The sequence below is a fragment of the Phocoena phocoena genome, chromosome 8 (assembly GCF_963924675.1).
Source record: "Phocoena phocoena chromosome 8, mPhoPho1.1, whole genome shotgun sequence".
NCBI lineage: Eukaryota > Metazoa > Chordata > Mammalia > Artiodactyla > Phocoenidae > Phocoena > Phocoena phocoena.
The window spans coordinates 61,626,950-61,830,426 of NC_089226.1; the positions used below are offsets into that span (position 1 = coordinate 61,626,950).

General features: G+C 49.4%; 7 protein-coding genes across 20 annotated transcripts; 3 read left to right on the top strand and 4 right to left on the bottom strand.

Annotated features, from left to right (window-relative positions):
- The first annotated feature begins 33,285 nt into the window (after positions 1 to 33,285).
- On the top strand, positions 33,286 to 37,819 carry SMPD1 (sphingomyelin phosphodiesterase 1). 2 transcript variants are annotated; one of them, XM_065881795.1, is made up of 6 exons: positions 33,286 to 33,707; positions 34,644 to 35,416; positions 35,964 to 36,135; positions 36,441 to 36,517; positions 36,721 to 36,866; positions 37,054 to 37,819. In XM_065881795.1, the coding sequence occupies exons 1-6, from the start codon at positions 33,408 to 33,410 to the stop codon at positions 37,461 to 37,463; spliced, it is 1,878 nt and encodes a 625-aa protein (XP_065737867.1). In that variant the 5' UTR covers positions 33,286 to 33,407; the 3' UTR covers positions 37,464 to 37,819. The 2 variants fall into 2 exon arrangements, with proteins under 2 accessions (XP_065737867.1, XP_065737868.1); XM_065881796.1 differs by lacking the exon at positions 35,964 to 36,135 and having other exon boundaries at positions 33,408 to 33,707; positions 34,644 to 35,454; positions 36,439 to 36,517; positions 37,054 to 37,463.
- Positions 37,820 to 37,949: 130 nt separating this feature from the next.
- On the bottom strand, positions 37,950 to 61,236 carry APBB1 (amyloid beta precursor protein binding family B member 1). Of its 7 annotated transcripts, XM_065882893.1 has the most exons (15): positions 53,814 to 53,964; positions 53,250 to 53,369; positions 47,046 to 47,221; positions 46,894 to 46,950; positions 46,725 to 46,810; positions 46,561 to 46,624; positions 45,974 to 46,123; positions 45,471 to 45,598; positions 45,368 to 45,373; positions 44,955 to 45,069; positions 44,722 to 44,806; positions 44,364 to 44,447; positions 38,944 to 39,059; positions 38,624 to 38,800; positions 38,362 to 38,529 (listed from the first exon to the last, which is right to left on the bottom strand). In XM_065882893.1, the coding sequence occupies exons 1-15, from the start codon at positions 53,962 to 53,964 to the stop codon at positions 38,362 to 38,364; spliced, it is 1,683 nt and encodes a 560-aa protein (XP_065738965.1). The 7 variants fall into 7 exon arrangements, with proteins under 7 accessions (XP_065738964.1, XP_065738967.1, XP_065738965.1 ...); XM_065882892.1 differs by lacking the exon at positions 45,368 to 45,373 and adding an exon at positions 61,160 to 61,236 and having other exon boundaries at positions 37,950 to 38,529; positions 53,250 to 53,978; XM_065882895.1 differs by lacking the exons at positions 53,250 to 53,369; positions 53,814 to 53,964 and adding an exon at positions 48,756 to 48,807 and having other exon boundaries at positions 37,950 to 38,529.
- Positions 61,237 to 66,519: 5,283 nt separating this feature from the next.
- Positions 66,520 to 75,468, bottom strand: HPX (hemopexin). The gene is made up of 10 exons (XM_065882954.1): positions 75,386 to 75,468; positions 74,945 to 75,009; positions 74,775 to 74,846; positions 74,475 to 74,596; positions 72,717 to 72,867; positions 71,811 to 72,023; positions 71,440 to 71,547; positions 67,159 to 67,289; positions 66,916 to 67,078; positions 66,520 to 66,779 (listed from the first exon to the last, which is right to left on the bottom strand). Exons 1-10 carry the CDS (start codon positions 75,466 to 75,468, stop codon positions 66,520 to 66,522), a joined length of 1,368 nt encoding a protein of 455 aa, XP_065739026.1.
- A 7,685-nt stretch (positions 75,469 to 83,153) lies between these two features.
- TRIM3 (tripartite motif containing 3) lies at positions 83,154 to 107,689 on the bottom strand. 2 transcript variants are annotated; one of them, XM_065881273.1, is made up of 12 exons: positions 107,598 to 107,689; positions 99,175 to 99,340; positions 93,479 to 93,710; positions 93,103 to 93,254; positions 92,695 to 92,875; positions 91,683 to 92,415; positions 91,474 to 91,577; positions 85,677 to 85,844; positions 85,320 to 85,488; positions 84,995 to 85,065; positions 83,847 to 83,987; positions 83,154 to 83,724 (listed from the first exon to the last, which is right to left on the bottom strand). In XM_065881273.1, the coding sequence occupies exons 2-12, from the start codon at positions 99,303 to 99,305 to the stop codon at positions 83,572 to 83,574; spliced, it is 2,235 nt and encodes a 744-aa protein (XP_065737345.1). In that variant the 5' UTR covers positions 99,306 to 99,340; positions 107,598 to 107,689; the 3' UTR covers positions 83,154 to 83,571. The 2 variants fall into 2 exon arrangements, with proteins under 2 accessions (XP_065737345.1, XP_065737346.1); XM_065881274.1 differs by lacking the exon at positions 107,598 to 107,689 and having other exon boundaries at positions 83,572 to 83,724; positions 93,103 to 93,344; positions 99,175 to 99,266.
- Positions 107,690 to 109,975: 2,286 nt separating this feature from the next.
- Positions 109,976 to 114,790, bottom strand: ARFIP2 (ADP ribosylation factor interacting protein 2). 6 transcript variants are annotated; one of them, XM_065881603.1, is made up of 8 exons: positions 114,684 to 114,790; positions 113,740 to 113,880; positions 113,386 to 113,482; positions 112,535 to 112,653; positions 112,137 to 112,358; positions 111,461 to 111,618; positions 111,137 to 111,311; positions 109,976 to 110,708 (listed from the first exon to the last, which is right to left on the bottom strand). In XM_065881603.1, exons 2-8 carry the CDS (start codon positions 113,836 to 113,838, stop codon positions 110,553 to 110,555), a joined length of 1,026 nt encoding a protein of 341 aa, XP_065737675.1. In that variant the 5' UTR covers positions 113,839 to 113,880; positions 114,684 to 114,790; the 3' UTR covers positions 109,976 to 110,552. The 6 variants fall into 6 exon arrangements, with proteins under 6 accessions (XP_065737675.1, XP_065737679.1, XP_065737676.1 ...); XM_065881607.1 differs by lacking the exon at positions 114,684 to 114,790 and having other exon boundaries at positions 110,553 to 110,708; positions 112,535 to 112,605; positions 113,740 to 113,838; XM_065881604.1 differs by lacking the exon at positions 114,684 to 114,790 and having other exon boundaries at positions 110,553 to 110,708; positions 111,461 to 111,615; positions 113,740 to 113,838.
- A 183-nt stretch (positions 114,791 to 114,973) lies between these two features.
- On the top strand, positions 114,974 to 116,300 carry TIMM10B (translocase of inner mitochondrial membrane 10B). Its single transcript, XM_065883001.1, has 4 exons — positions 114,974 to 115,020; positions 115,208 to 115,303; positions 115,501 to 115,864; positions 115,931 to 116,300. The coding sequence occupies exons 1-3, from the start codon at positions 114,982 to 114,984 to the stop codon at positions 115,675 to 115,677; spliced, it is 312 nt and encodes a 103-aa protein (XP_065739073.1). The 5' UTR covers positions 114,974 to 114,981; the 3' UTR covers positions 115,678 to 115,864; positions 115,931 to 116,300.
- Positions 116,301 to 124,240: 7,940 nt separating this feature from the next.
- On the top strand, positions 124,241 to 190,863 carry DNHD1 (dynein heavy chain domain 1). Its single transcript, XM_065882398.1, is given in 42 exon segments — positions 124,241 to 124,935; positions 128,226 to 128,399; positions 133,108 to 133,311; positions 133,391 to 133,501; positions 135,522 to 135,678; positions 141,535 to 141,789; positions 141,899 to 142,036; positions 142,170 to 142,221; positions 153,244 to 153,509; positions 153,600 to 153,843; positions 158,233 to 158,390; positions 158,870 to 159,006; positions 159,008 to 159,354; positions 164,719 to 164,846; positions 164,948 to 165,146; positions 165,520 to 165,614; positions 166,153 to 166,360; positions 167,746 to 167,871; positions 168,170 to 168,267; positions 168,372 to 171,261; positions 171,462 to 171,639; positions 171,810 to 172,002; positions 172,233 to 172,521; positions 173,682 to 175,281; positions 175,464 to 175,672; positions 175,871 to 176,075; positions 176,151 to 176,253; positions 179,941 to 180,090; positions 180,340 to 180,522; positions 180,648 to 181,079; positions 181,295 to 181,766; positions 185,033 to 185,314; positions 185,537 to 185,689; positions 185,865 to 186,043; positions 186,176 to 187,138; positions 187,338 to 187,524; positions 187,718 to 187,840; positions 187,925 to 188,126; positions 188,916 to 189,007; positions 189,169 to 189,318; positions 189,542 to 190,329; positions 190,513 to 190,863. Coding segments are annotated over 42 exon segments (13,968 nt in total). The 5' UTR covers positions 124,241 to 124,438.
- Positions 190,864 to 203,477: the final 12,614 nt, after the last annotated feature.

Below are 203,477 nucleotides of genomic sequence, written 5' to 3' on the forward strand. Positions count from 1 at the left end.
AGGCTTGGGCTCTGTTTTATCTTATACATATTAGAGAGCCATTGGAAGGTTTTAAGGAGGGATTTTCTGAAGCTCAATCTGGTGGCCGTGTGGAGGGTGACCTGGGGGGTATAAGACTGAAGATAGGAAAACCAGGTAGGGAACAGAACTAGCTGTGTGGCCTTTGGCACGTCACATAGCCTCCCTGAGCTCCAGTTTCTTCAGCTGAAAATGGAGGTAATAATTCCGACCTTATAGAATTCTGTTATGATTAGCGAGATACACTACCATAAATGTTAAATTCTTGGTAAATGTCAACATTTATTGTTTCCCTAAATTCTTTATTCTTTTTATCTTTCACATCTACTTTGGCACAAAATCCTATTTACCTTCCCTCCTAAAATACCCCTCAAATCTGTTTTCTTCTCCCTATATCCCTTTTTAACTGAACTCTCATAAATTCTAATTTGGTTGCCAAACTGGGTTCCTGCATACAGTCTGTTCCTCCTCTAATCCACCCCATACCTTGGCTACCAGAGTAATTAAACAGAAACCTGAACATGTCACCTGCCTACTTGAAAACCCTCCTGATTCTTTTTTTTTTTTTTTTTTTTTTGCGGTACGCAGGCCCCTCACTGTTGTGGCCTCTCCCGTTGCAGAGCACAGGCTCCGGACGCACAGGCTCAGCGGCCATGGCTCACGGGCCCAGCCGTTCCGCGGCATGTGGGATCTTCCCGGACCGGGGCACGAACCCGTGTCCCCTGCATCAGCAGGCGGACTCTCAACCACTGCGCCACCAGGGAAGCCCTTTACTCATGCTTTTGTTTCCACCCCAGACACCTTCCCTCATTTGTGCCACACAAACAATATCCCAGTCCCTATTTTGAGACTCTGCTCAATGCCACCTCTTTCTTCCCCAAGTTCTGTATTCATTCCTCCCCTGGGCTCCCACAGCATTGTCTACATCCGTATGTTACAGTCCTTATCACATTTAAATCAATTTAATATGTTTATATTAATTTTTCGTCTCCAAGACTATGGACTTCTCAACAACAGTGACCTTGTTTAATCACCCTTGTACCCTCAGTGCCTAGCACAAATTCTTTATGTATTGGACCTACACTTGCCGAGCAAATGAACATTAAAAAGTCACTCTGCATTTGGAACTAGTTGGTCTGGTGCTAACAGGACTCAGCCTCTAGGTGGCCTGTGTTCAGGGGCTCTCCCTTGTCAATCAAAGCCTAGTTCCTCCCTTCCTCCAGGGAGTCTGGGCGGGGAGGGGCAACTAATTTCTTCTATCTCCCATGTGTCACCTGCTCGTACCTGGACCCCACCTTGGGATCCAAGCCAGCAGCCCCCTCTTCGTGTGAAGCTGCAGTGCCATCTACTGGTGACTGGAAGATCTGCAGGTCATGCTGAAGGAGGAAGGAGAAGGAATTAAAGGCCACTGCGGTTTAATCTGGCTGTGGAATCTCAGCTATTGCACCCCACACTGGGCAGTTTTTCCCACCTATGTGAGCCCAGACTTTTTTTTTTTTTTTTTTTTTTTATCTTTGGCTGCGTTGGGTCTTCGTTGCTGCACGCAGCCTTTCTCTAGCTGCAGCGAGCGGGGGCTACTCTTCGCTGAGGTGCATGGGCTTCTCATTGCGGTGGCTTCTCTTGTTGCAGAGCATGGGCTCTAGGCGCGCGGGCTCCAGTAGTTGTGGCTGGCAGGCTCACTAGTTGTGGTGCACGGGCTTAGTTGCTCCGCAGCATGTGGGATCTTCCTGGACCAGGGCTCGAACCCGTGTCCCCTGCGTTGGCAGGCGGATTCTTAACCACTGCGCCACCAGGGAGGTCCGTGATCCCAGACTTGATGGAGGGAGCCTCTTATTTATATTTTCCATTGACCGAAAGCCCTCAGGCATGTCTTGGTGGTTAGCCCTTTCTTCAAACCTCAAAGCTGGGAACTCCACACTCAGTGACCCTAACTCTGGAATCCAAACACCCTCCTTGGTCTTCTCAAGGAGTAGAGCTTTACACTTGGGAACCATTGACCACACTCAAGAATTTGCGACCAGAGTCTCTTCTTCAGGCTTTGGTGAGCAGATGCCTCCCCCAAACCCCTCAGTAAACAGAGCCACTGACTCAGATGCTTCAGTGATGTGGACCTTTCCTCAGGTCTTCAGTGACCAGGATCCTCACAGAGATACCTCGGTTAACAGAGGTCTTGCCTCCATTCCCTTAGCAGCCAGGGCCCCTCACTCAGCCCCTCAGTGAGTCAGGGCCCCTCCCTCAGACACATTGTCAGGGACAGATTCCTCAAGAGGCCGACAAGAAAGACCTTACGGCATTACTAAAGTGGAAACACCAAAACAAAGTGGAAAAAAAGTTTCTTTTAAAGAATTCAACATTTGCAGAAAAGCATCGATGTGACCTTCATGAGATACACCTAATTAAAACCTCCTTTGCACTTATTTTGTGGCTTAACTGTTTTTACTTTGAATGATATATGGAGACCAATCATAATCTTTAATATGTTTAGACCTTTAACATTCTGGATCCAGCCCCACTCCCTTGGGGGGCCCAGTGCCCACCGTTCAGGGCTTCGTGACCAAAGGGCTTTAATTAAGGTCTAGTGACATAACAAGAGCTCAGTGGGTCTCTTCAGGTCACCCATCCACCTTCTGCTTCCCTCTGGTCCCCGGAGAAACTGCCAAAGCCTCTTGCCTCCAGGACATCTGCCTCCTGCCTTGTCCCCGGGCCCCTTGTCCAGACAGGGGCCACAGCTGAGCCCAGATCTCAGGAGGAAGTGTGAGCCTGCTGGGCTAATTGGAGCAGTCCCAGGGATTGTCCCCCAGAAGGCCAGCTTTGGCCACCTCTGCCCCAGCCCACCTGCATTGGGAGTGATTAGCAATAATCCTCTTTGAAATGTTGCTGCCACACACTGACCCACATGAATGGTATAACAGACAAACAAACCGACTTCTGCTTTTACCCCAAATCCTCTGAGAACGTGGTGCAGGGTCCAAAGTGAAAACAATTATGGGAGAAATTGGTGGGTAGGGTGTAGGAAATTGTGACCTGAATTCCCACTCCCATTTTCAGCCCTCCCCGAGCCATTTGTTCCCTCTATTTTGGCCCAAGCTGGGCTACCCTGCACTTAAACAGGTCGCCCATGGGTCGCTTTAAGCATTAAACACTGCTTTTGGCCTTCAATTGCCCCAAGGCCTGTTTTTCCCTTTCACAAATAGAGCCTTCAGCGTCTAAGGCTTCCTTCCAGAGAAACAAAACCATCCTCTTTTTATCAAAGTCATAATTGGTCATTCATTGAGTCTGCTAATTCCTGTATTCATTCACTCTTATCCTTTTTATCTTTATTGAGATGTACTATGTATTGGGTCCTATGCTACATGCTGGGGATTCAGAAGTGAATTAAATAGAGTTCCTGACCTTGTGGAATTTACCTCCAAATGGGAGATACAGATGTTAGACAAACTGTATGGTTACTTATTTAATAAAAATCGTAGTACATGCTGCAAAGGAGGTGGGCCTAACATGTACCTAGACCTGTACTACATGCCTGTACTTCATGTTCTGAATGACATGAAAGTGGATAAGACACAAATATACTGTCAAAGAGTCAAAATCTAGTTGAAGAGCCAACTTAGAACTCCTGCCGAGGGGAAGAGAAAGATGGAGAAATCTCTCACTCTAAATAAAGCTCTCCAGGGACTTCCCTGGTGGCTCAGTGGTTAAGAATCTGCCCGCCAATGCAGGGGACACGGGTTCGAGCCCTGGTCCAGGAAAATCCCACATGCCGCGGAGCAACTAAGCCCACGTGCCACAATTACTGAGCCTGTGCTCTAGAGCCCACAAGCCACAGCTACTGAGCCTGTGCTCCTAGAGCCCATGCTCCACAACAAGAGAAGCCACCGCAACAAAGAGTAGCCCCCGCTTGCCACAACTAGAGAAAGACTGCAGGCAGAAACAAAGACCCAAAGCAGCCAAAAATAAATAAATAAAAATAAATAAATCTATAAAAAAAACAAAAAAGGAGCCCAGGAAACAGGGCCAAGGTGTCAGGACTGGGAGGCTAGACAAACATAAACAGGCCACCGAGAAAGCAAACAGTTTAGAAAACGTAGCAGCAAAGGACTGCTGGTGGCACCGACCTGGGAGACGGGACTAGAAGGAGAGTGGGATTTCTTAGAATCAGAGCAAGATGCAGACAGGCTTTACAGCAAAATGGGTTCATTCAGTCATTCATTCGATCCTTGTCCACTGGTCAACGTCAGGCACTGTGCTAGGCACTAGGGATACAGCCACTAACACATAAGTTTAGTTGGGAAAATAGACATACAACTAAACGCAATAATTGCTCTAAAAATATATGCGTGAGGCTTAGTGGTGACCCAGTATTGAGGTTACCCCTATAATGATGTCACCCTCACTAATTTGGGAGAGGAAGAGGTAGCATCACAGCCAGTACCCAGGAACTGCATCTCCAAAGCCTGTGCTACGTGGGCAGCAGATAGAGCGGGCAGACTGCTAACACACCAACAGCCGTGCCAATTTCAAATCATCGTACTGCATTGAGACGTAATGGTTATTTTTACCATTGTCTTTCATTTCCTGCCCAAATCCTTCCTGGGTTTAGATAAAATTGGGTTTAACCTTTGAGAGTGTGTCTGAATACGGATGTCATCCATCCCACACGGTGGGCAGAGAAACGACTGAGGGTGGCTGTTGCACGCAGCTGGGTGTGAGTCACTTTCTTAGACCAGAAAGAGAGCTAAGTGGGAGGCTGAGCGGGAGGGAGCTGCAAGTACAAGTCTGGCTTTTGCAGCCTGGAGGCAACAAGGATGTCAGGAGACCTCTCCAATGGGGAAGGAATCAAGGTGCCTAGACCTAGTCAGGTCGGGAACTTGGAGAGGAAGCCAGCCCACAGGCTCAGAAAGTCTAGCGGTAGGGCAGGGTCTCCTTATCGTGGTATCTTCATGCTCTGCTTGGAAATGTGACTGTTGATGAACTATTTATATTTTCTAATTTTTTCTTCCTCTCAGTTCTTCAGAAAAACTTTCAGAATTGCCAGCTATGTGTGTATTTCCTCCAATGAATATGTATTGCTTGCTGAATTTTTTTTATGGAATATTGCTATTAAAAGTCATAGAAAGAAAAGACTTTAAAGTGAATATGCCAGTTTGAGCTGTGTTTCAGAGAAATTAATGACAGTTTTGTTCGCATTCCCAAGAGCATTGTAAAAAAGGAACAGTTTAACTCAGATTAGGCGTTGGGGGCAAAGGTGGGCTGGTAGCTGGTTTTTAAATCAGAAAACTCCAAGATTGCTGGGATAGGTGAGATGGGGGAAAGTCAGGGTCTTCAGCCGGCTCCCAAAGCCTACAGCCACAGAATTCTTGCTCCAGAACATCCCTCTGCTAGGCCTGCCTGAGGTTCCGTGGTGGTTTGCTACCGTGAATAAAGTCCTTTCCCTTACTGATGGATAATGGTGGCCAAAGAGACACTAAGGAGAGTGTCCAGCTCTCGGCCTCAAAAGCCCTGCAAAGTCAGAGGGGAGCCGGGAGAGGCTAGTGAGCAGGAAATGCCACCCAAGTGTGTGACATCTCCTCCCTCCATCTCCATAAAGCACCTATCTTCACATAAGCTGACCCTGCACCTCACCTGTGAAATCTCCCCTGACTCTTCAGGTCACAACGGACCTCTTCCTCCTGGAGTTATCTTTCATTATCATGGTTAAACACCATTCCACATCTTTCCTTTTTGGGAAAACATCTGGTCACACACTCTATTTATTCACTGGGGCCTCCGTGTATTCTTTTAAAATCAGTTTATGAAAGTTCTTTCTGCAGCTGACTGCAAATATTTCCCCAGTTTGTTTGCCTTTTTATTTGGGTTACCTTTCTTTTTTTTTAACATGCAAAAGTTTACAATACTTATATAGTCATCAGTTAACCTTTTCCTTTGTGACTGCTTCTGTTGCTTCTAAGATGGAAAATTCCTTCCTTCCAGATATTTGATAAATAGGTTAGTGTTTCCGAGGTTTTTAAAGCTCTTTAGCCCATCTGGAAAGCTCTTGGTATACAATGGGAGGAAAAGAGACAGATTATGTTTCTTTTATGCTAGCCAGTTTTCCCAGCCCCTGTATGGAATAAATTTCTTCCTTTACCAATAAATTTCTGATTCCAACTTTATGGTATATTGAATTCATGTCCATCAGGGCCATCACTTTTTCCAGGCAACCTCTTCAGTTCCAAGCAACGATTATTTTGACACTTGACTGTACATTCTGTATTGTTCTGTGTTAACTATACTCAAAATTGTTCAAAGGAAAAAAATCACATATTTTCCTCCCAATAATTCATTCAACAAATATTTATGAAATATTGACTATGGGCCATTACTTCTTTGATCCTAAGACTATGTTGACTCACCAGATTCCTCAGACTGGCAGGGGCCCAGGTCAGACTTTGGAATCTCTGAGCCCATACACAACGTTGTCTTTTCAAGTCCTAAGTTCACCACCCAGACACCTGCATAGCTCAGTGAGCTCATAAATACTCATCAGGACCTGAGGGTTGTTGCTGACATCACACCGAAGTTCAATACAGCACACAAATGCAGAATCACAGCCTCGCTGGGTATCTTTTGGGACTTCTTTCCCTAAAGTTTCCCATTCCTACTTGTTCCACACAGGCCATGCCCAAGGCCCACCCATCTGGCTACCATCTTTCCTTCCTCCCTACCCTGTGCCTTAGTTGTTCACGCCGGCCACGTCCACCCTTCACACGCCCCTGATGTGTCACAATAAATATGGCAACTGTTCCTTATTCCCGTGCTACTCGAGGTGTGGCCGACACCCCAGGGCCAGGCCACAGATTGTTACCAGTCCATGAAGAGACAGTTCAGAGATTAAGTGCTTAGAAACGTTTATGTCAGTTTGACAGAATAATTATATGTCATTGGAACCTAACAATAAAAAGTGCAGTGTGGTATCCCAGATTGGATCCTGAAACAGAAAGAGGACATTAGCAGGAAAACTGCTGAACTCCAAAGAGAGTCCATAGTTTAGTGAATGGTACGATGTTAATTTGTTAGTTTTCACAAATATACTTCAGTTATCTAAGATGTTAGCATTGGGGAGGTTGGGTGAGGACTATACAGCAACTCGCTCTCCTCTCTTTGCAACTTTTCTATAAATTTACAATTATTCCAAAATAAAACCTCTATTTTTTAAAATATGGGCTTATACTTTATATGGCTTTTTTCTTTTTTTTTCAGCTCTTTTATTCCTTTAACACCTTAACAAGATTCCCCAAAGTTTAAAAAAAACCTTTGAAAAATATACAGTTTCATATTATTTACATGACATATGAGTACAGGTTCCAGTAACATACAAACATTGTGATGTTAGAAATACAGTGGGAAGGCATGATGTAACTCACCTTGTATGGCTCTTTTCAATTTCATTTTTCTAGCAATTTAATTGCACTTTACAAAAGTGTCGGTCCGTAGTGGATCCAAAATGGAAATTTAAAAAATGAAACTGGTCTTCCATCACAAATAGTTGGCAAAGCACTGCTTTATACACTGTACCCTCCTCAGCACTTGTCACCATGATCATTATAGATGCCAATCGTGAATTCTTGTTGATGACGGCCAGACTCACAGGTACAGGTTTTGAGACCAGTTATTGCACTCTCTGAATAAAGTCACAGCCCAGGGCCCTGTCATCACTCAAATCCAGGCACATTTCAGTGTTTGGTCATGTACTCAATATGTCACAGCTCAGCTGTCACATCGCAGATACTATCACAGCTCAGGGCCAAGCATGGGCTGTGACAGCACCCTGGGAAGTGCCTGTATATAAAGACTGACAGTTCAGGCCCCGGGTTGTTCTGTGTATGAAGGGTGACAGGGTCCTGCAGGGTGCCTTTATCCACAGGATGACAGAGCACTGCTCTGTAACTGTATCTGGGGTATGGCAAGGCCCTGGAATGTGACACAGTTCTGGAACATGACCAGGCCCTGGGATGTGTGCTATCAACAATTTCTGGGCTCTGACAAGTTCTGACCATGACAAGGTACAGACTCTAATTCTGACTGGGTTTTACAGGACACCAAATGCTCTGGGAAACAACCTCTCTAATGTTCAGGATGGATCCTAGTTTGTCTGGGATTTATGGACGGGGACATCTGAACTAATCCAGAGGGGATAATATATCTGGGTATATGTGGCCAGATTTGGAGTAGAGTTTGTTCTGGGCTCCGGAGCTATTGATCAAGCCTGTCCTGGCTCCTGGTGTACGAAACATACTCAGGACTCCTAACCCACAGCACAGAATTCTCTGCTTCCAGGGGATCTACCTTGGGCCATCACCCCAGGGAGTTTGGCCAGAGTTCATCTAACTCCCCACCTACCCTCCGACCCGCCCCTGCAGCTCCTGAATCGGGTGAAGGAGGCTGCGCCTGAGCCCATCTCAGCTGAGCTTCTCCACCCCAAACACTACCTGCCCGAGGACGGCCCCCCAGTCTGAGTTCAGGCCATGTGTGAGGCCACAGTGCCATCTGCTGGCTCTCATGGGCGATGCTGGTCAGGCCGAGAACATGCTGAACAGATTGGGGGCCCTGGGAAGCCTCCCCCATGCACCTCAGCTCAGGATTAACAGAGCGTCCTCCCCCTTAAGCCCCCAGTGACCAGGGCCCCTCACTCAGACTTCAGTGTTCAGAGGCCTCCCGCTCAAGCCCTTTAGTGGCCATGGCCCCCAGGACAGGTCCTCAGGGATCAGGCCCCTCACTCAGCCCCCAATCCCCTCCCCCAGAGACCAGGGCCTCTTTCTCAGGCCCCATAATGACCAGAAACCTTCACTTGAGCTTCAATGGCCAGAATCTCTCACTCAAGCCCCATAGTGACTAGGGCCTCCCTCTCAGGCCACTCAATGACCAGGACTTGCAGCTCATGAGTCCCAGAGACAAGAGCCCCTCGATCAAGCCTCAGTGACCGGGGCCCGTCAGTGACCTTGAGTCCCCTCATTCAGGACCCTCTGCCCCTCAGTAACTAGAGACCCTTACTCAGAGTCCAGTGGGCATATAGAGTGGCATTTGGGAGGCTCTTGGCCCCCAAGAGCTGAGCAGGTCCCACCTGGTTTCCCAGCTACCTTCCCCCTTCCTCCCAGTCTCCAGAGAGGCCAAGACAGGGGCCTCTGGTCACCAGGACTTCCCATCTTGTTTTGCCTTTGCTCCTGGGTCCCTATTTCAGACGTAGCCACAGCTGTGCCCGGGTCTCATGAGGAGAGTGGGCCCTGCTGAGGCAATTGATCGCATCCCAGGAACCCTGGCCTGAGAGGACCAGATTCTGTCCAGAGCAGAGAAGCCCACTCGTCCCCACCTGGGGCTCACATCTGCTGGCTCCCAACACCAGGTCACACGTCTGGGTCACCTCACCCCTTCTCCCTCACAAACAGGGCCTCTGTCCCATCACAGTCCTAGAAAGCTGAGAGCTCCTCAGACCCAGCATCCCACTAGGCCTGACACCTACCCCAGACCCTAGTGTTACCAGGGCCCTTCTCAGATTCTTGGACAACAATACCATAGAAATGAATATCCCTTCCACAAGACTCTTAGGCAAGCAAAGCTTTTTATTTTAAAGAGATAACTTGTGGGACTTCCCTGGTGGTGCAGTGGTTAAGAATCCGCCCGCCAATGCAGGGGACATGGGTTCGAGCCCTGGTCCGGGAAGATCCCACATGCTGCGGAGCAACTAAGCCCATGCGCCACAACTACTGAGCCTGTGCTCTAGAGCCAGCGAGCCACAACTACTGAAGCCCGCGCGCCTAGAGCCTGTGCTCCGCAACAAGAGAAGCCACCGCAATGAGAAGCCTGCGCCCCGCAACGAAGAGTAGCCCCCGCTTGCCGCAAGTAGAGAAAGCCCGTGCACAGCAACCAAGACCCAATGCAGCCAAATAAATAAATAAATAAAAGAGATAACTTGTGCACAAGGAAGAAGGCAGAAAAAGAACAAAATGCCAACTCCCACAGAAGGGGCAAGTTGCTTTTATAACAAAAGGGATCTTGTGATCACTGAAAATTTCCAGAAATCATCAAACTTCTTTGACCAGCAGCAGAGGCTCCATGGTGGCTCTCAGGAATTGGGAGTGCTTCTGTGAGGGGAATGAAATGAATGAGCATTTTCTGCAAGAAAGCACAGGAACACATAAGGTTAAAATTTATAGTTGAGCTTCTTGTCTTGTGGCAACTAGGTATACTTGTTAGTGTGACGGAGATAAAGTTAATCTTTTACTCCTGCGAGCCTGGTTTTTGTCTCCAGGGCCCAGGGACTTTGTCTTTTTAACTTGAAAGGCCTCTTTTGTCCAAAACTGTTCCCCAATCCTTTCCCCAAATGGCTGTACTCCTGTCTTCCTATCTCACTAGTGCAGACTCTCCCTGTCTCTCTTTCTTCCAGACCCCAGCACAATTCAGACCCTTCCCTCCTCAGTCCTCATGCCACTCGAGTCCATCTATCTATTCAAGCAAACATTAAATGAGCTTCTACACGGAATCATGCAAAGGAGGGTTGGGGTCTGGTGTGCAGTGTACAGCAGCACAGAAGAGGCGTGTGGGCTGAGATTTGAAGGACGCGTAGGAGTTTGCCAAAGGGTCAAAGGATAGGAAGGTATTTGAGGAAGGAACTGGAGGTACAAATGCACAGAGAGGGCCGGGGGGTGTTCTGAGAACTCCACACCGACACAGCTGCACATAAAGTGAAAAGCAGGCAAGAGGGAGAAGAGAGACGTGGAGGGAGCTGACTGTGGGAAACAGAGCATGGGGTTGGGAGCAGGAGAAGAAGCAGGGACACCAGTTAGGATACCTTGAAGCAATCTAAGCAAGAGCTGATAGCGGCTTGGGCTAAGAGGGGAGCTGCAGAAGTACTTAGCAGCAATAGGTTTTAGGATAGACTTTGGAGGAGAAGTAGACATAACTTAGTGATAAATAAAAGTTAGAGATAAAGGGAAATGAGAGGGCTTCCCTGGTGGCGCAGTGGTTCAGAGTCCGCCTGCCGATGCAGGGGACACGGGTTCGTGCCCCGGTCCGGGAGGATCCCACATGCCGCGGAGCGGCTGGGCCCGTGAGCCGTGGCCGCTGAGCCTGCGCGTCCGGAGCCTGTGCTCCGCAACGGGAGAGGCCACGACAGTGAGAGGCTCGCGTACCGCAAAAAAAAAAAAGAAGAAGGGAAATGAGAAGCCAAAAATGACTCAAGTTTCTGGTACGAATAATGAAGACTGGAGCACGGCCAAATCCAGGAAACAAGATCAAAAGTTCCGTTTTAGGCATAGTTAAGTTAGACGTGTCTGACCTCAGCAGCAGAAACTGGATACATGAATCTGGAACCTGGCATAAAAGTGTCTGTGAGGCCGCAGGCGTGGCTGAGATCACCTGGTCCTCAGGAGGTGCAGGGATGCCTGGTTCAAGCGGACCAAAAAAAGATCCCAATATAGGCAGCAGATCTTCCTTAGCGCTTTGTAGACAGCTAGATTCCCCTTATCTAATGTTTTTTTCTTGGTCAGGAGTGAATCTCTGCTTTCTAGTATGGCCTTTAGACTCCTACAAGCAAGGCCCCTGCCCCAATCCCACGACTCAGGGGATCCCTGCTTTGGAGTGCCTTCCTCAAAGTTTGCTGTCTCCTCTGGTGCCTGGGACTGGCTGGGGCCAGGAGTGCTGCCCCTTTGGGTCACCCTAAATCTGTATCAGGATCTCTGTGTGCCACAGTCCCTATTTTCTCCCTTCAGAAGAAAGCACAGGATTTTTCGAAAATGAATCCTGGAGTATGGAAGATCTTTCTAGATATGTCACAAAACTCATAACCCATAAAAGAAAAGATCAAAATTTTAACAATGTAAAATAGAAATTCTGTATTGCAAAAACCACCCTAAGCAGGCTTCCCTGGTGGCACAGTGGTTACGAGTCTGCCTGCCAATGCAGGGAGCACAGGTTCGAGTCCTGGTCTGGAAGGATCCTACATGCCGCAGAGCAACTAAGCCCGTAAGCTGCAACTGCTGAACCTGTGCTCTAGAGCCCGTGGGCCACAACTACTGAGCCCACAAGCCACAATTACTGAGCCCACTTGCCTAGAGCCCGTGCTCCGCAACAAGAAAAGCCACCACAATGAGAAGCCCCCACACCACAACGAAGAGTAGCCCCTGCTCGCCTCAACTAAAGAAAGCCCACGCACGGCAACAAAGACTCAACACAGCCAAAAATACATAATAAATTTTTTTTAAAAAAGAATATACACATGGCCCTAAATATAAAAAGATGCTCAACTTTACTCATAAAAATAAAAGGTGGAAATTAAAACAACTCAGAAATATTTTTTATCCGATCAGATTAGCAAAGATAATGCTTTGTTATGGTGAAATTGTTAAGAGATGGGCACTCCCAAATATTTGTTTTTATATTCAAAGATCATCTCTGGAAAGATACCAAAGAAATTAGTAATAATGTTTGCCTCTGGGAAGGGGAACATGGTAGGGGGAAGATTTTTTTTTTTAATTCTGTATCCTTTTGTTCCTTTTGAATTTTGAACCATGTGAATGTGTTACCTTTATAAAAAATTAATAAAATTTTAATTAATAGAAAATATAAATAAATATGGTTGTCTGAGTCCAAATCTACGTTTGGAAATTTTTTTGGAGGATGCCTCCCCTCTTGCTTGGTCTATCCAAATCCTATACACCCCATAGGGCCTAGTTCAGGTACTGCTTTTCCTGAAGCCTTTTTTTTTTTTTGGGCCACGCAGCACGTGGGATCTTAGTTCCCCAAGCAGGGTTCAAACCCACATCCCCTGCACTGGAAGTGCAGAATCTTAACCACTGGACTGCCAGGGAAGTCCCCCCACAAAGCCTTTCTTGATCACTTAGCCCATACTGACCTCTCCCTCTCCTGAACACAGTGACCTTTTTTTTACAGTCTGGGCCAGGTAAGTACAAGTAGTTAAAGAACACCAAAGTAAAAGTAGAAAGCTTGAATTCTTATCTAAGCTCAAGCCCTTAAGTCATTCAAAAATTCAGACCATTCTCTGAGCTTATGTGGGCCAGACACTGTGCAGGGGGGTGAGTGCAGAGAGGGAATACGTTTAATTAGACCTGGCACTGAAGAGTTCCACATTGTGCTCTCCAAGAGCCCTGTTCCCTCCTTCCTTGGCCCACAGCCAGACTAGATTCCCCAGGCTTCCTTTTCCTACTTCCTGCCAAAGGAATATGGGCAGTAACGGTGGGTACTATTTCCAAACTTGGTGCATAAAAACTGCTTCCAAGCCTGGATCCTCTGCATTATCCTCTCCCCCACCCCCACCTGCCACCTCCCCCTGCCCCATCTGATGTCTGGATTTCCACATCTACAGGAACTTCAGGAGTCATGAGTTGAATATGATAGAACCTCTATCTACCTGGGTCCCCCTCATTTCTCTTTCACCACAGATCCACGCTGGACAGTGACAACTTATATCAGGTTAAGTCACTGATATTTTAGGATGTTACTTAGAGCAGCTAGTGTTACTTATCCTGATATACAAGTATGGAAATAGAGTCATAATAGTCCTATAAACACAAAATTGTCCTGCCACATTACTATGCTTCCCGAATCAAATGGCTTCTGAGCTACCCATAGCACTATATTTTTGTTTTTGTTTTTGGCGGTAGGCGGGCCTCTCACTGCTGTGGCCTCTCCCGTTGCGGAGCACAGGCTCCGGATGCGCAGGCTCAGCGGCCATGGCTCACGGGCCCAGCCGCTCTGCGGCATGTGGGATCTTCCCAGACCGGGGCACGAACCCGTGTCCCCTGCATCAGCAGGAGGACTCTCAACCACTGCGCCACCAGGGAAGCCCCACGGCACTATTTTTAACTTTCTTCAAATCATCAACTTCCCATCCACACGCCCTTCATTTACATCTTCATACTATGGTGATACAAATCTGCCTGTCCAGGGAGAGACAGCCAAAGCCCCATCCTTAAGCTAAGGAATCGGACCACTTCCTTAGTCATTTCTTACACTTCCGGCTGTCTTCTTACCCAGGCAAGGAGTAGAGAAAAGACCTTTCAATTATTTGTTGTAAAGTTACTCATTATGTTATTGGTAGGCATTGCAGTGTCACACACGTTTCCCGCCTTTGCAATAATGTCCCGTCCCTAAGGCACACTATCTGAGAGGTTTACATGGCACCCTGAAAACTACTGTTTCCTAAATTGGAAGAAATCTCAACATCTCATAGCTTGTGTGACTGGCAAGATTTTCACAGTGGAATGCTGACAGAGAGAGGCAGTGCAATGGAATCACTGAGAGTACGGCCAGGCTCTGGACAACCTGGAAGCAAGTCCCAAGCCTAATTCCACCACTCACTGGCTGCATGACCTTATTCAAGTCATTTAATCTCTGTAAGTCTCAGTTTCCTATGAACTGAGGTTAATTATAGTACCTGTCTCAGGGTCATGTGATAATTTGATTAAATTTTCTGGTCCTTCCAGGCTTCCTCTCCCCATTCTTAGCGGCTAAGATACTAGAGCCCAGCTCTAGAATCAGATTTTGTAAGTCCCTCCAGACTTTGTAGATTAAATCTCTGACCGCAGCAAATAAAAATTAGAACTCCACCATTTGCATCCAAAGAAACGGTGAGAGGGACAAATTAGATTTCAACAGAAAGAATACCACAGGCCCGGCAAGTTCTGGAAGGTCACCTGCCCTGTCCACACTGCACAGCTGCCCAGCTCTGGGAAAGCAGCCAGCTCTTCAGTGAGGTGGGGACTACAGGCTTTTGGCCACAGAGACTCCCAAGTATTTTTGTGTGATTCATGTGTTAAAGCGTCTGCCTTAACACAGGAAAGTTAAAGCAGGAAGCCTGCTTTTGGCTGGAGTTCTGCAGCAGGTAAAAAGCAAAAGAAAGTCCATTATGGGCTACTGGTAGCTTCTCAGTGTCAAAAGGAGGAATAGATAAGAGATTTTTTTTTTTTTAAAGAGGGAAATAAAAAGGAAAAAAACTTGCAGAAAATAATATACTACCTTCTTGGCTTAGATTCAAGAAAGATAAGAAAGGTAAGGGAAGTACCAAGAGGTAAAGTCCTGAGCCAGGCAGGCAGAAGACCCTGTTATGGGATGTATCCTTACATTAGACAGTGGACTTTCTTATATTTTTAGGTGATAGAGGCTGAAATTAGCTGCCTTGCTCAAGAGGAAGTGCAAGGCAAAATGCAACTGTGTTGCACGTTGGTTTTGTCAGAGTTGCACGGTCTAAGGGGAAATAGCATAAAGCCAGGAAGGTCATCCTAAAGGAGAATAAGACAGAGGACTGAGCGTCAAATAAGAGCTAGAGTTTTGGGCTCTGTTTGAAGCTGGGAGCAGAACCATGATTTTGGCTATCAACCCACGTTACTTTGTAGCTTTTTGTTTTTTTTTTTTTTGAGGTACACGGGCCTCTCACTGTTGTGGCCTCTCCCGTTGTGGAGCACAGGCTCCAGACGCGCAGGCTCAGCGGCCATGGCTCACAGGCCCAGGCGCTCCGCGGCATGTGGGATCTTCCCGGACTGGGGCACGAACCCGTGTCCCCTGCATCGGCAGGCGGACTCTCAACCACTGCGCCACCAGGGAAGCCCCTGCAACCCTCTCCCCAGATTTGCCTATAAAAACTTCCTTGAAACCCATCAGGGAGTTTGGGCCTTTTGAGCACGAACGCCTCATTCTCCCTGCATGGCCCTTGCAATGAATCTTTCTCTGCTCCAAACTCCAACATTTCAATTCGTTTGGCCTCCCTCTTCGTTGGGAACACGAACTTGGGTTCGGCAACCAGAAGAGCGGGAGAGTGTGGCTGAGACTGTTACTGTTCTCCAGTAGCCACTCTCGCATATTCTGTGGTGCTTGAATCTGTGAATGGGATGAAGCAGAGAACAATAAAAGAAGTATTGGCCTTTGGTAGAAAGAGGAACACTTCCTCTATTCAGAACTGAGCCCTACACCTTGTGTGATCTTAGGCAAGTTCCTTAACCTTTCTGCACCCGAGTTTCATCATCTGTAAAATAGTGTAAGAGTAGATACACACACAGTACAGTGCTATATAAATGTTTGCTGTGGCTGTTAGGACACAACAGAAGGGAAAGGGAGAGGATAGCTGTAGATGTGAGTAGACTTTTAATTTGTTATAGCAAAAACAAGGATGTTTCTTTGTGGTGGCTCCTAAATTATCTGTGAAATAGAAGACAAAATCCTTAAATGCAACTTCACGGTGTGGGAACAGATGAATCAGAGACACAAAAAGATTTACAAAGTCTACAAACAGTAAATGGAGAGGGGGCTTCCCTGCTGGCGCAGTGGTTGAGAGTCCGCCTGCCGATGCAGGGGACACGGGTTCGTGCCCTGGTCCGGGAAGATTCCACATGCCGCGGAGCAGCTGGGCCTGTGAGCCATGGCCGCTGAGCCTGCGCGTCCAGAGCCTGTGCTCTGCAACGGGAGAGGCCACAACAGTGAGAGGCCCACGTACCACAAAAATAAATAAATAAATAAATGGAGAGGGTGTGGAGAAAAGGGAGCCCTCCTACACTGTTGGTGGGAATGTAAGTTGATGCAGCCACTATGGAAAAAAGTATGGAGGTTCCTTAAAAAACTAAAAATAGAGTTACTGTATGATCCAGCAATCCCACTCCTGGGCATATATCTAGAGAAAACTCTAATTTGAAAAGATACAGGCACCCCCATGTTCATAGCAGCACTGTTTATGATAGCCAAGACATGGAAACAACCTAAATGTCCATCAACAGGTGAATGGATAAAGAAGATGTGGTACATATATATAATGGAATACTACTCAGCCATAAAAACGAATGAAATAGTAACAACATGGATGAACCTAGAGATTATCATACTAAGTGAAGTAAGCCAGACAGAAAAGAACAAATAACATATGATATCACTTATATGTAGAATCTAAAATATGATTCAAATTGACTTATTTACAAGAAAGAAACAGACGCACAGACATAGAAACCAAACTTATGGTTACCAAAGGGGAAAGGCTGCAGGGGTGGGCGGAAGGGGGGGGTGAATTAAGACTTTGGGATTAGCAAATACAAACTACTATATATAAAATAGATAAACAATAAGGTCCTACTATATAGCACAGGGAAATATATTCAATATCTTGTAATAACCAATCATGGAAAAGACTATATATATGCGTATATATAACTGAATCACTTTGCTGTACACCAGAATCTAACACAACATTGTAAATCAACTATAATTCAATCTTTTAAAAAGGATTTACAAAGTTATGGGACAAGCTGTAGAAAAAATTAGGGCAAGCGGACTAGAGAAAAGTAGAAAAACTGCCAGGCAGCACTGATGGGCCATGTGACGCTGTGGATTATGAGTTTATCATCATGTCAATCTTCTCCGCTATAGAATTTTCTATAACAATTTCAGCCTCTAGGATTCAGTAGTAGAAAAGCCAGATGGAAAGGACAGCGGGAAGAGGAGCTAGGGAGCTGCAGGTGTCTGTGGAGAATCATTATAATGTTGGATTATAGAATATGATCTAGAAAGAACGTGAAGCCAGGAGGGGTGGATAAAAGAGGGAAAAAAATAATGACAGATTGAAGGTATTAATAAAGCCAGAGACTTATTGCAGTGGTGAGGAGTGGTGAGCGCATCCAGGCTCACCACTCAGGGGCACATGTCCGCACAACTATATATATCGGTTTTCTAATTAAATTCCTGTTTTCTGGCTGAAAAGTGCCACCATGACTTAACTTCTATGGATAGTAGAGATGCTAATAAATGTAAATGATCCATAGGTTGTGGACCAGATTCCACCCCCCCACCCCACCCCCCCCCACCCCCCGACCCCGCTCAGCCCCACCCCAGTACGGGATGGTCCCTCTGGCATTTCACTCCACCCACGGCGTCAAAGACCTGATCCTCTGCTTCAGTGGAGCTCAAAATATCCTGAGTCACTGAAAATGGGGTGTCCGCATGGGGCAGTACGGCTGGGGTGAAGCGCTGTCTCAGGACACACACAGGTAACCTTCATCATTAGTAACGCGCACGCATAGTGGACGGGGAACCTCCTCCCAATGATGACTGGGAGATGGTCAGCCAACACTGGTGACGTGGGGTGGTCGTGTGACTGTTGACAGGCCGTCCACAGGGCATGGCTTCTGCGCAGCTTCCTGATTCTGGCTGATGGAGGTGGTACGGGCTCAGGCATCTTGGTGCTGACCCTGGAATAAGAGTCACTCCCGGTCCGGACTCCCAGCCTACCTTATCACTACCGTCTCCTTGCTATCAGAAGTCCCCATGATCCTTACCTAGTTTCTCCAGGGCAAGGATGTGGGATTTGAATTACCTGCCTATCCCTGTTCTGTTCCCTATCTATTGTAATGGCATAAACTCCATGCCTTGATCCCCTTCCCTTTTTATTCCCCAAAGCTTGTTTGAAAATAAACACTACACCCAGTTATACACACACACACACACACACACACACACACACACACACTACTCTAAACATTAGCCCTTTGCTTCTATTTGCATTCCTCCTACTAGCATAATCCTAAATTTCCTTGAGGTAATATGTATTTCCCACTGTCTAGAGCCCTGGGCAGCAAATATTTCCTGTAAGGGGCCAGATAGGAAACACTTTAGGTTCCTGGGTCATAGAACCTCTGTTGCAACTACTCAGCTCTGCTATACTGGTGCAAAAGCAGCCATAGACAATCATAAACTAGGGAGGGTGTCTGTGTTCCAATTAAACTTTATTTATAGGCATTGAAATTTGAATTTCCTGTAACTTTTATATGCCACAATGTATTCTTCTTCTTTTGATTTTCCTTAACTTTTTTGTTGTTGTTGTTGCATTGGGTCTTCTTGCTGTGCATGGGTTTTCTCTATTGCAGCGAGCGGGGGCTACTCTTCATTGCAGTGCGCAGGCTTACTGCGGTGGCTTCTCTTGTTGTGGAGCGCGGGCTCCAGGCGCGTGGGCTTCAGTAGTTGCAGTACATGGGCTCAGTAGTTGCAGTGCGTGCGCTCAGTAGTTGTGGCTCGCAAGCTCTAGAGAGCAGGCTCAGTAGTTGCGGCACATGGGCTTAGTTGCTCCGCAGCATGTGGGATCTTCCCAGACCAGGGAGCGAACCCACGCCCCCTGCATTGGCAGGCGGATTCTTAACCACTGCACTACCAGGGAAGTCCCCTCTTTAACTATTGAAAAGTGTAAAAACCATTCTTAGCTTATAGACTGTCCCAGAAAAACAACAATGGGCCAGATTTGGCCCATGGACAGTAGTTTGCCCACCCTCTGTCTAGAGGAAGAATATGCAGAAAGGAAACACACACACACACACACACACACACACACACATAAAGAAAAATATTCCAGGATACCTCATGATTATTTATAGTGGAATACTAAAACTGCTTTTAAATTTTAGAGTAGAAATTCTTCAAGTTTTCATAGAGGGGAAGTACTTCTGTTACATTTGTGAGCAGATAAGGGGGTCTCCAGGGAAAGAAAACCAGGAATGGCTTTCTTGACATAAGAGAAGCCATTTTCTACCTAAACTTTGTGGTCTAAGCCTGGCCACAATGCTAGCCCTTGAACAGGTCTCAGTAATGAATGATCTTAAAGGAACAAAAGAACGCAGAAATAAACTGTTATCAGGCAAGAGAAGTAGCAATAGCAAAGATAACAAATTAGCTGTAAAGGCTCCCAGTTCTGTTTCAAAGACTACCCTAAAGCACTGTCTTGGGCTGTTTTGCAGAATTTAAACCTTCCTCAGGTGCTCAACCACGAGACCAACTGGAACCTAAGGGATGAAATGTTGACCTTTTCTGACCCTCATGACTTCTCTCAACTAAAGCTTGGACTCTTCAGTCACCCAAGCCCCTTCATGGATATGCATGTACCCTTAACTTGAAACTTCCCTGATTTTGTTGTTCGTGGAGACACTGCTTCGGGAAAGATCCCTAGTCTTCAGAATCTCTCCCGTTAACCTTGCACTTCCAGCTCAGGCCAGTTCTGTGGCCTGGGGACTTGTAGTGATGAAAGAAGATGTGAATAGCTCTTTCATTCTCCATCCACCTCCTTCACCTCCCACAGCTGGCTCCGCCAGAGTCCCCAGAGCATGTTTGTACATGAGGTTACTTGAAAGACATAGCTGGAAAGAAGGCACATTTCAGCTCTTCCAAGAACTCTCTCAACCACACTTTGCCCTGGTAGCGTCATTGAGATTGCACTGGGTATATGCTTCTGCAACTCTCCCAAGACTTTCTCCCCAAGAAAGTTACCAGGTTCCCGATCACTCTGAGTGGTTTTCTTGGAACACCACGCCCCTCCCCCCAACTGACACACACACATACACAAACATACTTAGAAAACCATAGCACTTGCCCCTTATGCTTTAACTTTCATAGAATTTCAGACTTATTTTATATAGACTGAAGGTGGATGTTAGGGTGAAGGTCAAAGGATCTATTCAGCCGACTTTTAAGTAATCCTTTGGGTATGTATATTGCCTAAGGCTAGAGCGTTTGTCAAAATATTTAGATATCAGAAGTCTCACTCGGGCTTCCCTGGTTGCGCAGCGGTTAAGAATCCGCCTGCCAATGCAGGGGACACAGGTTCAAGCCCTGGTCCGGGAAGACCCCACATGCCGCAGAGCAACTAAGCCTGTGCACCACAACTACTGAGCCCATGTGCCACAACTGCTGAGCCCACACGTCTAGAGCCCGTGCTCCGTAACAAGAGAAGCCGCCGCAGTGAGAAGCCTGCGCACCACAACAAAGGGTAGCCCCGACTCGCCACAACCAGAGAAAAGCCCAGGGGCAGCAACGAAGACGCAACGCAGCCAAAAAATAAATAAATAATAAAAATAAATAAATAAAATTAAATAATAAAATAAATTTATTTTAAAAATGAGTCCCATTCAACATTCTGTTACACAGATGTACACACACACACACATTATGGCAGGAACGTTCTACAAACACACAGAGAAGTAGTCATGTTTCTCTCCAGAGAAAGGCTCAGGAGTTAAGGGTAGGAAGAAGGCATCCTCTATTTAAAGTATACCCATTAAAGTACTTAAAAACAATTTTTAACATGTGTGTATATTACTTTTTCAATTTTAAGAAAACTGGCCGTTAAAAACATTGAAATCCTCCCTGTTCATTCTCCCATCTCCAAGATGGTCTCTGAAACACCTTACTGGGGTATGGTGCCTACCCAGGTGTAACAGAAAAGTGTGGGGGGTATTACACAAAGCCAAGCGATGGCCTTGTTAAAGCAACTTCTCAGACAAGTTGATTTAATCAAGGGTTAACGTTTTATTTTAAGCTATCCCTCAAGGGACCTAGGCTTCCAAGAAATCCAGCTGAAAAAAACTTTTTCTTTGGAGGAAAAAGGAGTATGTAGATAAAATTATTAGATAAGATGCAAGAAAAATATGTTTGGTTAAAGATCATTAGGCTCATAACAAGACTAATGGGCAACTGAGAGGGTGAAATTCTAACTTTCTAAAAGGGACTGTTAACCAGATCAAACAACAAAGTTCTTTGCCATTTAGTCTATCCAAGTGGTTCAACTTCACCATGCAGGCAATAGCATGAGAGTTCATCTTTTCTCAGGTTTTGGATCATTATTTTCCCATATCCATATCTGGATTCCCAGTCCTTTTTTTTTTCCAGTTTTATTGAGATATATTTGACATATATCTCTGTGTCAGTTTAAGGTGTACAGCATAATGACTTGACTTACATATATTGTGAAATGATTACCACAATAAGTTAACATCCCTCATCTCATGTAGATGCCAAAAAAGAAAAAGAATAAAATGCATCCTTCCCCCTTGCAATGAGAGCTCTTAGCATCTAGTCTCTTAACTACTTCCAAATATACCACATAGCAGGGTTAACTACAGTCATCCTGTTGTACATGACATCCCCAGTACTTGTTTATCTTATGATTGGAAGTCTGTGCCTTTTGACCTGGATTTCCAGGCACACTTGTCAATAAGGTTGGTTGTTTCTCCTTAAATTCTTTGTCCTTCTGCTATCTCTGTACTGTCAACATTCTCCTCCAGACCCCCCGCCTCAGCCTCACTCCTTTCTCAGAAACAAACAGTGAGCGCCATTCCAGGAAATGGGGACAGAGCGGTGACACTGAAGCTGCGCCCTCGCAGACATCCGGTAATTGGGTAACTGTCTCAGGCTGGGTGCCTGATGTGTGTGTTGTGTGGAGACGCACCCTGTGAGTGTCCGAGTGGCTGAGCTGAGACCTCAGCCACTCGGACCTGTTAGATGAGGGAGAAGGCAGTACAGACCAAGGCCTGTGCGGCCTCAAACTCCTACCCGCTGGAGGCCACAGGGACTTTGAAATCCCTTCACTTTCTGTCTTCTTCCTCCCCCTACACAAGGCTGAAGTACAGCACCTTCAGCCTCAGGGAAGCAGTATCTCTTTTCTTGTCCCGGTCCAACACTTACACGTGTGCTCCATCTGCCTATCTCCCAAGCCAGAAACCCTGCTGTCTTTAACTCGACTATTCACTTTTTTCACTTATTTACCCATGGATCTGATGTGACTGCTTGGAAGGTATCAGGAGTTCCCTCCCCACAGTGTCCAGTTGGTTCTTTTGAGGCCGCTTTCAAATATCTCTTCTATCTGTATGCCCAGCAGAAAGCCCCTCTTCAATGCCACTTTTCAAAATTCATCATCTCTAACTTGACTTATCACCATTCTTCACCAGCTGATCTTCTGGCCCTTCCTCGTTGCAACTCTATAGCTTATGGGGACAAACCCCTGATTAAAAGATCCTTTAGTGACTCACTTGTCCAGATTGTAGCTAACCTCTTCAAGATCTGGTCTCTGGCCACCCACCTCTCTTGCATCTCCTCTCAAAAGTACCCTTCATCTAAACGTTCAAAAATTTCCCCTTGTTGCATAATATTTCATGCCTTTTGTTCTTTACTTATACTCTCAAGTCTAATTTATTTAAGCAACCATTCTTTTTTTTCTTTTTTTCTAATAAATTTATTTATTTATTTATTTTTGGCTGCGTTGGGTCTTCGTTGCTGCACGGGGGCTTTCTCTAGTTGCGGCGAGCGGGAGCTACTCTTCATTGTGGTGTGCGGGCTTCTCATTGCGGTGGCTTCTCTTGCTGCAGAGCACGGGCTCAGTAGTTGTGGCGCACGGGCTTAGGCGATCCGCATGTGGGATCTTCCCGGCCCAGGGCTCAAACCCATGTCCTCTACACTGGCAGGCGGATTCGTAACCACTGAGCCACCGGGGAAGCCCCCACTGAGAGACTTTTATTGTATTTCTGTGCATTCTTATCTGTATCTTCCTACGGGTCCACAGAGCTGTCTGAGGGAGCTGCTTGCTGTCTCTTTTTTTTTTTTTTTTTTTTTTTTTAACATCTCTATTGGAGTATAATTGCTTTACAATGGTGTGTTAGTTTCTGCTTTATAACAAAGTGAATCAGCCATACATATACATATATCCCCATATCTCCTCCCTCTTGCGTCTCCCTCCCTCCCACCCTCCCTATCCCATCCCTCTAGGTGGTCACAAAGCACCGAGCTGATCTCCCTGTGCTATGCGGCTGCTTCCCACTAGCTATCTATTTTACATTTGGTAGTGTGTATATGTCCATGCCACTCTCTCACTTCTTCCCAGCTTACCCTTCCCCCTCCCCATATCCTCAAGTCCATTCTCTAGTAGGTCTGTGTCCTTATTCCTGTCTTGTCCCTAGGTTCTTCATGACCATTTTTTGTTTGTTTTTTAGACTCCATATATATGTGTTAGCATACGGTATTTGTTTTTCTCTTTCTGACTTACTTCACTCTGTATGCCAGACTCTAGGTCCATCCACCTCACTACAAATAACTCGATTTTGTTTCTCTTTATGGCTGAGTGATACTCCATTGTATATATGTGCCCCATCTTCTTTATCCATTCGTCTTAGTCATCTCTGTGTCTCATGCTCCCTGGCACAACACGGGGCACAGAGTAGACTCCCCAAAGTGTTTGTCACCTGAACGGCCAGCTGGCCAGATGAAGGAAGGAATAAAATTAATAATAAATACACCCATTCCTTTGAGGATTAAGACTAAACTCTTTAACGCGATCCTCTTAATTCAGCCTGTGCCGGCCTCTGCAGCCTCAGCTCTTGGCCCTTTCCAAGTCCCACTCCCTCTCAGGGCTCCCATCTTCTCTCCCAGTTCCCGAACCTGCCCAGCCCTCCGTCGCCAGAGGACGGCGCAGAGAGGCAGCCCTCCTACATCTATGCACACAAATCTCTTCCTCTGGAAACCTCCGCGAGGGCCCTCAGTTGCAGGGGACACTCCTCTTCTCTGCTCCCACGACTCTGCTCGCTTAAACCGGTGAAGCACTCATCAGACTGATTAGAATTGCTCAGTTACCAGCACGATCGGTCCTCAGTATCCACGAGTTTGGCATTCACGGATTCAACCGTCTGAGTGGTTGGTTAACTCCACGGGTGCCAAACACGCGCATATGGAGGGCCGACCGTACTCATTGTACGATGCCATTTCATACGAGGGACTTGAGCATCCAGTGGATTTTGGTACCTCCCGAGCTCCTGGAACCAATCCCCCACGGATACGACGGTCAACTGTATAACAGTATAGAGAAATTTCTAACTATATTTTTCTTAGATGCAGAATTAATCCCTCTCCTTTCAGAGGAGAATTGTTTGTATTGAATGAATCCTTTGATGAGAAGTTTAGGGGTGGGAAGATTGAGGCCCCGGAAGGCTGCATGAATAACAATACTATACAGTAGGGCTTTTTTAGGGAGACTGAATTCAATGAGGGTTTTGTTTTGACAAATCAGTGTGTATGTCTGTGTGTGTCTGTATGTGTTTTGAGTGAATGAATGCATGACTTCCTGGCTATAAAAGGAGCTGTTACTGTCTGTTAAATAAATGTTCCCTACATCTTAGGTGGACGGGGTGGGGGGGAGCGATTTTTCAAAGTTTCCCACATTCTTTCCTTTGGCCTTCACCTCACTGCAGCCAGAGTTCCTCTCCCCTGACAGTGGACACCGTGAACAGGGGGTGGGAAGCCGGGGAGGGCTGGGAGTTGGACCTCATTAAATTAAATCAATGATCGTCAATACAGATGGCAGATGACGCTGTATTGCTGTGCATTGCTCTAAGTACTCTCTAGCTCTCTGAATCTTCGCCACAACCCTGTACTATCATCTCCACGTCACACAGGAAGAAACTGAAGTTCAGAAAGTGACATGTTTTGCAGGGTCACACAACCAGCGAGTGGCAGAGCCAGGATTCTAACCTAGGAGCCTGATTCTAAAGCCCAAACCCTTAGTCACTGCCCTGCCACAGCAGGTTCTGTACTCACTGCGTTGGAACGGCCTGTCAGAAGAAACCATTTCTTCAGGGTCTCTGGTACTCCCTAAAACTTCCACAAGAGGGAGACATCTCGCCATCAGTTCTTCGCTGCTGATGAACGGCAGATTTAATTTGCAGTTTCGAAAGCAGCCCAAGAATCGACTGGTTACCTGTATAGAATCTGAACAGGTTTCCTGACAAAATGGAACATTAGGTACCCTAAATGGGATCAAATTAGCCCAAATTAATTAGGAAGTTCACAGTCCCAACCAGGCAGCCCATATTATCCCTCTGCCAATCACTCTCCTAGACTGGAACCCAGTTCGCCATGGTGGCAAGGGCTGTGCGAGCCTTAGATCTTTAAACACTGGGCCCCCCTTCCCTTCTCCAAGTTCTCCCCATTGTCCAGGAGACTGGGAGCCTCAAAAATAGGTTTCAGTGGTTCTAAAGGCTGGAGAAAATCAAGAATAAAGTAGTCCTTGACCACTCTCACTACCAGCCCTGCAGGGCCCCACTCATAATGACTCTTAGGCCACAGTATATCCAAGCTGTCTCTGTGCTCTATCCTAAGACAGACATTGGGAATAAGAGTGTGGTGGATGTGGTGTTAGGCCCCCAGGTTCCCCTTCAGGTATGAAGGACTCACTCCTCCAGCTGCTGGGGTGCTGCTGGAACATGGCCCTCAAGGATGAGGCACTATAGGAGGCTCCACCTAGGACAGCCACCTCGCCCAAGGCTATACCCACTTTCTGGGGCAGCCCTCATCCTATGACTGATCTGTTTTGGAGAGAAAAAAAGGTCCAATCCCCTTGCCTCAGCTTGGAACAATCCCGAAGGGTCATCTCAGCTTCAGAGTTCACTGTAGGGTCAGCTGCGGCCTCTGTAGGGAATGCATCAAAGCTAGCCCTCTCTCTCTGCCCAGTCCTACTTTCTTCCTTTCTGCCACAGGTGGTGATCCTGAGACCACTCCCTAATACACCTGCTGCAAGTTCATCTCCATCCTAGGGTCTGATTCTTGGGTAACTCAACCCGTAAGAGTTGGTACCAGGGGTCTCTGAAAAAGCATATGCTGGGATGGGATTTGGGATCAGCTGGATCACTCACCACCCAGCTGACAACGAGGACCCTATCACTGGTCAGGTGGAGCTTGGAGAGACCGTACTGAACTGGGATGGTCTACCGGTGGCAAGAAATGCATCAGGCTTTCGAGAAACATGAGGGAAATAGTAACTATAAGGAAAAGGGAATTGCTCAGTCTTAAAAAAGAATGAGGGCTTCCCTGGTGGCGCAGTGGTTTAGAATCTGCCTGCCAATGCAGGGGACACAGGTTCGATCCCTGGTCCGGGAAGATCCCACGTGCCGCGGAGCAGCTAAGCCCGTGTGCCACAACTACTGAGCCCACATGCTGCAACTACTGAAGCCCGTGCGCCTAGAGCCCATGCTCTGCAACAAGAGAAGCCACCGCAATAAGAAGCCCGCGCACCGCAACAAAGAGCAGCCCCGGCTCGCCGCAACTAGAGAAAGCCCACATGCAGCAACAAAGACCCAATGCAGCCAAAAATAAATAAATTAAATAAATGTCTTCAGAAAATAAAAATAAATAAAAGGCTCAGAAGGTGGGCATTGAGAATGGATATATCAGGCTGGAAAACCCACTAAATAATTATGTTCCTTGGGGCAGCCTGGAGGATACACAATTTATGAAAGCAATAAGGAATGTGTGATGAGAAGGGCGCCAGCATCACTAAGAATCTCCGTCATGGCCCTCCTGTAGAGGCCAAGACCAATGGTAGGAAATGCCGCTACTGAGCTGCGTGCATGGATAGCAATGGAAATGATAGTACTTTCCCCCCAAAAAAGAGGCTAGGTGGCAGCATATAACCAACAGAAGCCCACTAGCATAGGCCCAATAGCAAGGGCTCCCGCTTACCAAGGCTGACACAGCTGACAGTGCCTAAGCTGCTAGCAGCAAAAACAAGTGCCATCTTCCAGCATGCAGTGTCTCCTTTAATACAACGACCTTTATATGGAGCTGTGTGCCCAATAGATAGAACACATGAGTCTAGAAACAAGGGGAGAGGGAAACAGGAATGGCGTGTTTACCATCACTCCTGTGATCCGCTTGGGCAATTTGTACTTCCTGCCCCTACAACTCTAGGTCCTCATGTTTAGAGTTCCTGGCTCCCAAACAGAAAACGTGTCCAACAGGAGAAGGAGTATGGCTGCTGTATCGGAACTCAGGGCTCCTTGTGTGAAGGGACCATCAGGCAAGAAGAGGCATCGCCATGTGGACTACACGGTAAATCCTGATCACAAGAACAAGGGGAGGCAGGATGGGGGGAGTTCCCCGGCGGTCCAGTGGTTAGGACTCCGCGCTTTCACTGCCCAGGGTGCGGGTTCAATCCCTGGTCCGGAAGCTAAGATCCCACAAGCCATGCAGCACAGCCATAAATCAATAAATATTAGGTTAGCCGAAAAGTTCATTTGGGTTTTTCATGTTACGAAAAACAGGAACAAACTTTTTTGCCAACCCAATAAATAAATAAGGGGAGGCAGGATGGCTGTTACACAAAGGAGACGTAAGGGAATGTGCGTGGCACCAGCTGGTCCACTTGGGAGCCTCTTGATACTTCCCTGCTCTGCTCTTTTTGACAGTAATGACAAGTGCAGCTGCTATGACTTGAGGAGAGCACGGATGCCACGGCTCAGACCCCTGAAGGGAAAAGTCTGGGTCGCATCATCAGGTGAGCCACTGAAATCAGCAGGAGTGCTAGCTGAGGAAATCTAAAAGGTCTAGAAGAGGAAAACGATAGGTAACAGTTGCTGTCCTGAGATCAGCTACTGGGATTTCCCCAAATGAAGCTGCCCCTCACCCTATTTCAGGACAACTCTGAAGGGTCATCTCAGCTTCAACACTCCCATAAAATCCACTGAGTCTTCTACGGAGACAGCATCACAGCTCCACTTGTGCCTCTGCTCAATCCCGCTACCTTCTCTTTCGTTCCACAGCTGTAGATTCCAAGAGTCCCTCCTAATAAATCTCTTGCTTTTTCTTTTTTTGGCTGTGCCCCTTAGTTCCCCGACCAGGTATCAAACCCGGGCCCACAGCAGTGAAAGCGCAGACTCTTAACCGCTGGACCACTAGGGAATTCCCAAACCTCTTGAATGTTAATCTCTTTCTCAGAATCTGATTTCCGGAGAACAATGTCATCCATGTCGGAGGAAGAGGGGCCTTTGACAAGTTATCCATAAGGATGAGGACGCTTGATATGCGGCAAGTGATGGTTCCATCAAAGGCAACAATATATGTGAAAACACTGTGAAAAGAGGACTGGGCAAATGAAAAAGGAGGGAGTGATCAAGAATGGTGTTATTGGAGCTTCCCTGATGGCGCAGTGGTTAAGAATCCGCCTGCCAATGCAGGGGACACAGGTTCAAGCCCTAGTCCGGGAAGACCTCACATGCCGCAGAGCAACTAAGCCCCTGCATCACAATTACTGAAGCCCGTGTGCCTAGAGCCTGTGCTCTGCAACAAGAGAAGCCGCTGCAATGAGAAGCCCGCGCACCGCAACGAAGAGGAGCCCCCACTCGCCGCAACTAGAGAAAGCCCGAGCACAGCAACAAAGACCCAATGCAGACAAAAAATAAATTAATTAACTAATTAATTTTTTAAAAAAGAATGGTGTTATTAAGGAGATGGGATACGAGTGAAGGATAAGACTGTCGACTGAAAGAAAAACGCACAATGTAAATTTGTGAGTTAAGACCTTACTTCGGAACTATAGCCCAGGAGACAGCCTCTAGGATAGCTCTGAGGAATTGCTCCAAAGAAGTAAGGCAGGAGCCAGGATATATAGGAGGTTTTTGCTGGGAAAAAACAAACATAGAGTTGAACATCAAAAGATTGCTGCTAATCACAAAGAACAGGCACCTCAAGTTAATTATTTTAGTTCTTTTCCACGTATGGGAAGAGACAAGAATCTTGGTTCATTGAAGTTCTTCTTTTTTTTTTTTTTTGGCCATGCCATGCAGCACATGGGATCTTAGTTCCCTGACCAGGGATCAGGGCCGTGCCCCCTGCACGGGGAGTGCTGAGTCAACAAAATGGACCACCACGGGAGTCCCTGAAGTTATTCTTTAAACATGCATCTAACTATAAGACTTAACTACCTAAGTCCCTGAAGTTATTCTTTAAACATGCATCTAACTATAACAACTGCAGTGCTTGAGCCTTGTAGAACTGGAGTGATACGCAACATTTTTTGTTTATGAGACTTTGGAAGATAAGGTCTTGGAGAACAGATAGAATGTGGGCCCTGAGGGCCATCAGTGTCCTACATGAGGAAGGACAGAGACGCAGAGCGGTAGCAGTTGAGGAGAAATGGGGCTACTTGAAATCCCTTTCTTAATAACCATCTAAAGATATCCACCCTGTTGGGATGAGTCCCTTGATTCTCCCATCCATGTCTCCCCATTCTCTTGTTAATTAATATAATGTTTTTATTAGCATCTGTAAGACCCATGAAGGGAAGATAACAAATTCAATATGACTTCTTGGACTGGTGCTCCATTACGTAGCAGTAAAGTTACATGAGGTGTCAATGCAAAAGTGATGCCCATGCAAAAGGAGCCTGCTTAACCACAGCATGTACCATGTCCTGGGTAATGGGTATAGTCAGTGGGTGAATTATTCAGGTCATCATAAAGCCAGTTCCACGTGGCCTGCATATGAAGCAGATCAGCTGCTTTATCTGAGGTGTTCCACTTGACATTTATGAGGGTTGCTGAATAATTACCCTTATCAGGGTGAACAGACCTTACAGTGGCTTTTATCCAATCCAACAGCCTGGCCATTGCCTCAGGAACAACCTGCTGTGTGTCTGGATCACATAACCATCTGTAATTGTTCCATAGTAAGCTATGGGTCCTGTATCAACCCAAACATGCTCTTCCATTCTGTAGCATTTAAAAGCAAAGATACTGCCACCAAATTAATCGTTCTCACAATCCATTTCAGTGAAGATTATTTAGGAAGTTGATGACACTAAATCTATAAAATGAAACAACTCCTTCACATTATATCCCCCGGTTTTAGTAGTTTCTTGGTTTTGTCTTCTCCCAACATGTACTACCTTCTTGGTGACCAGAGTCTTAGAGGTACCTGCTGTCGTCCCCACATAATTTTTTCCCTGTGCAGGTGGCTCTGAGGCTAGAAGCCGAAGCTCAGACCAATCAAGGTCCAAGCCAGCACTCTCTCTTACTTTCATTTTGGCTACTACAGATATCAATAACCAAGAGATTACATAGTTTGCTTTTTTCTTATCAGTTTCCATTTCCTCAAGTACCTAGTGAACCAATGCCCCAGGAATTGGATCTATCTCTAAATTCCACTGGTAAAATTTACCTCTTGTAATTGATTACAGCACATCTGCTGCTTCATACCATGGGTGCCTATGTGGCCACCCAGGAATCAAAGGTTCCTCGTCCTCTGCCCATTCATCCTACCTCTTCCCAAACCACTTGTTTCCATGAGCTAGGGCCAAGCTAGCAAATCCTACTTCTGACACCAGTTCTGCGGGTGCTTTCTTTGACACCAACCAATTCTCCAACACCAACTAATTTTACAACAATTCAATGAAATTCTGATACTATCTACCTGCAGTTAGCATCAGATTCCACAAATTAAAGGGTTCAGTCCCACAAGATTGGCCCCACTCCAGAGGCCAGTCACAATGTTACCAGAAAACTGGGTTAACCTCTCAGTGGATGTCAAGCCAAAAGACACAGATGAGCCAGAGATTAGGAGAAGGAAGGGTTTATTACTTGTAGCAAGTAAGGTGAACACCAGGAATCTTTCCCAAAGCAGCGTCTCCCTGAACAGCATGATTGGGGAAGTTTTAAACAAAGGGCTCATACATATTCACGAAGGGGCCTGAGCAGGGGAATTCTGCATAGAATTGAGGCAAAGGTCGATAGAGTCCCAGCTTTAGTTGACTGAAGTCAGAAAAGGTCAACGTTATCATCCCTTAGGTTCCAGTGGCTCTGGTAATTGGGTGTTCACTCAGAGGAGGGGTTTAAATTCTGAAAAAAACGGCTCAAGAAAGTGCTTCAGACTAATCTTTACCATTGAAACAGAACTGGGAGTCTTTACAACTGATTTGTTGTCTCTTTGCTAATGGTTACTTCTCTTGCCTGATAACAGTCTTGTGTTTTCCCTTAAGATCTTTATTACTGAGACCTCTTGAAGGGCAGGCATTGTGCCAGGCTTAGGTCACAAAATGGCTTAGGCCTAAAACGGCTTCTCTTATGTCAAAAAGCTATATCTGAGTCTTTTCCTCTGGGGACACCCTAACCTATCTGCTTACAAAATGTCCCAGGTTGCCACCTATACTTCTGACCAACCAGCTGTAAATTCTAGGGTTCTATGACCCTCTACTCAGGTTTGATAATCTGCTTAGAACAGCTCACAGAACTCAGGAAAACACCTTACTTACATGTCCTGATTAATACAAAGGGTATAATTCAGGAATAGCCTGAAAGAGATGCATAGGGTAAGGCATGCGTGGGGGAATGTCACAGAACTTCCATGCCCTCTGCAGGCATGCCCCCCTCCCAACACCTTGACAATGTTCACCAACCCAGAAGCTCTGCGAGAGTTTTTATAGAGCTCAGTCTCCAGCCCCCTTCCGCAACCAGAAGACTGGGGGTGAGACTGAAACATCTCACTCTCTGATCAGTTCTTTCTGGTGACCAGCCCCCCATCCTGAGGCTATTTAGGGGTCCCACCTTAACTCACCTTATTAGCATAAATTCAGGTGTGATCGAAAGGGGCTTGTATAACTAACAAAAGACACTCTTATCCCTCAGGAAATCCAAAAGGTTTTAGGAGCTTAGTGCCAGAAACTGGAGATAAGACCAAATATATTTTCTATTATACCATAATTACCCTATCTGATATGATTCGGGGTGGGAGGGGCGGGGAGTCGCTTGAAAAAAATTCTCCAAGGCAAGAACTGACAGGACTTGGTAGATCTGTGGATCCTGGAGAAGTACTGAATTACACAGATTAGGTCTGAATTGCTATTCTGCCACTTAACTTTCCTATGCTTCAGTTTCCCCATCTGTAAAATGGAGGTAATAATAGTATCATACTTATTTCTTAGGGCTGTTGTTAGAATTGAGGATTAGTCATTATAAAGTGCCTGTTTCAGGGCCTGGGGCATCCTATAGAGCTCAGTAAATGATAGCGTTCCCCATCACGGTTACAGGAAGGTGGGAGACCCAAGTTCTAATCCATGTTCCTGTCCGTATAGTCATCACCCCTTCTTGGCCACTTCACCATTTTTGAGTCTGTTTCCTCATCCATATAATGAAGGTATGGGTGTCCCCGCATGAGCCCAGGGCCCCTTCCATCTGGAGAAGTCTGGGTCAAAAAGATATCAGTCAGGGCGACTCAGGGGTGTGGATGGCAGTGGCAGAACATAAGAAATTGAGGGTCGGAGCCCTCTGGGCCGGAGAGGTGACAGTGTGAGAATCCCCGCTCCGCTGTGCTCCCGGCCACCAACACCCCCCATGCCCTCTCCACTTCCCCAGTTTAAAGGCCGGTGGGCCAGGCAGTTAGCTATTCCAGGAATTTGAGTGCAGGTTTGGAGAGAGGAGGGGCCTCTCACCAGCCACACGCGATCGGCTCCAGCAAGAGCTGGGCAGCTACAGCGGCCTCGCACAGCTGGCAGAGCCTGGGCGGAATCGCAGGCGGGATCCTGGGCGGGTCCCAGGCGCGCCCGGCCCACTCCGCCTGTACCTCCGCCTCGCGAGCCTTGCCCAGGCTGCCAGCCACCGCGATCAGCTGCGGCGGAACCGAGGAAGAGGAAGGGGCGGAGCTGCTTTTGGGCTTGTCGCCGAGCAGTCAGCCGACTGCAGCGGGGACTAATCGGTGTCCCTGGCACCGCCAGGGATCCTGAGAGCCGACCAGGGCCTACGCCATCCGGGGCCGGGTGCGCGAACCTGCCTGGTCTAGGAAGCCGGGCGATGCCCCGCCACGGAGTGTCTTCCGGCCAGGGCCGCCCCAGGTCGGGCCGGGAGCAGACCCTGGACAGGTCCTTGGGGGCCACCAGCCTGAGGCTCCTGTGGATGGGCTTGGCGCTGGCGCTGGCCCTGTCCGACTCCCAGGTTCTCTGGGGCCCTGCCGGGGCCCACCCTCTTCCCGCCCAAGGCCTTCCCGCCAAGTTCATTCGCCTAGCGCCCCAGCTCCGGGAAGGCTTTAGCTGGTGGAACCTTACCTGCCCCGCCTGCAAAGGACTGTTCACCGCCATCGACATCAGTCTGCGGGTGAGCGCTTAAGGGGCTGCGGGAGGTGCAGGCCAGAAGGGAGGGCTGGCGGTGGCGGCTGGGGCTGAGGCCGGCGCTCCGGGGTCCCCAAGAGCATCGCTGATGGAGAGGCTGTCCTCCACAAGCCTTTACTGAATTTGCCCCCCTTTGGGGCCCCCCGCCGCTGCACACCACCACCGTCACTACCTCCGCTGTGACCTTCTGAAGTAAGAAAAGAGCGCGATTTACATGCTGGGCACCGTGCCAACCCTTTTACACAGGCTAAATCTAGCCTGAAAGGTGGTTTCAATACTGTGGTTATCTCCGCTTTACAAATGAATAGAAGCCCCGGAGCTGAAGTCACTTGTAGGAGGGGCCGGCTGCTGGGAAGTGGGCTGGACTCCCACCCTGGCGTGCCTGACTGAATCCCCTCCGCCTTACACCTGGCACCTCCGGCCCCGAGCACCGTGCCTGGGACCAGCTACTCACTCAAAGGGGACCTGAGTTAAGGAATATCCAGAGGTGTGGGACTAGTTGGGGCTGGGCTGCCTTGACTGCCCCTGATGGGGGTATGAGGAGCGCTGGTTGGTGGGTGTGCTTCATGGGGCTCCTTGGGGCATCAGGGCCCTCTCCTCGTGTGTGTCCCCAAACCCTGGTCAGTCTGTCATTCCGCCCAGCCCAAATTCCAGAGCACTCAGCAGACAGTGCCCGAGAAAGCGACCTGCGCAAGCAAAGGCTTGAAATGCCACTGAGCTGAAAAGTAAGTATCGGCCTGGTGACGCCTGAGTCAGGGCAGTGTCTGTGAGAGGCAGGGGTGAACCGACATCTCTTCACCACGCGGTACTGAGTCCATTCTAGCCCCGGCGTGGATGTGGAGGCCCACGGGTCGTATCCAGGTGTTGGCCTGGTCCCTGTGCTCTGTTTCTGACTTCTCGCCACTGGTTCTTCCCACCACAGAACGAGGCCAGCGTGGCCCAGGTGGGCTCCATGGCCATCAAGATGTGCACGCTGCTGAAAATAGCACCGCCGGCCGTGTGCCAGTCAGCCGTCCAGCTCTTTCAGGACGACGTGGTGGAGGTGTGGACGCGCTCGGTGCTGAGCCCGTCTGAGGCCTGTGGTCTGCTCCTTGGCTCCTCCTGTGGACACTGGGACATCTTCTCATCTTGGAACATCTCTTTGCCGGCTGTGCCAAAGCCATCGCCCCAGCCGCCCGAGCCCCCGGCCCCAGGCTCCCCTGTCAGCCGTGTCCTCTTCCTCACTGACCTGCACTGGGATCAAAGCTACCTGGAGGGCACAGACCCCAACTGTGAGAACCCCCTGTGCTGCCGCCAGGATTCTGGCCCGCCGCCTGCCTCCCGGCCAGGTGCTGGATACTGGGGCGAGTACAGCAAGTGTGACCTGCCCCTGCGGACCCTGGAGAGCCTGTTGAGTGGCCTGGGCCCCACCGGCCCTTTTGATATGGTGTACTGGACGGGCGATATCCCTGCCCACAACATCTGGCAGCAGTCTCGTCAGGACCAGCTGCGGGCCCTGACCACCATCACAGACCTCGTGAAGAAGTTCTTGGGGCCAGTGCCTGTGTACCCTGCTGTGGGCAACCACGAGAGCACACCCGTCAATGGCTTCCCTCCCCCCTTCATAGAGGGCAACCAGTCTTCGCACTGGCTCTACGAGGCGATGGCCAAGGCCTGGGAGCCCTGGCTGCCTGCTGAAGCCCTTCGCACCCTCAGGTATTTGAGGCCCACGGAAACCCAGGAAGGGAGGAGAAAGAAGGATGAAAGTGAAGGGAGCAGGGAACCTAGCATTATGTGTGACTACTCTAGGCTGAGTCCTCAGCTCTCTTCACTGGCCCTCCAAATCGGACCCCACTCTCCACTTCCACCCTTATCTCCAGCCACCCTCCTTCACAGGGTGAAGGGCTAGCAGCGCACCTCCTCCGTGGTAGTCCGGTCTTCTCTAAAATGCCTTCCCCTCTCTAACCTCCCAGCTTTTCCCAGCTTTCCCAGGCCTAGGTCCTCTTCCCTCTGGATGGCCTTTGCCTCTTCCAGCTCACTTCTATGTCTCCTCTGAACTCCTAGAGCCTTTAGTCCTCGGAGCCACTAGCTTCAGTCCCACGGGCCCTATAATCAGTGCTGTCTGATCTTCAGCTAGAACCTGGGCTTGAGAGTAGGGATGGTGTCCTAGGTGCCTCTGCCCTCACCCAGATTCCCTACACAGGACTGGGCATGCAGGGCTAGGGTTATGAATGCATGCTGACCCGTGTTCACTTTGTTTCAGAATTGGGGGGTTCTATGCACTTTCCCCACGCCCCGGCCTCCGCCTCATCTCTCTCAATATGAATTTTTGTTCCCGTGAGAACTTCTGGCTCTTGATCAACTCCACAGATCCTGCTGGACAGCTCCAGTGGCTGGTGGGGGAGCTTCAGGCCGCTGAGGACCGAGGAGACAAAGTGAGTGAGAGTGGTGGAAACCCAGAGGGGCAGGTGCCGGTAGGGTGGGAGGAATAGCAGGCCCTTCACAAGTAGACTTCTCTCTGGATCTGGAGCACCTGTGAGCAGAGAAGCTTGATTTTCGGGCACTCCCAACAGTGTTCCTTGGGGTTTCAGCTCACGGTCACCCTTAGAAAGTCCTTTCATTTGCTCCCCCTCTCTGGCCAGGAGTGCCAGCCACTGTAGGAAAGATGAGTACCAACTAGCCTGGCCAGGGCTTCCTGGACCCCTCTTGCCCTCACAACCTTCCTTAACTCTCCCCACAGGTGCATATAATTGGCCACATTCCCCCAGGGCACTGCCTGAAGAGCTGGAGCTGGAATTATTACCGAATTGTGGAGAGGTAGGAGGGAGGTGTGTTGGGGGCGAGCGGGTGAAGTCTAAAGGTCAGACACTCCCTCAAGCGTCTCACCATCCCTGCTGCCCCACTGGGGTGGGGACGCTACTTCCTTGAAAAGGATGGAGAAAGAAAGCATCCAGTCCTCCCCAGGTCTCCTCTTCCCCCTTGCTTGAAACTTCTGAATATGATCAGTGTCTTCTGGCCAGGTACGAGAACACCTTGGCTGGTCAGTTCTTTGGCCACACCCACGTGGATGAGTTTGAGATCTTCTATGATGAGGAGACCCTAAGCCGGCCGCTATCGGTTGCCTTCCTGGCGCCCAGTGCCACCACCTACATCAGCCTCAATCCTGGTGAGCGAGGTGAAAGCAAACTGTTGGGATAAAGGAGGTCTCGGGATAGAGGAAGCTGATGAGAGGGAGGAAGTTGTTGGGGTGGAGGAAGGAGGGTTGGACCCAAGGCCGCCCAGGGGCGAGCTCTGCCTCCCCACTGGAGTTGCCTTTGTCCTTTCCCTCTCTGGTCAGCCCTCCCTCCTTGCAGGGTACCGTGTCTACCAAATAGATGGCAACTACTCCGGGAGCTCTCACCTGGTCCTGGACCACGAGACCTACATCCTGAACCTGACGCAGGCGAATGAGCCCGGAGCGACACCACACTGGCAGCTCCTCTATAGGGCTCGGGAAACCTATGGGCTGCCCAATGTGCTGCCCGCCGCCTGGCACGACCTGGTGTACCGCATGCGGAGTGACACGCAGCTTTTCCAGACCTTCTGGTTTCTCTACCATAAGGGCCACCCGCCCTCAGAGCCCTGTGGCACACCCTGCCGCCTCGCCACTCTGTGCGCCCAGCTGTCCGCCCGGTCAGACAGCCCTGCCCTGTGTCGTCACCTGATGCCGGACACAAACCTCCCTCCTGTCCAGAGCCTGCGGCCAAGGCCACCATTATGCTAACACCCCTAGGGCCCAGAGGTGGGAAAGTGCTTGTCTTAGACAAGGAGCGAAAACCCCAGAAGGCCGCTGCGGCGAGAAGAATGTCTGGTGGAAGAGCTTATCCCTGGGCCCAAGCACACCTCAGAAACAAGACCTCATTTCCTGGATCTGGTTTAGCAAGATATGGGAGTGGGGCTGGCTGCTCTGAGGCCGCTATCCTTTCATGGCCGTGGAGCAGAGGTCTAAGTTTGCACTGCCCTGGGAAGACCAGACAGAAGCTGTCACCCCAGGCCTGTGCTGGCCAGCCAGGGACCCTGTACTGCTGCTGCTGCCTGGTTGCCAGGCTGTTAAAATAAAAACAAGAGACTCGGACTCCAGACCCTGCTGTGACTGTCCCAGTTTCTTGTTTTGAGGCAGGAAGGTCAAGGGGGCCCTGGAAACGAGCCTAACTGAGGGATCAGGGTACCAGGAGTGATGGTGTGGTACAGGCACAGGAAGGCACACAGCTCAGCAGGGCAGACTTTATTAGTGATATCAGTACAGCAGAGGTGCCCATGGAGCAAAGGGGAGGGGACCCATGCCGGGACCGGTCCCCTCCTTCTGCCCCTGCCGGACCCTGCGAAGATGGGGCCTGGCCTAGACCAGTTCCTCCCGCTCCAGTGGAAACGTGGTGGTGGAGAGCCTGGGGCTGGCCTCGCTTCTTGCTCCTCTTCTCATCCACCCAGTATTGTCACTTCCTTGCAGGATTAGATCTCCCTCCCAGCCCCTAGGCAGGGAACCCCAGCTACTGGGGAGGGGCAGCTCTGGTCGGGGGTGGGGTGGGCCCTGAAGTCTAAGAATAACCTGTAGGGCCCCTCCCTGCCCCGTGCCCTTGAGTTCCCTGGGGCCCAACGCAAGCAGGTGGAGGGAGCAGAGGGCTTCAGGGCGTGTGCGCCCCCAGCCGTTTGGGCTTAAGGGAGCCCCACAGCGACTGAACGCCCCTGCGGACGGTCCACCCTACACGCCGCGCAACAGACTCAGCTGGGGGTGCCGGGAGGCAGGAGGTGGAGGCCTGGGAGCGGGCATCCAGACACTTCTGGTAGCGGAGCTGCAGAGAGGCGGGGGCGGGGGGGGGGGGCGGTCACGCTCCAGCCTGCCCCGTGTGGGCCGGGGGCCACCGCTCCACCACCCTACCCGCTTACCATGCACGCAGCCTGCACGGCCTCTGAGAGGCTGGCAGCATTGGGCTCACACCAGAACATGTGGCAGCAGAAGGAGGCTGGGCCGGCAGCCATGATGAATGCAAACGTGTGGACATCTCTGCCCACGGCCAGGAAGGACAGGAAGCGCACTCGGCACTCCCCCAGCACTGCCTCCGTCTGCGGGGAGGGGAGCCAGTTAGAAAGGAATAGCCCGGCCCTCTTATACTGGGTGTGTGCATCTTACTGACGGCCCTTCCCCTCATTCCCGGTCTCCCCTCCCTGGCAAGGCCCCTCCATACCTTCTCCACCCAGGTCTTTACCTGCTGGTGCAAGATGGTGAGGGTGGCAGGGGCCACGCTGACGTGACTTGGGGTCCACTGCTCACGGCTACTGGAGGACAGGACCGATTCCAGGGCCCCATTTATCACATCTACTCCTGAAAGGTAAGGATATGAACATGGCAATGCCGGAGGTGGAGAGAGGATACCCCCGCTGTACACTAGACTTTCCAGCTCTGCCCAGTCCAGCCCAGGGCCTTTGCTCCATCCCCACTTCGCTAGCCTACAGCCCCGGATGCTGCTGTATCCCTTCCTTGGTACTCTCCTGCTTGGCTTCAGTGACTGGCACTTTTCTAGCCTCTTCCACCTTGAGTCCTAAGCTTGGTTTGCTTCACTGACTCTCCTTCTCCAGCCTCCTAAGCAGACTGAGCCACCAAAGCTGTCCTCTCCATACCCTGCTCTCCACAATCAGACATTCCAGCGCTTCACACCACAATCCCTTCCAAATCGGCCCCTATAGGCCAGTCCTAGCCAGTCCTCAAGATCCAACCTTCATTTTTGTTTTAAAGATTTCCACTTGAGGAATGTTTACTCTTGTGTCAAGCCGTGCTAAGTCATTACAGTGCACTACGTCATCTACAGTCTCACAAAAGATCCCTTTATCTCCATTTTATAGATAAGGAAACTGAAGCTGATAGAAACCAGGGAATAAACCTTAGGTCACACTAAGAAATGGGGATCTGAAGGTAAGCAGTCTGATTCCAGGGCCTGGGTTCTTAACCAGGCCTCTCCCCTGCCCCTTGCCTATAGTCCTAGTTTCGGAACGAGAGTGCTGTCAAAATCTTAGTTGTGGGCTTCCCTGGTGGAGCAGTGGTTGAGAGTCCGCCTGCCGATGCAGGGGACGCGGGTTCGTGCCCCGGTCCGGGAAGATCCCACATGCCGTGGAGCAGCTGGGCCCGTGAGCCATGGCCGCTGAGCCTGCGCGTCCGGAGCCTGTGCTCCGCAACAGGAGAGGCCCCAGCAGTGACAGACCCGCGTACCGCAAAAAAAAAAAAAAAAAAAAATCTTACTTGTACTCAGTAATTTCTATGACTTGCTCAAAAGCCAAGGAACGCAAGGTTCCTGGCCTTTAGATCAATCAACTTTCCCTTGTAACAATATCTCCTCTACTTCTAACTGCTGTTAAACATTTCCACCCGTGCACCCCACTTCTGCTTGTACTCAGCAGAGAACCAAGGCAGGAGCACACTGGCATGGTGGGGCATGGGTTCTGTTCCCTGCACTGCTCGTGAGCTGGCTGTGGCATCTGGGTACCATCGCAGTGAAGAACTTAGGGTGAACGATGCCAATGCAAAAGCACACACCTCTGTGGTCTGCTCTTGGGCCCTCGTGCCCCTTTCAGTGCCTCTGGGCTCCCACCAGGAGCAGAACACATGGACCCTTTGAGGGCAGAAAGCAGATCTTCCTCGAAAGTCCTCCCTCTTGGCCTTGCTAGCCTTACCTCTGGCTGGATCAAAGCCAAGCTCCTCTCCTAAGCATGAGGTACTCCAAAAACTGGCCTCATCCGATCTGTCAAGCTTCATATTTTACTGCTCCGTGAGCTTCAAACGATTTATGTAGCATTATTAACGTCTAATCTTGGCGAATGCCCAGCGAGGCAGATGGGGAATACAAAGTAAGAGAAGAGGATGCCCTTGAAGGACAGACTGTAACTGAGGGAAAAGCCTCTGTCTAGAGGGCCCTTCCCCTCTTGACTGTCTGCGAAACTCCCAGTTCTCACGCCTCAGAGTTCACCCAGGGCCCACCTGGGAGGCCTTCCCTGCTGTAGGGCAGAGAGGGTGTTGCGGGGACAACTCTCAGCATATCTTGTAACTGCTGGGAACCCTTTCTCCACACTGGGCTGTGGCCACCTCAAGGACAGAAACCAAGTTTCATTCATGTCTGTGTCCCCAGTCCTAGCACAGGGATTATCTACTGAAGGAATTCCAGATGCTTGAGCAAGTCACCCTCGAGGCAACATGGGCAAATGCATGCACCCAAACCGGTATAACCAAGCAACCCAGGAGCCACAGGAGGGTGACAACACAGGCAGGAGTGGGTGGGCCAGGGCAGCCTGCAGAGGGCTCAGATGTGAATGACATTGATGCCAGTCAATGGAAAAGCTCAAAGATCATGAGTGCAGACCATACATCAAACTGCTTAATAAGCAGATGGAGCTGCGGAGGTGGCACCTGGCCCCAGGATGGGGCGAAGCAGCATGCAGGCGGGGAAAGCAGTGGAACTAGGTGGCCCGGAAAAGGTCTATTTGGTAACAGCTCGGGACTGAAACCTACACCCTGACCCCAGCCCCAAGCTCCCAATCCCCCTTATATCCTTATTTTTTGTTTGTTTTTGTTTTTGTTTTGGTGGTTTTTTTTGCGGTACGCGGGCCTCTCACTACTGTGGCCTCTCCCGTTGCGGAGCACAGGCTCCGGACGCGCAGGCTCAGCGGCCATGGCTCACGGGCCCAGCCGCTCCGCGGCATGTGGGATCTTCCTGGACCGGGGCACTAACCCGTGTCCCCTGCATCGGCAGGCAGACTCTCAACCACCGTGCCACCAGGGAAGCCCAATGTCCTTATTTTTTTTCCATCTCAGTTGTAGCCTTCTAACATACTATATAATTTACTTATTTTATCTATCCTGAATAGAATGGCAGCTACTTGAAGGCAGGAATCTCGGTCAGTTTTGCTCATTAACACCAAGAACCTAGAGTAGTGCGGGGCACAAATCAGGCACTCAATAGTCATTTGTTGATGAACGAATGATTAATGAGTGAATATTGCAGCTTCAGGAGGGATCAATGTTAAACTCATGGAGGTTAAAAAGGGAGCACAAATAAAGCACGAAGTGGGACTTCCCTGGTGGCGCAGTGGTTAAGAATCCGCCCGCCCATGCAGGGGACACAGTTCGATCCCTGGTCCGGGAAGATCCCACATGCCGCGGAGCAACTAAGCCCGTGCGCCACAACTACTGAGCCTGCGCTCTACAGCCTGCGAGCCACAACCACTGAGCCCACGCACCCCAACTACTGAAGCCCGCGTGCCTAGGGCCCATGCTCCACAACGAAGGAGACCCCGCTCTCCGCAGCTAGAGAAAGCCCGCGCGCAGCAACGAAGACCCAATGCAGCCAAAAAATAAATCTTTAAAAATAAATAAATTTATAAAAAAAACAAAAATAAAGCATGAAGTGAGTTTAGGGACTACTGTGTGAAAGCTGTGGCTTCAACAGAGCAGACCCACTGAGCTGATGGACGGCAGAGGGGCCGTCAAGGGCTACAGACAGTTGCTTTAATGTGGTGAGAACTTATGTGAGTGGCAGGTGGACAGGGGAGTACGGTAGTAACTGCAAGAGGCATGAAGTTGGGGGTGAGGGAGAGGAGGAAACCAGCACAAAGGTGAAGGGCTCAGCCACGCCTCCTTCCTGCTCCCCCAGCAGGACTTTCTCGCCTGCGGTGGCAGTGCCACGGAATCCAATCCACTCCTCTCTGCAAATCCAGGCCTTCCTTCAAACCCCAGCTAAATCCCCACCCTCTCCAAGAAGGTTCCCTCACTGAATGTAAGGTGCTGGTCACTAGTCAGCATGGTTTGAGAGGAAGAGCAGAGAACTGAAGATGACCAGGGTTAGAGTCCTTGGTCTACCATCTCCTGGGCTATGTCATCTGAGGCATTCTTTCATCTGTGTGTTTGTTTATCCATTCACCCAACACTGTCAAGTTCTTCCTAAGTGTCTTTTGACACGACACCCAAGCATTTCTTAAAGCCATCTCTTTTTTTCCCCTCTGACCTCACTCCTCCACTGTCCATTAAATGTTGGAGGGGCTCACCGCCAGGCCCAGACTCGTTTGCCTTCTCGCAATGGTTGCCCACTTTCCGGGCTCGATCTTCTTCACACTCGTGGCTTTGATTACCTCTCTAACCCAGTGGTGCCCACACTTGTATCTCCAGCCCAGACCCCTCCTCCGTGAATCCAGATGCCAATGTGAGTCTGCCGCTCACCTTCCTGAAGGCACATCAGACTCAGCATGCCTGAAAACTGAACTCAAATCTCCAAACCCAAACTGGCCTCTTCCAGTGCTTCCTACCTTTAGAGAATGGCACCACTATCTGGTTAGCTCCGAAAGCCAGGGGTCAGCCTTAATGCCTCTGTCCCTCACGCCACATCCAACCAATCACCAAGGCCTCTGCTGACTTTAATTGTCTAATCGTCTCTTGAATCCACACACTCCTCTTCAGCCCCAGCACAGTCCAAGATGTTCTCATTACTGGCCACAACTACTGCAAGGTCCTCCTGGGTTCCCCACGTCCCCCTCCACCTGCTGAGCAGCCTTCTCCACTGGTATAGCCAAGGTGAGCGTTACGAAACTCCAATGATTACGCCTAGTGCGCTCCAGAGAAATCCTCTTCTAACTCCCTGCCGCTCTTAGGACGAAGAACAAATCACTAACGTGGCCTACGAGGTCCCGCAGGGCCTGACTGCCACCGAGACCCCAGCCTCATCTGGCGCGGCTGGCCCTCTCTCAATGCCTTTGAAGTACCAAGGTGCCTCCCATGATGGGTCCTCACACTGCTCACTCTGCCTGGAGTGATCTTTCCCGCTTGACTCCTGTCTCCATTCCACCTGGCCACATTAGATCCTACTCATTTTTTAAGTCTCAGTTCAAATGTCACTTTCTCAAGTCTTTTTGGACTCCCTAGACTAAATGAGGCTCCTCTGTCACACAGTTTCATAGCATCTTGCTACTTTCTTTCAGCGAATGACTCAACTTGTAATTTTACATTTATTTATGTGATTACTTGATTTATTCCTCTTTTTCTCTACTGTAATCTCCTGTAACCTCCATGAAAGCAGGGCTGCGGCCATTGTTCTCCCAGGACCTGGTACATGGTGGGCCTCATAGGTATTTGCTAAGTGAATGAACAAGTGAATAAAAGGCACTGTAAAAGCACTAGAAATATGAGTGGACCTAATGGTCTCTAGCCTCGGTTTACCTATAAGGTGGGTATCATCATAATCCCAGCCTCACAGGATCCACAAGAACTAAGTGACATGTAAGGGAGTGCTTTTCAGGCAATGGAGCACGTCGACAGATATGCTCACTGCTTCCTCTCTAGATGCTCACAGCCCGTGCCCAACCCGGCTCCCGGCTGCTCCAGCGCTTCCAGTCATCAAAGACCCACCTCCCAGCCTAACCAAAGCTTTTCTGTGGGATTCAGGAGTGGGTCTCCCTATACGCCCGGTTCACTGGTTCACAGTGAGTGAAGGCAGCTGGGACAGAAGTACAGGAGGTGGGATGCATTTCGAAGGGCAGGGAGACGTCAGCACGAGGAAGGTCTGGCAGGAGGGGCCACTGGGAGGCAGAGGGCGGGAGCAGAGTTTGGGGATCAAGGAGGCGGTCCCTGCGTGAAAAAGGACACACATACCAACAGGCTTAGCAACAGGCACGTTCCCCAGGTAATAGACTTGGAACTTCTGTACCAACTCATTCTTAGGAGCTGGGAATTCCACTGCGGGGAAGAAAGAAGAGGATCAATCATAGCGGCAGACCTTGCTCACTGCCAGTCCCCACCACCAGGGTATAAGCTGGACATTCACCCCGCCAAGGCCCTACCTCCACCCCCTCCCCCTGCCTCCCTTTAACCAAAGTCCCTCCACTTATTTGACCCAAAGAATTGAGCCTCCATTTTTCTATCACCCTGTCCAGTAGCTCGTGCCTCTTCTTGGGTCACCCCACCCTTGCCCACAAAGCTGAGACAGACCTGGCAGGGCTGTGACACTGACCTTGGAAAGGGACATCCACAAGTTTAGAGTGGTCCAGAGAGAGTCCATTTACCAAGCAGCGGGCGTTGCGCCGTTCGGCCATGATCTGCGGAAGGGGGAAGGGGGAGGGGAAGAGCGAGGGAGGGTGCGTTAGGCTTCACAGCCCTGGAGCCCCCCACCCCGCCTCAGTGACCCCACCCACATCCTTGTAGAGCAAAGGTGGCAGCTAGCCCAGGGTGCGAAGGGGGCCGTGCCTTAGAGCAGATCTCATGCAGGCTGGTGGCGATGTTCTTGGCGGGTGCCTCACAGCGAAACACGTGGCACTTGAGCACCTGGGTCAGCTTATCGCGAGCCACGTAGGCAAAGTCCCTGTTGGGGGGAGGGGCACCTCAGCGTCTCCCAGTGCCCCCCGGTGCCGAGCCTCATTCCACCCCACCCACGCCCTCCCCATCCATCGCAGCTCCTCCAGGGCTTCTGCCCTCGGGATGGGGTGCTGCGGGCGCTGCCTCCCGGCCGGAGGACAGACAGGCAAGCATGCCGAGGTCGAGGAGGACGGGCGAGCACAGCGGGCAGGAAGGGGCAGGGCAGAATAGGGGAACTTGGGTGCTTCATGGCATCTGGTCCAGGTGTGGGAAGAGGAACGGTCAAGGCAAATTAGGCATAGTACCTCTCTCTGGGTCCGGCAGCACAAGAGAGGCAAAGAGCAGAGTTAGGGAGGAGGGCCCCACTCTGACTGCCCGCCCCCCCAGGACCCCTGGCCCTGCTCCCACCTTCCGCTGTCCCGCCCGACGCCCCACACGCGAATGCTGACGATGGGCTGGGTGTGCAGCAGGGCCTGACTGTGCGGCTCCACCAGCTTTAGCGTCTCATCCTCCAGCTGCAGCAGCAGATCCTTTCCCTGCAGGCCCAGGAAGCGGACGCTCAGCGGTGCCCCAGCTGGGAAGGTGGCTGAGCTTTGCCACTTCCAGCTTGAGGGAGGGTGAGCCCCAGCTCGAGGGCCCTTGCTTTGGTGTCGGACCAGCCACCCTGCAGCCCCCCTCTAGTAAAGGTCCCACCTGTCACCTCTAACGAGACTCCTTTTATCACCCCCATCGCCGTTAAAAAACCGTCTCCCAAGGTCCCAACGTGGAGTCACACGTCCATCTCACAGGCTGTCACCTGGTGGGTGCGCACCTCCCTCCCCAGCCCCTGGGGCGGCAGCTGGGCTCTCCCAGCTCTCACAGTTCCCTTCACTTCTCCGTTGCCCGGCCACCCTGCCAGCTCAGGCCCTCACCTCCCCCCAGCCCCCAGACATGGGGTCGTGCAGATTGTTTTTGTGGTAGGAGAGCTGACGGATGCAATTGTTGACTGCCACACTGCTGCGGCCAGGGGCCAGCTCCTCCTCCGTCATCTCCACCCAGCCAAGGGAGCGCACGGCGAAACACTGCCAGACACAAAACAGGGGGCGGGAGATAGAGGCTCTGAGCTAAAATCGGAAGAGCCCCCAGCCCAGGACGCAAGGAGGTTTGCTGAGACCAGAGGAGTTCCTGACTCAGAACACAGTGGGTGGGAGGGTATAAGACTAAGAGGCTCTACAAACAGGATATAGTTGCAGGAGGGGTGCTGGTCTCAGACGAGACCCCTGCCAGTCGAGGAAGCGTCTGAGCCAAGCCTGGAACAGCCCCCTGCCAGGCCACGGGACTGGTTGAGTTAAAAACTGAAATGCCTCCCACACAGACACAGGGGTCTCTGCTGAGACCTCAAGAGCTCAGGACTTGGCAAGCTGTACTGAGACCACAGAGGCCCGCAGAACATGACCCAAGGGGCATTCCTGTACACAGGGGGGCCCAGCGTGGGAACGGGCATTGGTCTTGAACAAACCTTGATCCCTGGGTTGGCATTCCGTGGGGGCAGCTTCTCCTCCTCTTGGGGCAACGGCTCTGGGCTGGAGGCAGGTGGTAACACTTGGTACAGGCCCCCAAACGGGGAGCTGTCCCAAGGTCCCTTCCCACTGTCAGCCCACTGTGTCATGCCTTCCCACTTACCTGAGGCTCTGAGCTGGGAAAGGCAACGTCCCCTCCTCAGGGTCCTTCAGTCCCAAATCCATCGGGGCCTCCTCACTGGGCTCATCCTTGGGAAGGGGAGAGAGGAATCAGGACCAAAATGATGCCCCTTCTCCAGCTCCTCCATTGTGAAGGAGGTCCCCTCACTCACCTTCCAAAATTCTCCATCCTCGAAGCCTTCTCCATGCGTGAAGCCGGTCCAGGTGAGCTAGGAGGGGTGGGAGCCAGGGGTGGGTGGTTCATCTAGCAACAGCAGCGCCACCCTCCCCCCGGGGTCAAAACCATCAGGCCCGCGAGCCTCACCTGGGACTCTTCTCGGGGGCTGCTCCCCTGTGATGGGGAGGCCTGGCCCGGGGGCTCCCACTGAGTGGTCCCTGTTGGGATGTGCCAGTAGTAGGTCCCTGAGGTGTCCTGGACCCTCATCCATCCAGCTGGCAGGTCGGAATCCGTCTCGAAGGCGTTCGGGTTCCAAAAGGAATCTGCTAGGTGGGGGGGTCTTGGTGAGGGTCTGCCCACCCAACAAGCAAATCATGGGTGCTATGCCCAGTCCCCTCCCAAGACCCCATGGTGGAGGAAGGGCAGGGGAAGGGCTCCAGCACAAGGTTCCTGCTTCCTCCTAGAGCTTGAAGTCTGGAGTCACAGCATGGGGGGCCCCCAGCGGGAGACGTGACTCAGGTCTCCTCCCGGGCTCTGCTCCTGGCTAACATGGCCAAACAGAGGGAAGGAGGGAGGCAGAGAGAAGGGAAGGAGGTTGAGTGACCCCAAGTGACCTCCTGTCGTACATACCCGGATCCCAGGTGCACACACTTGGCAGCTCCTGCACACACAGGTGCACACAGACATACAACATATACAAGCCCTACCACATACCTGCACAGCCACCACAGACCCAAGGGTGTACGCACACGGGAGACGCCCGCAGACAGCAGGTACCGCGTACGGGTGCGCGCGCGTCCGCAGGGGCAGACACACACACACCAACTCCAGCCGTCCACTAATGCGGCCACCACACAGAGGAGTGCACACACAGCGACACAGTCCAGCCCCTGCCCCGTGTGTGTGCGGAGACCACACCCACAGTGACCCCCAAAACATGTGTGGGTACCACACGGACACTGAGTACACATTCAGACACACAACATATGTCAGCCTCTGCCACACGTGTGCAGATACCGTAGACACCCACAACCTAACCCTTGCCACACACGAGTGCAGGCAAACATTCCACGCACAGGCACACACACCACGCACCTGTGACATAGTCCCTCCTCCCCCCGCAGAGCCACGCCACTCCAGCCCTGCAGCCCAGCTCAGGCCTCCACCACTTCTGCGCTCCCTGCCAGCCCCGCCCCACATCATGCCCGGGGCCCGTGCTGCCCCTCACCTGGGCTACTGTCCTGCAGGACGATGGCCAGGAAGAAGTCCTGGGAGAACATGGCGCTTGTTCCCAGCCCCTCCTGCCTCCACCCTCCCTCCTCACAGCCCCTCCAGCCCAGCCAGCTGGGCTCACAGCCTGGTGCTGGGCTGCAGAGAAAAGCTCATCCCGCCCCCTTCTCACCAGGGCAGAGCGCCTGCCAGGCAAGATCCTCCCCCGCCTGGAGCTCACTAGGGAGGGGCCAGGACCACCAGGTAAGGGGACCCCATTGGGGTGGGGATGTGGGGTAGGGCTCATGAGACCCCAGCCTTCCCTGCTCACATCTCTTCTTTCTAATCCTGCGTCCCCTCCCCCCAGTCCTGAATCTCCATCCCACCCCAAAGCGGTCACCTTGGTGCCACAGTCAAGCCCAGTCTTAGGGACACCAGGAGGCTCAGCCCTTCAGGAATCCCCCAGCTACCTGGGGCCCTGCAAAGCCTAGAGCTCTCAGTACAAACAGGGTGTGGCTTCAAGGCTCCCGGGGATCCCTCCCCTGCCCAGAACCTGCCCAGCAGTTCGAGCGGAGAGTGGGCTTCAGGAGCTGGGCCCCAGCAAGCTGGAGGCTGGGCTTGGGGCTTCCCAGCACCAAAACCCCTCACCTGCCAGGGCCCAGCTAGGCTGCAGCGTCTCCTCGGCAACCGCAGCACCAGGACCGGCTGGGAGCGCCCAGACTGCTGACGTGCTTCCCGTTACCAGGGAAACCAGGAATCCTGACTGGTCCAAGAGGCAGCACTGAGGGACAGGCAGTCCCCAGACCCAGGCTGCTGGGCAAACAGTCACGGAGGGCTGGGAGTGGGCGTGGTTACACCAAGGTGGCTGCATACGTGATGTGAGGGTCATTGGGGCCGAGGTGCCTCACTGCCCTCAGCTTCCAAATGAGGTGGGCCCACCGAGGAGGGGCTCTTCTTGCCCATCCAGCCTCTAGGTACCCATTACTGCCTCTTTCCCCCCCACCCTCCCCTCCCCTCAGGCCCTAGGGAATTAGAATGCCCGCCTTTTCCCCAGAGACCCTCCATCGTCTTCAGGGCTCTCCCGACGAACCTTCCAGGAACACCACACCCAGGGCAGCCGCGCTCCGCAGAGCCACACCTTTCTTCCTGAAGGGTCACAGACCCCTTGAATCTGCGGACCAGTTCACCATCTTCTGACTGAGTCACACACACCAATCCGTCTGCCATCCCTGTCAGCCTGCACCTTCCTGCTTCAAAGAGCTTCATCCTTCCCATCTGTCCTGGAGGGGCCGCTCTCCCCCCTTGACCATCTGGGAGGCCCTTCTGGAGCTTGGCACGTCTCCCTCCAAGCACAGCCCCACCCCGGCCTTTGCTTCCACAAGCACGCGTTTATTCAGGAATGTACACTTTCACTCCTGCACCAATTCATTCCGGTGCTCCTTCACGCACTCAGAGGTTCATGTATCATTCATTCACCCACGCATGCCTCCCAGGCTAAGCCAGATGTAGTCATTTGCTCAGGAGTCAGGAACGCTCTCCTTTCCCCACCCCCACGCACGCCTGTAGTCCAGACTACTAGTATCTTCTACCTGGGTCAATGCAGCAGCCTCACGAAGGGTCTCCCTCTTCCTGTTTAGTCTCCTCCAGTCTGAGCTGCATGCTACATCCCAAATGACTGTCCCAAAATGCTAACCTTCTCTCCAGTTGAATACTCTAATTGTTTTCTCCTTGCCCTCAGGATAGAACCCAAATTCCTCTACAAGGTTTGTTTGCTGTTATGAGCCCCTAATCGCCTGCCTCTTAGCCTTACCTCTGACCACCCTCCATACCTCTGGTCTCTCTCTCCCTGCCTGGGACACGCCCCTTATCCTCCCTGAGCCCAGCCTCCCTCCCCTCAATCTTGACCCGGCACCAGCCACTCCTCCTTCCAGCATCAGTGTAAAGGTCGCTTCGCAAAACTGACCCACCCCCTCTCCCCGACCATGCACACAGGCAGGGTGCGTGATGTCCCTCCTGCACCTCCCCGACCCCAGGGCCCAAACAACCTGTTTACTTCTGTCTCCACCCTAGACTGCGAGTGCCATTGAGGGCAGGAACATCTGACCCCCGCAGTATGTATTCTTAGCATTTAGGACAAGGCCTGGCAATGAGTATGAGCCCAACACAGGTAGGAAAGTTCATTCATTCAACATTCATCATTTGGTCATCATTCATTCATTCATAGACGCATGCATGCAATCAACAACTTTGTGGAGATCCTAGGGTGGGAAGGAGAAACTAATGTTCGCTCAATTCTACCACATTCCTACAGGAGCCCAGACCTCCTCCGTGGCCTTCCTGGTCATAGCAACACAGTTACAAAAGAGGCAGTGACGCAGCCCCTTCTGCTACCCTCAATTAACACAGCCTCCAGCAGAGCTTGATCCTTGCCCATCCTCTCGCCACACCAGCTCGCTTGCTGAGGTCACTGCCCACACCCAGCATACCCTTCCCAGCTCTTCAGCAGTTCTGTCCTCCCACTCCCAGAAAGCTCATAGGAGCGGCCACTACAGTGACCATTCAGGGGCCCCAGAGCAGCCAGGCTCTCCATTATTTGGTCCCAGATTCACACCCCCTAAGGCAGAGGTTGCAAATAAGCAACCTGCAGTCTGATGTAAACCTCAGATAGATTTTGTTTGGCCTGCATGGTGCTTTTTTAAAAAACAGACTTGGTTGCTAACATTTAGAAATTGGGATGTTTCACATCAATATCTAGTTTTCAGTTTCCCTTGAAAAGTTACACGAACTGGCTCCATTGAGACTACATTTCCCCCCACCTAACCCTATAAAAACCAGCTGGAGTGGAGTAGTAGCTGTTCCCTGCAAAAGGGACCCAGGCAATGACCACTGACTGCCGCTAACATCCCCCTAAAGACAGGCAATCAGACTTTGTCTTTGGTAGAATTACTCGATAGCACCTGTGAAGTGTTCTTACAAAAACAAAACACAAAGAACCCCTCAAATCTGAATCTGATCAAGGCTCTAGAATTCACTGTCAATTTATAGGAAATCCAGGGAAAGAGGAACATGTTCAACACCACACAGGGAGGGTCTGCAAATCCAGACCACGGAAAGCCCAGGGCAAACAACACAGTGGCTTCAATTAAAACAACAACAAAACACTGAGCAAAAATAGAGAGATGGAGGAATAATGTACAGATCAAAAGAAACCTTGACATATTGACTATCAAAAGGTCTGTTCCTGGGCTTCCCTGGTGGCGCAGTGGTTGAGAATCCGCCTGCCGACGCAGGGGGTGCGGGTTCGTGCCCCGGTCCGGGAAGATCCCACATGCCACGGAGCGGCTGGGCCCGTGAGCCATGGCCGCTGAACCTGCGCGTCCGGAGCCTGTGCTCCGCAACGGGAGAGGCCACAACAGTGAGGGGCCCGCATACCGCAAAAAAAAAAAAAAAAAAAAAAAAAAAAAAAAAAGGTCTGTTCCTATTTGGATATTGATGCAATGAACCAAAACTTTTTTTTATTATTATTATTTTTTTTTTTTTTTTGCGGTACGCGGGCTTCTCTCTGTTGTGGCCTCTCCCGTTGCGGAGCACAGGCTCCGGACGCGCAGGCTCAGCGGCCATGGCTCACGGGCCCAGCCGCTCCGCGGCATGTGGGATCTTCCCGGACCGGGGCACGAACCCACGTCCCCTGCATCGGCAGGCGGACTCTCAACCACTGCGCCACCAGGGAAGCCCCAAAACTTTTTAAAAAGAGTGGGGAGGACGTTTATCAGACAACTGGGAAATGTAAACATTGACTGGATATTCGATGATATTAAGGAATTATTGCTAAATTTCCGTAGGCATGATATTGACATTGTGGATTTTTTTTCAAAAGAGTTTTATCTTTCAGAAAGGTATGAATGAGTGGGGACTTCCCTGGTGGTCCAGTGGTTAAGACTCCGAGCTTCCACTGCAGGGGGCGTGGGTTCGATCCCTGGTTGGGGAACCAAGATCTCGCATGCCGCATGGTGCAGACAAAAAAAAAAAGCATGAGTAAACATTTACGGACGTATTTGCTTCAAAATAACCTAGGCTGGGGCCCAGGAGTAGGTGCGGGTATAGATGCAGCAAGGTTAGCCACGTGTTGCTAATTGTTGAAACTGGGCCATGGGTAAATCAGGCTCGTTATTCTATTATCTTTGAATATGTCTGAAAATGTCCATAGTAAGTTCTTTGAAAGGGGATGACATGCTGCCCTTGGCTCATCTGAACTGCATGCTCCCTGCAAAGGTCCCCCAGTTTGGGGTCTGGGTAAGGTGCCTGCTGCCTGGTGTGGGAGGAGTCTTTCCTGACACTAACATCCAGCCCAGGCTTGTGGCTGCAGCCCATTATCTCTGCCCTTTGCTCCTCAGCTGTCTGCATTTCTATGTGACACTAGCAAATGCAGAGATTCAACTTATTTAAATGGGACACATTTAATGGTCAATCCTGGGAGTCCTAATATCTATCCCCCCCACCCCAACAAAGCATATGTTTATTCTTCCTTTGCTTCCTAACTTTTAGTCAATATCTTATTCCTGACTAAACAGTACTCTTGCAACGTCCTGTGTGGTGCTCTGCACACAATACCCCACTCTTTTCCAAATAGACCTCTGTGGGGAGGAGCTGCCTCTAAACAACAGCCCGGAGTGCACCTGGGGGGCTCATCGTGCTGTAGGCATCCGTGACAGCGTAGGGCCAAGAGCTCGGGTCTGCACTTGGACTTGGTTTAGATCTCAGTTCTACTGTGATCTCAGACTGTCTGTGACCCTGGGAAAGGACGAAACCTCTCCAGGCCTCTATTTTGTCACCTGTAGTATGGGCATAAAAAAACAGGATTCCATACGATAACGCTGAGAACAGCGCCAGTACCTGGTAAGTGCCTCATAAACAGACCTAGGCCACCATCCACTGGGAGTGTGGGATGGATGAGTCTATCAACTTGTTCAAGCACTCTCTGAATGTAGGGGCCGTTTCCTTCAGGAAAACCTGGGCGTGGCCTGCTGAGGACTGAGGATACAGGCTCTGTGACTCACGCCCAGGCTGGCCCTCTGTACGGAGGGACCCCCCGCTCTGCCCTCTCGCCCTCCCACATTCCCCACAGCAAGCTCCACAAGGTACCTGTGTCCTCCGGGGAGCCGTAGGAGGGGCTGCCCTGGGATAAGGTGGCCCAGCTCGAGTCCTCATCACTGGCTGCACTGTTCCGCATGCCAAACAGAAGGCTGGCACTCTTGCTATGCTCTCGGGGGCCGTCTGCGAGGGCCTGGGGCCCGGGGGGCACCTCCGCACTCCCCAGGGGCGCCGGCAGCCCTGGGGGAGAAGACAAGTCGTCCTCGTCTTCCTCCTCTTCCTCGTCATCCTCCTCGGCCTCCCCTGCTGCCTTCTCCTCTCCCTCATCTGGGCCCTGCTCTCGGGTGCCGATGATCAGGCCGGGTCCTCGGAGCCCTCTGTTGGCCGCATTATGGGCGGAGAGCTCCAGCTCAGAGTACAGGTGCATCAGGCCTTTGGGGCCCAAAGGTGCCATCTCGGGCTCCTGGCTGGCTTCCTCGGCCAGGGTCAAGGTCACGTTGCGATTCTGGTCACGGTGGGCTGTGGCGGCCCGCCGGAGCTGGTTCTGGCCCTCCTTTAGCCACTTGGCATTGGCGGGGCCCGGCTCGGGTCCCCCCCCCTCCCCCATGGCGCTGCGCAGGTCCTTGGGTCCCACGGCCGTGGCCTGCAGCTTGGCGTTGAGCAGCTGGTTGTGGGCAGCGTGCAGGGGCAGGGGCAGGCTCAGCGCGGGGCCTCCGTGGCTGTTGGCATTAATGGCCGACTGGCTCAGGGATGATGGACCAGACATGGCCTTGGCAGATCCTGCAGGCGGGGAGGGGAGACCACGTTGAGCCTCCAGGTCAGGACAGCAGCACCCCTGCTTCTGTCCCAGGCCTGTGCCCTGCACCTCCTCATCTCCCTGCGCTCAGCAGGCCAGCACACACCGCTGTGTCCGCTGAGCTATTTTCCCAGGAGAATAACTGGGCTCGACTTCTGTCCACCATCACCACCACCACCGGCTCAAACCCCACCCTCACTGACCAGGCCCAGGCCCACAGTCCACCCCATCCCCAAATCCCCAGCCCTGAGCTTGCTGGGATAGCACAGCCAGCCCCTGCTTTGCCCTCACTCCCAACTGCAGAGACTCCACACAATGGCTCTCTGTGCGTCCCCACCCCCAGCTCATCCAACTGGGGCTTGCTGTGCCAGGGGCACAGATGGTGAGGGACTGGCTCGTGTGTTCTGGACACTGGATACTGCCTGCCCCCTTCCTCCTGCCACACCGCTATGCACAGCCCCACCACTGTGAGCTCCCCACGCTCTGTTCCTATCATCATAAATCGCTGGGTCCAATCAGCCCCCGAGCCCACCCCATCCTAGAGACCATGAAGACAAGAGAGAATGAGCATAGACCAAGCCCTGAAGGGCAAGGTCCTAGGAAGGCAGGCCATAAAGGAAGGGCCTTCAGCTCCAACTCGTGGTTCCTTTGACCAGTTGAAGCAACATTTTGGTGACTGTTTCGATAAAGTATCTCACCTCGGGTACCAATTCCTCTGCCAGCCCCTATAATGCCCCATGCCTGGGTCACTGCAGGAGTCTTTGATCTGGACCCTCCAGCCCTTCAGGTCTTTGCCCAAATGTCACCTTTTCAGTGAGGCCTTCCCTGGATACCCTTTGTAAACCTGCAGGCCACCGCGGCCCCTCCCAGCAATCCCCAAACTCTCCCCAGCACCCAACACCATCTGACAAGCTAATTTATTAGTTACTTTGTTCAGTGATTGTCCGCTCATGACTCTAATTTCAGTTCCATGGTGGTGAGGATTTTGTCTTTCTTGTTTTTTTTTTTTCAATGTAGTATGCCTAGGGCTTAGCACGGTGCTGACACAGAGCAAGAACTCAATAAATATTTGTTGAATCAGTGTAGGAATCTGCCCTCCCATCTGCCCCAGGCCCCATTTCGCATCTCCTCTGCCAGTTTCAGAAAACATACTCTGGTCGTGTTACTGTGTCTCAACCATGGCTCACGAGGCCCCAGCCAAGCTCCACCTGCCCTTCAGGTGAGGTCTCCTGTCCCACAGTGAAAGTCCACCAGTCCTATCCCCTCGGACCCCCTCCTGCATCCTCAGAAGCGCTTCGTGGATCACCTTCTCCTCCGATCAGCCAAGCCCATCACCCTAACGATTGATCTCACCCTCAAAGCCCCATTCCACCCTCCCCATCTCCCTGACCTTCCACTGCTAGGCTTCTCTCCTTCCCTGACCCCCACTATAATGTGCTCACTCCCTGGACCCTCCCTGGCCACCCCCTCACAGTTTATTCTCCCTGACCAACCACTATCCGACTGCGTCTCCGCCTGACCCTCTTAGACACCATCCTCCCCTCCCTGATACCCTCACTCAGAGGTCTCTTCCTACCTGACCTCCCCGCAACATGCAACTCTCCCCTACGGACCGCCCCCGAGGCACACCTTCCCCTCAGACTCCCGCTGCACAGTCCTTTCTCCTCAGTTTCTTACCTGAGCGCTCTCCACCTGCCTGTGTGCCCTGAGTTCTTTCTCTCCTTGAACCCATGGCCCCAGTGCTCTCTGTCTCCACAGCGCAGCTCTCAACCCTGAGCACTGACAGCCCGGAGGTGTTCAGGCTGCCCCGCAAGGCTCTGCCGTCTCTCGGGTGCAGTGCCGGGTCCTGGGGCAGGGACTGTAGCTCGCCTTTCCATCACTCCTAGCCCCTCAGACCCTAGCACAATGCTATGCACACATCTGTGAAATAAATGGGAGAAGGTCCCTGTCCACATGTCTGCCTCACATGTAACTACCTGCTGGTCTGCTCGGTATGGCTCCACCTCGGCAATGAGAAAGCTCGTGGCCACCGGCATAAATGAGAAAGGCAGACGGCCCTGTCTCTACCCAGAACCACAGTAATCTTCCAGAAATGGAAACCAGATTGTGTCACTCTCCAGCTCAAAAAATCAGATGGCTCATGACTGCCTTTAGGATAATGTCTGTACTCGTTAGTGGATCACCAAGAGCCTCCCTGAGCCAATGCCTATGACCTCTCGGGCCTCCTCCCCGTCCCGCCTCCTTCCCACCTTACACTCCAGCCACAGGAAGTATGGTGGATTCTAGAACATGTCACGCTCACACGGCCCTGGCTCTTTGTTTACACTGATCCCTCGGCTTGGAATCCCGTCTCCCCTTGTGAGGACCTCTGCTCACTACTTGGCTCAGCGGTCAAAGCTCCTAAGCAGTAAGTCTTTTCTGTTCAGTCCCCTATCCCCATCCTCACGTGCCCATTCCCTCCCTGGCTCACCATACCCAGTACTGCATTCTGTCCGAACATCTGAGACCCTGTCTCATTCAACTTCGCACCCCACTGGCAAAGAGAGTGTGCTGTGTGTCTGCACAGAGTGGGCCGCTGGTCAGGATGGAGGGGTGAGAGGAACAGGAACTAGGAAGCTCAGAACTAATTGGGGATAGACACTGAGACAGGCTGGTGTGGCCTCATGGGCTGGGGCTGGGAGTGTCCGGGAGGGTGCTGGAGAATGATGAAGGGTCCCTGAGAAGGAAGTAGGATGGGGTCCTGGACAGGTGAGGGCTGAGATCTAGGAAAAAAGGGAGGGAGGGAGCTAGCTTAAACCGATACCCTAGCTCAAAGGCTGCTCCTTTGAGTGGCATCTCCATGAGTTTCAGGAGATGGAAGACCGCATGACTCTGCCACACTCAGAGCATCATAGGGATGCCAGGCCCTTCTCTGAAGCTGCAGTGTATGGAGCCAGGTTTCTCAGTGTTCAGGCCAGGACCAACCTCCTTAGCATTTGGAAGTGTGGTCTGGGAAGGGCACGTGCCCCGCGAGGCTGGGACAGTGAAGAACCAGGGTGACTGCAGGGCAGGCCTGCCCATCTGGTCATGGGGGCAGAAAGCACTGGGGGAGGGAAGGGGGAAGTTCTGCTGTGTGAAGAGTGCTACAGCCTGAGCGCCTAGCCCAAAGCAGTGCGGTCTCCTTCACCTCACTCTTTAAGGTCAAAGGATGACCAGCTGCCCAATACCTTCAAGAAGGGGCACAACCTAACCTCTCCCCTCTCACTGGTGCTACCCATACCTGGAGCCTCTCAAAGGATGGAAAAGACAAATGGATTCTGGCTCAAGGCAGGGAGCTGGGCGGAGCCCTCAGGGAAGGAGCTGAAAGAGTGGCCACTAAGCCTGAAGGGGCTGACAGGAGACCACACGGGTAGAGAGGCGAGGCCTGCTCAAGGTCAATGGTCTTCTAACCTGACCACTTACTATATGCCAGGCACTGTGCTGGGCATGGGGGGAGGGTGATGAATAATAACGAAATGACTGTTCCCCGAAGGAGCTCACGGTCTAGCAGGGAAACAGTCACTGAACACCTCGTTACAATGCAGTGTAACGGCAGTACCTGGCACTCGAAGCACTCCCTATTTGTTGAATAAGTGATTGACTATTTTGATGGGGAAAGAACAGGGCACCTATAGGAGCCCGAGGCTTACTTTGACCGAGACATTGGCGAAGACCTACCTGCCTGAGACAAGAACACGACTCTCCTTGGACCGCCCCCTTCACCATCCCTCCCTCTCAGAGGATGACCCCCAACGCACTCCCAGTTCACGGAGGAAATGGCAGCCATCAGCCAGAGAACATCCTCCAACCTACAAACTCAGCACCTATCCTTTTATCTCCTTTTTCCTAAAACCAGTTGCTTCACCTGTCACTTAAATCCTTCCTTTCATTTCTTTCCAGGAATTGTATGCCACTGTTAATCCATTTTTTTCTTCTACCTAATCAACCGCTCCTCAGCGGGATCCACTGTCTCCCAACTTAAACACAGAATCTTTCTTGACCTGACATTCTTCCAGCGTCACTTGCTGCTCTCTTTTCTCCCCCACATCCGCAAACTTCTTGAAAGAGCTGTCTTCGCTCACGGCTGCCATATCCTCACCTGGGTCTCACTCTTCAACTATTCCCAGTCCTGCTTCCACTCTCAACATGCTTCAGTAACAGCTCCTACCAAGGTCAACGTGACCCCTGTGTCATTTAATCCAACAGACCCTTGGAGTCCTCATCCTGCTTGTACTCTCAGCAGCATCTGACACCGTGCGCCTCGCATCCAGCTTTCATCCACGGCTTCCACACGCTACATCTCCTGGTTTTCTTCCCACACTCTAGTTACTGCCTGGTGGTTTCTTACACTCCTTTGCTGGCTCTTCATCCTCCACCAGCCGTTACACGCTGGAGTTTCTCACAGCTTGTTCTTATGGCCTTTTTTCTTTCTCACCCGATATTCGACACAGGTATTCATTCATGCCCATAGCTTCAGGTGCCCCCTACAAATTGATGCTTTCCAAAAGTACACCTTCATTTCAGACCTCTCATCTGAGCTCTAGACACACACATTCAACTTTCTACTCAACATCTCCACTCGGATGTCTCAAAGGCCTCTCAAACCAACATATCCACTCATGTTTCTCTCTCCCACACCTTAACTGGTCCTTTCAGGATCCTGGCTCATGGAATGACATGACCACCAGTTCTGTTCTATAAACCAGGAGTAGCAATACCATTCTTTTTTTTTTTTTTTTTTGCGGTACGTGGGCCTCTCACTGCTGTGGCCTCTCCCGTTGCGGAGCACAGGCTCCGGACACGCAGGCCCAGCGGCCATGGCTCACAGGCCCAGCCGCTCCGCGGCATGTGGGATCTTCCCGGACCAGGGCACGAACCCGCGTCCCCTGCATCGGCAGGCGGACTCTCAACCACTGCGCCACCAGGGAAGGAAGCCCAGCAATACCATTCTTGACACCACCTTCTCCCTCACTCCCCACATTCAATCCATCCCCAGGTACTGACGATTTTCTATCCAAGAAAAATTTTTGGACTTGATCGACTCTCTGCATCCACTACTGTCAAGAGTCCACACCAAGGACAAAGACTTTAAGATCAAAATTCTTAACATGCCCTCGATTGTCCGGCTCAGCCTTCCTCTCCAGCTTTGGCACTCTGCTGTCCAGCATCACTGGCCTGCTTTTGATCCCTCGAAGACATCATGCTCTCTCTTTCCATCAGGTGTCTGCACGTGATTCCCCTTCTGCCTGGACCCTCCTTCCCCTACCCTCTCAGTCTAATTCCTTTGCCTCTTAGGTCAAATGTCATGTTCTCAGAGACGCCTTCCTTGACCCTCTCTCCCTACCTCCTAGTCCAGTTTAGGTGGTGCTCTTGCGTGTTCTCAAGGCACCATTCACCTTTCCCTTCATGGGATTTATTACATTTGTAATTTTATTCTTATCTGATTTTCCCCTAAGACTGTCAGCTCCATGGGGACAAGGACACAGCCTATTCTGCTCGTAATTATATATTCAGTGCCTGACAGTCCCTGGTATATATTAGGCGCTCAAAGCATACTTGTTGAATGAATAAATGATCAGATAGTTTTGTTTTTTTTTTTAAGGAAAACACTACGTTAGAGTATTAAGAGGGGGTAGGCAAGAGGGTATGTTATCAGAGCAATCAAGGAAAAAAGGGGGGGTGTGGCCTAGATTAAGTTTGGCAGCAGTGGGTAAGATGCAGTGAAATGAATGGATTTGTAAAATACTTAGGTAGTGGATGTAACAGAACTTGGTGACATAAGATGTACAGAGTGAGAGAGAGAGACATTAATCTAGAATGTTGCCTAGGATTCCAGCTTGGGTAGCTGATTGGAAAGTATCCATTTCTGAGAGTTGAAGGAGGAACAGATTTGAAAGAAGGGGTAGAGAGGGAACATAGGAAAGATAATACAGCTTGGGATCAGTAAGTCTGGAAACTCCTGTTGGATTTCCAAGGGGATGTCATGAGGCCAGTTGGATGTTGCGTCTGGAGTTCAGGAAAGAGATCTGGGCAAGATGTATAAATCCGAGAATCATATATATATATATATGTGTGTGTGTGTGCATATATATATATGTGTGTGTGTGTGTGTGTGTGTGTGTGTGCGCATATATATATGTGTGTGTGTGTATATATATGAAATTTGAAGCTTTGAGAGTGAATAAAGGACCCGAGGAGAAAGTGCAGAATGAGCGAAGATGGCCCAGGAAAGAACCAAGAGCCTCACCAGCATCTAAAGAGAGGGGAAGGAGGTAGCAAATGAGATTGAGAAGCAGACAACGCTGCAGGACAGAAACCAGGAAAACGTTTCAAGGAGAGCTGACACACACCACTAATACTAGAAAATGGAAGGCGGATAATAGGGAAGTGTCCATTGGAGTTGGCCACATGGACATCTCCAGTGACCTTGGCTTGAGCAGTTTCCGTGGGTGCCAGAGACAGAAGACCGAGTGAAGTGAATTAATGGGACGTGAGGAAATAAAGACATCAAGTGTAGACGAGGTTCTGGCTTTAAGGAGTGGAGAGAGCTGGGCCTCTGAGGTACTGGGAAAGCAAGAAACGCACAGGCAGATTCAATAGGTTCGAAATATCCTCTGAATTGGCAGCGGGAAAACTGCTCCTAATGGGTGCTCCTGCCAGTGCTAGGCCTCCTGGCCGAGGGGGGGCCACAGCGGCCCCAGGGCACACCCCTCGGTCGCCGAGGGCAACAGAATGCGGCTTGACAGATGCCAGGCCTGGGACCCTGCAGGAATCCGTGCAGCCTCTGAGCTTACCTCACCACACGACCTCTTCCCAGTCCTTGACCTCCCCTCCCCCATCCCCTAGTCCCCATCCCCCATCCCCCCACCGCCCCTCGCTTCCCTTCCCCTGTTCTCGCTCCCTATTCATCCCGGAGAGGCAGCAGGCAAAGGTCGGGGAGGGGACGGTGTGAGGACCGAAGTAGAGTCCGACCTTGTAAGGGGGAGAACAGGAGGGTAGTCGGAATACGCGGTGGGAGGGCCGCGCGCGGGGATGGGGCCTGGCGGGGGGACGCGGGCCGCCGCGGAGCTCGGGCTGCGGGGTCCGCCGGCCACTGGAGGCCGGGATCCGACCGCCCGGGCTGGGTCCCGGCAGGGGCAGCTCCTACCTGCGCGGGGAGGCCCCAGGCCCAGGTGGCGGAGGTGGCTCAGGCTGCAGGGCTCGGGCTCCGCGGCGGCTTCTCCATCACAACATCCCCCGCCCAGGAGCGCGCGGGCCGCGGGGCCGCGCCCGGAGCAGCGGAGGCGCGCGCGGGGCAGCGGGTGGGGGAGGGGCGCCATCTTGGGCCGGACGCGGGCCGGGGAGCTGGAGCCCCTCGGCGGCGTCACTGGTGGCAGCCGAGCGGGGGGCCCCTCCCTGCGGGACCCTCGGGCCTCGATGAGTCCAGCGGCCCAAAGCCCCTCGCCGGCCGCCATCCCTGCGCCCGGGTCCCAGGGTTCCAGAGCGCTGCCCCAGCCTCCGCCGACCCCCGCCCAGCCCGGCACCGCCCTCCACCACGAGGCCTTGGACTCACCCTGTGCGGCCCACAGGGCCCCGGCCCCGCACCCCGGCGGGGCGACTCACCGAGGGGTTGGAGCGGGAGCGGCTGTGGCAGTGCCAGGGCCGCGGCCGCGCGGGGAGGGGCTCCGAGGAGGCAGCCTGCTCTGCTCTTGCGGCAACACTCCGTGACGTCCTGGTGGAGAAGCGATGAGGGCACAGCGTTGGTGATAATAATAGCTCTTATTTAGTGGCCGCTTACACGGTGCCGGGCCCTGTGTTAAACCCGCTATATGCGTTCGTCCTCACATCAGCCCTGTGAAGTCGCCACTATGATCATCCTCAGTTTTCAGAGGCAGATGCTGAGGTTCAGAAAGGTAAAACGACTTGCCTGCAGTCACAGGTAAGTGGGGGAAACAAACTGGAACCCAGATGTTTCTTAACTCCCTGCCACTGCTGCTGAACATGAAACTGTGACACCAAGGCCTTGCAGATGTGAAGAATGAATCGCTCCCTGGTGGAAATTCACAGGAGGGAAGGAAGAAGGGGGAATGTGGATGAAAAGTGTGAAGGAAGGAATGATGGGCCCCAATATTGCACAGACTCCCTGGATAGTGAGATAGTTCCCAGCGGTCAGGTCAGTGGCACAAGAGGCTTTCAAAGGTAGTGAGGGGGAATATTACCATCCAGAAACCCTCTCCTGGCTCATTCCTCTAAGGCAGACGATTTAATTTATTGTAACTACTAAGTACTGAGCAACTGACTCAAGATGCCCTCAAGGTACCTAAAACTAAAAATGTCCAAATCTAAATTCATTGTCTCACCCCCTTTATTGGCCTTCTAAGAAGTTTCACTGGGGTGAAAAAAAACCCTCCCCAGTGCATGTGTGCACGAACACGAACACACACACACTCATACACACACACACACAAACACTCACACACACACACACACACACACGACTGGATGCAGCTCCACTTTATCCATCCCAGTGAGTGGTACCACCATCTACTGCTTGCCTAAGCCAGGAGCCTCAAGGTCATCTTTGACTACACTTTCACTTGATTTGAGGTGAATATAAATGTTTTAACTCTCTGTTATGGAAAATTTCAAATATATATAACATAAGGAGACAGAACAGTATCATGAACCCTCATATACCCATCATTCAGCTTCAAACATTATCAGCTCCTGGACAAGAATTTATTATGAATTGACAAGCTTCTATGATATATGAATCATGTACCAAGTCCCAAGCTAAGTCCTAGGGACCCAAAGATGAATCAGATTTGACTGTCACCCAACCTGGAGGGTATAACATGTGACCTTTGTCCTTGAAAGGTGAGTAAGAGTTACCCAGAAGAAGAAAGGTGTCCTCATTCATTTGATCATTCTCTCTCAACAAATCATTATCATGTGGGAGGCACTGTCCTTGGTGCTAGGAACTTGTAAAGAAACAATATTGAGTCCTTGCCCTCAGGGAGCTTGAATAACAAGGGAAAGAGATATTAAACATATTAGAAATGTGATGAGTATTTTGAAGATGTACATGATGCTATGTGAATGGACTAAATTTGGTCTGGGGAGGTTTGGGAAGGCTTTCATATGGAAGGGCACTTACGTGAAGGGAAGGGGTGAAGGAGATAGAGGTTATCCAAAAGAAGAGAAAATGATTCCAAGTCAAAGGGGAAGTCCAGTAATGGGTGGCCGGTATGGGTGTGGAGAAGAATGGCATAAGGTGAGGTGGAAAGGTGGACAGGTACCAAATCAAGGAGGGCCTTGTATGTTAGGCTTAGGGTTTTGGACTTTATTTTAACGGCAATGGAAAATCAACATAGAGCTTGAGGCAGGGGAGGGGCATGTTCACCCTTGCAATTTAGATCACTTCTGGCTGCTAAGTGGAGGATAGATAGGAGGAGAGCAAAACTGGCAGGGTGGGGACGAGTTAGAAAGCAATTGATATAGGCTAGGTAGGAGATGACTGTAGTGGTGGGAGTAGGGATGGAAAAAATTGCATAGGTTTAATAAATGTTCAGGAGGTAGAATTCACAAAAACTGGTGATCAGTTGATTGATTGGCTACGGTAGTATAAAGGGAAGGATGACTTCCGGATTTCTGCTTGAGCAAATGAAAAGAATCCAGAAATATCACTCAGTTACAAGCAGCCCATCAGAATACTTGTCTTGCCAGTCCCATTGAACAGAATGGCTTCAGTATCCAGGGAAGTCTCTTCAGGTAATCAGAGGTTTGCAGATAGGATGGTCAGGGTGGGGAGAGGAGTCTACTTAGCTAAGATGAAAAAAGTAAAGTGTGTAGTTCACACACAGTGCAGTGTGACCCACACACCATCTTCCTGAATCCCTGATCTCCTAGGTCTGCAAAGCCTCCTGATCCGTGGGGAGTCCACCTGTGCCCTTCATCCATCCCTTCTCTATTGTATCACATCCCCCTTCTGATGCTTTCTAGAGCAACCAATAGCCTATGAGCCACCTCGGATGCTATGTGTGGTTTTGACCAATGTGGGTCCCTCTGAGGCAGCAAACTTTTAAAATGATTACCTTGGACCCATCAGGAAAAACTTGAATTAGAAGCAAATCCATCCAGAGTCATTAACCAAGAGTACTGGCTTTATGCTATTTGGTTTGCTAGATCAGCCTGGTGGACAACTGCATTACCAGGCAGTTGGCGCCCGAATCACCTGTAGGGAAGAATAGAGCTTACAACTCAATTAGCGGCAAAGACGCTTTTGGAGCAAAGGCAGCCTTTTCTACCACTACATGTAAATATTGCTTTGATACTGTGATTTTTCTTGTAGTTGATCCAATAAACCCTCTTTCTTCAGGGTGGTTGTTATCATTTGGGAAGTCCAAAGGAGTAGAATCTCCCTCCATATTATATCGCAGTGGAATTCATCAGTCAGTTGCTAGTCCTGGCAAGGACTTCCTCAACACCCTTCTTCAACAGCATTGTTCTAATACATTCCCAGGAAGAGCATATAGGATGAGAAAAGAAAAGGATGGAGGACTGAACTCTGGGAATGCCAGCATTTGGCAAGCCAGCAGAGGAAAAGAAGGCCAAGAGGAAAGCTGAGAAGAAACAGAGAGTAAGAGACGATCAGGAGAGAGTAATGTCGTGGAGGAAATCCAAGGGAGGAAAGACTCAAGGAGGAAGACATGGTCCACAGCATCAAATGCACTGCCCTGAACATAGGAGGTACTAAATGCATGGATGGAAGAAGCATGAGTTGGACCTTTTCTGGGAGTCCTTGGACACAAGCTAGAGGCTTCCCTGCAACAGAGCAGATGGGAGAAGAGAAGAAAGAGGAGACTTAAGTTCTCCTTTCTCAACAGAGAGGAGGAAGTTGACCTTGAGTATCCAGCAGAGTTGCTGGATAACTGTTTAGACACCTCCAGCCTCCCTGACATGGTGCAGGGATGGCCCCATAGGTGACACATGGACTGAATAAGGCCCAGAACTGAGATTCTGGCCTTGTTCTCACCCCTCAGACTGAAGGAGGAGCAGCCATCCCATGAGGAGAACCATCCAGACATCTTCCAGGTTGGAAAAGAAAGCTCAAGACACTCCTTGGAAGTGGACCCCACAGCCCTGGTGCCTGGCCCCTACCTTAGTTCCCAGCCCCAGCCAACCGCAAGTGCTGGGTGGACCCTGATCTAAGGGGCCCAGGTTCATCCCCTGCTTCCCTTCCTAGCTGTTGAGGCTGGGCAAGGAACCTCAGGCAATTCAACTGAACCGCAGGGGCCTGGTGCCTATTGGGAGCCACGCTATGGCCTGGCCTCCCAGTGCAAAGCTTGTCCATCTACTCTTCTACCCATGAAAGAGCAGGAGGCCACCAGGTCAGGAGGGGCTGACCCTAAACCAGGAGAGGCCATGGGCCAGAGTGTGGGTATCCTTTCAGGCCCCTTCCGGAGTGAATCCAAGAGATGGGTTGAGTCCATCCATACTCATTGTCACTGGGAGGTGTCTAGTATTATACCCATTTTATGGAAGAAGTCACTGAGGCTAAGATATGGAAGCTCAGAATGAGGGCCCTCTGCTAGAGTCTGAGGCTATTTTTTTGAGCCTAAAACAAACAAACTTTCAAGCTCAGCTGGGTTGGAAACGTAGAGGAGGAAAAGGGTCTCACCTGAGACCCAGTTGTCTATAGTCCAGGCCAATCCCCAGTCAAATGGTTGTCAGTAAGTCTGGAGCCTAAAGCCTTGGTCAGCTTATGACCTGAAAAGAACAAACCACTGCAACCTCCACCCAGACGACATTTGCTGGCCTAGATGGTGCAGACACCCAGGGGACTTAGCCAGCAGGACCCCCCAAGGGCTGTGTGACATTTTGCAAATGTGTTTCATGGTGCCACCTCCCCGAATCAGGCTTTCTCCCCTTTCCCCAGCTTGCCTCAGGTGAGTGAAAACACTCTGTTTTCATTCCACTTGTTATGCCTAACTCATAGCAACCAAAGACTTGTCTTCTGGAGTGATGCTCCCTGAACCCCCTGGACCTACAATTTGAGGGCCCCCGCAGCCCTCCGTGGCAGCACCAAGCCAACCCACTTTGCACAAACGTAGCCGCCTCCAGCCCTATTTTCCCAATGTCCTGGGGCCAAGCTGTGGTCAGTTATTAGCAGGTGGGGGCAGAGTCCCTGCTCTGCCTCTTACGTGCTGGGTAGACACAGGGCTTCCTTTCTCTACTTTTGTTCCTCTGTTTCCCTCTCTGTCTCAGTAGTCTGGAAGAAGTCAGTTTATGACCGGGGTTCAGGAATCACCTGTGCAGAAATGAGGTCTGTCCCTGAGCCCTCCGCTCCCTTGTCTCCCACAGCCTATTTAAGAACCTCAAAAGAGAGGTTACGAGCTTCTCAACTCAAAGAAAGAAGTGAGATTGTTCCACAACCAGGGCCCTTTGATTCAAGCGAGGGAGCACTCTGGCTTTATTGTAAGGAAAACCAGGAGAAGGAGCTGGGCCAGCCTCACATCAGCAGCGCTGTCAGTGAGGGCAACCCAGGAGGCTGTTTACTTTCTGGGGCTGGGGAAGGGCCTTGGCCACATTCAATTTCTCCACGTCTCTGTAGCAGTACAAATTGGGGCCTTGGACGAGGTACAAGCCGAGACCATTGGCGGAACACGAGCTGGGGCCCAGAGACTTTTCCGTACACAGGGCCGCGTCAACCTTTTCATGGGGCCAAGGAAGCTCTGTCCACGTGGCTTGAGCTCCTAACTTCAGGTCCAGCCACCACAGCTGCCGTCCTGGGAAGAAACACCGGACATAACATGGCTTCCACATCATGGGGATCCTGACCTGGCTCTTCTCACGCCATGACGGGGATCTGTGCCACGGAGAAGTAGCAGAACAGGCCCCCCCTCAGCACCCGACACCCCTCACCTGCCATGACGTGGAGGTGAGAAGACCCAGGACAGGTAAAGGCTGCATCCACAGTATCAAGGTTGATCCCATGAGGGCTCCCAAATTCCTTCTCCAGCCGCTTTGGATAACCATCTACTAGGATATAGCCTCTCTTTGTCAGGAAGATATATACCTGGGTGCCCTGGAGGACAAAGGACATTAGTCAGCACAGAGCTGGGTATTTTCCCAGTCTCCACCTCATGCGTCACTCCCAACACACACCTGGATCAGATAGAGCTTATCATCCCAGGAAAAGGCAGTATCCACTGTTGAAGGACCATGGGGCCACAGATGCTCAATGGGCCAGTTATGCCACCTGTCCTGGCTGGTGTCCAGACGCCAGTAGTGGGATCCTGTGGGGTAGCAGAGGTACCTCTAGTACTGGTAGTAAAAGGCCAGGCAGTGAAGAGGCAAGTGACAGAGGCAGGGGTGAGTCTCGAGAGGGAGGAAAGAATGCATCCAGAGGCCAAGAGGGAAGAGGCCATGTGAGGAGCTGAGGAAGACTTGGTTGGCAAAGTTGGACATTGTGACCTAATTGGAATCAGAGTCAGTGGGGGCCTGATGGAAGGGCGAGCTTGGAGAACAGTGGCCAAGTTGCCAGGTAAGGCCGACGTCCGTCATGGGGTTCAGTGGGGTCTCCTTATGCATCTCAGATGTCTGTGTGCAGAGATGCTACAGTGAGACAGTGGCCAGGAGTTCAAAGGGAAGCACGGCAGCAAGCTTCCCCTGGGCGTTCTCACGCTGGCTGTGTTCTCTAATCCCTTGAGATGGTAGGAGACGGAGGGAGTAGCCAGACCAGCACCCTAATTTTCCTCTCCCCTTTTCATAACAACTTATTAGAGGAATTGTCTAAACTCTTATTTACCTTTTCTTCCTCAGCCCACTTCACTTACATTCCTGTTTCCCTTTGCCATTGAGATTTCTCTTTTCAAGGTCACTAGTATCCTCCAACTTGCCAAATCTAATGTCTACATCTTACTCTACCTCTCAGTGGCATTTGACTGCTCACAGGTCCCTTCTATAAATATCTTTTTTGGATCTTGGCTCTGTGATTCCAGACTCTTCCAGGGTTCTTCTTAACTTTCTGACTCCTCTTCAGCCTGATATCTATTATTGGAATCCCCAGTTTGGACCTCTGCTCTATCTATACTCACTCTCTTGGTGATTTCACCTAGTCCAGGGCTTTAAACACCACCTATATACTGATGACTTTTGATCTGTTCCCTTTGGATCTGATGGACTGCTTCTTTGAGTGTCAGGCGCAAACTCAGCTGCCTACCTGACCTGTCCATTTGGCACCATTAGACACCAAAACCCTAATGTGTCCAAACTTATTTCTGCCCCCACCAAACACACACACACACACACACACACACACACACACATCTCCTTCCCTAGTCTTTCCCAATTTTAGAAAAAGAGACTGCCAGTCACCTAGTTTCCCAGTCCCTAAAAGCCAAGTCATTCTTGAAACCTCTCTTTCCCCTTCCCCACTCCGATCAATATCCAAGGCATTGGTTAAATGCTATGGGCCCGACTTCCAGAGTACGTCGCGCTGACCCCTCACCACCTCTGCTGCTGTTATCCCAGTCCAAGCTGTCATCACCTCTAATCCAGACAGCTGCAAGAACTCCTTGCTGGATTCCCTGCTTACACAATTGTACCTCTGTGACTTATATTCCACAAGAAGCCAGGATGATCTTTTAAAAAAAATAAGTCATGGGCTTCCCTGGTGGCGCAGTGGTTAAGAATCCGCCTGCCAATGCAGGGGACACGGATTTGAGCCCTGGTCCGGGAAGATCCCACACGCCACGGAGCAACTAAGCCCGTGCGCCACAACTACTGAGCCTGCGCTCTAGAGCCCGCGAGCCACAACTTCTGAAGCCAGCGTGCCACAACTACTGAAGCCTGCGCACCCTAGGACCCGTGCTCCGCCACGAGAGAAGCCACCGCGATGAGAAGCCTGCGCACCGCAACGAAGAGTAGCCCCCGCTCGCCACCAGCTAGAGAAAGCCAGCGCGCAGCAATGAAGACCCAATGCAGCCATAAATAAATTAAATAAATAAATAAGATAAAAAGACAGATGCTTAAAAAAATAAGCCAGAACATATCACAGCTCTGATCAAGAGCCCTTCCCGGCTTCCTTTTACAGTTGAAAATCCTTCCCAGGCCCATGTCATCTGACCCCTGCCTCCCTCTTTTCAAGCCACTTACCTGGCTCCTTCTCAGCGTGTCAGCCACACTGGCCTCCTTTCTGGCCTCCCCAAAGTATTTGCTGTCTACCCTCCCTAAAATGCTTCTCCTCCAGTGCTTTACGTGGCTAATGCCTTTTGATCACTGAAATCTCAGCTCAAAAATCGTCTCTTCAGAGGAGGGGCCCCTAATTCTCTTCACCTCTATCCCATTATCCTGTCTTATTTTCTTCACAGCTTTTTGGGGACACTTAACATCCTTTTATTTTATATTTTAAAACATCAACGACTCATACGTTCATTTATTCTAGCTTCAAATGGTATTTGAGAATAAGAAGCATTCTGATGTTCCCAGAACACATCACAGCTGTTAACACTGCCTGAAAGTATGCTCTTTCATTTTCTCTTTTTTACTGTCCCCTCTCCGTCTAGCAGGCTCTCTGAAGGCAGGTGTCTCATCTGCCATGTTCACGACTGTATCTCAGTGCCTAGAAAAAATGCCCAGTGCCTATCAGGTGCTCGATTATTTTTTGGTACTCGAAAAACAGCTGGTATTCCCAGTGCAGCCACAAGTTCTCCTTATGGGTATTAACTGGGCAAGTCACAGTGACTACATATCCACCTTCCCCTCCTGCTGAAACTACCCTGCTCGTGGCCCCTATTTTGAGAATCAGAGCCGCGCTGCATTTTGTGCAGAGGAAGTAAGTGCTGAGCCCCCAAAATCCATTAGAGGTCGATGCAGAGGCCGACCAGCAGCCACTTGAATGTGGTCTGGAATAAAAATATGGGCTGAGCCAGTCCCATTCTCTCTCTGGAAATCCAAGTAGGAAAAAGAGAGCCGAGGCAGTTATCAGTCGGATCTGAGGCTAAAAGATCCTGACTAGAGAGAAAGTAGAGAGGGCGTGATGGTGCCTGTGCGAGCCGAAGTAGTGACAAAACAGAAAGAATGGATTAGCAGCTATGAGGTACACACAAGAGATTTATCAATAAGGGAGAGGAGAGGACCAGCCCTGTGCTGAGTGGCTGGGTCACACTGGTGTTTTCACCAAGATAGTGAGTTCCCACCTCAGCTGGGTATTTTTAACATAACAATATTCTCTCAACAGCTATAGAACATCTCTAAGACTCTTGATTTAGGAATTCAGCTGCATTCTATTTATGGACACATGGTCTTGAGGTTCCGTGATCTCTCCATGGCTGGGTGTTTTCTCTACATCTCTGTGTGGTCCCTGTGGCCCTATTTTCTTAGTGTCTCTATCTCCATATCTCTCTGTGTCTGTTTATCTATCTCTGTAAGCATTGCTGTTTCGCTTTGTGTATGTGTCCTCCCCATGGTGCCTCGCTCTCACCATAGCTGCATGTTCTTCTGACACTTATGTGTTCTTACTCTGGCATATATTCTCAGCATAGGTCTACCTTTTCACTACAGGTGTGTGTTTCATCACGGATGTACGTTCTCATTACAGCATGCATTCCTGCTGTGGGCATATGCTCTCCTTGCAGCTGTGTATTTTTCATTATAGCTTCGTAGTCATACCTGATCAGATTTATTCAGGGATTCGGAGCAAGAAAGGATTTTCACTCTTCTGTATTCTCACCACTATTTTACATTTGTGTCTGATCATACGTACATCTTAGGCTGAGTGTAATGTGGTAGGTCACTCCTTCTCTTGGAGCTGTCCTCAAGTATAGATCAAGACTTATCACTACCTGTCTGACTAGCCCCAGAACATCCTTAGGTATCATCAGACGGCTTTTTAATGGCACAGGTCTGGGGAGAGGGGTTTCTCCTGGTCACTCAGAGGAGAAATCTCTTCAGGCTGGTGAAACTATTGCCTAAAGGTCTAAGGGACTGAACAGTTGTTGGCTGGTTCTCAGCAATGGGAACATCTCATCCCCAGGTAATGCTGTGCCCAGAGGCCTGCACATAGGAACCAGGCACCTGGAACAAGATGGAGCTCCTGATGAGAAGCTCAAGGTGGGGAGGGCCAGAGGACCCTGCGAGACATGCAAGAGCAAAGAGAATACGAGGAGTCATGGGGCCAGGAGGTCCCTATGTACCAACAGATGGTACTGGGAGGCAGACGGGTGAAGCTAGAGGCCTCAGCGATGAGAGACAGGTTGAACCATATGCATCGGTCGAAGTGAGGGGTGAAAAGGGGCATGATAGCGTGTAAGGATGGGGGCCGACGGGACAAAATATGGGGCACAGTGATGAAAATGGAGGAAATGTGCCAGAGATGGGAGACACACGTGAAAGAGACGGGAGGTATGGAGGGCAGAGATGGGGGAGTTGGAGGGCATCTCTTACCACTGAAGGCATAGGTGGCACCATGTTTGTCAGACAGCAGTGCAGACAAGACTAGATCCGGGCTACAGCGTTTATCCCCTTGGTGAGTCGCATTCCTGTGTCCGTGGCCTTGGGGGAGAAATGGGTGAGGGGGAACACAGGAAGGCAAGAGGTCAGAATGAGTTCCGAGGTGGAAGAGATGGCTGGGGTTATTGGGGGTGCAGGTTGTCCCCATATGAGGACAGCTGGGGAGAGCCAGAATGGAAGTGGAGCTAGGGCAAGGGCCAAGGTGTCATTCCACAGGGTGAAGGTAGGAGCTGGGTTATATGGGGTCCACGAACTCAGGGAAGGTGGACGAATTCCAGGAGGCCCCAGGGCTTGGGCTTTCTCACCTCTGCCAGGGCAGGGCATAAAGTAGTCTCGGACGTCCAGAGGGTATATAGGCTGCACCGTTCCCGTGACAGGGTGGAAGCGCAGGAATTGGTTACCCCGGAAGCAGTAGTAGCGGCTGAGCCATCGCATGGCAGAAGAGCAGTTGCCAACAGCCTGCCAGGAACGTTCCTTTTTGGTTTTTGTGGTGAAGTCCCAGAACCACGTGTGGTTGCCTTTGTCCAATCAACCAACAAGCATTCAGTGAGGCTGGGCTGTGCCTTCCCTTGTGTTTGTACTGGCCCCAGGATGGACCAGATATGGTCCCCATCACGTGGAGCTCACAGCCCAGCAGGGAAACAGTTGAGGAAAGTAATCATACAATAAAATGGAGCAGCAAAGTACACATGATCAGCTCAGCAAGGGCGGTGGGACGAGTCAGGGAAAGCTTTCCAGAGAAGGTGATACTTAAACTAAAATCTGAAGGAGGAGTTACAAGGCAGACAAGATGGGGAGATGTAACTCCAGAAACAAAAGTCTAAAGCATGAAGCAAATTGGGTGTACAGGGAACAGCATAGCGTTTCTGGGGCTTCATAGTCAAGGTAAGCGTTTGATGAGACTCAAGGCTGGAGGATCAATAGGGACTTGGTCATGGAGAACCTTGTATGTAAAACTAAGGAACATAGATTTGTCCTAAGGGTCATGGGGGACAATGAGGGACTTTTAGCAGAATTACACCCAGTTACCTTCTCCAGGATGACTTCCCCTCCTTCCCCTACTTGACCTCTAGACCATAATTGGCTTCTCTACTCCTTCCCTTCATCAGGAAACCATATAGTGGTTCCACCACCACCACCATCCCTACCACTACCTCTATAACCACCAACCCACCACTACCCCAGGTTCTCTTATTCCAGCCTGGACTGACCTTGGAAGAACAAGACACCCTCACTTGTGCATTCTTCACTGTGACATTCCACAGCTGCATCCACTGGGGATGGGATTCCAGGAAACTCCTCTTGGAGCAACTTTGGATATTCCTTATTCTTATCAGGAGGGTATACCCAGACTCTGTCCCCCTGCGTGCAAAAACATGCTATTCTTAGTATGCACGCCAGATACTGCCACTCTGCCGTCCCACACATCTTTGATCTATTGCACTTACATAATATCCTTCTGCAGTCCCACACACTCTCAGTCCATCTGTGGACAACAATGTGCTGTCCCCTCGCACAACTTCAGTTTGTGCAAATCCCATCGCTGTTACTATACCACACACAACTGTCTATGTACAACCAGATACTCCCATGGCACAATTATCTGCAATACCACTGGTTTTGGCAAAACACATCCACAAATAGTCATCCTGCAATCATCCACCCATTCATACATTCATTTGTTCATTTATTCACTCAAGAAACAGTTGCTGAATGACTTACCATATGCCAGGCATTGTGAGAGGCATTGGGGATAAAGGGGTGACAAGACTCTGTCTGCCTTCAAGGAGTTCACTGTACCAAAGCAGAAAGGATCCTACAATCCTAGCCATGTGAGCCCCAAGGTGGAGGCATGTGAAGTGCACTGGGGAATAAAGGGGGAATACCTAAGTCAACCTAGAGAATGCCTGGAAGGCTGCACAGAGGAGGAGGCATTTGGGCCAAGAGTTAAAAACCGAGCAGGAATATTCCAGGTAGACAAGTGTGGACTGGGCGTTATCAGCAGAGGGAGTAGCATGTACACAGCATGCTCGTGTGGCTGGCACAGAGTGAATGTGGTGGAGGAGGAGAGAAACCTGTAAAGATAACCAGGGTCCAGGTCTCAAGACCCATGTGCACCTGGCTTGCAGGAATCAGCACGTGGTGGGGCCATTTGCTGAAACAGGGGACTCAGGAGGAGGGGTGGATTTGTACAGAAGATATTGAGCTCCGTTTGGGGGATGCTGAATCTGAGGTGCCTACGGAACGTCTAAGTTGAAGATGTCAGCCTGGAAATCAGAGAGAGGTGTCTGGAGCTCCGGGGAGAGATCCAGATCTGGGGTCCACAACGTGGAGAGAACTCAGAGCTGTGGCAGTGGTTGAGATCACCCAGGCAGGGTGTATGGAAGGGCTGGGGAGGATCCCCAAGAAACATTCAAGGCGTGGCCCAGGATGAGAAGCCTGAGAAGAGCAGGAAAAGAGGCAGGAGGGAAAACAAAGCTGGTAGCGAGGGCCGCCCCAACCACACAGCATCCTTGTGCGAGTCAGGGGAAGGTGCTAGGAGCAGACACAGGCTGGGCCAAGGCCTGGGACTTGACAAGCACAGTGGGCTGGATTTCATCCTCCACTTGCCCCTCGGCCAGGTACCACTGTGTTGTGAACAACCTGGCAACCACAGGAAGAAGACTTGATGCAGGGGCATGGAAGCAAGGGAATACATTTCCCGGAAGGAAAGGATGGTGGACAGATTGAGGAGTAGCAGAGAGGTGTGGACGCAGATTAGGACCGAGGAAGAGCCCCTGGGTGTTGTGCTTCCCAGGCCTGCGTGCACACCGACTCCCCTAGCCTGAGCTTTCTCAGAAAAGGCAGGCGCAGGGGGAGGAAACCTGGAACCTGTTGGTAAGGGCTCCATGCCAGGGCCACTTGGCGGAGGGTCTCTAGTGTTGATTCCAGCACTTCCTGGCCTGGCCCTGACCTTGGCCCAGCCGTACCTTGATCAGAAAGACTCTGTCATGACCATGGCGGAATGCAGCATCCACGGGGCCGGGGACATCCTTCCACCTCTCTGAGATTAACTCCTGAGTCCAGTTTTGACCCTTCCACACGAACTCCCCTGCAAAACGCACACTCACTGAGGGACCCGGAACAAACTTTTGGCCTACTGAGCTAGTTACAAAGAAGCTATGGGTGATACTCTCAGATAATTCCTACGATCTCCCGCAGATGGATACACCCTCGATGAAGGGGACCAAGTCTGAGGTCCCAAATGCCCCAATCCCAGCCCCTCCTACCTTTAAAAAACAGCATAGTCCCATGCTCATCCAGGGTGGTAGCATCAAAGCCCCAGCCATCCGAGCAGCGTTCTGGGAAGGAGGTGGGGCGATAGCAAATAAAAGGCCAGTCAGATGATACAGTGCGGAGACACAGCTAGACAGATAGACTCAGGAAATCAGGGTCTCACCGATCACATCGGGGTCCAACTTGGTTGCATTCCCACGTTCAGCTCCATGCCTAGGGGCATTAGCCCTAGAGAGAAGACACGGAGATGTCTAGCTCCACAGGGTCCATCCCTCTCCTTTGGCTCCTGACCCCAGACTTGCCCCAGACCTAAAAACTGACCCTAGCCCACTCTTTTTTTTTTTTCTTTTTTTTTTTGCGGTACGCGGACCTCTCACTGGTGTGGCCTCTCCCGTTGCGGAGCACAGGCTCCGGACGCGCAGGCTCAGCGGCCGTGGCTCACGGGCCCAGCCGCTCCGCGGCATGTGGGATCTTCCCGGACCGGGGCATGAACCCGTGTCCCCTGCATCGGCAGGCGGACTCTCCACCACTGCGCCACCAGGGAAGCCCCCTAGCCCACTCTTAATCTGGAGCCCGGTCCTCCTCCAGCCCCGGCTTCACTCACAGAGAAAGAGGATGGGCGTTAGCCAGAGACCAGCACAAGCCCAGCAACCACGGTACAGCTGGTGTTCCCAGTGCCCGCGCCATGATGCGCTGGAGAGGCCACAGGACAGTTCTGGGCACCTGGATGAGCCCCTATATAGGCATGGCAGCAGCACCACCCCACCTCCAAGCCTGCTGGGAATGAGATCTCTCAGGGCTATGCCAATATTGGCTGATTACATCAGTGCAAACAAGGTCAGGGTCTGGACAGAAATCTGAGTCCAAGACTAACTCTTCCCGGCAGGAGGGCCTTTCTCCTTCAGTGACTTTTGAGCAGTGACCAGCCCAGCCCACTGGTGTTCGACTGTGACTCTCTTCACCTTGGTGATGGGCCTGAGTGCCCATAAGGTCGGGAAAGGGGGTAGATTGATTGAGGACCACATTTCTGTGGTTGGATTTACCTCAACAATGCAGGAGGAGAGAAGAGGAAAGGAACATTTTTGTGTACTGTGCCATGCCCAGCTCTGAGACCCCTAAAGACACTGACACTTACATATACTTAGTAACCACACATATATACAAACACACTTAGAACTACTCAGAGAACAGCTTCTTCCCAGCTCCATCAAGGGCCTTTTGGGGGCATTCCCAAGCCTCTTTAGCTTTGCACTTGATGGGTCAATAATATTTCACTGTTGCCAAAAGTCCAAGTTCCACCCTAGCCCCCACCCCCACTGACAAAGAGCTTTGCAAAAATCACCTGGGAGGGAAGGGCTGACAGTAATGGTGCAGGAAGAGGTGTCTCTCTTCCAGAGAGACCTACTGGTAATTAGACTTTCTCCGTAGTTTCCACCTTAAGGGGAAAGTGTTTTGTTTACCTATCACAGAATAAATAGAACTGTACTGGGGTTTCACAGTATTTACAGTTGATTCTTGCTTAAATGTTATCCTCTCAATGAAGCCTTTCTTGACCACCCCTTCTAGCTATTTCAGACTCTCACTTGTTTCCTTTGTTACTTAATAAAACTTGAAATTATTTTGTCTGTCCACTTACGCTTCTGCTTCTGCTTCTGCATGCTTGTGCTTTGTTTCTTTGCTTGTTTTGATTTGCCTGTTTTATGTACCGTTACATTTTTTAAAAAATTTTTTGCCACACCACGCAGCATGTGGGATCTTAGTTCTCCAACCAGGGATCGAACCTGTGCCACTTGCATCGGAAGGGCAGAGTCTTAACCACTGGACCACCAGGGCAGTCCCTGTACCATTACATTTTCTCCATCTAGTACCTGGCATGTACAGGCATACCTCAGAGATAGCTCAGGTTTGTTCCAGACCCTTGCAATAAAGTGAATATTGCAATAAAGTGAGTCAAACAAATTTTTTGGTTTCCCAGTGCATATAAAAGTTATGTTTACATGGGACTTCCCTGGTGGCACAGTGGTTAAGAATCTGCCTGCCAATGCAGGAGACACGGGTTCAATCTCTGCTCCGGGAAGATCCCACATGCCGTGGAGCAACTAAGCCCGTGCGCCACAACTACTGAGCCTGTGCTCCAGAGCCTGCGAGCTACAACTACTGAGCCCTCGTGCCACAACTACTGAAGCCCACATGCCTAGAGCCCGTGCTCTGCAACAAGAGAAGCCACCGCAATGAGAAGCACGCCCACCGCAACGAAGAGTAGCCCCCGCTGGCCACAACTAGAGAAAGGCCGCGTGCAGCAACGAAGACCCAACGCAGCCAAAAATAAAATAAATTTTAAAAAAATTTAAAAAGTAATGTTTACACTATACTGTAATTTATTAAGTATGTAATAGCATTAGGTCTAAAAAAATGTACATACCTTAATTTAAAAATACTTTATTGCTAAAAATGCTAACCATTGTCCGAGCCTTCAGGGAGTTGTAATCTTTTTACAACAGTAACATCACAGATCACCATAACAAATATAATAACAATGAAAAAGTTTGAAATATTTCAAGAATTACCAGAATGTGACACAGTGACATGAACTGAGCAAATGCTGTTGGAAAAAAGGTGCCAACAGACTTGTTCAACACAGGGTTGCCGCAAACATTCAATTTGTAAAAACAATGCCACATCTGTGAAGTGCAATAAACAAGTATGCCTGTAATAGATGCTCAATAAATATTTGTTGAATGAAAAAAATTAATTTCAAGTACTGAATAGTGTTACTAACGTTGCAGCCAAATTGCTAACAATTTTCCTGCTTCTGGGGTCAGGAGAATATCAGGATTGAGGGTGTGTTACTTTGGAGGTATGTTGTGATCTAAGGGTCCCAGGTCTCCTTGGCACTGACCATCTTATGGTCTTGTTTCTCTCTCCAGTGTCCTTGCCCTACATCCCTCTCCTCCTCTTAGCCCTGCTATCTCTGGTACCTGCTATCTTCGGCACTCACTGGGGCTACTCCCAAAGTCTGCCCCATTTCTATCTGAGATGTAGTTGCAGGAGACAAATATGGGCAGAGTCAGCTCTGGGCCAGGCTGAGGTTCCAGGATCCCTGTTCCCCAGTCCAGCCTGAAGGAGCCCTGATGCCTCTCAGATGCCCTTGACATATATAACCTTAGCAAAGGTCTCACTTCCCTTATCTACTCTGCTAAGAGTCCTCCTAACAGGAAGACAGAGATTTCTGGGACCTCTGGAACAGCGTGTCATCATGCCTCTGCCAAAAGCCTCACCATCCTCTCCTGACTTACAGTGAAGACAGCCATGTTAACAGCATTCCTCCCCTTAGGTTAGTGAACAAAGCTGGACTCCCCAGGCCCTTGGCAGTATGGACAGTGCCTCGGCTCCCTCAGCAGGTACCTGACACCCACCTTCTCCCACTGCAGGGCGTCTCTGACTGCACCTGCTTCCCCCCAGCTGCTGGGCACTGGGCACTGGGAGCCGCTACTCCCAGACTCCCCCTCTCCTGTTCTTCAGCCTCTCAAACCTTATATAACCTTCCTGGGATTCTCCCTCCTTGAGCACCCCGTGAACCTTTCATCAGCAAACCCCTCAACAGCTGTCTCTAGCTCCAGAACTGTGTCTGCGTGTCCTGCAGATTTCACTGAGCCTGCCTGGGGAGATGGAAGCGTTCGCACCGTGTCCCGGACACCCCTCAGAAAACCCACAGTGAGGGTCTTCGATAACTGTACTGGCAGGGCCCCGCATGGGCCTGCTGGTCCAGGCAGCAGCCTCCCTGTGCCCTAGCCGGGCTCTTTGAGGGGAGACAGCACATATACTGGATGGCGGTTTTTCAGCTCAGCCTCTTCTTTCCCACACAGCTCTGGTCCCCTTCATGGCACCCCTATCTACCTGTCGCAGAAGAGTGATTTGTGGCACTTTTCCAGTGTTGTTTCCTAATTTGCTTGTCTACCCTAAGGTGGCTTAGATGCCATAATTGGAAGCCTTCCTCCTTCCTCCCGCCCACTCCCATCCCCCCAGCCTCTCAGGGACTAACTACACTGGCACAGAGTCTTCTACATGGCAGGCAGCTCAGGTTGAAGCTCATATTCTGAGCAGGGGCTGAGAGGCCATTTGAGAACCCAGGCTGTGGATATGTTGGCCATCCTGGTGCTGGTAACAGGGCACAAGGCAACTGTTCTCAGGGGGCCCAAGATAGGGCTGGCCTTGCTTCTCTTCTCCTCACTTGAGACGGCTGTTTCTGCTTGTCCTGAGTCCTTCCCAGCGCGCTGGCTTCGGCTCAGGACAAAGCGCTTGCCCATACTTGGGCCTGAGCGCCCCCTGGAGGCCGAAGGGATCAGTGCGCTCCCACCCTTCAACCAGAGGCCACAGCCCCGGAGTTTTACCTCCCAGAAACTGGCTCCCTACAGCCTTCCTCCTTCGCTCTTCTCAGCCTGGCTGTGGGGCCTTAGTGCCACATCCTCTCCCTCTGCAAATCTCTGCTGCCCAGAGCGGGTGTGGGGATCTCAGTCTCTTGCTTGATTTCTTGGGGAATTCAAGCCCAGAAATCTACAACCGTCCCCTTTTCCATGTAGCCTTCCCAGTCCTAACAAGCAGCTTTCTGGCTTCCCCCTAAGGCAGTCTGAATACGGGCCTGCAAACATCTTCATGGACAGAGCTTTCCCCTGCATTGCCAGGGACCACATTTAAGCCGGACACTGACCAACTGTCCCTTGGAATGGATGTGTGTGTACAGCCTGTCCTGCTGTCATCTGAGTTCTCTGACCTCACTTACTTCTCCTGGGTCCACTGAGGGCCTGCTGCCTGTGGCTGTGTACTCCAGGGAGCAGAGACTGGATTCTCCCTTGCCCTGGGCTTAGAAGAATTGGGATACAGCTCCAGGTACCAAAAAGTGCTTGCTGCTCCCAACCAACTCCTCCAGGATCTTCTCGTGCTCTGTTTCTAATGGACCTTCCTGCATAGTCTATTCTTGCTTCCCTATGAATAACTAATTATAATAATAATTTGCTCATATCTGTTGGGCACATGTACGTGCCTGGCATTGTGCTAAACACTTAACATGGATTATTTTATTAAATCATATTATTGGTATGCTTTAATAAGATATATACTGTATTATTAGTCCCATGTTACACATGGGGAAACCGACTTTTGGTGTCTTAGCCAAAGCCCATTATTAGCAAGTGGTAGAGCCATGATTAAGATCTGGCTGCCTGACTCCCTGGGGTGTGCTCTTTACCCTCTCAAGGGGTGTGCTTGTGCATGTTTTAACAGCCAGCTTTCCAGAAGGGAAAAAGCCCTGGTTTGTAGCATTTATTAGTTTCTGTGGTGTAAATACTCCTGTCACGGCCATCTTCAAGCTACCAACAAGCAACTTCAAGCTGCATCTTCTCATGGAGTTGAGAAGAAAGGTACAGTAACATACTACTTACTATGTGGTATTTCCACCTTGCAGATAAGACACATATAAATAACCCCAAGAGCACAGGTAATAGTAAAATGCAGTAAAATAATTAGGAAGTGATGAGTTTTGAGTATTTATTATATTTCATTTTAATAAAATGAATTTAATTTTAAATTTACATAATTTAATTTTTAAATAATGGCTGAGTTTTCAACAATCAGTTGTCAAAATTCTTGCAAATTTTGGGAATCCCCTGATGGCCCAGTGATTAGAACTCCGAGCTCTCACTGCAGAGGGCCTGGGTTCAATCCCCGGTCGGGGAACTAAAATCCCACAAGCTGTGTGGCACGGCCAAAAAAAAAAATAATAATTCCTGAAAATTTGACAATGAGCCCTCGTGGGCCAATATGAGCCAGCTCCAGCACTGCACTGTTCACCATCCTGCCTTAATGAATAGGACCAGGATTTTATCTGCTTTATCCAATGCTGTATCTTCAGTGCCCAAGCAGGGTCTGAAACACTGGATGTGTTTAATAAATATTGAATTCTATTGTTCCTACTTCCTAATTAGACCTAAGAGTGCAAACACCATCATTTCTTATCTGATTACTGAAACAGCCTCTCCCTCTCTGCTTTTCCTGCCCCTCTATAACACATTCTTTGTGGCAACCATGGTACTCTTCAAAAACATATCTGAGACCACGTTATGCTCTGGCTTAAAAGTCTTTTTTCTTGAAGATAAAAATCAGTCTTAATTCTACTAGCCAGAGAACACCACTATATATTGACATTTTGTCTATTCCAGTCTTTTTCTATTCTTGCAATTTCCTTTTTAAAACCAAGGTATGATTTTATAAACCTTTTTTTCTGGGACTTCCCTGGTGGCGCAGGGGTTAAAAATCTGCCTGCCAATGCAAGGGCACGTGGGTTTGAGCCCTGGTCCGGGAAGATCCCACATGCCGCGGAGCAACTAAGCCCGTGCACCGCAACTACTGAGCCCACGTGCTGCAACTACTGAAGCCCGTGCGCCTAGAGCCCGTGGTCCACAACAAGAGAAGCCACTGCAGCGAGAAGCCCTCAAGCAGCAACGAGGACCCAGTGCAGTCAAAAATAAATCAAAAGAAAAAACAAACCTTATTTTCTGTTAACAGTGTATCTCAGACTTTGGCATTTTGAAAGGATGCATATAATTCCATTATACGTGTAAGCAGAACTCCACATAACCATTCCCTGCTGATGGTCATTTAGGTTTCTCTGGGATTTTTTTTTTCTATTATAAATAAAGCTCTGATACACATTGCTACACACACCCTCTCTGTGCATTTGTCCAATTATTTTCTTAGCAGACATACCCAGGATTGCAAGACTGTAGATGATTTTAAGGCATCCAAAGTCTGAAAGAGGAGCAAGTTAGAGATGTTTAATTTTCTTTTGTTTTTCACATTCACTTCTCTTCCCACCCCACAGAAGCACTGTCCAGCTGCCAGTTCATCCCGTAAGGCATCCCTTTCATCCCTGTCACTCCGGGCCCGCGGAGTGGCTGGGCCCGTGAGCCATGGGCGCTGAGCCTGCGCGTCCGGAGCCTGTGCTCTGCAACGGGAGTGGCCACAACAGTGAGAGGCCCGCGTACAGCAAAAAAAAAAAAAAAAAAGACTTAGGCCAAATAAGTCAAGGCATAGCTCCCACTCCCTGTCACCCCTTCCATCTACTTCTGGGCCCAAGGTCTGAATCGGAAATAAAATGCCCACTCTGATCAGATCTAGGAAAAAGTGAGTGACTGCCCCCACACACACACCACCCCCGCCCCGCCCTGGCTTGAGATGACTTCTGCATGGCTTAGGCTGGTGCTGAGTGACTGATGATTGAGCACACCATCTCTGCTGGCCAGGGCATGGGCTCAGGCAATCCTACTCCTAATTGGGGCCAGGCCCTGTAACACTTGCCTTAGAGCCTTCAGGGAGTTCATCTGTCCCTCCACCTGCTTACCAGGTCCCAACCAGTGGGGCCGAAAAGCAGCAGGAAGGTGAACACACCATGTGGTCCACACGGTGTCCCTTTGATCTCTGCAAAGCCCCTATGGTCTTCCACAGGTGCATGGACAGGCCCTCCCACCCTAGCCCTGGGAATCATGCTACACCAGGACAAAGTCTTGAGCTTCCCCATGACCTCTTATAACCAACCCTCCCAGACCCATGACTCCCCAGGTATTGTTGAGTGCCTTCTCTGCCAGTCACCATGCTAGGTGCAAGGGGCCTAAGAATGAGTAAGGTGCTATAACTTATCAGTTAGGAGTATGACACCAACAGATTCAAGACTGCGCTCTGCTCTTACTCAGCAATGAAGGGCAGCTTCAGCCTTTTGTAGACAGGGAGAATCACAGTCCCTACCTCCCAAATCACTGAGAGCTAGTGGTAATCATCTCTGGAACTGGCAGCCAAACCCTGGCAGAACAGAGCTCAGGAGGGGATGCTAGGACCCTTGTTCCACTGTGGGGAAAGGGCAGCAGTCTTGGCATGAACAGCAGGAGGGGGAAGCAGAGCTCCGAGCCTCCAGGACTGAGTTCTGAAATTGGCCACGGAGTCTCCCACAGCCAGCTTCCACCTGGGCTCGCCCCAGGTCCCTAACCCAGGCCTGCGTTTCAAGGATTGCTGTCATCCCTCCAACTGTTCTCCCTAGAGCTGCTGGCTGTGTTCTAGGCCAGGGTCATTCCTCAGCCCCAGAGCAGATAGCCAAAGGACTTACTATTTCTGCAGGAGACGTGGGTCTGGGGACAGGCATTCAGAGGTGGCTGAGCCCCAGGCGTTCCCCTTCTCTGCTCTCCTCTCCTGAAGCTTCAAAACATCAGGGCACATTTGGGAATCTGGGTCCCCTTCCCAGCTGCCTGCCCACCTTTTCGTCAAGAGGTAGTTGCACCCTCCCCTCCCCTCCCAGCCCCGGCCCACAAGAAAGCAACAAAACCATCGTGGTGAACACATCTATTTAATGTGAGGGGTGGGTACTGCTGTCTCTGTCAGTGTGTACGGGCTGGTAGGGAGACAACCAGAGGGACTTCTGCCCTGGAATAATAGGCTGCTCTGGCCCCAGGCTGGGGGGATGGGGAGCCGACCGAGGGGATGGGGTGATGTGTAAGGAGGGGAGGGGAGGGTGAAGCTCTGCACACATCCTTGGGACCATGGTCCAGGCCCACCCAGTCACCAAAGCAAGAACCGAATAAATAAAGTGCAACCGTGGGGTTGGGAGGGGGGAGAGGGAGGGCACCGGGCGCACCCGCGCCCGCAGCCCACATTCAGTGCTGCCAGGTCTGGCCCACCTCCTGGCCAGACCATCTTGTCCAATCACCCCATGTCCGTCCCTCCAAGAGCCAGGCAGGTCCCGTGCAGCTACTGGAGGTAGCGATAGGCCTTAAAGCAGTGGTTGCCCGCGTCGGCCACCACCACGTGGCCATCCGAGGTCAGTGCCAGGCCCTGCGGGCCATACAGTGGCTCTGCAGATGTGTTGATATAGGACAGGAAGGAGCCAGAGCTGTCGAACACCTGAGGGACGAGCGGAGATTGGAGGGAGCCGTGAGATCGGGCAGATGAGTGGCATTTGAGGAGGGGGTGCCTGGGGCCCAGCGGGAAACCTCACCCTGGTGCCATCCCCGGGCCTTCCTCACCTGGATGCGGCTATTGCCCCAGTCAGCCACGATGATGTTTCCATTGGAGTCCACGGCTACTCCCGTGGGGGCATTGAACTGCCCATTGCCCTCGCCGTGGGAGCCGAACTTGAAGAGGAACTCTCCGTCGGCACTGTACACCTGGCAGGGGAAAGGGCTGGGGACTGGGGACCTGGCCTCAGGCAGAAGGCGGGGCCTTGGAGGAGGATGGGGTGAAGCCCCAGGGCTGAGGACCCCCAGATCTGCAGCTATAAACCAGTTCTTCTTCCCAGGCTTCACGTCCATGCATGCCACTGCCTACTGGACATCTCCAGCCGATGTCCCTTGGGCAGCTTATCTTCCCTGGAAAAGCAGTTCTTCTTTCTCCTTCCCAAGTGACTGGCAACACCCAGGTAGCCCTGAGTCATTCTCAACTCCCCCTTCTCCTCTGTTCCACGGCCAATGAATTACCACAACCCACTGACTGTATCGCAGATCTGTACCCTATGCATATATTGCCACTGCAATGGTCCTCAGCCAGATTATTGCAAAAGACTGATCTTCCTGCCTCTAGTCTCGCCTCAGCCAGAGCAATCTTTCTAAGACACACAGGACTGCATCACCCTCCTGCCTGCAATCATTCAGTGACTGCCCGTAGCTCTTAGGAAGAGAGCAAGCCCCTTGAGGGAATAAGCAAGGCTCATTCTCAGCTGGCACCACTCCCCTCTTCAAACCTCATCTGAACTACTTGTACTTTCTGGACTACACGGTATGAGTTCCCACCTCCTTGGCTTCTCCTGTCCCCATACCTTCCGGTGAATTCCTACCTGTGCTTAGTTCCACCTGCATCAAATGCTCCTGCTACCCCCTCGCTCAGTTTCCCCGCACTCTCCTGCCACAGAATGCATCACATCACACTGTAATATCCCGGCACTTTCTTCTCTTCCCCACTAGACCAGAACCAGTAAGACAGGGAATGTGTTTGCTTTATTCACCACTGTATTCCCAGCTTCTAGCACAGTGCCTGGGACAACGCGGCCACGCCATAGATGTTAATTGTTCAAATGAATGATCTCAAGGGGGAGAGAAGGGAGGTGAGGGAGAGAGGAGTCTTGTGCAAGAGGAAAGGATGATGGAACTGTGGTCACAGAGGGAGGGAGAACACTGACCTTCACTGAATGGTTATGGAAATCCGTCACTACAATCTCATTCTTGTTGTTCACAGCCACAAAATGGGGCCCTGAAAATACAAAGTGGGCTCTCTGGCAGTAAGCCAGGATACTGAGTGGGATGGGGGAGAACATCTGGGATGACAAAGCTGTGGTGTGAGGAGAGGGGTGGGGTCTCTGGGATGATGGTGCTAGGGTATAGTGAAGGGACGGGGTCCCCTAGGGCCAAAATATAGGAGGAGGGGGTCTGTAGAGCTGGGACATCCAGGGGAGTTCTTTGGGACTGGGGTATCAGAGACTAGGTCTCTAAGTTCTTTCCCAATACCTGCAAAGTGGCGGTCAGTGGCCCCGCGGCCCCCAAAACGGCCAACCAGCTTGCCATTGGGCTGGAAGGTAAAGACGCAGCAGGACTTGTTGTCGACCACAATGATATGCCCATTCCGGTCTACAGCCACTCCCTTGGGGCCCATGAGGCGGCCAGCTCCAAGCTTGGTCTGGAGGAAGGGGATATCCGTTAGGGGCTTTATCCTGCCCCGTGGGGAGAGTAGTCGCAGCCTGGCACCAAAGCAGAACCTTAGGCTGAGGGTGGATCGAGCAGTCCAGGCCCTGACCACCAGGAGGCACTAGAACGGACATCTCAGCTGGCCAAGGGTGCAGAGTAGAGTGACAGCAGGCCTCTCACCTTGAACTTGCCCTCAGGGGAGAAGATGCTGACCCAACGGTTGTCATAGTCTGCCACGATAATGTCTCCATTGGTGTCCACGGCCACACCTGTGGGACGCTGCAGCTGCCCAGGCGAGCGTCCTCGGACCCCAAAGCGGAACTTGAACTGGCCTTCGTTGGAGAAAACCTGGAGCAGAGGAGCAAGGGAGCGAGGGGGCAGGAGGGGAGAGACTGTGGGCACAGAGGGGAGGGAGCAGGACCCTGAGGGAGGAGACCCACCCCCATTCATTCAGCACTCAACAAGCACTTTCTGACACCCTGCTGTGGGGAGAATCTGACGTTGCCAGCGAAGACCTTAGGGGACAGGCAGCAGAGGCGTGAATGGGACTGTGGGAATGTGAAAGGGGTGAGAGGTGGTCCAATAGCAGGGGCAACCTGAGCTAAAAGCCTAACAGGGACGCCAAGAGCTGAACCAAAGTTGGCGAGTAAAGAAGGAGGAAGAAAGGTGTTTAAGCAGAGTCAGCAGTACGTAGAAGGCACAGAGTCCAATAGGGGCGCTGCTTGGATTCAGTATGGGCACTACTTGCCTAGTGTGGATGGAGGGCAGTGGGCACTCCCGTAAAGAACAGAAGGAGTAAGGTTTTATTCTGGGTATGATGAGAATTCACTGAAAATTTCTGGGCAGGAAAGTGACAAGAGGAGATCTGACTTGGTAATATAATAAGAAATATATTTGAGGGACTTCCCTGGTGGCACAGTGGTTGAGAATCTGCCCGCCAACACAGGGGACACGGGTTCGAGCCCTGGTCCGGTGAGATCCTACCTGCCGCGGAGCAACTAGGCCCGTGTGTCACAACTACTGAAGCCCGCGCACCTAGAGCCCCTGCTCCACAAGAGAAGCCACCACAACGAGAAGCCCGTGCACCACAACAAAGAGTAACCCCCGCTGCCGCAACTAGAGAAAGCCCGCGCGCAGCAACGAACCCAAGGCAGCCCAAAATAAACAAATAAATAAATTTGGGGGGAAAAAAAAAGAAATGTATTAGGCCTTTGTCCCCAGTGCCTGGCACAGAGCTCCTCAAACCCTTAAAATTTCCTGATCAATAAGTGTCTTTTGTCATTCATAAGGAGTCTCTTTTGAGTTTATGCTAATGAGGTGACTTAGGGTGTTGGGGGGGCGCTAGATAGCTTCAGGATGGGGCTGGTCACCAGAAAGACCATCTGATTAAAGGGTCGGAACTTTCAGCTCTACCCACCAACCTCTGGGAAGGAGAAGGGGTGGGGAGCACAGATTAAGCTTTATAAAACTTCTTGAACAAGAAGATATGATGAGCTTCCGGGTTGGTGCCAGGAGGGTGTGTACCCCAGTTCCACAGGAACCAAAGCTCCTTATACTAGGGACTCTTCCAGACCTCACCCTATGTATCTCTTACCTGGCTGCTCATCTGTATCTTTTATAGTATCTGTTATAGTAAACTGATAAACGTAATTAAATGTTTCTCTGAGTTCTGTGAGCTGCTCTAGCTAATTAACTGAACACAGGAGTCGGTTGTGGGAACTTCCACTTTATAGCCGGTTGGTCAGACTACAGGTGACAAACTGAACTTTTGATCAGCATCTGAAGTAGGGGCGGTCCTATGGGACTGAGCCTTCAACCTGTGGGATGTGATGCCATCTCCAGGTAGATCGTGTCGGAACTGAGTTGAATTTAAAGGATCCCTGGTCAGTGTCCACTGAGAACTGGAGAACTGCTTGGTGGTGTTGGAAAAAGCACATGGGAGCTTTTTCAGAAAGAGCACTCTGTCTGCAGGGAGGAGTCGAGACTGGAAGCTGGCCGGCCAGGCAGAGGTGCTGCAGTGGTCCAGGTGAGAACTGATGATGGCTTGGACCAGGGCACTTGCTGGAGGGAAGTAGATGGATCGAGAGACATACAGGAGGAAGACTCCACAGGACTTAGCAGCAGACAAGAAAGGGGTAGGTGAGGGTGGGGGAATGGACATGGATTAGCCCGTCCAGGCTATGAGGCTGATAAGGTAATCTGGACAGAGGAGACCTTTCAACCTCTCACCCTCTTGTACTTCTTCCACCTTAGCAACATGCTCAGGTCTCACCATCCTAAAAGCACCTAGGATTTTAATGCTCCTCTCCTCTATAGCTAAGCCTTCTTGCTTCTCCTTCACAGCCACAACATCACTCACTGCATAAGGCTCACACATTGCTTTGTTAAAACTCTAGGGACACAAGAGAAATCAGAGCCAGGAGCAGCCTTGGAGGACTCAAGTTATGGGCCTTGGCCTTGTTCTTTGATCCAGATGTTCTCCCTCCTGCGTGGACTGAGTCCCCCGCCCCTGCATCATCTCTGTTTCTTAGGCCCGCAGGGCTGTTTGAACTGGTCTCACCAATGGACATCACTTCCTCCTGATGTGGACCTCCCATCATGCCCTTCCCTGGCTGATCAGAAATGCCCCTGGCTTCTGCCCTGGTCCCCTGTGGTTGGACAGCACTTGGAGAAGGTAGGCGCCACGGGCTGAAGAGGTGCTGTGAGAGGGATGAAAAGGTACCACCAGCTGGGTAGTGAGGCAACGTTGTCTGCCTCCTCCACTCCGAGCAGCTTAGTTTCTAGCTCAACACTGAGGCTTTAGGGGGTCTTCCTCTTCCCAGCCTATCCTAACCTATCCCACCCATTACACCTGGCCAACTCCTACTCATCCTCCAGTTCTCAGAATTTCCAGGTCGCTTCTTCAGAGAAGGTTTTGTGTGTTTTTTTTTTTTGCGGTACGCGGGCCTCTCACTGCTGCGGCCTCTCCCGTTGCGGAGCACAGGCTCCGGACGCGCAGGCTCAGCGGCCATGGCTCGCGGGCCTAGCCGTTCCGCGGCACGTGGGATCCTCCCGGACCGGGCCACGAACCCGTGTCCCCTGCATCGGCAGGTGGACCCTCAACCACCGCGCCACCGGGGAAGCCCCAGAGAAGGTTTTAATGATCAACTCCATCTCCTATGTCAATATACACACATAAAGTTAAGTCTCCGTGATATATGCTTTTTAGCTCTTTTCACAACAACTGTCACTCCTGTCACTAAATAACTGCTAAGTACCCTCGTTCCCCCATCTAAGGATGTAAGCCCCAGGTGGGGCAGGGACTGTGTCTGTTTTGTTCGCTTCTGCATTTGCAGCACTGGAATGGCAACGGGCACCCAGCAGACATTCAACAGATGAATAAATCCGTCAGCTCACTCCCAGACCAGAATCGCACGCCTCCCCTGGGATGCCGCACAGCTATCTCAAACTCACCGCAGGCAAAAGTGAATTCATCAACCTATTCCCAGGCCCGCTCCCAAATGGCAACACCGCCTACTCAGGTCACCAAGCCCGGCAATTCTTGATCCCTCCCTCTCCCTGGATATCTGATGGCTCGTCAAAACCTGCCATATTTGCTGCCTTATCTCTAGAATCTGCCAGTGCCCTGATTTGATCCTTAGCATCTCTCTCTTTTGCCACGGTAGCAGTAAGCAACTTCAGGACCTGAGTCTACTTGGGGGAGAGGCCAAAACAAAATCAAACGAACAAACCAGTGACTCTGGCAGAGAATGAAAAGTGCTGTACCGCTCAAGGCTGAGGGAGCTTGGAGGAGAGTGCGATTAGCATTCTGCCTGCAGGAAATGAGGACGCTTTCACAGAAGAGCTGATAACATTTCTGGACTCAGACCGTTACCCAAGGATGTAATGTATCCAAATCAAATGCCTCACTCAGAATCACAAAATGCTTCTTCTTTTCTGTCAGCTGATGCTGATCCAGCACAAGGAGAGGATTTGCCTCAGCTGCCGCCACAGCCGAGTCCAAAGGAGGAGAAGTTCACGAGAGCCCCAACCCTCATGAACTGAGGGGGAGTCCCAGTGCATCTGGCAGCCTGGCCCACAGCAGACCTGAGGACCCCAGAGTGAGAGAACCTCAGCTGTGGAATCGAGAGCCAGGCTCCTAGCAGCTATGAGGTTGCTGCATGGGTGGCAGCAGGGGCAAGGAGGATTGCTGTAGCAGAAGGAAGTGTTTGGGGGGGGGGAGGGGCTGCACTAGGCCCTCCCTCTTAAGTCCCCACCCTGAAACAACAGACAGACACAGGCCCTCGTCAGGGAGACAAAGTGGCACATCTTTCCGGGGATATGAGTACCCGTGTGTGTGCACCCCAGGGGAAGTTTCCCAAACCTCAACTTTTGTGCCAAAAAGCATCCTTGGCGTAAGAAGGCGGAACGGAGCTGGAGGGTGGAGGCTGTGATGGAGCAGGGCCTCAGCGCCACCCCTACCCATCCAAACCCCTCCACTTCTCACCATCCAGCCTGGACCCAAATGCCTCCCTGCGTGGACCTGAGCTTCTCCTTTCCTCTGCTCTTAGGAACAAGGTGGGAATAAAGGCGGGCTAGACAGGCTTGGGAATAGAGTCATGGAAGAGTTCCTGGCTCTTTCAGCCGGCTAGGTGGAAAGCAACGGCCAGGAGGAGCTGACACCGAGGTGACAGGCCTTTGGCAGAGCTGCGTCTGTGACGGGGGTACTCAGGCAGAGGGTCGGGAAGAAGTTTAAATGTACAGATGGGAAGTAAGGATCTTCGGGGAAAAGTTTTACTACCTGACAAAACGTTTCCAAGAACTGAAAGCCTACAGTAGTTAGAAACAATCCTGTACAGAATAAAATCAAAATTCCACAGCTTCCTCTCCAAAGCCATTTACAGCGTGACCTCAGCTACTCCACTTCTAATAGCAATCTCCCTCCAGCCACTCTGGGACCCTTCCAGTTCCCTGAACGACGCCCTATAGCACCTTCCCACCTCCTGGCTTTTGTCCCCACCTGGACAATGGTATTTTCAACAACAGCTAAGAGTCAGAAGGTTCGCTTGGTGCCAGGCTCAGTACATGCTGTCATTCAGTGCTCCCAGCAACCCTCTGAGGTGTTCTTTTCCTAATTTTACACATGAGTTAACCTAAGCTCAGGGAGGTCACATGACTTGTCCGTAAGTGGCAGCGCTAGGATTCAAGCCCAGGTGTCTGGTTTCAGAGCCTGAGCTGTGACGTGCTCTGCTGTGCCTACCACACTGGCGCCCGTCACTGGCTCTGCCTGTTCGTAGGCTCACTACAAGGAAAAGAGAAAACCGCCTTTTCTGGCTTTCTGGAGCTCAGATGCAGCAGAGGCTACGTCCATCCAAGTGGCAGATGCTTTACTCGGGTGTGTGAGGCGCTGGGAGGGCCAGAGGCAGGACCACCTGTGAGGATGCGCTATAGTCTAGCCACTGGAAGCCACCCCTTTTCACAGGTTCTCCCCGTTTGACTGTCTAGTCGACTGGACGTTTGCAGAGACGGGCACAGACGACACGCATTCTGGATCCACGCAGGCATGCTGGGAGATAGTGGGGAGCTGCAGAGGCTGTATCCTGACCACTGTGGTGGGCAGAAAGCGAGCCAGCCAGGGACTCAGGTGGAGGCAGCGAGGAGGGAACAATGAGCCGGATCTTTGGGGTCCAGGAGCTGGTCTGGCCTGAGCCACAGCCTGGGAGGTAGAGGCTGCCGGCACAGTAAACCCCAGTGCCTAACTGTGAAGGTGCTGGTTCCTGCTGTGGCCCTTGTGGAACGGATGGCGAGCGAGTGGGGGAGGGGTGGTGCTGTGATTCATTGCTCTTTAAGTAAAGGTACTATCTGTAGGGTTTCACCCTTCAGGAGGCGACCTGTATACTTTGTTGGGTTTTTGTTTCTTTGTTTTATTTTCGTTTTGTTGTTGTTTTACTAGGCTGTAGCTTGAGAATTTCTATTTTGGTGTTCGGGGAGAGCTTACCTGGATACATTGGTTGTTGCTGTCTGCTACCACTATGCGGCCGCTGCTGGCTGCGGACACACCCTGTAAATTGGTGAATTCACCCTTCTCCCTTCCGCGACTGCCTGTGGGGAAGAAACGGGATGGAAGCAAAAAATGCACACTGAGGTCATTTTGAGTCTCTGGCCCCGCCTCATCCGCCCTCTGCCTCCGCCCAAGGCTCTCTGTACCAACGCGGAAGACGAGCTCGTCCTCAATGGGGTTGTCCTTCCGTTTGCCGCCGGTGCTGTACATGGAGCTGGGCCTACGCACCGCCTTCTGGCGCACGTGGCTGCCCGGGCCGCCAGGGGACTTGACGCGGCGCTTGACGTCGTCCGGGGAAGGTGGCAGGTCCCCAGGACGCAGGGCCCGCACGCGGAAGGGGCTGCCGCGCACCGGCTGTCCATAGAGCAGCACCGAGAGGAGCAGCTCGCCTTCGGAGCGCGCCGTGTACACCAGCTCGTACGTGCCGTTCTTGTGGTCCACCACGGGCACCGGCAGGCGTGTGCCGTCGGGGCCCGTGATCTCCGCGCGCAGCTCGGCGCTGCCCGTACGCACCAGCCGCCCATCCTTGTCTTTGGTAGTGACAGTGAGAGAGGCGGGCTGGCCCACCAGCGCCTGGCGCAGGCCCTCGCCAGTGGCCACCGTCTCGTGTGCAGTGGCGCTCGTAGTGAGCAGCGCGCCCAGATTGAGCACCGATCGCCGCAGCCCATCGACCTCGAGGACCAGTTCCAGCTGCGCGTTCTCGTGGGGCCGCTCCGGGAAGGCCTGCGCTGCCAACGCCGCCAGCCGCTCTCGCATGTGCTTGCGCACCAGCAAGACCTCCGGGGCCGAGCCCAGGCGCAGAGCCTGCTCAGCGAAGCTGCAGCTACTGCCGATGTGCTCCTGGCCCTGGCGCAGCGTGTCTAACTGGGTCTGCAACACCTGAGGAGGCGTTAGGGGAGGGTTGGGTAAGCAGGCTCGTGGAGGGCAAGGTGAGGGGGGTCTCTGCGATCCCTGATGAACTTGTACTATGGCACGAAGGGAATACAAGAGGGTGAGTGTGGACGAGGGACACAGATGCCCACGGTACCTACTGGCCACGCCAGAAGGGGGCAAGTATAGACTAGGGGAAGGGGTGCGCGCGTGTGGGGAGCAGGGGACGCGTGGAGGCGACAGGCCATCTCACGCTGGACGGTGGTGGGAAAGGGTGAGCGGACACACCTTCTGCTTGGCTCCACAAATGGCCTCCAGGTCGCTGACCAGGGCCTGCTTGCGCTGCTGCAGCGCTTGCTCCAGGTCCTCGAAGGCTGCGCTGATCTGGGCCAGGGCCTCTGCCTTGCGCTCCTGCAGCTGCTGGTTGATGCCCCCCACTAAGGCGATGGCAGCGGACAGCTGTGGTAGTCTGGGGAGGGGAAACAGCTCATACCAGGGCTGCCTGAGGATGCCCTCACGAAGCTGTCCCTTCTCCCCGGAGACCCTACTGCCGCCCTCCAGGATTTCCGCTCCCTGAGACACCCCCCTGCCCTCCCTAAGAATTTTATCTCCACCCTCCCGAAGGTCCCTCCTCTGCCCCCGCCGAGACACCATCCCAGACGGCCCCACCAGCGCGGGCTCCCGCCGGGCGCCTACCGGCCGCGCACCGCCTCGAGCTGGCGCTGCAGGGCCGCCTTGTGTTGCTCCACCACGTCGCGCAGCAGCACGGTGCCGTGCTCCCGGTGCTCGCCGGCGCGGCACTCGCCGCACATGGCCGTCTCACAGGCCTCACAGTAGAACTCCATCGTCTGGCGGCGCAAGGACTCCCGTCAGGCAACGACTAGACACCATGCTTCTCTGTCCCCGGCCCTCCCCCACCCCACCTGCCTTCCTTGCCTCTCACCTTCCAGGTGCACCCCCGCTACCCGGACCACTTAGAATCCCCTCTCACCCGCAGCCACTCGGCCCCTCCCCCGACCTCTCCTCCCCCTCCACCCCAAGTCCTGGCCTCACTGGGCCTGCTTGGGCCCACCTTGCCTTCATGGTTGGGGCAGGAGAGGGGGCGGCCAGCCACTGCGCTGAGGGGGTGGGGGTCCTCGGGGTCGTGGGCCCCATCAGGTGCCTGCTGCATGGCCTCCATGAGGCTGCTGATGAAGAAGTTGTTCTGCAGCGCAGAGACGCCCTGCTCAGGGAGGATGGACGTCTGCCGACACACTGGACAGGACAGCGTCAGGCTCTGGGCAGGGATGTAGTTCTGGAGGCATCTGGCCGGGGAGGAGGGCGAGTCAAAGGGATGAAGCGGCAGGGCGGTGTCAGTGCACCCCTCCTGTCACCTGCCATGGGCGCCAGTCCTTGTGCTCACAGCTGTGCTGCCACATTCGTTGAGAAACCTCTCTGGCCGGCACACGCCTCTTGTCGTAACAGCGGGGGTCAAAGGCCTCACCTCTCACAACTGAGCGGCAACGCATCCCTGACGTCTCTCAGAGGATCAGACATACACGCATTCCTCACAGGGTGCGCAGACACAGGTTCACCTTTCACAGGTGTTTACAAACCCTTCTCACAGAAAATGTGTGACTGCCTACCCCCGCACCATTAACTCATTAAACATTTACTGACCACCTGCTCTTGCCAAATTTGTGCCAAGCTCTGGGGATACAAAGATAAAGCACAGTGCCTACCTCTAAAATACTCCCCGTTTGTAGAGAAAAAAAGTAACAAAATTAGAGTTTGTAGAAGTAAACAGTGTGATGATTAAAGGTATGGGTCCTGGAGCTAGGCTGCCTGGGTTCAGTTCCCAGGTCAGTCAACTCTCATACTGTATGACCCCTGACAAGTTACTTAACTTTTATGAGCCAAGGATCTCTCCTCTGCAAGATGGAGACAGTACAGGCTTCACAAGGTGTGGAGAATTAAATGTAAAGCGCTGACACGCCTGACTCCCAGAAGGTACGATATATTATAGTATTACAATACTATTATAACACTAATTACAGCTATTAGGATTACCTGTCATTAATGTAAGGAACACAGAAGATGCAGTGATAAGGAAATGCACAGAAGGGGCCTCTGGTAGTAGAGAGGGTAGCCAGAAAAGGCTGAAGAGGAGGTGACGTAAGCAAAATCTTCCTGGACAAATAATTGTTCTTTTTGTTTTGTTTTTTTTTTTTGCGGTACCACTGCTGTGGCCTCTCCCGTTGTGGAGCACAGGTTCCGGACGCGCAGGCTCAGCAGCCATGACTCACGGGCCCAGCCGCTCCACGGCATGTGGGATCCTCCCGGACCGGGGCACGAACCTGTGTCCCCTGCATCGGCAGGCGGACTCTCAACCACTGCGCCACCAGGGAAGCCCAATAAATAATTGTTAGTCTGACCAAGAAAGGTGCAGGGAGAGGAGGAAGGGTGTTCCAGATACACAAGGTGGCCAGAAACAGCACAGTATGAGTAGGGAATTATAAGCAGTTCAAAGGATGCCCAAGGCAAGGAATGGTAAGGGAAGTGTGGAGAGAGAGGCGTGGGCCAGTTCATGGAGGGCTCCTGGGTCACGTCAAGGAGCTTAGAAGCTATCTCAACAGCACGAGCGAGCTGCAGGAGCATGGTACAGCCAGCTTTCCATTTTATCTGCCTCTGTGTGGAGGGTGAATGTGAACATGATGAGACAGCAGACAAGGGGTAGGAGCACCGTCCTCCTCAGCATCCAGCTACCATTTATTAAGCACAATGTGGCAGGCTGTGCTTTGCACTTGGTGTTTGTTAATGGACTCAGAAAGGGTAAGTGGCCCAAAGTAACAAAGCTAGTAAGCACGAGAGCCAGATCCGAGGCGAAGCATGTGCTTAACCAAGGTGCTCTTGTAATAGTCCAGGCAAGAGGTGAGGAAGCCCTGCATTTAGGCAACAGAAATGCAGACTGAGGTGGAGCAAATCTGAGAAGTATTTGAGAAGTGCAGCCGGTGGGTAGTGTTGTCTGATTAGACATGGGGAGTGAGAGATGAGTCTCAGTTGACTCCCAGATTCCTAGCTTAGATGACTGAGTGACATTCACCACGATGAGAAACACAGAAAGAGGACTAGTTTACAGGGAAGTTCAGCCTTGCCCTGGTTGAGTTTACTGTAACGGTGGGACATCCAGGCAGAGGGGATCGGTAGACAGCTGGGGAGAAGGCAGGTTAGAGATAAAGACAGGGAGGCCATCAACATTTAGATGGCTTCTGTAGCCACGGGAGACGATATGATCACCAAGAAGGGGATTACAGCGCCAAGAGCAGGACAGAGCACCCAGCAAATACTGAAAGAGGAGAGCAAAGAGGAACGGGCAGAGAGGTAGGAGAGAGTCAGGGCAGCAAAGTGAGTAGTGCAATTTCAGAAGCAGGGAATGAGTGGTCATCAGTGTCAAAAGCAGCTGAGGAGTCAGGGAAGCTAAGGACTGGAAAATGCCCACGGAAACTGGCAACTGTAAGAGTACTTTTGTCTGTAAGGAAAACAGTGAGTGGAGGGAGGGGTAGAGGAAGGCAGGCTTGACTCTTGCCAGTTGAAGAGTGAATGGGAGGTTGGAAGTTTGAGTAAAAAGTAGGTTGATGGGTTAGATGGCAGCTGGGAGGGACAGAGGGACAAAGGAGTGTTCTTATCTGTTTGTAACGGGAGGCTTGAGCACGTTTCTAAGTTGAGGAGCCAGTAGAGAAGGAGGGAGGGAAGACACTAGAAGACATGGGACGAGGTCTGGGGATGGGACAGTGGCTCAGGCTGGCTTGAAGAGAAGGAGTGGACCCCATCCTCTGGATGGAGGGAGGGGAAAATGAAGTGGATGCACTTGAGCACAGGGGGCAAAATTAGAGAGAGGATGCCCAACTTGCCTCCGGCAAGGTCAGCTGCTGAAAGCGAAGGAGTGGGGTGGTGGTGGGAATCCAGGGAGACAGGGAGGCTGGGATCAGTCACTGAACGGAGCGGGAGAGGAATCTTACTAGAAACAGACTGACGGCGGCTGTGTTTGGAGACCACAAATCTGTGGAGGGAAGATTTACCTGTTGCAAAGTTTCCCATATCCTCAATCTCTTCTCTTAACGTTCTCTACACTTCTTGATCTGAATTAATTAATTTTTCTTTATTTAACAAACACTATGCGCCAGGCACAATGCTAAGTGCTTCACAAATATTAACTTGTTTGTGACCTAGTTTCCCCTTCAGTCTTCTCGAGTTGAGAGTGGTTTTTGTCTCATACTCCACATTCCTCAGGACCAGAAGGTGGGGTTGAGTCCTCCCCGCCCCCAACTGGAACATTTCTAAATTCTTCTCCTCCAGCTCCTTGGAAGCTCAGGCCTGTCTACAACACCCCTCCCTGATGTTGTCTCCACTGACTCAATGGTTGCTTCCCCATTGGCCGAAGTCTTTCTTCTGGCTCACTCTCTTCTGTTACCCTCCCTCCCACCCCAACACACACACACTCCTGCCATCATTCTCGGTGGCTCTGACATCCACAGGGTGACCCACCCCCCATCGAGATTTCTTAGTTCCTAAGCTTCCTCTCAGCCCCTCCCCCCGTGATCTTTTCCTCCAGTTCACCTCAGCTATCCACTCCCATGCTCCCAGCACTACCTATGTCTCATCACCCATCACGGCATCAACTATGAAATCTGCATTTCAACCATTCTACTCAGTTCCCCTGTAATTCTCTCCCCAGCTTTGCTGAATCTGGAGTTTATCCTGAATACCTTTGAACTCATCAAGATCTCCGTCCTACGTGTCGCATATACCTGGCTTACGACTGCTCCTAACTGGCTTCCTGTTTCCACTCTTGCTTCTCTAGAGTCCACTCTCCAAACGACAACCAGAATGAGCTTTAAAAAAAAATCTAATTTATGGAATTCCCTGGCAGTCCAGTTGTTAGGACTCCGTGCTCTCACTGCCGAGGGCTCGGGTTCGATCCCTGGATGGGGAGCTAAAATCCCATAAGCCATGCGGCGCGGCCAAGAAACAAAAGTCTAATTTATGTCACATTACTTCTCTGCTAAAAAAAAAAAATCCTCCGGTGGTTTCCCACTGCATACAGAACAAAATCCAAAACTTTCCTAAAACTGCCAAGCTCCCCCGTGAACTGTTCTGACTCTTTCGGACCTCACTTCATCCCACTTTCCTCCTCACTCAGTCACGCTGGCTTCTCCCCTGGTCTCTGAACGTGCCCCACTCACTCCTTTCTTAAGGCCTTTGCATGGAACAGCGCGAAGATAATCCTGTTGCCTGGAACAATCTGTACATGTCTGTTTCCTTCTCATCCTCAGGTCTCAGGTCAAATGTCACCTCCTCGGGGAAGCCTTCCCTGATGACTCTACGTAGACCAGCCCCTGGCCCAGCCGCCCGCACTTACTCCCTGTTTATTTCCTGGAAAACACTTAGCCCAAGCTGTGACTCTCCTGTTTGATTATTTGCTTGCCTACTGTCTGTCACCTCCCACTAGAGCATAAGTCTTTGAGAGCAGGGACCAAGGGATAAATGAATGAGTAGTATTAAGAGAGAAGGCTCTCTGCAGTTAAACCTGGATTCAGACCTCGACTATTTACTTGCTGCGGAGCCTCGGAAATATCTCTTCATTACTTAATGACTCTGAACCCTAGTTTCCTCCTCTCTAAAATGGGGATAATAAAGTATCTGTTGTGAGGATCAAGTAAATCAATACGTGTAAATCACTTAGCCAGTCCCTGGCAAACAGTAAGCAATCGATACACGGTAGCTATTGTTATAATTTCTCAGGCACTGATTTTCTCAAGAATGCTCAGTGGTCTGGATATAGGAGAAGGTATGGAGCTTTCCAATTACAGCTCAGATCCAGGATTGGGCTTCTGCCACGTGGGTTTAGAAAAGGACAAAGGTGTGTGGGAATTGTAGAGGCCTATGGTCCACCATGGGATTCAGGATGGGTAGGAAAGGAAGGGAGACCGGGAAGGAGCTGGGAGAAGACGGAGCAGTCAAGGGCATTGGACATCTACATCCAGTCAAAGCTGGTGTAGTGAGAGTGGGGTAATGGAAGCCAAGAGTGGGATACTGGAGTCTGTAACCACAGAAGAAGTGGTATTATTCTGGGTGATGGCAAGATGCAGGGCGTCGCTGGGAGGGTGTCTGACTGAGGTGGCACGGACTACATTTATCTGTAGTCTGACTGTCAGATGATTTGATCACTATCTTTCTCCTTCACTATACTGTAAGCTCCTTAAGAGCAAGGATCATATCTGCTTTTGCTTATCACTGCTTGCCCAGTGCCTGGGACAGGTCTGGCACATAGTAGTTGCTCGATAAATAAACATTTGTTAAGTGAATGAATAATAGATAGAAGCCCAGAGGCTGGGAGCGGTCGCCTCTCATTCAGTGCCTCAGGACAACAGTGAGGACAGGCAGGGAGGACAGACCTAGTTTTGAACATCCTCCCACTGGTCAGAAAGTTCTGGTGCCAGAGCTGGTTGAGAGTCTCAGCTCTGCCTGATTTCTCTGGGAAGGCTGCCTTGGGGTTTGGGCAGGGGCAGAGGAGGCCCTGTTCTGGGCAGGGGCCACAGACCAGTGTTAGGAACCTCCGGTCCTCTCACGGGTTCTTGCACCGAACCCTTACCTCCTGTAGGCTGGGGTTCATCTCCTCCCCTCCATGTGTGCACACACCTCCCTCACCTCTTACAGGTTTACACGTGCCACTCCCTTCTCCGGGGGCCCTGCAAGGTCCTCATCCCTCCCCGGTACACACACCCTCACCTCTCACAGAAGGTGTGCAGGCAGGGCAGAACCTTGGGGCACCGGTACCGATCCAGGCAGATGCTGCACACCAGGAACTGCTTGTCCATTGGCTGGACCTCTGGGCCAGGGCTGTCCTCCCTCTTCGCCATGGTGCCCACGGATGGCACCTACCACTCACACCAGCCTGTGTACGGAAAGACGGTCAGTACCAGGGAAGCCAGCAAACCCTCTCCCCACCTGATCCCCTGCAGAGCACTAGCCCCATCTCTTCTCTGCCAGGGACCGAGCAGGGTGAAGAACATGGACTGAGTACCCTCTGGGCCTGCTGCTCTGGTTAAAAGCACAGGCGTCAGGTTAGATTGATTTAAACCCAGCTCAGCCTCTTACCAGCTATGTGACCTTGCACAATTCATATACCCTCTCTGAGCCTCAGTTTCCTAATTTGCAGTTATGGAAATAATAATCCCTACCTCAAATGGTTGTTTTGAGAATTTGCGATAGTGTATGTCAAGTGTGTGGTACGGGGATGCCCTTCACTGACACACCCACCCTTCATCTCCTCTGCCTCCCCCAAACCCTCCCCCGGGAGACTTTCCTGATGGAGTGTCTCTCCTCTGACCACCTGCAGCCCTTCTATCTATGCTCTGACCCACCTCCCAGCACAACTGCCCGGGATCACATTCTTTTCCACATCCAATCAGTATCCAGGTCTCGTGGATTCTGCCTCCCAAATACCTTATCCCCTTTTCTCCAACTGCACAGATACCACCCCGATTCAGGTGCCACCAATTCTCTCCAGCGATACAGCAACAGCCTCCTAACTGGTGTCCTTCTCCTCGCCTATGCCTTCTCATCCCTCTCCCTCACAGCCAGAAGGAGGCTTCTAAACACACATTCCATCTTATCACTAACTCCCTGTTTAAATTCTTTCAATGGTTCTCCATTGTCCAGAGGACAAAGTCCAAACTCCTTAAATTGGCCAACAAAACTTAGCTTTGGCCCATACCTCCCTCTACCACCTCACGTCTCATGATTCTATGAGTAGTCACACTGGTTTCTTTCTTTTCAGTTCCTGGAAAACTCCTTGTTCTCTTTTGCTTCTGGGCAGTCACACATTCTGTTCCCTCTGCCTGAGATCCTCTGCTCACCCCCACTTCGTCTGGCTAACTCTTGCTTATCTTTCAGGTCTGCACGTAAATGTCACCTCCTCCAGAAGGCCTTCCCTGATTTCCTGAAGTCTGGTGAGGTGCTCCACCTTTATGTCACTCTGCACCTTGTCTTTCCTCCATCCTGGCCCTTATACACTATACTGTAATTTTCTTGTTATTTCTCTGCTTTGTCCAGAGTTCTTGAGGAGAGGCATTATATTTTATTTCTTTTTTATTCCTAGCACTTAGCACAGAGCCTGACATAAGGATTGGTCTATATTTATTGAATTAATTCAGTAATTCAACAAATATTTATTAAGTGCCTACTTTGTACAGGCGCTGGGGATAGAGTGATAAACAGAACAGATATGGTCACTGTCCTCGTGGTGCGGAGGTAGTGAAAAGTAAATAAATGAATAAATATATAATTACAGATTGGGAGAGGGGAGTGCTATACAGAAGAAAAGGATGCTATGAGAAAGAATGCTTTTTTGATTGGGTGATTGGGGAAGGCCTTTCCAAGCAGGTAACTTTTAAGTAGAGCTTTGAGGGCTAGAAGGAAAATAGTAGGGATGAGGGTGTGGGCATCAGAAAGTGAGGGAGGGAAATCATTCCAGGCTGAAGCAACAGCGTTGAAGGAAAGTCCTTAGGCAGAAACTCACTGAGAACCCGAAAGGGTTCATGTGGTCAGAGCAAAGGGAATAAAAGGCCACAGGGGAGTTTGGGAAGGTAGGCTGGAATGAGATCACAAAGGACCTTGATGTTAAGAATCTGGGTTCTATCCCAAATTGGGAAAGAAATGATGCAATTTACAAAAAATAAAAATAAATTAAAAAGCTACATACACTGGCAGCTATGAGGATTGAAGAGGAGCCAGGGTGGAAGCTTGGGAGGCTACCCCAGTTCTTCAGGTAGGCTGATGTTGGGTATTAGCAGAGCTATAGGCAAAAAAGTGGACTGATTTGAGAAATAACCATGAGGTTGAGTCAAAAGGACACCACGATGGACTGGATGTGGGAGGGGAAAGGAATGACAGTAAGGCCTCCCAGGTTTCTCCCCTGAGGGTGATGGGCTATGCCTAGAGACAGTGAAAGCTAAGGAGCTGATTTGGGCCATTCCATTTTAACCATGAGACGTCTGAGAGGTGCCTGTGTGATACCCAGGTAGAGATGTCAAGTAAGAAATAGAATATAGGAGCTCCAGGGAGAGGTCTGGGCTGGTTTTTGACTTGGAAGCATTGGCATATTAATGACACAAGGCAATGATAATGGATGGGACCATCTAGGGATAGAGAGTGAAGAGTGAAGGAGAACTCAGAGAGATGGGAGGAAGACCAAGAATGTGTGGGGTCAAGGAAGTCAGGGGAGGAGGGGCATTCAAGAAAGAAGGAGCGGTGAAGTAAGATGAAGACTGGAGAGCGTCCACCAGATTTGGCTGTGGTGGAATGGGAGGGGCAGAAGTCAGGTCAGAGTGATGGAAAGATGAATGGAAATGAAGAAATTAACACAGCAGTTGTAGACAATTCAGGAGAGAAATCTGGCCATGAAGGGAAGCAGAAAGAGAGCCAGACTACTTCAAAACAGGCAGTGACTGGGAGCAGGTCACCACTATCTGTGCCCAACTCCATGCACCATGGCCCTCTCTAAAAACAATGCGTGAATGAAGAATGAATGAATGAATGCCGTGGGGCCAGTCCAGAGTCCGCAGCTCTCTCCAGGTTTGCGGAGGGGCAGGAGAGGAGCTCAGCTGCATGTGCCTTATGTTTACGTGAGGGTGGGCATGGATAGGGTAGGAAGGGCATCCCTGAATGTGGACAACGGGATTCTGAGGTTCTTTCTCCAGATGTGCAGGGTTCTGAATCTGGAGACTTAATACAAAGACAACAACATAGCAGGAGGAGGACAGACCGAGGGTTGGCAGAGGGAACAGGAGGCCGGAGCCAAGCTGAAGCTTCTGTTTGGCGAAGGGGAGGGCTGAGAGGAAGAGTAGGAGTGGTCTACTGGGCCCTTCTGGGGCAGCTGGAAGTCAGGCTCCGCCTCTCTCCAAGCCCAAAGGGCTCTCCCAGCCTGTCACACAGGGGCGGTGATTGGGCAACATCCAAGCACGGACAGCTCCTCCCTCCCTTCCCCTTCCTGCTTCAGTTCCCCACCCAGACGTGCTGGGCATGCAGCCGCTGAGGTCACACCCCTGCCTAAATCACCAAGATTCCCTTCCTCTCCTGGGCTTTTACTCCCACCTCTCCCATCTCGCGGCTCCTTAGAGATCTGCCCCCCAAGGTCCTATAGGCCATGGTTTAAATAGACTGTTTATCACAGCAGGTACTTGGAAGATCTTGAACTCAGAGCTGAGATTTCACCCTCCTTCCTCGGGCTGCCTACTGCCATCTCTGCATCCCTTATCCTTCCCATCTTTTAACTGAGGCTCTAAAGGCACTTCATTTCCTTTTTCAGCATTCATTCAACACCTCTGCTAGGCCTGGGGATACAAAGATAAATACTCGCAGCTCAGCCTTCATGGATTCCACAATCTAATAAATCAATTAATGTAGTGCAATATGGTGAGGGCTATGACAGGGAAGCACTGATTGCTGAGAGTCACCTAACCTAGATCTGGGGCGAGGGAAGGATGTGCAGGAGGCTGGAGGTCCAGAGAGTCCTCCTGAAGAAAGGGCCATTCAAGAGCTCCAGGATGGGGAAGAGTTAAAGAGAGAATGGTGCCTTCTGCATCAGGAGACTGAATCAAACACTGTGACAGGGGAGGACTAAGAAATGAGATGCAGTGGTAGGCAGGAGCTAGATCATACAAATCTTTGTTGGCCTTATTGAGGAGTTGAGACTTTACCCTTCCCTGCTAGGGGATTAAGGCTTTATCCAAAGAGCAAAGGAGCAGGGTGGGGAGGTGAAGAGGGTTTAAGTATAGAGTGAGAGAGCAAAAAGAGTAAATTTTTTTTTTTTTTTTGCGGTACGCAGGCCTCTCACTGTTGTGGCCTCTCCCGTTGCAGAGCACAGGCTCTGGACGCGCAGGCTCAGCGGCCACGGCTCACAGGCCCAGCCGCTCCACGGCATGTGGGATCCTCCCGGACTGGGGCACGAACCCGTGTCCCCTGCATCGGCAGGCGGACTCTCAACCACTGCGCCACCAGGGAAGCCCAAAGAGTAAATTTTTGACTGCACTGTGGGAAACAGTTGAGGGGTGTCATGAGCAGAAAGTTAAGAGACTGCCATGACATCGTAGAGGAGAGATGATGGTGGCCTTGATTAGGGGAGTGGCTAAGGGGAGGTTGACAGAAGTGAATTTTATAGGGAGGAATCAATAGAACTTGGTGACCAGTTGGTTAGATATGAAGAGTAGAGGGAGAAGAAAGAATTAGAGATGATTCCCAGTTTTCTGGCTTGAAAACTCTGAAAGACAAGCAGTTTGGATGGGAGGGTGACAGGCTCAGTGTTTAGTAAGAGGAATCTGAGGTGCCTATGGGACATTTGAGAGGTCCAGCTGGCAGGTGGAAAGACAAGCTGGAGCCTAGGAAAGAGGTCTGGCCTGGAGATATGGATTTGGGAGTTGGTGTAGAGATGGTACCTGAAGGCATGGAAGTGGATGACATCACCCAGAGAGGGCATAAGGTGAGAAAGAAGAGCCTGTGACTGCGCCCCAACAAACCTCAACATTTAAGGGACAGGCCCAGAAAGCAAAGCCTGAGAAGAGGGCTTCCCTGGTGGCGCAGTGGTTGAGAATCTGCCTGCTAATGCAGGGGACGCGGGTTCGAGCCCTGGTCTGGGAAGAGCCCACATGCCGCGGAGCAACTAGGCCCGTGAGCCACAACTACTGAGCCTGCGCGTCTGGAGCCTGTGCTCCGCAACAAGAGAGGCCGCGATAGTGAGAGGCCCGCGCACTGCAATGAAGAGTGGCCCCTGCTCGCCGCAACTAGAGAAAGCCCTCGCACAGAAACGAAGACCCAACACAGCCAAAAATAAAAATAAATAAATTAAAAGAAGGCCCAACATTTAAAAAAAAAAAAAAAAAAGCCTGAAAAGAATTGAAAAGGTGTGGCCAGAGAGGCAGGAGAATCAGGAAAGAGATATGAAAGCCAAGGGAGAAGAGAGCTTCACGAGTAAGAGAACAATCTTCATTGTGAAATGCTGCAAACAGTTCCCATGATCTAAAGCCCAAAAGAAGCTGGTATTAACCTCAGGGAGTGTGGTTTCTAAGGGCTGGAGGAAAGGAAGCCAGATACAGGGGGCTGAAGAGGAAGTTGATTGTGAGCAAATGAGGACAGCCAGTGCCGATTCCACCTGATCTTTGACATCTGCAAAGGATGTGTTCCAAGGCTTTTCAGTTTCTCCAAATTCTCAAACAGCATCTAACTTCCTCCATGACTTCCTCGTACAACCTCATGAGAGTCCCAGTATAGATGACTGACACAGCTGTGAGTGAAGGTAGGTGACCGAGGCATTGTTAAAAAGTGGATGCAAGAGGCCAGTTAGGCTCACTTGCTTCTGAAAATGACTCACTCCTGGTCACTAGCCTCCAAGTGTATTTGATCATTTGAGGCTTCAGCAAAATGACAAATGACTGCAGGCTACAGTCTTTGGGTTTTCTTTGAAACAGATGAAGCCTTGGAGGAGGTGAAGTCCTCAAAGCCAAGGAATCCTTGCAATAAGATTGGCAGGGAAGGAAAATGATGAAATCTGCAGTACCAACTCTCCCACCCACTACTGCCAGACTGAGTAAGTAGATGAATGAACCATTCAATGAGCTGATCAACCTATCAAACAATCAAACTTCCCTGGGCCCTCTGGCAAGGCCCTTAAAGTGGTTACTGGAGACACAATGCTGAAACAGACACACTCCCTGTCCTTCACAAGTTCTCAGACTAGTGTGGGAAACAGACATGGAAATATACAACTACCATGTGATAAGTGTCATGATATTGACATATTCAAACTGCTACGGCAGCAAAGAGGAGGAAGTACCCAACTCTGAAGGTGGTGGAGAATAAAGAAGACTTGCAGAGGAAGGGATATATGAGCCGGCTCTTAGGGGACAAATAGGAGTTTGATAGGTACACTGGGAAAACAGTGAGTAATGGAAGAGAAGCATCAAAAATTAAGAAACACAGACCAGTTGGGCAAGAGAGCAAGACTCAAAAGGGCAGAGGCTGTACTTGATGCTATCACAACCCACTCGATGCCAGTTCTCCACTTGCCTCTCTGGCTGCTCCTTCACTGTCCATTCCTTATATGTCTAGCTCCTCAGGGCTTTGTTCTAGGGCCTCTTCTCCCCTCACTTCCATACTCTGTCTGGAAAATCTCACCATCTCCCATGGTTTTGGTTACCGTCCACTTGCTAATGACTCCCAAAGCCTTATCTCCTGTGCAGAAAACTTCTTGAACCCACACCTGTATATCCAGCTGTTCCTTGGACATCTGTACAGGGATGATGCTAGACACTAGTCTAAAACTGAATTCACTTTCCCCTAACCTACTCATCTTGCTGCGTCTCTCATCTCAGTAAAAGCCACCACCATCCACCTAGCCACATCAGCCAGAATCCTGGGAGTCTTTTCAATTCCTCCTCTTCTTTCAACTTTCAGATATTAGGTATGACTGTTATCCTTGCTTCTGCTCCTATAATGTGTCTAGGTTAAAAGTCAGGAGATCCAGGAGTTAGTCCTGACTCTCACTAATTTCGCCAATGCAAGGTAAGACTCTGGACTACTCCATCCCCTTACTTGCAAATTGGGGGAGGGTATCTTTTTCTTCCCCAAATCTGAGATTCCCAAGGTTTTCTGTCCAGCCAAAGGTCCCTACAGACTGTAATATGTGCCCATGATTAAATCCAATCTTGTACTACCTTGAGTATGATTGCTGGTTTCCACAGGAAGGCTAGGTGTGTTAGAGAGTGGCTGTAGTTGTCCCCACCTCCCTTCCAAAATTAATGTTTGCTGAGTTTAGGGCACCCATGACACTCCCTCTGGGCACCCCCTACCCTGGCCTAGCAAAATGGTTTTGCTCCATTTTTCTGAACACAGGCTGTACTATATCAACTATGGGCCTTTGCTCAAGCTCTTCTCTTAGCAAGAATGCCATTGTCCCCTACGTGGCTGAGGCAGCACCTGGCACACAGAGGGTGCTCAGTATATGTTGGTGATAAGAGAGCCATCCATGCTTTAAATCACTGCAGTATCCTCTCACCAGACAGAGAGGCAAAATCAAAGGCAGTAACAAGACAAGTGAACGAAGTTCCAAGGAAAACGACCTCCACTTAACATAAAGAAGCGTTCCCATAAGAGAAGTAGTAAGTGCTCTGTCACTGGAGGCATGCAAGCCAAGAGAAGCAGGGCACCTGTCAGGCCTGCAGCTCTGATTCCAATTCTGCAGCAAATAAGAACCCTGCTTAGGGGATGAATGGGCACTGATGAGCTGGACAGACAGGCAGGGAGAGACCTGTGAAAAAGACCTCTGCACCTGCTCCAACCTACCAGATCTCATCTTCCTACAGGGGCCAGTCCTGGGTTTCTGCTTTCCACATCGGAGACCCCCACACCAGGAACAAGCCCAGGGCTGGCCTTTAGTGGACTGACCTCCCTGGGGTGCAGCCTGCCCCTCCAACCTGCAACCATCTGTCTCTGCAGGTTTGCAGCCCATGATCTGAAGCCAAGTCCAGAAGGGAGGAGGCCAGAACCAGGGAGGAGCCTGGGGTCCTCCAGGCGGGGCCCAGGCTGCAGGGGAAACAGAAGGGTCCTTTCCTACAAGAAACAGCCTCCGGATGCGGCTTCCTGTCCAGAGGCCAGTGCTAGAGGAGGAAAGGGTGTCCTCTATACCCGCTGGTGGGCCTCTAGGTGCCTGAGGAGGGAGGGGGTAGCAAAGGGTGGAAGTGTCTGCACCAGGGAGAAAGGAACCCTCGGACAAGCTGGGCCACAAGATTCCAGAGTCCCACTCAGCAGCCCCACCCGCTCCCCCACCCCCCACCATCCTCGGCCGCAGCGTTCGACACCCTCCGCCAACATACACAAGCTCCCAAACCCCGCGCTCCTCCAAGGAAGCATCACCCATCCACCCGCGCCTCCCCCCTCAAACATGGACCTCACGTGAGCAGCCACAGCCCGAAGAATCCCCCCACTGCTCTCACGGACAGGGACACGCCTCACGTGGACAGAGACAGGCACAGCTTTTGAAAAGCATCTATGCCCTCACCCACAGACACTCGGACAGACACACCGCCGCTCGCACCCGGACCGGGACCTGGGCAGACGGGGATACAAACGCACCCCTGGGGGCCGCCCGTCGCACTCACCGCGGCGAGGCAGGATGGGAGGGCCAAGACCCGGACTGCGGCCACTCCGAAGGGCCCGCGGCGCTGCTGCTGCCAGCGCCCGTCCGCCCGGCTCTGCCCGCGGCGCCGCCCCACGTCCCGCGCCTCCGCCTGTCCCCGCGCCGGCGCCGCCGCCGGACCCGCCGCACAGGCCGGAGGGAGGGGCCGGGGCGGGGCTGCGGACCAGCCGGGGGAGGGGGCGGCTCGGAGACCGAAGACCCACCCACGCCCCGCCCGCCGCCACGGAGGCCCCGCCCGCCCCAACCCCACCCGCACCGCTCCTCCAACTCTCCCGAAGCTCCTGCAGGAGCTGCCTACCCTGTCGGGCTGGGGAACCCTTGAGCAGGATCCCGGATCCCGGATCCTCGATCCCCGCCAGCTGCCTCTGGCTCCCGACGGCTCCAGGAAAGGGCAGCGCAGTGGGTCTCAGGGACTGGGCGGACGCTCCGTCACGAAAAGGCAGCTGGACGGCAGGGTGTTCGGACTCTGGGAGCCGGTAAGGGCTGTCTCCTGGAGGTGCCCTTCCAGGCTTTCCTGGGGGGGCTCCTACGGACTATGCTACTGTGGTCTCTGCCGAGCAGGGGGAGACAGGGATCGCCTGTGCCTCGGCACGGATCTCTGGGCGGCGGACGAGCCCCAGGGTAGAAGGGCAGTACGCAGAGCTCTGGGGAGAAGGGGCTGACGGGGTAGAAAGATGGGGGACTTAACTTGGTTCAAGGTGCCTGGCTCTCTCTCAGGAGCCCCCTCGCGAGGAAATTATGGTTCAGACCATCCAGCGACTCCCTTCCACCCTCCAAAGACCAGAGCAATTCTCAGAATCATCACCTTGTGGAAAAGCAGCCCCGGTGGAAAATAATAAAAAGTATAACAGTTAACAAGGACTGAGTGCTTATTATGTGCCAGACACATAACGAATCACTTCACATATATTATCTTCTTTAGTACACATAATCTTAATAGGTAGCTTCTTTTATTAGCCGTGTTTTGCAACGGAAATAACTGAGGGCCCTTGGCTCCCCAGACATTAACCCTGATCACTCAGGCAGAAAGTGCTGGAACCAGGGTTTGAGCTCTGCTTATAGGTCCTGCCTCCAGTCACTTGGAACCTCAGTACCTTTCATGTTGAAAAAGCCCCAGTGGCCCACAAAGTGAGGGGCCACCCCACTCTATAATGAAGCTCCAGTCAGATAACTGCACCCTTCCAGAGGTAGGGGAGAATGCTGAAAAAATCTGGAGCATTCCTTGGTCGAGGAGCATAGGGTGATGGTCCCTGGTCCCTGAGTAAATCAAAGTGCTATCGGGGAGCTTTCTCGCATCACACAAGGTTCAGATTTGGGCTCAACACCGGGCTGCAGCAGGGACCCTGGGAAGTGCCCTGACTTCTAATCTACCTCAGTTCTGGCACCCAGCGCAGGTGCTCTGGTGCTTGTGAATGAGCCTCAGACAGGGTTCACCCTTGCTTTGGAATATGGGGCCAGGGCTAAGAGACTACTCGATATCAGGCAACTCCGGTCTGTATAACACTATTTTAAGTCTCACAAAGACTCCCTTCCTCAGTCCTAAACTCCCGTGTCATCAACCGTCTGCTGATAAGGCTTCACAGCTCCTCTGAACAAAGGGCAAAAGCCCGTAAGCAGCCTGAAAAGGCTCGGCATGATCTACTACCCTACCTCTATAGTCATCCTCTAGCCACTCCCCCTTCATTTTTCCCAAGCTGAATTCCTTCCTGTTCCTACGCAGGGCCTTCACGTATGTTGGCCTCTTTGCCTAAGATGCTCTTCCCCCTACTCTTTACCTGGCTATCCTCTAGTGACCCTCAGGTCTCAGCTTTCAAGTTGACATCCCCATCTCCACCTATCTAGGCTAGATGCCCCTCCTCTTTGCTCCCATAGCCCCCTGTACTTCTGTATTCTGTATCCTAGTACTTATCACTGTATTGTAGTTGCCTAGTTACTTGCCTCTATCCCCCACTAGGCTGTAAGCACTGTGGGCAGGGACCGTGTTTTATTCCCTGATGTTTCGCCAGGGTCTAACGCAGTGCCTGGCAAATAAAAACACTCAGTAAATATTTGCTGTATGAATGATTGGATGATGGAGGTCAGTGGGCCCAACCCCCTCTGGGCCCTGTGTTTTAAGATCCATTTTTATCTTGGTGCTAGCCTAAAGGGCAAATAAAGCTTTGGCTCTTACTGGGGCTGGGGGAGGAGAGTAGGCCCTCAGATTGTTCCCGAAACCTGTGACTTCAGCTATCTGGCCCCAGCTCTCCTGCAATGATAGGATTTTGGTGTGTAATTAGACTGAGCGTTTCTCTACCCAGACCACCCTCCTAGAGTCCCCCACAAATTGACCTCACTGGGCCTGCTTTTATGAAAGGTTTATTCCTAGTGCTAGGTCCCAATCTTCCAGGGCTCTAAGCACAATTAAACTGGGTGGGTAGGTGAGGGGAGACCCATTCAGATGCAGGGCCAGAAATGGGGCTCCCCATATCCCCACCCCTTTGGTCCCAGTCCCCTTCTCTGCAATGGGCACGCATTGAGGAGGGACAAAGGATATTGGAGGCAACATCATTGGCCCAGGGGAGCCCAAGAAGAGCTGCCATTGGCTGACAGGGCCTTTTGAGGCTCTGCCATTGGTCAGGGGGCACACCCCAGGAACTGGGGTGGGCCTGAGGAGTGATGCCATTGGCCAGGGAGTGGTTTTTGTCATAGCCTTTGGCTGTGGAGTGGAAGGAAAAGATCCGGGAATGAAGCCCAGTGGCCAGGAAGATAAAGGACAGGGCAGCAGCTGCTGGGCCTGCAGACCTCCTGTCAGGCCCCAGCCAGGGAAAGGGAACCCAAGCCAGAGCGCAGGTGGCAAGGGATGTCCCATGTCCAAATCTCCCCCACCCTGGGACTGCCCCTCCCAATGTCCTTGACAGCCAGGTTGGGCTGGAGTGGCTCACTGCTCCTCTAGCCAGGAGGGCTTCTCAGCTCCTGGAGGCCGCAGCTTGATGTTGAACTGCTGCAGGGTCTGCTCCAGTTGTTTCTGGTTCCCAGCAAAGTAGGCCGACACGGCGTTGTGGAAGAGCAGCAGCTGCTTGTGCATCACCTTGATCTGGGGGCCCAGCAAGGTCAGCTGAGCCTGGACTCAGACACCCTTCCTCAGAGCCCAGACCAGGGGCACATGGACTCTGCTCTGATGGTGCTTTTGGAGTGGGGGCTGACCTCCATCAAGGGAGCCAAAGGATAAAAGCCAGTGTGATAGGAGAAACCGGACTTGACTGGCAGGGCCAGAGGTTCTGGCACCCAAGCTTAAGGGGTGGATTTTTCCCAGTTATGTTCTTGGGCTCAACAGCCAAATCCCCAAGGGATCAGAGGGAGGGTGACGGGAAAGGTCCAGGGGCTGGGCGGGCTGGGGAAGATCCCACTCCTTAGCCAGGCCGCATTTCCCCATCCAATAAGGGGGAGGGTTTTTTTTGGCGGGGGGGTGAGGTCAGTGTTACAGATGGGAAGGTGGGCTGGTTAAAGGGGTGGGGTTAGCACCTTGTTTTCTTCCAGGAACTTGAGCTTGATGGCCACATCTCCCCGCAGCTTCTCATATTTGTCCCGATGGGCCTGGAAAGTGGCCTGGGCACTCTCAAGTCGACCACGCATCCCTGCATCACGGGGGCCTAGGCTCAGCTCCTCTAAGTCTGTCCGGTAGGCATCGTATTCCAGCCTGGGGAGGGGGTGATATGGGCTGGTCTCCACCCCTTTGCCCTTCACACATACTCTCCTTTCTTTTCTCAATTCTTATGCCCCTAAAGCTCAAACTTCCACCCATGCCAGCCAAATGCCCCAAACCCTAGGCCCTGCCAGTGCCCACACCTGGCAGCCTCATACTGTTTGACAGTCATGAGCGTGTCTTCCATGGTCTTGGTTACCAACGTGTTGATGCTAGAGACGAAGAAGTTCACAGCCCCTAGCAGCGTCTCTCCGTTCTTGCACAGCAGCTTCTGCGTCTCTGCATTGTAGCCAAATTCCTCCTGAGGGCAGAAGGGAGGGACAGGCCTTGAGTAACAGTCGGGGCTGTAGGGCCCTTCTTTCCCCTCCTCTCCCGGGAGGAACCAGCCACTGAAAGTGGAACAACCCGGCACTGCCTCCAGCAAGGCTCTCTTAGCCAGAAAGTTAGTGGGGCTGCCCTGGGGCTGCCTGGGACAGGAATGTGGGAGTGAGGGCCTCAGATGAAGTTCACAGAACTGGAGTAGGGAAAGCTAGTGCAGCAGGCAAAGGCGGGGCTCCGATTAGGCTGAGCACTGAAGGCATTCCTGTCAATGCAGAGAGGGGTACTTGCGAGGCACCTGGTGTGCCGCCTGCCCCACCCCCTCCAACTTCTGGACCTCCGTACAAGCCCCTGCCTCCACAGGTGGGTGCTGCTGGGGGCAGAGCTGGGCCCGCCCTGGAGGGGTTCTCCCTCTGGGCTGCAGGAGGGAGGGAGGCTGAGGGGTGACTGCCTGGCGGGCCCGGGCCCAGCCCCCCACCCTCTCAGGCCTGGCTGAGGCACCTGAAGCTCTGGGGACTTCTGGCTGAGGTCAGCAAAGGCGTCCCCTAGTGCATGCTGGGTCTGCAGCAGGCTGTAGAGGTGCGCTGTCAGTGCCCGGCCCAGCTGCAGGACACTCTCGTACTTGCGCTTCGTCTCACGCAGCAGCTCAATCTGCAGCTCTAGCTCCAGGTCCACAGTCCGGGAGCCTCGGCCAAATCGCTCTGATAACAGCTGCTTTGTACACTGATTGGGAAGTGAGGGAATAGGTCAGAGACCCTAGCACCCTGTCCTCCCAAAACGTACCTACCCCAGCATCCCCAGGCTCCTAGTCTCAGCCATAGATGGGACATTAGGATCTGGAAGATGGGGAAAAGGTACCCAGGGGAGTTTGGGGGAAGGGAGAGGTGCTTGAATCCCACCTTATATGTGTTGATGCCCCATTTCTTGACGATGTCAAACTTCTCTCCAGCGATGCCCCGAGCCACCTCATCTCCGGGGCCAGCAGGAGTGGTATTGTGAGATGGATGGCGGCCAGACCCTAAAGGACCAAGTTCTCTGACACCAGCCTCTCTCAGATACAATCAGACACCTCTGTGGTTCCGCCCATACTTCCCTCCCAGCACATGAAAATGACTTCCCTGAAGAAGCAGAAGCTAGAGACAATTAGATTCTCCTACTCACTAGGAGGAACTCATACATTGTGCCCTGAGACCCAAAACCCAATATACATCCAGCCTCCTTCTGAAGTGGCGGTGGGGATTGAAGAAGGAGGGAAGAGGGAGTTGCTAGTGTACAGGGGTAGAGAAAACAGCAAGAAATAGGCCGAGTATGGGGTGACTGATCAGGGATAGTGGGTCCATCGAACAGAAAACCCGGCTGACATTCCCATGTGGATACTAGTCAGTGTGAGATTCAGAGCTGTTTGTTCCTCTAAATGTTAGAGTCTAAAGTAAAACTCTGAGAAGCCTCACAAAGTTCCAAATCAGATTCAGGCTCCAGAGCAGGCGGGGGAGGCCTGTGAAACAGAGTTCTTTGCTTGACTTAGGTGGTGACAGCAGAGAAAGGACAAGTGGGGCTAAATGACAAGTGGGAGCAGATGGACAACTCTGGGAACTGGCCTTGGGCTGAGATTCCATAGGGTTCATACTAGCAGAGGTTCCCAGGATCTCCAGACATAATTCAAGCCTTCTTAGACATACTCTATGCTCCCTAGAACCACCACTCTCCCCCTCTCCACTCAAGCTTCCTGTCCTGTTCTGATCATTCATACCTGTGGGGATGAGTCCATCACCAGAGCCCCCATAGCCACCAGACACAATGCTGGTTTCATTGAGGTTGGGTCCTGACACCATCACCTGCTGGAGGTCCTATAGGCCAGAGAAGAGGGGGGCTTCAGGAACATAGGGGCAGCTGAAGCATTTTGGGGGTGAAAACAAGCTTGGATTGAAGCATCATAGAGAGAGCACACAAGGGAAGTCTGCACAGAATCAGAACAAAGATTTGTAAAAAGATTGAAGGGAGATTAGGTAAGTTAGGGGAAGGCTACTGGAATAGGGACAAGAGTTCAGGGTTTATGAGTTGGGATTCCTCAATTGAAACAATATGAAGAATCAAACAGAAGCACCTGCTCCAGCCCATCATCCTCAGGAAGCTGCCCAGCTTCACCATTCCCGTGGATGGGGATCTCCATTGTGGCTGCCTTCCCTAGGATCCCGTCCGTCATGGCTAGCGAAGGGTCTGGAGTCAAAGTCTCTACCCCAGCGCCCTGCAAAGCCCAACAGAGACAGTTCTGGAAACTGGCCAGTACTCCAAAGAGGAAGATCTCCCCTGCCATTTCGGAGGTTGTCCCAGGGCCTCAGTGTTCTGGGGTTTGGCCACTACTCTTCCCTGAAGTATATGTATTTCTTCCCTCCAAGGTGCATATTTGTAACACGCACACCCAGGCCTCAGGTGTGCCTGACCTGAGGTCATGTTCTCATGAAACCCCCTATCCTACCAGGACTCCGGTGATCATTCATGCATTCAATCACTCAACAGACATTTAATGAGTGCCTACTATGTGTCATGCACTATTTGAGGCAATAGACATACAGCAGTGAACAAGAGAGATAAAGTCTGTGCTCTCAAGAAGCGTATGCCCATGCAGGTGTTTCTCCCCATCAGGAGATGAACCCCTTTCCCAGGGCTCAGGTGTGTACCCCCATTCAGGTATGTTCTCCACTGCCTGGCCTCTCACACTCCTTTAGTGTTTCTCCCTCTTTCCTGCAGGGGGTCTCCCCTTCCTCCATCCCATGCACCTCCTCTTCCTCGGGCCCTCCCCCTTCAGGCCTTTGTTGAATCACTTGGTATAAGTTCACGATCTCTGGGAAAAGCCTCTTTTTCCCAGTACATAGGTAGGTGATCCCTTCCAAAGTCAGTTATGTCTCCCCAGGTGTGTGAGTCTCCGCCCTCCCCCCATACACCTGGGCATCAGGTGTGTCCTCATCCTTCCCCAGGGTTCAGAGGCATCTTGCCCTCACGTCAGGTTCGTGCATTCAACTTGCCCTCGCCCATGCACGTCCCTCTCACCTCGGGCCGGGCGGCTCTTCCCCTCAGGGCGCCAGGCCCGGGCCGCGCGGGGACCTCGGGCTCCAGTTCCTGTCGCGATCCTAGCAGCAGGTCAGGGACTCGGCGGAAGTGACGTCCTCTCACGGGCAGAAGAAGCCGGCCACGTCGCAGATTATGAGGGCGGAAGTGACGTTTGCATATGGGGGGCAGGGCTATCCTGGAGCCAACCCCTCTGTCCCTGGGGAGCCACGAGAGCTCACTTCCGGGCGTTACCGAGAAGCTGTGAAGGAAGTGACGTAGGGCACGCGCCGGTGGCGTGATGGAGCAGCAGCAGCAACAGCAGCAGCAGCTCAGAAACGTGAGTGGGAAGCTTTGGGGCCATGCGTTCAGCTAGCATCCCTGTCTGCATGGCGGGAACCCCAAGGAACCAGGCATCAGAGGGCTGGGAACATCGGGCCATGGGGTGCGGTCCTGGGAAAGCTCGGGCGGTGCGGCCTTGAGATGTGGCCCCTCTTCGCTGAGTTCCTTGTCCCCCTTCTTCCCAGCTGCGGGACTTCCTGTTGGTCTACAATCGGATGACGGAACTCTGCTTCCAGCGCTGCGTGCCCAGCCTGCACCACCGAGCTCTGGATGCTGAGGAGGTTAGGTGGGGGAACCGAGTAGGGAGATTACCCTCGATCCTCAGAGTTAACCGTAGACTGCTTCCCTCTTTCGCCACTTCCCCTACCTCTGGCCCTGGCCTTTCTACGACCCTTGCCCCTAGGCTGGGGATGGGAAGGAAGGAGACGGACCTGACGAGACACCTTTGGCTTCTACTTCCACCCTGTCTTCCTTCCAGGAGGCCTGTCTGCACAGCTGTGCTGGGAAGCTGATCCATTCCAATCACCGCCTCATGGCCGCTTACGTGCAGCTCATGCCTGCCCTGGTACAGCGCCGCATCGCAGACTACGAGGCTGCCTCATCTGTGCCAGTTGTTGCTGCCGAACAGCCCGAAACCTCGCCATCAGGGAGCTAGCCGTCCCCAACCCCGGGAAGGGAGGCACTGGATGGACCCTCATACTTAAGGAGCCAGTGGACCTTGGGCTGGGTGCAACCTGTATACAGAAAGTGAGGAGTTGCCTGAGAGCTGGGTACTGTTGCTCCTTTTCCTGGAGCTAATAAACCCACTTTTACTTTGTTTGGTTTATATTCTGGGCAAGGAAGCTTTGCCCACTTGATTGGCACCATCTTTTTTATTCTGTCAGGATGCTTCAGCCCTGGCAGCAGAGAAATTGCCTTCAATGTGTAGAAGGAAAATGTCAGCATTCCCAGGCACCTGGTTAAAGCGGCATCTGTGGGTACAATTTTAAGACTGGTAATAGCGACAAGAAGTTGGTTTCTGCCCAGATGACAGAAAATGGGAACTCTGTCTGGCTGTCCTTAAATGTGTCTGACTTAAATGGCTCACTTAGAGATATCTAAGGACAGCAGATTCAGAATCCACAGGGCTTTTAGGCGCTACCTCCTGGGAAGTCAGTAGCCTCAGACAGAGATGAAACCTGTAAGAATTCTGGGGTGTTCTGGAACGTCAACCACTTCCTCAAGTTGTTACTTACTTAATATTTTCTGTCTTCTTAGGATGAGCAGTAAAATCTTTAAACAAAGAAGATCTGTGTGCTTGTCTTCAGGAGCAGTCAGAAAGGGGGAAACTTGTGGAACCATATTCTGCAGTACAGTCAGACTCGAGGGATAAAAACCTAAGGGAGAAGTAGATGGTGATGGTTATGGGAAAAAAAGGAAGAAAGCCAAATCTTCAGGACTTCTTGAATGTTACCTTAATGTCTCACTGCTTGTCTGTAATCTCCTGATTCCATCTCTCCGTCTACCCCAGATTGTTCCCACTGTGCCTGTTCTGTGATTTCTAATTCCAACCTGTCTGTTCTCTCCTCATTACTTCCCTCCGTGTGGAATTTACTTCTGTATTCAGCAATCTGAGTGGCCTATACATCACTGAATTTTCTTGCCATTTTTGTGTCCTTTTTGTATCAGCTGTTTTAACATTTCTGTTCCTCCATTCACACTGCTAGAGAAAAACAAAGCTGTGTAGTGAATGCTACTAAACATTCAAGGTTTCCAACCTCAACCAAGCCCTCGTTACAAACAAGCAACCCTTTGTGAGTTCCTGGTCTGTTTGCTCTCCTAATCACTACGGCAGTTATTTTACACCTTCATTGCTCTCCTTAATCCCCTGCCTCACCCTTGACTATTCCCCATCAGGTGACCATGTTTGATTTTTAAAATGGAAGTAGAACTTTGTAGACATTGGCTCCCACAGTCATTAAAAAAAAAAAAACAAAATAAAAGAAAACTTACAACCATCCACAAAGTACATGTTTTCTTTCCTGTACAGATCAGGATGTTGAAATTCTCTGGTAGCAGACCCTGTCTGAAAATGCAGACCTGCCTTTAAAATCTTTTACTACACCAGGCTGCCTTTCAAAATATCTGTTGAGCACCGGCTTTGTATAGGTTCTGGTCTTGGTATTATCTCCACTTAACAGATGAGGAAGCAAGAATTCAGTATGTACCAGAAGCCCACCTTATACACAGTTACCTATTGAGAAAAGTGGCTCTGATCAGCTTTTTGCCTCATTAGCTGAACAAATCTTGAACAGAAAGGTTTGCTAAGACCCTTCCTTAATAAAAAAAGTTGTTGATCAGGAACTTTCCTACCGAGTGGCTTCATGTCTGCCCAATAAATTTCTCTCCTTGAAAAGTGTAAATGCAGGTAAAGCAGCTGGTGAACTTTGCAATTCCCAGAGACAGGAATGGGGACCTGGGATATTGTTCTGATGGTGGGAGGGTTCTTCTCCATCGATATTTATGTATATCCCTGCAATAAACTTGCACTGTGAATTATCTATGTTTCCATGTCACGTAATTAGTAATTGCTGGAGAAGGGCTAGGAACACAGATCTGTCTGACTCTAAAGCCTATGTCCTTTGAACTTCCAGAGCTTATATTTGCCTGCTCACCTGCAGTCAACCTTTCCCTAGGCATGGAAAGACAAGTGTCCCTCAGTCTGATCCACCAAGACTTTTTAATCTCTTCTTTCCTTTCTGTTTATAAATAGGTTCAGTACTCAACGAAAAGTACCTTATTCCTACTATCCGTCGTCCTTTGTCACTGAAATCTCCTTCAGGTCTTACCATAACGTCTTAGCCATTGGTATAATGAGCCATGTGACGTTTCAGGCACAACACAAGGATAAATGTTGACAAAGCTTTATCCCTTTATCATAAACACGTATTTGAGACAGGGTTGTTCTTGCTCTTGTGGCTTCAGAACTTAACTGCTTACTCCTTTGCAAAGTCTAATTCCTTTGAGCCTATTCAACTGTACCACCTCTCTTACTACTTATCTGTAGTAACTGCCACTCTCCTACTTTCCTCTGCAGAGCTAGCCGTTGGTCTTCCTCTTGTTACTTTAATGTTACACAAGACAGTCCGTTCAGCGTTTTTTGTCTCTTAGTTCCTTGACCCAATCTCTAATGATTTCTACTCTGTCTCGGCTACTCTTACTTACATCCTTTCCATTGTCACCACCCCAAACTGCTCCATCTATTACTTGCATCTTATTCACTGACTGTATTCCTTCCACTTTGTTTATTGGACTATTCCTCTACCATTATTTTTTTCTAAATTTCAATGCAGCGTTCAGACCATTGCTTCTACATTCTCTCCATTAACACCTTCCTGTCTTTAGATTCCTGTCGAGCTTAAATTCTAGTCATTCTTGGGACTTCGCTGGTCCTCCGTTGGTTGAGACTCCGCTCTTCCACTGCAGGGGGCCTGGGTTCGATCCCTGCTCTAGGAACTCAGCTCCCGAACGCTATGGGGCGTGGCCAAAAACAAAGTCCTTATGAAATTCTAGTAATTCTTTTGGAATAGGCTAAATTTCCTTCCCTCTCATTTCTTTGTTGGGCCTGGGTAAAATGAAACATTTGTGCCTGCATTTGGACATCTAAAAACTGCCCAAGGTAATAACTATAGAGCAGATTTATATCGCTATGAATCCATGGTTATCAACTTCAAATGGAGTCTGAGGCCCTGTAATCCCACTAGATTTTTCTAGTCGTCTTTCCTGTTCCCTGCAATGACTATTTCAAGTCACTATTCCTTTTTTTATATACATTTATTTATTTTTTGGCTGCATTGGATCTTTGCTGTGCATGGGCTTTAGTTGCGGTGAGTGGGAGCTACTGATCATTGCGGTGCGGTGCGCGGGCTTCTCATTTTGGTGGCTTCTCTTGTTGCGGAGCACAGGCTCTAGGCATGTGGGCTCAGTAGTTGTGGCTCATGGGCTCTAAAGCGCAGGCTCAGTAGTTGTGGTTCACGGGCTTAGTTGCTCCACGGATCTTCCCGGACCAGGGCTCGAACCCATGTCCCCTGCATTGGCAGGCAGATTCTTAACCACTGTGCCACTAGGGAAGCCCCAAACCAATATCCTTAAGCCTCTTATTATCCCCATGATTCTCTTCACTTTCTGCAGGTAACCTTATTTTAACTTCATAGGCAAAAGTAAAAGCTATCACTTAGGAACTTCCACATCTTGCAACTCAAAACTTGGTCACCCATCTACATCTGCACCATTCTCTCCTCTTTCCCTCCTGTTAAACAGGACAAATATCGCTCATGGCCAGTGCCTGTTCCTGTGCACTGAATCCTAGTTCTTCCTTCTTTGGAGATCTCTGACTTTTTCCCACTTTACTGAATTCTCATCAGTGTTTAAGCATGCCGAAGACTCCCGTTACAGCAAACAAACCATTCTACCTCACAGGTACCGTCCAGTTTTTTTCCATTTTACGGCTAAACTCAAAACAGTGGATACTTTGGTCTTCTCCATTCCCACTTCTCCCCCCACCCTATTTTGACTTCTGTAACCTTTATTCTATTGAAATAGTTCTTCCTGAGGTCACCCTAGCTCACCAAGTGACCTTCATATCCCTGAATCCAGTGGTCATTGCCTCAGCTTCACTTCTTAGTGGCATCTGGTACTATCGACTTGTTCCTCATGGACACTCTCACTGGCGTCTGTGATTCCACTTGTGTTTTCACTACTACCTCTGGCCACAGCTTCTTAGCCTCCTTTGCGGGCTTACCCACCTCCAGCCATTAAATCTGAAAGTTTCTCAAGGTCCTGTTATTTCTCAGTGTAATCTTTCTGGGATTGTTTCATCCCCATTTTGAGCGTTAGTCACTGATAATTCAGAAGTGAAGTTATCATCAGAGAGTAAAGCCAAAGAAAATGGAAGATGAGAAAGTACAGCAGAAGGTTTGAAATAGTCATTGCACAGAATGAGAGAGTGAACTGACGAAAGGAACATAATTAGATTATTAGGTAGTGTTGAAGGCTCCGTAGAGGTTACTGAACAGAATTCCCTTTCGGCTTTGTCTGGAAAACTTTTTTTAATTGAAGTATAATTGATATACATTGTTATATTAGTTTCAGGTGTGCACATAGTGATTTGACATTTATATACCTTATGAGATGACCGCCACAGTAAGTCTAGTCACCATCTGTCACCATTTAAAGTTATTACAATATTATTGACTGTATTCCCTCCTCTGTGTATTATACATCCCCATAATTTATTTTATAACTGGAAAAAAACTATTATTTTAAGGCCTAAAACTTTAAGGCCTACCTGTAACTCTTCCTTGCCCTTTCCAGGAAGGATTCTTATTTGTGCCCTCATTGAACCCTTTTGTGTCTCGTTCACCATTACGTCCACAGCACTTGGTAGAGTGCCATAAACAACAACCAAAGCACATAGCTCACACAGATCAGTTATATCACGTGTGTATTACCTACCAGGCTCTAGTCTAAGCATTTTATATACATTAACTCAGTTAATTCTCACAACAACCGTGTAAAGTAGGTACTACTGTTATCTTCATTTTACACAAAAAAATAAAATTGCAGTAAAATATGCCATGACTAGCAAGTGGTGGAGTCAGGTTTTCAATCCAGTCGGTGTGACTTCCAGAGTCTGCCCTCTTTCTCACTAATGACAATTGATGGCTATACATTTATGCATTTGTTCCACAAATATTTCCTGATCACCTACTCATGGTGCCTAGCACTAGAGGCCGGGGGTACAGCAGAGAGCAGTCAGAAACCGTCACCGTGGAGCTTATACTTCTAGTCAGGGGAAACAGACAGTAAGCAGTTAAGTAAGTATTGATATGAGATGGTAGTAAGTGCTATGGGGAAAATCAATGCAGGGTAAGAAGGATAAGGAAGCTGGGGACAGTGTTGCTATTTTAGGCTAGGTTGTCAGAGAAGAACTCGCTAATGAGGTCTCCTTAAGCAGAAACTTGAAATGAGGGAGGAAGCCTCGTGGACATCTGGAAAAAGTGTTCACTGTGGCATCAGCCTCTACTTGCCCATAGCATCCATTGTCCCCTTCTTCCTTTACTAATAGAACCCCTGACTTTAACCTGGGCAGATGGTGGCTGAAAATAAAGATCAGATTTTGCAACTTTCTTGCAGCTAGGTGTGTCCATGTGATTGAGTGATGCATTCATTGCCAGGTTGTGCCCTTAAGGGAGAGGGTAGGCCTTCTCCTACTCTTTCCCCCATCTCACTACTTGGGATGGGGCCCAACACACATGGTGGTGAACTGTCTTGGACCTTGAAGATAAGGACCACTTCCTTGAAGAAGGCAGAACAACTAAAAGGCTGCCATATTAGCCCTGGAGTACTTATTCCTGGACAGTCGTGTGAGAGAAAAAGTAAGCTTCTATTATGTTTAAGCCATCGTATTTTTGGGGTCTTTTTGTTATTACAGCATATGTGTAGTAGAATGTTAACACGGTGCCCAAGATTTCCCACCCCCTGTGTACACACCCTGTATAATCCCTAGGACTGTGAATATGACAGATTTTACTTCTGTGATTAGATTGTATTATATGACATACTTGACTGTAAGAAAGGGAGATTATCCGGGTGGGCCTGGCCTAAGCACATGAACTTTTTAAAAGCAGGGAGTTTTCTCTGGCTTGTTGCAGAAGAGAATATCAGAAAGATTTGAAACATAAGAAGGATTTGAGGCACTGTTGCTGGTTTGAAGATGAAGGTGCCATATGGCAAGGAAGACAGGTGGCCTCTAGGACCTGAGAGTGGCCCCTGAGACCCAGGAGGAAACAGGGACCTCAGTCCCACAACCGCAAGAAACTGAATCCTGTCAACAACAAGAATGAGCTTGAAGGAGGATTTTCCTCCAGAGCCTCCAGACAAGAACTCAGCCCAGCTGACCTTTCAGGCTTATGATATCCTGAGCAGAGAACCCAGTCAGGCCATGCTGGGCATCGATGTACAGAACCGTGAGATACTAAATGGACGTTGTTTTAAAGCTGCTTAGTTTGTGGCAATTGGTTACACAGCCACAGAAAACTTCTCTGTCTTCTAAATGAACCGTAAGCAGAGATGTACTCTATGAAGGCTCTGGCGGGGGGGTGGGGGGTGGGAGCATGCTCAGTGTGATCCAGGCACAGAGGAGTGGTGTGAATAGGGATAGATGGTCAAAAGGCCACAGAGGTAGCAGCCAGCTGATGAGATAGCAAATTGTAGGCTGTGTAGGACTTCGGCTTTCCTGAGGGAATGAGATGATAAGGCATTAGTGAGCTTTGAGCAGAGGAGTCATAGCATCTGCCTGTATTTGAAAAAGGTCACTGGCTGCTCTGAAAAGAGCAGATTGTAGGGGCAAGGGAGGAAACAGAGACCAGTTCGAAGTCTATGGAATAATCTAGGTGAGAGGTGATAGTGGCCTAGACCAAGGTTTAGCTCTTAGGGTGGTGAGAAATAGTAGGATTTTGGATATATTTTGAAGCTATAGCTTAACAAAATTTGCTAAAGCATTAGACATGGGATGTGTGGCGGGGGGAGAGGGGAGTCAAAGGTGACGCTAAATTTTGACCCAAGCAACTGGAAAAATGGACTTGGTATTTACTGAAATGGGGAAGACAGTGAAAGGAACAGGTTTATTTGGAAGGGAGGCAGTTAGGAGTCTGGTTTTGGACATTTTAAGTTTTTAAGTTTGGGATTCTTATCAGATTTATAAAGCAGAGGTGGGACTCTATCACGTGTTGAGTTTCTATTCATTGTAATCATTCAGGCGTTCCCCCCACCTCCAACCCCAATTTTGAGCTCCCTGTGATCAAGGAGTTTGTCTTGTTTGGGTTTTTTTGCAGGGGGTGAGCTGGGCTAGGCAGATACGTGCGAGTGTGTGTCGGGTTGGGGAGTGTCCCAAAGACTGCTTGCTGGTGCCCGTGGCAGCTTACAGGCTCAGTAATAGATAAACAGGCACGTGCATTACACCTGCCCACGACGCCCTCAGGATTGCGACTTCCCCAAATCAACCACGTAGCTCTTTTCCAGACCCAACCGGTCAGACGGCCTGTTCCCAAGGCCGGCAGGCAGCCTGCGGGTTTGGCCTGGGCTCGGCCCCTCCCCCCTAGGCCCCGCCCCTTTCTGGTTTCGCCCGGGCTCTCAAAGGAGGCTCGGGCTTCAAGCGATCCAGTAACTGTTGTAACCGCTGGGAGGGGGTGGGGCTGCGGGTGAGTCTGCTGCTGGGGATCAGCTTCCTTTCGCACCGCACCCCGCACCGCCCCCGAGACACCCACTCTCGCCACTGCCCCCAGGCGTGTCCCCTTCTCCTGCGCTCCTACGGACCCTCCTCCCCTCCCTTTCCTCCCCTCCTCTTCCTTCTTTCCTCCTCCTTCCAGCCCGGCCCTCTCCGGTCTACCCCGCGCCCCACTCCATCCAACCAAGTAGTTCTCTGTACCCACCCCTCTGCTTTCTGTCCTCGACACATCCCTCAGCCCATGGGCAAATGGGACTGGGGCTTTGCTGCCTCTGGGTGACGATCTGTTCCTCCCTTCAGGCGATCGCCAGGCTCCAATCCCAGTGACAGTTCCCTGCTGTTCTAAGGTCCTCTGAGTGAGCCCTTTCGGTGTGTGTGTGTCTACAAGTGATCACACGTGTGTGTGCGAGTCTCTGGGTGGAGGTGGCTGTGAGTAGAGCGAGCCTGTGCCTGGGACCCAAGTCTAAGTTCATCCATTTTTCCAGCAGGCACTTCCCCATGAAACCTCACCAGCAGATACCGCTCTCTTCCCTTCCCTTGCCTCCTGTGCCCCTTAGGCCAGGTGAGGGGACGGTGTTCTGGGCAGTGGGAAGGGACTTTTGTGCAGGGAGGGCCCTACCTCTGTCCTGGGCCTGCTTTTTAGCAGTCTTGGGGGGAATCTGTGGGGTCGGTTGAGGGTCTCAGGAAAGGCCCTCTGCTGGTCTAGCTCTGTCCTGCAGCTCCATCCATTTTCCTGTCCCTGAGTCCCTCCCTTCCCCTTTCTCCCAATCCCTTTGACCCTGCCCAGAGCCTAAGCCCCCTTCTCTTGCCCTCTCTTGGGCTGAACTAAGCAGGTGAGATCCAGCAACCAGGAACCTGGAACTGGCAGTCGGATCCTGAGCAGTGGGCAGGGTCAGTTCGACAGCAGTTGAATGCCTGGCTCCTCTTGGTCTCGGATGAAGAGGCGTCATCTAAAGCCCTTGGATCTCGGCACTCTGTAGGTGTCCTAGACACAGCAGAGCAGCGCTGGGCCTGTCAGGGAAAACAGAGGCAGTTTCTGAAGGCAGTGACTCAGCCAGGGCGGCCTGCAGTGCTGGAGCTCCTGGTAGCTGAGCTCCAAACTCTGGTCTCAGCAGTGCTGCAGGATGGCAGCTCTGCAGCTTGGTACTACATGTACGCAGTGCTGGGTCTGCTGCCTCCATATCGTGCGCTGCTTGTTGGTCGCCTTGATTTGCTGCCTTTCCTGGAGCGGCTATACCGCTGGGCACCCTGGGTCCAGGCCCAGCTCCAGCTGGACCTGCTAGGTGCCATAGACCAGGCCTTTCCCCGAGACACCTCTTTGTTAGAGGGCACCTCCCATGTTGACTGCTTTCCCCAGAAGCAGAGGTTCCATCACGGGCCCCCACGCCCAGCCTGCCCTTTTGTGCAGGCCCGGTGGGGAGGGCAGCAAGTAGAGGAGGGGCTGGCCACATGGCTACGACCATTGACACTGCCTGAGCTACAGCACAGCCTGGGTATTGTTGGTACTGAGGTGGCCCTGGAAGAGGCCCACTGGCTAGATGGCCTTAGCCTCCTGCCCTTGGCACTAGCGACGGACATCCCTGTACAGTATGAAAGCAGTGACGGTGACAACGCAGAAGAGGAGCCTGTCGGAAGAAGAGAGACTAAGTAAGTGAGGGACCTAGTCTGGGGCTTTGAGCAAAAAAGAGGAAGAACCCTCTTCCTTTCTGTCTGCAAAATAAACCCAGTGGTCTCAGTGTTAATCCCCATAGGGAAATGCAGACATGAATGAAAATCAAAAGTCAACGATGAGGAAGCCAAAGCTTCAGACAATAGCTTGAGTCTCCAGAGTTTCTAGACTTCCTTTTCATATAGCGCTTAGTTGTTTTTCTCACTTGTTCGTAATGCCTGAGTCTGGCCTCTGGGCCTACCTAGTGCTGGGTGCTGGATGTTTGATCCAGGTCCTTCCCTCGGGATGCTCCTAGGTGAGCGCTTGTCTGAGGACCCTTCCCACTCATGTCTGTGTGAACTAAGCCAGCTCCAAGGCACATTACATTTGGCAGCACTGACAGATAGGACTTTCATTCTGACCTTCCAGAGCCTTCTTCCTGCCCTGCGAGTGAGGGGATCCTGGCCCCTGGAGAGGTGATTTTCTCCCCAGTCTGGCTCTCACTGCTCTCTTCAGGGTTTCAGAATGCCTCCAGAGACCCCCTCTTCTGAGAGTTCTCTAACTCTAATCTTGGAATTTCTCCTTGTCCTCTGGCCAGCTTGTCTGTGACATATTCACTGTCTGGGAAGAAGGGTAGTTTTACCTTTAATCTAGCTTGGCTTTCTCAATTTTTGCTCTAAGTTAATGGCTGGGTCAAGTTTTTCCTGAAGTCTTAATGGTGGGCAGATAGGCAGGCTCCTGGGGGCCTGATGACAGGTGGCCAGTGCCAACAGTGTATGCCTTCAGTAACCCCAGCAGACTCTTCTTGTCAAAGATCTTCCCTGGGCCCTAAGTATAAGTCTCCTTTCCCGGGGAAACCTAACTTGAGTGAGAATGGGCTGAGATGTTAGCAAGAAGCCAAGTTCTTTGTCCTCTCTTTGGAGCGGGCGGTAAACCTCTGAGGCCTAGCTAATGTGACTTAATTTGTACCATGTTCCCCAGGCCTGGCCTCCCAGGCATTGATACATTCAAGAAGTATTATTGGTTATCTAATATATATCAGGAACTGCTAGATGGTGAGGATACAGAAGTGGTAAGAGAGACTCAAGCTCTTCCCTGGGGTTTTACAGCTTAGTTAAGGGAGATAGATGTTAAGTACGTTGATTTAAGTAAAGTATCATTACAATTTGTGTTAAGTGCTATAAAAATCTAAGAACACTGCCTTTCTCCTGGCTGCTCCTCTGGAGTGTGTGTGTGTGTGTGTGTGTGTGTGTATGTGTACACATCAGAGTTAGGGGAAAGCACGTCAGAGGAGTTTGGGTTTAGATTAGGGTTAACAAAATAGCTTGAAGATTAGGAGGTGAAATAAAGAGGAAAGTTTCAAGGAGGGGGGAGCAGTCAGTAGTGTTAAATGCTACCGAGGCAAGTTAAGAAAAGCCTGAGAAATACTCATTGAATTTAGCAATAAGGAAGAGGTTGGTGAGAGTGGTTTCAGTGGCATTTTGTGAGGAGGAAGGCAGACTGTAGTGCATACAGGAGTGAATGGAAGGTGAAGAAGTGGAAATCACGTTTTGTTACTCTTTCATGAAGCTTGGCTTGAAAGGGTAAGAGATTAGGACAGCAGATTGAAAGAAGAGTGGTGTCTGAGTAGGACTCCAAAAAATGGAGAGATGTTTATAGTCTTTAAGACGGTGCTTGAGAAGTAAGTGCTCAATAAATATTTGTAGAGTGAATGAATAAATATAGGCTAACAGTCAAAGAAGAAGAGGTTGAAAATACATCATGAAGGGAACTTCCCTGGCGGTCCAGTGGTTAAGATTTCACCTTCCAATGCAGGGGCTTCGGATTCGATCCCTGGTTGGGGAGTTAAGATCCCACATGCCTCAGGGCCAAAAAACCGAAGCATAAAACAGAAGCAATATTGTAACAAATTCAATAAAGACTTAAAAAAAAAATGGTCCACATCAAAAAAAAAAAATCTTAAAAAAAGAAAAAATACATCATGAAGGCGGGATAAGTGATCCCGAGCACAAATAGATGAGTTAGCCTTGCAGAGAAGAAAGTCACTCCTTCCTTGCAAATTAGGAGACAAGATTAGGATGGAAATATGTACAGATAAATGTGTGGAAAGGCAGCTGAACTTGAGGGAGTTATTTCATGGCTGAGAGCCTCAGTTTCCCCTGGGCAGAGATGGAGGCAGAGAAGGTGACTGGGAGCTCAGCAGGGCTGGGCATAGGTGGGGGGGGGGGGTAGGTTGAGGCCTGGAATAGCAGCTGAGGAGACTGCAAGGGGTAGCTCCCTGAGGACTTGCACTAAGACATCGAGCAGAGTGAGCCCACAGAGGAGACTGGACACCAGGAATCTATAGAGGAGCTGATGACATTCCTTTGTTCTGAGATCTTTTGAACCTACTTAGATCATGTAGCACTTTAATTATTGAGGAAATGAATCTTTAATAGCAGTTACACCATTAAGATGTCCTGATCTGACGTCAAAATCATAAACCCTACTGTTGATGTGAACTTTAGAATAGGATTGCATTGTATCCCTGGGGTAACTTGTTCTGTTGATCTAGATTTGGGTCAATTAATGACACGAATATACTTTGATTCATTTTTCAGAGAGTTTTATTTTTGTGCTCTAACCAAAATTATTAGTCCAGGTAATTGACTTTTGGCTTCTTGAATAATTAATTTTAATACCATTTTTATCGACTGGTATGGTAGAAGTGTAGGAAGATTGTTGGTACTGGTGCAGGCTTGAGTGGGCTGAAGGATGCATCATCGGATCCCGGCTGGGAAGAGATGGATGTGAAGCTGGAAGTTGGGTGATGATAGAGGAAGAGTAAGAAAGAATCACAAGCATGGAGATCACGCAGGGTTGGAAAGCAGGTATAACGGGGGCAAAGATAGGAGATCAAGAATGTTAGGAAGGCTGCCAGAGGGAAGAAATCCAGGACCGTGCGCCTGCAAGGTGATGAGTTGGGACAGCCAAGTATTGCCATTACTTTTACTCAGTATTATGTAATACTGACATCATAGTAATCACAACCAATCCAGAATGATTATTCACTTATCAGAAAGGGAGAGGTTATTCACACACAGGTGTACGAATATAGTTGCCTGACTGTATCTCCTCATGGGCTGTATTTGCTCAGTAGGTGAACCTTCGGGTGTAGATGGTCGACAGGCTCTGACAAGGTCACATCAGGTCCTCTCAGGCACCTGATCTAGCTCCTTCATTCACTGGCCGACAGTGGCCACCTGACCGCTTTGCTGTGCCTCTTCTCTCCTGATTTTTTATCATACAGGTCTCAGCTTGACTCGGAGGTTCCTGGGGAGGAGATCTTCCAAAAAAGAAGCACTGGCTTCTTACCGCAGACTTCCCTCCTGGGTAGCCAGATAATGACCGTAATGAAGACAGAGAGATACCTGAAGAAGATCCACTTCCTCTATCTCAACGTGGCTCCCAGCCGCGACTTTCGGTGAGAGCGCACGCCTAGACCCCTGTCCTACTCCTCCCGCCCCCGGACTTCCTCCCGTGCTGCCTCCCCACACCCCTCCTCCTCTCTAGACCCGCTCCTCTCCTATCTTTCTCCTCTTCCCTCTCATTTCTCCTCTGTCTCCTGGTTTCCCTCTGTCTTCCCTTCTCCTCAGCTTCCTCTCCACTCTTTTTTTTTTTTTTTTTTCCGGTACGCGGGCCTCTCACTGTTGTGGCCTCTCCCGTTGCGGAGCACAGGCTCCAGACGCGCAGGCTCAGTAGCCATGGCTCACGGGCCCAGCCGCTCCGCGGCACGTGGGATCCTCCCGGACCAGGGCACGAACCCGTGTCCCCTGCATCGGCAGGCAGACTCTCAACCACTGCGCCACCAGGGAAGCCCTCTCATAGCTTTTTGTCTTAGTCATTCTTTTCTACTTTTTTCTCTGTCTTCTTTGTTCTGTCCTAGAGTGATAGAAACATTTGGTCATCGCCTCAGAAGGGAATTTAATGGTGATCTCTTCTAACTCCAATGCAAGAATCTTGGTGTTTGTTTAAATCTTTACACTCTCAGGGAAGCTTTGTGTTTTGCAAGGCGTCCTGTTCTTAGACTACTTTCTTTTTACTTCTACATTTTCGTCCTAATTTTATCTCTGTGCGATAAAAACAAGTCTCAATCCACATGACTTGAGAAGCATTCATTCACTTTCTTCCATTAGATCCAAATCTTAGTTTTTTTTTTTTTTGTTTTTTTTTTTGCGATACGCGGGCCTCTCACTGTTGTGGCCTCTCCCGTTGCGGAGCACAGGTTCCGGACGCACAGGCTCAGCGGCCACGGCTCACGGGCCCAGCCGCTCTGCGGCATGTGGGATCTTCCCAGACCGGGGCACGAACCCGTGTTCCCTGCATCGGCAGGCAGACTCTCAACCACTGCGCCACCAGGGAAGCCCAAATCTTAGTATTTTTAAATGCTCTATTCAAGTCTCTTCTCTTCCCAGAAATAACAATAATAATTACCATTAATCAAGCTTTTCTATATACATGTGTCATTTAATCCCCACCTACCAGATAGGTGCCATTATTATTTCCATATATGAGATGAATAGACATGCCTAGAGAGGTTAAGTAACCGGTCCAAGACCACATAGTAAGTGATGGAAAAAGGACGTAAACCTAGGACTGTCTTAACTCAATGTCCACACTGTTAAGCGGTATCTGATACCCACTCCCAGGGAGCCTTATTTCCTGCATAGTGACCTCTTCCTCCTGAACTTAGGTGGCGCTAGTGAGCTGTGCCATCCATTGATTTACTGATCCGTTCATTTAACGAAAGTTCACTGAGAGCATTGTGCCAGTTCTTAAGCCATGGTCTCTTGGCTCTAGTTCTGCTCTCCTCTCCCTGCTTTGTAATACTGGGGCTGGGACTGCAAACTTCATTTCTCCTTTTTCAGCCAGCGTCCTGTTAGGTTCGATTAATAGGGGGTGCTAGAAGGAGACTGGACAGCAGGATGAGAGGAGAAGGGACTCTGTCCTTCCTTGGCTTGTTCTTCATGTCTTTCACTCTGGCAGCAGCTGGAAGTTTCTGAATCAGCCTCCTCTGATCCTGAGAGGGACCAACGCCAGCTGGGTAGCATCTTCCCATCAGAGTTCTGAGTCACCGCTCTGCAAGGCACCACCCCCCACACACACCCCTGCAAACTCCTTATATACTAGGAACAGCCAGGCAGCATCTCCTTCTTAGAGAAACCTCTTCCTTTTGCTCCTCTGGTTCTAGGGCTGGCGTCCATTTCCTGCAGTTATTGTCTCTGCGCTTAATATTCCCTTTTTGCTTTTTAGGTGTCCTGTGACACTTTTTCTAAAACACATTTTCTCTGTTAAATTCACTTTGTTGAAATTCCTAATGCAATTTCTGTTTTCCTGACCGAACTCTGATATAGTACCTGATATTACGAGTGGTCCCAGGAAACAATCCTCAAATATGGGATTTTGATATTATTTTGGTAATGTCCTTGGCCTTGGACAGTACCAGCCTCCTTCTTAATGGGAAATAGTATACTAGTAATCCATGACCTATAGTGGCATCACAATTAATTAGTCACTGTGGTTGAAAGTGATAACCTACCTACTGACACCTAGCGGCTGCTACACTTGACTGTCCAGCAGTAGTGATAGTAATGGTAGCAATGTTGGATGAGATGCCTATTGACCATGGTGGAGAGCCTACAGAAAGAAAATTACAAGCTTAGGGCTTTCAACTATCAGCTCAGTCACAGTCAGAGAAGCAGCACAATCAAAGACAATTAGGCACAGAGAGAGACAAGACACCATGAGCAAGCGAACTAAAAAGGCAGTGAATAATCACAGCACCAACATCTGTCAAAGAAGGGACCCAATGAAGTGAGTTTTGCACTTGGTTCTGCTTTTCGCCAGAGATTCCAGTAGAGGCAATGGTGTGTCAGTTTTACTATATGCTCCTGAAAGATGTAGAAGAGGAGCTGAGCTTTCAACAGACTCAGAAAGCTAAACAGCAGAAGTTGCAGCTGGGGGCCCACACCAAGGAGGGAGGTGTTTTCTGGTTCAACCTGTGTTGTAACCAGGGTCCCAACTGGAAGCCCTGGGGATTGATTTGTGGGTTATCTGATGATTTTCATATTTTATCCAGATACTTCGCCCAGTTTTTCTAGTTGTTCTCAAGTGGGAGTATTGGTCCAAATTTCAAGTGCACCATCAGTAAAAGAGGAAACTGGCACTTTTTGTTTCACTTTATTTATTTGCCATGTAACAGGTTTCCTTTCAAAGTATTTGCATTTATCGAAATTTTCTTGGTACTTCCCTGGTGGCGCAGTGGTTAAGAATCCTCCTGCCAATGCAGGGGACATGTGTTCGATACGTGGTCCAGGAAGATCCCACATGCCACGGAGCAACTAAGCCCGTGCGCCACAACTACTGAGCCTGCGCTCTAGAGCCCGCAAGCCACAACTACTGAGCCCTCATGCCACAACTACTGAAGCCTGCGCACCTAGAGCCCGTGCTCCGCAGCAAGAGAAGCCACTGCAATGAGAAGCCCATGCACCACAACGAAGAGTAGCCTACGCTCACTGCAAGTAGAGAAAGCCCATGTGCAGCAACAAAGACCCAACACAGCCAAAAATAAATAAATTTATAAAAAATGTTTTTTTCTTTTATTTGTCCTAGTTTTTTTTTTTTTTTTTTTTTTTTTTGTCATACCACATGGCTTGTGGGATCTCAGTTCCCTGACCAGGGATTGAACCTGGGCCACAGCAGTGGAAGCCCGGAATCCTAACCACTAGGCCACCAGGGAACTCCCTGTCCTAGATTTTGATTTATACTTAGGGGAGAACATATTCCTTGACTTCCTTAGAGTCTTTGCTCAGCTATCCCTGACTCTTGGCTCTGTGCAGGAAGAGTAGCCTCCATTAAGAAGGCCACAGGGGAAGGAGTGTTCCCTTGGGAAGTCAGGCTTCAGTTAGGGTAGGTAGCTACCCTGTGGGATGCCAACTGACCCAGTGGTTAAGAGAGGGGGCTTGAGTCATGTAGATTTGTTCTTTTTGTTTTGTTTTGTTTTTTGTTTTTTTGTGATACGCAGGCCTCTCACTGTTGTGGCCTCTCCCATTGCGGAGCACAGGCTCCAGACGCACAGGCTCAGCGGCCATGGCTCACGGGCCCAGCCGCTCCGTGGCACGTGGGATCTTCCCAGACCGGGGCACGAACCCGTGTCCCCTGCATCGGCAGGCAGACTCTCAACCACTGCGCCACCAGGAAAGCCCCCAAAATAAATATTTTTAAAAATGAATAAATGCTTTATTAAATGTGCCCAAACAAAGCATTATGGCAACTAGTTTTCTGCAACTACTATATAGTTACATATAAATTGTATTTAGTGTGGGATGTAGGTGCATTTTCTTGAAATAAGACAACTTAGTAGGATTTTAAGATGGCTCTGGAGGTACTTGTCTGGTTCACTAGGTGGCAGTTTTCCTCTTTATTGGCCTGTATAGTCTTCTAGCTACTCTTGCTTTTCCCCATTCTCAGTTACTCCAAACAGCATTCTCTGATTATCTCTGCATGTTATTTCAGCATCTAGGGATATACGTATTTTATCATTTCTAAGATGCACATTTTTTTTCACATTTCAACATCTCTGAAATTGCGATGCAGCTTACAAATTGGTGGCATGTCATATTGGTGGCATTTTTTAATTTTAGCATTTCATAAGAAAATGTTGCAACTAGGGACTTCCCTGGTGGGCCAGTGGGTAGGACTCCTCGCTCCCAATGCAGGGGGCGTGGGTTCAGTCCCTGGTTGGGGAACTAGATCCCGCAAGCATGCTGCAACTAGGAACTGGCATGGCCTAAATAAATAAACAAACAAATAAATAATTTTTAAAATGCTGCAAGCTTACAACTGATGGCATCTTAGATTTGATGGGATGTTAGCTCTCTGGGTCTGGAGATAGGAACTTCTTGGGACTGGCTAGGGGTCTTTTTCTTTCTTCCCACCTATTTTTGGCTTCTGTTTCTTCTTAATATTCCATCTTTCTGGTTTGAAGATCATTCTGCTCTCTTTCCCCTCTTCCCACTTTCTTCCGCCTTCTTTCCTGCCTCCTTATTTCCCCCTTCCTGTCCTTCTTTTGTCCCTCCCTGGAGTCTGCACAAGTTTGCAAGGCTCCCACTGATCTGTGCCCTTTCTTAAAGACCTTACAGCCTGATGGTGGTACCACCCAACAAGGTGAATTCTGAGCACTACATCTTCTCTCCCTTTGGGGTCCTGCACGTACATCCTGTGGAGGGCAGTGAGGCAATGACGCTGGGTACCTGGCACCACAGCTCTGTCCTCTGGCAACAGCTCCAGTTCATTCCGTTCTTCAAGTATTTCCTCTTACGCAAGGCCTTGGCCTGGTAGGTGATGACGGGTATGGGATTTGGGAAGAAGTGTCATAAAGAGCAACAGCCACTGTCACTGCCCTCTGATCTGTAGCTGGAAGAAGCGTGTGAAGTTGCAGAGGCTGCACCGGCACCGGACTTTCCTAGAGAAGCATCTGCTCTTTGCCGTGCCCCACTTTGGAGTTGGGCTACTCCATATTAGCAGGTGAGGTCTTCAAAACACAACTTCAATGAACTTTAAAAAATTATTTTACAAGAAGTAACAACACGTTCATCGTAGAAGATTTGGAAAATACAAAAAAAAAGCACAAAGGACAAAAATCTTCAGTCTCACCATCTACAGATAACCATGACAGACATTCTGTCGCATATCCTTGTAGTCTTTTTTTCCATCACATATACCAATGTGATCATACTTTACATATTGTTAAGTAACCAGTTTTTTTCTCTGAATAATATATTCTGAACATAGCTCTATGTATTAATTAATTTCTACATCAACTTGCCCCAGATCGTACAATTATTAAATATCAAATTTGAGGATGATAATGCAGGTGTGTGAAACTCTGCTCTTACTATGGTATTACTTGGCTTCTTTTTTTTTTTTAAGAAAAGCTTAGTTACTCCTATTTTCAGTACTTTCTTGCTTTCTCTGCACAACTCTTCAACCACTCCAGTTATGTTCTGTGATAGGAGTTGCAAGCTCAGATGCCTACAGGTCCCAAGGAGGAGCTATGGAAGAAATGCAGTGGGTTCGATTCAAGACTTCAGGGAGTGTGGGACTGCAATCAGTTTGGAGATTGCACCTAAAGAGGACAGTCACTACTTAGTTCCAACTGACTGTTGCCATGGGGAACATGGGTCCAGTGTGTCAGCCACATTATTTTTTCAGGATGACCTGGGAATCCACATTTTGTTGTCAAATCTCTTAATTTTACCTGATTTGTTGTCAAATCTCTTAATTTAACCAGGTAAAACACGGTGCTGGCCAACTCTTAGTGGTACATATAAAAACCTTTTCAGTCTGAATTCGGCCCATGGGCTACCAGTTCGCAACCTCTGCTCTAGGTATCCTCCAGTCTAGCTTAATCATCATGGCATAATTGGGCTGCATTTTATTCTGCATTCATTTTCTGAATTTATGTCCTGAACACTAGCAAGGGACTTTACTCTTTGAGCCCCAGTTTCCTGATCTGAAAACAAGAGAGGAAGATTTCTGCTACTCACAGCTGTAGTGAGAATTAAATGAGATTGTGAATATAAAGTACCATGTTCAGTGCCCCAATAGGTACTGAATAAATTACACCCATTGTGATCATCCTCTGCTTATTAGGGGGGTCCTTCATTTTTTCAAGGATATTTAGAGATGTAGATTTTTCAGGGTGGTTGTTTGGGGAATGAATAAGAGAAGTGGGGTTTCGTCAGGGATGAAACTTCCCCATAGGGAAGTTGGAGGTTCCTCACCTTTGATTCTAAAACTTACCTGTTCTATATACACCACCGAATGTAAAATAGATAGCTAGTAGGAAGCAGCCGCATAGCACAGGGAGATCAGCTCAGTGCTTTGTGACCACCTAGAGGGGTGGGATAGGGAGGGTGGGAGGGAGACGCAAGAGGGAGGAGATATGGGGATATATGTATACACATAGCTGATTCACTTTGTTGTACAGCAGAAACTAACACAACATTGTAAAGCAATTATACTCCAATAAAGATGTTAAAAAATAGTTAAAAAGAAAGAAAAAATAAAATAAAACCTACCTGTCCATCTAGACTGTTAGGGCCCTTGGCTTCCCCTATTCCATGGAAGAAGGCTCTGCAGTCTCTCCTTCTGAGTCACACCTTGGGATCTCTTTGACCCTCTTTCCTGGCAGAAAGGTAACTCAGTGTAAACATTTACAATAGATAACTAATAAGAACCTGCTGCATAAAAAAATAAATGAAGTAAAATTTAAAAAAAATTAAATACATAAAACAGAAAAAAACAAAAAACATTTGCACATACCCCAAGCCTTTCCCAAAGAGTTCCCCAGCCAGCAACTTCCTGGGCTTAAACTCTTCCAAAGAACCCTCAAGAGGAGGCTATCACTGTTGGTCCCTGGGAATATTATAATCTCTCTAAACCTTTGCTCCTTCTGATGCGAGCTGGGCTAGGAAGAAGTCAGAGGTGTCCAAGGTAAGAGGGCAGAGTCGCTGGCTCTGAGCAGTTTAGTCCTTGATTCCAGGCTTCTGCAGGAGCTGCGCTCTGTGTCCTGGCTCCCCCATGAAGCAGATCAGTGCTACGAGTTGCTGGACCTACGGCGGGCTCTAGCCAAGGAAAACCACAAAGCTCTGCGGCTGCTCCATCGCTGCCTGCACCTCTGCACATCCATCCTTCATCTGGTAAGAGGCTCCGATTTATTGTGAGCTTTTTCTCCAAGCTGAACTCGCCAGTGTTTCAGCCTTCTCTTGGCTTAAGCTTGCCTGTGTGTTCTGGACTCTGCAGTTGCTTCAGAGCCATTGTCCTGTCCAGCAACAGCAGTCTCTGCTCTAGGTGGATGGATTAATAACAGGTAGGCAGAGACTTGGACTCAACCTTTTCCCAAGGCCTTGAGCAGAGAGGAAAAGGAACATAACGAAGTCTGTTTTTTTCAGTTGTTCGTGCCAGGAGCATTAGAGAATTTGAGAGTTGGAATCCTCATCTTTCGTGCTGCTAGGCTCATGTCTGAGCATATCTTGAACCTTTGACAGGCCACTGTGGCTGGTAGAAGCATCCAGTCGTGGAGTCCTTCCTTCGTGTGCCTACTTTGTATCTGTGATACATGCCACCTAAATACAGTTTATTGAAATTTTTGCATATGTATACACCCATGTAACTACCAGCAGGCCAAGATATAGAGCATTTATAGCACCTCAGCAAGCTCCCCGGTACCTCTCTCATCAGTGCCTCCACAAAGGTAACCACTACTCTGACCTCTGTCACCATAGATTAATTTTGTCCGATTTGGAATTTCATGTAAATGGAATCAGACAGCATGTGCTCTTTTTCGTCTGGCTTTTTTTCACTCCACATTGTGTTAGTGAGATTTATCCATAACATTGCAGGTAGTAGTGGTTCACTCTTTTGTATTGCTATGTAGTGTTTTACTATAAAATGTACCACAATTTATTTGTTAACTTTCCTGTTGATGGACACTTACATTGGTTCCAGTTTTTTGCTATTGTGAATAACTGTTATGAACATTTTTGTATGTCTTTTTTTTTTTTTTAAGATGTTGGGGGTAGGAGTTTATTAATTAATTAATTTATTTTTGCTGTGTTGCGTCTTTTGTTTCTGTGTGAGGGCTTTCTCTAGTTGTGGCAAGCGGGGGCCTCTCACTATGGCGGCCTCTCTTGTTGCGGAGCACAGGCTCCAGACGCACAGGCTCAGTAGTTGTGGATCATGGGCCTAGTTTCTCCACGGCATGTGGGATCCTCCCAGACCAGGGCTCGAACCCGTGTCCCCTGCATGTCCCTCTTTAATTACTCTTAACAAGGTTTTGTAGGTTTCCTTTAGAGGTCTTGAAAATATTTCATTAGATTTATTACTAGATATTTGATTTTTTTTGTTGCTATTATAAAAGGTATTTTAAAGCATTACTGTTTTCTAATAGTTGCTATACCATACACAAAAATTAATTCATGGTGGGGCTTCCCTGGTGGCGCAGTGGTTAAGGATACGCCTGCCAATGCAGGGGACATGGGTTTGATCCCTGATCCAGGAAGATCCCACATGCCGCAGAGCAAGTAAGCCCGTGTGCCACAACTACGGAGCCTGCGCTCTAGAGCCCGCAAGCCACAACTACTGAAGCCCGCACGTGTAGAGCCCGAGCTCCACAACAAGAGAAGCCTGTGCACCGCAAGGAAGAGTAGCCCCCGCTCACTGCAACTAGAGAAAGCCCGTGTGTAGCAACAAAGACCCAATGCAACCAAAAAAAAAGAAAAAAATTAATTCATGGTGGATAAAAGACATTAAGTATGAAAAAAAAATCCAAAAAACTTTCAGAAGATATTATGGGATAATATTTTAATCATTTCAGGGTTTCTTAAAATATAAAAATTATAAACCATAAAAATAATAAATTGTCTATATTAAAATTAATTTTTAAAAAAATCACCATAAAAAGAGTGAAAGGACAAGCAAATGCAACAGTTACCTCTTTCTGTGCTGCTATGTAGAGTGAATGGAACCCGTCCCCGTTGGCAGTCACCCCAAAGGTGGGGGGCGGGCAGTGAGGGAGGATGAGTAATCAACACAGCTGGCAACTGGATTGTTACAGAACCAAGCTTGTAATCTGTGCTAAATAAAAACATGCTGCTGCCCATCAAAATGTAGCATTACTGAATAACTCAAATAGATTAGAAACAAATAAATAATGATATTAAACGCAAGTGTTTGGTAGACATTCTTACCAATTTTTAAGGAAGTTTCCATCAATTCCTAGTTTGTTAAGAGGTTTTTTTTCATGAATGGGTATTGAATTTTGTCCAATGATTTTTTTTCTACTTTTATTTAGAAGATCATGGGATTTTTCTCCTTTAGTCTGTTAATATGGTGAATTGTCGGTGTTAGACCACCTTTGCACTACTGGGATAAACCCATTTCCTTCCTTCCTCCCTTCTTTCCTTCCTTGTGTAACTTTTAATTTTGATGTAATTTCAAACTTATTAGGAGAGTTGCAAGGATAGTGTAATAAATTCTCATATACCTTTCACCCAGATGGTTATTTTTTCCCTTTTATGTTATCATTTATGCTCTTTTTCTTTCCCTATGTGTATATACATTACTTTGCTGAACCATCTGAGAGTGAGTTGCAGACATCAAGTCCATTTACCCCTAAATATGCCAGTATGTTTTTTGTAAGAACAAGGACATTTTCTTCCATAACTATAGTACAATTATAAAAAAATTAGGAATTTCACTTTGATAGCTTCTATTATCTAACCCACAATCCTTATTAAATATTTGCCAATTATTTCAATAATGTCCTTTTTAACTATGTTTTCTTCCCTGCTTTATGATCCAATCCAGAATCATACATCACATTTAGTGGTCAGTGAGAGATATACATTAAAAATCCCCTCCTCTGGACTTCCCTGGTGGCGCAGTGGTTGAGAGTCCGCCTGCCGATGCAGGGGACACGGGTTCGTGCTCCGGTCCAGGAAGATCCCACATCCCGCGCAGCGGCTGGGCCCGTGAGCCATGGCCGCTGAGCCTGCGCGTCCGGAGCCTGTGCTCCGCAACGGGAGAGGCCACAACAGTGAGAGGCCCGCGTACGGCAAAAAAAAAAAAAAAAAAAAAATCCCCTCCTATGACTATAGATTTATTAATGTCTCCTTGATGTTCTTTCGGTTTGCAACATGTATTTCAAAATCATGTTGTTATGTGCATAAAGGTTCATAACTTTATTGATATGAAAATGTCTTCACTCTTATTACTACTTTTCTACTAGAGTTCTCTTTTGTCTGATACTAACAGCATCAAGCATTTGCTTGAACTATCTTTTTCTATCCCTTTGTTTTCAACCTCCCTTTGTTACTTTGTTTTATATATATCTCTTAGAAAGAGCTGGGAAACGTTTTGTCTGAGGGTCTATTACAGGCTTGGCTTTGTTTTTCCCATCTCATTTTGGTGTTTTCTATTTCCTACGCTTTCTATTTGAGTCTTCCTTGTGTTTTTTGTCCTTCATTGGGTTGTTTTACATTTTTGTTGCTATTGCTATCCTCTTCTGATTTGGATGTTATACATTTTATTCTTCTCGTGATTGCCCAGGAACTACTCAGTGTCTACTCATCTTTCTTAGTTTCAGAATCTTGATTTTATTTCTTTTCTTAGACTCCTACCTGGAGAAAGGCTTGTAACTCAGTTCTGGGCAATGAAACTTAAGTGGAAGTCACTGGGAAAACTTTTAAAAAGAGGCAGATCCAACTGGAATGTCTTTTGGGACCTTTACTCCTGTCTTATTGCCTAACCCGTGGATGAAATTTCTGGTGCTGGGGAAGCCATCTCACCATGATGAGGGTGAAAGGCATATTGAGGATGGAAGAAGAGGAAGATAGAGGGAGCTTTGTTCTGACTGATATTATTGGGGCAATATGCCATCCGTGGATTTCTTACTGCATTAAATAAACCTTTACTTGCTTAAGCCATACTTTTTCTGGTTTTCTCTTCCTTGCAGCTGAATGCCTATGTAAGACATTTATACACCTGCCTAACAGAGGTAGCTGTTCAATTTGTATTTTTATAACAATGTTTCCTTCATGTCTGTTCCTAAAAACACCCACTCAGAAAGGCCTTCTCTAGTCACCCTATTTGAGATTGTAAAAGCTCCATTATTACGAGAACTCCTGATTCCTCTTTTTCTGCTCTGTTGTTTTTCTCACAGCACTTATAATTTTCACATACAATATAAATTTATTATTTATATGTTTATTGTATATTATTTATTTATTATGTTTCTTGTATTTCCCCCCCCCAACAAGAGGGTAGGGATTTTTATCTGTTTCATTCATTAATATGTCTCTACTGCTTGCTATAGTGTATGCCATATAGTAGGTGCTCTGTGAATATTTGTTGACTGAATGAATGCCAAGTTGAGTTTGTGTCTATATCTTTCTTCTAAGCAGAATAAAACCTTAGCACTCTTCTAATTTCCTTTTTCTCCTCTCTTCCTCTCCCCACTCTCTGCCCTTCTCATTATGCTTTTATTGATATCTCCTGGAATTTTAGTTCTAGATTGTCACGAACATTCTTGTTTTACAGCTACTCATTTAGAATTAACGATGTGTTTCACAAATTGTTTTTTGCTCATCAGAGCTTCTTGTAGACCACTTTATCCTCTTATATTCATTTTCCTCTGTCAGAAATATACTGTTGTTTATTTTTTTTTCCAGAGAGAATCTGTGGATGGTGAATTTTTAGTCTTTGTATATCTAAAAATGTCTTTATTCATCCTCCAACTTCAGTGATACTGTGGCTAGATACAGTATCCTAGGTTTTAAAAATTTCCTTAGAACTCTAAAGATATTGCCCCTAATGATGAGGTTTTAAAAACATATACTGATAAGATGTTATGGAAAAACCTAAACAAACTTTTCGGCCAACCCAATAACTATTGCTGTTGTTGTTTTTATGGTTTTATCCTAGTTGTCCCTCAGTAAGCCCTTTCAGTGTGAGGCGGTACATTCTTTTTATAAACATTTACTGTGGAACGGGCCATGCCAGGCCCTGTGTTACGCAGTACAGACACAGAATAAGGTGTGACAGAGGCCTCCTTGGAGAACTTACAGTGTCGTGGATGAGTCACACGAGTAGACAACGGCACACTGGACTAAGGACTATGGCGTGGGAAGCACCGGGTATTGAGGGTGTTGCTAGAGCACAGGAGAGGACACCTCGCCAAGTCCAAGGCATGTCCGTGTATGACACACCTAGCTTAGGTCTCAACTGCCTTGGGTCTGGATCTCAGAAGACTGGGATCTGAGCTCAGAGTTAGCAGAATACAATCCACAGACAACCCGTAGTTCTAATCACAAGCTCTGTTGAGCATCAGAAAGAATAGGAGAGCGGCAAGGACAAACGGTCCATCTGGCCAAATATGTCTTTCTGGTGTCTCCCCTCTGTTCCTCAACAGGACAGGCCCAGAGGTGGCAACTATCAGCCGCCTTTGTAGGCTGAGGAGCTTCCCAGTTGTGAGAAGAACCCACAAAAAGGTCCCCAGGCTTTCAACCCTATTCCCTGTCCCCCACTAGAAAGTCTATGTCAGTAGCCAGAGACAGCTTCTACTCTCACAGAAGGCAGTGTTGCGCTGGTCAGTAGGCCACATCACCCAGGCCTGGTGATCGGACTCCATATCCTGGAATAATTGCTGGGCCTTACTTAGCCAGTCTCTCTTTTTCTTTGTCTAATCTATGCATTGTGAATCTCTCTATTTACACACGCACAAATTTTCTATTTGAGTTCCATCCTGGGGGCTCTTGGCAGACAGGCCTGGCCCATCAAAATAACTCACTGTAGCTTCTCAATGTATCTTCTCCATTTCACATCTTCCCTGGTCGCGTAAAGATTTCCAGGGCCAATCTGTACTAAAAAGCAGCCATTCATGTGTATATCTAGGTTTTAGGCTCCATGACCTGAGAGCTTTGCAACGGGCCAGTGGGTGGCCAGTTTGGTCTCCATCCCCCTTTCTCCAGTGAATTTTCCACTCTCTATTCTGACAGATTCACGAGGATACATACCACATGCAACAGGGCCTGCAGGAGCAAGTGAAAAACTGCAAGAGGATCAGGACAGGCCAGGGCTCCCTATACCTTCAGAGGGTGCAGTGCCAGCAGCTGGAGCAGAAGCTGAAGCAGGCAGAAGCCTGGCTGCTGCAGATGGGACAACTGGCCCGCCTGGTAGACTACATGATTTGCCAGAACCTCGTGTCCATCATAGAGGACGAGATAACCTCTTTTGTGGCCAACATCTTGCAAGTGAGGTGGTGGGTGGCACGTGTGGAGGTTGGCGGGCGGTCAGGGGCCAGCTGGTAGGGAGCGGATACTGACATCTAGCCCCACCACCTCTCCTGACCCTCCTTTACAGGCCCCAAGGCAGAAACCCTTTCTCTCAGCGCAGCTGGTCTTTGACAGTTGTGGCCAGCTGTCTCATGAGCCCTGTATTGAAAATATGATCCAGATTATAATTGGGGGCCTAAGGTCTACGAAGGTCTCTGCCCTGAAGGTATTCTGGATTGGACAGGGGGCTGGCTGTAGGAATTCCCACTTCCTATCCTCTGTATAATCAGAAGCTCTCAGCCTGGTCTGAACCCTCATTGTTTGCTATCTCTGCCCCTTCTCTGTACCTTGGCATGAAGGTAATGCAGTGTACAGACCCGAAGACCTTCTGGGATTCCCTGTATTTTGAAGGTATTTAAGGAGCCCTAGGCAGCGGGGAGGAAGGGTGGAAGGAGGGAGAAGGTCACGTGCAGTGTCCTAATGGCCAGAGAGTCGGGCACTGGGCATGGATGGAGCAGCTCTAACCTGGGTCGGCACGTGTGTTGGGGGGTAGGAGAGTGGAGGCATGTTTTTGCTCACTCGTGCATGTGCCTATGTGTATGTACGTGCACGTACCTGAGTGCAGTGAGAGGTGTATGAAAGGGTGTGAATACATTGTCCTCTGATTTGTCCTAACTCCATGAGGTTTTTCTCTAATGTCATAATGGCGTTTCATTTACAGTTGGATTTGATTGCTAAGTTAATTTGTACTTGTTTGAAGAACTCTGCCTGTTCAATATTTGCTTTATTTCATGCAGCTCTTTTTCATTTCATATAGAATAATTCATTAGTATTATTGAGCTATTTTAGAGTTACCAGTTATCATTGATTATCAATCCTCAAAACTAGTAAATCAATCGTCAGGGAGGAAATACACCTTCACATTCCCTTTATTTGGAATACTCACGCTGTCACAGATAAAACCATTAAGTGCATTCAGTCACCTCTGACATGTAGGTACTTTTTCATTTTCCCATTCAACTAGTACGTCTTCATTAAGATAATGTAAAGACACCAGGTTAATTTTAGGAATTAGGTGACAAGGAAGAAAAAGGGTCATTGAAAGGAGCCTGTGTTTTTCTTTTCTTTGTTTGTTTTTTGGCCGCGCCTCGCAGCATGCAGGATCTTAATTCCCCGACCAGGGATCGAACCAGTGCCCGCTGCAGTGGAAACTCGGAGTCGTAACCCCTAGACCTCCAGGGAATTCCCGACCCTGTGTCTTTGACAAATCACACCAGTTGCGGCACATTTTTTTCTCAAGTGAATCTAGATTAATCAATAGAGATTATTGATGTTTGTTTTACATGGTACAGTGGAAAAAGGAAGGGCTCCGAAGTCAGACAGGCTAGTTCACTAATCTGTAAAATGGGAAAACAAAAATACCTCACTTGCAGCATTGTTTTGAAGAATAAAAGAGTAATATGTTAAGAATAGTGCTCAGCACGTAGTAGTACATGTTACAGATAGTATCTTATTCGTAGTAGCATTAAAGATTTAGGTAAATCATACATTTCACAGTGCTTCCTCATTATATGATGTACTAATTCATACTATGCATATGCTCCAGTATTTTCCTTTGAAGGGCAAAACAAACAAACAAAAACCCCTTCAACTTTTATTCTAAATTCTAGTGAAAGTGAGAATATTCACTTGCAATGTCTTGGGTTATCCCTTCTACTTTTAGAAAAGCATCAGGGGCTGATGTATTTAGGGGTGAAGTGTCACGATACTCATATCTTGCAAGTATTGGGTTGGCCAAAGAGTTCATTTGGGGTTTTCCATAACTACGGAAAATCCTGAATGAACTTTTTGGCCAAACCAATAGTTTAGGGAAAGGAAAAAGGGAAGGAAAAACAAAAAAAGCAATGTGGCAAAATGTTAATAATTGTTGAGTCTAAGTGGATAGATAAAGAAAGGAGTGTGTAGATCCTTTAAACTTTTCTACATGTTAGAGATTTTTCAAAATCAGAATTTGAAGGGAAAAAACAAGACCAGCATGGAAAATCAAGTTAATATCGTGGAGGAACCAGAATCAAAGTTCTGATTTGGGATTTTTCTGTAAGTTCTTTATGAAAATTAGAGTAATATACAATAAACATATAGCAGGTAAAACACTAAAAGTAGTCTTTAAGAAATTCATTCATCTTAGAAATCTTTTACTTAAATGAGGCAAAATTTGTATGGCATTTTAACCAAATTACAAAATGATTTCAGTACCTCCATTTACACCCAAAAATATGAAAAATAAGCCCCTTATAACAGAAAATTATATATTTACTAGATTCTAGTCCCTAGAAGAACACCCAGTGCTTTACTAATAAAGTGCTTGTAACATATTCTCTGTTCATAAGCTATGTTCTATGACATTTTCCAGAGGACAGTCTTAGAACTGGAACATTTTGAGACCAAAAAGAGGTTATTAATGTTACTATCGGATGCTCTTACAGTCTTATCAGGAATATTCTGCAGTTTAAAACTGAGAAATAAAATCAGATAATCATTTTCCTCATCTGGCAGGTGTCAAGTTCAGGAACTATTACCTCAAAGTTCTTACTTTAACTTCACTATGGCAATATCCTACCAAGATCGCAATATCTTTTTGAGAAATGAAGGAAACAATAGCAAAGATCAACAAAACTAAAAGCTGGTTCTTTGAGAAGATAAACAAAATTGATAAACCATTAGCCAGACTCATCAAGAAAAGAAAGGGAGAAGACTCAAATCAACAGAACTAGAAATGAAAAAGGAGAAGTAACAACTGACACTGCAGAAATACACAGAATCATGAGGGATTACTACAAGCAACTATATGCCAATAAAATGGACAACCTGGGAGAAATGGACAAATTCTTAGAAAAGCACAACCTTCCAAGACTGAACCAGGAAGAAACAGAAAATATGAACAGACCAATCACAAGTAATGAAATTGAAACTGTGATTAAAAATCTTCCAACAAACAAAAGTCCAGGACCAGACGGCTTCACAGGTGAATTCTATCAAACATTTAGAGAAGAGGTAACACCCATCCTTCTCAAACTATTCCAAAATATAGCAGAGGGAGGAACACTCCCAAACTCATTCTATGACGCCATCATCACCCTAATACCAAAACCAGACAAGGATGTCACAAAAAAGAAAACTGCAGGCCAATATCACTGATGAACATACCTGCAAAAATCCCCAACAAAATACTAGCAAACAGAATCCAACAGCACATTAAAAGGATCATACACCATGATCAAGTGGGGTTTATCCCACAAATGCAGGATTTCTCCAATATATGTAAATCAATCAACATGATAAACCACATTAACAAATTGAAGGAGAAAAACCATATGATCATCGCAATAGATGCAGAAAAAGCTTTCGACAAAATTCAACGCCGATTTATGATAAAATCTCTCTAGAAAGTAGGCATAGAGGGAACCTACCTCAACATAATAAAGGCCATATATGACAAACCCACAGCCAACATTGTTCTCAATGGTGAAAAACTGAAACCATTTCCTCTAAGATAAGGAACAAGACAAGGGTGCCCACTCTCACTACTATTATTCAACATAGTTTTGGAAGTTTTAGCCACAGCAATCAGAGGAGAAAAAGAAATAAAAGGAATCCAAATCAGAAAAGAAGAATTAAAATTATCACTGTTTGCAGATGACATGATACTCTACATAGAGAATCCTAAAGATGCTACCAGAAAACTAGAGCTAATCAATGAATTTGGTAAAGTTGCAGGATACAAAATTAATGCACAGAAATCTCTGGCATTCCTATACACTAATGATAAAAAAATCTGAAAGAGAAATTAAGGAAACACTCCCATATACCATTGCAACAAAAGGAATAAAATACCTAGGAATAAACCTACCTAAGGAAACAAAAGACCTGTATGCAGAAAACTATAAGACACTGATGAAAAAAATTAAAGATGATACCAACAGATGGAGAGATATACCATGTTCTTGGATTGGAAGAATCAACATTGTGGAAATGTCTACACTGCCCAAAGCAATCTACAGATTCAATGCAATCCCTATTAAGCTACCAATGGCATTTTTCACAGAACTGGAGCAAAAAGTTTCACAATTTGTATGGAAACAGAAAAGACCCCGAGTAGCCAAAGGAATCTTGAGAAAGAAAAATGGAGCCGGAGGAATCAGGCTCCCAGACTTCAGACTATACTGCAAAGCTACAATAATCAAGAGAGTATTGTACTGGCACAAAAACAGAAATATAGATAAATGGAACAGGATAGAAAGCCCAGAGATAAACCCCCACACATATGGATGGCTACATGTAAAAGAATGGAATCATAACACTCCCTAACACCATACACAAAAATAAACTCAAAATGGATTAAAGACCTAAATGTAAGGCCAGACACTATAAAACTCTTAGAGGAAAACATAGGCGGAACACTCTATGACATAAATCACAGCAAGATCCTTATTGACCCACCTCCTAGAGAAATGGAAATAAAAAGTAAAATAAACAAATGGCACCTAATGAAACTTAAAAGCTTTTGCACAGCAAAGGAAACCATAAAAAAGATGAAAAGACAACCCTCAGAATGGGAGAAAATATTTGCAAACGAAGCAACTGACAAAGGGTTAATCTCCAAAATATACAGGCAGCTCATGCAGCTCAATATCAAAAAAACAAACAACCCAATCCAAAAATGGGCAGAAGACCTAAATAGATATTTCTCCAAAGAAGATATACAGATTGCTAACAAACACATGAAATGATGCTCAACATCACTAAACATTAGAGAAATGCAAATCAAAACTACAATGAGGTATCACCTCACACCAGTCAGAATAGCCATCATCAAAAAATCTACAGGGCTTCCCTGGTGGTGCAGTGGTTGAGAGTCTGCCTGCCGATGCAGGGGACACTGGTTCGTGCCCCGGTCCGGGAAGATCCCACATGTTGCGGAGCGGCTGGGCCTGTGAGCCATGGCCGCTGAGCCTGGGCCTCCGGAGCCTATGCTCTGCAATGGGAGAGGCCACAACAGTGAGAGGCCTGCGTACCGCAAAAAAAAAAAGAAAGAAAGAAAGAAAGAAAAAAAAATCTACAAACAATAAATGCTGGAGAAAGTGTGGAGAAAAGGGAACCCTCTTGCACTGTTGGTGGTAATGTAAATGATACAGCCACTATGGAGAACAGTATGGAGGTTCCTTAAAAAGCTAAAAATAGGGCTTCCCTGGTGGCGCAGTGGTTGAGAGTCCGCCTGCCGATGCAGGGGACACGGGTTCGTGCCCCGGTCTGGGAAGATCCCACATGCCGCGGAGCGGCTGGGCCCGTGAGCCATGGCCGCTGAGCCTGCGCGTCCGGAGCCTGTCCTCCGCAATGGGAGAGGCCACAACAGTGAGAGGCCCGCGTAACGCATAAAAAAAAAAAAAAAAAAAAAAAAAAAAAAGCTAAAAATAGAACTACCATATGACCCAGCAATCCCACCACTGGGCATATACCCTGATAAAACTATAAAAAGAGTCATGTATCACAATGCTCATTGCAGCTCTATTTACGATAGCCAGGACATGGAAGCAACCTAAGTGTCCATCAACAGATGAATGGATAAAGAAGATGTGGCACATTTATACAATGGAATATTACTCAGCCCTTAAAGGAAATGAAACTGAGTTATTTGTAGTGAGATGGATGGACCTAGAGTCTGTCATACAGAGTGAAGTAAGTCAGAAAGAGAAAAATAAATACTGTATGCTAACACATATATATGGAATCTAAACAACAACAACAAAATGATTCTGAAGAACCTAAGGGCAGGACAGGAATAAAGACACAGATGTAGAGAATGGACTTGAGGACACAGGGAGGGGGAAGGGTAAGCTGGGACGAAGTGAGAGAGTGGCATGGACATATATACACTACCAAATGTAAAATAGATAGCTAGTGGGAAGCAGCTGCATAGCACAGGGAGATCAGCTCAGTGCTTTGTGACCACCTAGAGGGGTGGGATAAGGAGGGTGGGAGGGAGACATAAGAAGGAGGGGATATGGGGATATACATATGCATATAGGTGATTCACTTTGTTATACAGCAGAAACTAACACAACGCTGTAAAGCAATTATACTCCAATAAAGAAGTTTAAAAATAAAAGAATATATTTTTGATATTTGTGGTAAGATAAATCCTTTGTAAGGGACAAAGGATTACTTCATTTTTATTATAAAAATTTCTTGAAGTAGATTTTTGTTGGAATGGTGTTGAAGTTAGCTTAGAGCTATAATGCAAAGGACGAAACTGTCCTTAGTATATATTTTTCCAGGGGGCTGCATATGGCAGGGAGGGTCTCTTGGGAATGTGAGGTGTGAACAGTATGACCAGCAAGAGGAAGTATAGATGGAAGCAGTGTAACAGTGAGCGGATTCATAGATGAGAGGGGAAGGAGGTTTTTTTCTTGCCACTCTGTAAGAAATTTTGAAACGATGAAAAGTCCTATAAATATGTTTGACAAGATGCTTTGCTCTGTGTGAAATGTCTGAATTACTCCTTCAAGAAAACCTACTGTAAAGACCGATCATTATTTAGGTCTTTCAAGTTGGATGGATATTTTAAAATGCAGCTCCATGTTGACTCATAGGTGTTATACTAAAACATATATATTTTAAATGGAAGCCCAAATCACTCAGCAGTGACAGGTAACTTATGTTTCTTTGATTTACTTGATATCAGTTCTCTTTATTTCACTCTTACTCTGGCTAAGAAGTCATTAGTGTTCTGTGCTGTTGGGATATTGCATTCGCCAAATTATATTAAAAATGCACTAGCTTTTCTTTCCGTTGCTCAGAAGCACACATGAATTGACTGTATAGCATCATATTGCCTGAGTGCTCTCATGGGTCTTGGCACCTTGAATCACAGTTCTTCAACCCCATCTTTGTTTTGGAGCTCACAAAACAGAGAGTTACCAAATTCAAAGGCAGAAAAGATGTAGCAGCACCAAACTTCAGAGAAATTGAAACTAGAAAGTCAGGAAGAGAGTCCCTGTTTCTCAAATTGGTGATTATCCTTTCATCTCTACTTCTGTCTTTGCTTCTTCCCAATTCCCCTGATTCTCTCCTAACACTAGCTGTCTCTGCTTCCTTTGAACTTTCTGCTCCCTTATAACCATTGCTTCCAAATGACTTAGACTTTCTATGCCACCAGCTCCATTCTTGACTCTATATATGATCTTTCAGTTAAGTTTTCCTGATTGTATGACTTAGTTCAAATTTTCCAGACAAGAAATATGATTGATTCAGCCTACCCTACAGAGAGTCATGTATCCATAAGATCTGGCAAGAGTAATGGGCCATGGTACAAGTTAACTGGTTTTCGCTATAGGTCAGAGCATATCCTCTTAGAAGGGTGTATATGGTGGAGGAGGCTCCAGTCTTCAGCTATGCTTGTCCTGGCTATAAACATCTATTATATGGGCCTAAATGTGCAAGTTGGTTTTGGATTACATATCCTAACTCAAAACTAGGTAAGGAAAAGGGGAGATTTTTTTTACTGGCTCCTATAACTAAGAAATTAATGAATACAGCTGGATTCAGGCTCAGCTGGATTCAGGGCTCAGGCAATGTCATCAAGGCTTTATCTCTCTGTCTTAGTCCTTTGATTTTACTTGTGAGTTTGCATTCATCACTGAGAATGCCGTCGGCTGGAAGTAACAGAAGACCTAAGAGTAGCCTAAACAATACAATCATCTCACATAACAAGAAGTCTCCAGGTAGCTTCCAGGGTTGGTTCAGTGGCTCAGAAATGGCATCAAGTACCAGGCTCTTTATATCCTTCCCCAATTCCATTCTGGGTTTAGCTCTAGGTAACGACAGATCCTCTTGGAAGGGTATGTGTGCTAGGGGAGGCTGCAATCAAAAATCTTTTTTCATCCTCAGGCTATTACATTGTAGTTGCAAGACCAGTTGCAGCTCCATGCATCCCATTCTCAAGCAAAGTCATGTTTTAAAAAGGGGAAGCAAGGTTAGAGAGAAAGCTCTCCTAGCCTGACTCTCACTTATTATCAGAAAAATAAATCTCCAGAAACTCCCCAGCAGATGCACTGTTACATCTCATTGTAAAAATCCAGGTGTGGGAAATCAAAGGGCTGATATTTTTAGTTTCTCGTGGAAGATAGGCTCTACCACCATGGAAGAAGGGAGAAGCGAATGGCTATTAGTTGGCCAAGTAATATGCCTTCCAAGGTTTCATTCTTCAGATAGGCTCTCTCCTCCTGGCAAGGAAGAGAATCGCCAGCATTCTCTACATTGTCATTTCTGCTATATTCTTACCCTTCTAATAATTTTATTATTGAATAAAACCTCATTTAAGTTGAGTTCTACAAGTAACAATATGCTCACCAGCAGTCCTTATGTTGATGTCTCTTTTAGTCATTTTGTTTGTCCAAAGTTCCTTCTCTATTTAGATTCCTCAGGATGGGCTCGTGGGAGGAGAAGTCTCAAGTTCTTCTATGTTGATAATAGTTTGTACCCTTTGAAAGTTAGTATTACCAGCTGTAAAATCATTGCCTCATATGTTCTTCCTTTCCATATCTTAAAGATATTACTCCATTTTCTTCTGGCATTAAAAGTTGTTGTCAAAAAAATCTGATAATAATCTAATTTTATTTCCTTTATAAATCACTTGCTTTTTTTTTTTTTTTTTTTTTTTGCCTAGATACCTAAAATATTTTTTCCTTGAAATTCAGTAATTTTAGTAGAATATGTCTTGGTATTGAACATTCTAAGATAGTATTCTCAGGTATGCTCCTTTATAATGCAGCTTTAAGCCTTTTTTATTTCAGGAAAGTATTCTTGAATTAAGGTTTTTAGTATTGTTCTCTTCCCTTGCTTTGGATTTTTCTTCAGGGATTCCTGTTACATGTGTTTTAGGTCCTTATCACTTTTCCCCCAATGTATGTTCCTTTCTCTTGAAATATATTCTTTTAATCCTTATTTCTTTTTTATTTTGTAATTATCCTTATTTTTACCTTCTATTTTTCTTAAGACATTATTTACCTGTTCAGTTTATTTGCTCTTATCTTCCTTTTAGTTCAGTTTCCATTCCAAAATTATGTTTTCTTTTATTTCTAATTCTTACCTGGGCTCTGTTGCATAATTTCTGAGTTTTTCTAACTCTGATATGTGGTTTTCTTTCATGGGTTATGCCATTTTCCTGGTGTCTTTTGACTTGTTTTGAAATGGGCTTGTTTTGATCTGTTTCCTGACATGCTTTCATTGTCTATAAAGATGTTATTCTATTCCCCGTTCTCTTTTTCCTTATACTAGCTTTGTATGGGGTCTGATGTTGGTACTTTTCTGTTACTCATTTCTGAAAAGTTCTCTTTTACTAACTTTTAGGAGACAGCTTGATTCTCTAACCTTTCAATTTCCTTTTCTGTTGATTTTCTGTAATGTTCAAAAAATGGGGGCTAACTTTCTGAGGTTTCCTGGTTTCTGTTTCTCTCTCCCAGTTTTATTTGGACCTTTTCTTTTTCTCTATTGCTTCCATTCTGCTCCCTTTTTACTTTACCCCCAGCAGTTTCACCTTAGGGCTGAGTACTGTCCCAGAAGGGAGCCCTCGCCGGTTGGTTTTAGGAGCTCATTGGGCATAGACTGCTAAAGCTTCTACGGACCTTACCTACCTGCTATTGGGGCGGGCAAATCCCCTTCCATTTTTACCTGCTGTTCTCGAATTAGCCCTCTTCTTTCCACAAAATGTCTGTTGGCTGTTGAGGAGTTTTCCTAGTCTCAGGTCAGTCTGGCATACCATTGTTCTCCTCTGCTTCCTTCCCCATAAATGGCGATGCCACTTGGGTCTTGAGGCTGTAGGTGGTTTGTTCCCACCCACTTATATTTTAGTGTTTGTAAGGATCCTTTGTCTTCATTTTGTTAAAAAAATGTTATCCGATGGGTTTTCCGTTTTACTGTCTAATTGCCCTGTCAATTTTATATACCAAATTCATGTGGGAGTTTGGAATAGATTGCAAAATTATGCTGCCCCTTCCACCATCTTCCTTGAACCCCTTCTGGCACTATTTTCAAAGGATCATTCTGGTTATGCAGGGCAGACTGCAAAGGGATAGAGGCAACGACCAAAGCAGGGAGACGAGTTAGAAGGGTATTGCAATAATGCCGTGAGATTTGATGGTGACTTGGGCTGGGGAAAGAGAAGAAGGCAGTGGTACAGGTGGTGAGAATCGGTTGGATTTTGGATATATTTTGAACATAGAGCCAATTGGATTTTCTGATGGCTGGCTGTGTTGTATGTGAGAGAACAGTCAAAGATAGCTTTAAAGTTTTTGACTGGAGCCCCCAGAAGAATGGAGCTCCCGTTTACTGACGTTGGAGGACTGCATGAGGAGCAATCTGGGGGCGGTTAGAGATCAGAGCTCATTTTGGGCTGTTAAAAGTTTGAGGTGCATATATTAGGCATCTAAGTAGAGATGTAGGCTAGGCAGCTGTTTAAGTGGGATTGGGATTCAGGGAGAGATCTGAGCTAGACATATATTTCAGAGCAAATAGGTGGTACTTAAAACCATGAAACTGGATGAGCTCTCCTAGAAAGTGAGTACTGATGGGGAAGAGAAGGGATCTGAGGATGGGCCCTTGCGGGCCCTGTGGTGCTTAGATGTTGGCAGTATGGATCTAATTTCTGAACATTTTGATGATTCTTCTCCCTTTTTGTGCAAAGTTTTAACACAAATACTAAAACTGGCAATTAAACAGTTTCTAAGAATCAAGGGGGAGGCCAAGTTCAAGGATATTCCTTAAGACGGATACTGAGGACTGGCTTGCTCACCTTCCTTTCTCACCTCCTCCTCTGTCCTGCAGAGGCTCGAGTGCTATAAACTGTGCTTCTCAGACCCCCTTGTGGCTGAGAGTCACATGTGATTTAGATCTGTATGTGACTTCAGCTCAGAATTGAGGTAAGTAGGGCAGAGAGGCAGGGCGTATGCCGTCCGTTCTGCTGGTGGGGCTCGTAATCGCTTATGCCCATGTGCCTATGTAGCTGGTGGTATGGCAGTGACACCCCAGTTTGCCAGGCAGCACAGAGCCATAGACACTTGGCCTAGAGTGTTTTTGTTCTTCAGCTCTTGCAGTTATTCACAACCCATGTAATAATCTATAATAATTTCCTCCCTGCTTTTACTAGCTAGACTGAAATCTGTTCTCTGCACCTGAACCCTAACTAATAAATTCCCTTGGTGGGTCTGGTACTGTGTTTATGATGTAGATGTATGTGTAAACGCACTCATGAACAGAGAATGTGTGTGTGTGTTTGTATGCGTGTGTAATGTGTATGTACACACTCAGGGTAGAGGGAGAGGTTGTATGTGGTCCCTGGAGGACACTCAGGGACAATTATGGCATGTACCCCACTAGAAGAACATGAAAAGGAGGACTTGGACACGGACTTCATGATGCCTAAGTTCCAGGACCAACCCAGCGATGCTGTGGACATCTTCTGCGGCCCGAGTATAGGATTGGTGTGGCCCTGGAAGTCTCACACAGTTACTGAAGCCCTGGAGGTCTGTGGGCACCGGCTGCGGGGCCAGTACTTGCCCCCCAATTATAAGCAGCTGCAAGAGGATCTGGACAAGAGCGCTCGAATCCAGCAGGCACTGGCTGTACAACAGGCCCTGCTGGAGGTGAGGACGGAGGTTTAAAGAATGGGACCGTGGCCACCACTTCCCATCATAGCCACCCACCTCTGCCCTACACACCTTGTCTGCCCCTAGGGCATGCTGCGGGAGGTGCAGGAATTCTGCAGGGACCATCACTGGATGAAAGGCATTTATGAGTTCCTGCAAGCCTGGGGGCCTCAGAAGCTGGAGTCTATGAGAGGTTGTCCTGTCAAGAGCTACGCGATGCTGGTGAGCTGCCTGAATGGTTGGCGGGCCCGCGTCTCCAGCATCCCCGTGGAGCTGATCACGAAAGGCAGGCTGCTGCGGCTGAGCTGCCGTGACATACAGGTGGAGATGGGTGAGTGCTGCTTAACCCCCCTCCTCTCCTTTGCCTTCTGTACCTTATCCGCACAGCCCTTCTTGGGCCTTCCGTGTCCTCCAGGGACCTTTGGAGCAGGCCCCTCATTGGACCTGTAGCGCCTCCCAAAGCCCCAGGTCCCAGGCCCTTCCCTTTGCAGCTGAAGGTGTGATCACTGCAGAGGACAGCCTCTCCGCCTGTCTTGACTCTACTTATTCACCACACTCCCTAGGCATTGTGTGTCCTTGTCTCCTAGCACTTTGTGTTCTTACGGCACGGAAGTCGTTCAAACCAAATGTGACTGAGAAAAATCCTAGCCTGCTCCTTGGGCTAGGAGAACTCAATTTGTTTACAGAGATTCTCAGGAATCAAGGGTGCCCTCTCCCCACATGTAGCAGTCAGAATCGACACTACAATTTGCATGTATAAAAAGCTACTCTCTTTTACTGATCTTGGCTTAGTCTGTAGCCCTAAATTCTGCTGATGGTGAAAAAAGAGACAATTGGCCCTCCCAATCTGCGTGTTCTGTGTCTGTGGATAAAATTCCAGAGAGTTCCAAGAAGCAAAACTTGAACCGATAACTGTGTATATAGCATTTACCTTGTATTTACAACTATTTACGTAGCATTTACGTCATTTTAGGTATTATAAGTAAACTAGAGATGAGTTAAAGTATACAGGAGGACATATATAGGTTATATGCAAACACGATGCCATTTATAAAATGTGTGGATTTTGGTATCCTCAGGGATCCTAGAACCAATCCCCCAAAGGGACAACTGTATTCCAATTGAAAGTCGCATTATTTTCTTATTTAAAGCAGCACTTTGGGTCTAATTCAGTCTATTTTGGGTATTTGGTCAATTCAAAATTCATACTACAGTTCTGGATTGTTTTGATTTTCGAGTGTCCTCTACTCCTTCTCCTCCCCAAGGTGGCCCCTGGCATTACAGAGGGCTTCTGGGCTGTGTGCTCTTCTTTGCTGGCTTCTGCTGACTTGCCTGAGGTCTCTGCCCTCCTTCTGACCTTGCTGCTCCTGGTGAAGCTGTGTCCTGAGCTGGTGGAGCTGGCGTGTGTTCTCCTGGCTAATAGGAGCCCAGAGTGTCTACCTCTGCTGACTCGGCTCTGCATTGGCTCCTGCTGACATTACATATCCTTAGGGTTTTAGTGAACCCTTCATCCAGTCTTTGTCTTAGGCTGGCCACCCCATAGCTTCTGCTTAAGGGTCCCTCGCCCTTCAACACAGGAACCCTATCTGGGCCCACTGGCTATCAACTCTCCACTATCTCCTGTATCCCCTGCCATTTGGGAGCTGTGGCGGACTTGGGAACGTTATATTTGGCCCTCTTTCTGCCACAACACATCACACCATGATCTCTGCTCTGCTGTGACTATCTCATGTCACATGAGCATGAGGGCACCCTGCAAGGAGGTATCTTCCCAAAGTGCTACATGGAAAGTGGAGCTCGAGCCCACTCTGCTGTCTGTTCCCTGCTCAGCCCATCTCAGTTTCCCACCTCATATGTCTACCTACCCCCACGAGGCCAAGGCCTAGTTGGTCTCCCTGGGTCTCTGAGAAATCTGGTTTAAGACCTAACCTTGTTCGTCTTTTCTCTTCCTCCCTTTCCACGGGAAGGATGTCTCATACTACTGGTTACTAGCTAAGTGCCTCCACCCAGAGATGGCTGTGGAGAAACACACAGAGGGGTAGATTGGGAAGCTGGTGATTTGTTCTTCTGGGAAACAGAGAGGTTTTGTCACCTAACACCGATGAACGGCAGTAACCAATCGTGTCTGCTTCCTGCAGAGACTAGATACTCTCAGATCCATGGCCTCTAGGCCTGCTTTCTTTCTTTGGTTGCACCAGGTCTTAGTTGCAGCAGGTGGGCTCCTTAGTTGCAGCTCACCAGCTCCTTAGTTGCAGCTCGCCTGCTCCTTAGTTGTGGCATGTGAACTCTCAGTTGCGGCATGCATGTGGGATCTAGTTCCTGGACCAGGTATCGAACCCGGGCCGCCTGCATTGGGAGCGCAGAGTCTTATCCACTGCGCAGCCAGGGAAGTCTCCAGGCCTGCTTTCTTTATAAGGTGGGAGGCCTTGGAGCTGGGCCTGAAAGAGTTTGCTTGAAAGTGCTTGCCTGCCTAGCCCTCCCTGCCTTTGCTCTTCCACAGATGAAAGCACATACCTCCTTAGGTATCGTCTAGACCACAGAACTCCCCGCTCTTTCCCCAAGCCTCGCTCCTAAATGCACAGGGGATTCAGGCTGGCCAGGCAGAAGGAGGACCTGTGATTGGCCTGCTTTCTTTCTGACCCTGTTTTGGGCAGGCTTCGCGCCACTCTTGCTCAGGAAGTCAGTGTTCTTTCTAGTCTGTTGGCTTCTGGGTCCTTAGTCCAGGTTCAACTGGCCTCTTCAAGAGGAGCAGATGGAGAGGTAAAAGCACAGGGCTCAGAATCCTGGCTCTGTTTTTTACTGGCTTGCATGACTTCAGATCACTAAGCTTCAGTTTCTTTATTTGTAACATAGGCATAACAATGTAGTCGCTCACAGGGTTATGGGAAGGAGGATTAAATGAGATATTATTTGCAATGTTCCTAGCATTGAGTATGGCACGCAGTAGATGCTTAATTGTTTTCATTTCACCTTACTCCCTTCTGTCCACTCTCATCCTTCTTGCTGATCTAATTCTATCTTCTTATCCTGCAACTTTGTTCCTCTTCTACTTGGGCTCCCTTGAATACTTGAATTACCTACTGTTATGAGTTGGCCTCACCAGAAACTTGACTTCATACTTTACTCTTTCCCTCTCCCTAACTCCACCACGTCCAGCCTGTCATCAAATCATTTCCATTCTTCTGCCTCCTAAATATCTCTCAAATGTGTTTTCCCATCCACCTCCAACTTCCAACCCCGAGGAGCCCTGGTTATTTTATCAGTCCATTGCTCCCTTATACCACACGGTGTCGCTGTTGAGCTCTTCTCTGTCTTCACGGGCCCCGTGCTGCTGGTCAGAAGGCGGCACCATTGCAGTGGCCTAGCTACTGTCATAGGTCAATGGGATAGTTTGAAAAAGGATAAGTGCACCTCTTTGTGTTCTGTTCAACCTTGGGTACCCCTCAGAAGTTCCCTTGTCTTGGTTTTCTCAGTCTCAGCTGTCGGTGCCAAGTCCTATTCGTTACCTCCTCCAAAGCTCCAACAGGTCCGTTCCCTGTATGTCTCAATTATCTGTGCCTGGAACTCACTGTCCTACTTTCCAGTTGCAGAGATGCTCATGGAGGATGAGTTAATTTACTTTTCACCCTTCAAAGCATGAAATGTAACACAGTGGAGCCAGACTGCCAGAATTTGAATCCTTGCTCTAGCATTGTGTGATGTTGATATTTAAACTCTCTGAGTCTCACTTTCCTTATCTTTAAAACAGGGGCAATAATAGTATCTGCCTCAAAGGGTTTTGTGAGGATTAAATGGGTTAATACAGGTAATACTGTGTCTGGCGTGTAGTAAGTACTCTATACTATATTTTGTGGCATACTCCATGCCCTATTTCTATATTGGATTTTGCAGCTCTGTGCATATTTTAACATCTCTGAACTTAAGAGGTGTATTATAATTGATGGCATCATTTTTTCTTTTTTCATGGTGTGTGTAAAATAATGGTGCTTCTTACAATCAGTGGCATCTCAGATCTGACGAGGTTTCGCGCTGGTATTATTCCTGTCCTCGGCGACAGTGGAGGTGTTCCTATTGCCAAAGCCAGCTTCCAAGATTATCTTCTCGCCCCAAGTCCACCTGACAACCTCTTTCCTTTAATCCTTAAAAACAAAAGGCGGATTACACACTCTTCTTGGTACCTCTTCTACTAGAGCAGAGGCAGTAAGACTCCTCAGAGAGAAAATGTTTGTCTGTGGTGGACATTCTGCTCTTCATGGACACAGCATCCCTGTGCCTTTGCACACGGTTTCATCCACTTGGCGTGCCCCTGGAAGCCTTAACCACTCAGTACAGTCAGCTCCAATGTCCCCTTCCCTGAGGAGGCCTTCCCCAGCGTCCTCAGGCCTCCTGCCCCTTCACTGAGCCAGGTTGAGGGCTCTTTGAAGAGCATCTACCACACTGGTATGTGATTATCCCCTTCTATGTCTGTCTCTGCTGCCATATTGTGAGCTTCTGAGGGTGGGAACACTTTCTGTCTCACTCATCACTCTTGTCTACCAGTGCCCAGCACAGGCCCAAGTGCACTGCAGCTGACTGGACACCAAGCAGGGGTCCAGTAAGTGTTCAGCGACTGGGGGAACGAATTCACGTTCTGGCTGCCCCTTCAACCTGCTCCCACTCCGGCCCCGCCACGCTCCCCTGGCACTTCACCCCCTCATGCCTAACTCTCTCCTGTCTTCAGAATCCAAGCTGGTGGGCATCAGGAAGGACATTCTTGAACAGATACAGAACGAATGCCGGAGCCGCGGTCAGCAGCTGATAACAGAGCTCACAGATTTCACGAAGGCCTTCCGAACCATCAACGCCGACGTCCACGCCCTCACGTGGCGCTCCCAGAAGGTGGGCTCTCCCCATTCTCCTTTCCCAGCTTATCCAGGGCCGTCCCGCTCGCATGCCCAGCACACTCCCTTCAAGTCTCAGCTGGGCTCTCGATGGGGCTTGACGCTCTTAAACTGTGCTCACGCTTGTGGTCTGCCCTTGCCAGCTCTCATCCTGTTCGCGTGGCCCTCAATATCCTCATGAGAGGGGGAGGGCCTGCTGTTTTGAGAGAGAGAAAGTCTGGCTTTCAGAGACCGAGTTCTGCTCTCTGTACAGTCAAGTAGGGATCCATACCCTGCCATCAGGGCAACAATCTGATGGGGGAGGAACTGTGCTGTCTTCAGGGAGACTTAGGTCAGATGGGGGATCTGATCCCAGATTGCCCTGATCCCAGTTGGTTAAAAGGCGGCTGCTGGGGCCTGGAGCCTCTAGCAGGTGGGAGTGCCCCTCAGGACGTAAAGGGCTGTGGGAGTGCTGGTCTCATACTGTTGTCCCTGCAGCTGAACGAGGCCAACGAGCGGTACACAGAGCTGGAGGAGCGAATGCAATATACGCGGTCACTCTATGAGCTCGTCCGCAACCACTTTGGCGTCGTCAGTGCTGAGAATGAGGCACTGGACATCTCGGTGAGAAGGCATCTCTCCCGTCTCTCCCAGAGCCCCTCCCCCATAACCACCTCTGCTTGACTACCCTCTGCCTGCCCCGTAGCTTCTGGACACGTGGGAGTCATTCCAGTTTGAGAAAAGCCAGGCCTCAGGGTTCCTGCTCAGTAAGCGACACGCCATCGTGCCGGAGCTGCAGCGGCTGATGGCGGCGGCGCTGGCGGAGCTGGAGGGCCTGATTGGGACGGCCCTGTCCGGTCCCTTCATGGACCCTACGCAGGAGCAGAGGAGCACTGAACTCCAGCTCATCTCCCTGGAGCATCAGTTCCAGAACACAGCCAGCAGGCTCAGTGACCTGCACCATGCCTACACCACCTTCACCGGTACCGAGGGTCCCGCCCCCTCCATCGCCACCCTGGGATGCCCCCTCCCACTGAGATCAGGGTTGGGACTCAGGGACCTGCATCTTGGGTGACCCTAAGGAAGTCTTGGGAATCATATACCTTCATTTTAGTCTCTTTTATATGTGAAAATTGCAGGACAAAATCTAAATACATTGGGTATGTCAAGTGTTGTGCTTAGGGTGGGGATAGGGGGGCACACAGTCTGGTAGAGAAGGCAAATAGGTGAGCGTTCCATCAGAATGCGTTGGGGTCAGAGGGCTAAAAGCCTGTGCAGGAGAAATGTAAAGGTGTCCTCGTCGTAGTTGTGTAGCCCTGTTCAGCCCAGTCCTACACCAGGCGGCAGGTCCCAGATAAAAACGGTCTTGATGCTCCACGGCCGCTGCTTCCAGCCAGTGTGGTGGAGAGAGGTGGCTGCTAAAGGCCTCACTAGCCCCTAGGAGGAGACCGGGACAGAACTATCGGCCTTAGCCCTTCCGTGCAGTGGTGCAGCTAGGCTGGCTCCCCTCTGCACGTAAAGAACTTTGCAGGCTCCAGTTTCTCTTCTCAGGTGCCATCACTTCTGTCGGTCACTTGTATCCCTTGGAAGGGCACACTGCTTCTGACTTGCCTCTTGGCCAACTGCCAACTGTTACTATCCCTGCCTATGGGATCCTCAATCCCAGGGAGGGCCATTTGACCAGATGTGAGGTGGAAGACACTCTGGGACCATCCTCAAACAAGAGGCTTTTTCTTTGGTCAAGTATTGGGAGACCCTCATCCTATATTCTAACTGATGTAGACCAGACCTTGACCTTTCCTGCTAGTGGTTGGGGTGTTTGTGGAAAAGCAGAGCAGGGGACTCAGGCCTTGTGGAGTTAGGCCCAGGAAACCCCACAGCATTGCTTTTACTTCCTTCTTCCATCCCTGTCTCCTCACCAAACTTCCGGTTTTTAAAATTAATCTAGGATCTTAGATCCAGACCGTTAACACTACTCTTTATTTTCCACTACATATCTTTTATTTTACTTACTACCTTTGACATTTGTTTTGTTCTGTAACTGTGTTAACAACTACTCTGATATCTAAGGTTTAATGGTTTTGTTTACCCACTGCCAATTTTTAAAGTACCACATCTTTTCATTATTTTCACTCCTTCCTTGGATGGCTGCAATAATTCTTTGAGTATTTCTTTTTTCTAAGAAGGGAGCTGGAGGTGTTAAAATTTCTAAACTTCTTATGGCTAAGAATGACTGTATAATGTCCTTATATCACAGCTTGGCTAGATATTGAATTCTGAAGTCACAACACTTTTTGGTCCAGACTTAGATATTACATCACTGTCTCCTGACATTTATCATTTTGGACAAATCTGATACCAATCTGATTTTCTTCCTTTGTAGGTAATCTTTTTTTCGATTATTTGATAATGGCTTTTACAGTTGCTCTGCTCCCGTTTCAGAATTTTTATTTGTATGTTGGATTTTCTGGATCTCTCCTCCATTTCTTTCATCTGCTTCATCATTACTTCTTTTATTCTTTTTTTTTTTTGAGTTCTGGGGAAATGTGAATTTGTCTTATAAGCTTCCAGTTTCTGTGGTGTCTACTCTGTAATTTCTTGCTTTTTTAAAAAAATATTTATTTATTTATTGTTGGCTGCATTGGGTCTTCGTTGCTGCGCGTGGGCTTTCTCTAGTTGTGGCGAGTGGGGGCTACTCTTCATTGTGGTGCACGGGCTTCTCATTGCGGTGGCTTCTCTTGTTGCAGAGCACGGGTTCTAGGCGCACGGGGTCCAGTAGTTGTGGCACGTGGGCTCAGTAGTTGTGGCTCGTGGGCTCTAGAGTGCAGCCTCAGTAGTTGTGGCGCACGGGCTTAGTTGCTCCGCGGCATGTGGGATCTTCCCGGACCAGGGCTCGAACCCGTGTCCCCTGCATTGGCAGGCAGATTCTTAACCACTGTGCCACCAGGGCAGTCCCTGCAATTTCCACTGCATTTTAAAACACACACACACGTGTTGTATTTGTATGATTAAGTGCACATGTGTATGTATATGAGTATATATACATGAACATACTTCCCAGCTCTGTCTACTGAAGAGTCCAAGAAGGAGATACACTCCAATAGCAAGGAGCCACGTTGTGCCCAGATACCATTCCCCACTAAACGAAATCAGGGCTCCTCAGAGAATGAATGATTCCAGGGCCACGGCAGGGTAGCTACAAGATGAGAGTGGAATATCTTTTTAAGCCAGAAAGTAAGGAAGTGTTAAGTTCTTTTTAAAAGTGATGGGATATGGGCTTCCCTGATGGCGCAGTGGTTGAGAGTCCGCCTGCCGATGCAGGGGACACGGGTTCATGCCCCGGTCTGGGATGATCCCACATGCCGCGGAGCGGCTGGGCCCGTGAGCCTTGGCCGCTGAGCCTGCGCGTCCGGAGCCTGTGCGCCGCAACAGGAGAGGCCACAACAGTGAGAGGCCCGCGTACCGCAAAAAAAAAAGTCCTGATAAAAGTGATGGGACATGGCACAAGGACACAGAAGGGATGCCAACTGGACAAATCTGGGACAATTTGACCACCAGGGTAAGTACAAAGTAAACTACTGAAAAAAACAGGAATGTATTATCCATACTAGTACTAAGTAGATGATAAATCAGTGAGGGAGAAATGAGGACTTGTGTTTACAGTAGAATGCCAGAGCCAGCTGGGCAGTGTGAAGGGAGGGCTGGAGAGAGAACACCATCATTTTGCTAACCACCATGGTAAATATTGGATTGGGTGAAGATCATCAACGAATGCCAAATTTGGGGGCAAATTTGATGAGGAACAGAATATTTGCACGGTCTTAGAGAGTCTCCCTCAGAGACTACTTATTAGTTGCAAAGGTAATAATTCAGTGGAGAAATTGGGCAACATTTTGAAGGTGATCAAAATTAATATCTCCAATGAGGGACAGATGAGACACAAATGGACATCACGTACCTCCAGACGTGATACCCAGAGGACACAACATTACCGATTCAACAGTCCAGCTGGGAGTGATTTTACAAACTCAGCCATGAAAAGAAGCATACAAACACAGCACAAGAAACTTTCTGTTAACAAAAAAGGGAGAAAGGGGACTGTCTACTTCAAAAATGTCTATGTTACAAAAGACTGTGGGGAATGTTCCAGATTAAAAGAAGTTGAGGAGACATGACAAGTAAATATGGTACTTGACCCTAGACTGTCTGCTGTACTTCAGGGGAAAAAAATGCTATAGAGGACGTTACTAGGCCAACTGACAAAATTGAAATATAGACAATAGATCAGATAAAAGTATTATGTCAGTGTAATATATGAAGTTGATAATTGTACCAATGTTGTAGAAGAGAATATCCCTTTTTTAGGAAATACACACTTGAGTATTCAGGGGTAAAGGGACATGATATATGTAACTTAGTTTAAATAGTTCAGAGAAGAATTATGCGTTTGTGTGTGTATACACACCTGCCCAGACACCCACAGAGCACATAAACACAAATGGTAAAGAGAATGGGTAAAATGTTAACAAAAGGTGATCTTGATAAAAGGTATACAGGAATTCTTTTTACTATTTTTTTTTTGCAACTTTAAAAAGTTTGATAGCATTTCCAAATAAAAAGTTTTAAAATGCAATGGAATTTACGAAATAGATAATCCTCAAGTTTGTCTTTATCTTCTCGTGTGTCTGGAGATACTATGTCTGCTCCTTCTTACAAAGAGAGTTCTTTACTTGTTCGATATTTAATGTTAAGACAACAGCTATCTAACACCATATGGGGGGAGTTCCCTGGGGGTCTTGTGGTGAGGCTTCGGAACTCTCTCACTGCTCTGGCCCGGGCTCAGTCCCTGGTCTGGGAACTGAGATCCTCAAGCCTCGTGGCGCAGCCAAAACAAAAAAGATTATATGGGTTTCTAGCTGGATCTTTTGAGTTCAGATGAAAGAAGATTTGATTAAAGAGTTTAATTGACTTCGTATGTGTGGTTTCTGGGTTTGGTTTTGTTTTTTGGTTCGATCAGAGCTCTGATGGCCTCGCGATCCTCAGACCTCCATGACGGATGATGCATCATGTAACATGCGTGATTCTCAGCATTTGGGTGTAGCTTTTTTGCTTTTGCTCTCACTCAAGAAGGTACAGTGGAATTCAAGTGAATGAGGATGACAGTTTTATTGCAATATTCTTGAATCTGGTCTGATGTCTTTTCAGTAAATTGCAAACCTCAGTACTATAATTATTATTAATAACAAATTATTTTTGACACATATCTCAAAAAGGAATATAAACTTTGGTTAAGAACTAATGCAGAAGCTTGTGAGACGAAGGGAGGGAATGATGGCCAGAGACAGACACGATAGGGAGCGTCACCATTTGCCCCTATGGTCCTCCCTGTGGGCCAGATCCTTTTTCACATGCATCTCACTGAACTCATTCGTTTGTCCAACACATATTTGTTGAGTGCCTACTGTGCACCATGCGTGAAGTATATCAGTGAACAAATGACAAAACCCTTGCCCTGGGCTTCCCTGGTGGCGCAGTGGTTGAGAGTCTGCCTGCTGATGCAGGGGACACAGGTTCGTGTCCCGGTCTGGGAAGATCCCATATGCCGCTGAGCGGCTGGGCCCATGAGCCATGGCCGCTGAGCCTGTGCGTCTGGAGCCTGTGCTCCTCAACGGGAGAGGCCACAGCAGTGAGAGGCCCGCGTACCGCAAAAAAAAAAAAAAAACCCTTGCCCTCATGAACTGAACGTTCTAGCTGGGAGAGAAAGACAACAAATAATAAACATAAAATATCACCAAATGATGGAATATGTTAGAAAGTGACAAATGGTATAGAAAAAAAGTAGAGCAGGTTAGGAGGGGCTGGGAATGCCAGGGAGGGTGGCTAGCAGTTCTTAATGAGGTGGGCTGCGTAGGCCTCATTCGGAAGGTGATATCTGAGCAAGGACTTGAATGTGGTGAGGGAGTGAGCCATGTGGTTTTCTAGGGGAAGTGTGTTCCAGGAAGAATGAACTGCCCGTCAAAGGCCCTCAGCAGGAGGGAGCATGCCTGGTGTATCTGAGCAATAGTAAAGAGTGTGGTGTGGCCAGAGTGGCATAAGTGAGACAGAGACTAATAGAAGAGGAATCCTTCCCTTTCATCACTGTCACATTTTCCTAGATATTCCTTCCTTGGACTAACTCTCCCTTGGATTACTGTACTGAACAATTTTGGACAACCACACCCGCCCCGTCCCTGGCACTTTTAGGACCCTCCCTTCTGTCATTATGGGCTCTTGACTGACCATGCCCCATCCTGCCCCCACCCCCAGCCCTGCACATGGCCTAGGCCTCAGCAAGCCCTATCCCACAGGGGACGAGAGTCCTGTGCCCTTGCCAGTCTGTGGGACCCGTCCTATTGTGCAGCAGCAGGGCATCTGGCACCTGTACCGAGTCATCTCTGAAAATATCAGCGAATGGAAGTGCATGGCTTTTGCCAAGGTGCTGACACCCTCCTTGGACCCCCTGCCTGGGAGTGGAGAGTCTGCATGGCGCGGGGTGGGGAAGGGTCTCCAGCTGCCAATGTGCCTTTCTCCCTGCAGTTCAATCTGGCTATGGCCCAGGAGAAGACAGATGGCTGGCTCACAGAGGCGGCCCAGATGAGTGCAACCCCGGGGCTCCACAGCCCAGTTCTGCAGCGCTGCATGCACGTGCTGGAGGAGTTCCGCAGCCTCCTGCCATTGCTCACCAGGCTGGGCAGCCTCCAGCTGCAGAACGTCAACTTGCAAGCCCTCCTGCGAGGTGGGTTTGGGTAGAGTCAGAAGGGAGGGGAAGGGAAGGACGTAGGGTTTGAACAATGGGACAACTAAGTTCCCTATTGCTCTTTTTGGAAACACCTTTCCTCCCCAGGTTGCCCTGGCCTTCCCTCACGGACCACAGCCTCCTTTCCCCCACAGGGACAAACATTCTTAACCTCTCACACTACCATGTGGGTCCTCTCTGCTGACTTGGGCTGGGCTGGGCTGGAGTCTTACCTCTGGACTCTGAATTGTGCTCTGGACCTTAGGTTCTGGGCCCTTGCCTCTGTGTCGTGCTGTCTGGGAGCTGGGCTGGGCTGGGCTGGACTCTGCCAAAGACGGAGAGTTGCTCTGACTTGTTGTCCCTCCCACTCCAGGCTTAGGGTTAGGCGATCTCCAAAACATAGAGCTCCTAACAGTGGGCCAGCTGCTCTCTTGTCCCCTGCTGGAGTTTACAGATCGAATCAACCAGGTGGGCTCACCCCCGCTCTGCACCCACAGAGGAAAGGTGGTCCAAGCCCAGGGCCTGTTTGCTAAGCTCTAATAGAGCCAGTTAAGGCTTAGCAGCCCCTTGAGACAAGGGGGACAGTGGGTATTGGCTTGTAGTGGGATGGGGTTGAGATTGCTAGCCTGCCTGGAGGGTATGGGGATCTGATGGGTCGTTCCAGACACTCTGTGATGGAAAGTATGTCCCTTCCCTCCCAGGGGAAGGAAGTGGGTGGCAGCCCTGAAGCTGTGGGCACACAGGATGGCAGATGTCCCCTGGCCCAGAAGAGCATGAGCTGTGACTGAGGCGTTGTCTGCTCAGCTGGAGCCTTGCAAAAAAGTGGGTTTCAGGGCAGCAGCCCTAGGTCACAGTGTGATGCTGGCGGCCTGTCTTTGAAGCCTGATGGTCCCACTCTCCATCTCTGAGACCTCCACTCTCCTGGGCCCTGGCCCTTGAGTCCCGGCTCCAAGGCTATCCCCTGAGCCATTAGCCAGTCCTGGTTCCTGAGACCCAACTCTTCCAGATCTGGCGGTGTGAAAACATACGGACTCATGCCCGGGAGGCCCTACTGCAGCTGCAGCGGGCCTGGGAAGCCCGACAGCTGCGACTGCTCCACTTCATCCTGCATGTGCCGTATGAGCCCCCAGCTTCAGAGCGCTCCAAGAGACAAGCGCCCCGCAGCCCCCAGTGGCGGGTGGTGGGCAAGGATAGTGGCACCTTCATCCTTTCAGGTGAGACCCAGCCCTCGTGGCCCAGTGAAAGCCCCTGCCGCTGGGGAACGTGTTCATCCCCCCAGCCCTGCCAGATCTGGCTTCTCTAGCCAGGGCCCCCTCCCCCCTGGACAGCCTGAGCCATCAGTCTGTTCTGAGACAATATCTTCCATGTAGCCCTCGTACAGTCTTAATCTTCTTGGGAGCCCCCCATCCGCTCCCTCCCACCCAATGCCTGGCCTCTTCAGCAAAGGTCCTCCCCTTTCTGGGTGTGCTAAGAAATTCCTCGTGGTCACGTCTCTCCAGCTTTCAATGCTCTGTCCTCTAGACTACACCCACTCATTAATCCCTTTGGCATTCCCTCATCAAACTCACCTGCCTCTTCTGAACCAAAGGCGGGGGACTCTGAGATTTACAGACCGAAGTCCCGTCCCTTGCGGACTCCCAGTCCAGTGAGAGAGGGACAAGAGAACAGAGACAGGTGCACGACAGAGCGCCTAACTGAGGGCAGTAGCATCTCAGAAAGAGGACCAACATCAAAGGACCGGGAGAGTTAGAGAAATCTTCCCTTCCCTTAGGCAAAGGCCTCATTCTGACTTCTGAAGGAGTAGGCGTTTGCCAAGTTTGCAAGGGGAGAAGGGCATGCCACTCAGAGGGAGCAGCATGTGTACAGGCACTCAAGATGGTATAATTAGGGAAGTAAAGGAGAAATTCTCTTATCCAGCCTAATTGAAACCCAACTGGCAAATTCAAAAAGTTAGTTAAACGGGGAAATCATAAAATATGCATACATGACTTAAGATTTCTATTTTAGCTTAAATCATATAATGTACATTTATTTACTAACCTTTTGATCTAAAGACGAGGTTTTCTTTGATTTGCAGTCAAGTGATAGAAGCTCCTCACTGCCTTTCTTGCGTTAATACATCATCTGCTCTTTCCACTTTCAGTTTCTGTAAAGTTGAGAAGTGACGTGAGGACACTTGTAAAGCCATCTGAATCCAGAACTTTTCTAGATTTTTATTATAATTTCACAATCTTAAAAAATCGCCTTGCCTATATCTAATTTAATATCATGTTTTTATTGGCTTACTGAAGCCCTTCCGTAGTTTCCATAGAACCAGCAACTATTTTGCCACCCATATTTCAGTGGTTAACATGATATAAGATTAAATTCTGTAATTAAAATTATAACTCACACAAACGGAACTCACGTAAACAAGTTTGCAAACACACTCTGACTCTTGGCGAGCATACTAGGTTCAACTAGTAGAAGCCAAAAAGTTTGTGTCTTCTAGAGAGTGGTTTGAGATCTGTGAGTTTCAGTGTATTTTGGGTATCAGTCACCCCTGCCCTTGCCCCATCTGACTGCCAGCTCAGCTCAGCTCCAGCCCACTCTTCCTTAGATTACAGCAACCTGCAGGATTCTGTCCAGGAAAGTCTTCAGGTGTTGTTCAAGTTCCTGGCCACCCAGAAGTCAGGAGACTTAAACCAAATGGCTTTGGAGTGGGTGACTATCATGCATGGCCTGAGTGAGTGCAGGCCTCTAGCTGGGCTGATGGGTGGGTCCTGAGGTGAGATGGCCCAGAAAGACGGGGAGAGAGGTCGGGGGTGGGTGAGGACAGAGTGAGGACCTCCTTCAGGGCCACTTCTTGGGCTGAAGTGACCAGGTCTTTATTCACGCTGCAGGTTTTCTCTCCTTCGAGCAAGGTCCCTGGGTCCTGCTGAGCAGAGTTTTTTGGGAGTGGGGCATCCCAAGAGGGCAGGAGCAGGCTGGACCCCCTTGCAGAAGCTGGAACCCTCCAGTGTTCCCCTGGCTGCTTCTCACAGGTGCCCTGCTGCAGGTGTGGGTGACTTTCCAGCAGAAGTGGATCTTTTTGAATAAAGTTCTGCATGAGATGAAGATCCAGTTTCCTAGTTCTGACCTGGTAGGGAAGGGGGTGTGTGGCAGGGTGGACAAGTGCTACTGGACAGTGGGGCTCAGGGCGGGAGGGGGATGCCGCCCTCACTCTTACCTTCTCTCTCACCACAGCGCTCCCGTTTCGAGGCCACGGACGAACAGTATCGGACCCTGATGAGGATCTCTGTAGCTGACCCCCTGGTTCTGTCACTTATAGTGCCCAGTGCCAAGCGGAGCCCTTCTTTCCAAGGCCAGCAGCTGCAACAGCTGCTGCAAGCAGGCTCCGTGGAGCTGGAGGGCATCATCGTGGCTCTGGAGAGCGTGCTCTATGCCATATGTGCTCACTTCCCCCGCCTCTTCTTCCTCAGTGGCAGTGAGCTGGTGGCCCTGCTAGCTGCCCCGCTGGAGTCCTGTGAGGCCCAGCTATGGGCACGACGCTGTTTCCCTCACGTGCATGCCGTGAGCTTCAAGTCCAGCCGAACTGCTAGAAACACGGATGACCGGGAGTCAAGCCCAAGCCCACAGACTCAGTTGGAGGCACTTGCAGTGCTCGGGGCAGGTGGGGAGGAGGTGAAGCTGCCCGGGTCCCTTCCTCTGCATTCAGATCTCCCCAGGTGGCTGGCCTCCCTGGAGCAGGGTCTGCGTCTGGCCCTGGTGCACTTGCTGCAGGACTGTGTGGCTGCCCGTCTTGCTCTGGGCCCGTCCCTAGACAAGGCCTTCAGGCAGCTGCCCCAGCAGAGCCAGTTGCCCCCGCAGATGTATGTCCAGCACTGGCTGGACCTAGTCCAGGCCTTCCCGTGGCAGTGTGTCCTGGTGGCAGAGGAGGTGGTATGGCGGGCCAACATGGAGGAGGCTCTGCTTGAAGGGAAGGCCCTGGCCGCGGTCCCCATGCACGTGCGCAAGCTTGACGTGCTGGTGAATTTTTTGCGGGCCCGGAGGGCCTCTCAGGGTGAGCAGCCCCTGCCCTCTGTCCGCCAGACCAGCCTGCTCAGTGCCCTGTTGGTCATGACAGTGACTCACCGGGATATAGCACAGCTGCTGCAGGAGCGCCAGGTCAGTGATCTGACGGACTTCCACTGGGCCCGCCAACTCAAGTACCGCCTGGCTTCACCCCACACCACTCCCCAAAGCCCCCTGCAGAGTCCCAAGTCTCTCGCACCTACTGAGACTTCTCTGTCACCAGCTGCATGCTGGATAGATGTGCTGGGTCGGTCTTTCCTGTACAATTACGAGTACCTGGGTCCCAGACTGGGGTCTCTACCCAGCCTGCTTCCTGAGCGGCCGGCCCTAGTGCTGTTATTGGCCCTGGAAGAGGTGGCCTGTGGGACCCTACTGGGCCCTGATGGTGTGGGCAAGGCAGCTATGGTGAAGACGCTAGCGCAGGCCCTGGGGCGCCAGCTGGTGGTGGTGCCCTGCTTGCCTCAGATAGAGGCCCAGAGCCTGAGCAATTACCTGAACGGTGCCCTGCAGGGTGGTGCCTGGCTCCTGTTAGAAGCAGCTCAGCACTTGCCCCTTGGCTTACTCTCTGCCCTGGGCCAGCGCTTGGCCAAACTGCGCCACCTCTATGCCCCCCTGTACCAGGAAGCTTCCCGAAGTACCAGCACCGTCGACCCCACCCACCCCCAGCTCCTTGGCAGTGGCTTCTTTGAGAAACATCACGTGGACATGCGCCTTGGCTACGGCTGTCTCCTGACACTGCGTGCCCTGAGCCCTGCCGTGCCTGCCAACCTGCGCCAACTACTGAGGCCTGTGGCATTGACACTGCCTGACCTGCGGCAAGTGGCAGAGCTGACCCTGCTGGGTGCGGGGATACGGGGCGCCTCCCGCATGGCTACCCGCCTATCCGAATTCCTCTCCCTTGAGTGTGAGCTGGTGCCTGGGCCCCTGCCCTGCCGCTTGCCCCTGCTCAAGAAGGTGCTGGAAGACATGATACAGGCTCTAAACGTGACCAAGGAGGATCCCGAGTCCGAGCAGCCCTGCAGCCTAGCCGCCATCGAGGAAGCCGCCCTACTGCGTGCCCTGCTGCGCTCCCCACCGTTCAGCATCCTGGATGGGGTCCACCTGCGCAACCTCCAAAAGCTGCTCTGTGGGCTCTTCCCTACCGCCAGCGAGGTGCTGGCAGAGCCTAGAGCCTCCAGGCTGAGGAAATCACTGCTGGTGGAGAAGTTGCAGCAAGGAGGCCTGCATCCCAGCCCTGATATTTTGGGGTCCCTGGAGCAGCTGAGTCAGGCCCTGGGCCAGGCCTCAGGTGTCTTGCTCCTGGGACCCGCAGGCAGCGGCAAGACCACATGTTGGCGCAGCTTATTTAAGATCCAGAATTGGTTGGCAGCCATGGAGCACCCCTCGACCCAGAGCTGCTGCCAGCCTGTGGAAATTACTCACCTGTATCCCAGTGTCCTCAGCCCCCAGGAGTTCCTGGGATGGCTGGAGGGCCCCTGCTGGCACCATGGTGTCTTCCCCAGGCTGCTTCGTGAAGCCAGTCGGTGTAAGACTGTGGGCCCAAGGGGGCAGGTGCAGGAATCAGTGGGGATTCATCACTGGATAATATGTGATGGGGCTTCCGGTGGTGCTTGGCTGGACTCCATCACTTGCCTCCTGGGTGACCCCCCCCAGCTTAGCCTCCCCAATGGTCAGCAAATAGCACGACCCCCAGGTACTTTTCTTTTGATGGAGGTGGGAGATGCAACAGACATGTCTCCCACAGTGGTGGGCCATTGTGCCCTAGTCTGGTGCCGTGGGGAGCAGACTTGGCAGGGTATGCTGAGCGTCCTGATGGCAGCCCTGCCCCAGGAGTACCACCTGCAGCTCCAGACTGTCACTGAACTCAACCACCTGGCAGAAGTGCTGGTGCCTGCAACATTCCGATTCCTCACCTGCCAGGGTGCCAGCTCCCTGCTGCAGGTACATGGGCAGCAGGCCGTTTGCCCAGGTGTGGCTGAAGTCACCAGCTTCGCCCGCATCTTGCGTTGTCTGCTTGACCCACACCTGCGCATAGATGAGAAGGAGGCGGCCTATATCCCAGGTGAAGGGAAGGGCTGATTTGAGAGCTATGTGGACTTGAGGATAGCTGGGATATAGCTCGAGCCTGTGGCCCAGGTTCTTAGGTGGACTTGGGCCTGGGGACTGAAAGGGGAAAGTAATAGCCAACCCCTACTCTCTTCCCCCAACTCCCTCCCCTTTTTCCTCCTGGGGCTCCGATTCTGGCCATGGTGACCTTTGCAGAGGACCTCAGCTATAGTGATCCTGTGGCCCGAAGCTTCAAGTCCTCGAAAAGCAGCTCTCCGCACCAGTACCAGGTTGACAGTGGCGCTGTGCCTAGTAAGGGCAGGGAGCACTTGCTGGCTGTCAGCAGCTTTCTTTTTGCTTTGATCTGGGGCTTTGGAGCCCACCTTCCCTCCAGGTATCTACAGGGATGGGGGATGGGGGATGCAGAGGGCTGAGATGGAGTGAGTGGCCCATGGGAGTCAAAACCCAGGTGACACTGTTGGGGGAGGGTGGAGTGTGTGAGTGTATCACAAATGGAACTCTTGTTACTGTCTGACACTTTTGCCTGTATGTCCATCTGAGCAGGCTCTGGCCCCTCTTTGATACCTTCCTGAGGGATTCTATTAGCTGCCTCTCCAACTACCCTGAGCTACCAGCCTCAGCCTTGGTGTTTGATCTACATGTATGCCCTGAAGATGGGACGCTGGCCCCCTTCACTGGCCAATACCTAGGCAGCCGCATCAAGGGAACTCAGGGCACCTTCAACCCTTCTCCTCAGGTGTGAGAACAGTGGGGCAGTAGCTGGGGTTGGGGCTCAAAGAGATATCCTGGGGCGGTCCATGTCTTAGGCCTACCTGCTCCCGTTCCTTGAAATGTTTTCACAGTCTCCAGAATGCATGCAGTGTTCTGCAAATACAGCTTTAATACAAGATTCCTAGACCTTTACTTTCGGCTAGATTACTGTGCTAACCTGGAGCTGCCACAGTAAGCCCTGCTCCTGTCCTGTAGACCGAACGGCTCTTGTACGTGGTGGACCTGCTTCTGTCAGAGGGACACCCGGTGCTGCTGGCTGGAGAGGCAGCCACGGGGAAGTCAGCCTTTGTGGAGGTGCTAGTGGAGCCACAGCACCCTTACACATCCAGCCCCATCCACCCTGCCGTCAGTCCCACCCACCTTCGCCTCCTGCTGAGCCGGGGGGTCCAGGGCCAATCACAAGCCAGCCCGTGGCCTGGGCGGCACGTGGATTCCAAAGGCTTTCTCCTCTTCCTGCTGGAAGATCTGCACCTGGCTGCTTCCGGTGAGGAGCTGGGAGGAGGGAAGGTGTCATTGTCGTCTCTTGAGACTGGATAAGCCCTAGCAGTATTCGACTCTCAAACATATACCTACAGACCAAACTTCAGTGTTCCATTCTTAATATCTTCTCAGTCTACGTACGCTCCCTGAATAATCCTGTCCTTTGCATGGCCTCATCCACCATCTCTATGCTCTGACTGCTAAATCTCCATCTCCAAGATCCTCTTCTAAGCACCAGATCTGTTTATCTAACAGTCTGCTATATATCTCTACCTGGTTGTCCCACTGACACCACAGATCCAACTCTGAACTCATCATCCTCCCCCAAAACCCTGCTCTCATGTGCCCTCTCAGTACCTGGTGCCACCATCCATCCAGTCCCTGTAGCCAGAAATCTTGTTGACATCTTCCCCTCCCTCACCAATATCCAGTCACCATGTGTCTTAATTTTGCCTCCCAAGTATCTCTCAAACCTCTCCACCTATTTCCATTCCATCTTCCCTGGTTCAGGCAGTCATTACCGGGAGCTCTGGCAAATGCTCTTCAAGGTTTCTTGTGATGAGTCTTTCTTCTGTAGATTTTTATGCTCTGTCCTCTAACTGGATTCAACTTTGTAACGCAGGCATCCAATAAGTTAGGTTTCCTCTAGCCTCTGGGATCGCCATCCTCTCGGCCTTCTCTCCTGCGTTTATCTAGCTAAATCCTCCTTATTCTTTACAAATAATCTCAGGCAGTATCTCCTCCAGGAAGTCTGGGCCTCCAGGCTAGGTTCGATACTCATCCTGTGCTCTGTACAAAAATCTATGACAAATATGGTTTTATGACTGTACGTTTACTAGCCTGCCTCTTCCATCCCACTCTGAGCATGTTTCCACCAGTCTCGGTTTCCAAACCTTCCTACTCATTAACCTTCAGTTAAGGAATATGTAATTGGTCTTAGAGGTAGGATTTGGGGCAGAAGACGGGGAAAAAAATCACTCACTCCTAAGGAGAGTGCAAGGGAGAGAGAAGAACTTACCAAGTCCCAACACACCAGATGCATAAAATTCCTTAGAACCCCGTGTGTGCCAGGAGCAGACCCAGTGAGGCAGGGAGAGGAAGAGTGGGGTGACACTGTCATGCGGACTTACGCCTGTTCTCTCTGTTACTCTTCACGGCCCGCAGATCCAGAGAAGAGCTGTCAGCCAGTGTTGGAGACTCTGCGCCAGGCCCTAGACGGCACCGTGTACGCCCACAGCACCTTGGAAGTGCAGACGCTGCAGCCTATAGTCAACTTCCTTGCCACTGCCACAGTGCCAGGCTTCTGCGAGCTCCCGCTGTGCCCACGCCTCTCTCGGCTCTTCACCGTGCTGGCCCTGGGCAGCGTGACCCTGGCCACGCTGCTGAGCAGGCATGTGCCCAGCATCCAGGCCTGGCTCGAAAGCTTTCCCTCTGTGGAGCGGGAGAGCGTTCTAGCAAGAGCCCTGGTCCAGGCGTCGGCGGAGGCCTGGGAGGCGGTGCGCAAGTGCTTTCTGCCCTCACCCCTCCGCCCACACTACCGCTTCTCCCTGCACTCTGTGAGCCAGCTGCTGGGCAGCCTGCAGCTGCTGCCCAGCAGGGTGGGCTCCCGGGCTTTTGTGGATTGTCCCAACCTCCAGGAGCACCTGCGCCGGGTGTCCGGCCTCTGCGGCGCCCGCCTGGCAGTCACGATGGCCACGTGCAACATAGTGCGTCTTTGGTTGCATGAGGCACAGAGAACCTTTTGTGACCAGCTGGGCAGCCCCGGGGAACGCTCCTTCTGTGCCAACCTGCTCCTAGAGGTAGCTCAGAATGTCTTCTGCTGTGGGCCAGCGCCCCCGAGCCTGGGCAAGGGCTACGAGGAGGAGGAGGGGGAAGAGCAGGTGCCTGGAGTGGAGTCCGAAGGGGAGCTGGCCCAGTGGGGGGACCTGAGCGACAGCGGCAGTGAGACCGAGGAGGACGAGGACCCGTACGGCCTGCAGGTCTGCACAGGCTCCGTGTCCAGTGATTCAGCGCCGTCCAGAGCACCAGTAAGGAGGGTGGCCACAGGGAGCCTAAGTCAGAATATAAGCCAGGAGGAAGGCACAAGGACCTCCAACTGCAAACTCCAGCTGAATAATAGAGCCAAGAACTGGTGGCAGAAGACAAGCCAGGTAGACGTGATCTCCCCGCTGTTGCTCCCGGTGCTACTGCTCTGCCCCCAGGAAAAGCCCTCAGACCTGGTCTTCAGTCAGGAACTGACACTGCGGTCCAGCTCGGAGAGCTCCCACCTGTACCTGGAACGGCAGTGGGTGAGCCTGGAGGAGCAGCTGGCCACATCAGCTGCTCAGCTGAAGCTGAGCCCCCACCTGGCCCGGTGCCGCTCGATGGCCCAGCATGTGGCCCGCCTGGTCCGGGTGCTAGCCAGGCCCAGGCAGCATGGCCTGTTGCTCTCGGGGGCTCAGGGGACTGGGCGCCGTACTGCCGTCACTCTGGCTGCTAGCATTTGTCAGGCCCGCCTCTTCCATCTGCCACGTGGATCAGAGGAGGCTGTTCTCCAGTGTCTGCGGGACGCCAGCTGGCACGCTGGCGTGTTAGGCCAGCCAGTGGCCCTGCTGGTGCCCAAGGGTGTGGATCTCACTACCCTTCATCGCCTGCTGGCCCTGGCAACCTCAGGCAGGTTCCCTGACCAGTACACAGAGGCAGACCTGGACAACATTGAAGAACATCTCCCCAGGGACAACCTTAGTGTCAGACAGAACATCAAGAAGGAAATGCTGTTGCAGAGGTGAGGCCAAGAACCCCAAGCTAGGGGCTGCTCTGCCCTTGCCCTTGCCCCACCCTGGCCAAAGGCCCAAATCCCCCACACAACCTAAGGGCTGCTGTGAGGACACAGAGAGCAGGGCTGAGGCGTCAGGTTGGGCAAATAGGGATAAAGGGGAGGACGGTATCTGAGCTCCTGCCCCACAGGTTCTACCAGCAGGTGTGCAGCCACCTGCACATGTTCATCCTGATCGGAGATGACCAGGCCCACAAACAGCTGCCTTCCACCCTTTTCCTGAGGCTCCTTCAACTGGCCATCGCCAGCACCGACTGCTACGAACCCTGGGACCAGGATTCCCTGGTCAGTGTGGCCCAGCACCATCTGGAGGGGGCTCAGAGCCCACCCCTTGATGACGGTGAGCCCTTTTTACCTGTCCTTGCCACTCATCTTGACCAGGTTCTAAAGAGGATTATTACTTAGGTCAGTCTCTCTCTCCGGAACCTAGTTGAGCTCCCTTCCCCTCTTCTGCCCTCCTTCCTGAGCCAGGAGAGGGTCTCTGTCATTTCTTCCCCTACGAACTCACAAGTCCAGGCTAAAGCCATGCCTGTTGCAGACTTCTTGAAGTGCCCAGACCTTCGGGCCTCAATTCCCAGTGTGGCCAAATCCATGGCTCTCATCCACCTTTCGGCTGCCAGCTACCACGGGCACCTGTGCCCGGAATTGCCTCTCGTCACCCCCAAGACCTTCCTGGACTTCCTGGACAACTTCGTGCTGTTGCAGCAACAGATGACCCTGCAGATCAGGAACAAGGCCCAGCGGTGAGTGGCCCCACTCCCTCCCCTGTACCTCCTCCTGCTCCCTCAGGTCCACTCACTGGCACACTTTGTCTTCAGGATCCAGGATGCCCTGGGAAATCTGAGGATGCTGACTGAGCAGCACAGTGCCCACGCCAACCTGGTCGTCAGCTTGGAGCAGCAGCTGAAAGACTCCCGCAAGGTAAAGGGGAGAGGATTTTGAGGCGTGCACAGCAGGGTCCAAGTGGGAGCCCAACCGGGGACTTCGGAGGAACCATACAGACTGAACCTTAGTTCTTGTCTCCTGAGAGTCCCCCTTTCCCCAGGGGATCTCTCTAGTTCCTGCCACCTCCTCCTTTAGAGCTCAGGCTCAAAGTTCCCCATGGCACAGCTGAGATCGGGCTGGTTCCTCTAAACACGTGAAATCCAAGTGTCCGCTTCTTGTTGTCCCTAGTACCTTGACTGTGTGAATTTCAGTATGCTCCCCAAGAGATCCCCATTGGGGATGGGGCAGGATTACATCCTCATGGTCCCCTCTCATTGTAATCCTCTTCTCCTGGATTCTCTATCACTGCTAGTTGGCACACCTCCTGTAGCTGTCCTCTCTTCCCATGCTGCTTTGTCCCTGCACGGCTTCCTTCCACAAAAGCACCAAATACACAAATATATACACTGTATATATTAAAATATACACTGTTATGTACAGCGGATGGGAGATGGCTGTGGGGGCCATTTACATTCTAGAACAGAGCCAGAAAGAGATTAAATGGCATACTAGACCTCAGTGTCCTGAATTTTTCTCCGTCACCTTCCTCTACAGGGCATTTGCTAGTGACGGACTTTTCTATCCTCCTCCCATCTCCACAATACTGTTCCGCAATGCTATTCAGCCACCCCACTTTCCCTTTAGAGCTCCCCAAATACAGTGCTCATGTAATAAGAGATTTTTCCTTCTAGTCCAAACCCTAAATCCTGTTGCTTTCTTATACAGAGCAATTTTCTTCTTTGAATAAACAAACCGCTCATATCTGGCTAAAACTGGTAGCAATGGGGTCATCACACCTTCTGTAGCCAAACACTCTTAGTTAATAGTGTTTTCCTAAAATAAAGAGACTTTTTTCTTTTGTTTTTAATAAGAGGAATTCTGAAATAGCATTTTCTTTTTCCTTCCTGCTACACAAGATTTTTTTTTTTTTTTGAGGTACGCGGGCCTCTCACTGTTGTGGCCTCTCCCGTTGCGGAGCACAGGCTCCGGACGCGCAGGCCCAGCAGCCATGGCTCACGGGCCCAGCGGCTCCGCGGCATGTGGGATCTACCCGGACCAGGGCACGAACCCGTGTCCCCTGCATCGGCAGGCAGACTCTCAACCACTGCGCCACTAGGGAAGCCCTACGCGAGACTTTCTGATGAAGTTTCAGGGATAGCTACAGTGAAGTAAACTAGTGATCAGCTTATGAGCAGATAATCTGAGTTACTTTCTACTGGACTTTCAGGGCTTCCAGCTCCCAATGCCTAACCTGCCTCTCCTGATGGGTGCCCTCGGGGCTGTCATCCAGTGTTGCGCGACTCCAGGGGCATGGCTTACTAAGTACATGTATCTACTCCACACATGTTCTGTGCAGTCCTCATAGTACTGGTGCCCGCCTACCATCAGCCACAAAGGATCACTAGCTTAGATTAAACATGAAGACTCAGTTGAGATGCAAAAAAATTGAGAAGTTCATAGATGGACAGGAGTCCTCTTTCCCATGTTTTCCAAATTCCAGTTTCGTGTCTCGGGCCTTACGTTTTCCCAAAATGGATAATACCAGGAATTGTTGATATGGCTTAGGGGTGTTATTATTCTTTGACCCCTGGGTCAGTTGCATCAGAGCACAACATAAGAACCCCCAAATCTGGATATGAGATTTTCATAGTCTCAGGGGCATTCACTCAACAGCCATAATGGTGTGTACTTCTTTCAACATTGTCTACCTCAGGAAATGGCACCACCATCCATTTAGTCATTTAAGCTAAATCCCAGGAGTCATTCTGGGCCCCTCCATCTCTTTTCCCTCTCATATTCGGTTGGTTCATTTATTTATTACTGTACTCAAAAAACTTCATTGAACTCCATACTTTTTGTCCTAGCACTCATTAATATTTTTGTCCATGTCTACATCTATGCTTACATCTAGATAGGTAGACAGAATTTTCGCCTCAACTTTTCTAAGGAGGCCATCCTTTCTTCCGTTTTACAGATGAGAAAACTCAGATCCAGAGAGGTTAGGATGAGGATTAAATGAGATCTTACATGTAAAGCACTTCAAAGTGCCGGCACATAGCAAGAGCCCGATAAATGTTATCACGTATTAGATTGCCTCCTAATAAGAAAGATAAGACACTGCCCTTGCCTACGTGGTGCCTAGTTTACTGGAAGATATAGGCTCATGCAGGCGATTACAAAACAGTGTGTTATGACAGAGCAAGTCCAGGGTGCTCTGAAGTGTCAAGACTTTCTAGAGAAAGCACAGTGCCACACAGTGTGTAACACAGAGGCACGTGTAGAACATGGCAGGTGTTCAAGAGCATTCCTTAAATACGTAAACAAATGAATGAAGTATCAAGGTCGATACCTGAAGGTTAGGTAAGATTACGTATAAAAGGGTTTGGGAAGAGTGTCACAGGCTGAAGTAACAGCAGGTGCAAAGGCCCACAGGCAAGAGGATGTGTGTCACGTTGGAGGAGCTGAAAGTCAGGAATGGCTGGAGGGCAGAGTGCTGGGAGAGGAAAAGGAAATGAGGTTGGAAAGATGAGTAGAGGCCTCCTGGTCATGGAGGCATTGTAAACCCAATGAAAAAAGTGGCAAGTGTTAAGGGACCTGATGATATGATAATTTGGCTTTGAGAAAACCAATTAGGCTGCAGCATGAAAAGCCAGTTAGAGGATGGGAGTAGGAGTTAGGAAGGCAGTGCCGAGGTCAGGAGTGAGAGAGCATGGGCGTGAATGACGGCGTGGGGGATGGGAGTAGATACGAGAGACGTTTTGGAGGTGGAACCAAAAGGCCTTGAAGATGGGTTGGGTCTGGGGGACTAGAAGAGATGGAGTCAGGGTAACAATTAGGTTTCTTCCTTGGGAAACTTCCATGTACTTTGCCACGGTTCTCTGAGAAAAGAACACATGAACAGATGAGTACGATTGCAAGAGATCTGACGAGGCACAGCTAATACGTTCACTTCTGGACACGTGGAGTCCGAGGGGCCTGTGAGACACCAAAGAGGAGATTCCCACTAAGCAGATGGATACGGGGGTGTGGGTCTTGGGAAAGCATCTGGCTAGATATACAGATTTGGAAGTTGTTAAGGTATAAGTGGTAATCAGAGACACGAGATTAAGGAGGATGCCCAGAAGTGTAGGCTGAGAAGAGAAGGGGGCCCTGAAAGCATTTCTGAGAAATATTTAAGGGATGGCACAGGAAGAGACAGAACGAGAAGCCACAGAAGTTGGAGAAAGCCAAAGAAGAACGTGGGCTCATGGAAGTCAAGGGAGGAGAATGTTCAAGAGGGAGGAGCTGCCTTCTGTGGCAAATGCCACTAATGGGTCAAGTAAGATGAAGAGTGTAGCCCAGTGGTCAAGTGTGTAGGCTTTGGATTCAGATTTCCTGGGCCTGTATGGTAGGTCAGGAGAAGCACCCACCCGCTCGGGGCTGCGTTACTAGATGTATAACTCACAGATAAGAAAATGACACTTTCAGAGCTCAGCATGTATCTGTGGCCTATTTGGAGTTCAACTTGGTCACCCTGACTATCGAGTGAGGAGTATGCCTGGGTCCAAGCCCATGGGGTCTCCCCTTGGGGTCTTCCCACCTGGCCCGGGATCTAGAGCTACAGAGCCTGAACTCTGTTCACAGAGCCTCGGCAGACTGCATCAGCAGCTAGACCAAAACAAGCTTCTGCACAAGTGGCAGCTGGCAGAGTGTCGGCAGCAGGAGAACCTCATTGAGAACCTGACCAAGCAGCGGGATGCCCTGCAGGCCCAGCATGAGGCTTTCCTGGAGCAGGTGGGCTCTCCCTGCTGCCTGCCCTGCACTGCTCCTCTCTTGGAAGAGGACAACCCCTCACCGGATGCCCAGAGGAGAGGATGGGTTGACTTGTCATGAAGTCTCCTGGGGGAGGGGGTAAAGGTAATAAGATGGCTTGGGGTATGGTCCCTTTGGGGACCCTAGGAGAAGATGATCCCTCCTGGGAATACATTGAAGAAAGAGGACTTTCTGGGAGCTCACGTCAAGAGCCCATCTCTCCTCATTCAGATGGGCAAGGCATTCCTGGGGCCCCTGAGCCAGCTACAGGTGGCTGACTTTGAGGAGATACGGAGCTATCGAGTGCCACCAGAATCTGTGGTCCAGGTGACCGATGCTCTGTGTGACCTCTTCCACCGCGAAACAGGCTGGGCCAGTGCCAAGCAGCTGTTATGCACTGAGGACTTTTATCAGGTAGGGAATGTGGGGCGCAATGGAGGAGGATAGTGGAGGCATGGAGGGGAGACTTGGCAAGGCTGTGGGACAAGGTTCAGAGCACCTATGTCTTCCCCCACCCTTCTTAACACACACTCTCCCAGGAGCTGGTGTTCTTCCCTAAGGAGAAGATGACAGACTCAGAGATGATAAAGTTAAACCTAGCTCTGAAAGCTCCAGGCATGAGCGATGCAGCCTTGCGAGCAGTGAGCACACCTGCAGCACGGCTGGCAGCCTGGCTCTGGGCCGTTCTGGACTACGGGCTGGCACAGCGCCGAGGACAGCCCACGGGCCTGCTGTTGCAGCAGGCGGAGGCGACACTGGCTCGGGAGCAGGCCCGCCTGGGCCAGTACCAGTTCCGGGCCCAGGAGATCCAAGCGTACAGTTTGGCCCTGTCCAAGAAGCTGGAAGATGCCCAGGCTTCCCACAAGCATGTGGCAGAGAAACTCGGTCAGGCTCGGCATGGCCATCATCACAAGTGGCCCATCAAAGCTGCACTGCTCACGCCCATGCACTCCTGGACTACAGAGCTCCAGGTAGCCAGCCCCTCCTAGGCTGCCCCCTAAAGTTCATTTCCGCACCACAGTCCCAGTCCTCTGCTCCCCCCGTGCCCTCACTGCCTTCCTCTGTCCCACTCTGCCCTCCTTGCCACGCTTTCCTCCACACCCTGCCTTACTCCCTCTCTGTCAGACCCTCTGCCTCTACCGTCCCCGCCGGCCTACACACCCTCTGGTCTTCCCTTCCACACCAGAAGTTGAAGGGGCACAGCACGACTGTGCTCGGAGATGCTGTCTTGTGTTCAGCTGCCATCAGCTACCTGGGTCCCTTCCCACCAAGGCGGCGCCAGGAGCTACTCGACAAGTGGCTGGCTCTCTGCAGGGGCTGTGAGGAGCCGCTGGGCCCAGATGACGTGGCACAGGCACTGAAGCAGATGCAGAAATCTGTCATCACGCCACCAAAGAAAGCCCTGCTCTCCACACGCTCTCCCTTCAGCCTTCTGGCCTTGCTGAGCTCTGAATCGGAACAGTTACAGTGGGACCGAGACCTGAAGCCCCAGGCAAAGTCAGCCCGCCTGGCAGGCCTGCTTCTGCGAAGTTACACTCACTACTTCAGTTGCCGTTGGCCCCTGCTGCTTGACCCCAGCAACCAGGCCCTCATCTGGCTGAATCCACTGCCTCTAGAAGAGACTGGATGCTTGGCCACAGGTCCCACCAAAGGCAGAGGTAAAGCCAGGGAGAGTAAACACAGTGCATCTTGGGTGTCTGAGCTGCCCAACACTCTCAGCCACATGTGCTCTTCCCTTTCATAATGAAGACACGAAATTTTTATGGCCAGGGTATCCCAGATTTCATCAGCCAACATGATATTTTAAAAAAATATTTATTTTGGCTCTGCCGGGTCTCGGTTGCAGCATGCGGCATCTTTAGTTGCGGCACGCAGGATCTTTTAGTCGCGGCACGCAGACTCTTAGCTGCGGCATGCATGCGGGGTCTAGTCGCCTGACCAGGGATCGAACCCGGGCCCCCTGCATTGGGAGCACGGAGTCTTACCCACTGGACCACCAGGGAAGTCCCCAGCCAACATGATATTAATAAATTAGGTCACATTTACATTTTTGGGCCCATATTGCAATGATTCTGAATCTACGTGGCTGACCATGATCTTCCGCATCCTGATCTGCTCAGCACTGTTAGAAACTTGAACTACAACTCAGAGCTTTACTACCCGAATGTATCCAATGTCCAGGAATTCTGGGGAAATATTTCTATTGGTCCTGCTTGGATCAGGGACCCATCTGGGTAGAGCATCGGAGGGAGCATTTCCTAGGGGAAGGGAGAGTGTTTATTTCCCAGAAGGGGTTGAGGGTTGTACTGGTGAGAACAATAGACATCTAGAATAGAAGGTGTATAATAAATTTGCCTGTAACAGGGGCTCTATAAGCAGACTATCTGGGTCAAATATCTGTCCTTTGCTAGCTGTGTGACCCAGGCAAGGCATTTAACCTCTCTTAGCCCAAGTTTATTTGCCAATAAAATCAGGGTCTTAATTATACCCATCTCATAAATTGTTATGAGTATTAAGTAAGATAATTCATGAAAAAAGAGTTCACACAGTGCCTAATACATAATAAGTTCTCAAAAACATTAGTCATGGGCTTCCCTGGTGGCACAGTGCTTGAGAGTCCGCCTGCCGGTGCAGGGGACACCGGTTCGTGCCCCAGTCCGGGAGGATCCCACATGCCGCGGAGCGGTTGGGCCCGTGAGCCATGGCCACTGGGCCTGCGCGTCTGGAGCCTGTGCTCCGCAATGGGAGAGGCCGCAACAGTGAGAGGCCTGCGTACGGCAAAAAAAAAAAAAAAAAAAAAAAAAAAAAATGTATATATATATATATATATATATATATAATGCCTCTCCTCAAGAACTCTGCACAACTATACTAGTTGTGGCTCGCGGGCTCTAGAGCGCAGGCTCAGTAGTTGTGACATGGGCTTAGTTGCTCCATGGCATGTGGGATCTTCCTGGACCAGGGCTCAAACCCGTGTCCCCTGCATTGGCAGGCAGATTCTTAACCACTGCACCACCAGAGAAGTCCCTGTTTTTTGTTTGTTTGTTTTTTGATATTGAGCTATATGAGCTGTTTGTATGTTCTGGATATTAATCCCTTGTTGAAAAGATATATGCACCCCAGTATGCATAGCAGCACTATGTACAATAGACAAGACATGGAAGCAACCTAAATGTCCATCGACAGATAAAGAAGATGTGGGGTGTGTGTGTGTGTGTGTGTGTGTGCGTGTGTGTGTGTATATATATATATATATATATATATATATATATATACACATGCACAAATAATGCCATTTGCAGCAACATGGATGGACCTAGAGATTATCATACTAAGTGAAGCAAGTCAAAGACAAATATCATATGACATCACTTATATGTGGAATCAATAAAAAAACATACAAACAAACTTATTTACAAAACAGAAATAGACATACAGACATAGAAAACAAAGTTATGGTTACCAAAGGGGAAGGAATGGGGAGGATAAATTAGGAGTTTGGGATTAACAGATACACACCACTATATATAAAATAGATAAACAACAATGACCTACAGTATAGCACAGGAAATTATATTCAATATCTTATAATAAGCTATAATAGAAAAGAATCTGAAAAAGAATAAATATATATATACGTATATATGTGTGTGTGTGTATATATATATATATCTGAATCACTTTGCTGTACACCTGAAACTATCACAACATTGTAAATAAGCTATACTTCAATAAAACAACAAAAACAAACAAAAAACTCCAAAATAGTAAGCCTGGAAGAGCACGCAAGTCCCAGATGAGCACTGCAGCCCCAGTGATTTTAGCCTTTTTTTAAAAAAATTATTTATTTTTGGCTGAGTTGAGTCTTTGTTGCTGCACGTGGGCTTTCTCTAGCTGCAGAGAGCTGGGGCTACTCTTTGCGGTGGCTTCGCTTGTTGCAGAGCGTGGGCTCTAGGCTCGCGGGCTCTAGAGCGCAGGCTCAGTAGTTGTGGCACACGGCCTTAGTTGCTCCGCGGCGTGTGGGATCCTCCCAGACCAGGGCTCGAACCCGTGTCCCCTGCACTGGCAGGCGGATTCTTAACCACTGCGCCACCAGGGAAGCCCAATTTTAGCCTTGATTTTCGCCCAGTGTTAACTCTGGGCAGAGTGCCTGATCAGGCTTCTAAGCTACTGAAGTGAGAGATAATAAATGGGGTGTTGTTTTTAGCTAAGTTTGTGGTAACTTGTTAAGGAATAGGAAACAAACACACCAAATTGTGGACCTGGCAACCTCCACTTGCCCACTTCTTGAACACTTAATATTTTAAAAAATCCTTAAATTTCTTGATAATTAAAAAAAATAAGTATTTATCTTTTCCAGATCCTGCAGTAGAGGAGGCAAAGGAGAAGGGGGCTGCAGACGGCTGCTGGTCAGCTAGCCACCTGGTGCACAGCACTGTCCATGGCGTGGCTAATGCCGCAGTCTATGGCCTTTCTCCTACCAGCCGTTACTTCCAGGCAATGACCTCTATGCTAGTGATGACTCTTGTCGTTGTTAGTGACAGAATTTGCTTAGGCAAAAAGGGAAATGCACTGACTCTTCTAACCAACCTACAGGAAAGCAGAAATGGAGCTGATTTCAGGGGTGACTAGAACCCCTCCCTGGAATTTTAGAGTAGCAATAATGAGAGCTACCCTTTACTGAGTGCTTGGTAGGTACCAGCAGAGTGCTTTGTATGCATTGTTCCATGTCATCTTCACAGTACTCACCACTATCAACCCCATTTTGCAGATGACGAAATCGTGTCACAGAGAGCTTAAGTGACTTTCCTAAGGTGTCTTCTCGCAGAACTTCCTTCATGAGCTGGAGCCCTTGGGTGAACGGGGCTCCCCAGGAGCCTGAGTCCCTCCCTGAGAAGAGCCCCTCTTCATCTTTCTGCCACAGGGAAGGGCTTCAAGAGAAATCAAGGAAAAGAGTCTAAAGAGGAGGACACGGAAGACGAAGATGATGAGAGCGACGAGTGTTACAAGGCAAAAGAACAGAAGGCAGGAGAAAGGGGAATCACGGAGAAGAACAAGGAAGAGGAAGCGCCAGAGGAGCAAGAGGAGAAAGAACAGGAGGAGGGGGCGGGGACTGCGACTCAGTCCCCGCCCCCTCCCGAACCCCGAGTCCTCTCAGGCGCTGACCCAGAGCTGGGGCCTCAGCTCCAGGAGGCAGCTGCCGGTGGTGAGAACTCATCCCCTGCACCCACGTGTCTCCTGTGTCCTCCCCGTACTCTGTGGCCCCACAGGACTCCAACAGCCCAGTCTGACCTCAGCCCCCGCCTCTACCCTGGGCACTAACTCTGTGGAAGAGCCCTGAGGGAGCCAAAATCGGAGCCCGATTTTGTGCATGGGGGTGCCCAGGTGCTGGCATGGTGGGTAGGGTGTCCTTGCCTCCCCCTCGCAGGCCTGCCGGTGCTACTGACCAACATGGAGATGGGCCTAGAGTGCCCAGAACTGCAATGGCTACTGCAGCGGGAACAGCTGTGCCCACCCAAGTTGCAGCCTGGCTTCTGTCTCTATCTGAGCACTACCCTTCCCCTCAGTTCTTTGGAAAAAGGTGAGGCCCAGTGGGTAAGTCGCCAGCACAGCTTTGTGGGAACACCAGGGCCTGAGCTTCACTCAGTCTGGCCCAGAGCGGGCTCAGGACCGTAGCAGGGAGCCACACTCCCTGTGCCTCTCACCCCTGGCTCTGCCACGGGGAAGAGGTTAAGCATCTCCCATGTGATTCCAAGTGCTAGGCTGTGAATTGCTGAAAGGGCTGAATGTGCTGGACCTGGGCATGAACATGGAAATCCTAGAAGAACAGATGCTGCGTGAAATCTTGTGCACAGAGCGTCCTGAGCTTGAGAGCCACTGGCAGGACCTGAGGATCAGATTCCTGGACGCCTGGGAAGCTGTGGAGGCTGCTGAGGTACTTGGGGGGTCCAGTCTGTGGGTTGGGATGAGCTTTGCAGCGGCCCAGGTACGGGGGTGGAGATGAGTGCTGCTGATCGGGAGCTACGTGGGAAAGGGCCGGATCCGCGTAACAAGGGACTGTTTGCAGGAGCGGCTGCTGACGATGCTGCTGCTCCAGAACCCAAGGCGTCAGAAACCAGCCAAGTTCCTGCGAGACATGGTGAGGGCCCAGGCAGAGCTGTGTCGGCTGCGCGCCCATTTCGAGGAGTTAGAAGAGCTGAGGATGCAGGAGGTGGCATTGTGGGCACCGTATCGGCATGTGGTCTGGCATGGAATGGCCATTATAAAGGCTCTTAGCTCACTGCGGAACCTGCTACCGCTTTTCCGTATGAGTCCAGAGAATTGTCTGGCAGCCACCAAGCGGGCTCTGAACAGCATGAAAGGTGAGATTCAGCAGCAGGAAGAACTACCCCGCCATCTGCTGCAGTTAAAAAGACAGCTGACCCGCCAGCTACTGGGCAGCACTGTTGCTACAGTGGGCCTAACCCAAGTACCCTTGGTGGGTGCCTTGGGTGCTCTGGCTCTGCTGCAAGTGGCAAGGAAGGCACCAGAGCTCGAGAGGCTGGCCCTCTGGCCTGGACTGGCAGCCTCTCCCAGCACAGGCTACAGAAAACCAGTCCCAGGTGTGCCTCGACCGGCCTGGCTAGGGCTGAGAGCCTGGCACGAATGTGAGATGTTAGAGGTACTGCCCCCATATGCTGGGCTGTGTGCATCCCTCGCAGGCCACTCCAGTGCTTGGCAGGCTTACTTGTCACTGTCATCCACAGTGCTGGGTCCTGCACCGGGGCCTGGGACTGACCCGTTCAGCCTCCTCCAGAAGCTGATCCTGTGGCGTGTGCTGCGACCTGAGTGCCTGGCCAGTGCCCTGGCAACCTTCACCACCAGCCTCCTGGGCCGGCCCCTGGATGAAAACCTGTGTGCTCCCACCATACCCTTTGAACACAGTCAGGCTACTCAGCCCACGCTGATTTTGTTGCCACCACCTGGTCACCCCACCGCCACCGTGCACCCCCTGACCTTCATCCAGAAACTGGCTGCCAAACACGAGCAGGTTTGAGCCTAGCCTCTTGGCCACAGAGCCACCGGGCTCTTAGGGCTGGGATGGGGTGTGGGTCTCCCCTCCCAGCATTCTCATGGATCTTTCTGGATTACTCAGGGACTTTTCAGGTCATCTGTGGCATTACTCTGGGTCCCTTGGGTCACCCTGGGATCCCTTTGAGTTACCCTGCCATTCTGCTGTTGGTCCTCAGGGGCAGAAGCATCTGAAGGTGATAGCTCTGGGCTCTGAAGCCTGGGACCCGGTCTCGGTTGTGGTCGGCATTCTCCACAAGGCTATGCACAGCGGGCACTGGCTGGTGCTGGAGAACTGTCATCTGATGCCTCACTGGCCAAAAGAGCTGCTACAGCCCTTGCTGGGGCTGTTGGCCAGAGCCAAGGGTGGGTTTGCTGCCTAGAGATGGCTTCTAGGACCCTATCCTACGCTTGGGCCTGAGCTTGAACTCAGATCTCATGGCTGATCCCCTAATCACCTTTGTATCTGACTCCTAACCCCCTAGCCTCAAGTCTGTCTCTAGGCTTATGTCTGACCCTTTACCCAGCGACTGATCTCAGCCCCACGTCTGACCCCTAGTGGTCTCCGACCTGGAGTTAGAACTGCTTTCTGCTCAACAAGCAAGAGAGAACGCGGCCACTGTCCACAGAGATTTCCGTCTTTGGCTTATTGTGTCTGCAGAGGCTACTGCTTCCTTACCAGGTGAGGAACTTCCGCCCACAGGCTCTCAGGTTGGAGCGGGGAGGTAACTGTATTGTGCTGACTAGCACTTTCCTTCCTCCCCAGCCGTGCTGACTCAGCGCTCCATGCCTATCTTCTGGGACCAGTCCCTGGAGCTGTCCCGTGTCTTGGTCGACAGTGTGGAGCTAGTCCAGCAAGGACTCTGTGTGCAATCCCCAACCAGGGTGCTGCCTCTGCTCCTCCTACATGGCCTCCTGCTATACCGGCAGCTCTATGGAATGAAGCTGCAAGCTCACAGGGGGTGCTGGTGAGGGACCCCGCCCATCCTACTCTGTCAGTCACTCAGCAAACACTGAATATTTTTCACATGCTGGGATTCATCTCTGGGGAGCTCCAAAATGTGAGGGCAGGGGGAAGTCAAGGAAGGCTTCTCCGAGGACGTAGGGGTCTCACTTTGAACTGAGTCCTGACAGCAGAGGCAGGTCAGGTGGAGATGAGGCCTTTCTGAGCAGAAGGAACTAAGCTCAGCAGGAGAGAGGACTTCAGTGTGGCTGAGGTGGACATGCTGGGGCTTGAGTGGGGAGAGGTGAGGCTTGTGGTAAAGGGCCTTTAAGACCATCACAAGGGACCTGATTGGATCCTGAGGACAGTGGGAAGCCACTGAAGGGTTTTAAGTAGAAGACACATGATCCCATCTGTCTGTTGGAAAGATCACGCTGGCTGCAGCGTGGAGAATGGACCGGATGGGGCAGGGCTGGAGGCAAGCATAATACTTTTGGGCGGTTCTGGCAGGCTTGAGGAACGAGGTGGTAGGGACTAGGGTAGTCACAGTGGGGAGAGAGTAAATATGGGGTGAGGAAGAGGGAAGAGTCAAGGAAGGTTCTCAGATTTCTGCCTTGGACAACTGGGTGGGTGGTGGGGGAGGAAATGATGATTTCAGTTGAAGGGAAGTCGTATTTGTGGTGCCAAGTGGCGATGACTAGTGAGCCCTCGTGGGTCTGGAGCTCAGAAGGGAGGTTTGGGCTGGAGAGAAAGATGTGAAAGTCCTCAGCATATAGATGGTTTTGAAACCCTACTTCCTGCTCTCCACCCCCAGGAGTCAAGTGACGCTGACCCGGGTCCTGCAGATCCAAGACCACCTGTGGGCCAGCCTGAGCAATCCCAGTGCTGCCATGCAGGAGCTGGCTGGTAAGACTCCTCCTGTCCCCCATGCAGTCACCAGCCCCCAGGAGAGCCCAGAGACGGGTAGGGAGGGGAGCACTGAGATGGGGACATAATCTACAACTTTGGTTTGGGAGGTGGTGGAAACTGGAGAGGCTGTAACTGAGGGGCTCTGACCTCGTCCTCAGCTTCAGTTTTCTATGGGGGTCCTGTGGGAGACGAGAAGGACAGGGAGGTCCTGAATAGCCTCACGCAAGCCTGCCTGAGCTCCAGCAGCGGGAACCGGGCCCAACCACACACACCCCAGTATCTGCTGGCCACTCTGATGCCCAGCCCGGGTAAGCTCCAGTCAGGTATCTGCGTTGAGGTGGGGAACAGCACAGTAATACCACCTTGCTCAAGGGAATGTAACAGAGGTACCAATAAAGGTGTAGAAGGGGGCAATATTCACAGTTATGGGATGATGATGGTTTAAAGTGTCAGAGAAAGGCCTACTCCCTTGGGTCTGGGGTGGGAAGAGACAGTCTTATCTCTCACCCCTCACTCACCTCCACCCCCAAGAACTAGGGGAGTCGGATGCTATGGAAGAGTGCAAGGCCCAGATGCACCTACTGCCCACACCACCTGAACCCCGGATCTGCGGACTGAGTGCTGGCCCCCAGACCTGGCTGCTGCGACGCCAGAGTCGCGCTGTCCTGAGCGCGCTGCAGCGGTGTTCGCCCACTTGGGTTCCGGAGGCCAGCGGAGGCTCCCGGCGCGCCGAAAGGCGGCTGCGGCAACGCCTGGTGCAAGCCAAGCGGAAGCTGGAGTCATTGCAGGCTCTGCTGACCGAGACCACTCGCCAAGCTGAGTCTGGCGCGGGGTGGGGGGAGCTGGGGCTGAGTGCGCCGCGGCCTCTGGAGGGCTTCCTCAAGACGGAGGTGCTGGAACTGAACCAGCTGGTGGGCGCGCTGCAACGGGACCTTGATTGCCTGTTGCAGCAGCTGAAGGGCGCGCCCCCGTGTGCCTCCCGGCGCTGTGCCGCGGTGGCTCACGCTCTCTGGACTGGCCGCCTACCCTCGCCCTGGCGACCCCACGCGCCTGCCGGGCCTCAGCCGCCCTGGCACTGGCTGCGACAGCTATCGCGCCGTGGGCAGCTGTTGGTTCGCTACCTGGGTGTGGGAACCCAAGTACGAGAGCGCATCTTTCACCTGTCAGCCTTTTGCCACCCGCGCCGCCTGCTGCTGTCACTGCGTTGGGAGGCTGCCTTTGCTGGGGCTGACCTGACGAATTTCCCTGGTTGCCAAGGCTCCAGCTCCGGTCAGCTCCCCCATAGACGTCAGGAGCTAAACAGCCCTCTGCACCTCCAGGTATCCTCGTGCTGCCCCTTCGTTTCCAATTCCGCCCCTTGAAGTCCCTGATTACACCTCTTAGTTACCCCACCTTGCCTCTTCTTGCTTTTACTCCCTCTGGCCCCATCTGCTTCTCTAATCCCACTCCACCACGACGCCCCAGCTTCTCAGCCTTGCCTGACCAGTTTCTGGCGCCCCCAGGTGGTGAACGGCCCAAACCCCAGGGTTCCAGAGGTGGGGCTGCTGCTGACTGGGCTACAGCTCCGGAACGCCGAATGGGACCCGCTCGCAGGGGCCTTGCAGGACAGTTCTTCCAGTCAGCCCAGCCCTCTGCCTCTGGTCAGAGTCAGCGCCCAGGCCCCGCGGGCCAATGACGTGCCACCCCCAGCCGGCCTGGCCGTGTATTCCTGTCCCGTGTACTTGGAAGGGCCCCTCGGCACCGCTAGGCTACACAGCAGGAAGATCCTGATGCACCTGCCCCTGCCCACGAAGCTCAGCCCCGCCACCTGTGCCCAACGGAGAGTCCACGTGTGCAGCCCACCTCTGCCCTGAGCCCTCAGCCAGAATAAAGCTGGAGTGCCCTGATGAAAGATTTCTGAGACTGAATAAGGAATGCAGGTGTGTGCCCACTGAAAATGTGACACACAGAGCGGAAAGCACAGTGTACACAACTGAGAGGGGTGGTCTGTTCACAGTGAGGGCAGAAGAGGGTGTGTGCCTGGCGATGGGGAGAGGGGAGTGTGCGTACACTGTGGGGGAGATGGGCCTGGGGTTAGTCCTGTATCCAAGGGGCTAGGCAGATCTCAGGATGGCTAACACACAGGACTGGGAATCCCTACCCAGCTCTCGACTGTGCTCTCAGCTCTTGTGCTAAACCCACAAGCGATATTTTTAAAGGGAGAACATTAGAACTCAAGAGAATTTCTTCTGGCAGTTAGCAGTATTATTGGGAATGCCCCAATCCTGCCCTACTGGTCATCCCCTCCCCCAGAATGGATCCTGAGTGAGTCGTGCACACACACACACACAAGCGAAATAAGACACAAGGTCATATGTTCATTCAACGATTAGTTATGAGCACTCCTCTGAACGAGGTGCTCTTCCAGGCACTGATGAGGTTGTTCTAATGCCGGGAGACAGATAATAAAAGGCCAACATATAAATGAGTTAAATTTGATGACTTTTAAGTGCTATAAAAAAAAACAAAGCAGGCTGATGTGTTAGAGAGTGACTAGAGGGGAGCAGTTAATCTAGTTTGGGTGGTCAGGGAAGGCCTGATGAATATTTGAAAGAGCTATTCGAAGATCTAGGAGGGTTTCAGGTAGAGCCCTCAGCAGATGCAAAGGTGCTGAGGCAGGAACAACCTTGGGGTGTTCAAGGAACAGAACATATAGCTGGAGCACTGTGAGGGTCAGAGTAAGCCAAAAGGATGGAAAGGTATAGAAAGGGGCAGATCACTAGAGCCTTTTCATGAGAATGAGCTTGTATTTTTTAAAAGAAGGAATCTATTAGTATTAGTTGGGAAATGAGCTTTTTCAAAGATCACTCTGGCTGTTCTATGGTGGGTGGATGGATGGAAGGAAATCCAGAGTAACAAGGAGGAAGATTTGTTTGGAGGCTATTGAAGTAATTCTAAGTGAGAGATGATGGAGTTTGGACTAAGGTCATTAACAGTGGAGATGGAGAATTAATGGATTTAGGAAATATTCCGGAGGCAAAGCCAGCAGAACTTGCTGATGGATTGAATGCGAAGAGTGAGGGAAATGGGCAAATCTACCGTAGGATGACTGAGCAACTGGGTGGATCACGGTGTCACTAACTGAGAGAAATTTGAGAGACAGGTTGGAGGTAGGGAATCAGGCGTTCTGCTTTGATACGTTCAGTTATTATCAGTTGCATGATTGCTTGCTACCCCAGGGCAAACCTCTCTGACAAAAGCTGGGTTAGAGTATAGCAGACAACACCAGCTAAAAGCCAACAACAGCTCCTCTCCTTGCCCCCAAGCACCAAAACTTACTAGGTACAACTTACTCCCCTTGCTGTATGATTCGGTACAAGCTACATGGTGGAAGGAAATGCAGACAGAGGTGTATACTGAGCATCAGTGCACAACCTCTTCACAGTCATCCCACTTGCTGGTGACTGCAGTGCAACTGATTTCCTTAACGAAAGGCTAAGCAAAGAGGCAAAAAAGCTTTCTCTTTCCTCAGAAACTCTTCCCTTTTCCTTTCCACACTCAACCAGGGGCATGCCTACTCCTTCAGGAGAGGAGATTAGAAGAGTATTAAAGAAGTCCTTCTGGATAAATGAACCCTCTGTCCATATTTACCATCAGTACTATTTTCCCCAGTGGGAACAGGGAACAATAGTGATATACGAGTAAAACCATCTGAAATTGGTTAGCACAGAATAGTTTCTACAAATCCACATCCTTCTCTAGGCCACAATTTATTCTTTTTTGTAACCTAGCATTTCTTTTATTTTTTTAAATTTCAGCTTTATTGATGCATAATTGACTGCAATTCATTCTTGAATTATGCCCAGCAAATTATTAAACTTAGTCAATCAGAGATTATAAAATAAGTACCAAGTGACAGCACCGCTCAAATACAATGAATGCGTGTAAAAATGTTCCAGATTTGACAATTTCACTGTTGAAATTGTCTAGCAGATAAATTAGAATCTCATTAGGGAGAATTCCCTGGCAGTCCAGTGGATAGGACTCAGTGCTTTCACTGCCAGGGCCTGGGTTGGATCCCTGGTCGGTGAACTAAGATTCTGCATGCTGCTAGGTGTGGCCAAAAAAAAAAAAAAAAATTTCATTAGGGAAGTAAAGTCTCAATGAAAGGAAGGCGGAAGTAAGACACATGACAAAAGGGAGAAACATGTCCCATCCCGTCTGGACAGATGGGGTGGCAGGGGTGGGGGGGATGGATGAAGGAGTGGAATCAAGGGAGGGAGGAATATGACAAAATCAACCTGATCTGAGCAGTAAACTGAGGTACTGAGGGCAGAGGCTTTTGCCCTCTTCCCTAACTGGGACTTTAGAAGGGAACTGCTCTGCAGCATGGACCTACTGTGGCCCCAAGAGGATAAAGAAGGCAGAGGGACATGGAAAGGAAGAAGTGTCCCTTGATCCCTACATGGTGTGGAAACTGAATAGAGACCTGTTAGGCTCGAGGGAATATGAGGCAGAGAATCACTGGGGTCTGCAGCAACCAAACAGAGTTGTTGAGAGGAGGCCAAATTGGCAGGGAGGGGCAAAAGGCCCTGACAGCTGAAAAAGACAAGACCACGAATTCATCAACTTTAGAAGCAAATTCTGGCAGGATGCCCACGGGTGGAACTGGGCCAACCATACCCAGAGAATTCCAGCTTGTGAACACCCAAGAACCAGTATTAGGCCAGGGACCCCTTCCTTCTGACATCAAAATGCCACACAAGCCCTCCTGTCTACACCTAGATGCCACTCTGGAGAGGAGCAAAGGTAGAATGCTCAGAATTTGAAATTCTGAGCCTGGATTTCAAAGAGAAAAAATGAAACCTAGAGAGTGAAACAAATTGATTTCTAGCCTCTTCTACTATCCAGCAGAGTCGAGAATGGGAGTGAGACTTGTGAGGAAAATCAGATCAGTAATTGAGAGAGGAGCTAAATTTTATTTGCATATCCAAACTTGTGAGGGAATTTGTGACCCTGCTCTGTACACTGTATGCACTAAGAATCCAAAGACCAAAAATTCCATTCATTGGTGCTCTGCAGCTCACCCGAAACTCATATTTTTTCAGCTTTTCAGTCTAATTTGAAATCCTCATTCAGAAATAGGATATATAGGAGAAATGTCTGAAAGAGAAAAAAAAAAAGTGCCGTTCACCCACTAATGCCTAAGAAGCCCTGGTAGCTGTAATAGTAGCTATAATAGGTACTATTATTATTCCGTACTACAGATTAGGAAACTGAGATACAAATTCAGTCAGTTATTCAAGGTCATAAAGTCAGAGCCAGTTTGTTTTTTACCTTTATTGTCTATACTTTCTTTAAAAAAAATTTAGTCAGGGCTTCCCTGGTGGCGCAGTGGTTGAGAGTCCGCCTGCCGATGCAGGGGACACGGGTTCGTGCCCTGGTCCGGGAAGATCCCACATGCCGCGGAGCGGCTGGGCCCGTGAGCCACGGCCGCTGAGCCTGCGCGTCCGGAGCCTGTGCTCCACAACGGGAGAGGCCACAGCAGTGAGAGGCCCGCGTACCGCAAAAAAAAAAAAAAAAATTTAGTAGTTATTACAACAAAATCATACCTGGGTCTTATTTTAGGCAAAGTGTACTCTTACTCAGGTTTCAAGTTCTTACTCTGCTTGACATACTTTTCTCACTTCGTGAGAGAAAATTGGACCATTTTAGACCATATGACTATGAGCCTGTGCTTGAGAGCCATGCAAGGAATGGCATTTTGAATAAGAGTACTTTTAAACACTTCAGGATGACAAATCCTCTTGGATGGGACCTAAGACAGCACTACTTTATATTGAACTTTTTTCTGCATGATAGTAAACATCCAGCACAGTCGTCACTGGCCCTGAGGATCTGAGCCACTGGTTAGAATGGGGATTCAAGTTCGCCCCACTGAATATGGCTTTCTCTAGGTGTATGTGAGTTGGGGGAAGGAGGCCCCTCTTTGATCTTGGATGAACGATTAGCCCATCCCCGGAGAGTATGGGTCTGCTGGAAGACTGGTTGGTGCCAGCACTGAAGGTAGAGACATGGGCCTTTTGAGTGTTTAGTCTTTTTAGATTGAACAGATTAACCCATTTTGGGAAGCAGATCCTACAGGCCATATGCCAGGTACTGGAGGAGGCACTTTCAAATCGTTCTCTCCTTTAATCCTTTTAACAATCCTGCGAGTGTTGTCAACCCCCCCCACCCCCGCTTTTTGCACTTTTTAAAATTGAAATATAGCTGATGTACAATATTACGTACGTTACAGGTATATAATATAGTGGTTCACAATTTTTAAAGGCCATACTCCACTTATGCTTATTATAAAGTATTCAGAGCCAGGTTTTGAATCCGGGCATTTGTCTCCAGAATCCATTCTCGCTATGGCATTCTATTGCCTGTAATGTAACAAACGTGGGGTGGACAGTGGAAAACATGAATCCTCCCGCACTGTTGGTAGACGGGTATATACTAGTGTATTCTGGGGAGCAACCTGCCAGCACGTAGTGAAATTAATTAAACACAATATGTCCTAGCAATTTCGCTCCCAGGTTTAGGTCTTAGAGAGTCACACACAAAAGGAGTTGGGAAGTGTTCTGTCCTACTCTGCTTTCTAAAAGAGCTTGTGTCAGAATGATATTATTAAAATGGTTGATATAATTTTCCAGTAAAGCCACCTTTTTTGTTTTGTTTTCCTGAGGAAGTTTTTAATAACAAATTCAATTTCTTTAGTAGGCTATAAGGTAGCCTGATATAAGGCTATCAGGTTTTTGTACCCCTGAGTTTTCAGAGTTATATATATATTCTAGATACTAATCCTTTGTCAAATAGGTGGTTTGCAAATATTTTCTCCCAGTCTGTACCTTCCTACCTTAATAGGATTTTTCATAGAGCAAAGGTTTTAAATTTTGATGAAGTCACCATTTATCAATTTTTTCTTTTATGAATCACATTTTTGATGTCAAGTTTAAAACTCTGCCTCACCTTAGATATCAAAGATTTTCTCCTGTGTCTCTTTTCTAAGGGTTTTATCATTTTATATTTTACACTTAAGTCCATGATACATTTTGAGGTAGTTTTTGTGCAAGGTGTGAGACTAGGTCAAGACAGATAGATTAAAACTTATGTATTTCTGTATGCATTTATTTTTGCCTATGGATGTCCAAGTTCTCCAGCTCTACTTGTTGAAAAGGCTACTTTTCCCCCATTGAATTGTGTCTGCACCTTTGTCAAAAGTCAGCTGGGCATGGTTGTATGGGTCTGTTCCTGGGTTCTCTGTTCTATTGATTTATGTATCTACCCTCCCCTCCATCAATACCACACAGTCTTGATTACTATAGCTATGTAGTTAAGTCTTGAAATTCGGTAAACTGATTCCTCCTACTTTATTCTTCTTTTTCAAAACTGTCTATTTATTCTAGTTCCTTCGCCTTTCCATACAAACTTTAGAACACAGTAAGTCTCCTACATACGAATGAGTTCCGTTCTGAGAGCACGTTCGTAAGTCCAACTTGTTCGTAAGTCCAACAAAGTTAGCCTAGGTACCAACTAACACAATCGGCTATATAGTACTGTACTGTAATAGGCTTATAATACTTTTCACACAAATAATATATAAAAAACAAACACAAAAAATAAAGAAAACATTTTTAATCTTACAGTCCAGTACCTTGAAAATACAGTGGTCCTGTACAACAGGTGGCATCCAGGGGCTGGCATCGAGGGAACAGGCAAGAGGAGTTACTGACTGGAGGAGGGAGAGGGGGTGGGAGATGGTAGCGCTGAAGGACCGTCAGCAATAGAAAACGGAGGGCAAGCTGCATGTGACTATGTACGCCAGACATGTGAACTAACTTACGTGACTGGACATCTGAACGCATGTTTGCATCTTTGAAAGTTCAAAACTTGAAGGTTCGTGTGTAGGGGAACTACTGTAATCTTACCTGTGTCTACAAAGAGTCATGCTGGGATTTTGACAGGAATTGTGTTTAAACCTCCGTACCCATGTGGGTACACAACTGATGTCTTTACTAAGTTTTGCAATCCAAGAACATGGCATGTCTCTCCATTTATTTACATCTTTGATTTCTTTCATCAGTGTTGTAGTTTTTAGCACAGAAGTCCTGGAGACTTTTTTCTTGGGAGTTTTAAAGTTACAAGTTTAATTTCCATAATAGTTACAGGGTTATTTATTTATTTCACATTGCATGAATTGTAATATTTTGGTGTCTTTTTTGGGGGGGAAATTGTTCCATTTCAACTAAGTTGTCAAATATAGGTCCAGAGTTGCGGTATTCCTTTATATTTGTCTGCACAGTCTGTAGTGATATTTGTTGTTTCATTCCTGATACTGATAATTTGTGTCTTTTCTGTTAGTCTTGCTAGAAGTTTGTAATTTTATTGATCTTTTCAAAGAAACAGCCCTTTGTTTCATTGAGTTGTTCTATTCAGGTTGGTTGTTTGTTTTCAATTTCATGAAATTCTGCTCTTACCTTTATTATTTCCTTCCTTCTGTTTGCTTTGGATATATTTCCCCCCATTTTTCCCCTAGATAGAGGTGGGAACTTTGATTACATTCATTTAAGGCTATCTCTTTCCCAATGTATACATTTAGTGCTATACATTTTCCTCTCAGCATTGCTTTAGCTATGCCTCACAAATTTTGATATGTTCTATTTTCATTTTTATTACATTCAATGTATTTTTATATTTCCCTTGTGACTTCCTCTTTGACCTATAGGTTATTTAGAAGTGTATTATTTAGCTTCTGAATGTTTGGAAATTTTCCTGTTATTAATTTCTAGCTTGATTTTTTTGTGGTCAGAGAACATACTCTATATGATTTCAAATCTTAAAATTTGTTGAAATTTATTTTATAGCCCAAGATGTGGCCTATCTTAATGATACGTTACATGGGTACTTGAAAATGACTTGTTGGTGGAGTATTCTATAAATGTCAGTTAGATCCTACTGGCTGAAGGTGGTGTTGAGTTCTTCTATGTACTTGTTGTTTTTCTGTCTAGTTGTTTTACCAATTGTTGAGAGTCTCCAACTGCAAGTTTGGATTTGTATATTTCTCCTTTCAGTTATATCAGATCTATTTCATGGACTTTGCACACTGTTGTTTGGTGTGTACACCTTTAGGATTGCTATGCTTTCTTGCTGCATTGACCCATTTATTATTATATAACGTCCCTTTCGCTCTCTGTCAAAATCTTTTCCTCTGAGGTCTACTTTATCTGATATCAATATAGCCACTCCTGGTTCCTTTTAAATAATGTTTGCATGATATATCTTTTTCTTCCTCCTACTTTCAATTTGCCTATATTGTTATATTTAAAGTGAGTTTCTTGTAGACAACATATATTTTGGTCTTTTTTTTTCAAATCACTCTGCCCATCTTTGTTGTTTAATTGGTGTATTCAGTTCATTAACATATAATTATTGATATGCTAGGGAGTAGATCTGCTTTTCGTTTTTCTGTTTACTCTGATTTTTGTCTGTTTTCTTTTTTCTGCTTTCTGTGAGTTAACTGAATATTTTTTAGAACTCCATTTTGAGTTATCTATAGTGTTTTTGAGTTTATATCTTTACATAGCTTTTTAGTAGTTGTTTTATGTATTACATTATATATACATTACTTAACATGGTTTACTGGTGTTGTCATCTTGTTCAAGTGAAGTACTGAAACCTTACTCCCTTTATCCTTCCCTGTTTATAATGTAATTGTCTTAATACATTTAGAACCACATCAATGTTATAAACTTTGCTTCAACCATCAAACACAATTCAGAGAACTCAAGAGAAAGAAAGCTAGCTGTACATGCATACATGTTTGTTTACACATATATTTGTGCCCTTTCATCCTTCCTGATGTTCTAAGACGACTTCTTTTATCATTCCCTTTCTATCTGGAGAACTTCTTTTAGCTATTCTTTTAGGGTAGGTCTGCTGGTGACAAATCCCCCCAGTTACCCTTCATCTGAGAATATCCAAATTTCCCCTTCACTCCTAAAGGATATTTTATTTTCACTGGGTATAAGTTTCTGTGTTAACAGTTCTTTTATTTCAAAATCTGAGAAAAATTTTGCCACTCCCCTATAGCTTCCATGGTTTCTGATAAGAACTCTGCTGTCATTCAAATTGTTTTTCCCCTTTAGGTAAGGTGTCATTTTTCTTTAGTTGTTTCAAATTTTTTCTTTTTATTTAGTTTTCGTAAGTTTAATTATATATGTTTTAAATGGATTTCTTCATGTTTATTCTGTTTGGGGTTCACTTGCTTCTTGAATCCATATGGATTTCTTACCAAACTTGGGAAGTTTCTGGATATTTTTCATCAAGTGCTTTCTCAGCTAAATCCTCCTTCTCATCTTCTTCTGGGACTTCAATGACACAATGTCAGACCTTTTGTTATAATCCCACAGGCCCCATCAATTTTTTCAGCCTATTTTCTCTGTTGTACAAATCAAGTACTTCGTATTATCCTTTTTTTTTTCCCCCTTTAGTTATTTATATTTTTCTGTTCTAGAATTTCCATTTCATTCTTTCTTGTAGTTTCTATGTTCTGGCAAGGTTCTCCATCTGTATATTCGTTGAGGCCATATTTTCCTTGAATTTCTTATCCATATTTTCATTTTATTATTTGGACACATTAATAACAGCTACTTTGAACTCTGTGACGACTTAATCCAATATCTGAGCCCACTAGAGTCCGTTTCTATTGAGTGTCTTTTCCCTTGAGTATAAATTACTGTTTATAATTTCATATTTTTATAATTATAATAGGGCTATAATTTCCTATTTATTTGCATGTCTCGTAATTTTGGTTGAAAACTGGATATTGTGAATATTTTGTAGAAACAGAAACTACAAGAAAGAACCAAATGGAAATTTTCATTCTGTTATGTTCTGAAGATTTGCTGTTGGTGTTGTTATGAAGGAATTTTGGGATGGGGGGGCCTCAAAATGCAAATTTTATATTTCCTATGTTGTGCATACAACAGTTGACATATCTACTTAGTTCTTTTGGCTTCTAGCAGCTGCTTTTTCAGCCTAGCCTCAGAGCATCTCACCTGCATTTACATAGGTCAGTCACTGGACAAAGACTTGGACAGATTTTGGGGGTTCATCTCCTCTATAGTGCTTTTGCTTCTGGGATTTTCCTTTTAAATTTCCAGCTGCTCTCCACTGCCAAACCCCGTCTTCTGACACTTCAGCTGCCACCCAAGCTGGGCATGAATTGAGGAAATGTATTCAGGCAAAAAAAAGCAGCAAATTTGCATATCTCACTCCAGTGCATTTCTGTCATTCGAAGATAGACTCCACACTGGATTCTACCAGCTATTTTTGCTAGGTCCCACTGAGTCTCCCCTTTGCATGTGTAATTTAGTAGTCATCCAAAGATTTGGGTTGAGTTTGTCCAAATTTTGGTTTCACCCCTTATACCACTCTCTCTTCCAGGATTTCTGCTCTTAAATTTCCAGCATTTTTACCAGCCTTGAACTCTGTCCTCTGCTGTTTTGAGTGAGTAAGGCTGTGGTTTTCTGTGTTTGGAACTGGGGGATAGGGTGGGGCTGGAAAATGGGGTGGGGAAGGAAAACCTTCAGACAGAAAGACCACAAAAATCACAATTCTTACCCACTGCAGCTAAAGTCTTTCATGGGTAAATTCTCCTCTGCTTTCTGCCTGCTTTTGTTCACTTTCCAGGGCCTTCAAATATTGTTTTTTGTTTGTATTTTGCTCAGATTTTATAGTTGTTAATTGTGGCGTAACTGGCCTGACAAAGTAACTCGAAATCTGGAACCAAGACTCATATATACACTGTATACATTTAAGAGAACATTTATAAGAAAATCCTTTCCCCCATTTTTTTGTAGTCACAAGGATTTGGATAATCTAAATGTCTTTAGAGGAATGGCTATGTTAAATGTTCTAAACAAATACATGTTGGAACACTAAACAGATGTCAGATGCAAGTATGTACTAGATCCCAGGGATACAGTATTAAATAAAACAGATAAGTCCCTACTCTCTTGGAATTTACATTCTAGTGTGAGGAAATACATAATAACTATATAAACAAATAAATATGTAATTTAAAAGGTGGTGATTAGTCCCTTGAAGAAACACAAGGCAGCAGAAAGTACTGGCTTAAAAAAAAAAAAGTACTGGCTAGAGAGAGGGATTACCTGATAGACTGACATTTGAACAGAATCCAAATATAGTGTGGAAGTAGGCCATAAAGATAACTGTGAAAATATATTCCAGGTAGATGAAATAGTACAATGGCCCTGAGGCAGGGGCATGCCTAGAATATTCAATAATTAGCAAAGTGGACAGTGTGGCTGAAAAGGTGTGTATGAAGGGGGCGAGTGTTAGAGAGATAATTGGAATCCAGATAATACAAGGGGCTTTTCGGTTATAGTAAGAACTCTGGGCTATATTATGAATGAGATGGGAAGCCATTAGAGCATGTGAAGCAGAGGTTAAAGTGCGTTATAGGTACATATAGCAACACGAAGAGAACTTAAAAGCACTGTGCTGAGTGGGAAAAGGAAGATTTATAGGAAGATATCACTTATGTTCACTCATGAGCACAGATTAAAAAGTCCTATACAAAGTATTATTAAACTGATTTCATCAATATATAAAAAAGGTATAATCAACTAAGCTGATTTTATTCCAAAAACTCAAGGTTGATTTCACATATGGAAATAAATCTTTTACTTGCTACACTGACAGAATTTTTAAAAATATATGATCATCTCAGTTCAGAAGCAGGATTTGACAAAATTCAAAATCCAATTCATGATACAAGTAATAGCAAGTAGAGCACATTACTGATCTGACAGCCATTAATCAGAATCTCACTTCAAATACCACACTCAATGACAAAGTACTGAAATCTTTTCCTTCAAGTATGACAATGATTCAGACTTCCACCAACATCACTCTTCTTGAACATAGTGATGGATCTCCTGGCCAGTGGAGTATAGCATGGATAAGAATAAATGATATAGAATTAGAAAGGGAGAAACAAACTGATATGATGTTCAGAGACGATATGAGTATAATATATGTAGAGCATAAAAGAATACAGATAAATTATTAGTTAGTAAGTGAGGTTATTTAGCAAGGGTGCTGCTCCATGGTCAACACACAAAAATTGGTTATATTTCTATATAAAAGCAAGGAGAAAATGAAATTTCTAAAGATCCCACTTGCAAGACGTTTAAAAAAGAAACAGTAGGGCTTCCCTGGTGGCGCAGTGGTTGAGAGTCCGCCTGCCGATGCAGGGGACACGGGTTCGTGCCCCGGTCCGGGAAGATCCCACATGCCGCAGAGCAGCTAGGCCAGTGAGCCATGGCCACTGAGCCTGCACATCCAGATCCTGTGCTCTGCAACGGGAGAGGCCACACCAGTGAGAGGCCGGCGTACCACAAAAAAAAAAAAAAAAAAAAAAAAAAAAAGAAACAGTAAATACCTAGGAATAAATATAACAAAAGATGTGCAAGAAGAACTTTGCACATAAATCTATAAAACATTATTGACAGCAATTAATGAAATGGAGCACACAGACCACAGATTTGGAAGCCTCAGTATTACAAATGTATCAATTCGCACCAAACTGATCCAGCATAAGAAAATCCCATCAGGGTGTTCAGGGAACTTGACAATCATGGAAATGCAAAGGTCCAACAATAGTCCTTCTGGAGATGAAAAACGTGTGGGACTTGCTGTACCACATACTAAGACCTATTAGAAAGCTACTGTAGCTAAAACAGTGAGGTACTGCTGTGAAGATAGACGTACAGACCAAGGAATGGATTAGGGTGTCCAGAAACAAACTCGCACTTAATAGAAAAATATGGAAAGGTAGAGAGTAAGAGGAAAATTTTTTTTTCAATGAACAGTTTTGTATTAATTGGATATCTAGATGGAAATAAAATTCAACTTGGCTCCTATTCTAACCACACAGAAAAATCAGTTGCACATGGGTTGTAGAACTACGGAAAGCAAAATACTAACACATCCAGAAGATAAGTTAGTAAGATATCTTCATCATTTTGGGGTAGGAATGATTCTTTAAATAGGCACACACAGCATTAACCATGAACAATCGATAAACCAGGCTACATTAAACTTCTGTTCATCAATAAACACCCATTGAGAGAGTGAAAAAGCAAACCACAGAATGGGAGAAGATACATGCAGTACATATAACCAGAAGGGATTACGTGTGTGTGTGTGTGTGTGTGTGTGTGTGTGTGTGTGTGTGTATAAAATACAAAATCAACAAAGAAAAGACAATCCATTAGAAAAAATGGGCAAGAGACTTCAACAGGCACTTGATCGAAGAGGATTTTCAAGCAGTCAGTATATGAAAAGGTCAATCCCATTAGTAATTAGGGAAATGAAAAGTTAAACCAAAGGACATAACATAACACATATACTGGAG

Coding starts and splice junctions, on each gene's coding strand:
- SMPD1 (XM_065881795.1), top strand. CDS start 33,408: ATGCCCCGCCACGGAGTGTCTTCCGGCCAGGGCCGCCCCAGGTCGGGC. Junction 33,708..34,643: donor CCATCGACATCAGTCTGCGG/GTGAGCGCTTAA, acceptor TTCCCACCACAG/AACGAGGCCAGCGTGGCCCA. Junction 35,417..35,963: donor GAAGCCCTTCGCACCCTCAG/GTATTTGAGGCC, acceptor ACTTTGTTTCAG/AATTGGGGGGTTCTATGCAC.
- APBB1 (XM_065882891.1), bottom strand. CDS start 53,964: ATGTCTGGTCCATCATCCCTGAGCCAGTCGGCCATTAATGCCAACAGC. Junction 46,625..46,724: donor TTCCCAGCTCAGAGCCTCAG/GTAAGTGGGAAG, acceptor ACCTGCCTCCAG/CCCAGAGCCGTTGCCCCAAG. Junction 46,124..46,560: donor ATGCCAACCCAGGGATCAAG/GTTTGTTCAAGA, acceptor TGTGTCTGGCAG/TGTTTCGCCGTGCGCTCCCT.
- HPX (XM_065882954.1), bottom strand. CDS start 75,468: ATGGCGCGGGCACTGGGAACACCAGCTGTACCGTGGTTGCTGGGCTTG. Junction 72,024..72,716: donor GGGTGTCTTGTTCTTCCAAG/GTCAGTCCAGGC, acceptor GATTGGACAAAG/GCAACCACACGTGGTTCTGG. Junction 71,548..71,810: donor TATGCCCTGCCCTGGCAGAG/GTGAGAAAGCCC, acceptor TTCTCCCCCAAG/GCCACGGACACAGGAATGCG.
- TRIM3 (XM_065881273.1), bottom strand. CDS start 99,305: ATGGCGAAGAGGGAGGACAGCCCTGGCCCAGAGGTCCAGCCAATGGAC. Junction 93,711..99,174: donor CTGCACACCTTCTGTGAGAG/GTGAGGGTGTGT, acceptor CTCCCCGGCCAG/ATGCCTCCAGAACTACATCC. Junction 92,416..92,694: donor TTTGTGGAGCCAAGCAGAAG/GTGTGTCCGCTC, acceptor ACGCCTCCTCAG/GTGTTGCAGACCCAGTTAGA.
- ARFIP2 (XM_065881603.1), bottom strand. CDS start 113,838: ATGACGGACGGGATCCTAGGGAAGGCAGCCACAATGGAGATCCCCATC. Junction 113,483..113,739: donor AGGATGATGGGCTGGAGCAG/GTGCTTCTGTTT, acceptor TCTGGCCTATAG/GACCTCCAGCAGGTGATGGT. Junction 110,709..111,136: donor AGTTCCTGGAAGAAAACAAG/GTGCTAACCCCA, acceptor CTGGGCCCCCAG/ATCAAGGTGATGCACAAGCA.
- TIMM10B (XM_065883001.1), top strand. CDS start 114,982: ATGGAGCAGCAGCAGCAACAGCAGCAGCAGCTCAGAAAC. Junction 115,021..115,207: donor AGCAGCAGCAGCTCAGAAAC/GTGAGTGGGAAG, acceptor CCTTCTTCCCAG/CTGCGGGACTTCCTGTTGGT. Junction 115,304..115,500: donor GAGCTCTGGATGCTGAGGAG/GTTAGGTGGGGG, acceptor TCTTCCTTCCAG/GAGGCCTGTCTGCACAGCTG.